At 38.8% G+C, this 217,161-nt stretch overlaps 9 protein-coding genes across 16 annotated transcripts; 6 read left to right on the forward strand and 3 right to left on the reverse strand.

The window, feature by feature from the left end:
* Positions 1–3,443: 3,443 nt before the first annotated feature.
* On the forward strand, positions 3,444–9,343 carry LOC108674248 (cytochrome b-c1 complex subunit 8). Of its 2 annotated transcripts, XM_018162184.2 has the most exons (4): positions 3,444–3,549; positions 4,315–4,340; positions 8,456–8,610; positions 9,142–9,343. In XM_018162184.2, the coding sequence occupies exons 2-4, from the start codon at positions 4,321–4,323 to the stop codon at positions 9,234–9,236; spliced, it is 270 nt and encodes an 89-aa protein (XP_018017673.1). In that variant the 5' UTR covers positions 3,444–3,549; positions 4,315–4,320; the 3' UTR covers positions 9,237–9,343. The 2 variants fall into 2 exon arrangements, with proteins under 2 accessions (XP_018017673.1, XP_018017674.1); XM_018162185.2 differs by lacking the exon at positions 4,315–4,340.
* A 41,035-nt stretch (positions 9,344–50,378) lies between these two features.
* Positions 50,379–60,352, forward strand: LOC108674250. Its single transcript, XM_018162186.2, has 12 exons — positions 50,379–50,417; positions 51,747–52,025; positions 52,255–53,252; positions 53,431–53,940; positions 54,574–54,744; positions 55,266–55,369; positions 55,653–55,811; positions 56,445–56,555; positions 56,943–57,093; positions 57,787–57,951; positions 58,476–58,664; positions 58,831–60,352. The coding sequence occupies exons 2-12, from the start codon at positions 51,877–51,879 to the stop codon at positions 58,986–58,988; spliced, it is 2,865 nt and encodes a 954-aa protein (XP_018017675.1). The 5' UTR covers positions 50,379–50,417; positions 51,747–51,876; the 3' UTR covers positions 58,989–60,352.
* A 26,078-nt stretch (positions 60,353–86,430) lies between these two features.
* Positions 86,431–97,405, forward strand: LOC108674266 (F-box/WD repeat-containing protein 5). Its single transcript, XM_018162206.2, has 14 exons — positions 86,431–86,875; positions 87,274–87,365; positions 87,710–87,870; positions 88,217–88,400; positions 88,925–89,034; positions 89,330–89,491; positions 90,226–90,318; positions 90,700–90,835; positions 91,208–91,328; positions 91,903–92,001; positions 92,491–92,620; positions 93,310–93,401; positions 94,362–94,509; positions 95,053–97,405. The coding sequence occupies exons 1-14, from the start codon at positions 86,517–86,519 to the stop codon at positions 95,134–95,136; spliced, it is 1,971 nt and encodes a 656-aa protein (XP_018017695.1). The 5' UTR covers positions 86,431–86,516; the 3' UTR covers positions 95,137–97,405.
* Positions 97,406–105,579: 8,174 nt separating this feature from the next.
* LOC108674255 (GPN-loop GTPase 3) lies at positions 105,580–110,212 on the forward strand. Its single transcript, XM_018162192.2, has 7 exons — positions 105,580–105,875; positions 106,483–106,660; positions 107,555–107,643; positions 108,375–108,507; positions 108,631–108,764; positions 109,115–109,226; positions 110,091–110,212. Exons 1-7 carry the CDS (start codon positions 105,775–105,777, stop codon positions 110,187–110,189), a joined length of 846 nt encoding a protein of 281 aa, XP_018017681.1. The 5' UTR covers positions 105,580–105,774; the 3' UTR covers positions 110,190–110,212.
* A 2,208-nt stretch (positions 110,213–112,420) lies between these two features.
* Positions 112,421–130,037, reverse strand: LOC108674260 (tyrosine aminotransferase). The gene is made up of 10 exons (XM_018162196.2): positions 129,585–130,037; positions 125,157–125,261; positions 124,749–124,816; positions 124,124–124,282; positions 123,658–123,849; positions 122,502–122,651; positions 122,027–122,155; positions 115,417–115,500; positions 115,017–115,115; positions 112,421–113,692 (listed from the first exon to the last, which is right to left on the reverse strand). The coding sequence occupies exons 1-10, from the start codon at positions 129,715–129,717 to the stop codon at positions 113,303–113,305; spliced, it is 1,509 nt and encodes a 502-aa protein (XP_018017685.1). The 5' UTR covers positions 129,718–130,037; the 3' UTR covers positions 112,421–113,302.
* A 4,204-nt stretch (positions 130,038–134,241) lies between these two features.
* Positions 134,242–136,834, forward strand: LOC108674261. Its single transcript, XM_018162197.2, has 3 exons — positions 134,242–135,137; positions 135,448–135,595; positions 136,109–136,834. Exons 1-3 carry the CDS (start codon positions 134,561–134,563, stop codon positions 136,218–136,220), a joined length of 837 nt encoding a protein of 278 aa, XP_018017686.1. The 5' UTR covers positions 134,242–134,560; the 3' UTR covers positions 136,221–136,834.
* Positions 136,835–139,802: 2,968 nt separating this feature from the next.
* Positions 139,803–185,299, reverse strand: LOC108674263 (leucine-rich repeat flightless-interacting protein 2). Of its 6 annotated transcripts, XM_018162203.2 has the most exons (13): positions 184,935–185,299; positions 183,495–183,548; positions 181,047–181,137; positions 149,912–150,035; positions 147,023–147,213; positions 146,582–146,716; positions 146,297–146,413; positions 145,335–145,527; positions 144,361–144,489; positions 143,715–143,794; positions 143,129–143,233; positions 141,761–141,861; positions 140,341–140,402 (listed from the first exon to the last, which is right to left on the reverse strand). In XM_018162203.2, exons 2-13 carry the CDS (start codon positions 183,515–183,517, stop codon positions 140,399–140,401), a joined length of 1,293 nt encoding a protein of 430 aa, XP_018017692.1. In that variant the 5' UTR covers positions 183,518–183,548; positions 184,935–185,299; the 3' UTR covers positions 140,341–140,398. The 6 variants fall into 6 exon arrangements, with proteins under 6 accessions (XP_018017691.1, XP_047736321.1, XP_047736320.1 ...); XM_018162202.2 differs by lacking the exon at positions 141,761–141,861 and having other exon boundaries at positions 139,803–140,402; XM_047880365.1 differs by lacking the exons at positions 141,761–141,861; positions 183,495–183,548 and having other exon boundaries at positions 139,803–140,402.
* A 4,331-nt stretch (positions 185,300–189,630) lies between these two features.
* Positions 189,631–201,389, forward strand: LOC108674267 (F-box/LRR-repeat protein 3). Of its 2 annotated transcripts, XM_047880367.1 has the most exons (16): positions 189,631–189,999; positions 190,630–190,827; positions 191,148–191,328; positions 191,595–191,787; positions 191,955–192,172; positions 192,703–192,848; positions 193,834–193,934; positions 194,294–194,438; positions 195,444–195,577; positions 195,992–196,119; positions 196,804–196,965; positions 197,270–197,379; positions 197,546–197,644; positions 197,765–197,809; positions 199,360–199,442; positions 199,864–201,389. In XM_047880367.1, the coding sequence occupies exons 1-16, from the start codon at positions 189,955–189,957 to the stop codon at positions 200,099–200,101; spliced, it is 2,226 nt and encodes a 741-aa protein (XP_047736323.1). In that variant the 5' UTR covers positions 189,631–189,954; the 3' UTR covers positions 200,102–201,389. The 2 variants fall into 2 exon arrangements, with proteins under 2 accessions (XP_047736323.1, XP_018017696.1); XM_018162207.1 differs by lacking the exon at positions 197,765–197,809 and having other exon boundaries at positions 197,546–197,689.
* Positions 200,745–204,994, reverse strand: LOC108674251 (glutamate receptor ionotropic, delta-1). The gene is made up of 6 exons (XM_047880366.1): positions 204,991–204,994; positions 204,336–204,559; positions 203,871–204,032; positions 203,074–203,171; positions 202,332–202,514; positions 200,745–200,748 (listed from the first exon to the last, which is right to left on the reverse strand). The coding sequence occupies exons 1-6, from the start codon at positions 204,992–204,994 to the stop codon at positions 200,745–200,747; spliced, it is 675 nt and encodes a 224-aa protein (XP_047736322.1).
* Between the last annotated feature and the right edge of the window lie 12,167 nt (positions 204,995–217,161).

Genomic DNA, 217,161 nt, shown 5'->3' on the forward strand with positions numbered 1-217,161 from the left:
TTTGAGTCCTATAAGTAGAGCAGCAAAGTATCATGGATACCATAAAATGGGGTTACTTTGACCGGCGGGGTAACTTTGACCACTTTTTGTTTTTTTAACAAAAACCCCCAAAACTCAAAAACGATTTGACATAGAAAAATTTTGTTGATGGCCATCAAAGGCCTAATACTGAGGCTACATAACACAATAGAAAGATTTATAAAGTTTGCATATCTAATAGGTTAAAAAATTAATAATGTGACCCACGAAAAAGAGCTATTATTTAAAGCCTGTCGGAGTACCCCTCCAATTTTTTTATTTTTTGGTAAAATAACTCCAGGTTTTGATGCATTTTAGTAGAACTCTTCTAGTTACATATGCAAAAGACAAATTTTAGGAAAGTGTCATAGTTTGCAAATGGGGGGTGCTGCCCCCCAATGGGGGAACTTTGACCACCTAATGGCAGCCATGACGGGGTAACATTGACCGGCTTGGAAATTAAGTTAAAATTACCATAGGTACCGGTACCTATATAACATATTTTATGTTTGATACACCTATTAATGTTTTTTTCTTTATGTTTCAGACTCTACAGAGTCCTATATATGGTAATTTCAACTTAATTTCCAAACCGGTCAATGTTACCCTGTCACGGCTGCCATTAGGTGGTCACATTTTGCCCATTGGGGGGCGGCGTCCCCCATTTGCAAACTATGACACTTTCCTAAAATTTGTCTTTTGCATAAGTAACTAGAAGAGTTCTACTACAATGCACCAAAACCTGGAGCTAATTGGAGTTATTTTACCAAAAAATAAAATTAATTTTGCCACCCGGTCAAAGAAACCCCAAGAGCTGGGGTAACAAAGACCATCACTTTTTTTAAAATTACATCAAAACTATGAGAGGCAGGAGCCAGCAATTTATGGTGAGTAAAGCTAAAGTACAGACCTGTATTTTGCATGTTTCAATTTAAGTTTACCTTATCTAGTAAAAAAATGGCATCATTTTGAAGAAAAAAAGTGGTCAAAGTTACCCCATTTTACAGTACCAGCATTATCATACATGTGATACTAATTTAACCCTTTACGGCCAAATTGGACTTTCAAGACGCCTTTAAAATACCACCAGTTTTCTAATAATTTCCTATTTTCTTTCATTTTTTTGAAAAATTCACAAAAAATTCAAAGTTATCTGTCTGTAAATAACTGAAATAAAATTTCCAATTTCCAATTTCTAGTGGAAATTTTATTTCAATTATTTACAGACAGATCACTTTGAAACTTGGTACACATATGTAAAAGATAAATCTAAGACTTTTTTGTTTGTGTGAATTTTTCAAAAAAATGAAAGAAAACATGAAATTCTCAGAAAACTGCCTAAAAGGGGGTATTGTAGAAATCTATCTCCTCCTAGGATTTTCAAGCTACAACATCGAGATGCATATCATTTGATGTGTAAGGTAAGGACCATATCCATCAATTGGTCCTTGCTGTTTTTCAAAATTCTAATTTTTGTGGGTGGGGTGGGCATTTTTCGAAAATAATTTTGATTTCTAAAGATCAGCGTCTTCAGGTCTAAAGATCAGCGTCTTCAGGTCTAAAGATCAGCGTCTTCTGGTTGTCCATTTATGTGCCAGGCCGGTAATTTTTGCCTATCTTATAAGTGAAAGAACTCCCCCAGTCCCCCACCCCTAACCCTTTTGCAAACTGTCGTCAAGGCATAAATGATAAATCAACGTACAGAGATGATTTTGGCACCGTTGGATAGGTCAGAATGTCAGCGTTAAGGTGAGACTAAGAACCAGAGAAGTGAAATTTTTGATTTTTGTCCCAAAAATTTTGGCAGTAAAGGGTTAAATCTTGTGCAAATGGGGAAATTAAAATGAACTGATTCTAAAAAAATCTCTGGTTTGTCACTATGCCCACACTGCTACACAGCTAGGCTATGCCGATACTAACTAAGACTACAGCAATGAAAAAATACACACTTCCAGAAGCTGTACCTTAAAACTAAGAGTTATAGGGGATGCACACACATATTTTATATACAATCACAAATTTCATTTACCGTACTACAGCTTTTGGAAAATATTGGCTCCACTGGTGACTGGAGTCTGGACAGTCTCTGGACTGAGTGTTGAGAGTTGAGACAGAGATTTATCCTTTATGCTGGTACAAGTGGCAATAATAATTGGCATCTATGGTACTTACTCGTTATTGGCCTACTTCTATGACTCAAAATGAACTTGAGGAAAGGCAACACAAAATTAACTTGTGGAAGGGCAAAAAACACAATTCTCTCCTCTGAGTCTGACCTGTCCTATGCCACTTGGCAAGTTGGCACTATGCAGGCTCAAGGTAGCCTACTCATAGTGGCAAACCAGAGCTTTTTTAGAATCAGTTCATTTTTAATTTCCTCATTTACTCAAGATTTAAACCAATTTCTTATGTATGATAATGCTGGTATCCAGGATACTTAATTGGTCTACTTATAGGACTCAAAAATGAACTTGAGGGAGAGTCTAAAAAACTCTCTGCTTTGCCACTATGCTTTACTTGTCTACTTATAGGACTCAAAAATGAACTTGAGGGAGAGTCTAAAAAACTCTCTGCTTTGCCACTATGAGCCTACTTAAAAATACTAATGATATCATGAAAAATATAGCTAGGTACATTTACACTCCTGGCCTTCCTAAAGCCACATATATACCTGTCAAATGGTAATTTCAGTGAATTTGTCAATCTCCCCATGCCATTACCTAGGTAGGTAGGCGTAGGCCTAATGCCTACCAGTACCAGGCACCAGCCTACCTGACCATCAATAATTCAAGGTTCTTTTTTTTAGTTATTCTTATAGGAGCACTGGAGACTAGTCCATATAGCCCCTTGCCTAAACTGGGATAATTCAAGGTTCAACGTTCAAGTACCGTAGGTAGGTACGTCGGTACATCGACACAATTTGTGTACAATCAAAACACAGGCACAGGTTTCACTTGACTTTACTAAAACAATATCATACACCCTTAGACTTCATTTGTAGGAAGAATTGGATAATTATGAGCCGCCAAGTAAAATTTGAAATTGCAGCATCTTTTTTGGGCTGTTCGGCAGTCGGCACCGATCTAGCAATTTCTTGCATTCGCATTTCGCAGTTCAATTTGCAGCTTCAAATCTCCGTTCGTCATATATAGTAGTTATTGAAAGTTTTGACAATGATTGTGATAAAAAAAAACAATAAATATGCACATCCAATAATATCTGAGCTAATCAATATCGCGTACTATTGAGTGGTTGTTATTTCTAATGTGTCTAATCATTCGCTAATTATTATCGCATGCAGACGTGAGCTTCATTTATTAAATTTTTATTCTCATTGTTTAATATCTAAACTGGATGTATGATCCGGTTAACTTTAGTTTTTGAAAACTAAGTAGAATTTGAGTTTTTTTTAGCGAAAATTACATAACATTCTAGGGGACCGAACCTCCTCGTACGTGAAACCGAACATCCGACGGTGAAATTCATCGCAACTGTCAGGACTCCTGCAGGTCGACAACATCGTTTTATCAGGTGCTGTTTAATCTGTGAAAATAAAATATGTATAGGAAGTTAGGAACTGCTGGTATTAGTATAGGTTTTATCGAATATTTTACTTAATTGAAGGTCACTTTGATTGGCGATAGCTACGTTGTATGTTTGTAACTTGTAAGAGTAGATTGTATCATTGTAATGTTGACTTATCAGTGGAAAGTCACTGGAAACCACCCTTTGTTCTCGTTGATAAGATAATATATTATATATAGTAACTTATTTAGTAAGGGAAACGACATTTTTTTCTACAATAAGAATCAAGCCAGAAATTTAAAAGGTCTAAAAAGATACCTAACTTGAAGTGGATGTGGACTAGTATTAAAAAATATATGAGTTAAGGTTTCGGATAGTGGATAGTTTGGGTTGCGGATAGTCAAATACTGAAATAGCTAGCCATAGCCTAGTCAATTTTTTTAATCATTGCCATAACCACTGTATTTATGATACGAACTCAAATTTGGATTGAATATTAATTTAATACATTCAAATGATTCAATCCTAATATGGCAGGATTATACTTTTTTCTTCACTTTTCTAAATCAACAAGCAGCACGTAAATTATAATTATATACCTAGCTAGCCTATATGCTGTAAATGTCAATTGGCAACTTATTTGTCATACCTACCTACTGTCATTGAAGGTTTGATGGTTTCAAATTTAAACCAGTACCAAATTGCTAAGAAGAATAGGTACAAAACATTTTTTTATGTTGATAAGTTGATAACTGTGTTGAATTTTTTCAGGTGAAGATGAAGCCTACACAGCCAGCGTGAGTATTTGCATTAGTAATTCAATTCAGTAATTGTGAATAAACTGATTTAGTTTTATTTTTGTCATTTTTGAAGGCCAGAATGACATTATCTTGCCCTAAAGCAAATTTTTTATTCACTTGGAATTTGGGTGCATCTAGTCTGGAAAAGTCCTATTTTTGTCTGAAATATCGCGGCTCTAATATCATATAATTTCAGTAGGTATGAAATCTCGCGGCTTGAATGTCATAAATTTTTGTTTGATTAAAAAATCACGGTTTGCACTTCGCAAACATGTCATTTCATAAAATTTTCAACTTCCGCAATCCGCATTGCTTTACCGTTTCCGCCAAAAATATCTTGCAGAAAAAACATAAACATCGTAATGTAACCAAATAAACAAAACGTTTGTTGAAGATCGCGCATAGTTGCGGTCATGTCAAAGCGGTCAGACTGTATATTAACACGTGCTGAACTTACAGTAGAGACAAATTTTATTGTTGCCGTTTGACTGTTTAGGGGGAAAATTAGAGATTTGGGCCTTTTGGGGTAACACGTGCATAAACTTTGTAAATAAATTTGCATTCGCACCTCGTAAATGGCTTTTCATGGCCGAGATATGGAATTCACGGCTCGGTGAAATAGAATCACGGCTGGCAAATCCATAAAACCACGGCTCGAAAAATTCAGTCACGGCTCGCCAAGTAGATATATTCCATACTAGGGGTGCATGCCTGCATGGTGACCTCTGCGGCTCTGCCCTCCGGTCATAACCTTTAAATTGGTCATACATGCTGCATATAATTGCTTTTACTAGCATCAAAAAATTAAAAGTTCACAATCATATGTTAACAAAAAGTTCAGTTAAAACATATTCACAGCAATCCTAAGGAAAAAAAGCTTAACAATTTCAATGTGCAACATCCTAAAAAAACAATGTACTAAAACAATTTGGCATGTTCACATTTGTCTTCCCATTTTCCCCTCTCTCAACCCTCCATTCCTCACAACCCCACTCTTATCATCCTCCTCCTCTCCCTAATCCTCCACACGTTTTCCAAATATCTCTTCACTCTCTCAAACATAGCCGCTGTTGCTCCCTCAGACAGACCCGTAATTATTGCCATCCTCTTTTTGCTTGTTCTCTCATACCCCACTTTGTTAATCTCACCTCTCATTCAGAATTACCTTCATCATAGACTGGCGCTCTCTCTCATGCACACCACATTCCATCAACAAGTGCACCACAGTTTCCTTCTCATCCCCATCACACATAAAACATTTATCATCCCTCCTCTCATTCCACCTGTATGTACTCATTCCACCTTACTCACTCCTCTCATTCCACCTTACTTAAATTTGTGGCCTTTGTTCTCTGACTTCCTTCATGATCCACACACATCCCTAAGTACTTATACTCATTTGTCCTAACAATCTCATTCCATCCCAACATCCACACTCTGCTGACTGCTCATATCCTCAATCGATCCATTCACATCAAGTACTTGGCCCTTCCCCACACTGAATTGCTAATTGAAGTCACTCCCATACTCAGTCACACAGTCTCACATACTTTGTAGTTCTTTGCTATTTTCACTAATAATCACAGCATCATCAGCAAATAGAAGCATTTTTGACCTTTCGCCGCCTTCACGCACACCAACATCCATTCTCTACAGTAGGAAAATATACCTTAATTCCTAATTAAATATTACTCTTTAGTCTTTATTGCAAATACCATTCTATCATGTGCACAAACAGTATAGTACAGAAAGATGTCAGGTGCATGCAAGATTAGAATTTTCTTACTTATGAATGAAATCTTGTGGCTTTAAAGTGACTAATTTTCTTTGCATTGGGAATCTTGCTGCCCAATTGAGCACTTTTATTAACAATTAGATAGGAGGTAGTTAAAGCTCTAGTCAGGGCTCCAAAGTCCAAATAGTCAGAGCCTCTGGTCCAAAATGGACAATTTTGGCTTTTCCGGTATTTAGTCTCATCTTGAAGCTGACATTCTGACTTATCCAACAGTACCAAAACCATCTCTGTACATTGATTTATGTGTTCACGACAGATCGCGAAAGGGCAAGGGTTGGTGGAGTTCTTTAACATTTAACATAGGGAGTAAATACCTCAGTGCACCTTAAATAGCTAGTCTTGACACTCTCTGCTCCAGTAACCCTTCAGCAGTCATGAGGGACGGTACTTGTTCTGTTGTTCCCACCATCCTTGACCACCATTTAGCTTCTTCCCACCATTTACCTCCAGTTTCATCTGGTATTGCATCCTTGCAACCTTGAATGCCAATTTCGAGGCGCCCAGGACTTTGTCAGGCTCTCCTGAACAATCACACTTATCGTCACTGGAAAACCTCCTACAGTTTTTTCTCCTCCCACAGTTTTGAAGCTACAGCAATGAGAGATATACCATTCGATTCACAAATACAAGATCTAGAGATCGGTTGTAGCTTTTTTTTTTAATTTCGTTATAGTTTTGAAAGTATTACCAAAAAGGGGGAATCAAAAATTGTTCTTAAATTTACAAAAAATGCCCCCACACCCGCAAAAATTTGAATTTCAAAAAAGCTATAACAAATCGATAGATATGGTTCTTACACATTGAATGATATGCGTCTCAATGTTGTAGCTTGAAAATCCTAGGAGATAGTTTTCTACAGTACCCCTTTTTTGGCCATTTTCTAAGAATTTCACGTTTTCTCAAATTTTTTCAACAAATTTATACTAACAAGAAAGTCTTAGATTTAGGTTTTACATATGTTTACCAAGTTTCAAAGGGATCCGTTGGTAAATAAAAATGTTTTTTCTTGGACCCAGACACTCCCCTTAACATATTCCAAGCCAGGGTGCAAGGGTCAAGGAAATGAATTTAATCAATAAACGTTAAATTTAAATAAAATGAATGAATTAATTTAATAAATGTTACATTAAAATAAAATGAATTGAAAGAGAATGAATCATTTTACCTGTCTGTATGGTGTGCCTAAACATGTTGATGAAAAGATGTGCTGCATGGCAAAATCATTATCATAACCAATAATGTAAAATGTAAGAACATTATATTGAATATCATAACTGCTGTTTTATGATTTTCATGCAATATTGTCTGTTAGGTATAATGGATACTTGTTTATTTATCATGATGACTTGCATACAAGTTTGTTTGCATGTGATAGTGATAGTAATGAATTCATCTTTCTTACAAGCTTAGAAAAATGTGTCTAGTAGTGTCAAATTTAAATTTGATATTGTAATTGGGAGTGGTTTAAATTTTATTGATTCTATTTGTAGTGTTTTATGTGTTTTCAAATTTTTATTTGCAAGTAGCAAGTGAACACAAGATGCTTTTTACTGCTGATTGCAGAGATGCTCTATGTTGTTAATATTGTCCGCATTCCAATAAGTGACTTAACAAGTTTGAATTTGATTGTCAACTTTTAAGTGTCATCTCACATCCTAATATCCAATCTTTCTATTAAAATTCCTAGTATGAAGTAAAGCTAAATTCTTGATTAGCTTGATCATGCTGTATTATGATAGGTACTGTAGATAACACTAATAATACCAGATGTAATGTTTCATGCATTAATTGAGGTCTGATATTGTGGTAACCTTGAATGTCTTTGCAAAGTTTTGGGTTTTGATTACTGTTCAATTAATCTACATTTATTAACCAATACCTGACTTTGAGTCGTAAATATGGGAAGTTCATTGTGAAAGAGTTTTAATGCTTCAACTTCAGTTCAAAAAAGATTGGTCAAAGTGCTATGAAAATTACAAACATAAAAGCTAATGAAAAAGCAATTTTATTATACTAACCATAGACTGCTATTTCAACCCTCATGCTTGAATATGTGGCCTGAATTCATTTAATTCATGTACCATACCAACCCCTTATGATGTAATATTTGCTACTTTTTTTATCCAGTTAAAGAACTCAGCATTTAGTTTTGCTTTTGATAGAAAAGTTTATAGCACTGTGTTCATGCTGTTTAACTAAAATTTTTTTTATAAACGAATGGTCGATCTGATACCTATATTTTAAAAATGCTACGCAGTTGTGTTCCAACATATGCTTTGATAAGTGTAATCAATAGATTAATCCCACATTTTTTCAGAATGGGACAGCACTGGGGTGAGCTGGCCCATGTACGTGGGATTGTCAAGTACTCTCTCTCGCCGTTTGAGCAGCGCCCTTATGCCAACTTCTTCTCCAAACTTTTGCCCAATACCATCAGACGCATCCGTGCACAGTTCTTCTATGTTTTTCCTCGTCAGTATTAGTTTGCCTTACCGTGAAACTATGTGTGTCTGAATGGGGATAGTATGTGATGCACAAGTCAAAACATTAACTTGAAAAGATGACATAGGAGACTCGCAACAGACACTGATTTTTCAGTATAGAAAATACTTGCTTTACTTACTTTATTATCTAAATGCTATATGCCCATGTTTTATCTATCCTCTTATTTCTTTCTCGCAACCATTGGCATTTCAAATAAATACTTGAGAACCTTCTTCATCAGTGCATTAGTAACATTAGTTACCATCTGATTTATGAAAACCAAGTAACAAAAAGGATTGTATTGCCATTAGCAAATGAATTGAAAAGTGTGATGCATTATTTTTTTTTACTACCAGCTCCTGCCTTGCCCATTCAATTTTTGCTCCATATTTCTAAAAAAAATTTCTTCATGGGCTAAAAGTTTTTGTCTCCTTTTGCAATGAATAATGTTCCTCAAATGCTTTGAAACGAATTTGATATATTATTGTGGCATGTACTAAAACAATCGTTTTTTTGCAGCATTTGCTTTGGGATACTACGTCTACTACACCGTGGAGCGCGAACATGACAGGCTCCTGCGTAAGAACCCTGCTGACTATGCTGATGAGGTCTGAGGAACTCGACTGCTCTCGACGTCCAATAGACGTCATTGTTTGCAATGTGAATAGCAGATAATTTTAATAAATGTGAATAAAAAAGCACTATCAATTACCCCGTTTTTCTCATTTTATCGTTTGGGGTAATGCAAAAATTTAAATGTGAAGTTTGATCTTTTTAAATTGTCCACTGTTGAGCAATAAATTGATTTATTGATATATTTGTGTCCGTGATGCAGAGGCCGTCTATTCATTGAATTTCGAGGATTTTATGGATGTTTGAAGATGTCGATGAATATTTTGTTTCAAGTATGATTGAAGAAATTGGTTTTATATTTCTGACTTTTTAAATCAAACGCGATCTGTTTTTGTTGTGAAATATGGTCAGCGCGTGGTGCCAACTTGATTTTTTAATCAAGAAGCCCCTAAGCGGATTCTCTTGCAGAAGCACCCGCCCACCTAGCAGTTTCCTTTTTGACCAATTATATTTTATGACTGTTTGCCCAAAAATGAGGCCTGTCAGATATATTTAGGGTGCCTCAAAAGCACCAAAGTTTTAGTGTTAGCTTGATGAAACTCGTCAAACTGAATAAATAGCCAACTTTGAGAACCGATGAGACAATCATAACCTGTCCATAGAAGCTCTTGTTATTTATTCTTGCTGCACTAACTACCTGTATAGAACATTAATGCTTGCCAAACTTTTATATCGGTAGATACGCTGGTCCTATTTAGCGTGACAGCAGTTGTAGAGTAGGTTGCACTTAATTTTAACTTTTAACATATGATATTCTCAACCTCAGTTTTGTTGCTATCCATGAAAAAAAATTCTGACGACATACGATCACAATTGAACAATATTTAGATTGTTCAATTGTGCTCAATGTTGGTGAAGTTTCCAATATTTTGGCCATTGAAGGCTATTATTGAATTATTTTAGTATTGAATTCGGTCGACATTCCTAGCTAGTACTTAGTGGTTTATGGTTAGAGGGGATTAATATTTAATTAAGTTTATTGATCATTATTACGCAAAATTGCAATTAGTGATCATTAAAAGAAAAATAGACAAACGTTTAATGTTTCATAATTTTTCACTAATATCGCTCTATTCATCCTGTGTCTATAGTGAAGTTTAAGATATGAATAGTGGATGAAATAAGTGTTTTGCAGAACCAACGCGATTGATCACTTCAAGTTTAATGGTTGATTTTGGAGTAAAATTGCCCATGTTTTCAGTTTTTTCCGATTGTTTTGTTTCATGTTAATGTTACTCGATGTTTGCATCCAAAAGATTGATTTGAGTTAGAAGGAACGGAAGGCTTGGCAATCTTTACAACTGCTGTCTTGCTAAGTTTGGACCACCGTATCTACTGATATATAAATTTTGCGAGTATTCAATTACTAGAATTTGAAACAAGAACCCACCCAAGGGGCCTGGGCTATAAACTAAAAAGACTGCGTTGTAACACATCCATGCGACAAAATTTCTTCGCGCTTCGAGTCACCGACATGTGGAACAGCCACCTTGATAGCATCGTTTACGGTTCGAGTATGAACGCCTACAAGAACAGAATAGACGAAACTATGCAGGAGCCTATGTTCAGTCTTGAAATGCCTAGACACCTTGCGGACCAGGCAATAAGACCAGCAGCTAACTCGAATCAATCGTCAGTTATGGAAATATCGGGTTTCAAAGGCCGGAACCTTTGTGGAATCAAGCCACGAAAAGTACAATAATCGGCAACAGGCCATGGGCCTATTTCTTCAGTGCCGATACTTCTATTCTATTAATCTTCTATACATGTAGCTAGACGTGAGTGCTCCATAAATAAGCAAGAATGAATAATAACAGCTTCTCTGGACTGGAAATGATTGACTTATCAGGTCTCAAAGTTAGCTATTTATCCATCTTGACGCGTTTCATCAAGGAAACACTAAAACTTTGGTGCTTTTGAGGCACTCCTAACTATCAACTGATAGGCCGCATTTTTGGCAAACACCCTAGCCTTGATAGAAAGCTTTTCACCATTTGCATGGCACGCGTTGTTACCGGTCTCTCCTTGCGTCGTCTCGACTGCTGATCTGAATTTGGATTTAACTTGGTCTAGGCGAAGTTAAATGGTCTTGGATGAATTTAATCTATGCCTGATGCCAGAAGACAATTGCATAATGATTCAAGTCTCTCTCTCCTAAAAACCAACGATAATCCCATTCATGTAGGTATTATATTACATATAGAGGCCGAACATATCGACCATTATAGGTTTATTTGGATGGCTGAACGTTATTCATCGGCCACAAATAGCAAAAGTTCTCGTTAGTCCAGTTTAGTGAGCTGGCAAATAAAAGCTTCGTTAGAATTTCAAAACAAATAATTCCGGTAATGATGGAAGAGGGAATATTATAGGGGGCGCAGGAAAGTGACAACGGAAATGCTAAGGGTCGTATCTATCTCCGCCCTCGCTAACATTCCCCCGACGGTTGCGGTGGGTCGCTTACGAACAGTAAACTGCGTGGGAATTTGGACGGCAAATTCGCGTTAAAAAATCCTCTCCCTTTAAAAGACACAAAAAGTGTCCTTAAAGTTACCATATATCAAGAATTTGGCTCGAGTTGGAACTTCGACGGCCTTCACGAATTGCATCATTCTGAGTACAGACAGCTTGCAGTGATAAACAATTTCAACACCCAGAAAATTCGACAGCTTTAGGATTTGGTCTAGATAGGAAAGTCAATTACGATCGCACTTTTAGGTGATTTGCTCGCGATGGCAAATTGTTTGGTCTATTTTATCTCCACTCTATTCGAAGTGAAGAAAAGCACTTATTTTCGATCTAAATTTTTGCACCTTGCTTAATTTTAGACTCTGATTATGTCGATTTATTTGCAAACTAAGAGCCTGCGATATCATTCCTCATCCTCATAAGCAAGCTAGGTACAAAATTTCCCTTTCTAATTATCGCTCGATGCGTGCAATGTTGATTTTCAGCCATGACGCTATGCTGAGTCAGCGCGATCTTGCCGAGAACAACGCCAAATAAAGCTGTTTAGATTATGGGTCCTGAGCGGACATCCTTACGTATTTCTTATAATGAAACTCATTCTCATTTCTATTTCTTATACTGAAACTCATTCTCCACAGCAAAAACATTGATATTAGATCCGAAAAAGTCCGTAGACCCTGCAAATAAATATGCAAAGCGCATATAATTCCCATGTCCAGGTGTGACGACTGATCTGAGTGAGGTCATCTGCAGCACCTTCAAGAAGAAATCAATCAACCAACGTGCCAATGTTTGTCGATGTTAGGCTAGGCATTCTCCCTAGATTGTCATCGCAACTGATTTTTTACAGCATAGCAGAACAGTGGCGACACGCTGACCTAAGACCTGTGACTTGACAGCGTAATTGTAGCAAGCGATGACGATGTCCGATGCAAACCTCGGTAACGAGCCCCTCGACCCACGTGACTCCGGAGCGTGAGGGAAGGCGTGGAAAACCGCATGGGCGTTGGTGGGAACCTTGGGGCGATTTTTTCCAAATGGAAAGTTCTAATTCTATAGTTCAAGTCCCCAATCTTTCTTTTGTTAATGAAATCAGACATTTAGTGTTAAAATTCATAATAATTTGCAAATAAATGTATCTATTTATGTCATGAGCATAATTTTTTATCAATGAATTCACATAACTTTTGAGAAATAAAGATCAAGAATCTTTTCAAGGCCCTAAGTTCATTTATTTTCATGTAGTACCAAGGCAAATTATCAATGCAAATATAAATTGGAAGAAGCATGCGAGGTAAGAAATTATCCACCAGTTAATTTAAAAATGTAAACGATGTCCATTTTGGCCGGTTGCTTTGGAACCGACCACGGACGTCCCGGTAAGCGGACGAGTATTTGAGGTCATGGAGCTGATATGTGGGCATCATCATCTAGGCCAGATTGCTGTCCCTTCCTGTTTGGGTGGGTGAGGCAGGAGCACAGTTACATGGTTCCTGTTGTAAGCGGGTCAGCCATGACTGAATCTCCTTGTTGCGTTAGAGGTAAGTTGAGCGCTGCCAACCCTTCAGAATAACAACTGTGACTGTGGGAATAAAACTGCTAGCATTAGAGTTGGTGCAGAGCTGCTACACTCTTGTGAATACAGAGCTGTGAACGTCTACTCCGAATACGATGGCAGAGCTGAGAATGTTCGAGTAACAGAACTGTCGTTAGTAAAGAGACATTGGAGAAGCAGGTGACTTAACCTATTATAATGATGTCGTCATATAGATATAATTTTTTTAATATCTCGTACAATTGTATCGATAAATTCAAACCAAGGACATTCTTCTAATTGCTCGGACTTATAACGGTCGATGAACGATCCCCATATTTATATGCAGGCAAAGATAAGAATTATATTTGAAAATATTTGCTTGAAAACTATTAACCATAGAACACTTTATATAAAAAATTCCGCGTAAACTGAACGTGAACCATGATATCATCTACTGTTAAGGAAATATATCAAATGCGGAAACCTTAAAAGCCCTTCGTGCGAACATCATCATTAAGCTAAATTATTGTCGTCTGTCGTAATTAATCAAATTGGATTAATTTCATCATATCAGTTGGAGAATTGTCAACGATAACAAAGCTTTGCCATTTCTCGGCCCGATGCGGCTAAAATACTTCCCGAATTTTTAAGAAATTTCACTGAAACTTTACACATGTATTCATAACGTCGTCTTAGTGCGGTTCGGTCGCTGAAAATTTGTTGCTATCAACTTCTTTCGTTTATATGATTATACGGCCTGGAATTGCTATGCATAAAAACTAAATATTTTATTATGTAGCGTTCAAGCTAAAAAAAATAAATGACTGAAACTCTACGAGATAGAAGATTATTGTTGTCTTTTACAGAGAAACGATGCGCTATAAAATTAAGAGTTATTTAGCTCTTTGAAGTACTAGTGTCTTGTTCATAAGCTCATCATGTCACATCGACGAATAAAAATAAAAACATCTTGAATCGAGAAAACGGATGCAAGATCTTCACGTTGGTATATAATACATAAGATCAGAGGTGGGCAGTAGCGCGCTACACGTAGCGGGCGCTACTAGCGGCCGCTACATTTTCAGTAGCGGTAGCGGCGCTACATTTATGGCGCCCGCTACATATTTATGTAGCGATACGAGGTTTTGCCGCTATAGCGCTACCGCTACATTTATAGATAAAGCCTTTAGATTTTACTTAATAGTATTAAATATTATTTAAAAACCAGTATGATACATACATAATATAAATTACAGAATAAAACTGTACGAAAGATTTCGGTGTAATATTGTCAACCTCAGCCTGTTACTAGTGTCAACATGTTAGTTGTTACTTATTAAGTTGTTACCAGTTACCACTTACAGGTGTTTTTTCATCTTTCAGTTTTTTTACAGTTATTTTTACACAGTTATTTTTACACAGTTTTTTTTATGTTTCACTTTCCCTACATGGATGTCTACTTTAATCTACCAATCTCAAAAATTATAACTCAGTACCCACTGCAGTGAGTGACAGAGAGCGCATTTTCTCGTCGACGAAAACTTGAGGACACGGACGGACAGACAGACAGACGGACATGGCGAGCACAATAGTGCATTTTTCCATAAATGAGAAAATGCGCTTATAATCCACATATATACAAATAAAAGTCTGATTTTTATATGTATATGTGGATAATTTTTGAGATTGGTAGATTAAAGTAGACATCCATGTAGGGAAGGTAAAACATAAAAAAACTGTAACTTTTATTTACTGTATCTAACCCGTACTAGTTCGGTTAGGTTAATTGCAATAAAGTTGCATTGATATCTTTTGAAAATGTTTTATTATCATTAAATGTTTATGAGTAAACCCCAATAGTAGAACAATAAATATTTAAAGATTTCCAATAATTTTGGCCATTGTAGCGGCTAATGTAGCGGCGCTACATTTTACTGTAGCGGTAGCGGTAGCGCCGCTACATTTCAAAGTAGCGCTGCCCAGCTCTGCATAAGATTACTTGGAAATTATTAACTTATAATTGACTCTACTATAAGATATCTTCACCATAACTTTTTCTTAATTGGGAACGTGTCGACCGCGGTCAGACCTTTATACCATTCACCCATAAAGTACACCTTGAATTATTAAAGAATCAGAACCAAATGAGGAAATTAGCATGGGTCTCGACACAACACAAATTAAAGTCTGGCCCTTATTTCGGCCAGCAAGTTAGAGCAGGTGGCTGAGGCAGGTGGCAGCAGTAACGGTTCCAAGCATACGAGAGACAATGCGGGTTGCCAGACACAGCGTCTATATGCTTCCTACTGAACCTTCATTCCATAAAAAGAAACGGTAGAGGAAAATTTTCCAAGAATTTTATTCAAAAAAATTATCGTTTATTAAATTAAGATGCTCTGATTGCATGAAAATTGTATTATTTTTTGACAGGGCCCACTCGAAAATATTACAAAATTGATAAATCCTAGTTTTGGTTTCGAACTGAACCAATCGATCGCAGTCGTAAAGCCTGTCGAATATCATCCATATCGCAATCCTAGAGGTATTTATAAGTTAAGGCCTCTATATCATATTTTCGACGTTAGTAACAGTCCTGATTCTCGATGAATTCGAGTTTATGTTTGTATTAATAAGAATTCCGCCATAATATTGTCAACGTAGATCTAGGACTGATATTGTTACGTTCGCTTGTCGTATAACTTCAGAGTCCAAGCTAAGGAGGAAGATGGGCAGAGACGAGGCTATATTAGAGATTTGGGGAACTGTATTCGGTGGAATAAGGTATACAACTGAAGGACAAAGGCTTGCTGGCCTTACATTGACATACCATTGACAATATAGTAGTTCTATTTGAATTTGACCATAATACGTAAACACGCAACAGATATTGCTGTATTTTGCCAGCAGGTTCTATGGAGGAAGCCGCAGCTAGAGAGGAAGAAGACTTAACGGTGCAGCACGCGCTGCTGACGGAGAGATAGGGGCGACGCGCTCCACATCTTACAGGAATAAACATAATAATTAGGCTTACTCGTAACGCTTTTATTTAAGCCCTGGTTGCAAGTTACTTATTGGCACTATCGAATGTGGTTGTGGATTATTGATGTAGAATGGAGGATCACATGCACAAAAATTGTGCTTGATTGCAGGTTGAATATTTCTAATAATATATTATAATATAATATAATATAATATAATATAATATAATATAATATTATATACCATTATATATTGTATAATTATATATAATATTATATTATATATCATATATATTATAAATTTATTATAATATTAAGTTGTCAAATAGTGAGAAAAAAAGTTGGCAATTGAGACTATAGCAGACCACTGGGAACAGTACGTACAACATGCAATTTTTCGTCTCGATGTGCTTTTCTTCACGAAAATATATTTCTATAACTAATCGTTCGATAACATTCATAGTAAATTAAATATGAATAGCACAAATATACGTTCAATTTAATTTCCATTCAGTCTTCTCTACGGTCTTGATTGATCTACTTTTAATTGTGGGTTCCGGTTTCCTGTACTCCGTTATCAGTAGAAATTGCCTCTATTATATCGCTTAAATGGTGACACAAATGTCGATCTGATATGTTGACACAGATCCACGGCACATGGTTATTAAATAGTGTCATAATTGTAGTGCAGATTTCTCTTCTTGAACTGCCGGGGATTGAGTGCAATAGCTTCGACGTTCACCTACATTGATTGACAGCATGCGACAGTTGTCGACATGTTGAGGTCGTGGAAATGTCGGGATATGTCACCGTGTTGCCGGCTGGGATCTATCACCATGTTGTCGGAGACAATATATGTCACCATGTTGTCGGAGACAACATATGTCACCATGTAGATACGTCGCCGCAAAACAAAGCATAGCAGAAACCAGCTTCGTGCTATCGCTGATGTTTCTCATGCGAATCGAAGACGTTCATCGCACAGAGAAGCTCAACGGTGGAACTCAAGCGCAAAGACTGAAGAAAGAATCAGTTCCGAATTTTATTCGGCTGTGAGTTCCTAGGTAATGGCGGCGGATACATTTCTTCGTTTTTTTATTCTATCGGAGAAACAGAACGCGACGGTCGTGATGCTGGCGACGCTTTTCCCGACCCCAAAACTGGGCCAAGAAATGTAATGCTGTTGTCTGCCTCTATTCTGAGCAGCACCACAGCTTCCGAGTTGTTCTGAGCAGCACCACAGCTTCCGAGTTGTTCTGAGCAGCACCACACCTTCCGAGTTGTACTGAGCAGCACTTCAGCTTCCGAGTTCTTCGGAGCAGCACCACAGCTTCCGAGTTCCGAGTTGTTCGGAGCAGCACCATAGCTTCCGAGTTCCGAGTTGTTCTGAGCAGCACTTCAGCTTCCGAGTTGTTCTGAGCAGCACCACGGCTTCCGAGTTGTTCGGAGCAGCACCACAGCTTCCGAGTTGTTTGGAGCATGCAGCACCACAGCTTCCTAGTTGTTCGAAGCAGCACCACAGCTTCCGAGTTGTTCGGAGCAGCACCACAGCTTCCGAGTTGTTCGGAGCAGCACCACAGCTTCCGAGTTGTTCGAAGCAGCACCACAGCTTCCGAGTGTTTCGGAGCAGCACCACAGCTTCCGAGATTGTCGGAGTAGCCTTACAGCTTCTAAGTTGGTCAGAGAAGCATCACAACTTCGAAGTTCTCATCATAACATTGAACGAACTGGATTGGCCGTATTGTATCGCTAAACGACATATAACGGAAAATTTTATTCCGTTCACAGGCTTCACAGGGTTGATAATTTCTGCATTTACTGTTACCATTATACATCTGCACCCTTTATGATATACTCTAGATTTGAATAAATAATATTTTACATCAGAATTGAACTTCGGATATTTAAAAAAAAATACGGAACTATCCAACACTTTCTTGCAACCAACTCCAACTCGCATTTGGTGGTGGAATGATCGGTCAACAGATCGACAAAACCTGCACGCTTTTTATTACAATTTCGCCACACTGAAATCTTCCGGGATATTTTTATTTAATGGTTATTTTGTTAAGTTGAAATTAATAGTAATTTTTCACATAGAAGCCGATACCATAAAGTCTTTCACAAGAGTTATCATGAACATCCCTCACAAGAGTTATCATGAACATCCCTCACAAGAGTTATCATGAACATCCCTCTCAAGAGTTATCATGAACATCCCTCAAATGAGATCGCAATAAAATAAAACAACCCTCTCATATAGATCCTATAAAACATAAAACATCTCTCACATGAGATCCTAAAAATAAAACATCCCTCACATGAAATCGCTTGAAAAATAAAGCAAATCATCACATTAGGTCCCATAAAGAAATATAACATCCCTCACATGCGATCACACATAAAAGCCAATTGATCGCTTTAAGAAAATTTGCAACTTATTCTGGGACTGGCAACTTCTTTGCGGATTTCAATTTACGGATAAACAAACGAAGACTTGAGATGCAGGCTGGGTATGCGGATAATCCGGCTCATGATCATAATCAGTATCACATGCATGACTTTATAAGAGCAAAATTGTTAAAATTTAAATATTGAGTTCTGATTTTCTCCATCTCTAACATAATAAATCTATCCAATATCCAACATAGGTCAGCCGAAATCTGAATTTTGCTATTTTTTATATTTAGATACGATAAATATTGCTGGCGACCGCATGGAAAGGGTGGCAGTTTAGGACTAAATTGTTACCCGTTACAGTATATTGTGAGTCATGTAGGCTTGAACACGTTGCGATTCTATGCAGAATTTCATTTCCATTACTATTCCTTTCAAGTCCTCAAATGGATATTCAGTTCAAGATAATGATCCGAATTTTGTGCAGTTACACGTTTCTCTTTATTCATATGTATATCGTTTTGTCGGTTTGTATATAGTATGAGTTATTAATTAAAATGACAGCTGAAATAAAATCATTTTTGAATAATTCTGAATTTTTCCATTTGTTTAACCAAATAATCAACTGGATCAGTACGGATTTTAATTAATAGGAGGAATATAAAATTTAAAATACAATGTTATTGTTATTGAATATCTATCATTTTCCTTCATTGCAAATCCTAATTGAAATATACAGAGTACGTAAATGTCAACTTTTTGTTTCGACCCACTGACAACAATCTATCAAGTTTCCGAAATGGCCCCTTGAAGACAATAAAGTTTCAAATATGTGTCTTCGTAGAAAATGTTAGCCCACCCTGTCAGAGCTCATTCGTATAGCACACTTCAATCATCATGAGAGATGAAAACACGCTAGCTGAAAATTAAGCTATTACTGAATTCAAGCTATGATTTTATTATATAACATTGATCCGTAAAGGTCTACGATCCAGAATGAAATAATAAAAACTAAACTTTCCTCGAGCCGAATATCTGACTTTCCATAACAGCCCCAAGAAAAATCGTGCAAGGCATCAGCTCAGACTAGTGCTGCGCTTTCTCCACGTCGGCTGTAGTCCATGCTTGAAATCTCAGGCACAGAGCACCTCAATTTAGCAGGATCCTCTCCCATATGGCAACATCGGATAGCGTTTTCACTTCTATCCTTTAAAGTCATCGTCTTGAAAAGGTAAGCGGATGTTGCCGACATATATGCGAGAAGCAAACTAATATTTCGGTAAGGAAGATGAAATAGATAACTTTGCGCATGATTTTGCTTTCTAATTGTATTACACAATTTTGCATGAATTTGAGGCATCTGGAGAAAGTGGCAGCGATAGGCTAGAATTATAATACATTTTATGTAATTACATCATGATTTATATTGAGATATTTGGAATAAAGGATCAAAATTATTGTAGTACACCTACTTTTTTATAAATCCAGCTGGCACTGGCTAAGATATGTTGATTAGACAATTGTATTATTTAAAAATCGAAATGCTACAATCCGTGAATTGGATGTGATGGCTTTTGAAGGATCTAAACAACTCTTTTAAAGCGCGCGAGTCAACTTTTTTAATTTTGTCATACGAGTACAGTTAGGATGACGTATAATTATCGAAAGCATGAGGTCATTGGACTCGCAAGAGAAAGTTTTTCTAGGCCGGAATTACAGTTGCCAGTGAATACGTATAATTTACACAACCGTAGTGATTACTTACTTCACAACTGATCTTACGATATGTTTAGAAATTACGACAACTGTATATAACAAAGGCCGATTTGGTTACGACAACTGGCTAAGGAGATATATCCTATCTGACTCCACACCTGATCTTACGATATATTTAGAAATTACGACAACTGTATTGTAGTAATTTCTCTGCATCGCAGAGTGCCTCCTAACACGTCATGATCAACATCGTGACATCGTCACCGTTAAGACGTGACATGTACGGGCTCGTATGACTAAGTGGCGTTGGTAAAATAATTTAAATTGACAAGTAGGTTTCAGCATCGTCGTTATCATAATAAGTATAACATACATAGTTATTGCTAAACATGTCTCAGGCGCAAGAGCGAGGTACATACGTTAAGCAATAGTTTGAGGCATAAAATGAAAGACGCTTGTGAGGTGCACGTTTGAATCTAAAACTTGAGACACACATTTAGACTACACACATGCAACGCATTTGTGAGGCACTCAGGTGAGGCCAACACCTGAGGTGCACATTCAAGGCATCCACACATAGCAAAGTTGAAAGGTATCGTTGAGGCCAAGACATTAAGGCTAATACAATATAGGCACATTTGTGAAGCCTACACAGTAGACATTTGTGTGAGGCACATTTGTGAGGCACATATTCAATTACTACACATGATGCACATATTTGAGCCATATACACAGAAGGCACTGTGATTGTACCAGTGGTGACGCAAACGCTGCACTTACTCGTTCATAACTGCAGCTTCGCAGTTGTGATCCCTCGCAACCCTTCCTCTGTACGTCGATGTCCGAATAGAAGTTTTTTGGCTGTTTATTTGCACTAAGTTCATTTATAATATTGAAGAAAGTGCATTACGTTACGTTTACATCAAGCGAGGGAATGTTCCAGCTTTAAAGCTCAGGTGACCAGAAAAATAATAGAATTCAATACGGTCGGAACAAAATATTTTTATATAATTTATAAATAAATAATTTTCTGCAGTAAGATATGCCTAAAATGAGTCAGCTTAGATATGGTAAACTATAATGGAGTACTTATATAATGCATCGTACCGTAATCGCTTTACACTCGCTAAAAATAGAATTATTACTGATAATATTGTCGCCAATATAATCACCAATGATCACCATCATTATTAGCAAGGAAACTCAGTTACCGTTCATGTGAAGTTCACCATAGTAATGCGATATATGTTTAAATTGTTATTCACGGTAAATAAAAATAAATTGGTAGCTACTCAAATTATATTTCTCTAACAAATTTAATGCTTGATTATCTAATCTTGAACTGAATAATTGTTGCTGCCGACACCTCGATAATTATATAGGGAATATTCGATGACGAGAGAGAATGTTCTCTGCACGTTGATTTTTAAGTCGGATTTTCATCCGGATAATCACGATTGCTCCTTCCGATGATAACGATATTGCCCCGGACGTCCTGGAACATTTCACCATCAGGATGGTGAACAATTCATGCGTGTAGGTAAGAAAGTGGTATGCCGGTGGGTTTTGGTACAGGAGATGATGGTGACAGCGCCGGGCGAGAGCTGCAGGAGAAAGTCTGTGGAGAAAGCTAGAGCGCCATCGCTGGACGGCGCGGCGAGAGGCGCTACATGCTTCGCGATCGAGCGGCTTCCTCGCTTAGCATGTTGGCCGCGGCATACAGGCTCGGGCTTTCTCCTGCACCACATCATTCAGCGCATCACATTCGTGGAAAACGTATGGAACATTCTTAACATCACATTGCACAATTAACAACATGCCTGAAGATTTTTGAGGACGACGAGTCCAACGACGTATGGAATAAATGACATTTAATCGGATTTACTTAATGTCCCAGAAGATCGCGAGCTCCAGCTATCGTGAGACAATTTGAATCAAACCTAAATGAATTCTGATTTATTTAGGCATAATATACATTTCTGATCATTTATATTCTCTGAAACATGAACTAAGATTACGATGAAGAGATGCCAAAAGAGACATTACAGGTGCCTGAGACGCAGGCATCTAACGCGAGAAAATCCGCCTCCAACAGCAGCGGGCGCGTGTAACAACTGTAGCCGTATAAAACCAAATCGGCCGAGTATAGCAGCTGTAGAGGAGTACACCTCAGCGACGGTAAATAACAGTACCCGCATGCAGTAAAGGAGGTAGAGTCCTGTACCTAAATAACGTGCAGAATTCTTTTATTACAGCAGCAGGAGGATAGGGTCCTGTTCTTGCAGCAACGGTAGATTAAGAATCCAGACGCTACAGGAGTAGCAGAATTTAGCACCTGCAGCTGCAACGGCAGGATCCTACACCTGCAGCAGGAATGGCAGGATCCTGCACCTGCAGCAGCAACGGCAGGATCCTGCACCTGCAGCAGGAATGGCAGGATCCTTCGCCTGCAGCAGCAGCAGCTGCGTCGCCGCTTTCACTGGGTGGTTGACACGGAGAGAAACTCGCGCTCGGCCGACGAACGCGCGCTGCGAAACCAGCACTTGGAACGCAGCTGGTCGCACTTTGCCGATAAACTGCATGTCAAGTCAATTCTGAAGCCTCATACACGAACATTTCCTGACAATGACGCCTTCCGGTGCGAAGAAATGCCTTCTTCATCGAACGATTCCCGCAAGTTTCCAGCGGAATTACACAGGCTCGATTCATTGCCTCTTTGTTTCCCCCCGGAGCCGGTGAGAACCTCCGGTGCTTTCTTTTTCAGTGCCGACGAGTGCGGTAACAATGAACGCTCATAGATTCCTTGCACCGATGCTTCCATCACTTCATGGGCTAGCTATAGCTCGTGCATTTCTTTTTACTTGAAGCGGCAGCGGGGGAAAGTTGAGAAATTGGCCATTATTTTCGAGGTGGTTTAACTAGGAGTCGATTTGCGAAAATAGTATAATACCCGGTTTCTTTGATTTAGAATGTAGTTTCAAATACGAATATCGGAAAAAACTTGCAGCAGAAATCGATAAACAGATACATGCTTACTTAAAGACGATGCGAATAAATAAATGTTAAAAAATAGACAGTTAAGAACAAATTAATGGTCGGTCCAACTGATACGGGTATCAAGGCTAAATCGGACATTTATGTGTGTTATTTGTGTATGTCCTAACGAGCAAAGGATTGAGGAAAAGTTGCCGGTAAGCAGTGATTCATTCGATTCAGTACAATAATTGAGGTACAGTCGCAAAAGTTTCACGGTAATTTAAGTAAATTAGGATTCTGCGGTGTTAAACACAAAGTATATCGTGAGCTGCACGCGACAGAGAAGAAAAAGATTGTGATGACTTAATTTGAGAAATCATGGCTGTGAGGGATCATTTAATCGACGCAGACAACACCATGGATTTGCACGCTGGATGTTGGCATCTGCGCGATGTAGCAGGAAAAAGTCAACTTTCTCGTATCTTCTAGAAAGTCATTATCAAACAACGGGTTTTTGTTGATTTTGAATGTTAACTGATTTCTAAAATGAGTAATTCAATTATTATGTGCATAAAATTGCAAAAAACGTAATCAATCTTTATAAAAAAATTATGATTGATTATCATATTGAAATCTTTACATGAAACCTTTACGATTATTTTTAATTGTGAGAAAGCGAGTCTAATTAATTTTTCTACATGTGAAATATTATTTTTGTCTGTAGAGAAGAATAAACGTATTCAAGTCTTTTTATAACAAGGACTCGTTTTTTGAACATGAACGTACTGTTCGAAGAACATCTTTCACGTTAAATGAAAAAGATTTTTTCTCTGAAGCACGCCATTAAAATATTAATAGCGAGTTATTTTATAATGTACCTAATCAATTAGTTAGTGTTATCATCAATGACGACTGGCGACCGCTGAACTCCCTCCTCGAAAGAATATTTGGCCCGCGGTCACTTGCGGTTGCGTTCCATTTGCCCCAACTTGGGTGATGAACTCTTGCTCACAAGATTGCGTTTTCGCTGGACGCTATATTGGAGGCTATGTGGTAGGTAATGCATACATTGCTGTGCGGGACATTTAGGACGACATTGCTTACATTATTGTTAGTGATAAAACAAGGATGGTACTGGATGACGCTACACCATGGACTGTAATTTAAAATGGATGATACAACGTATACTTCACAAGATGGAAGTTTTTAAATTGACGCTACTACATGACGAACAAGAACGCAACCCAACATGAACGCCATACAACAGGGTACGTAAAACGGATTCAGGGAACGCTACAATACGAATGCAAATACATGATCACGCTACAACAATGATTCTACAGAATGGACGCTACAAAGTTTTCCAATGTATGTCTAAACTATGTAAGGCTTGAAGTTTGCACGGCAAATCTGCGCTCGTAAACGGTCATGGAATCGCTTCTGACGAGGAATGCATTCGATGCAAGCTTCTTTATGAAGCTTTTCCATGACAATGCATTTTATTATCCGAATTCCAATTCTTTATCAATTATTACATCCGTGTAAACATGAAAAGCGATATTCTTGGATTTGATGGTGAAGCAATTAAATTTCTATTGCAAGTTATATAATTTATTATGCATCCACAATATTATTGGGAGCCATGCAAAATCGAATATTGAGAGCATAATCTGCTAATGGCAACAAAAAATAAATGTGCATTGTGCTTTACCGAAGTTTGTGATATGGATATTAAATATTAAGTGCCAACAATAAAAAATCTCTCATTAAAAAAAATTCTGTTACCAACATCAGGGGCCAGCAATGCGACATATGTTACATGGTTTTAAATAGAGCCGTTTTATGTAAGTTTTACGTAAGTTGTTTACCATACCGCGATAACTCCGTCATTTAAAACAGATCCATTCGTAAATAGTTTTACAGTAAAAAGCGTAGCTCGAGACAATGCTCTCCAGACGTGTATGCACACAACGCTCTAGAAAACAAGCAAGTGTAACAGAGATCGAGCAGCGCAAAACATCGATGCGCTAACCGGCTTCTAGAGATCGAAAAATCTTCCTAAAAACCAGCGAAAGTTGAAGAGAGACTCCGTCTAGAAAAACTGATTCATGGTGCGGGGTGATCGAACCCTGCTAGAGACGTGGACTCAGCCACCGCCTTCAAAGCCACTAAAATGGAGCAGCAATGCGAAGAAATTAACCAGTGCTTGACGAGGGATAACTATATTAATTCAGTCTATTATGATCATCTAAGAGTATTCTTCATAACTGATGTGCTGGAATGGTGAGGAATAATTCATGTTATACTGACTAAGAAAATTTTGCGTGTGTGTGAATCAATGACACCGTACAGGTCTGCTGGCTGACGTCGCGTGATGGATGATGTCTAGGCCTGCTGGCTGACGTCCAAGGATGCTGGATGACGTCTAGGCAATTTGGCCGTCGTATGGGCCTGCTGGCTGACATCCAAGGATGCTTGACGACGTGTAAGCTTACTGGCTGCCGTAAACTTGTTGGCTGACTTCTAGGACTGCTTTATGTCGTCCTGGCTTGTTGGATGGTGTGACTGACCTACAGGGTGCAGTAGAAGTCACCACGATCACTCACAGGCGAGTGGACACAATACCGATCAGATGGCTGAGTCCCAAGTCAGCTAAAGAAAGTCTTGGGTATTGGTCTAAAGATTGCTTTCGTTTTTGAAAAACTTCAAACAAGGAAAGAGTTGGCAAATATATTCTGATACCTGATTCTCAATCTGAGTTCAGAGATACTTTCATGAACGCTTCCAAGCTGAAATATTTCCGATACGTCAAATGATAGATTCGTGTAGCGTCGTAATTACACTTATTATCAACTTCTACTGTCAGACGAAGAGTATTGAACATTACCCAATTTAAAGTGACTAAATTGCAACTGTTATGAACAACCTAAAATAAGTTTTCTTTTTGTTCAAACCCAACGAAAGACACTAACTTCTTCGGCTGCCACTACGAGCAAGTTATTGAATTAGTTATAGTTACGATCTTTGAATAATTCCAAGCTGGTTGCTCAAGGTGCGTGCATGTCATCAGTGGGTGCAGTGAGAATGACGGATGATGTTCTATAACTAGAATAAAAATCAGACAAGAGTGGGAAAGAGCTCTGAATGTACTCTTCAATCATCTCTCCACTGAAATCATATTATTTTGTTAGAACAAATACCCAAAAATAACGGAAAAAGTCCTGTAGATTTCTGTAGTCACTGTAGATTCTTTTAAGCTCGATTGTGTTTGGTATTAAAATGGGCCACGTGAAAATCCAATAGAGGATGATAATTGTGACCTCAAAGAAACGATGAAAATCTAGTTACTAAAATTGGTAAATGTTTTCACAAAAATTCTCGCTCATTTGAAGTTATGAATAAGTTTTACCGAAACATTTCATATTATTGGTGAAAATACCACTCTAAGCAACACAAAACTCTGATTCGTCTGTCATTATTTAAGAAAATCAATATAAGCATGGAATTGCATATTGCCTAATTACAAATGAATTTTCCCAAGATAAAGAATTGGGGCGACAAGTCATCCTGAGCCACGAGTGAGGAGCGGCTTTTGTTGGAACAGATCTGAGATTTTCTTCAGAAGTTCCGTCACCACGCCTACTGATCTCTCCTGCCTGCGGGAACTAGACGTGTCAGTGGAACGGAAATCACGTAATGTTGACGAATAAATAATCTACGACGACCTACTCTTTTCACGATATAATTGACAATTGCCTATGCCGAGTAATTTGAAGGATTCGGCATCCTGTTGCTGCCACATCACCTCTGAAATGAATTTAAAATTGATTCGTAATAAGTTAAATCCACGAATGGAAGTGAATTCGAATGAAAATAATATAACATACTTTGATCATTTTTTCCATGAACCATTGTGATGATGTATAAATCCAATACAATCTCTTCGCCCAAGCCCGAACTATGTTACCTATATGAATGTGACCATAGAAGACCCTGTATAATTAATCATTTTGATGGGGCGTTGAGCAGATCGTAGATGAGCATCATGTTCTCCTGGACTTGCCAGTTGCACGTGTTCCAGTTGCCTTTTAATGATACATCCATTGTGAATGATAAGCACCTGTCTCATAATCGGAGTTCGCCGGCGAAAGCTGACAATCGTCGTACTTCGCGTCAGTCACCAGCTTAAGCTGCAAGAGTTTTTATCAGTTAGTGGATGTCTCAGCGGTATTGAGGTGACCGTAAGCTGCAAGCTGCTTTATTTTGTTCCAGCATGAGGATGTCTTAGCAATAAAGTTCTGTGACTTATCAGCACCGAAACTAAATTGTACGATCGTTCTCATTGGATGACCATAGTAACGCAGACGTACGCGGCGGCAGGGAGAGGAGAGGGAAGCTGGACCCAAGAGAAAGCGCCCAAGATGCCCGAGCTCGAAATTTCTGGGGTGCAGTCTTTTGTGTGAACTTTCTCTGCCGAGAACTTGTGGGCGAAAGGTAGGGACCGCTGGGAATTTCAATGCTGCATTGATTGTTCCATTCCTGTTGACGAATCTTGAGAAATACACCGGCGGCCTCTTCAACAGCTTGGAGCAACGTAACTGCAATTGTCACTTGGTGAGTTATGAGTATCTTAGGAAATCAACGAGAAGTTAAGACGAGATGACCAGGAGCCTTCAAAAAGTTTACATCTGATGAATATGCTAATATGCCGTAAAAGTATTCAAATAATAATGTGAGAACCCTATTAATTATTCCCGTCACTTTGAATTTTTACCTCACTTTGAATTAACTGTTAAAAATTTCTTTCAGTGGCGTCATTATTTATAGAGGGTCTTCAGCCTAAAAAAATATTATTTGGGGCGCCCAAAATATTTTTATTTTCATTTATTAATATTATTATTATTCTCTTAAAATATTTATATACCCTAAAACCTGGACTAAATACAAGTTCAAATAAGTGATAATACAAGCAGTCGTTATTAACTTAAAAATAATCATAAATCTTAAGGGGCTTAGCTACCCTGTCCTTAAAATCAGGGGGCTTAGCCCCTCCTGCCCTTAAATCCTATAGTGACGCTCCATTTCTGTTCTAAACTACGAGCTAACCTTAACTGCCTACTTTAAAGTCCCACTTGAAAAAAATTATTTTCTTTCCATTTAATTTGAAATACACTTATATTTGTACCTTTGGAAACAAATCCTAAATGAATCAAAGTTTTATAGTTTTAATGGTTTATACATGCCCAATCATGGCAGTAGGTTTTTTTATTGTGCAGCACTATATACGCTTATTCGCACGGTCTCAAATTTTGTCGTTGCGGCAATGGTAGTGGCCGCCGTCCAGCAATCCCCAAAAACGAAAAGATAATCAAAATAGAAGATGAAAAATTTACCAATTTTTTTACTTAATGCACGGCAATTTTCGTTATATCGAAGGAAAATAAAATCTCGAGGCAAGAATTTTCTTATTTCAAATTCAAATATAAAAATTATCGACAGATGGTAAAAGATTGCCTGTGTTGTCGACGGAAGCGAGTTAGACAAAAGGGTTTCAATGGAATTAACATTCATACCGTCCGCGTTTCAGTTTCTGTGTATGTCTGCAATGGACCGGTTGGTGTCCAACCGCAGTGGTGTATAGTTGACCACCGTCGCTACACTGCATTCAGCTCAGTTGTGCAGACCCATATAAAACTTTATAACACAGTCCGCTCTAAGTACTTAGAATTGATATCCAGCTTTATCAATTAATATGTTATGTTTATTTCCTTATCACATATGAAAATTTTTTAAATCGAATCAAGAATTCTACAATCGCGTATTGTGCAAAAACGTTACCTGCATCGGCGGCATGCCGTTGCCTTAGACTAAATTGTCTTTAATAAGGATTCCCCACAATAAATATAAAAATCAAGTTTCTCTATTAAACAGTAGTCATAATTTTTCACCCTAGATAAAAATATTACTTAAAATACAAAACTTATCAGGAATAGAAAATCTAAACTGAGCCATTGGCCTGGAAGCAGCAGAGAAACGGTCTCTGAGTGACCGACCTGGCGCAAGAGGGTTGCCGCCAGATGACATATGGCGGAGGTCAGAGTACACAACCAAGGACCGTTACTGCCGTGCAAACAACGTCGCACTTCCTCTGTTGCTTAGCAACAACAGCTTACCTTAAACATTGAATATATCGAGATTAATGGCTACTATACATTTATCTGTTGCCTGGCAACAACAGCTTACTTTAAACATTGAATGTATCGAGATTAATAGCTACTATGCTTTTATCTGTTGCCTAGCAACAACAGCCCACCATAATCATTGAATGTATCTAGATTAATGACTACTATACTATCTGTTGCCTAGCAACAACAGCTTACTTTAAACATTGAATGTATCGAGATTAATAGCTACTATGCTTTTATCTGTTGCCTAGCAACAACAGCCCACCATAAACATTGAATGTATCTAGATTAATGGCTACTATACTATCTGTTGCCTAGCAACAAGAGCTTACCTTAAACATTGAATGTATCGAGATTAATACCTACTATACATTCATCTGTTGCCTGGCAACAACAGCTAGGCGTAGAAATAAGCCTTATTGAGATTGCAAGCCATTAAACAGGCCTTTGAGGTCTGTAAACAATAGCTATAGGCGTGAAACCTAGTCTTATGAAGATTATAAACTACTAAACAGTCCTTTGATGTCTGTAAACAACAGCTAGGCGTTGAAACTAACCTTCACGAGATTACTGCTTACTAAACTACAATAAATAGCTAGGCATGGCTATTAACGGAATTCATTGCGAAAACAAGCTATCATTTTAAGTCCTCTGCTGCAAAATCTCTGATGATAACAGTTAAGCGCTGACACCATGACCATGCGTGCGATAACCCGTGACTACATCATTATTTTATATCTGTTGTGGTGCCATGAAACGAATAAGACAATAAATTTTGAGGCGACTTTACGTCTGTAGTGCATCACTGATTGTCATGGAGATGCACGCAACATGCATCACTTTGTTGTTATGGTGACGCGTATCATTGGCATCACAGTGTTGCTATGGTGATTTGCTCCACACGCATCACTTTATTGTTATGGTGAGGCCTACCACAAGCATTCATATATTGTTATTATGATGCACATCACAAGCATTACTATATTGTTGCGGTGATGCACACCACAAGCATTACTGTATTGATGTGATGATGCACACCATAAGCATCACAATATTGTTATGGTGATGCACATTACAAGCATTACTATATTGTTGTGATGTTCACCACAAGCATTACTATATTGTTGTGATGATGCACACCATAAGCATCACTATATTGTTATGGTGATGCACATTACAAGCATTACTATATTGTTGTGGTGATGTTCACCACAAGCATTACTGTATTGTTGTGATGATGCACACCATAAGCATCACTATATTGTTATGGTGATGCACATTACAAGCATTACTATATTGTTGTGATGATGTTCACCACAAGCATAACTATATTGATGTGGTGATGCACACTATAATCATCATTATGTTGTTAAGGTGATGAGCTGCACATGGAATGATGTCGGCTGTCCGGCACAACATGGCGGTAACTCTCGCCACCACCGCCGTGATGTAGGTCACCGCCACCTCCGGGAGAGAGTGCCTGCCTCCTGACGGTGCGGTCCGCTGGACACCAACGCCACCTCCGCAGCCTCTACCTTCATCACCTCCATTACTTCACCTTCATCGCCGCCATTACTCCATCTTCGTCGCCGCCATTACTCCACCTTCATCACCGCCATTACTCCACCTTCGTCGCCGCCATTACTCCACCTTCGTCACCGCCATCACTCCACCTTCGTCGCCGCCATTACTCCACCTTCGTCGCCGCCATTACTCCACCTTCGTCGCCGTCATTACTCCATCTTCGTCGCCGCCATCACTCCACCTTCGTTGCCGCCATTACTCCACCTATATCACCACCGATGCCTTCGCCATAACTACACCTTCGTCACCGCCAACGTCACTGCCATTATTCACCACAGCTGCCGTTGCTATGGTCTGGATTTCAAGTCTCCACAGAAGTTAGGAACTGGAATCTGTTTGCATGCGTTCCGGTCGTCCATGCTGTCGTCGCGGTGTTGGTTAGCTGAACATCCTTCATGCACAAACAATTTTAATGCTGCATGGATTCAATTACCAGTGTAATTTAAGAGCCCAAGAGAGTTGAAAATTGTAAAAATTGAGATAAAGTTACGGTTACCTGCAATCTTTAACAACTTCGATCTTGCGGATAATGATAAAGTTTCATAATAATACCTAATTTTGTTGCTGATATTACTCTATAGCGTTTATGCTCTAAGTCTAAGCAGAAAACGTGTACATTGACCTTCATGCAGAGCGTCCAATATATGTTTCTCGTTTACGTTACGTTAAGCAACGGTGCACGTTGAATTAATTGTGGACCGATTATAAATTTATACGATGTAGATATTTTAGACCGTTATCAACGTTTTTACTATGAAAACATTTATGAACGTTTTCACACGTTCACAACGATATAGATTTTTCTCGTTGTCAACGATTTGTAATGCTACTAGTATACAACGTTGCACCATGAGTTTAACGTTGACCAGTGATAGCACTTGACGACGATGTTAATTCTGACCGATATCGGTGGTTTAAAACTATACCAATACTTCATAAATAATGAATAGTGAGAGAACTTACTGGAAACTGAGTCCCAAAAACCCACCAGAAAATTCTTGGCTTTGTCTGTTTCGTTGGACAATAAATGCGGACTACCCAGATCAAAAAACTACACGACTAAAATTAGCATACGAATTATTCCTGCAGGGTCTGAAACGAAATTCTTCGGGTTTCAATTAACTCACGATTTTTCCGGTTCTTCTAGAGCGGGATCCCGAGGCAGGTAATATTCTGGTGCAGCCGGTTGCCTGATTTACTAGCTTTACCTACCAAGTTAGACCCCCGAAGAATGGAGACAGAGCGGATGGAGGGGGAAAGAGGGGAGAGGGAGAAGAGAGACTGCTACAAGTATGAACGTATACCTGCGAGTCGCAGCGGGGCAGCTATATAGAGGTGGCCACTTTTCCCTAGCCTTTGTATAAGGCGACTACTTGCACTCGGTGCCGACACTGCTCTGCCTAACGCCGTCTCGAGCACACACACTTCCCACCACTCCTCCTACTCCATCATGCTTCTTCTACACTCGCTATCCGACATAGCGTGTCAACTAATTTCCAAGACCAGTGAATCAAATTAAGGAAATATTTCCCTGTACTCTCAACAATTCTTTGCCATGGAGGTGTCAGAAAGTACAGCTTCGTTTAATGAATCGAATAGAAAACAGCTCATCCTTATAACAAAGAGCCTGTTTAACACTATTGTCAAACTTTTGATCAACCAATCGTATACATGACCACAAAACACTATAAGTGAAATTATTCCTTTGATTGCATATTTTCAATAATGTATTTCTGAACCTACTATACGTACATATATACCTAGCTTGTCCAACTTCCACACTCACTCTTGATAATCTATCGTGAATCGATCTGCAGGTACAAGAGATTCTGTGTCGATGATGGATTGCAATATTAATATAAATCTATGGGCCTAGACATATTATGGCCTAGAAGCGATCTCGATGACTCGTGTTTTGAAATCAGTGCTAACAACTTTTCTTCGAGCCACGCTCCTGTTATAATGAGGTGAGCGTTCCATAATTGTTTATTAATGTTTACTACCTTTAATTAAGCCGTTGCTAATTTTGTGCCCCGTGTTATTTCTTGATGCCGTATATGAATCCATTGTAAGTACAATCCGATATGAATTTTATTGATTCTGTCGTTATTATTCTAAAGTCAGAATTCGTTATTTCGAGTAGAGAAGGCAGCTTCTTCAGTTATTTCATGAAACCACAACGCGATCGATTAAAATAATTATCGAAGAAACGTCGGGAAAATAGAACTACCTATATATTATATGTGTTATAACGATAACTCAATTCCCTGAAAATAAATAAAACTAATCTTATGGTAAGCTCAACATCATGCGACTGTTTCAAAGCAGCGTCAGGCACAGACCGGCCGTTATAGGTAGCGGTAGCACTCGACGATTGGTAGAAGCGAGGCAGACGCCTAACTAATCAAGAGAAACTGGCGGGAGAAATGAGATCATGCGATGTAAAATGCCTAATCAAGATTCTTTTCACGGCTGGCGTTGACGGGCCAGTAAGTCAACGAATAAATAGTTGATTATGGAATAAAGTTGAATAATGCGCTCAGTATCATGGTCTTGTCGCAATATGCCTGATTTTTCGAGTAAATTCATTTTTCGATTCTCAGCTACAAACATAAAACATATATACGAATAAACCGTAAATTTTTCAGATACTCGCGATTCCGTTATTTTCTGTTTAATGTGATGCCTAGCTATGCATGATAAGGTCATAAACTTTTTATTTTTTTTTCTCAATCGTGTAGAGTTCCAAGTAGCATTTGGAATCGAGATCTGTTGCTATGGCAGGTTAGGTGAACTGAGCAAGAAGTGGTTCGCTGCTGTAAGAATTTTGGTCTAATGGCGACTAAAAACAAGCGTCGGCAGCAGAAGCTGCGGGTGTAGCCTGTTTGCCAGCTCGCCATGCGCCTGTTGCTGGTCACTCGTTGCTCTCAATTCTGTGTTCAATTTGATTTTAAACTAAATTTGAGTCCCCTTTTACCAAGAACTTATCATAACAAATTACAATTTATTTGGTAGACCACAGTATTTTCTCGCGAATAAGAAAAGAAGACCTCTCATTAAGCTGAGTATTTATTATGTTTATTAAATTTTCCAGTTCGCATTTCCAAGTCGAATCCAATCCGTTTTCGAAAGAAAAGTGCAATCTTAATTAATATAGGATGGAGATAGGAAGCTATTCGCTTAATGTAGGTAGGAATGAGTATATGAAATAGTTAAGAAGCACTCTTAGCCCTTTCATTGTCTCGTTAATACATTTAAAAATGACCAGACTGACAATATTAAAAAATTTGAATGCACTGCAATCAGAGAACCAAGGATTTAGCTACTCTGTTCAAACGTACAGAATGAATTTAATTTTGTTCGTTGATGCGTTGGCGCACAGAGCCACCAAAACGCCGGGACGGCTGGGTTATCAGCCTCTGGAAGCCGTACCAGCCCAGCCGCTTTTTGCTGCTTCTACACGGTCAAGTGAACACTTGGGCAAGACGAACGCTCCTTGCTCCTGTTGTGCTAGCCGTGCAGCTACCGCGGTCTTGATGCTCATCTGCGCTTGACTGTCATGGTCAGCATTCACCATATCTAGTGCCTTAATTCTCTATACAAGTCAGCTGTTGGCTTATATCAAGACGCTTATCACGATTCTCATCCCCGAATCTTATTAATAAATCTCGATTTAGTACAAATGATCAATAGGATCTGCAAACCATATAAATACATGGCTACCATGATCTTCATGTTATCGAACTGTTGACTGGAAAGTAGCTACGTGTAACGATCACGGCATCATTTCTTTCTGTGATGGATAACTTAAGTCTATTCCTGTGATTCAATCGCAGCAGTAACTGAACAATGAGCGCTTTGGTCTATTGAGTTACAGCATTAATATCGATCATAGTCAAGAGTATAGTTATCTTGATGCCGCGGTCGTCACAGCCTAGTTGATGAGAAAAGTTCATCCGAGTATAGTTGATCTTGGTGGTCGGTGGGAAGGCTCGACTTCCAACGCATCTCGTTGGTAGAGGAAATTCACACAGGAGTTGTTACGACCCTACGCTTTCCTAATCTCCCAGTGTATGAGAATGGCTTGATTTCCAGCTCAGATGTAGTATCAACCAACACTTTCGTAGTGTCTCGGTGGGAAGGCTGAGAAGCTGCACCTCGTGCATCGTATGCTTCCTTCGTCACGCGAGATCGTAGGGTGGGGCGTTGCATGATAGCGGTGTAAATTCTGCGTCATCCAGGCTCTAACTGTAACGCTAAATTAAATTGCACTGGTGTGACTTCCACGACTGTATTGATCTGGGTTATAAATTCTATTGTTATCATGAATGGTGATCCTCATTCTATGAAGTTATTCATTCTAATTTGAAACTTGTAAATGCAGTGACGAATGAATGTCGATAATCTTTCCAAAGTTACAATAATCACGATTTTACAGATGTTTAAAAAAACGGTATATAACATTTTAAGATTTAAATTTCTGCATTTTAAGTCTTGCTGCGGATTACGAAATTATTTAAATGAGGATATTCTCAAAGTTCAGATAAAATTTTGTATCGAACATATCATTGTCATTGATATGTTAGCAAAATTTGCATTATTTTCCAAAATAATGCTTCAACTCTAGACAAGCATAAAGCGTTAAAAGTTCTTGACAGGTTGATGTTGATTTTGCTATATCTGAATTCGTTGCGATAGTCTATTTCCCGATTCTTTCATCATTGCATTTAGTAAAGAAGATTAAAATGAATTTGAAATCTTTTTAAACGCATCAAAATTTCTTCCCAGGACCATATTTTTCCGTTAGAAACTTGATTTCAGATCATTCGGTTTTTGCTTATCATTGTGCGTTAATTTCACCAATGATTTATTTTCACTATGAATCATTTTACGAATTGCCAAAAATACAAATGTAGAAACTCGATTTTCTTTCCACGACGCGCCGGAGGTTTCGTCGCCGAAGAGAAAGCGCGTCTTGCAATGTAGGTTAGGCGGTCACTTCAGTTTACCGCGATCTCATCCTTGCATTGAGCAGATCTGTTATGACCAATTCCGATTCCTAAACCAAGCAAAGTCTCGCATCAAATTGAGTAGTTGTAGTTGAATTTGTATATTTTGAGACTAACGGTCGAAGTTTAAATTACAAATTGGTTTCAAAAAATGGGGTTTTCAACGTTTATTATGCTGTAAGGGATATTTTAACTGTCTGAGCGTTATCCTAAATAGCTCGTTTATCAGAGTATCGCGTGTTCAGTGATTTATCTAGTGTCACTTACGCCCCGTTTCGTTACTCGGTTCAACCCGGCCATGTTCACATTGCAAATCCTGTTTTTACTAATGGCTTCGCTGAGTCGTCAAAATTAAGTGAAAATAACAATTATATCAAGAATAATTTGTTTCGATATTTAAAAATATCCATGTTTTCATGTAAGGAAGAAAATGCCAATGCCTTGTCTCAGTATCCTATAAGATCGTACGCGCGGAGGTCTTGCTAACTTGGACAATTTGGTTCGGTTGTAGTTTTTGTGACTGCAGCCGTTTTAGGTTTCAGGGGCTTGTGAGGAAGGTATTTATTCGGATAGGAAAGGCAGGTAGAAATTTTAAGGTAAGAGGCGGAGAGCTGGCGATGAGGAGATCCGTTCTAGCTTTCTAACGTCTCCAGAGAGATCATTCCTAAGTGGGTTCTGGCTTTCTCCACTTTTGTTCCAATCTTGGCTGTCGAGGAAAATTTGCACTCTGGAGAGAAAATGACGATTTTAGAGGTTTGTAATATGCAATACAATAATCATTATTCTGAAAATTTTGCTAATCATTTAAGCAAGTATTAAATACTAACTGCAAAAACTAATATTTCATCGAAATGTTCGCAGATATCAAGAGGAACTTTCGATCTATCATGAGAGAAAGCTGCAGCACCAGACTAGACGTCAGTCAGGTCATTGAACTTCGCTTAAGAAAAAGATCTTTGCTAATTCATCATCTGCTCCAAAGGGATGAATTAAAAATAAAGATTCAATAAATACAGAAATGCTAATCATTCTAGACATGTTGTTTTGCAGTTCTAAAGTCGTAAGTCGTGGTCTATAATCTTGAGGAATATCAGTTTCTTGTTGTTATTCCAGAGAAATCGGGCCGAAGAGAAACTTGCGAAGAGAAAGATATGCGGGAGGTGTAGGGGATGGTGCCTATTGGCTCCAGGGAGAGAGATCGGCTGTAGTGTGTGGGATGGGGGCGGGGGTGTCAGGTATGGTGATGGGGGATCAGGTGTGGAGGTGGGGGTCTCAGGTACGGATGTGATGCTCAGGAGCATTGAGCAACGCCGGCAGTCGTTCTCCAGCTTTGGTATTGTGTGGTCGTGCTAGTCTCTGAAGCTCTTACTGGTAATGGAGTTTTCTAATATTCAGATGGATCTTCTATGTCGAGTTTACGTTCCTACGTTCTTTATAGTCGACTTCGCGGAAATAGTTGCTTCAGTTGATGTAAGTTATGTTTCAACTTGAACACTTGTACAATGTGGGCCAGCCTTGTAATGGCGGGAAAACGAAACTGCTGTGAAACCAGCTTTTTACAATACCTAATTGCAATAATGCCTAATACTAATAGCTTCCATAATCATTTTAACCGATTCGTATTAAATATATAACCGGGTTCTCACAACTTAGTTTCATAATGATGCTAAACATGAGCGTTTATGCACTTACTGCACAAATACGGGGACCTCAACGCCCACTAGCGAGTGATCCTGAAGCTCCACGTGTTTCGAGTTTACCTTGGTATACGAAGCTACTTCATTTCCAAACTATTACTTTAGGATGGAGATCTTGTTGTTTAAATGACTATTATGTGTCTATTTACCTGTAATACTGGTGTATTGTGACCGAAATTGGATATAATTTAATATTTTTTATTTTTTCTTCCAAAGGTGAAGTCTCCGGCTCCGCCTGGATTAACCTTGGCTACAATGACATCATGGATTCCACTCGTATTTCGAAACCACTTGTGAAAAACTTGCACTCGATTATAGAGGAAGTAACAAAGAAATGAAAATTTACATTTATTTGGTTCATTTATTTTGAGCCGCTTTTAGCTCATCGTGTGCACCCAACATGTCAAGTTCGCACCTTCTATGGACATCGATCCAGTTTCCTGGCGGCAATGAAAGTAAAAAACAAAATATATTAATTTACGTACCAGCGATGGCGTCATCCACAGCTCAGCACGCAGCCCCTTTGGAAGAAGACGCGATGTTTGGCGAGAGCTTTGGCCTGTTCTACAATAGAATTAAATATGATATCGTTGCGGTAGAAACATGATCTCACAGCTGTGTCTAATGGCTGCATTTTCACTAGCTAGACTGGGCTGAAAATTCGCATTCAGAGGCAACAACGCCTAAAATATGCCTAAGGATTATGTACTAGCAATTTCAGATTAGGATAAAAAACATTGTTATTATAAAAAGATGGTTCTTTGTAAATTAATTTCATCTTCACTAATATAGTGAACTGAGTTTACCAATTCTTTAAGTAGGTTGTCGCCAGCGATAATATTGAATTGGCTGATTCGTATTAAAAATCTGAGATAGCAAGCTACTGAAGAGATTCAAATGTTTCCTTCTCAAGATGGTTCATGAAGGTATCCTGGTGCTGTTTGAGGCGTCGTAGTAGCAGTGAAGGAATAAAGGCAACCAATGTTCGGGAGTTAGCAGCGCCTGTGGGTTGTTCCTATCCCTACTGGCCTGCTAAGTCCCAAGCTTTGCAAAGCCCACTCCACACTCCTACTTCTCCTCCCTCTTGTTCCTCCAATGCACCCTTGTCATCTTCCTACGTGCCGAGTGTCATCATCATCACCACACTTCCCACCCTCATCCCTGACTCCCCTTCCTGTTCCTCCTTCATTCCAAACTATCAACTCGACTTTACCGACTTGATTTCTCGTCACTATCTAATGCACCTCGCCTGTCTTTGCACCTGCATGCTTTTGTTCAAAGACGTATGCCAGATTTTTTCGCCTTTCATGCTAGGTTGTTGTAGGTTAATATTGGAACTTAGGCATCTTACTTGCAAGTTACACATCGGGCATTCTAATATCAGTAGAAGATTTATCCATGTGAATACTTAGGGTTCAGCAGTAATCCATCTATAAATTGGGAGCCGATTCATTTTATGGTTATATAGACTTCAGAATAAATTATTGCTTTCAATGTTTGGCGTAGTATAAAACATCTTTGATAGCATCTTTCTTGTCACTTTAAAGTGACCCAACTACTTTGGTTGACAAGAGGACCCGACTGACCGTCTTACTGACCACCCAAATTTACGAAATTTCTACGACACGACACGTGACTCGACGACTGACTTCTTGGATGACGCGACTACAGACAAACAGATCATGAGTGAACAATTCTGACTATCGACGACCCGACGATTGACACTGTGTAAACTTGGGATTTTTAAGAGGCATCCCGCATGTTTTATAAATGCAATGCCCTTGGAAATCCCGAATGTGCACAGTTTATCGACTTGCCTTCTTTCATCTGTCTGCTGAATTTACACCGACTGATGCACTGAACATGGACTATAAAGTGGGTACAGCCGATTCATTTCTGCGATCACAGTTCCTGCCTTCGTGGTTTGGTGAGTTTGAAATGGTTTCTTCAGCCTTGGATACAAAAGTAAAACTGTTTTACAAGCATCACATACTAATCCTTAACTAAACTAAATGAACGAATAACCCGGAATCACTGATTCGTTGTTTCGTTTGATGGATACATTTTGTGTAAATAATAAAGTGTAATTATCTTATGGTGGGCGTTTACTCTACAACTAACAATAATTGTCTTGAAAGATTCCTGGCATGATTGAACTACTGGGTCGCTATGTACTAGATAATGGGTTTTCATTTAGTTTGCCTACTGATTGCTGCAATGTTTCATACTAGCAACTAACAAGTTAGCGCTAACATTTCTGGTTTTACCACGACTAAATTTGACTGGACGAAAGATTACGACCAAAACTTGGCTATTTATTCTATCTTCGACGATCGGTCAAGGGAGAGTCAGGGTGGAGAGGTGCGTGAAGTAACTCGAGGTGAGACTAAATTTTACGGCATTAATTCTGTACATAAACTACCTACTTTTAAGTTTTCATAATCGAATCCTTCAATGTGACTTTTCCAGGTCTATATTATTCAACCGTTTCTGAACCATTGCAGCTTCAGAAGTGCTCGCGGGAATGGCTCGCGGAAAGTCCTCCGAATTTTCCTGATTTCCTGCATTTTCTCCTTATATTCTAATTTCTGTCAAGAAGACTGGGATGCGGCTAATTCCATAGACCCGTGCAACCTTACGTGAGTATCGTGCCCGAAATTCTGAACAGGAAATTAAATACCGTCACATGGTTTGTTGAATTTATCCTAATTATTAACGTCTTTCAAAATGCGCGAAAAGAACAGTATAACTAACTTGAGCTGGAACTTAGTGATCTCAATTCGCTGATTCATACGCAACGATAACTTGGCAAAAATTGATTTGCCACACAAAACCAAGTTCACTATCGACCGTACAATTTTCAATAGTTGGAAATGACAATTTTGTTACACAATACCTCTACTGCACTTCAGTTGAGAACGGTCCTGATGTCGAGAGCCAAAATTTCTATTGACATGTATAACGTGGAAGTATTGACATGTATGACGCCGGCTTGATCAAGTGACTAATACTGATGACTGTACATCGACTGCCACTGATGGCCGTACAATCAGACATTGCGCCTGACGACGCTGACTCTGTGACTGATTGATACCCTAACTTTATTGACGCCGCCGACTCTGTGGCTGACGACGCCGACTCGGAGACTGATAGTCGACGCTGACTCGGTGACTGATTGTCGACGCTGACTCGGTGACTGATTGTCGACGCTGACGCTGTGACTGATTGACGACGCTGACGCTGTGACTGATTGACGACGCTGACGCTGTGACTGATTGACGACGCTGACGCTGTGACTGATTGACGACGCTGACGCTGTGAGTGATTGACGACGCTGACGCTGTGAGTGATTGACGACGCTGACGCTGTGAGTGATTGACGACGCTGACGCTGTGAGTGATTGACGACGCTGACTCTGTGACTGACTGACTGACAACGCTGACTCTGTGACTGACTGACTGACAACGCTGACTCTGTGACTGACTGACTGACTGACGACGCTGACTCTGTGACCTGTCTCTTATACACATCTAGATGTGTATAAGAGACAGTATATAGACTGTGACAAACCCTGACTTTAGTGTCGACTGCTACTGACGGATTCAATTTATAGACTGTGACATACGCTGAACGTAGTGTCGACTGCTACTGACGGATTCAATTTATTGACTGACATACCCTGACTTTAGTCTACTGCTACTGACGGATTGAATTTATAGACTGTGACATACGCTGACTTTTGTATAAGCTGTTTCAGACGGACTCGGAAATGATAAACGGTTGATGATTTTATAACGAATAAAACATTAGGGCGATATTTGATGACCATGAAAATTCCGGAGACATTTGATGACTATAAAAATGACGGAGACATTTGATGACTATAAAAATGACGGAGACATTTGATGACTATAAAAATGACGGAGACATTTGATGACGATAAAAATGACGGAGACATTTGATGACGATAAAAATGACGGAGACATTTGATGACGATAAAAATGACGGAGACATTTGATGACGATGAAAATGACACTGTGACTGACTGATAAAGCTGACCCTGTGACTGACTGATAAAGCTGACTCTGTGACTGACTGACTGACTGACGGTCAGACACAGTCGGACTGTCTAATTTGAAAAATGTATTGACTGTGTATAATTCTTTTCAATAACTGATCGACAATGATCGGTTGGATGACGAATTTTTCAATTATGAGATATTTATAAACGATTATCAAGACGCCTAGGTCTATTTAGATCAATTTTTGACTGACTCGATTTATAGAATGACATACCCTAACTTTGTGTCGACTGCTACCGACGGATTGAATTTATAGAGTATATATAGACTGTGACATACGCTGACTTAAGTGTCGACTGCTACTGACGGATTCAATTTATAGACTGTGACATACGCTGACTTTAGTGTCTACCGCTACTGACTGATTCAATTTATTGACTGTGACATACGCTGACTTTAGTGTCGACTGCTACTGACGGATTCAATTTATAGACTGTGACGTACGCTGACTTTAGTGTCGACTGCTACTGACGGATTCAATTTATTGACTGACATACCCTGACTTTAGTGTCTACTGCTACTGACGGATTGAATTTATAGACTGTGACATACGCTGACTTTAGTGTCTACCGCTACTGACTGATTCAATTTATAGACTGTGACATACGCCGACTTTAGTGTCGACTGCTACTGACGGATTCAATTTATAGACTGTGACAATCCCCGACTTTAGTGTCGACTGCTACTGACGGATTCAATTTATAGACGATGAAAATGACTGAGACATTTGATGACGATGAAAATGACGGAGACATTTGATGGCGATGAAAATGACAGAGACATTTGATGACAAAGAAAATGACTGAAACGTTTGAAGAAACATTTGTAATGTTTGAATGTAATGATCACTTTAAATGTTTTTTAACTATCAGTTTTTTAAATCGTTAAACATTCCATGACTTTACAATGACCGAAACTTTCGATGAATTTTAAATTGACTGAAACTTTAGATAGCTTCCTGCCAATCGACTGAATACAATTTTATGACGCACTTTGAGGTTAGTAAATAGCTGGACGAACTGCGACCAAATCAGGTCAACATATAGTCTGTGACCAATTTTTTGATTGCCGTATTGAAGTTGACCAATTTATGACTAACTTACCGACTATGACCAATTTAGCTGACGAACTTGCCAACGTGACCAATTTTATTGACGAAATCGCATACCGTCACAATTTCATTGACGTTCTTGTGGACTGTGACCAATTTTTTGACGAACTTTTTAAACTTTAACCAATTTCATTGAAAAACTTGTCGAACCTGACAAATTTAATTTAAAAGCTTGTCGAGCATGACAAATTTAATTTAAAAGCTTGTCGACTGTGACCAATTTAATTTGAATGTTTGCCGACTGTGACCAATTTACTGACGGACTTGTCGATTGTGACCAATTTATCGACGACTTGACGACTGACAAATTTATTGACGATATTATAAACAAGATCAATTTTATTTATGAACTTCTCAACTGGGAACATTTTCACGACTGCGGAGGCCACCAGGCGTTGCTCCTCGCTGAAGAAAGTTCCAACGAGAAAAAGTTCCACCCGTCATCAGTCGGCCTAGTCCTCCCGGCGTTAGGAAATGACAACAATGAACTTGGTTTTGTCGTTAAAAGTTCACAGGCTCGCTATGAGGCTGGTGCGATATGCTCGTGAACTTTAGCTTCTGACGGATTCAATTTACACATAAGTTGAAGCTGTGAACTCAGCGTGGAAGATATCATGTAACGTTAATTGGAGATAAATATAGGACCAGAAATTACCAAAATATGATTTGAACATGCACGTTTCTTGGCTTTTCCACTTCTACTGAGATGCTTCACTGCTGCTAAGGATAGCCTCGCAAATCCTGTTACTCGCAGTTTCAAGCTCTAGGGAATTTTCCCTATCAATAGCGCCACACCCTGTGGTTGGCCTAAGGTCAAAAGCCTTCTGTTTCCCCATTTTTCACGTTGTCTTTAGTCAAGAAATATTTAGGGTAACTTGATTAAACCCTGATCTTGTATCCGGGTTTCTTGTCTTCGATATACAAGCTACTGCCCTTAATGACGTTAGGTTTCTTCACTTATGGAACAAGCTTTCGATGTTATACATCCCATCTACCTATGAAGTTACCATATTTTATTCTGCCCGAGTCGGTAAAACCTGGATTGTTTACTCAAGATTAAACGGAAAGATCAACGATATTTTTTCGGATAAGCTTGAACGGCGAACGTTCCTGCAGAAAATTTTGTTGGAAGACATTCGTGTGCGTTGACGAGGTAAGCAAGTCCAGTGAAAATATTCATACCGGAGCCTGACTAAGGAATGCTAACTGTTTAAAAATTTAGTGACTAATCTAACGTCTAGTTTAATTCCAAACAGGAGACACGGAGAAAGCTGCGCCTGTTGTACAGTGTACAGTTGATTCAGCTCGTCGAATATATTTAAATCTTAAGCCCATATTTATTAAAATTTTGTCCTGTATATAGGTCGCTGTGACGCTTTAATGAGAAAAGGTGAGATGACCATAGCGGCATCAGGGTGACGTCAGTGAGCTCCTCACTTGACTGACCTGCTAGGCAGGTGCCTCAACTGACTGGCTTGACTACTGAATTCCTGATGTGACTTTACTCACTTAATTGTATTCACGATTAGACTTGACTGAATCCAAGGACTGATTTGACTGAATCTACTTACTAGGTCTGACTTCTCGGAATCCAAGGTCTGACTTCACTGAATCCACGGTCCATTTTTTTTAATTCATTATCTGACTTGTCTGACTAACCGACTTCTCTGTCTGACTGACAGACTTCTCTGTCTGACTAACCGACTTCTCTGTCTGACTGACCGACTTCTCTGTCTGACTGACCGACTTCTCTGTCTGACTGACCGACTTCTCTGTCTGACTGACCGACTTCTCTGTCTGACTGACCGACTTCTCTGTCTGACCTGTCTCTTATACACATCTAGATGTGNAAGCGTCCGTAACTCATCGCTTCCATTGACTTAAAATGACTCGGTCTCAGTTCTGTCTCTTATACACATCTAGATGTGTATAAGAGACAGCCGACTCGACGTGCGACCGACCGACTCGACGTGCGACTGACAGACTCGACGTGCGACTGACAGACTCGACGTGCGACTGACAGACTCGACGTGCGACTGACAGACTCGACGTGCGACTGACAGACTTCACGAGTCTGTCAGTCACATTATATATGCACATTATGTCCAAAAACATGTGCATGGAACAACCTTACCTAGAGTGTAAGTATTAAGAAAACATAAAAATGTAGTGGTTTACTGGATATAGAAATACACTGCCCGATGACGGCTTGTCAAGAACCGAAAACTTTCTTTATAAGAAAATTTGTTTCGCCTTTTGAATTATCGTTTTTTTTTCACGTATCATCCTGTGCACTTGTCCCTCGTTTACCTGCAGAATCTCACACACTACCTGGGGTTCCTATATGTGCTTATTTTAAAGTGTCCTATGGATAAGCAGCGTAATTAAGGTAGAGCACTCAAATGTTGGTATGGGGAAAATACTCTGTGCGCTGCATCGCAGGAATTGCATACGTTGGGCATGTTATTAGAATGTGAAAAATTAATCACTTTTCTAGGTGAAGATGTAGTGAAGATGTACGACATGAATCATTTTAAACGTGTCTTGTCGTACGAGTTTCCCGGACGGAATTTTTTCCGTCGATAAACCTAGTCTGTGCTTGCTAGATCTTTTTGCGCTTATTGCCAACGACACGAGTTTAGGTCATGATGCTCTCAGAGAGAATATCTTGCACCATCTTAACCATACATTCGATGTTGAATCCGTTTCTAATTTTATCATTATTAATATTAATTTTTGTTGAAAATTTTTATCGTAGTCGTTGTTATTGTTGGCTTAATGTACCTATGTGTATGTATCAATGCGGACTTGGCAACAACAAGCCCTTGCTAATCATCAGTTGTCAATGTCTGCCTTCTCCTGATATTGACCATCGGGTAATCCTAAATGTCAGCTTACTTCATTGTGATGGGAGGCAGGTTAGTGTCAACGATTGTAAACTGACGAGGCAATTTGCTAAGCAATTTTGGGACTTATTCTTGATTCCGAAGTTCTTGTTTGATATTTTATTGTTGCAGCTCAACTTTTGATGCATAAATTGAAGTTTTTAGACATTGAAGATGAGCAGGTAAATTTAAACGTTATGCATGTTGAGGAAACTTTTTATGTCTGTAATCTATAAATATTTTATGAAACTATTGTTTCGCAACGAAAATCAAATGGTCGTTGTGGGTTCACCACGACATTCAGAGGCAAATTTTCCATTATACATTCATTCATGAACGATACACAATTTTTTTTTTGTTGAAACAACAGACGAGAATGTTGAATGCCAGCAGCAAATGTGATGTCCTGTTGAGGATGAACAAAGAATGTCAACCCCGGCCGCGGAGCTAACGCCTTAGCCCGCATCATCGCGTGACCTGCTAAGACCGTACACGCACATACCAGGCGTTAAGCTTCCTTGGGAGTCGAAGAACCTATTTCATCCTAGCGTGGTGTTATTTTTGCAGGATTAATGAAAGATATTCGTGCCTTCTAATATCTGCATGCCTTTTATGAAGATTTCTAAAATATCATAGATTCTACCAGAGTTTTACGAAAACTGTCACTGAATTGGCATTTCTCCAGACGCTTTTTCAACATTGAAGACTAGGCTCAGTTAATTTCTTTAATTCATTGATTTTCTGAATAGTTAATATTGGTAATATTAATATTCCATAGTTAAATCGGTGAAATATATTTGTGTGTATGAAATAGATTTGTGTGTAGTGTTTATTGTTTTGTGGCTTTTTCTTCTGTAGATTATTTATTATGTGAAATTGATACAATTAGTGTATAATTCTATTTATTGTCAATTGTTAGCAAAGTTACTTGGCTGTTAATTAATTTCGTGATGTGTGCCCACCGATGCATGATACTTGGTCAGCCTTGAGCCTGATCCATGTTATGCAGTATTTATTTATTTATTATACGCTCATCTTGAACACGTATCTTTATTTACCGAGTATGTGCGTGAGTAGGCTCGTGATCCTGACAATAATTTCAGTTCATTTGTTTATGATTACTTTGCGTAGCGCGTCAAACTCCAATGTAACTACGTACATAGATGAAGCCATGAGCGCATCTTCCCGTTATCTGAAATTTGCTGATTTCAATTTCACAAAATTACTGCACAGGATTATCGATAGGCTGTACCTAGCTTTTTTACAAAACAAATGCTAATAATGCAAGATGCGTTATTTGGCCAAAATATTCGAACAAATCATTGATGTTGCTTACTTGGCACGACATGAACCGAAACTAAATTGATTTGGCAAATATGACGGATCGGATGCACTTCATTCTCCCCACTCTGTTTGAGTTCTCTAAATTTGTCAACATAAAAATTAATTTGACTGCATATAACTTAGCCTCCAGGGTGATGAGAACAAACTAATCTCGTTCCAATTACTCTGAAGCTTTGGGAACGGGTGTTTGGGTGAAAAATTGAAAGAGCAAAGGTGCGGCTTGCATCCCAGGCTCGGATCTCCAAGCTGGTCTCCATAAAAACGGGTCCCAGAAATTCGGGTAAAAACGCGAATGGCCGCCTGACGGGGACAATAATCTTGCTCTTATCTCCACCTTTAGGGGGAACAAAAGTTCTGTCTAGGGGTAAGTAATATAGAAAAGGGTCCAAGAATGGGCGAGCCGACACACTGTGGTGTTCATCACCGAAGCGTCCGTAACTCATCGCTTCCATTGACTTAAAATGACTCGGTCTCAGTTGCGTGTTATACCCTGAAGCTGGATTTTGATTGGAGCAACCAATTTTGAATAAAAATGTGATTTAGAAAGCTTGAAGTCCACAAATGACGTAAGCTGGCAGTAGATGCGGCAACTTCCTAAGTCATCTTACTATGGTAGTATAGGTTAACTGTCTTGGTAAACCTATACTGCAATTTCTCCCAAGTTGCTTCGAGCCCCAAGTGAGGAAGTTCAACTTTTCAACTTCTTTTGAGAAGTTCTTACGAGGATTATATTGAATCGTGGCTTAGCTGATCCAACCCGTAAGTCAATAATGATCCAAGTTATTGAGAAATTGTTTATCATGACTTTATTCTAAACTTAATGAGAGAACTTGTTAATTAAATATTCGGGACCTTGTGGCTCGATTGCATCAGTAAAGCTGGTAGACGAAACGTGTGTGGAACAATCATAGCTTGTGTTGAGACCCACGCCAGCATGAAACGAATACCTAACAAAGTCATTCTTTAAGTTATTAAACTACTTGCTACTGAGTCTCGTAATGTTCAGAATCCCTTTGTCAAAGTTGTACGGGAACGCACTTCTGTTGAATTTTCTTTATCAATGTTCGTGATGAACCATGTGTTTCTCGTCCTTGATAATCAATGAATTGTGAAAATCCCTCTGTCTTATAGTCTTTCCATATAGAACGAATAAATATGTTCAAAGGCTTCATCGACAAAGAATCCCTGCTTAGAAAGATAGACAGTTTTCAAATTAGACGTCGTGCATTTGCTCGTGAAATTTTTAATAGTAAAAAATGAAATGTCATACTAGTATAAAATGTCAATCTCTCGTTGTTTTGTAATGAACATTGGTTCCCCACCCATCCACAATACCTACTTGTCAGGATACTACACGGAACTTAAATTATTTCCTAATAATTTCAGTTCCAAGTAGTATCGTGAATTCGGGACAAGTTGGTATTGTGGATGGGCGCTTGAAAAGCCTCACACGAACTTGGTGCGTTAGGGAAAGTTACTTTTTATAAAAATTCGTTTGACGACAAGAGGTGAATGTACTAAGTGGATATGTTCGAATGAATAGATTTTAATTTTTTTCATGAACCTACAGGGTATTTTCAGAACCTGGAAACACTATTCAATTTCGTTATGTTTCCGAAACATATTTTGTGATGGCCAGAAATGAATGACAATAGGGGGCAAAATCCAGGGACTCGCGCGCTCTCGAGATTTTACATTAGGAGACTTCTTTCGAAAGAACTTTAAAAAATGCTTCAGCAAAATAGATTAGGTGATCCGTAGAGGGAAAAAATGGAATTATACCGATATCTGTACGAGTGTCGTTTTTATTAACCCCTTAGAGAAGGAAGTTTCACTGCGATACCCTGTTTTTACAGCATCAAGTTTAAGTTTTAAACACATGCAAACAATTCTTAATTATATTCATTCGTGCAATTCATGATCATACAGATTTAGAGGCAAAATTCTTGCCATTTCGTAAGCAAATTAGAGCATGAACGTCAGGTTACCTGCAACTTCTCAAAGCAACAATAGTCGCAACCGGAGCCTGGGTCCGTGATTTAGCCGGACGCGTTATCAAATTTTTAGCTGGAGGCCACGTCACTTCGCTCGTCGTCCTCCCAGATACTTGGGATCAGTTTTTGTTCGCGCCAACCGTCCGCTAGACCAACCACCGAGGGGCCTGCCGTAGCAATGATAGCCGGAGTAACTATTTTACTGGAGCACCTGACTGATTTACTACGTACAATATCTTCTATTGAGGAAACTTAAGCTAACAACAAAGATCACTCGGTATTCAACTTAAAAAAAAATCGTGTGCGCCCTTTGCTTGTTTGTTTTCTACATTTGATCTCGCTTCGACAAAAACTTGATCTTGTCGACGCTGGGACTTGTTTTCATGGCTGAAGAAGCTTGTTTGAATTTGAATGTATTTCCTGAATTGTGCATATGGATAGTCATATGCGTCCATTCAACAAGTAGCTCATTAATTTGATGTGTGTTATTTTAAATCCACCATTGGTTGTCAGGCAGCTAAGGAAAAATTTCAAGTTGATGCCTAATCAGTAAAGCTCACTCACAGAATATATTTCAGTGCCACCTAAGCATTAAAATGTAAATCGCACACTTCTCATCTACTTTCATAAACCACATTGCATAGAAAAGAAAATAAAAAAAAATTCAGGATCTAACGTCAACCGAAGCCTCACTAATTCACGATGTAAGTTTCATCAGAATCATTTTAGTAATATGTAGGTGAAATCTTAGGTTCATTGAAATTTATGATTATCTCATAACATAAACATGAACAGAAATTTTCTTTAGATTTCAGCGAAGTAGCATTGAAATCTGCTAAGTGGTTCGAAGATATTAATAGGCCGTGAGAACGCGGGATAAATATTGGTCATAATTTGCATAGCAGTCCGTAGCTGAGTCATGAGAAATGTCAATTAGACATGCTCGAAGGGCCTCACATTTATGGAAAGGACCAAGCTTCCAGCGAATAAGCCAATTCTGGAAATATTTTATAGAAATAAAATGTTTGAAATTCGTACATTCGTTAAATGTTCGTAATCTGTTATGATAGCTGTGATCGCACCAAATCAGTTACCATAACAACCAGAGTTGTTTACCAACAAATCGATGGACTGAGCAGCGTTACCCCAACTTGGCTCGCAGAGAGAGAAAATATTGCATGTATAAGATTAAAGCCAGGTTAACGATTTATGTGTTTTTTCATTGGTTTAGTTGCACTGCGAAAATTAAAATTTTTTATTCATGATGTAACTACATAGTGAGCTCATAAATTTTTACAGAATGTCAGCAGTTTCTCTCAAACGTCAGTGCTCAGTGTCAGTAGTAAATACTAAATTTTATGTCAAATTGGATATGAATCATGTTTTCATTTATGAACTCCTATAAGCAATACTAGTCATCACAGTTTTCAAATGGTAGAAAGAATAACAAAAGTCACTAACTGAATGGAATGACTTTCTACTATAACAGTGTTTGAGCTTCATTATTTCTTTATAACAAAATAGCATATAATGATAAGATACCTACATTAAAGACTTACTGTATCTGAAAAGTTGTAAAGAAAATTGACATAGTTATTTTTTTGCACTTGATAGATTACCATTTTAAAATTTATTTATCTCTAAGTTAAATAATAGAATTTAATGGCAGGGAATTAGCTAAATTTTATATAGCAATTTCATCTATCTTTTTGTCCACTAGCCATGTAGTCTTTACTCAAGCACTATGAATTGAGAATGATGCTAGTGGCAATCCATTATTCATTCACTATGATTGCTTCTCAAATTGTTTTCTGTTAGAATGACATTTATCTCAAGTCAAATCTCTGTTATTTGAAATGGTAATTTACTTGTGTACCTACCTGCATTTTTAGAACAACCTCTGGGATATTCAATGCAAGTCATGAAACTTGTTATTCAATTATGGTTTGATTTCTTAACCATCACAATTTAGCAAATTGGCAATTAGATAGCTTTAAAAAATTTTACAAGATGTTAAAAAAATTAGAATATCAGAAAATTAATTATTCTTTAAAATCTTTCTTTGATTAAAAAAATATGTAGTCTAAAATCAAATTATGAGTTATGAATTTGAAGCCACAGATACTTCAAATTGCTTGGTGCTTGCTACAGGTACTTTAAATTGCTTAACCTGGTGCTTTTGACATGCTAAATTAATCAAGAAACTATATTCATACTTTGCTGTTCCTTTTGATCAATTATCAGGATCAATTTTATGACATGAATAGAGATTGAATTGTTATCTTACCCATTGATAAGACATGCTTTTGACAGTTTTTGCTCAATTCTGACTGGTTGCCAGTTTCTTTATTAAAACTGTCTCTAAACTGTAGTTGTTACTGTGAAATTTTTAAATGTCCTGTTTGTTGAAAAATGAAAAGAAGAATTACTAAAATGCTACTAAGATATTCTGTAGAAGATTATTATTATCAATATTATTTACTTTGTTGTGAGCATCTCTACTAACTTTCTCCCTCAACTCTTTCAGGCTGTCGTTTCAAATGTTTTCATCATAATTTCAATGATTTGTTATCCTGATACAACAGACCTGTTATGAACAAAGACAATTTTTAAATGAAATTTTGTTAGTCATGTCAACTATTTACACACATTGAATTATGGCCACTGAGTCTTGCTCTGAGAGCAGCAACAATAATCAAATTTTCCTGGACTACAGTGCCAAAAGTTCTAACTTCCTTTCTGGTTCCTACACTTTGCTACTGGCTCTACAACATATTCACAGAGGACTGAAAGAAGAGAATCACAGGTATTTTAAAGTTGTAATATTTTCATATAATCAATATTTTCTGCAATTTTACTTCTAAGATGTCACAGATTTTTGTCAAAATCAACCATGCAGTGTTCAGGTGAAATGATTAAATCTGTATCCTGGAAATGTCTGAAAATGTTTTAGTCATTTATGTAAAAATGTACTAAAATTGATCAATTTTTTTCACTTCATGTATAATAAGTAGGTACCTATATCTTCTCCACAGATTACCAAAGAGCTCCCTCAAAACGCACAGTATTGTCATTGGACGGCATGAAGAAGTATTGCTCAAAGTCATTCAACTGCTCAAGTCATATGCTATGAATTTTATAGATTTTCATGTTGAGTACTTGGAGCTCCACAAATGCAAAGATCAATGCAATGGTCCTGCTAGAGCAAGAGCCCGCAGCAGTAGAAAATCTCTTATCTTGCAGCGTGATGCCATTCTCCATTGTGTGGATAAAATTGTTTTATGTCAGCTGCGTTTTATGTCACAGCATTTTAGTGAATCTTCTGACTCATTTAAAGGGGAAAATGTTTTTAAAGTTATTAGGTGCTATAATGCAATTCTTGAAAAACTTAAATTGTGCTCTGAAGCCGATTTTGAACTTGAAGAAGAAAAACCCCGTGTACAAGAAGAAAATGTTGATTTAAATGCTCCATCAACTAGTTCTCTTTCTGTACCATCCACCAAAAAGAGACAGTCTGAGCCACCACCTGCTCCACCACCTATTGAGAAAATAAAAATTCGCCTCACACCTGAGCCAATGGTTGCTCCATCTTCTCAGCTTAAAAAGTTCACTGCGTCACGTATTCTGCAAAGTGTAGGCTCAGTACGATGTGGTTATGTTACAGAATACATTGCTGAAGCCTTGTTATCTCGCATCGATGTCCCTGTACAAAATGGACATAGCCCGAAGATGAATTTGCCTTGGAAGCCTGTGTCTTTTGGTAGTGGCATATCTGGTAAATCACACTTCGATATTTTTGAAGAAGCGCTCGCTAAAGAAGAAGACGAGAACAGACTGAATCAGAAGAAATTAGATATGGCTTTGAGACAAGAGTTTGGCGAGGACTTCCCTGGAACAGACTATCTTCCAGACAGTGAGTGTGGAGATGCTTTAAAACCTCTCAGCAGCTCCAACATGGCTAGACTCATAAAAACGAATACCGCGCTCCTGCAGCTTCTTTTCAAAAAGTTCATCAACACTCCTGGTGTCCTAGGTTGGTAATTCCAAAATATGCAACTTAGGATTGATCCCTAGTTAGAATCTAATTTGAATCATAGCTCAATGCTGAATTTCTACATCACAAGAATTAAAGTTTGAATTTGATTTTGTTTTGCAGTTGTTTTGTATCATATTGTTTTGCAGTTTAAAATATTTCATGTTTGATTTTCCAGTGCCTTCTCTCGTTAAATTCGGTCGTTACGGAGAACATCGTCTTAGTAAAGCGGGCAGGACTCGTTTAGAAGGCTACTACGTCGACCAAATCTGGGGCGTGGGCAGCAACTTGGTGGACGAGCTGTTACTGTGGAGTCCTCTGATGGTGACGCAAGAGCACGGGACCGGGGCACGAGGCGCCGCAATACCAGGCGTGCGGGGTACTGACAGACCAACTGTAATGGTCGCATCTACTAACGATGAAACTGGTGAAGGCATCCTCACGCCGGCGTCTCAGAGCTCTACTGGTAGCTCCGCTTCCACTAATACTGTCATATCAAGCTCTCGTAACGCGAGGGAGTCCCTTTGCCTGAGACCTTCCACACAAGCTGGACGTGTGACTCGTTTCCGCACGCTTAGTTTCATGACAGAAGGGCGGTGCGACACATCCACCTTCTTTGCACCTCCTGCCCTCAACAACAACTATCTTCTCTACCTGCAGGATGCTTTGCAGAAATACTCTAGAAGAGGTCAAAATATTTTTTCGAGCTTTTGTGAATATTTCAGCAGGAAAATGATCATATCATCGCATTTAGTTATGGCATGGATTCATGACTACAAACAAAAGCGGGAAAATCATCTCATTAGAATATGAAACACTGCTTTGATAAACAGTAAATATGTCAACCATATTTTCTTTATCCTAAAATCGTTTATATTTATTTTGGGTATTCAGGTCGTTTTTAGCCGAGTGCATAATTTTTGTTCCTGCACTTTTAATTAACGGGCAAAGGTTTTAAATTTTGTTGAAATTAATCGCATGTCAGAAAAAAATTAATGTACGAAAATTTCATGGCGTCGCAAACGTGAGACTTACATTGAAAATTTTTGTCAATATTATTCCTAAACGATGATTATTCAGAGAGGACTCGTAGGCTCCATCAATAACTTGCCGTCATGCATCAAAACCTATTTCCTTAAGGCTGACACTTTACCACTATCTAGTCTTACGGTTTGTCTAATTAAACTTTTGAATCGATGCCATTAATGTCAACAAAGAAATTACGGCTTAGTTCTCAGATAAGAGAGATCTTAACTATTATTATTCACCTATTACATTTATTGACTTCTCTAACTACAATAATTTTGTCTTTGTGCCACAGGGGTGTTGCCGGGTTGGTGTGTGGAGGCCAGCGAGTGCCTAATAACAGAGTGCGGACACCTCGTGTCGCAGAGCTGCCTTGACAGGAGCCTCACGGTCGCGCTCGGTGCCTACGCCAGACGCCAGCCTCCGCCCGTGCACCTCAGCGACGGCAACTTCAGCACCGGCGGTGGTCCGTCTCAATGTTTTTATCTGTGCAGTCATGGACAGATAATGAATACATCGATGTCTTGATGTATTCAATTGAGTAATTATTTGCGTGATTTATTTATTAAATTTATTAGCTGCGATTTAACTGCTAGCTTCCCAAGAGACAGTAGTAAGACTCGTCATTTAAATTATCAATGTAAACATTTTTATGATTTGCATGCGTTGGAGGCATTAGTTTCCTGATAATGAGAAGCAAATCTTTGTTCAAATCCAGACAACAGGCACACGAAAAATACGAATAATCGATGAGGATGAGAGCGTGTAATTTTGATTACGTGTTGAAAAGTAATGTAATTTTATAAAACAGGTAATGAAGGAGATTCTTGAATAATTATTGTAAAGAAAATTGTCAGGATGACATCCATTTCATTTGTCGATAAAATAATTCTCTACGGTCCGTGATCGAAGTACAATTCTGTAAAAAGTTGCATATTATAAGCTGACTATAATAATGTTGTATTAAATGTTTAATACTGACTTCAGGAGTGGGTTTTTCGAGCGCCTTGGAACAGCTTGTCTGGCAAGTCAACCAAGTGGAGAAAACTGAGCCGGAAACCGAAGAAAAAGATTGGCCCATCGCAGAGCTCGTGAGAAGCCACTTACTTTGTAGCTTAGGGCTGATTTACTGGAAAGACTGATTTACTTAATAGCAGAGTAGAGCTTTTGTGGAGAACTAGGTTTAATTAATTAGAGCCCAAAGCTTGTGAGACAACTTTGGTTTAAGAAGAACAATTTCATATCAACTGAACTGCAGACCAAGAAAGATCAATTTTTCATTACTTAATCCTCATCGTTCATGTTTAATTGTTTTTATTCGTTTTAATCTCGTTGTTATTCATTGAGATTGAACTCATCTCTTGTGCTGCACAGATCGAGTCTCTGAGCGTGCTGTGCAGCGTATGCAGCAGTGGCCTGTGCTTGCTGCAGCTGCGGTCGCAGAGTTTGCTGCACACGTGGACCACGGCTCCTTACTACCTCCTCACCCAAGCTGACCTCCCGCATATCATCGCTCAGTTCAATAAAATCATCGTGAGATGATTCTGCTTTCTTTATTTGATTTGAAAAAGATAAAGATGCGTTCATTGGTGATTCTTGTCGATTGACTGGATGTTATCAATGTAAATTTTCATAAGGCTTGATTCAATTCAGCTTGGTTTTGATTTTATAAATGATGAAAATTAATCTTCTTTGCAATAAAAATTCATCTGCTCAGGGCTACAGTTCTTTCTTACACTTACGATTAAATTATTTAGCGTGGCACGTTACGTTTTGTAAGTGTGGCACTGAAACGAACGTAAATATTTCTCCGTGAATCAGAGAACTTTCACTGAAACAAAAATTAAAATTCCTGCGCATATGAAAAACATTAACTTGTAATAAGACGCTCAAGAGTGGCCCAGTAGTTAAAGTTCAGAGTATCAAGATTGGCGCAGAGAGGTGCGGGTTCGGTCGCCAGTTTCTGGTCAGAATCGGCAAGGAGGCCGGGCGGTTAAGCACAGCAGCATTGGAGCAGTGAGTTGCGTGTTCGAGACTACATCAAGCTGTGAAGGTTCTTCCATGTTAAGAATGGGCGACGGGCCTACGGCCTAATAAACGCTGAAACCGCTATTATTATTATTATTATTATAAGGGAACGCGACTGATCTGCCTTTGCTTCTGCAGATGGAGGAGCGCGAGTACCTGGTGAAGACGGACGTGCTGCAGCGGGCGCTGCTGGTCCCCTACCGAGAAAAACTCGTCGCCAGGACGCAAGCCCTTCTTGCTTATGCCAAGGTGAGATCGTTCAGCTCATCTCAGGGTCTCTTGGTAACCGAAGTAAATATATATTCGAAAAATGTATGTCCATGTAAGAGATGCCATAATTATTTTGTGTTGATGCTATTGTTGAAAATATAGTTAAGTTAGCAAATAACGCAATTTTAACGGGAATTTTCTATATTTTAGGGAGAATGCAATCGGAGGGAATGATGTTTTTGAGATCAGGTGTTACTGCAGAAAGTAAAAAATCTGTTCTTTTGGAAGTTCCGATTCCATGTCATGTAGCTTAGAGCCTGCGTGGAAAATGGATGTCCTTAACAATAGCTTCATTATCATTTTAATTATCATGATACATGACATTAACTCTTAATGATCATTATGACACATTTTATGCGGAGCCAGCGTCAGGAGTGTGGCGCCGTGGAGGCGGTGTCTGAGGTGTGCCGTACTGTGGCGTTGGCGCACCTGCAGAACGCCATGCCGAAGCCACCTGTGTGGCGAGGTGTGGGCAGATTGCCCCATGAGCCTCATCCTTATGTCGCGGAGTACATCGGTAAGATCACGTGCACTTAGCTTGTCTTGGAGCTGGCGTCGTCATTATTGTGTTCCTTCTGACAGTGAGATTCGTTAATGTTTTTTTTATTCATTTTGTCTTCATTATTTTTCAAATTATTATTCCAGGTTACTTCATGGAGGTAACCTTTTATTCAAGGGTGATTTAAAATTACTTCTCCGTCAATGAGCATTTTATTACCTATTATCAAAATTATTTTATTATTTAATCAGTGAGGCAGAATAATGCCATGAAACTAAGCTCCATAAAAGTGGCTTTAGCATTCATAAAATTTTATTGTTGTTGGATATGTTGTTCGTAACATGAAACCATCTCTATCATCATCGCATCTATTTCTGTCATTGAATAACCTCGCTTCAATGAATCGTAATGTCCTTGTAACGCAACAATGGTCATTGCTGTCCTCAGTATTTCTAAGTTCAACTCAAATTTCATTTATCATGAATTTATAAGCAAATCAGACGCACAGTATCAACATGTATTCGCCAATTTTTTTAACTAATGATGGAGCTGGTTTCTAGTATTTTTTCCCCCAAAAATGTATGTTAACTTGCAGTTTAAGCAATATTGAACAATATCAATAATATCAATATTATTCAATATAATATCAACATGTTATTCAATATTATATCGCTATTTACCATGTATTCATTGCTTCATAATGCATGGCAGGCAGCGTATTACAGCCCGTGCTGGACGCGGTCAGTCAGCTGGGGGAGCAGCTGCAGAGACGCGCTGGATCAGCTGTGCTTAAAGTCGTCTGCTACGCCTGGCTCGAGCACATCAGGGTCCAGAAAATAAAGTTCTCCCTTTGGGGGGCCCAGCAGCTGCTTAAAGGTCCTAGGCTGTGAAATTGCATTGATGTAGTAATAAAAAAAAAAGCCACAAGGAAAGGTGCCAGCATCGCATAGTTATTGTGATGAGTGACGAAAGAAATATTCGACTCCAAGTAGGCTGTTATGCCGGGTATTTACGAGTACTGTCCCATAGAGGGTGAAATAAATGCACAGAATCAACGTGTTTGTTTTAGGTGTCTATTCTCTTCCCGCAAGAACTAAATGACCGAAAAATTTACAATTTTTTCATGATGTAATGAAAAGGACAGCAATTACAGAGAATATTTGACATTTTGCACTGAGCTGAATGTAACTGAGCTGTAGATAGTAGTTTCAATACCTCTATGTCCATTGTTATCCCGTTCATTCCATTATTTCTTCGACGTTCAATATTTTTGCATGAACCATCACCTTTCATTAAAACGCAGTGATTCTTATCAAACAAGACATGTCGTGTGATTATAATATGCCCATGCCCGTTGCTGTCAGTGACTGAGCTATAATTCGCATCTGAAACTCGTGCAGACTTTGCAGCGTTGTCTGAGTGGGTGCAGTCGTACCCCGGGCTGTGCGCTGGTGCCAGGGAGCAGGTGCTAGCCGTGGATGTGCTGAGGGAGTGCGAGGGCGTAGCACGGCTACTAATGAGGCAGCCGCCCCTCGTTGTTGGCTACTCGTCCCTCAATCAAGTTGCTCCTCTCACAACCATCAAAGCTGGTGAGTGTGGCACGCGTAGTCTCTCGGTCAACGTAAGACGACGCTTCACTTGAATTTTGGACCGTTTTAGGTATGCGGGTGGTAGATAAATACTGGCATCATGATCAGTAAATCGCTTAGTTTTTTCCTTTCCAACATTCGCATTATTTTCTCGTGTTTTGGACAGGTCGTGAGCACGACAAGGCGGTGCGTTTGGGTGGGGAGCGAGAAGATATTCCTGCCGAGATGTACGTGCCTAACCAGACCGTGTGGCTCGGCAGACGCACCCGACCTTCGTCATCTGTGTGCGTTCGTTCTGCAGCCTGCTGCTCCTGGCCTTACTGAGCTTCCCACTTGGCAGATCTACCTTATTTTTCCCGCTGATTGAAGTATAAACTAACTTACAAAGTAACTAGTTACCCATGATAGTACTCAGACAGTCTTCTACTTCGACAGCCGTTCCATGTACTTTTACACTTTCTAAGGCAGTATTTATCTGTGTAATTGAACACACTACATTTTAAAATGGTTGGAATTTGTCAATTATTCATCTTAAATTTCCAAAAAATTTTCAGAAATTTGTCCACGTGTTGAGGATCTCCCGCGCAAAATAAGAGTTTATAAAATTTCACGCAAGACTTACTATACCAATTCCATTATAAATTTACTCATACCAGACCTATTCGAGTGCTAGTCTATGCTTCCTACTGTTATTATCTAGTGTTCTTCTTGTAGGTCTGTAGGTATGCCACTGAAGTTCAGTGATGATTTAGTACTCAAGACGAGGCTCTCATAAACTTACGTCTGAAATATTGAAGCGAATGAATCACAAAGTTGATGAAAATTCGTGTTAAATTGCACTTCAGCATAAAAGAAAGTTTACCATTCGCTTTCAAGTTAGAGAAACGACATTCGATTTACTATTAGGAGTTATATGTTAACTAAGAGTAGGTGTAATATGTTAACTGAAGTACCGGTATATCCTGGCCACGTAATAATTTCCTCGTGTCGCCAGCAAACAGCCGGGCTGGGTCCCGGACAAACCTTCCATCACTTCATGAGGTTTTAGGCTGCGTTTATAAGCTATGTTTTAAACACTTGTTTGGTAACAGGACTTTGCAGCGTAGTCATAGATGTAGAGATAATTGTCACTTACAGTTGCTGTTGGATAATATAATTTAAGTTAAGTGATAGCTTAGTCCTTAAAGCTTCCAGCGCATAAGCCTCGTGATTCCACAAGTACTACGGTATAATTATTATATTTTAATTGCTGGTAACAGCGCTTAGTCGTGAAGTCCTACTGCATACATTTTTCGATCACTTTGAACATTCTGCATTTATTAACAAATATTTTGTTGACCGTAACAGTTGAATTCGTGGCAATTTTCATTTTTGCGCGTGCAATTGGAGCCGCCCAATATTATGGCACTCTTATAGTTGTTAAGTTACACTGTAGTGAGCAAATTTCTAGTCAAGCTTCCATATTTGGCAGTTAATTTAACTGACCTCTACACGTGAAAGCGTCGCTTTGAGTAAGCAACTGCGCTAGTCGTATTTGCAATGATTATTTGTCGTACTTTAAGAAGCTATACTTTCTTCCTCAGTGCAGTCATCTCTGTCTCTCATCTTCAGGAGTGATAGTTAAACTTTTTCATTGATTTGTATCATGTTTTCCGTGACATCTGTGAATTAACTCCTTCGTCACTGTCTTTTATTGCGTTACTTTTGCCAAAGAAACATTACGTCACAGAGGTCGTGGAAGAGAATTGTTTGCAGACATAACGTGACTAAAAAGCCTAAATAAAAAGCGACTGAGAACAATCAGAAACAGAGTTGCTGCCCATTAGTATAGAAATCTTCCATCTTAGGTAAAGTGTTTGAGCGGTTCTCCGTACTATACAGTGTGTCAATACGAAGGCAGATAATTTAAAGCAGAGATAGGTTGACAGCATAAACTTTGCCTTCATGACCTGATGCGCAAAAAAACCTCTAATTCTGCATGAAAACGAAATTTCGCACGTTATTGTACCCATCACGATCGTTGGATCAAGTCGTTCAGCGAAACAAGTAGCCGAGCTCACTGACCCTGCAGCTAGTCCCCTGGAAGATGCGCGATATCCATTTATTACTTTGAAAATCAGAATCATATGCAATAACCAAGCGGAAACCATCAAACATCCAGTGATTATCGAACAGCCTAATTATAAAATATACACGTCTCGGCATCAGCCCATTTAAAAAAGAGGTAAATGAATTGATTTTTGCTAAAAGAATAACCCTCGTTTCTGAGTAATGCCTCATAATTGCTTGCAGTAGCCAAATCTTGTGAGAAATGGTGATAAAAAGTCTGAAGAGTTTTGATCGGGACAAAATCTTCATGAGGTCGTTCGTGATGTTCAGTAAAATGAACAACATGCCGACGTTTTACAACGCCTCGAGGAAAGGTCGTGCGCTGTAACAGCGGGATTAATAAATTTAACCGCTTTCAAGGAAAAATTGAGCTGTCACCAAAGCATAGCATTGAGCTGTCACCAAACATGTCACACTTGTGGCGAATTTTTGATGCATTTTTCAATTTACAGTTATATTTGTGGTCCAAGCATGCAATAGATAAATATTCTTCTACAGATCTTAGGGCAGGACGACTTACGTACAAAAGCTCTTTCCATGTGGAACGAATTCGGCCACCTTCCATGGCGTGTTTGGAATGTCGCCGGTGCTGAACAGAGCCCAGATTTGGGATTTGAATTGAAGAAGAAATTGGGATTTGAGGTCGGTCTTGAGCTATTATTGAGCACAAGGAATTGAATCGAAAGAACCTCTGCTTCTCCAGACCTACATTCAAAGCTACACTGACTTCGGACTGCTAATATGCTCATCAGCATCGCCAACATTTCTGTCAAAGCTTGATGTAGTTCACCCTCACTGCAGTACGTCTGATCGTTGGATCATATAGATCTACCACTCTGCCTTCGCTTTACTGCGAAGCTGGATTTATTCCATCAGAAATTCACCGAACCCCGGCATAGCCCTGTTTTATCTGCAGCTGCAGAATCGTCACCCAGTCTACCCAGTGCACACCCTCTACCGCCGTGACCGGCACCCGACCTTACAAAATTCGAATTCCATTACACTGACGAGTCCCGGACGTCTTCTCTAGATACCAGTTTGCCCTCCCGGCACTCCTGCATCACCCCTCACCTTCTTCCATGGATTGCCTTACCCCGGTGATACACCTCGACTTCTTCAATCGCCTCTCTCGAGAGGCGGATGGAGCAGTAACAGAGATCTTCGACCACATATGTGCCACTCGATTCCCGAGATTTGCCTTATCTCTACTGATGGCTCCTTATCAGCTGGGCACCACAATCTGTAGGCACGGGAATGGCAATTCCGTCCTTATCCCGCCTGGATCCTGGCCACACAATCGTTGCTGTTGAACTTTTTGGCATCATCTAAGCTATGAAATACCTATCGGTCAATCGCACACTTCCAGCCGTTATTTGCAGGGGCAGCTGATCATCTCTCCAACTCCTTCTGAAACTATTACTACCAGCTATATACACCTCTTCAAATACCAATTGGAGCGAAACATTTTCAGTGAATCCCAAGTTACTCATGCCTTCAGTGAAATGAGGCGGCAGACAGAGTAGCTAAAAAGGCAGCCACATCTGCGGACCAGTCAGAAATTTACCTTTTGATTTCTCCAAAATGAAGTCTATTGTACATCGTAGCGTTTGAAACTTCTGGCAGGCAAAGTGGACGTTAGTGCGCGGTCAGTTTGCCCTGGCAATGATAAAGCCATCAGTTCAGTCATGGGCTCTTTGCACGCTGCAGTCTTGCAGATTTGAGACCCTCTTCGCTGGTCTTTGGCTCGCGACACTGCTCCACCAATCATCATCAAGCTTCCAGATTCATCAAGCCTCTTCACCTCTCTGCTCTTCGTGCTGGTCTCTGAACCATCACATCATTACCACATCTCCTGCACAGAGTATGAAGATGCCGGCTCTCAACTGCGCCATCATACATGTTCCCAGGAAATACTGGTACTCAGTCTGCATGGCATCACTACTGACAGGAGATATATTCAGCTGCTCTATATGGATTCAGACCTAAGAGTTGTGGGAAACTGCATCAATACAAACCGCCGCTTTGATCATTAGGTTCGAACAAATAGCAGATTCTGGGGTAACATCGCCACTTCAGCGTCGCTGACAACGCTGAAGTGGCGAACGAATTGTCCATGGGTTGGTGTGGTGGGATGAATTCTGCGAATTTAGCGAGCAGTCACGTAATGTCTCTGGTTCTTTTGTAAACTTGTAAAAATACGTACATGATCTTTGCCAAAAATAGGGAATAAGTATAGTAAGCATAACTGCGCATTCAATAGCAATTCTTGACCACGAATGGGGACGAATTCAATGAGTAGCCACGTAACGTTTCTGATCATTACATTTTTTTGTAAACTTGTAGAAATGCGTACCGATCTTTGCCCAAAATAGAAGATAAGCACATTAAACTAGGTCAATCATGGCTTATGTATATTAGTATATATATAGGGGGCGCAGCCGTGGACCAAAAATTTAACTCATAAACAAGCACTAGCGCCAACGCCTACTCCCAAAATGCAATAACTATACACTGCCTCACACCCAAGAAGCTGTAGGTAACCCAAAAGGCAATAAATATACACTGTCTCACACCCAAGAAGCTATAGGTAACTGAGTCATCTCACCACACAAACTTTAAGTCACAGCTGCCTCACTCCACAACATGCTGCATCAAATAGTTATTGTCAACAAGTCCTACTCCGCAAAATGAGACTCCATACTTTAGGGAGCGCAGCCGTGGATAACAAAATTGACTCGAAAAACGGAGAGAGTCAGCTGCGTTCATCGAGTAAACATCTCTAGTGTCTATCGCCCTTGATTCCGTTAAGTTAACCGGTAAATAATCGCCTATAAATCACATATTACTTGATCTTGGACTACTATATATACCACGAGTATATTTAGTGAAGGGTCCTTCTAGCGTCAAGAACCCGGCTGGCTTTCTCTCCCCTCCTCCTCCTCTTCTCTTCATGAGAAGAGGCAGTAGGTTTGTGAGCCAGCCAAGGTTAGGTAGTTAAAATTCTTGCATTGTATTTAAACATTTTTATCATTTTCTGATTATTGCTGAATTATTCTATTGAAACCTTGGCTACATCATTGTGTAACTTGTCATCTGTACTTATTATTATTTTTTGTTATTATTAATATTTTGTCATCTTTTAGAATCAATCATATACTGAAAATGTCATGTGTTAAGTTTATGTTACATGTCCCAAACCAATTAGGTAGAACTCCTGTATAGTTTTGTATTTGAATATAACCATTGCTTCTGTTTTCAATATCAAATCTTGTTTGGCTCTGTTATGCATTGACAAATTGCTATGTAAAATTGTTACATCAATACCAGCCTATACTCCATATTTATATTACTGTTGGGGAAAATTGTATTCTGTTTTGTTTTGTTTAATTATTTGCTGTAAAACTTGTCATATTTATACCGGCATATAATTTATTTTCTGCACTACTATTGCAAGCTGTAGCTTGAGATTGGAAAAAAAAAATAAGGGGTCATAAATACGCATAACTAGAAACTAAACCTGCTGCCTTGAGGCGGCAAATCAAAAAATCATGCAATATGAAGTGTAATTTGTAATTCAAAAAGCTAGTCATAGTTTAAAAAGGTCATTGAGACAAATCTAATGATGTATAACACAAGACTTCACCAGGACCAGGAAATTACGGATCAGGCAATAAGTCCAGCAGCTATCTCAATCAATCGTCAGCTATGGAAAGATCGGGTTCCAAAGGCCGGATCCCTTGTGAATCAAGTAACGATCAATCGTCAGCTATGAAAAGATCGGGTTCCAAAGGCCGGATCCCTTGTGAATTAAGTCACGAAAAGTTCATGAATCGGCAACAGACCATGGGCCTATTTCTTCAACGCCGACACTTCTATTCTATTCTATAAGCGCTTTGCCCCGTGGCACGCGTGGGCCCATTGCCCCACTAGGTATTATTTCAATTTATTTCGTGTCAACATTTTATTTTAAAAGCTAATAGTCTAAACTTGATCTCAAAATTATCCCTATAAATATTGCTTTGAAAATATAATTCACAGTAATTTCAAAAGCTTCATCTACAGTAATCGAAAACAGTTTTATTTAGCAGCAAAAAATTTTTATCTGGGCTAAAACAGTTATTCACAATTAACTTAATAACGCAAACATTTAGCAAAACGTAAATCCGTGCACTTCATCCCAGTGAAACTGTCGACCGGCGGTAGAGAACACGGACCAATATCTGCCATACTTAGCGAGAAACCCGCTATGGGCCCATGACCCGTAATGGGCTCGCTGCCCCATGTTACCCTACTTGTAATTTAACGCCGGCTATGTTTCTTGCAGCGAGACACGCTGATACTAATGCGTTTTTATTCGACTGGCTCAGCGTCGGAACCCAATACTTAGATAAACCGCCCCAAAAAGAGTTTCTAAATAGTTAATAAAAAAAATTTATAATAACCTTATAAGCCTGTGTGAATGTTTGATACCTATAAATATAAGAAAAAATATTAAAACTGGTGCTTGGAGAGCGTCAATATATATGCAAATATTTTGCGAAGATATCAACGAGTAAAATAGTTTACTGACTAATCACTTGGGTAATACAACAAAAAATAACTAAAGTTTGAACATATGCGTAAGTAGAGCCAATAAACGACTTGGACTGATCAGACGCTCCTACGAGTACCTAGATGCAGAAGCGATGAAGCTGTTGTTTTACTTGTTTATCGCTGTCGTGCGTCCGAACCTAGAGTTTGGAAATGCAGTGCGCCGAAGAAAAAGACAAAAATTTAATCGAGAGTGTTCAAAGACGTGCAACAAGGATTATTCTAGGATTAAAAGGCAAGCTTTATGAAGAAAGATTATTAAGCCTCCAAGCCTCTGTTATCGACGTCTGCGTGGTGACCTCGTTGAAGAATACGAGTATACTGTATACCCAATGTTTATACAAGGTCCCAGAATTTGAAACAAGAACTAACGCTAAGGGCCACCGCTATAAACTTTTAAGCTCCATGCGACAACACTTCTTTTCGCTTCGAGTCACCGACATGTGGAAAAGCCTCACTGAGAGCACCGTTGACGCTCCGAGTATGAACAATTTGAACGGCTCCATGAACCGACTAGAAGAAGCTATGCAGGAGCATATGTTCAGTCTTGAAATGCCTAGCAGCTTACGGATCAGGCAAGAAGTCCCGCAGCTATCTAAAACAATCGTCATTTATGGAAAGATCGGGTTCAGAAGGCTGAATCCTTTGTGGAATATTTTAATGAAGCCACGAAAAGTACAAGAATCGGTAACAGCCCATGGGCCTATTTCTTCAGCGGCGACAATTATATTCTTTTTCTATGTGTTTGCGATGACGGAAAAAGCAAATCGGCTAATCTTGAGGTCCACGCCAAAACTGGGCTCTCAAGCGTGCCAACTGGACCAAGTGGACCTCTTTGTTTCTCCAAAGCACTAAACCTTTAAGTGAAATACCTGCTCCTCTTGACGTTGAAACCCTCAACCAGTGTATTACCCAAAAAATCGTTAGCATTGCCAATAACTGCATCCCTAAGACATCCAATAACAGACAATGCCATCGCATCACTCCATGGTGGGACGAAGAGTGCAGAGCTGCTGTTGATGAGAGGAAAAGAGCAAAGAACCTTCTCTGGAACCATCCAACTCCCTCAAACTTGATAAAGACCATCACTTTTTTTGAAATTACATAAAGACTATGAGAGGCAGGAGCCAGCAATTTATGGTGAGTGAAGCTAGAGTATAGACCTGTATTTTGCATGTTTCAATTCAAGTTTAATTTAGCTAGTAAAAAAATGGCATCATTTATAAAAAAAAAGTGGTCTAAGTTACCCCATTTTACGGTACAAAAGATAATTCAAGGCACCTCAATCCATGATGTACGCATTAATAAATGGCGCAACATTATTGCTGTAGAATTTAAACCTTCTGAAAAACAGGAACAGGAAAAACTACTTTCAACAACCAAGCTTGGAAACTGGATAATCAAATGTTACAAACCAACATTGGATCTGGGCAATTCCTGCTCAGGTGTCATTGGACCAGTAGGCCTGGATGTCAACATAGAAGAGCTTCTAGACCTGCAGAAACAACCCTGCAAAATAGTCAGGATCACCTGACTGCCAAAATTTTCTGGATCAAAAAAAGAAGAGTCCCTGGTCCTTTAAGTGGATTTTGAAGGAAGCCAACTCCCAGAAAAAGTCCTCTTTGGTTTTATCGCATATCAAGTAAGAACCTACAACCCACCTGCACTCAGATGCTATAGATGTCAAAGACCTAGGCACCTTGCCAGTGGATGCACAGCGCCTGTGCGCTGTCTACTCTGCGCATGAAATTGCTCAAAGGAAGTGTGCAGATCGACCACTTATAAGTGTGCAAATTGTGGAGGACCTCATATTGCCAGTCACAGAGAATGTCGATACAACCTACAAGCTAAGGCAATAGACAAGCTGACAAGAGAGGGCATGACTTATGATTCTGCCAAGAGGCAAACTGACTTGATGTTCAAAAATCCTCTTCCAAATAATAACACCAATGTGAACCAAATCAGCCAGGCAGTAAAAAATTTGCCGCAACTACAAAGTGCACCAAAAGAATCTTCCTTCCAGGTAACTACAACTCAAGCAGATGTGCATAGTTCCCCAGGCACCAACCACAGCAGCGTGCCTACCCTAGAAGCAACATCAACAGAAGAGAACACCTACAGCCGAGCGGCTCAGCCTTCAAGGAGACACAACCTGACTCATTGTCCCACCTACCTGACCCCTGAACAACCATCATTGGGAGATGCCATGGAGACTCTAACCAACCTTATGGAAATTGAGATCCAGAAACTCAGCATATCCATTTGTAAGTTCTTGAAAGAAATCATTCTCACAGACCTCTCAAAACAAAACAAGAAAGAAAAGAAACTACTGACCATCAGTGCCACAAGGAAGCACTTTGGTAGCAGTGTTGCTGAAGCCTTACTGGAAGAGCTTCACTCCAAGAACACCAGTGCTACAGTACCAGTTACAACTAATGAAGAATCTTTGATAGAATCTTGCACCCCCACCCAGCCCAGCTCTTCAGACTTACCCATAGACAATTGCAACAAAAAGATGTTAACCACAAATTGAAGTCTTACAAGACTGCATCTGTCCCTGAAAAAGAAGAATCACAATCTACTCACAAGAGACAGAATAAGTCAACCAGAAGCTCAAAGAAAAAGAAAATTTAAATAGCTGCTGTAAATATTAATTCCATACAACAAGCAACTGAACTAGAGTCCCAGCTTGAAATCTACCAACTAAACTGCAATGGTCTCAAGGGTAAAGTTTCAGAACTTGAGATCTATATGTACACAAGAAAGCCAGACCTGGTTTGTTTAACCAAAATTTCTTGGATATCAGTCACAGTGGCTACATAGAATTAGAGAAAGGGTAGGTTTGGGGATTTTAATAAGGAGGATGTTAAATTTAAGTCCAAGCAAATAATTCCTTTCCCAGCTGGCCATCTGGAGTGCCAAGCCATAGAAATATTCACCAAGTCCAGTAGCATCAGCATTCTGAATGCCTACAACCCCTGCAAAAATATATCAGTTCAAGAATTGCAACACTACACCAATCAGCTTGGAAATAGTTTCATTCTAATTGGGGACTTCAATGGGCATTCACCTTTATGGGACTCTCACAACAGGTCTAACTTTTCAGGCAGAAGTATTGAAAGATTGCTAGACATCCATAATCTTATACTGCTCAATGATCCAGACACTCCAACATACATTGATAACCGCACTGGCTCAACATCCACTCTTGACCTCTGCATGGCAACTCACAATTTGGGTATCCTTGGTGAGCAGCATTGGAGTGATGACATAGGTAGCGACCGCTTCCCTTTAGGAATTACCTTTGGCTTTGGGTGTGCCAAGCGCAGCATAGCTCCACGCCAAAACTGGGCTCTCAAGCGTGCCAACTGGACTAAGTGGACCTCTTTGTTTCTCCAAAGCACTAAACCTTTAAGTGAAATACCTGCTCCTCTTGACGTGGAAACCCTCAACCAGTGTATTACCCAAAAAATCATCAGCATTGCCAATAACTGCATCCCTAAGACATCCAATAACAGACAACCTTCTCTGGAACCATCCAACTCCCTCAAACTTGATATGCTACAAATGTTGTGTTGCACTGGCAAAACATATTGCTCTGAAAAAGAAAAAAAGAGAGCTGGCATAAGTTCACGGAGTCCCTGGGGAGCACTACGCCCTCATCCAGAGTGTGGCGTGCAATTAAAAGCATTAGTGGGAAACAGGGCCCTAGAAACTTTCCAATTGGCAACCATACCACCACAAATTGTGAAATAGCAACTCTTTTTCTTGAGCATTTCACACTTGACTCAGCCTATGCTCAAAAACGCATATTGGATGAGGAGGTGATTAGAGAGGTGGAAAGTGTAGTGAGTGGTACTAGTGAGCCAATGTGTCCAGAAATTAATCTTCAAGAACTTCAGATGTCTATTCAGTGTATAAAGAATACCTCTCCAGGGAATGACCTCATCACCAATGCCTTCCTAAGAAGGAGCCCGGATTGCATCAAAATTGAGCTCCTCAACCTTTTCAACACCAGCTTTGTCAGTGGAGTGGTGCCATCTTCGTGGAAACAAGGAGTCATCTGCTCCATACTCAAGCCTGGAATGGACCCAACCCAAGTCAGCTCCTACAGACCCATCACTCTGCTGTCATGCATAGGTAAGCTTATAGAGAGAATTATTCAAAGGAGAATTGAACACTACATTAAAACTAAGCACATACTGTCACCTACCCAAACGGGATACAGACGTGGCAGGAGTGCCATGGATGTTTTGGCAGTGCTAACACACACCATTAGACAGGCAACTATGGAGAGAAAGCATAGCCTGGTAGTCTATCTTGACATCCAGGGTGCTTTTGACAGTGTATGGCACCAAGGCCTCATCTACTCAGGGTACATCAGATGGTCAAATTGAAGTTTGACCTCCAACTAAACTGATAGATGTATCATTACCTCAAGGACAGGACCACCTCTGTGCAGGTTGGCAAATACCTTTCTGAGATGAAACCGCTTGATAGGGGGGTACCCCAGGGTGCAGTTCTCTCTTCAACATGATGCTGAGTGACCTCCCAAAATCCCCTCAAGTGAAAATCCTCTCCTATGCTGATGACATCACATTGGTTGCTGTCTCCAACATGATGCAAGTTGCCCAGCAGAAGATGCAAAGTTATTTAGATTCACTGGGTTGTTGGCTTGAAAAATGGCAGTTCACGGTAAACCCATTAAAGTGTTCTCTAAAACTCTTCACAAAAAAAACATAATGTCCCTCCATTAAATGTTATCATTGCAAACCAAGCCATTAAGAACGTCCCTGTGCAGAGGGTATTGGGCATTCTATTTGATGCTCCAACGCTGACATTTCAGGCACACATTTCTTACCTGAAGAATGAGGGCCTCTGCGAGCGCTCTCGGGCAGCAGTTGAGGTGCCTCAAGACGCCTACTACGGCAGGTACATATCAGTTTTATCCGTAGCAAACTTGAGTATGGCAGTATTTTATTCAAACTTCGTGATATCCCTGCAAAACACACAAAAACAAAGTTATACAGTCCAGCGCATTGAGAATTGTTCTTGGTGCCTGAAACACATCTCCTATTACTTCCCTGGAGATTGAAGCCTATATACCCCCACTAGAGATCAGGTTTGACTACCTGTTTTTTAAAATGGTTCCAAAAAATCTTGCGCTGTCCTCAGGGTACATCAGAAAATGAGATTTGCCATGAAGTTGGAGTTTCCGAGCATAATTTTGCCAACTGCTACTTTGCGACAAGAGCCAGGGGCCTCCTAACTAGCTTGGCCATACCCAATTTCAAGACAATTCCAATGCCTAACATCTCGCCTATTCCTCCGCCCCTCAGTTTGGAACCTGACATTCAGCTCTCCACTCAAAGTACCTGCAGCCGTGATGCTCCCGTTGCCATTAACAGGGGTACATTCAATGAATATTGCCTTAAAAATTTTCCATCCTATGTGCACATATACACCGATGGATCAAAGCACAGCAATGGTTCTACAGCTGCAGCCATGTATATACCAAGTCTTCAGAGTGCCACTACATGGAATCTGAATCCTTCCCATACAGTCATCGGTTCAGAGCTCTTTGCAATACTCAAGGCCTTGCAGTTCTGCTGCTTGGACCCAAGACTCAGCTCGGAGAATATTCTGCTGTTATCAGATTCCCGGTCTGCCTTGCAAGCCATCCACAACATCAGCAGCCCCTCATACAGGGAGTATGTTTTCAAAATTCAAGAGTTAATTCACCAGAGACAAGCCCACAGTACTACAATGGGTGCGAGGGCACTGTGGTGTAAAGGGTAATGAAGTGGTAGACAGGGCAGCCAACATGGTGTTGCAGGGGGTGCTATATTGCTTTTTAGCCCAACCCTTTGGCTATCATCCTCGTTTATTTGATGTCTGTGCTGTGTTTTCTCATTATGTAACTTATTATGTACTTCTCCTTTTTTTCTCTTTTTCTAGTCCAGACAAGGAGGTAAAATCATTAACGTAAAGTAAATTCCAAAGCCAAGCATAATTCTAATATAAAATTCCAATGAATAACTAATAACTGCACCAGTATGGGAACCTAAGCTAACTCGCCACTTGAGAGGAAGTGAGTGATTATTTATTGCATATATTCATTTTATTGGTCAATTGATGTTATATTAAAAATGGTTTATATTTTTGTGATTTCACTTTGTTTTCTGATTTCTATTAATTGTGTTCAGTGTGTTTTAATTCTGCAAGCTATATATCTTGATGTTCAATAATTCTTCATTAAGCCGTTTGCTGCAATATAAGTTTGCTTGATTACTTTTCTGCATCCATAAGCAACACAGTTGCTCTAAGAAGTTATTATTAAGGTTCTTGATTATTACTGTTTTTCTGCTTGTTAATTAATGCTTGTTCATATTTAATCTAATTCTTTATCTTATAGTCCTAGGGCTGTGATGCATAAAATTAATACGTTTTACTTTCTTTTATGTCAGATCACATATGCATCTTGTCCATGCTCCTACACTCCTCGTTTCCATGCTCCTATTCTAGTTAGTTCCTGAACTTCCATGCCCCTACTCTCCTTAGTTCCATGCTCCTGTTCTAGTTAGTTACATGCTCCTATGCTCCTTGCTCCTATTCTTGTTAACTCCTATGCTCCTTAGTTCCTTATGCTCCTGTGCTAGGCCATTCTTCACTCAGTTATGCACCACACGTGTTCATTTCATAACCAAGAGCCATTTAATTCAACTGTCATTTAAATTCTGTTCTATTTGTCCATAATAAAAGATCAAGTTTAGTCTCATCATTATCCACTCCCCAAGTAGGTTGTTGCCAACCTATCAAGTAGCAGTAGGCGACGTGTTTGCCTCACCCGCGGGAGACACGCGGCAACAATGGGCCATCTCAATGCCCAATCAGTCTTGAGTACATTAAGCTTAGAAGAGTCCCTCACTGTCCTAAAAGGCAAACTACAAGAGCTCTGGACAAGAACATGGAAGGCTTCTGTTGCTCACTCCCAGAAGGGAACTTTTTTGAGCAACATCATGAACGAACCCAGACTGCAACCCTGGCTCAGCCTGAAGCCTTGCAGACTTGAGTGTGCTGCTGCTCAACTCAAGATTGGACATGCCGGTGTCAGAAGTCACTTGCACAGATTTAACATGAGCGACTCTGATCAGTGTGCTACGTGCAACACTGAATACTATTGAGCACTACCTGCTGCATTGCCAGCAACATGCGCAGCCCAGACGAGAGCTGAAAACTAATTTAAGATGTTTGAATGTACAATTTTCTTTGTGTGAACTTTTGGGGGGAGGTAATAATGATGATGATGTGCAAAGAAAAATCTTTCAACTTTTGACTGTATACATTTTGAAGTCAGGTAGGCTAAATGAACTTTAGATAGGCATGCTAAATAAGAAATGCAGCTTAGGTATATGTATGTCTGTGTATGCAGGTTTTTTTTACATGTGTATAACCTAAGTTATATTTTTACTAGTCCACCCAATTATGTGGTCAAAAGCAGTGCTGATTTCTGATGAGTAATGACCCATGTTTTCTGATATTTTCTTATGTCATGTGTACTTTTTCAATTCGTGACTATACATTTTTTTTCTTTTTCAATGTCAGGTAGGCTAAATGAACTGTAGGTGTATGACCTAAAAACTTGAGAAGTATGAGGGATGTATGATCTAAGTTACCGTACCTATATTAGTCCACCTAATTTTGCGGCCAAATGCTGTGCTGAATTCTGATGAGGAAGGGCCTTTGCTTTTTGATATTTTTAATGCCCTGTGTTGCTTTTCTTTTGCTTGCTGTCACACTAAGCCATTGCATTCACTGACTTTTCATAAGCAAAAAATAAGTGGTCTGACCTCCATGCCAAGAAGTCCAAAGCTACATAAGCTCTCAGGCCCAACGGACCTCCTTGCCGTTCCTGTGGCTTTAAGTCTACCCTGCGTGGACATCCCAAAAAGAAGAAGCCACTTCAGCGACTTCAGCGTCTTGGGCGTCTTCAGCTTTTAAGTGTTACCCGTGAAATTTTTCTGGTTGAAGCTACGGACGTATGTAAGTTGAGAACGGACGTATGTAAGTTTTTCTGCCCATTTATCGACATGTGACAACAAATATTTAATTGAGATTATTGCATTGATAGTTGAATTTTGCATTGCTATAATAGTTGAATCCGTCAAACAACGCAAGAAACAGATAAAATGCCCAAATGCTGGAAAGAGGAACAAGGGGATGCTGCTTCAGTATCATCTGACTGCTCCGAGACTAACCCTCACCCTCACTCTGCATCACTCTCTAAGCCTGATCTCTCTGCAAGTGCAATGCCAACCTGGTCTCAAATGCCGCCTCTCAGCCTCAATGAAACTGTCCTACCTAGTACAGAGGTTGAGGTACATGACATGGACGACTTACATGTTAATGACACAGATACATTTGAAGGCTTCCTGCCTACGCTGGAAAGCTATAATAACAACCATCTGAATGCCAATGATCAATTTGAATCTAAGCAACACGCATCCATGCCAATCCCTAATCATCCTGACTCCAACAATAAAGTAATTATCATAAAACCTGTTACAGATCCTGATGGCCCTGGTTCTCGCCCATTGAGTAAGTTCTTCTCTAATGATATTGCTATTAGCACAGCTCTGGCTAAATCACCATTTGGTCAAGTGGGTATTAGCCACTTCTCTAAGAACTCCAGACGCCAGCTCCTTGTGGTGACAGTGAAAGAGGATGCCCCTAATGATCTGACTCAACTTCTACGTGTAACTAAACTTGGCTCATGGAGTGTGAAGTGTCGTCTTCCTTTGAACCAGACAATGTGTTCTGGAGTCATTGGGCCATTTGGAGAGGACATATCTGATGAGGAACTAACAGCTGCTCTCAAGGAATTGGAGCACAAGGATGTGAGTGCAGAGCGAATACTGAAATGAAAACAACAAATTCAGACTTCCATGTTCAAGATCAATTTCCCCTCTAGCACTTTACACCTGCATACCTCTATGTTGGATATCAGTGGTTCAAAGTTAATCCTTTTGTGGCTGACCCATGGCAGTGCTACAAGTGTCAAAACTTTGGGCACAATGCCTCTAACTGCAATGGCCCTCCACGATGTCTAGCTTGTAGTGGCGCCCATAGCGTAAAGGATTGCCACCACAACGGGAGCCCACGCTGCTGTAACTGTGGTGATCCACACACAGCCAACTATGATGGCTGCTGCCTTCGGATGAAACAGGCAAAGCAGGTGGAAAAAACTCGCTCATGCTCTGAAATGTCTTACAGAGACGCTGTTGCCGGGAGGCTTTTGTGGCTTGTGTAGCACAGCCTATCTGTGCTTATGTATCCTTGTTATTTGCCTCCGGCCTTGCTTTTACCTCACCTCAATGTCTTTGTCCTCTTCTGTTTCAGTCTCTGTTACAGATATTCATTAACTATAAGCTGAGCCCAATGAATGATACTCAGCTGTGTAACAGAGCGGTCTGACAGTCCTGATCACTCGTGCTTTGCCATGCTGGTTAGTGAATGTTCACCCTTGTATATATATATGTTTTGTCTGCATTTTAATTAACTTGTGTTTCTGTAAATAAGGCATTGGTTCTTGATTTATTATGATTCTTTGATTTATTATATTCAATACTGCATTTCCTCATGATTCCTATTTTAAACAAATAGTCAACTATACTTAATAGTCTGTCATTGCATTCTCAACCGTGTTCACCTTGCAAACCCTTTTGGTTCTTTGGTTTTACTTAACTTGTTTTGATCGCATTTAATTATGACTATATCCCTTGCTTGCTTTGTTGACGTTAACTGATAAGTCCCTTGCCTTCACTTTACCCTGCAGTGCTTGATTACTAATTAATCATTTCAATCACAGCTTCTTAAATTATGCATCCTTTGCTCTTTTATTAATTTCATTTATTTTTTACAGCTGGCATGGTAATGTCAAGTCCACATTAACCCGGCCTGTGCTCTTTCCCTTATTAGTGATTTTTGGATTTTATTTTTGCCTACCTCAAATCTTAATTTGTTCATTTGATATTGTTCCTAATAAAATGTAAAACCTTAAAGCTTTCAAACCTTAAATTTAGACAAGAATTAGCGCTTCCACAAATATTTATTCATTCTCGTTGTCGTGGCCCTTAATGTTATAAGAGGGGATAAATTGCAACTCGCGGTGCGCTGAGACTCACACGATAACAACGCCTTAAAACTAGTCAATGCTTCTGGTCCACAAAACTCAATTCAGCAGCTAGGTTTGTCAGCCTCAAGGACACTCAACACGTCCTCCACCCTTGCAAATCAAAATGTAAAACTCACGAGCAAAGTCACTGGTCCTGCCACCTGTTCTGTGGGTACACAGTCGTCATATGTGCAGATAGGGCCAACCCTACAGAATGTCCCAGTGAACTACTTTATTGAACTACTCTCCAAGTTGCTGTCCTTATGTAAACCAAATGACAATACTGACTTTCTTTCTGTAGCAACCAAACTCACCAGAGATACCCTCCACCTTGAACAACCCTCTGGCATCCAGACAGAGCTGGATTCTACTCAGAAATCTAGTCAAGGACCCTACCATAGCTTGGATGAGGTACCACTATTGGATCTCCCCCTCAGCTCAGCAGATGAGGCAGTGACTGAAGCCCTATTTCAGCCATTGCCTGTGCTAGGAGCCCGTCCATGTTGTAGGACTGTAGCAACGAATGGGAAAAACCCAGGAATGGAGGCAGCACCAATGGATGAGATTCCCCTTTTGAAACGTCCCCTTATCATAGCAGAAGAAGAAATGTCCGAAGCCATGATTCAGCCATCACCTGTGTTAGGAGCTCCTCTACATCGTGTGACTGCAGCTGTATATGGTAAAAGCCCAGGAACAGACCCACGGGCCTTGAGGGAAAGTAGCAATCACCACCCTGTGGAAGGTAAGATTAAGTCAACCCCAACAACTAAAAATGCACGTATTGCACAATTTCAAAATGTCTATCCAAAACGAAATAAAAGTACTTCAGTAGAACTGTCACAGCCTCCAAAACAAGCTGAGCAATTTCAAACTACACCTTTGCACCACTAAGCTACACATTGTTTGCCTGACAGAGACTTGGCTTGCCTCATCATATGAACCCTGCTTTATAAACTATACAGCCATTTACAAGCATAGAAATGCCAACCATGCAGGTGGTGGCCTTGCTATCCTTGTCCGCAGTGATGTTCCTTTTACTGACCTTGCAATAAATCCCTTTAACCAAGGTAAACTAGAATTTTTAGGGCTAACTGTTTTTCTGCAAGGAAATAAACCCATGTCAGCAGGATGGAATTTTAATTTCAGAGGTTCATATATTATTTCGATCCACCAAGACCACTTCTTCTATCCAACATTGTTATTTGAGGCAAAAAATGAACTTCTTAAAGGCTTAAAACACGCATGCTAACTTGCTCAGTTTCTATAAAGTACCAAATCACTTGGAAGTTGTAAACCTGCACCTATCACTCAACAATTAAAATTAGACTTATAAAAAAGTATTAGTTAGTTGAAAATTTGTCTCTTAAGTTGACCGCAATGAACTAAACTTCATTAAGTAATCATTAGGCAGAGTTTTTCATCATGCACACTAAACACGCAATTCAGAATTCAGACGAGACGAACTTCATAACACGTGAGCTAACATGCTACTGAATTGAATTGCTTCTTTCCCGCTAACGGTGATCTAGCAGGATGATCAATCGTTACTTAATTTGTATACGGTTGTATACGAATTACGAATTAACTAATCGTTTGTATACTTAATGCAAGAGAATGAATAATTATGTTGTTTCTGATCAAACAAACAAAAACTTTTTCTGTTTCTGATCAAACGAATGAAAACTTCTGATCAAACGACTGAAAACTTCTGATCAAACGACTGAAAACTTCTGATCAAACGAACGAAAACTTCTGATCAAACGAATGAAAACGACTTTGAATTCTAATACGGATCGTTAATTTTAACATCGTATTTCCTCTTTTAATTGAAAAACATCCTTTTACATAAAAAACAACGAATTTTTTCTTACAGCTCCTCAGGAATGACGAATGAATGCTCCTCATATTGACAAATGACGATCTTACTCTTATAGCTAAAAATTTTAAATTGAATGATTATGTCATTTCAGAGACTCCATTGAATACAGAACTTTAGTTTTTGGAAGTGTATTCAAGAAAAGTTTCTGAAATAGTAGAAAGATTTCCATTATCATTCTGAAATAGAAGCGTCATTTCCGTTCTTATATATAAACAGGATTAATAAAATACCTATCAAATCCATCCAATGTCATTCAATTTGTGATGTATGAACGACCATTTTACTTTGATTCCTATGATGCTCATTTTTACCGGTTGAAGCTGTAGAATTAAATTAAAATAAAAAATTAAATAAAATTAAATTTTACTAAATCAAAATTTATTATTTAATACACTAGATGGTACATGCTGTAGAATTAAATTCTATTAGAAAAATGTTATATTGAAATCTGATATGAAAAATCTGATTATATTTTTTTAAATTAAAAATTAATTTTTATTGAATTAAATTGTATTATTAATGCACTATACCGTACGTGCTCTATGTTTTCTGTAATGAAATAGTTTCCCTTCTTAAACAACGAAAATTTTCTGAAAGACACAAAACCTTAGTATCCTTAGTATTTGTTTGTGACATAGCAGTCCCAGGCCACGATGGATCGCCGCCTCTGATTATCGTTCATCCGCCCTCATTTGGGCCACCTGATGCACGATGCTGTTGCTTGCTTCTCGCCAAATGACGATGCAGTGGCGTGGTTCACTGCCACATCTATGTCGGCGATGTGGATGAGGAAAAGGATTGGGCCGAGTACTGTTCCCTGTGGTACTCCACTCTTCACCTTAGCCACGCTCGATCTCGAGCCTCCAACAACTACAGCTTGTAGTCTTTCTGTTAGGAAGCTGTGGATCCATGCCAGCAATTCACCTCCGACTCTCAGCAGTCTTAATTTTCTGAAGAGCACTCCATGGTCGACTTTGTCAAACGCTTTCGCGAAGTCCAAAACGTTCGAAAACGCGGGATGGCAGACAAAATCATTCAGAATTTGAAGTCAATTTATCAAGATAAATTCAACATAATAGGGCAAAAAATTCAAATCTGGAACGTATAAATAGGTTTTTATAATTTAAAAAAAACTTTCAATCATTTAAATCTCAGAATGGAATGTGATTCAAGTCTATTTATTGTGAAATCAAACTAGACACAACCAAAACATAAGTGTGTGACACTGTCTTGTGAGAAGTAAACAGAAAACTCCATGTGAATGTATGCAGTGAAAGAGTTGAAGTTTATCTCATAATTTTGTGTGAAATCGAAAACTTTGTGGGTGATGTCCAATCGTGAGAATTTTTTATGAAGCTGGATGTGTTTATTTTTATTTTAGAACGTATTCATTGCAAAAATGTGTCTGATAGCCTACAGATAAACAACTAGTTAACTTGATTAGTGGTTGGCAACACGGGATTGGATTTCAAACCACGCGCGATTTTCAAATGAGCTCAGTTCGTCAATTTTCATTGCAGTGGAAGGTGGTGTAACGCGGTGGTAGGGTTGGTATTTCGATACGTTTTCTTATATTGACATGAGAATATATTACCTATACAGAATTCCACACTGCATGTCAGTTCTCAACATCTACAACTCAAATGAAACTGTGACCCACCAAGAATTCACACACTACTTTGATCAACTGGCACCCTCTTGTGTCATTGTTGGTGACTTCAATGCTCATAACCCCCTATGGGAGCCTGGCAAGGTAGCTAATGCAACAGGTCGAAATTTATTTGAGTCGGTTCTTGCAGAACCATCCATAGCTCTACTAACCCCACCATCTCTGCCTACCTACTTCAGCATTTATCACAACTCCTTCTCAACACTGGATCTAACCTTCATAGCAGCTGACCTTGTCCCTTTATCAACAATTTACACTGTGGACGACATGGGTAGTGACCACTATCCAGTGGTCACCTGCATTGGAATTGAAGCCTCCACATCAATACTGGACTCATCCCTCCTGGATGTTTGGTGATGGGTCTTGGGCTGCCTGGTCTGCTGCTTTCACTCAGCAAGACATACATCCAGACAGCAACATAGAGGCAAGCAATCACAACATTACTCCTGCAATAATTTCAGCAAGCTTGCAGTCTTTTCCTAAGACAAAAGAGATCATCACTCCACGCTTTAACAAACCCTGGTGGAATCAAGCATGTGCTGATGCAGTGGAGGCCAAATGAGCTGCTAAGCGTGCCCTGATTGCAATCCCATCTCAAGCAAACTTAATTAATTTCAAGCGCTGCGAGGCAGTGGTCAAGAGGGAGGTCAAGCTTGCTAAAAATGCTTCCTGGGCTAAGTACTGCAGCTCCATAACCTCAGATACGCCTATTTCAAAAATATGGCGTAAAATAAAGCGACTGCAAACACCTTTCCAAAGAAAAACTCAGCCCTTCATTTTGTCAGACTCAATAATTTCTGATTCCCCATCCAAAGCTAATGCACTAGCCTCCCATTATGAAAAAGAGCTATCATTGCCTGTGCCAGTTCCTTATCCAAGATTTGTAACCCTTCCACTAGCAATAGCCCTGAACGAGGAAGTTAATTCCCCCCTAAATGCTCCATTTCAGCTGCACGAAATGGATTCTTGCATACATTCGCTGAGGAGCACATCCCCTGGCTCTGATCAGGTGCACAACCAACACCTTGTTCATCTCCCTCTAGATTTCCGCATCTGGCTGATAGGGATATTCAATCAAAGTTTGGAAACTGGCACTATTCCACAAATTTGGAAGGAAGCAGTGGTCATCCCCATACCTAAACCTGGCAAACCACTCGAATGCACTTTCTCCTACAGACCTATTTCCCTTCTATTGTGCATTGGAAAGCTAATGGAGTCAATGATAAACAAACGTCTCACTTACTTCCTTGAGCAGAAGCAGGCCCTGTGCCCTTCCCAAGGGGGATTTCGTTGCAGTATGTTGGCAATTGATCAGGTAGCCAGACTGGAAGCTGCTATTAATTGTGCTCTCCACACAAGGTCTGCATTGCCGGTCTGTTTTGTAGATCTTAGCAGTGCTTTTGATAGGGTGTGGCATACAGGCCTCCTTTATAAACTCAGTTGCTGTGGAGTGCAAGGCTCACTTTTGAGATGGTTTCATGCCTATATGAGTGAAAGGACCTTTAAAGTCTTCTTTGAAGGAGAATACTCCTCCTCTAGACCTATCAAATCCGGGGTACCTCAAGGTGCAATACTTTCCCCAACTTTGTTCAATGTGATGATGAATGACATGCCCTCCACTCATGGAGTCTCAGTTGCTGAGTATGCTGATGACATCACATTTTTTTGTTAGTCACCCAAACATCCAAGTAGCCACTAATTTACTTCAAGCACAAATTGATTCATTTGTAGACTGGACACTCAGATGGGGCTTAAAATTAAATCAGGAAAAAACCAAAATTATGTGCTTCACCACCAAAAAAAGTTTGCACTCTTCTCATCCAAGCCAATGGACACAATCTAGAATTTGTTCAGCAACACAGGTACCTTGGTGTTGTGCTGGATGCGCCTTGCCTCAGATGGAGGCCTCACATAGAAATGCTGAAAACATCATGCTTGCCAATACTCAATCTTCTGAAATCCATATCCCACAGGCATTGGGGTGCTGATCGTCAGACACTTATAAAGCTCTACAAGGTCTTACTCTGTAGCAAGCTTGATTATGCCTCTCCATTCTATGCATCAGCAGCGCAATCGCACCTATCCAAACTGAACGTGATCCAAAACAGTAACCTCAGAATTGCTACAGGCTGTAGAAAAACTACTCCAATCACTACCTTAGAAATTGAAACAAATATTCCTCCCCTTAAAATCCATAGAGATCAATTAATGTGCAGATATTATTCCAGGCTACGGCAGCTCCCTAAGTGTCCAGCCACCAACGAGCTCATCCTTGCCAGGCACTACTGTCCATAAAATGCGCCCTGCTCCTTTGTTCCCCATACCAGGGCAATTTTCAGCAGCATTGGCCTCCCTTGTCCAGGCTTCATTGCATCCCCTTTTATTTCACCTCTGCCTCCATGGTTCAGTGTTGACAATAATATTTTTACCAATTTTAACAGCATCCCAAAGTCATCCCTCTCACCTGCTGCCATCACACAAATGTTTCATGATCTTTCCCAAAATAAGTATGCAAACTGTGTGGCTGCCTACACAGATGGGTCACGAGTAGAAAAACCCACATGCTCCACATCTGCTGCTGTGGTAGTCCCATCCAGGGGAGTTTCTCTCAACTGGAAGCTCCGCCCAGGAGTACAAGTATTGGAATCAGAACTATTTGCTATACAGGAGGCTCTCACTTGGGCCCAAAATAACCTTTTGGATGAAAAATTTTATTTTTACTGATTCACAAAGCTCATTGTTTCTGATTAAAGATAGGAAACCTGAACACTACTTGCCACTGGTTTTTAAAATTCAAGCCAAACTGTTGTCGCTGAATTCTATCCATGCAACGATGCTCCAGTTTATTCCCAGCCACTGTGGAATATTTGGAAACGAAGCAGCAGATCTTGCTGCCCAAGAAACACACACCCTCCCATATTGTACATTGACCACCCCGAGCAAGGAGGAGTTGGTGAGATTGATAGATGATGCGATCTCTGTTAGTTGGTGCACATCATGGCATCAGGAAATGAGATCTGGAAGGGGGCTCTTCATTGCTCAGGTTAAGGACAATCTAGGCACGTGGCCGTAGGCCTCACACCCAAATCGGGCAATTGAGACAGCTGTAGCTTGCCTACGTACGGGTCATGCTGGTGTCCGATCACACCTGGCTCGTTTTGGCTTGGCTCCTAATCCACTCTGCCCCTGTGGCTCTGTTGAAACCATTTACCACCTTATTTTTGAATGCACAAATCATTCTGTGGCCCGCACTCAAATGTTACATAAGCTGGCAGTACTTAATGTCACTCCCAACTTGAAAAATCTCTTGGGAGGAGGCCCCTTCCCGCTGATAACCCAATCAGCAATTGTTGAAGCTCTAGCCTCATTCCTCTGCTCCTCGTATGTAATAAACTCAATCTGATAACCATTCATCTGTTAACATTATGGTAAATGTTGCTACTACTGTAGACAAATTAACACTAACATATGTCAGAACTAGCCTAGATCAATTCATATTTCCCTTTCAGACTGCCATTTTTGCAGTCCCTGGCAACCAGCAGCATTCTCAGCAGCTTTCCTAGGTATTTTTGTTCTGTCTGTCTGCCTCATGTAAGGAATGCTGCTGATTCCAACCTTTCATATCACGACCCCCTGATTCCTTCAAAACCCTGCCCACAGGAGTTCCTTGTTTGACACTTATTGATTAATAAAGTAATTCCTATTTTGTTGCTGCTTTGGCAGTAAGAAAGCTCCAGGCTGTTCCGCCCAGGCTGGACCTTTGCATACCTAGTATCAGGATACTCATGTGAGGCACAGTGTAGGGCATGACCTAGTTACTAACCTTGGGTAGTTGAAATGCATTAGAAACCTGACTTTACTGATGGTTATTATGTGGATTAACTGAATAAGGACAATAGATTATTTTATGTAGACTTTGTTAGATTAATTGGAGAGCAGTTTTATGTGTCGCCTTCCTGCGGCCGCCCGTGTGTCCATCCTCCTGCATGTGGGAGGGGGGAAACATGTGCCGTGCCTGCGATATACTCTACTGTTATCCCTTCCTCTATTATTTTATCTCTATATTCTTTCGACCCTCAATCTCTGATTATTCCTGACATGTACTATGCCGTATGATGCTTTTATGTCCATTGTTCTGCCTTCCCTATTTCTCTTTCTTTTCCCCTTTTCTTTCTCATTTCCCATTCTCTTTCTTTTTTCTCCTCTTTTTTTGTATTTTTATTGACTTATCTTTGATTTTATTGTTGTTTTATTTGTATTTTAATTTATTTTTCTATTTTATTTATTTTTTTTATTTTTTTAATTATTTATTATTATTTTTTTTCTTGTGTGTGTATGTTTTTTTCTTGCAGATTCTTTCAGATTATTAGATAGGTACTTAGATTGTTACTATATGATAGTTAGGCCTAAACCAAAAACTGTTTAGGCAAGGGGCTAAATGGACCAGTTTCCAGTGCTCCTATAAGAAGTAATGAGAAGAAGAAGAAATTTTTCTAAGTAAATTTCCAAAAATTGATACAACAGTTTTATGTTTTCTGGACGTTTCAGAACATTCTCTATTGATTAATTCGATCGAAAAATGAACTTTTCTGTGACCCTCATATGTTGGCGCAACAAAATTTTTCTATGTAAATATAAAAATTTTATATGTAAAATTAAAAGTTTTCTTGCTGTTTCAGATGATTTGCAGCCTTTTATTTTTTCGAACCTGGTCCGCCGGACCGGTCCGGGTCCGGGTTTTAGTCACTCGGTCCGGGTCCGGCAGACCAGTCCGGGTCCAGGTTTTAGTCAGTACCTATCTGCAGTAATACTTCTAACAGTTTGTTGTACATTGTTTGGGCATTTAGTTCCAGGAACTCAGAACTCAGATCTCTAGTCAATTCCAAGGAGTTCATTCTCAATGGCCTCCCAGTCTGTTCTTTGATGATTAAACTAATCCATTACTAACAGTATACTCTGAAGTCCTCTTCTTCCTTTGTAGATGATGTAGATCAGATGTACAATAAATGACATTTTCTGTGATTTTTACTTGTTTTTTTTTATTGATGATAATACCATTTTTGCGGGTTTGTCTTATCCATATATTAGGTACGTACCATAATATATGTGATCACAATTTGTGATATTACGGTATTACCATATCCATGGACATGCCTTTGAGCTGTTTATAATGAGCATTGACAACAACCTTGTCTACTTTCTACTGCAAGATTCATATCAGCAGGACAGCAGCCATTTAGCATTTCTTCTGTATCTGTATGCTTACGCTACGGCTACAGGATGGCTTGTAATTTCGCACCGTTTTAATTGGGTCAAGCGAATTCATTATAACAAAAAAAATCATAAAAAACATGCCTGAAACTTGAAAGAGAAAGAAATATTTTAATGACAACCATCATATTTTTTGGAGAAATAAATCATAGTTTAGGCTAATTACTTCTCATTCTATGCTGCCTGGTGCTGCAGTGGTGCACAATTCTATCGATGACATTCTATGTGTACAATTTTGTGACAACCAATGATGTGGTGATTTTTGGTTAGGCCTAAATGAAATTTTTTTGCTGAACAAGGTCATGTAATAAAAACTTCGGCAATACTTTAGATTAAGTGCATCCAAAAATAAGGGTGTTTTTTTTTTAATTATATGTTTTTTGGGGTGTAGATAAAGAATCTGAAATCCGTTTTTGGCGGTCGGCATCCAAAAACCGATTTTTTCCCCCGAGGCTCTAATTCGTCAAAAAAAATCATGCAAAAATTGGCAAAATTGGCGGGAAAAACTAACCTAACCTAACCGTGGTTGCAATGTGGTGGTTGCCAGCAATGTTGTGGTTGCAAGAGTAGGTATATGGGTCATCGAGGCTAAGTTAAAAACGCTATAAATCCACGGATATTGGGGCCAAGATTTAACTTGCATTTTATCATACAAAATATATATAGAGTTTCAACAATTTTTCAAGTTTTCTAAAAACTTCCTTTTCAATTACACTTAGGCGTCGAATAATGATTCTGGATAAAAAAGACACGATCGCAGTTCTGAAATAAAAATCCATATATTCTAACGTTTCGGCCATCTACACTTTAGCCATCACAAGCACTTTGTTGAAGACCATAACAGCCCTGTTCCCAACAACATATCCGACTGTTTCTCTGTAATTCATTCTTTTTCTGAAGTATTAGACCTTAGAATAGCGGAGGCAATAGCTATTAGACAAAATAATCCGTTCATCAATGTAAAATACCAAGAGATGTTAAATTTCCTCAACTTGTACAGATAAAATCTGATCTGATATTTACTGTATTCTTATCTGAATTTCTATTCTTTCCAGATTATCATCTTATTTACTCTGATGATGGCTAAAGTGTAGATGGCCGAAACGTTAGAATATATGGATTTTTATTTCAGAACTGCGATCGTGTCTTTTTTATCCAGAATCATTATTCGACCCATAAGTGTAATTGAAAAGGAAGTTTTTAGAAAACTTGAAAAATTGTTGAAACTCTATATAAAAATAAAGTCCGATTTATTATTTCTGCATACAAAATATATAAAAATCGGCATATATAAAAATCGGTTTTCCGATGCCGACCATCAAAAACGGATTTCAGATTCTTTATCTACACCCCAAAAAACATACCGTAATTAAACAAAAAAAACGCCCTATTTTTTTATGCACTTAATCTAAAGTAATACCAAAAATTTTTGTTGTCAATTGATTTTTTTGTTAACTGAAGGCTGGAACCTTTGCTAACTGAGGTTCTACTGTGAATGCATTTTAGGGGTGTTCCTTATTACCCTGGGACCGGGAGTATGTCACTTACTGCCCTGTTGCGCAGAAATGGCTGCAATTTTTTTAAATGAGCTACGCAAATTCCGTCAATCACGTTTTTAAGTCACCATCTGTGTGCAACTTTTATGTAAGTAAAATGTTTTCATACGGCAAATATTTTGTTTGCTACTGACCTTAACAGAGGTACTTTTCCAAAATCACACTTTCACCCATTTTTTCAGAGATTTTGCTTTACCGGTATGCTACATGGATAGGAAAAATGTTGAACTTTATGCCGCTATTTTTAGTTTTCCAATATTCCAATTAGATTATCTTCTACAACATTTCTACAAAATGTCAGAGGACTGTCCCAATTAACCCTGCCCGTCCCTTATTACCCTGTTTGACAGTATTTGCCTATAATTGCTATATGAATATATTGCATTGTAATACAGGTGTTTGCTCTACTCAGTCTACTGCAGTGGCACTTTGTTTATGTGTTCCTTATCAGATGTTCAAAATGGTGTTTTAAAATTTTTATTCAGGGGAGAAAATATTAACTATCAGTCAAAAATATCTGAATTAGTAGGGGTTTTAATTGATTTGTTTCTTTTGTGTAATTTTTACTGTCATTCCCCCTTTAGTTACCCCATAATACCTCTTGATGTCATCAAAGGATGGCTTTAAATCTAGTCCAGGAAAATTAAGCTCTAGTTCATCCAATACTTATGACCATGGAGTCCAACATAACTTGAGTGCAAGGACACATGCCTCATCCAGTGATTGGAGGGCCAATCGTGTCAGGCTAGGTGTGCCGAGTGCCCAGTCATCAGAATATGCACTTCCAGGATTAAGCACAAATTACTCTTCCCGGCTCATCAGGAGTGGAGGGATTTTTGTGACTAGCAGATCACGCTTCAAAGTTGATATGGGCCCTTGGCATGAGCTGCCTGAGGATATTCTCTTGAAAATTTTTGGAGATCTTGCAGTCTATGACCTTGGTTCAGCAGCAAGAGTTTGCAAGTATGTACCAGTATATGCATATATTTCAATTACATCAACCTGGGCCCCAGGCTAGGAATTCAAATCATGAGTTGATTGATAAATTTTGTAATGTATTAAGAAATACTTCAAGCCTGATATTTATTTTTATTACTTTATATATATATATATTTTTTTTTTTTTGCTGTCAGGACCACAATTGAACTTTAGTATAATTATTATGGAAGAAACAAATAATAAAATAGAAAAATTTTTGTAGTATCTACTGTGTTGGATAAGAAAAATACTGAAAAATTATCAGAGAGAACCTGAATTTTTAGAGTTCTTATTATTCATATTCCTTCAAAACATCCAATGAAACAATATGATTTCTTCCTTTTGATCTATTAGTACAATTCTATTCTGCTTTCATTTTTCAGGCACTGGAACAATGTAGCTTCAAGTGATTACCTCTGGAAGAAATTATTTCAAACAAAATTCAAGCTAGATCCATCAATACCCATGTATACCAGTAAGTGTCAATATAGAACAATGTATCTGGTACAAATATGTACATACATATTTTGGAGGTTCAGAATAGTCAGTTGAAGTAGTATGTGTACATGGTTCCTTTTAGTAGTACCAGAGACTATATGTACTTATTATGTACGGTAGGTATATGAAAATACTTCCTAAAAAGCTTTTTAACTATGCCTCTTAACATTATTTAATTGAAATCCTTCTTTATTCTTAATGAGAATATTGTTAGGAAGCAAGCCTTGTTATCTGAAAATGTTTCCACCCTACTCACCCTACTCACCCTAGCTCAAGCATTGATTAATTGCAATTGTCTTAAAAATGCTTGCAACTGCGCAGGGGCAGAGAAGGGCTGGCGTGGGGAGTATGTGAGATTGGTTGACGAGGCCCCTGTAATGCGCTGTGAGGTGCTCAAGGATCATCGCAGCTATGTCTTGCATGCTGCATTCTCTAACTCTGGACTCTTCTTTGCCACTTGCTCATTTGATGCTCAAGTTATTGTAAGTCACCAGAAACTTAACAATGTTTTCCAATAATGTAGCATATTTAAGAGTTGTAAGATTGAAGTAAAATTAATTCAATATAAGAATGAAAGTAATTAGTTGCTCATTGGAAATGTAAAAATTATTTCTACTTATAACAGTGTGGTGGATAGACACTCTTTTGACATTAAACACTGGTTCTCAGTATCACAGTAGGTACTTCTAAACTTGTATACATTTCTGTAACAAGTGACAAAGTCTGAGACTTCTGTGAAGTCTGAGCATTTTTTAAAAATGTTTTAAAATATATTTTTTTGTGATACATCTATATTTTTATTAGAGAGATGACGCTCTGAGTGGGCAGGTATGGACTTCAGACTACCCATGCAGGATGGTGTATCAGGCGGACCTGCAGCGCAAGTACAACTGGAAGTTTGCCTGCTACTCTCAGTTCAACAGTTCAGACACATTACTCATGGTGTCTGGGGCTTACTTTGGCACTGGACCGTTTCTTACATCGGGAGAGGTTGTTATTTTTGACCTGGAAGGTGAGATCTGTTGCTTAAACTTATTTGAAACCTATATTATGAATATTTTTCTTAGATTACTTATAGTTTGCCTCCTGCCTCTTGTTTAGCCTAGTATTTGTTCATTTACAAATGTTACTCATCTCAATTGATTAAGACTTGAAATAGCCTCCATGCAATGTGGAGCAATGCATATATAAGTGATAAGATTTCCAAAGTAATCAGTCATAATTTTATTGAAAAGTTAGCCTTGTTTGTCAATTTCAATTTAATTATTTCACATTTTTTAATATATGTAAAAGAACAATGCCTTCCATGTCACTGGCTTTATAGCTTACCGCTACTTGCAATCTTGTAAAGTTACCATTCCATGAAATTAGTTTGTTAAAAATAAATTGATTCAATACGTACCTATATTGATTTTACATTGACCTTTGAAGCTATGCTACTTGCAAATTCTCCATATAAGGTTCATAATGGATTGCATGCAAGATGATATTTTTTCTCAGCAATTGAATTAGAGTCATAAAAAGTTATGCCCCCAGACGACTTCCGCCTCTTATCCCGCACCAAAAACCGCCCCTATGACCTCTACGGTGCTTGGATAACTGATGAATATCTTGTCACGGGCGAGTTAAAGTGGCTGCAGAACATGGTGGGCTTGCTCATCTTCAATTACCACATATTCATTTCATAGGGAAAATAAAATGATTATTCATATGTAGCAATAAAATTGTTAATTCAAACAAAAAAAATTAAATTAATTCAAACAAAAAAATTGTATGCTTGAAGGAAAATTTTTCAGGATTTTTTTTATAACTTTGATGCAATTTTAAACAAAGATAATTCTATTTTTACATATATTGCTAGAAGAAACACCATTTTATGATTATTAGCTGGTAAAATTCTATGCCAAATGAAGCTTAGGAGAGTTTTTTGGTGGTGGGCAGCATAGCACAAGTACGTTGCTGCTCATCAGATCCACGCAGGAGGTGGGCAGCGAGCACGTGCCCATCTTGAGCACGCTGCTCAAGCTCTTCAACAAGAACTCAGCGTGTGCACGATCCCTGCAAGTTGCTTATGCCCCGGAGTCTGGCCCCCCTGCTGAGAAGGTTCGTGTATTCAAATAAATTTCTTTGTCCTTCCTTTTTAATTACTCAACTTTTCCGCTTTTGCTGTCATTCCTGGTCTTTTGCAGTACTTAATATCTAACCCCCACTGCGGGTTCTTCAAATGTAAATACAGATTTTGTTCCCATCAATGTGTGCAATTCTCAGAACAATAAATTTCATGAACTTTGAATTTGGTATCTGACGATCTTAACTTATAAAATGATTAGATTGTCAGTTCTCTGGTCTTCACGTGAAGATATATTCTTTCATTATAGTCTTCCAAATGTGTTTCAATTCTTCAACTAATATTCATAATGGTGAGGCAAACAAATTAAATAAATACCTTATTTGATGTGAGTGATCTTGTGCTGCTTGAGGCATATTTGTGCTGTCGAACCTTCAGTCAGGACCATGTACTGAGAACGGCAACTGTGGGCTTATCAATCAATCATGTCTTAGGACAGTGATAATCTTAGGTCAGATTCCCTAACTTTTAATTTAACTCTATTGGTGTTTAATTTATTCTGTATACCCACTGTTCAATTTAGTATAGTGGAATTAATTTCATGTAGCTGGTTCGATTTTTGCTGTTAATTTCGCACAATATTTTAGAATGTTGCTGTTATTTTGCCTTGCCATGTGCGTTTCAACTCTATGGGAATTTCATTTGTCTGTAGAAACATAATGTAGTAAAACCAGAAATTTGATTGCATAATCAAGTAATCTCTTTTTAGAAAAAAATCACGGCGAGCAAGGAGCCGACGGGTTCAGGCAATATTGTGTACCGCCCTGAATACTTCACAGCTGAGCAGCAGCAATGGCAGACGGTAGGGATGCCCGTGAAGATTTCCTTGACCTGCTTTATTTAGCTACAGAGTAGGCTTTTTATCTTAACCATATGACAGGTTGTAATTTAGTCAAGTTCATTCCTGTGTTACTCAAGAATTGATCATCATAATTGAGGTGAACAATTTTCACATGTACCATGAACGTTATTTTGAATCATTTTCAAGTCTTTAATAGGCTAACCAGAATGTGGTTGTGTACTTTCAAATTTGTAACCCTGGCTAATAAAGTTTCTGAGAACATAATATATTGAGCTTTATTTTATTACAAATTAATACAGTGAGTAAGATTCACTTCATGTTTTAAATCTTTAAATTGAATGTATGTGTTGATACTCTGTTGAACAAAATAGTCTGCTGCAGGAGTGTGAGGCAGAGGCTGCAGGAGACGAGGCTGGCTTGGAGAAGCCCCTGCCGCTGCCTCAGTCCCTGGACAACTGCCAGGAGCGTCTCCTCATATTCACCACCGGCGACAAAACCTTCACGCCTCACCAGATTGGTAATGCCTGCTGATGACATTATTCCTTGGTGATTATTAATTTATGATTATTAGCTGTTAAAATTCTATGCCAAATGAAGCTAACTAACGACCTGACCAGATTGGTAATGCCTGCTGTTGGACATTATTCCTTGGTATATACTTGACCAGATTGGTAATGCCGACTGGCCGACTGTTGACATTATTCTTCAGTATATATCTCGCCAGACTGGTAATGCCTGCTGCCGACATTATTCTTGGAATTCACGTTACCACATCCAGTTAGTAGCACCTTTCAAAATTCGGCACAGTTCTTGAAGATTGTATTTTTTAGAGGAACCTCTTTTTTTTAACTTGCTGTGCATTATTTTTTCTATATTTTCGAGGACCCAGGCGTGATAAAGGTGCGACCAGAGATGCCTGAGCGAGTGGAGGTGCAGCACGACATCCAAGAGCTGCTCAGACGACAGAAGAACATCAGACGACTCGTCCAGGAGCAGCCAGACGTCGACATGTGAGCTCACTAATGTTATGGACTTCATCTCTAGAATATGCCAACTCTTTGATGTTAATATGATTCAAATTTTGAACAAAACGAGGACAATTTTTCATTTTCGTCAACTTTGAGTATTTGACAACGTTTTGCTTAGTTGTTAGCGTAGTTATTACTTGCGGACTGTGTATATATTTTGATCAAGTTCAGGTAAAGACTAGGTATATATGTAACAACACCAGGTGCTTTCTTAATGATCTTTGGAAATGCAAACATCTTTATTAAATGAAACTCTTCTATCCTTCTTCCTCAGAATACCTTTGTTGATAAATTTCCTATGCTCATGTCGTACTTCTTTGGGTCATGATTTCATTAACTTTTTACGGATTTACATAATTATTATTAATGTTTCTTTTATAGTGTGCAACAGCGTTATACCTCCACAACTGCTAGCGATTGCGTGATCTAATGCATATTCTACCTAAGCTCTGTATTATATGCATAACTACTCGTGAATCAAATTATGTTGAGTAACAATTCAATAATCAGTGTACGAGGCAAAGAAAGCAATAACAAGAAATGCCACGGTTTACAGAGCTCAGTATGAGAGCGTGCAGCAGCTGTGTCATCCTATTGACCACACCATCGAGCTGGACGGCAACGCTGTTGGCATGGCTCTCTCACCAGATCACAGGTAATGAGTTAACTAATTCGTCTATTTACGTATTTAAAGGGACGAGTACTCTCACCAGATCACAGGTAATGAGTTAACTAATTCGTCTATTTACGTATTTAAAGGGACGAGTACTCTCACCAGATCACAGGTCATGAGTTAACTAATTCATCTATTTACGTATTTAAAAGGACGAGTACTCTCACCAGATCACAGGTAATGACTTAACTAATTCATCTATTTACGTATTTAAAGGGACGAGTAGTCAATGATGTATCTGATTCCATTTGTAAAGCTTTCCTACTGACACTAGAGCAGCGCTGCGTTTTCGTTTTTTATTTATTCCAATGTGTTGAGATCAAAACAAATCTAACCTGAAATGAGGAATAGGCCTTCTAATCCAATTCATCTTGCTACATTCGTTTAATTTATGCCAACGATACCTGAAAATAAGCTGTTGTATTTTATTTGTCTTGTTAATACAATGCATGAGCTATTTTATTCTTACAGGTTCCTGTACGTCAACAGTCACCCATGGCCCAACGGCCTGCCGCACTACCGCCCCGTCACGCCCGTGAGCGCTCCTTCCATCGCACAACACGTCAACACGCACGTCTTCGATCTCGCTACCTTCACTGAGGTTCAACATCAGCCTATGTTTAACAGGGCAGGGTGGCCCAGTGGTTACAGTTCAGAGTACTGAGTATTGGTGCAGAGAGGCGCGGGTTCGATCCCAGCTCTGTGCGCCAGTTTCTGGTCAGAATCGGCAAGGAGGCCGGGCGGTTAAGCACCGCAGAATTGAAGCAGTGAGTTGCGAGCTCGAGACCGCAAAATGCTGTGAATGTTCTGCGATGTTAAGAACCGGCGACAGGCCCACGGCCTAATAAACGCTGAAACCGCTATTATCATTATTATTATTATTGTTATTCTGTTGATGAATCCTTGATGAGAATTTACACATTTTAACAAGAGTGTACACTTATTTGTCCTGGAAGTTAGGTTTTAGAAGAAAGTATTAGTATATGATTTAATCTTGCTTCTCTCGAATGTTAAAGTTAGAAAAACTCCAAGTGGCTTCGCGCGTACTAAATTAACACGACATATTTTATGGGATTAGAAGTTGAAGCTACAAAATAGCCTTTTTTACGAAACATTAGGTTATCTGTCGCAATAGATTTTATTAATAGTGCTTTGATTTAAAACATTTCTGGTGTCCTAAAGCTTTCATGCATCGGTGGTTTTTTTATATTTCGATGGCATTCATCTAGTACTACCTCTAGTTTAATTTTTCACGACATTTTCATATATCATACATGGTGCCTCATACAGGTTGGGTCTCTAGTTCAACTTGATGCTGATTACATATCAAGTGATGAGTCATACTACATCTTCCCTTCGGTATCTCACCACTACTTTGCGAGGTAAGCTTCACCTGTTACTGTATTGTATTCAGAAGCTGTGTACCATCAACTTACTTGGTATCCATTGCATTGAAGCCAAAATGTGACACGAGTTATTAACAGGTGGCTATAGTTTACGATTTAAAAATGTAACATGAGTAATTGACAAATTAACAGGTGCTATAGTGAAGTGATCGGGAAACATGGTTTGACTGTCAGTATCTGGACTGCTAATAGAGCTATTAGGGTTACGAATTGAAAATGTGTAACCTGTTACTATTCTACCATGAGATAACGTCTGGAAGTACTTATTGGGGCATTTGTCCTATCTGGAAAATACGAATTATAAAAGTGAAGAAACAGAGCTCATTCCTTAATTTTTGGTGTCTTTGTTCTAGTTAATAATTCAATAAATTTCAAATGAATGCCAATGGGCGATTTTGAGGATCAATGATGAAAAATTATCAGTACTCACTGCAGTGAGTGACAGAGCGCGCCTTTTCTCACGTCCATCCGTCCGTGACGGACGGACATGACGAGTTCAATAGCGCCTTTTTACCATAAATGAAAAAAAAATGCGCTGAAAATGTATCAATTTAAGTCGAAAACATTACAAGAACCTTGTCCTAACGGCACAGATATGCTATCGGAATTTTGTTCCATTTATCTCTAAATAGCCAGCTTATTAGTTATCTAAGGACCAGTTTTCTTTCCAAATCATTATACATTAATTTATAGAATTGATATAATGAATAATCAAAAATAGTTACGCCTAAAACGGAATTGCATCCTATTCGTTCTTCGTATTTTGGTTATTTGGTAGCAGTGTGTAATGAATATAACATCTCTGCTGCAGTCCAAGCAGCAGTGATAGTGGAGCCAGCTTCGTACCATTTGTCTCTGCAGAGACTAACGAGATTCCGGTAAATTAGAATTAGAAAACAATGGCATTCAGAAAACAACTATATTTATATTACTCAGTGGCGGCAGCAAGTTTGGCCAGCTTTGGGACCGCCATTATGGCTTCTGCTTGGCTCGTCTCACCCACGACGACGCCGTGAGCTGTGCGGTGTTGTCTGCCGTGCGTCCTGACATTTGCATCACCGTCAGCGACGACAAGACTGTCAAGGTTTATATTTCTTTTGTTTAGCTATATTTAGCTATAAATTTAGCTATAGTAGTTAATCCTGATGAGGAATTTCAGCTCATAATGTTTGGATTCTCGATGCTGAATAGCCAGCACTCAGGAGGAATCTAATCGTTCTTCATTACCTCCTTTCTGATTCGTTTGATGCAAACAAAAGTGAACTGATAGTCTTTTGCATCATCAAAAGTATCTAATGTAACGGCATTTAAGTTGTAAATTCGCAGCTGTAGGTAGCAAGGCCTTTCTACTGTAAGGAGTCTTATAGCTATTAGGTAGAAGCGTAGAACTTGCGTTGAGATAATATAATATGTGCCTTTTTTATATAAATAATTTGCAGTTTATATGTGAAGTCAAGGCTTTCAAAAATGTGTGAATTTTGGAACTTCATGACTGTATCATTTAACTTAATGATTAAGATGAAGTGAATTTATGATTGTACGATGTAACTTAAGATATAGTAAATTTATGATTGTATGATGTAACTTTAAGGCTTGTAGGATTCAAGTAATGTTTGCTGCTGTGCAGATTTGGCGTTCACGACGCGCTGTCCGCAAGCATCGCATCGCTCGTGCCAAGCCTGCCGAGATATTGCTTCCCTCGGCCCACTGATGTTGAAATCTTTGGGTCTTTTATATTACTTCATTGGCTCTTTGATATCGCTATATCCTTCTGGCAAATATAAGTCGTTAATGGGTCTCGAGACATGCTTAATGGGAAATTCTATTGCATATCATCTACTGGTGAATTTACAACTATTATTTGAGAACAATTTGCCACACTGAAAAAATATCCAATGATCAAATTTCGAGGGACTTTTCTTAATTAATGCACTACCAACTAAGTATTAATTACTTCATAATTTAACCAGAATACACTTTTTAACAGAATTTCATGAGGAACTTGCTTAAGAAGCAACATCTCATATTTATGAATGAATCTCTTATTTTCGACATTTTGTGCTTGAATAGTTCAAGCTCTTCAATTCTACTCTGGTTTTCATGCCTCGTGCAACCTGGGCTGGTCAGGATGAAGCCCTTTAACTGATATCCGTTGATATTTAATATCCATAGCTAAGACGATGCGTGAACGGGTGCGGGTATTGCCAAAAGTCAAAATCAAATCAACATTCACCAATTTTATTTCTATTATAGCTTATCTTGCTACAATTTTAACTAAGTACTTATGTTATCTTGCAAGCCAACGAAGGATGGAGACCCTCTTTATCTCTTAACGTAATTTAAGCCTGAAAATTCGGAACTAATTTTCGTAAGTAATTAGCCATTGATTTGATATAAACAGCCATTTTCAAGTATGGAAATTCTACATAATTTCTGTAACAATTGTAAGAATTGGGCAGCCCGCTTTTAGGGCTGTGATATAAATTGGTTACTTTCATGATAATCGATAATTCGTTTCTCATGCCTTAATATTAGCTTAGTTGTTTCGCATTACTTGATGCTTGCTTTGTCTTACCCTCGACGGCATGGGTTCCCAAACTTCCATAATTGACCATCACCTTGTACAGTCGAGGCATTAGATACTCGACGCGGACCAGCATTTATACGCAATGTCAGATCATAGTATTTAATACAAATACGCAATCCCAGTTCAACCAGGATGCCAGATTGTCTTGTTTTAGGCAGTAAACATTACTTCAGAGGGAAAAATAACCAAAAATCGTTCAAACTCCCGAAATGTTCGCTGACCTCGTGAAATATTCTCAACTAATAGTAGAGGTTTTCGTACCGAAGTTTGGGAACCACTGCCACTATATGCTTGTTAAAACTAAGCGCAGGCTTCGGTTTGTTGTTGTTTTTAAAGCTAATCAAATTAACTAAAGGGACATGTTCTGGATGAATTTTGCCTCAAAAGTGTTTAATTTTGTCTTTTTTATAGGGAAAAAATTAATGCGTCAAATTTTGCACATCAAATTTGCCTTCAAAGAATCGTAAATGTTTTCAGGATCCAGCCGGATTACTTTTACTTTACTTTACCTACACGAGTCTGAAATCTGATGCATTGGCTTACAGCTTAATTAGGTGATTTATACATGATTTTAAAGCCTCGAAAGAGTGACTAATTCAGGCTGGCACTGTCCGTGTGTCCGTCGTAGCCCGTAAAACCCAATTAATGAGTTGACAATTCACGGTCGTTGAGCGTCTGCCATGACATGTTTCTTGTATATTTTTATTACGTGTCTAATGTGCAACGGAGCTTTAGGCACCGCGTGCAGTTCTCTCGCAGGCCAGAAATAGAATATGAATGTTGGGTTCTGTCTCCCGTGTACCGTCAGTTTGGTTTTTATTGCATGTATAGGTACAAATTAATGGCCAAATGCATCTTGCTGCCAGACTTACGAGAAACTCCTTCATATGGAACGAAGAACTTTTTTTCTCAAATTAAAGTAAGCTGCATGTTAGTTGGCTAGGGTCTGAATGTCTTCCTGTGACTGTGATAATTTAGTGTTATGGCAGAATACATATTCTACTGCTTACAAAAAATTAGTTCGAATTCTTGTCAATGGGTCGCTCTGGGTGGAATTAGTATTCATTTGCCCTTTGTTTTCTCCTCTAAAAACATGATAAGATATTTTATTAGTTAGAATACATAATGGCATGCTATAATAATTATAACATCATAATATATGGAAAACATACTAATAGCACTCTTAACTCATGGTTTGTAGTAAATTATTATGTTTTGTTACTTGGCATCTATAAATATAATGAAACGAAAAATGCACATGAAAAGAACAAATAATTCATGGCATTGAATAACTGAGGATGAGCAAGGATTGATATCGTTGACAGCTTGCCTAACAGATGTCGTTTGGAATGATGTTTGAAAGGCTGCTTGAATAAAATTATCAGCACTTCTATATCATTGTTTCTGTTATTAAAATTAGATAACCTCTTTACTATTGACAGGTCTTCAAAATGTACCCTTTCTTCACTTTTTTTATTTATAATAATAATAGCGGTTTCAGCGTTTTGTAGGCCGTAGGTCTGTCGCCGATTCTTAACATCGCAGAACATTCACAGCATTTTGCGGTCTCGAACTCGCAAATCACTGCTACAATTCTGGCTACACTGCAATGCAGTGTAGCCTGTACTCTGGCTACACTGCATTGATTTTATCTTCATTTTTCAAGAAAAAATATGATAGTAATAATTTATAAAAATGAGTATCAAATTGTTTTTGGAGGCTTAAAAATATTTAGTGGGCTGAAGACCCTGACTAGATGATTAATACTTGATGAATGAAGTCACTGGTCAATTTGAGGAGATAAAAAATGTTATAGATACCCTCAAAGATGGCACTTAAACCATCGTTGAACTAGTATGAGGTTGACCCATAAGAAGCTCATTTTCGCGGATGGAGTTCGTTGTTCTCGGGTGACCTCACTGATCTCAGTGACGTCACGGGCATTAACCAATCACCGAAATGCGATCAAATCAGTCAACCAATCCGTCGTGAGAATGACGGGATTATTTACGTTTCTTGATCTCAGTGACGTAACAAGAAAGCTGGAATGAAAGACGGATGTCCTCGTGAGTCATCCTTATATAGTTCAACCATGAGTCAACCAATCCGTCATGGGATTGACGGGTTTGTTTACGTTTTTCGATCTCACTAACGTAATAAAATAGCTGAAATGAAAGGCGGAACTTCTCGTGGGTCAACCTTATATAGTTCCATGGTTGAACTAGCATAAGTTAGACCTATCAGAAGCTCATTTTTGCGGATGTAGTTCGTTGTTCGCCTGTGACGTCACTGATCTCAGTGATGTCACGGGCATTAACCAATCACCTAAATGCTATCAAACCAGTCGACCAATCCGTCATGGGAATGACGGGTTTGTTTACGTCTCTCGATCTACGTGACGTAAGAAGTAAGCTGAACTGAAAGACGGAACTTCTCGTGGGTCAACCTTATTATTATGTCCTTATATAGTTCAACCATGACCTTAACAACGTGACACACGTGATTTTCACGTTTTTCGATCTCAGTGACGTTCTAGGCGGAACAACTAACACCATCCGCAAAGCTGAGCGTCTCGTGCGTCAACCTTCTAGTTCTACTAGTTCAACAGGGTCGCCTGCACTCTGCAGAAGACCACCACACAGTTGGGCAGACTCAACTTGGGCTAGGTAGTGCTCTGATTGAAAATAACTGTGAAGCGCCACTTGAAAGATCACTTAGGCAAATACAACTCAAAACCCTGTCATGGGGCCACATTGGACTGGTCTTCAGAGGCTCCCGCAAATCCGAAACGAACGACCACCACAGGCAGTGGGCACCACTGACTGTCCACTGCCCTGGATGTAATGGACCATCATGATTCCTGCCTACCGGAACGTAGCCTTCAACACTTCAAGCAGTCCGTATCTATTCTAGGCCGTGGGTCGTGCACGGCTGCGCTCCCGTAGTCCCGTACAACCATGGCGGTTAAGTGGTCAACGGGACGCCGGGGACGGGAGAACGTCAGTTGCGTTCACGGCGAAAGCACGTGTCATTTCACTCATTTGAGCTCTCTAAATACCGGTGAATTTATTTTCGAAGGATTAGAATTTGAAATGCTTAAAATAATTATTTTTTCACGTTTGATTCCCTATAAACACGACTGGCTTTCTCCCTTCTGGCTCCTGTCCTGTCTCGGCCCTCCGCCCTCGGGTCTCCTTGTCTGAGTCGTCTCCAGACTCAGACTGTCTCCTGAGGCTCAATGTTAATTTAGTCTGCCTGAGGGCCTTGGAGTCAGAGGTTTGCCTGTATGCTTTGCTGAAGTTTTTTTCTCATTTTTCATTATTATAGTTAGGTATTATTATCTATTTCTGTACTTTTTGTTTATCTGTATTGAAATCTTCACTTAGGCCTATTTTCATTTGATTGCTTCTATTTAACTAGACTATTTTATTTTCCTTTTGTACGTTTCTGTTTTGTGCCTTTGGTCTTCTTCCATAACCATAAAGATTAAGGAGTTGAGCAGGATGGAATTCTAATTTTGAAGGTTCATATATTATTTCGATCCACCAAGACCACTTTTTCTATCCAACATTGTTATTTGAGGCAAAAAATGAACTTCTTAAATACTAAATAATAAAGTAGGTAGTTCATTTGCCTGCCGCTGCTAGCGCTGGCATCAGTAAGTGAACCTTCTATGAATAATTTTAATTCAACATGGAATTATGGAGATGCAACTTCTAATCTTCTATGATTAATTTGAATCATAAACATTTACGTAATAACCGTACAAGAAATTAGCAATCAATAATTCAAGGTTATTTTGTAAGTTTTGTACCAACGGAAGACTATGTCTACAATAAATACGTATTGGCAACTTAAGCTAAAAAAATGCACTGTAACTGCAATCAGCTGCGAGAGAAGATGCCAGAAAATGCGATGGATTCAATTTAGTCGAATTTGATTTGAAATTGGTCTCAGTTCTTTGGAATAGGAGCATAAATTTCAGTGTAAAACCTATTAAAATTTTACGTTTCTGTGTGGATTTTGATGCTGTTAGCATTGAAATACTTGACAGTACCGTATCTCTGATGCAAGAAATACTGGCTAAATACATTTTAATTTAGAAATTAACGTCAATCGAAAATTCGAAATTACTGCTGTCAGGGCTATGTTGGTTCTTGCAAACCGATTGTTGCATCCAGTCGCTTATATTGAAAATAAAATGATTTAAGCAAGTATTTCTTGCATCAGAGATAATTCAAAGTTTGCTAATGTGAACAGCATTATAATACATGCAGAAACGTACATTTTTTTATAGATATTAAAAATTTAGGCTCTATGACTTGTGTACTATGTCTATTATAGTTGATAGGATTTCAAATCGATGCATGCATTCAAATTCAAATTAGGTCCACCCACGCCCCACGGCCAGTGTAGCTGTCAGCTCACCTTTCTTCAGAAGTGTGAAAGCTTTTGCCGGTGAAGGTGTGTTTTACGATCGGTCCGTAAAGAAGCATTGATCAGTTCAAAATTACATAAGAACAGGTTCTTTTGAATAACCTATGGATTGGCACCATGTATGATAGTGATACTTCAATGTTTTACTAATACTAATAGGACTCAACATTGAACTAGAGGAAGAGTCTAAAAATATTCTCTACTTTGCAACAATGTCAGTTGACTCACTTGACTGTCAACTCAGGTAAGTCAGTTGATTGAATTGAAGTTGATTCATGGTTGACTTGGTTCAGCATGGGAGTTCATTCCACTTCCAGCTCCCTTCAGTCCCTTGCTGGGTCAGGGCCTCAGCCATCAGGCCGATCAGGGGTAATTCCTGAAAGCTGAAGATGCTGAAGCCTGAAGTTGCTGAAGTGGTAAACGATTGTTCAATGGAATGCTGTGGCTGAACAAATTCCATAAATTTTTCAATATGTAGACTAGTAGAGTAACGGTATTGATTATCCTATGTTGAAAAATTGAGCATTGAAACTATGCATATCTCTTTCCTGTGTTCTACAATTAAAAAAATTTTAAAATCTTATAACTAACAAATGCTAAAAACAATACTATACTAATGTTTTGATGTTCAAATGATTCAACTTGTAGCCTTGCCCTTATCTTGGACCTTGGTTTGTACTGTTGAATCTTGTGAGTTATAAGTTATGACTAGGTATAAAGATAGTAGTACAGAAATCAATCAATCATATTTTAATGTAAACCACTTTAACCACTACACAGCACTTGTCAATAAAACATAGCACTTGCTAACAGATTACTTGAAGTAGTAATGAATATGTATGGCCTAACAGGTTCAACACTTGTATCTCAGATTCAGAACACATTAAACCCAGAGAGTAAGGTCAGTCAGTCACTACGGTGTGATGAAATAAGGTGAATCAATAATTTATCTTATGAATATCACCACTCTGTGCTTGACAATAACATTTTGAACCTGCCAATAGTGATACAAACAACAATGACTCATGACTGCATACGATTTAACTAGTTCAATGCTTATATTGTGGAAAATAATAAACCCAGAGAGTGCGGTTCTGTGCGGAGTGGTGAAATAAAGTGAATCAATCACTTATTTAATATAAATCAGCACTCTGCACTTGACCATAATATTTAGCACTTGCCAATAGTGCTTAAAGCAAAATGATCTCATACACTTTAACTAGGTCAATGCTTATATCTTGGAAAATATTAAACCCAGAGACCTGACTTTAAATGGATTTGTATGTCTGTTGATAAACTCTGCAGATGGCTTAGGCTGCAAAAAATTACCACCAATTCTGCAGGATACACGAATAAAATATTTTAAATCTAATTCTGCAATCTGTAGCACCATTGAATAAGTGAAATCTGTGCAAAGTTCAAAGCATGAAATAAGGAAAATTAGTCAGATGAATGCCAGATCTGCGAAAGAATACTGGAACAGTACCGTCAACCGGGGCAACTTGGGACTGGCGGGGCAACTTGGGACGCACCTCTGACACGTCGTAAAACAGTCATAGTAGCGAAACTAATTGGAATATTGCTAAACTAAATATAGTGGCCTAAACAACAACATTTTTCCTATCTATGTAGTATAAAGGAAGTTGAAAAATACGACATATACTAGCTTTGAAAAATTCCTGAAAAAAATGGTGAAAAACGCTATTTTGAAAAGTTACTTCTGCTAAGGTCTGTAGCAAAAAAAATATTTGCCGTATTAAAAAATTTTACTTACATAAAAGTTGCACCCAGGTGTCGGCTTGAAAACATAATTGACAGATTTTGCCTATCTCATTACAAAAAAAATGGTGGCCATTTCTGCACGGCGGGGCTACTCGGGCCACCCCCCCGGGGCTAGTCGGGACACCTCCAAAAACGCATTTACGGTAGAACCTCAGTTAGCAAAAGCTCCAATTACGAAAAAAATTGATTAAAAACAAAGAATATTGATCACATTTTCCTTGCTCAGCGAAAAAAAAATTTCACTTATCATCTCACAAATTACAAGCCGTCCTGTAAGCTTACAGATACAGAAAAAAATGCTATGATGCTGCTGATATGAAGCTTGCAGTGGACAAGGTTGTTGTAAATGCTCAATGGCATGTTCATGGATACCCTAATATCCCATCAATAATACAGTAATATCCCATCAATAATACAGTACCGTCAACTGGGTGATTCTGCCAGGTGATTCTGCCATGTTAATAATGATGGCCAAAGTGGGGTAATAAACGGTCATAAACAGTGGCCAAAGTCACTTAGGCGTTTATGACCTGGTTTACAACCCTGGCGTTTATGACCCCGACGTTTACGACCCCGCGTTTATGACCCCAGCATGAATCAAAAACACAGCCCAAGTCACCCCAGTTGACGGTAATTAATGTTTATGGTAATATCATATCAATGAAGGAAAAACTAGTAAAAGTCACAGAAAATGTCATTTATTCTACCTCTACATTGTCTACAATGAAAGAGGAGGACTTCAGAGTACTGTTAGTAATGGATGAGTATGCTCTGCATGCTTCAAATATTTTAAAATAAAGTTTTATTCCCATTGTCCCGAGTAGCCCCGTTCGACGGGGCTACTCGGGACACTCTTTTTTTGCTTCTGGCACCTTACGAATAGCATATGGAATTTTTTTTAAGATGCCATTCGATAGCCCTCGCAAAGAGCCATAAAATGAGCCTAAACTTGTTTATGAAATGTTTCATCCTAAGAAGTTATTAACAAAAAACGCTCAAAACCGTCCCGAGTAGCCCCGGTTGACGGTAGCTATTGTACCAAGCGCAACGTTCATCATCGGTTCATGCTCGTTGACCGTCCTATTGCTCGAGAAACAAATAGTATGACATGAATGCAAAACCGACATGATGTAATACTGACCACAGAGCAGGCTTACGAATATGATAGACTGTCTGGCCCACCCAAAAGGGTGCGTAATTAACAAAAAGACATTCCTTTACAACTCAGTAAATTGTTTGCTGAGATGTGCTTTTTCTGTATTATATAGGAACATGTTGGGAACTTTGGTTTGGCTCTCAAGAGTCAAGACTCAAGACTGTCATGGAATATTGCTGCACTGTTGAGTTCATTTAAATTTTCAAATGTTTCTGCATCAAAACCAAGGATTAATTCATCAAGTTGATTATGGTTTCTCAGTATTTCCAGCAGTTTAATACTATAGGTCACATTTTTCCTGCTCTACAAAATGTGGGAAGACTGCCCCTATGTACCCCGCCCATCCCTTCTTACCTACTCTAATTGATGGTACCGTCAACCGGGGCTACTCGGGACAATTTCGAACATTTTTCATTCATAACTTCTTACCATGAAACATTTCATAAACAAGTTTAGGCTCATTTTAAAGCTCTTTGCAAGGGCTATCACATGGCTTCTCCACAAAAATTCCATATGCTATTTGTAAGGTGCCAGAAGCAAAAAAAGAGTGTCCCGAGTAGCCCCGTCGAACAGGGCTACTCGGGACACTTGGAATAAAACTTCATTTTAAAACATTTGAAGCATGCAGAGCATACTCATCCATTACTGACAGTACTCTGAAGTCCTCTTTCACTGTAGATGATGTAGTGGTAGAATAAATGACATTTTCTGTGATTTTTACTTGTTTTTCCTTTATTGATATGATATTACCATATACTAAATTAATTACCATATTGTTGATGTGATATTACTTTATTATTGATGCAATATTACCATATCCATGAACATGCCATTGAGCATTTACAACAACCTTGTCCAACACAAGCTTCATATCAGCAGCCTTATAGCATTTTTTCTGTATCTGTTAGCTTACAGGATGGCTTGTAATTTCACACCATTTTAATTGGGTTAAGTGAATTTACTATAAAAAAAAATTTGTGAAAAACATACCTGAAACAGAAAGGAATATTTCAGTGACAACCAGCATATGTTTTGGAGAAATAAATCATAGTTTAGGTCAATTACTTTTCATTCTATGATGCCTGGTGCACAATTCTATATATGACATTCTATGCACAATTTTGTGATGACCGATGATGCACTATTTTTTTGATGAGTGAAATTTTTTTGCCAAGTGAGGTAAACGTAATCAATATTATTTGTTTTTAATAAATTTTTTCTTAACTGGAGCCTTTGCTAACTGAGGTTCTACTGTAAATGCTTTTTGGGGGTGTCCCGAGTAGCCCCGGTGGGGGGGGTGTCCCGAGTAACCCTGCCATGCAGAAATGGCAGGGCTATGCAAGGTATGCAAATTCCACAAATAAAGTTTTCATGCTGACACTTGTCTGCCACTTTTTTCTAAGCAAAATTTTTTAATATGGCAAATATTTTTTCACTACAGACCTTAACAGAAGTAATTTTTCAAAATATAGTTTTTCACCATTTTTTTCAGGAATTTTTCAAAGCTAGTAAATGTAGTAATTTTTAACTTCCTTTATACTACATAGATAGGAAAAATGTTGACGTTTATGCCACTATATTTAGTTTTGCAATATTCCAATTAGTTTTGCTACTAAAACGGTTTTACGCCGTGTCGAAGGACTGTCCCGAGTTACCGTAAAATGGGGTAACTTAGACCACTTTTTTTTGGTGCATTGTAGTAGAACTCTTCTAGTTACATATGCAAATGACAAACTTGAGGAAAGTGTCATAGTTTGCAAATGGGGGGCACCGCCCCATAATGAGGGAAATGTGACTACCTAATGGCAGCCCTGATGGGGTAAAATTGACTGGCTTGGAAATTAAGTCAAAATTACCATATATAAGACTCTGTAGAGTCTGAAACATAAAATGGGTCACATTTTTAATTTTTTAACCTATTAGATATGCAAACTTTTCAAATCTTCCTATTGTGTTATGTAGCCTCAGTATTAGGCCTTTAATGCCCATTGAAAAAAATTTTCTATGTCAAATAGTTTTTGAGTTGTGGGGGTTTTTGTTAAAAAAACGAAAAGTGGTCTAAGTTACCCTGCCGGTCTAAGTTACCCCATTTTACGGTACCCCGCCCGTCCCGAGTAGCCCCCATTGATGGTATATATTTTTTGTTGTAGATTTTGCCACTGTTGTATTTTATTTGGCTATTATCATGAAAGTGATTAATTTGTGGAATTATTTTATTTCTTCAGGCTTCACCCTGTAAACTTTACTGCACTTTTGTGGACTAGCAGCTATGCACACCTGAAAATAGAGGAGTGAAAATTACATGAGCATTTTTTCCATTTGGTATTCCTATTAGCTTAAACATTTAGTTACCAGGAATAATAGTTAGTCAGTAGTCTTGCTGTGCAATGCGTTATGCCCAGATTGTGCTTGGCCCAGCAGGGGCTGGCAAATCTACATACTGTGCTGCACTGCAGCAGTTTGGTTTGGACACCCAGAGAGTAATAAAGTAAGTTTTTCTATAAATAAGTTTCCCAAAACATGCTACCTTCATCCATTTATCTAATTTTTTCTTGAAATTTTGTTTTGTATAGTGTGCATTTTACTTGCATTGTGTTGAAGCCATTAAAATAAATTCAGTTATTTACTATCAATGCAGGTTTTGTTGAAGATCAGAGCGTATTTGTATTCACAATGGGCTTATTGTTCCACTCAATTGGGCAAATTTGACATGCAAGACTTTTAAGTTTAAATATAAGGTTTCCAAGATACTTTTTTTCAAATCCTGGGATTTCAAGTGCATATTATTCATTGTTTACTAAGATTCAATTAAGTTAAGGTTTTTCCTTGCTCAATCAAGTGTAGGTAGTAATTTTGCAATGACCTAAGTACATACTTTAGGTGTTATGGATAAGATTTACATGATTACCTTCAACAGCACCTGCACTAAAGAACTAATTCTGACAATCCACATCAGTATTCCCTACTGCATACCATTTAAATAGATTCCTTGCCCTGGAAAATAAATTGGATTTGATCTGAACTCATAGTTTTAAAAATTGCTCTGTTCCTTATCTTGTCAGAAGCTAAATTTAAATATCTGTTTGTCTTTTCAGTGTGGTGAATCTGGACCCAGCGGCAGAGAAGTTTGCATATGATGCCTGTGCAGACATCCGTGAGCTTGTTGAAGTGGATGATGTTATGGAAGTTGAGGATGTCACCTATGGACCAAATGGAGGTCTTATATTTTGTATGGAATATTTAATGCAACCTGATGGCTTGGAATGGTTAAGGGTGAGATTCAATAAGCTGTTTACTGACTTACTGAATAATTTGTGCTTGTTATTTAAACATAATCCAAATTAAACATAATCAAATTAAATAGAGAATCCTGCTGGCTTTTTTGCCAAGAGCTATATATACCTCTACAAAGATCAATTGCTGGTCTAGTACATTAAACCACAATCCATCAAATCTAACTTAAAATTTAGCTATAGTAATTACTCCTGATTAGGAATTTCAGCTCATAAGGTGGCATTAACTCTTTGTTTGGCTTCTGCTGTGGCTGCCATCACCACCCACCTACTCCTTGCTGTAGACCCCCACCAATGAATATTGCAATGCTAGATTGAAAAGATGCTAAAATGTATACCTGTGTAAACAATGAATTAATCAAACTGCTGTGCAAGTGTGCTAGTTATGAGATTTTATTTTAGAAACGAGCTATTGTAAGAGGACGAAATTCGTAGTAGATGGCAAAATTTGCTTATTTTTAGAATTTTGATTGATGACCAGTGCAAACATTTGATTAAAATTCAAACAGTTCTTGTGATGAGGTTGGTAGGAGGCAGGTTAGATAGTAATTTGGATATATAAAACAATGTTTTGAATGCAACAACATTCATTTTCAATTATAAGAAGCAATACAAAATGAAATTTGACCAGACATAAGTGAATAATTCTAGTAAGTAGGTTGCAACTCAAAAGAAACACCATTCACACACACACACTTGTGCCTATTACATGCTGATAACCCTGAAACCCATCAGAATTGAACATTTTCATGTGAACTACTATATATTGTGCATGCTACTAGCAAAGTCACATTGCAGCGCTGTGTTGGATGATGTGCACAAAAGATTTGCAATTAATGACATTCATTGTGTATGTACATTTATTTTGAAACAGGATGCCCTTGGTGAAACTGAAGACGACTACACATTATTTGACTGCCCTGGACAAATAGAACTTTATACTCACATGGATGTTATGAGAAAGTAAGTTCAATGTGCAGATTATGTGAGTCAATAAAGGCTTTCAGACAATTCACCACTTTATTGGTATCATTTTATCAACATGGGATGCACACGCCTATGCATGTTTCACACAATCAGAAACCAATCTAATTGCATAAGTTTAATCATGAAAGATGTAATTTTAGTACAATACTTTTAACCAGTGCAACTTTGAGCAAATTCACGTGAAACGAGACAACAAATTTTATGAAAATGTGATCAATAGTTATTGTCTCAATGACTTGCATCTTCCTGCCATGTAAGAAAATTGAACATGTATAATGAGCTTGAATCAGCTATGGAAGAAACCAGTAATGAAAAGAGACGGTAAACACTGGCAAAAGGCCCCGTCATGCTTGCCTGCAGTCAAGTGACTTCTTCATCTTGTTGGATCTTTGATATTTTTTGAAAGAATAAAGTAAACATAAATGATTGGTGTTTCATTTACAGGAAGTTCTTATTGTCATCAGTAATTGAATTGCCAGGTTCGTTGGTGTTTGTGGTATCTTAATGCTTTTAATCTCGTTACGTCATCAAGAAGCTCCTTCAAGAGTTTCAACATTCCTTGGTTCATAAATAAGTAATGGTGTATGCAAATCATATGAATATATAAAATATAAAAAGAGAAAAAAATATATATAGATATAAAAAAATTTTCCAGTTGTAATTAATTACTTGAATAATTTTGTGATGTTTATACATTTATCTTCCAGTTTGTTGGATGTACTTCAGTCTTGGAACTTCCGCATTTGTGCTGTGTTCGTCCTGGACTCCCACTACATGGTGGACGCCAGTAAATTCCTATCTGGTTCTCTCACCGCACTCTCGGCCATGATGAAGCTCGAGGTGCATTATTCATCTTTCCATCATGACAAATTAAATAAAAATTCAATTAGGAAATTACAAGCCCTTGAATAGTGCAACATTGCAAGTATTAGGTTTTTTTAATCAGAATATTTTGGTTTGTAGGTACCCCACGTTAATTTACTGAGCAAGATGGACTTGCTGGACAAGAAGTCGCGCTCACAGCTAAGCATGTTCCTGGACCCTGACGTTCACGAGTTGCTGTCCTCAGACCACATGGGGTCGCGCTTTAATAAGAAGTGAGTCAAAGCTGTAATTAAGATGTGTCTTCTCTAAAGTCTTGCTGCCAACACTGGCTCTTTCATTCAGCCAATCTAACTTTGAAATCGTGTAATACCTAGTAGCTAATGAAATACTAAGGTAACTGAACAAAATCTTGCAAATAACGAGGTACGAAAAAAAAATTGTGGCAGTAGAAGCTTTTGCTTGTTAAGTATGAATTTGCCAAATTTGACTACTACAAATCTTTATACTGATCTCCTACTGTCCATCCGCAAATGATAGCCCATCCATTCACATTCATAGGTGAAAAGTGAAGCATTTCACTGTTTTCATACATTATAGCTCATTTCGAGATTCTGGGTGACAGGTACCAGAAGCTGACTGCGGCGCTAGCGAGGACGCTGGACGACCACTCCCTGGTCCGCTACGTGCCCATCAACATCAGGAAGCAGGACTCCATACAGAACGCCCTTATAATGGTCAGTACTCCGTGTCCATACAGAACGCCCTTATAATGGTCAGTGCTCCGTGTCCATACAGAATGCCCTTATAATGGTCAGTACTCCGTGTCCATACAGAACGCCCTTATAATGGTCAGTACTCGGTGTCCATACGGAACGCCCTTATAATGGTCAGTACTCGGTGTCCATACAGAACGTCCTTATAATGGTCAGTACTCCGTGTCCATACAGAACGCCCTTATAATGGCCAGTACTCGGTGTCCATACAGAACGCCCTTATAATGGTCTGTGTTAACACATTATAGCATATTGCTATTGCTTGTTTGTTTCAACCTTGTAATCAAATTATGAACAATTGGGCTGTAAATCAACAAATTCGTTGAGTATGTTTAAGATCATCGCCATCGGTATGCTTAATCGGTCCATGAAACTATAAACAAACTGTGAAAATTTTTGGAACATGACCTCGTATCCCCACTGTAAATACGGGTATCTCTTTTGTATGGCCACTGCCTCAGATAATTTAAAAAACTACTCACACTTTTCAAAAAACTACTCGCACTATTTTTTTATCATTCAATTATTTTTTGCGGGCTTTCTGTTTCTCTATTAGTTGGTGGTTCCGGTGCACTAGGTAGTTGAAATCACAACTGTTATAAATATTTGTGTAATTTTATACTTCTTCAAATTGGTACTCTGTTCTAATCTGCCTTTTTTTGAATAAGCAGTTTTGTTGTAAAGAATAAGCAAGTACCAATTCTCAACTCGCGTTTCAAGTTTGGGGAGATTTTTCATGTATTCTATATCTCTCATACCTTGTAACTGTTTTACCCGCTCGTCCTCTAACCAAGCTATCTTGAATTTTCCCTCTTCACGTTTCAGATAGATTCACGCATTCAATACGGCGAGGATCTCGATGTCAAAACCAAGGACTTTGATTACGCAGACCCGGAAGACCAAGAGCCTCCTGGAGATGATTGAACTCGAATATATTAGTGTCCGTGGTGATGCTTTCTTTATCCTTTGGTGATGCAGTTGTGGCGTTTTACTGTGTTAATCATACGAGTCGAGCAACGTTTTAATTCATGTTTAGGCCACTAATGCATCAATTCAATGGGAGCGTTTCGTTACATTTTCCGTGTTAATTTTTTCAATTCATGCATTGGTGACCTGAAATGTTTTGGGAGTAGCAGATAATATATGGAGTGTTTTACGGTTCGAATGTCGTGTAGCTTCATTTCATTGCTTCTATATGATCAAGCCAAGGTATTTTGCCTACAGCAAATGCCGATAACGCCATCACTAAAGTCGCCGGCCTTCAATAGAAACCATCTATATACATAAACAAAACTGAAGCACATTTCTAGCTCGTCCGAAACAGTTTTTTTCATCAGTTATTATGTGGCGATTGAACTTACAAATCGTAGTACTGTCAAGTATTAGACGTTTTACAGTAGCGAGGGTCGCATTGAATGCAGTTTCTTCTGACTGTTAATTTGTGTGGCATTAACCTTAGCTTAGCTGCTGTTCAAAATTTGTTCTACTCTTCTTTAGGAACTAATTCAAGCATAGCTTTTCAATTTTTTTGTCAAATTAATTGTGAAGTGGCCGTCTCAGCAGTATATTCTTTCTTAACGGCGTTTTATCAAATATTTGACGTCATTATGTTTGAAGTCACTTTTGAGAAGCCTTCCACAGCACACAGCGCTAGATATAAAATATATAGTTTGTCATACATGTTCCGTTTGTTAGTCGTAGAGATTCCTCTTGGCGTGCACAGTTCAAATTTATGTCCGAATTTTAGTTTCAGTTTAAAAGTTCATGAACTGAATCGGGTTCGCCAAGCTTCCGCATTTCCATCTAATCATCGTAACGCCATGTTTGTTCACGGTTGAATTAATTCAACCATGTGTTTTTTGCACACCCGCGTCATACTTTACTCCTTTGTTCCTACACGTTTGTTTGTTTTGGTAGCAATGGAGAAAGAAAAAGCAGTAGCGATTACGCTATTGTCAAAAACTCCATCCTTTAGCGAGAGACCGGTATTTAAGGAAATTGTTCGACATCAACGATCATGATCCCTACGAAGTGCCGGCACAGCAGTGGTGTGCAGATTTTGTAAGCCTGCCTCCCGTTTCACAGTCATTTTCTGAACTTTTTGGTGTCAGCCAATACACCTTGCAAGAATTAAAGGAATAAAAGACGCTCGAAGCTTTCGAGCAATTTGTGGATGGATGGGAGCAAGAGATATAGCCTACACCCTTAAACCAGCCAACTGTAACAACGCAGTTATAGCTGCCAAGGTGAGGATAATGGATCATGACAATGTAATCTGACATGTATATCTTATTACTTTTTATTCTTACTTATGTAGCTTTTCTAGTGGCAAGTAACAGATTTTGGCTCAAAAATATGTATAATATAAATTAGGTATATAAGGTAGTATCGTATATCATGAATTATATTCACGGCTGGTAAACTGAAATACGATACGTATATCAGAACGATATGTAAACTGATACGATCGATATACTGTCATATACACGGCATTCACGGCTGGTAAACTGGAGAAACGCATTCCATTGTCCAGTTTTCTGCTTATATAGTCGTGAAAAATATTAGTGCCTCCAACAACGGCGCAGTAGCGAGTAGCGTCCCATCTTCAAGCAAAAACTCCAAAAAGAGACAAGCGCAGTAGATAGAAAACGTAGGCGAAAGCTGGACCATGCAACAAATGTGGCGGCCGATCCCACTATTCATCTCGCGATTCGGTGCCGTGACGTCATCCTTTCGAAGCCGATTTTGAATTATAAGTGAGAGTAATTAGTAAACCCGTTTTTTTCTGTTTTATCAGCAAATCTCTCTTAAGTTTAATAACCTTAAGATTATAAGGATAAAATGTTCTTATCAAGGAAAACTGTTCTGCTAATACATCAGTCCCATGGTTGAACTATATAAAGTTGACCCGCGAGGACATCCGTCTTTCAGTTCAGCTTTCTTGTTACGTCACTGAGATCGAGAAACGTAAACAAACCCATCATTCCCATGGCGGATTGGTCTACTGGTTTGATCGCATTTCGGTGACTGGTTAATTCCCGTGCCGTCACTGAGATCAGTGACAACACAGGCGAACAACAAGCTACATCCGCAAAAATGAGCATCTCATGGCTCAACCTTATACTAGTTCAACCATGGGTTGACCAGTTCGAGCGCATTTCGGTGATTGGTTAATGCCCGTGACGTCACTGAGATCAGTGACGTCACCCGCAAAACAACAAACTCCATCCGCGAGAATGAGCTTCTTATGGGTCAACCTTATACTAGTTAAACCATGCATCAGTCCTAACTCCTACGTCACTACGAATCAGTCGTCCAACTTATAGACGCCGAAAATTATTCTGTTCATATGTTCTTCATAGGGTAATTTGTATGCCGAACTTGACTCTGTTCAAATAACTATTCCGAACTTCACTCGGTTATACTTAGAATAGAGTAAGTTTGTAGCAATATAGCAGTACAATTTCTTTAATTTGCTCCACATACGGCATCAAATAGAATCTTAGACTCAACCTCTCTTATCGTGTCCTCGTACAATCTATAAGATTGAGCAAAAAAATTGTTTTCGCTTATTCGTGAACCGAATTGACATTTTATTTCTAACATATCTCTTACATTATGCTAATTAGTTCACTTAATCTCGTCATTCTTTTTCTTTAATATCTATAAGCTTTATTATTTTTTATCTCGAGACGTGTGTTACATTGAACAGCTTAGCTTGTTTCCTAGTATGCTCACCTCCTGCAAGAAACTCTTCTCTAAAGTAAAATAGTTTATCTAATGATTGACCTGCTATTATAGTGATAATATATGCCCCTCTAAGTCTAATCATCGTAACTTATGACCGGAAATTTATCACATATTGCGTTTTGATCTTCGGCTGAAGCAAATTAGTTCCTATTCGCCATATTGGATTTCATCACTTCAATCCTCTCCCTCTTAAGCAATTAACGATTCAAGCACTAAATTCACCAATGAAAATGGCTAATGGAGTATTCAGGGGTCGATAGCAGAAATCCTGTTCATGTTTTTACCCACTAATCGCACTCCATGTCGTCAACTAAGTCGTCCACGTTAGCGTCTTCGCATGAACGAAGTTTTTCGTTCATGCCAGTCGGGTTCTTTACGCTCGGTTCCACGTCAAGTTCATTTATTCGTCGATGAGTCGGTTCATGCATCCCGTTGGTTTTCCCGTTAATGTGGTAGCCGTTTGCGCTATTCCCGTTGGTTTTCGGCGATTCGTCAATCTCGTTGATTGTGGGTTCCTCAGTTTGTATGCTATTTGAGATTGAATCTTCGTGAATTTTAGTTTGTTTTTGTCCTGTGTGATGGGCAATGCAGAAAGATGTCATCCTCTGGCAAGCCACTTTCATGGTCTCCTCAGGCACGGTCAGCACGATGCGGAAGAAGTTCTTGATATTGAAGCACTGAAAAACCAAAATTAGTATTCAATTGCCGTACTTAAGAGAAAGAAATTTCAAAATATTCCCGACAAGTTCGCATTTTTTCGCAGTGTTATGTACGACTTGCACAACTAGGAGGTAACTTTTGAACGGTCTTAAGACTTTCAATAAATGCGTACGCAATGTTCACACTCATTTGTGTAGCATTATGCATTGTTAAAAAACTGTTGCGTAGACCAACTCGTATAAAAGCCATGGATATCCTCGAAAACTAGTGTCTCAATTAGAAGCTGTCTAATTGTGATACCACATTTTAAGAAAAAGTTGCGAGTTATCGGCAGAGGCGCCCAAACCAGTAACTAGATAACGACTGTATACCTCAAAAAATTGCAAGATAGGGACAGCAGACATAAAAAAAGCGCCGGACGTCAAGAACTTTACAAGGTCTTCAGCCGTTATCTAGTTACTTTTTTGATCTTCCGCGATTTGACGATAACTTGCAACTTTTTCTCATCGTGCGACAACATAACTTGACCACTTTTTATCGAGACGCAAGTTTTCAAGGACATCAGTTGCCTTCATAAACGTATGTTTTTATTTATGCAACTTTGTCTCAGCAATTAACCACATACAAATTCACAAAAATATTAAATGAAATTTTAATTAGCATGAAATTCACTGGAGGGCTGAAAATTTGATATGTAGGAAATCAATTCAGCTGACGATTTGTGGTTCTATCCAACATTCAGAGTCAGTGATGTCGAATCATTAACTGAATCTTATATCACCGAATAGTGCACCATAGCATCCCTAACAAAATTTAGAGTCGCCCCAGCTTCTGGTAATCCAAATCAGAAGCTGACGCGTCTGTAAATATTCACTGGGTAACAAAATTCAGAGTCGCCCCAGCTTCTGGTAATCCAAATCAGAAGCTGACACGTCTGTAAATTTTCACTGGGATAAGAAAGTAATACGGCATTGATATGATGAGATGTAAGCATCGAATTGAGATGAATTTCGGGATGCTGGCTGTTGATCTTTGAATAAGTAGCCATATATCGGCAATTGATCTCAAGTAAAGTAGCGATGTATCGCTGTTGATCTCGAGTAAAGTAGCGATGAACCGGCTGATGATCGAAAGATTATAAAATGAGATTATATCGAGTGGGAATTTTAAGAGTTCGGGAAACTGGCTACGGATCTCTTTAAAAGATTGCTAGACTTGTTCGAAATACTCATCAAAAATAAAAAGCATGATGAAATGAAGTGATCGGTATCGTAAAATGTGCAAGTTCGTAAAAATGTGCAAGAAATCATCACGAGGTAGGTTTTACTTGATAATATTTACCTTCCCCGGTAGGCAGAAGACAGATTCCTCGGCAACCATCGCCTCCACAAACTCGAGGTCAGTCGCGAATTCTGGGAACTCGTCCATGTTGATCCTGACCTGGAAAAATATATTATTTCATTAACATAAATTTAAATTCAAAATGTATGCAACGAGACATAGAAAAATATTTTTTCTTTTTTTGTCCAAACTATAAGACAATATCATAAGTTTCAAACTATCGCATGAAACTTACGATAATGTTATCTTATATTAATAATGTAATGAAATTATCTATTCTTTCGTCTCACTTTCTTTTTAGTGCTTCAACGGTAAAACAATGAGAACTTTATGTACCTTATTGATAATCATTAGGTGAATTTAATATTTCTTTTGATTTTGCCTCGCTATTTTCACTCACCATCATGTACATGGCGCCTTGTGGGAGAATAGGCGTTAATCCTGGCATTTTCTGCACCGACTCGTAGCAATACCTTGCGTTCACCTGTTTAAAAATTTAAAAAGATCAAGTTTTAGCTGAGGAGATGAATTTTTCACAACAAGCCGTTGAATGGCAGCACCGTTAAAGACCATGAAATCAGTTTGTGGAGTATTCACCCTTCCGCTCATTTCTCACTGTTAACAAATGGACTTGTTTCATGTCAATCTAGTTTATTCCTAAGATTCACCAGAATATATATAACTGTATTTTTGTGAGGGTCAATTCTTGGGGTATTTTTAAATTACATATATGCATTTTGTGAGGGTATCTGTAAATTTCTATAACTGCATTTATTGGGGGTAAGTGCTTAGAGTATCTGAAAATTAAAATATAAATTCCTGATACCTGAATTTTCTTCTTTTCTTCTGACAATATTTTAACACGTTTTTCTTAGCTTAGCTTCGCGTTTGTTTGTTTGTTTGTTTGTTTGTTTGTTTGTTTGTTTGTTTGTTTGTTTGTTTGTTTGTTTGTTGTTAACATTGACAACGAAAATTAGCCCACTTCTGATTGCTCTAGAGATCTGAAATTCGGCATGCAGGCTATTTTCGCCTAACAATTTCAGATACAATCATAAAAACTAGCAATTAGAGACCTAAATTAGCTTAATTGAGTAAAGTATATATAAATAGTATATATGTATATAGTATGACGTGCGGGCGCTGACGTTATAGACCAGCAGGCGCTTATACGCTGCGTATCATCGATACGTACGTCAAGGCAAGTAAATTGGCTCGCAACAACGTTTTTCATGTGTAGCAACGGACTAAAAAGGAGAAAATAAAATACTTAAAAAAAAACTTTCAAAAAAACACGTTTTTCTTGTGGACTAAAAAGTCGAAAATAAATTATGGCTCACCCCAAAAAACGTGGGTCGGGCTCTACGTTCACCATCAAATTTCCAAAATTCGTGTGTTGTGTGCTTTTCGCTTTAATCATAAATCTGCCCGACACACGTTTTTTGGGGCGAGCCATAATTTATTTTCGACTTTTTAGTCCACAAGAAAAACGTGGTTTTTTTGAAAGTTTTTTTTTAAGTATTTTATTAAACACTTTGAACAGCTCTGCATATTTTTATTCGTCCCATTCGTTTGAGAATTACCGAATATTGATCTCCTTCTGCAGTGGTAAATTATTTACAGGAAATATTTTATTTACGAACTCGCAGCGATTCTGATTATGACCTGTATGCAAGAGCTCGAAATCAAGCTAAAAAAGTTTGTCGCACTGCAGTGAAAAACTTCGAAAAAAATATTGCTAAAAATGCAAAAAAGAATCCGAAAGCCTTCTATTTGTACGCTAGTTGGAAGTGCAAGTAAAAGGACGGTATATCTAATTTGAAAGTAGACCAACGAAAGATTTCCTCTGATGAGGGCATGGCTAACGTTCTTAATCAGTTCTTCAGCATTGTATTCACAGATGAGGACTTGAACAGTATTCCAGATATTGAGGAGCGCCCAGTCGGCTCGAAGTTAACAGGTTTTGAAATGCACGAAGAAGAGGCTCTCAAGCGCCTGGTAGCTCAAAATCCCAACAAGTCATGTGGACCAGACGGCTTCCATCCCAGATTGCTCAAAGAATTAGCAACCGTTCTGGCCGGCCCACTGACAGTATTCTTTCAAAAAAACCTTGAACGAGGGAACTTTGCCGTCCGACTGGAAAGAAGCTCAAGTAACACCATTGTTAAAAAAAAAGATGACAAAAGCAGCCCCGGCAACTATCGCCCTGTCAGTCTGACAAGTGTTGTTTGTAAGCTAATGGAATCTGTTGTGAGGGATAGGATTATCGATCACTTGACTGCTCACCATCTCATATCAGATTGTCAACATGGTTTTATTGCTGGTAGATCCTGCACCACTAACTTATTATCTACGTTGAACGATTGGAATCGCCTGCTGGACGAAAGGGAGCCAGTGGATGCATTGTACCTCGATTTTGCCAAAGCATTTGGCAGTGTTCCGCATGAGCAGCTGTTGCGTAAAGGGAAGTCTTTGGGAATTGAGGGAAACGTACTCCAATGGATCAGAGATTTTCTAGTAGGGAGACGACAACGTGTCAGTATTAACTGAACCGTGTCAGACTGGGCAACAGTGCGCAGTGGCGTGCCACAAGGAAGCGTTCTTGGGCCTATTTTGTTCGTTGCTTTTATAAACGATCTGCCAGAAGCAGTGTCCAGCGTGTGCTCCATATATGCCGACGACACAAAAGTTTATAATTCAGTGAAGGATGCGTCAAACAAAGCGCAATTGAAAGATGATCTTCACAGTTTAGTTAACTGGGCTGATACGTGGCAGCTGCGGTTTAATGCTGACAAGTGTAAAGTACTTCACCTCGGGAAGAACAATGAACAGCAAGATTACAGTATGAGAATACATGGTTGCAACGAGAGAGTAATTATTGAAAAGTCTAGTGTGGAAAAAGATCTCGGAGTTTATGTCGACAAGGAGCTGAAATTTTCTAAGCATGTTGAAACGCAAGCTAACACATCCAACAAACTTCTTGGACTAATCAGGCGCTCATACGAGTTCCTAGATGCAGTAGCGACGAAGCAGCTGTTTGTTGCTGTCGTGCGCCCGAATCTAGAGTTTGGAAACGTTGTGTGGTCACCGAGATTTGAAAAGTACAAAAATTTAATAGAGAATGTTCAAAGACGTGAAACAAAGATAATTCCAGCCTTGAAGGGCAAGACCTATGAAGAAATATTATGAAGCTTCCAAGCCTCAGTTATCGACGTCTGCATGGGGACCTCGTTGAAGTATACAAGTATACTCATGGTTTATACAAGGTCCCCGAAGGATTACTAAAATTTGAAACAAGAACCAACACCAGGGGCCACAGCTATAAACTAAAAAAACTGCGCTGCAACTTCTCCACGCGACAAAATTTCTTCTCGCTTCGAATCACCGACATGTGGAACAGCCTCCCCGATGACATCGTTGGCGCTCCAAGTATGAACGCGTTCAAGAACAGACTAGATAAAGCTATGGAAAAATATATGTTCAGATTTGAAATGCCTATAGCACCATATCGAACCCGGTGGAAGTCGAGTAGCTATTCCAAACTATCGCCAGTCATGAAAAGATCCGGTCAAATGACACGAGTTTAGATCTTCTGTGAACAAGGCACGAAAAGGAAAAGAATCGGCGACAGGCCACATCAGGCCTACACTTCAGCGCCGAGATCAATATGTTATGTCATGTTATAATCATAATATTATTTTAATTGATTATCGTAATATTATGTTAATCGTAATATGGAGCTAATTGAGCCCCATAAGCCTCTGCAAAAAAATGAGTGGATAATGTTATCAAAACAGTGAAACGCTTTCCGCATATAGCACTGATGCGCCCTTCTACCAAGAGCAAAATGGATCAGAGTTACTCACTCAGCGCAGAAGTGCAGCGCAATTTGCTCCAAATCACGCTCATTTTTCTCAGTCTGGTGAGACCTAATTTTTTTTGCCGTTTTGAAATAGTCTGAGCCAACGGAACGTATGATCTCCTGCCCTAAATTAAATAACGGAGTCAACTTTAGTTGACGAAAGAACCAAGTGCATACGTGAGTGAATATGAGGATGACGGTTGCAGAGTCGAGCGGCTTTTGTATTCATTGCATGATTATTTTTATCCAAGTGTTAGAAATGTATAAAATAAAACCGAAATTTCATTATCATTGCGAACGAAATTTTTCTTTAAAAATTGCATATTGAGACAATTTTTCAAGAAAATTATTTTCTAGAATTCGTTCTTAACATTAACTTCGATAAAATCATAAAAAGCAAAGAATGAATAGCGACATGCATTAGCGTTCTACGTGATAAGTTTAGAAGGGAACTTCAGTTGCCATCTTTCTAAGCCTAATATTAAGCCCCAATGGATTGCTGCGTAGGTTTAACCAGGAGCTGTTTTGCTGCTTGCGCAGATATAACGGAAATAATTAAGTGAAAGAAAAAAATTTTTTACTTGGCGCATTCCATGAAATCTGGTGCGCATTATGACGCCATAGCGTGGTCTCAGGAGGCAGAAAATATAAGGAACTGAAGGAATAATAACATCGGAAGATTAATATAATTTCTGACGCTCATTGCTAAATGATGTTGATGCCATTCTCATTCACCTTGCGTGTCATCGATCACAAGGTGATCGACCGATCAAGGTATAATTCATTACGTATTTGATCAATCGTCAAGTATTTAGTGAATAATATTAAATGCAAGAATTTGTTAACTATTACTCGCAGTAGCTCGAAGAAGTCGTTGGAGTGTGGAAGTACTTAGATTTATCAGTCTTTAGATATCACTGTCTTACTTAGGCCACCCGATTCACTTAACTAATTACAGCTCATCAGTCTCGTCTAAAAAAACTTACTTTCGACTTATTTGGCAAATGCTCCAACTTTATGTATATTTAAACAGTTTATTTAGGAATTTATAAACTTACCGTGTAGCACACAGTAAAACGTTGGATTTACATGCATTTAATTTAATGCAAGAAAAAGTGGACCTGTAGTATTTTGTTGAACCGGATGAGAGGCTACTTTTTCTAATCACTATCTCTACTGAACAGGTTAGATATCGCAATCAAGGTCTTTCTTCTATCGATTGTTAAAGAACATAAAATTATTAAGTATAATGAAGGAAATTAAGAACAAAATTTCAAAGTAAGAGATAAATTTTAACCCTCTGCGTTAGGCGCTTGTTCAAGGAACATTTAATGCTAGCTTTTTTGTTTCCTTAGTTGCATAATCCTGCAGTAACGCGCCGTGCAAGCGCGCAACGCTGCGTTAAAGAATGTATGTATGTTAGTTTTCGCTATTAATCGCCTTTGAAAACATTGTCCGTTGTAAAAATGTATCATCTATAGTAGGCGGCAGCCTGCATGCAAGTGTTCAGTAGATGCTTGCTTTTTAACGCATTAGAAGGAGCAAAAGCTAATTAAAACCCCTACAGCTGAGAAAAATAGACCGATATAAGAAGTGCGTTCTGCAGTTGGCAACTCGTATTATGAATTTCTAAGGACGCTTGTTCTGAGTCTCCGTGAGAGCTCAGAGTGAGGCTGGAGCCAGCAGGCTGGTTTTTGGTGCCCAAGGGCTTATGTGATTATATGCACCCATGCCGTTCTTGTGCCTGTTGCTGCTGCTGAATATGACTGCGTGCCTCTGCTGCTAACAACTTATATTTGCTTAAGTTTCGCCCAAGTTAGAATACGCTGAATTCAATGTTGGTATTCATTGTTCATATCCGTCTTTGATTGCTTTGGCCTGAAAAAGTATTATGTTTACGTTTGGCTTGTGGTTTGAAAATCCTCTATTAATGCTACAAATTATTGACGCACGATACAGATGTTTGTGGTCCAAAACTTTCATGCGACCTTCTGATCAATCCTTGCAATTTTAAGTATGTTTCTAATGTTGAATATACACTTTCTTCTGGGCTGATTTATATCTACCGAAATGATCGTCTCGTTTACGAAATTATCGATTAAAGTCGAAATTTCAATGATAGGCTGTAAAAATTTTGTTGTAGACAGACAGCTCTGGAGTTGGGCTATCTCTTTTGAAGTTAGTAATATGTTTGTTGCTTGATCGAATTTATTTTCGAAATGTTGTCAACTTATTGGCAGATCTTCGACTCGTTGCGTGCTTAGAGCTTAGGCATGGTGCCTATGTGACGTGCGCGATGCAAAAATGTTCTTCAATATGGCCGCTTACCTTGATCTGAACAGCCTATCGTTGGTACTATGGAGTATTTGCTCTCAACTACAGGCTTGACTCATTACTCATAGTCCGACTCAGGTGGTAAACCTTTACATGTCCTTGCTTACCGATTTGCATTTGCATTCAGCATTCTTAGCCCACCAGAACTACACAGTCTACAGTGCAGCATGGCATGGTTTAGAAAATGTTAGTGAACTTAATGGTGACGAATAGCGGCTCAAATTTCCGCTTTTTCCCATTTATATTCTCCAAATTGAATGAGTAAATAACCTCGTTGAAGATAAAGCTGCGTTGTTTGAAGTCTCAACAGCCAAGGCATCAGCCACTGTTTTTTTACGGTTATCCAATAAAATATAATTAATTTTGGGAATTTTCACAGATGCTTTAGTTTAGTAGGAATTTCGACGGCAAAGTTTTTTAAAATTAATGGACGTCTTCATTTGATAACTTATTGACAGATAAATTTGTACTCATATGAATGTAAACCAAATGAACTTAAGTAATAACATTCATAGTCTTGGAGAGCAAATAACTATATTGAATGAATTTGCATTTTGCACTGAATGACCGAGTAATAATCAGTTTTATTTCTTTGCATGATATGAATGCATTTTCAAATCAAAACGTTTGCATCTGCCATGGCTTCTTAATAAACAGTCAATATCTCACCTGTATTGGAAATTTAGAAGCGAAGAAAACCCCACAAAAAATTCAGCATATCTGGTTGTGATGTTTTCTTTTGCTGAATTTGTGGTGTTTTCTTCGCTTTTAAATTTTTAGTGAATCTGCAATTAAAGCACTCTAGTGACATTCTCACCTGTATTTGTTTGAGCGTGTCGTCGAAGAAAGACTGTGGTGTTTTGCTGAGGATGTCTGGTAGAGCGCCTTGCACAATTGTATTGCTTCCGATGATTCGCTGGCTCAGTGTCCGCAAGCATCCCAAAACCTGAGCGAGATTCATCAGACCAAATGACATCAATTTTAATGCTCATTCAAAACATTGAAATTTGGTCATTGTTCTTTCCATTCATCTATTGGTACCACTAAGTATCAAAAGAGGTCCTACTATTGTTTAATTTTTTTCATTTATGATTGTGATGGATCAAAATTTCACATCTCAATTCCTACAGATATATACTATACGAAAATTAGGCTTTCAATTATTTAAATGATATTATTACTATAATTATCTTATGATATCAAATTTATATTGCGTATAGATCTTGGATAGTGATTAATATGATAAGATTAAGTTGCGTATCTTGAATAGTTATAAAAGCATAAGAACAGACCTCTTGCATGGCTCCGTTCCTATCGTGCACCGCAATCCACCCCATACGCCAGCCCGGCACTAGGAACCTTTTGGTCAGACCTCCACACGCCAGCACCGGCAGCTCGGGGTGCACCGAGGCTATTGGGTGATATTCTTCTCCCTCGAATACCTGCAGTGCAAAAAAACGACATATTTTGAGCCTAAACATCATTGAAACAGTGGTTTTTGATTCGACTGTTTTGGTTGATACGATTACCCGAAAAACAGAACCTGAATAATTCCAATTAGTTTTAGCGTTACGCGGACTGAGAGGCTATTGCAATATGTGACTAATTTGTTGTAATATTTTTTTTATTGAAATATTTAAAATTTGTAGCTTGCTTGCAAGATAATCGGAGAATTGATATAATTTTCTACTTTTGCTAGCGAATTTTCGCCAGTTTGTGTCTCTGAGTTTTATTGCAATACCACGGCTTCGTTAACACTGGCGTCTGCTGCAAAAATTTGCACGTGGTTTATATGTGCGCATATAGTCGTCCTGCCCCAGGCACTGAAGGCACCACTCGGCCGAGGCCTGATTGGATGTTGCTGAAGGTGGGGTGATGGAATCTGGCTTGTGGTTGGTCTGTGGCTACGATAATCATCTTGTGCAGCTCTGGCTTTTATTTTTTTATAGTGGAGGTTATTATGGCTCCTACATTGCTGCAATGGCTTTGTGAAAAAATCGTGTTAATATTTTACTGTAATACTGCGTGCAGTTGCAACCAAATTCACTTATGCAAACGTACATAGTTAACATCAATAATCCAAAAATGAAGTCTGTACAATTCTGCGTAAAATATTTTTGCTTCATAGAGCATTATTTAACATTAACGCTTCCTCACGCCATGATTATTGGATTGATCTTGCAAATTGCATATGATTTTTTTGCTCCCGAGTCCCATCATGGACACTCGGGTAACTTTTACTCATACAACAATGAACTGAACTGGGTCAGACATTCCGGGGTGCGCACAAACTGCAGCTGGAATTTGCTTGCCAAGATATTAGTGAGAAGTAATAATAAATATAAATAAAATGCTTGCAAGAACGCTTTAAAACTTTCCATATGAGTGACGCATGAAACAGCAAAGTTGACTTCATGCGATAGTTTATCTCGATATTCGTTTACTCACAAAATTGTCGTATATTTCGTCTGCGATGATCGGGATCTTGTACTTGACTGCGATATCAGCGATCGCCCTCAAGTGAGACTTAGGGAAGACAGAGCCGCAAGGGTTGCTGGGGTTGTTGATGACGATGGCGACCGTGGTGTCGTCCACGAGGCTTTCCAAGTGAACTAAGTCAACTTGCCAGTTTTTCTCGGGCTTGTAAATGCAGGAGGAATTGTGATAAACGAGGATGACGCATGTTGAGAATAATCGAATGTTGAAAATACATTTAAACAAGGATTTATTATTAATATATCAAGGCTTAGGTTAATATTTAGATGTTTTAAGGACCATGTTCTGCGAACGTGTGATGCAATGACTCTCAATATCATTCAAGTATGCCTTGTGACATCGGAATGATCTGATTACAGAGTATAAGAGCGGTAAACTTCCCCAATCAATTTCATGGAAAAAGTGTCTGCATGCTCACCAGCAAATTATAATATTTGGAAGTGCAGCCGAATCCTTCGGCTAATGTTGTGTAGAGTGGAAATCCAGGCCTGGGGACTAAGATCGAGCTCCCTGGGGAACATAAAACGCTGACGCAAAGGTCCAGAGAGCAACTGCAACCGGAGCATATAATCACATCCTAGTGAACAGACAGTGAATGTGATTCGAATGTGCATCGTTAGGTAAAGGCATAAATTCAGTTTATTAGTGGTAATGTGATAAAGGATGATCATTGTTAGTGTACTGGGTTCAAAATTACTACACACTGCTACACTAGTGTGAATGTCTCTGCAAAAATGTCAGCGTAAAAATTGTACTTCCAGTGAGACAAAAATGTTAGCAAGGCAAAACCTTGTATGATATTCGTATATACGACAGAATTTTAATTTAGCCGAAAGATACTTAATCATACTTTGCAATATCAGGACAAAACTTTTCGAAAGCTATATTCCTTAATTCACGTAAAAAAAACTTCCCATTTCACAACTTAATTTGGGTATATGATTTGTTCTTTATTGAAAACAATCTTCCATCAAGTGGTATCAAATCATCAATCTCTCATCAAGTAGAAACATCTGCGTCAGAGTCCTTCAGTCCGATCTTACTTTGGCCTCGACAGGAGCGCCTGGGCAGGTCATGTATTCCGCTATTGCCTGGCGCGCTTGCAGTGTGCCTGTGTAAAAAATAAACGATCGGCTAGTCTTCAACAGCAGTTTAATTGAAAGATTGATTTTTGTGAATCTTTTCCTTAGAAGATGATTTCCATTCCAATTATTAGACCTACAGAGACCTACATGCAATTGTAACTATGAGTTACATATAACACCGTTAGTATTTCCAAAGTTTTTAATCCCGAAAAAGCTATATCATTGAATTTTTGGAAGCGTACAGAATTATTCTAATTATTTGTATGATAGGCGCATTTTTGTTCCAACCGTTGCTTCGAATGCATTTATTATGTACTAAATACATTTATGTATTTGCATGCTAATAAAATTGCTTCGATCGCTCACCAGTAGCAGGAACATATCCATTGTTCTTGCCACTCCTGACGCTGTCCACGACGGCGTCCACCACAGATTCTGCAGGCCGCAAGTTGCCGAATACTGTTGGGTCGCCTGTTTATGAAGAATATTTCTGCGATTAAACGTTTGCTTTATAAAACTATAGATAGGAAAATGGTGATGCAACTGAAACCATTATTCAGAATGGATTCAATTCAAGTCTACTCACCAGCATTGTCATAATGTGGTCGCAAGAGGCTATTGTGACTGAGTGGGTTTGTGGTGTACGATAGTTTGGTTTTTTACTGCTAGACTTTGCTGTTATGTTTGACGGGGTTTGTCACGTCAAGATTCTTGCGTTGCCTCCTCTATAGTCTATCAACCCTGTCGCACGTCACATCCCCAGTGACAAATTATGTGTATTGGCATAACGCTGTCAATGGTATAACGATCTCATCTCATCTCTAATAACTACAACCATGTGACGAAGATCAGACGACGCGCTCTAGATTCGAATATCGAAGACGATTCCAAGTCTCGAAATTTTCACCAGTGCTTGTTTACAGAATAAAAGAGTCCTTAGCCTTGGTTTGGGAGTGCGAAGCGACATAAAAAAATTATCCAGCAATTTTCGTTCCGCTAAAGAATCGTAATTTATGTTTGGTTTTCATGACACTCCATATTATTAGTAATGGAAATTCTGTCTCAACGCTTTGTCAAGTTCAAAAAATTTAATTTAATAATTTAAAGTTCTAAACTATGAAGAGACGTCGATTTTTAGCTGGACCAAAGTATTTGACATTGACATCTTTCCTCATTGTCGGCCTAGCGATGCTCCGGAGTGACCTTGCATCGTCATGTGCAGCTAATCAGGGCCGAAATATTATAACGTAGAACTGAATGCGGGTGTCTGCTTCAAATTTAATAGAAGTGAAGTTTCAGGGCTCAAAGATGCACGTTTAAATATAGGCTCTTGTGTTTGCAAGCGGAAGGATTAGGTGACATTTTTATGATGTCTTGGCGAAGAAACTATCCATGATCGCATGTTTATTCTGGCGATATGAATTCATTAATGTTGAAACGTGATCGACAGTAGAACCATCAATTCATGCTATTGACCGAACGTATTTGGTCTGTGATAATTCTGAAGGGTTAATCTTAATGCAGTGCAGTCGACACATGCAAATTCTTCTCACCTGTGGCTTCCAAATGCAATGTAGTCGACACTTGGGCAAACATTTCTTACCGGGGGCTTACTGCAAGCCCGGCTCATGCCGGGCTTAAAAAAGGATATATTTTTTAACTTTTCGTATTTCGGATTTCTTATGGATCGGATTTTCTTATCGTAGAACTTCAAACATGGACTCATGAAGAACGCGTGGAGCTTAGGTGCATGGGTGCCTATCTGGTATGATAGTTGGAAGTAGATTTCTCCTTTCATTGCTTTTTCAGAACAAACAAAGTAAGTGATCAGAATAAACAATGAAGAACTGTTGTTTTACTGGATAATTTATTTTTCAGCCGCCGAGAAAAATTGGGAAAATTTTTAAATATTAAGTATTTACAGTGGGTGCGAAAAGTATCTGACACAAAGGAAAAACTTTATTTAATTAAAGCTTATCCAACAAAATAACATTAACAAACACTATTGTTTGTATGAAAAAACAACAATATCATTAAAAATTTACTTGAATTTTGTAAAATTTAAGGTTCTAAATGTATCTAAAACATAGTAAACAAATTAACTCAATACTTCGTCATGTGACCTTTAGCGGCCAAACCTGCTTCTTGCCGATTGGATACTTGTTCACAAGATTAACACATATGCTAATAGTAATTTTAGCCCACTCTTCCTTGCATATTTCTTCCTTGGATCTCCCTCCTGTACCCTCAATTTCAATTCCCGCCACAGATTTTCAATCGGATTGAGGTCAGGTGATTGGCTTGGCTATCCTTATAACTCAATGTCCCTCTCCTGAAACCATGCAAGAGTTGCCCTAGCCGGGTGCTTTATAGGTTCATTGTCTTGTTGGAATATCCAACCTCGAGGCAAGTTCAATTTTTCGGCTGACTTCACGAGACATCTCTCAAGAATGCCCCGATACATTTCGGAGTTCATCCTTCCTTATAAAGACGTGCAACAAGGATAATTCCGGGCTTGAAAGGCTAGTCCTATGAGGAAAGGTTAAAGATTATGAAGCTTCCAAGCCTCAGTTATCCACGTCTGCGTGGGGACCTCATTGAAGTATACAAGTATACTCATGACTTATACAAGGTCCCAGAAGGATTACTAGAATTTGAAACAAGAACCAACACCAGGGGCCACGGCTATAAACAAAAAAACTGCGTTGTAACACATCATGCGACAACATTTCTTCTCGCTTCGAGTCACCGACATGTGGAACAGCCTCCCAGATAGCATCGTTGACGCTCCGAGTATGAACGCCTTCAAAAACAGACTAGACGAAGCTATGCAGGAGCATATTGTTCAGTCTTAAAATGCCTAGCAAATTACGGACCAGGCAATAAGTCCAGACGAAGCTATGCTGGAGCATATGTTCAGTCTTAAAATGCCTAGCAAATTACGGACCAGGCAATAAGTCCAGCAGCTATCTCAATCAATCGTCAGTTATGGAAAGACCGGGTTCCAAAGGCCGGATCCCTTATGAATCAAGTCACGAAAAATTCAAGATTCGGCAACAGGCCATGGGCCTATTTCTTCAATGCCAACACTTCTATTCTACTCTAACTATCAAGCAATAAGTAAAATAGAATAAAATATTTTAGTTAATTATCAAATTTTTTTGCTGTAAATTTGTTCGTGAATCGAATATGAATAAAAGGAGACCGGTTCATCGTATAAGCTCGCTTAATGTGTCATTAAAAGTGGGAGTTTCTTCATTTTTTCGTCTTGGACACGCTCGGTGTAGGAATATCTTCGCCCGCGTACTCACTGACACTGTGAATGGTTTCTTCGCATAGTTTTTCATTTGTGCAAGAACGAGACATGCGAGTTAGGAAAGTGTTTGCAATGGTAGGAACAAAGTATTAAGCAATGGAAGCCTCTTGGCTGTCATGACTCGGCAAAGCTGTCATGACGACCTTGTAATTGTTGGCACGAGGTGCTGAGTTCGCTCGCATTTCTATTTGATGCGGACGCGCATGCACGTGCTAACAGATAAGGTAATTATCGGCTTGTCTCGTGCACAATTTCAATTTTTACATTCGCACATTTGCTTCGCAAAATCAGCATGCATCATTAATTCTGATAATAATATTCATTGTTTACGTTCATCCACTTTCGAATGAATTTGATGCTGCAGCGATGCGGTATTATAGGAGTTAGAACTTTTGTACGAGATACTTTTTGTTCGCATATATAAAAAGTGAGCGGAAATGATGGCGCTCGATGCAATAAATTTGAGGCAGCGAACTGTGACCATTTCCTGGTTTTTCATTCTGTTCTGAATGACCCCTTATAATAATTAAGTAAATTTCGTTATTTAATGTCAACTTACCAAGACTTATTAGTAATATTAGTAGGGAGAAAATATTTTGCTAGCCTTTAAAACTATAATTTTTATTCATTTACTAAGCCTGCTTCACTTTAACGTCAATCTAATATAAAATACTGAGAGATTGGTAGTCTATATACGCACAATGTGAATGGTCTTGCATTAGTTCTCAGGTATTGTCAGTGAATCTCGGAGTGGCTGAAAGAATGAAAGTTGATATTCGTAAAGATCTCATTTTTAGTGAAACTCTAACGGAGTGAACGTTTTATTTGAACTCAGGGTTACTAGATGACAAGCGTATTCAGAGTTTTCGAGAATTTCGAAATTTTGTTGTATCATGTTTTGATTAAAGTGCAATCTGCTGTTGTGAATTGAATGATTTGAATACTGAATCGTGTACAGGCAATTTTGATTCAAATTGAAATTTACGGTAGTGTACTGTAATTTTTCTCTAGTCATAGCAAATAATACAAAATTTATTCGCCCAATCACAGCATTAAAGTGAGAAACTTTTCCAGAAATACGAGTACTATTCCCAATCTAATGAAAGATCTTGCGTTGACAGAATTTATCTTAGTATTGTACATTTCTATACGAGGGTTAATCGTTTAGGAGATGGTGAACATGTAAATAGACGACTCAGAAATAAATGTGCTTAGGAACAAATTTTGGCCTAATGTACACGTTACAATAACATTTGGTCAATTAAGTATATTTCATTACACTGCTCTTACAATTCATGCATTCCGATTCAATAATTTTACCATTTCATCACGGAAGCTATTTTATATGTGAGAAGCCATTATCCTCTTTTCGAAAACCTATTATAAGTGGCGTCTTCCAATGACAGTGTACAGAAGGCAGGCAGGATTAGGCTTCCTTGCCGATATAAAAAGTATTAGACGAAACAAACTATACTCACCAATAGATAGCGCTATCATGGGCTTATCGGGATGCGGAGTGATGTTCATGTTTTCTACGATGTCCCTGATAGGGTTGAAAGTCTTCTTCGCGAAGTTGGTCGCGCGAACATCCCACGTGGCTCGACCCTTCATTTCGTCGGTGGTGATTGGGAAAGTTTTCAAAATTTCGTATGTGTTTCAAAGCTAATTTTACAGTAATAATGCAATGAAATACTGTTTGATTCAGGAGAAGAACTAACTAAGGGTTTAAAAATATGTCTCTGGAAAACACTTCAGGGAGTGGGCTTACAATGATCACTTTTGAATACAAGAGAAGTGAACGAGCTCACTTGCAAATATTCCTTCGATAAGTCGATCCAATACAATTCAACCTGTCACACACTTTAATTTGAAGCAAACTTTCTCCTCAACTGGAAGTATCAGATAAACATCTCACCTGAAATTTCGGACGTGAGTATGTAATTAAATGTTATTTGCAATTTCACTTCAAATTTAAACAATGATGTTTCTCTTGTGCATGTCACTATAATTTAATTTTTAAATTAAAAATGCCTAATTCTCAATTGAATCAATTGCTCGATATTTTATAAAGCCGGGAATTAAATACTTATGAAAATCATTATTTTTCAGAAATTTCGACTCGCTACTAGACAATTGTTTCTATTTTAGATAGTAACCGAGAAAAGTTAAGAGAAAACGACTGCTGTCCATGTTAACATGGAGGATTCTCTGAACTTTTTAAACCTACTAAAAACCATTCACAAAGTTAATTGGTTGGTGGAGTGTTTGAATGACGTTTGTTTCTCATCAAAACGTCATCCTATCGTGCTCAAATAAATAAAATATTTATTTGACGAAAATGCGCGCAATATTGAGCGTATGTAGCCCAATCTAAATAAATAAATTGAATGTAATACCTTTTTCTAGCAACGATTATCACGGAATTTTGCCACATTTTAACTTCTCGCGCAAGTTTCTTTGATTACCAATCGCCTTCGTCATGTCCGCACCTTAACCAGGAAAGGGTTCATTGTGGAACACGATCATTTTGGATGTTTTCTTACGTATTTATTTTAGTTTGCAAAACTATACAAGTAATATCACGGAATTATTTTTCGTAGCTTGCGGTACTTATTGTCGTTCGAATTTGATTGGCGCAGTTAAAAGTGTCAATTATCACACTATTATATGATCGTGATAAATTGTTTTTAACTCTGTATAGCATTTAAGATGATAATTTTTGTTCTTTATCACATCCAATGTCAAAATTTGGTTTGACATTTATACTTTTTTAAAAAATTTCACTCTCTGACTAGTTTACGAAATTTTAACATTTGTAAATGTGCTAAGTAAAAAAATATAATCACATAAATCGTAATACTTCTAAGTGTAACTCAAACAGCAATTAACGACGTTCCGCTAAGGGACGGTATCAAACTTGAAAAAGTGCATTTCTATCAAAGAAGTGCATTTCTATCAGTGCCACAAAACTGCCACTTGTAGCAGTTTCACTGCCACAAGCAATGCACGCGTTAAATATAAAAATATGCAATTGACACTCGATGTCAGATTCTACACCAACGTGCATCCTTGAGCGATTACGTCTAATTATTGTTCTTCGAATCGCAACCTTGTGGGGATAATATATGAATTTTCCGAACACAGTTTAGAATGACACGCATTTGCGAGTACTTTTTCACTCTTAAGTATTTCAGTTTTGGAATTGGATGCTGCTCGCCACTAGAAGGGCCAGCGAAGGACTGCTGGAATAGAGCTGGGCTACCCGCGAAGGTGAAGAGGTGGCGCTTAGTGGTGCCTCGCTTGTGCGCGGCTGGAGCGCCTGCGCACTCCAAACCTGTCTAGACGGCATCTGCCTTACCACGTAGGCCCTTTGTCGCTCAAGGGAACAAGTGGGACAATTTCGATATTAAAGTTGGTTGGTAAATCGTAAATTAGACGGGCCGTAGAGGGTTTAGTTAGTACCAGTCCCACGACGGATCAACTGAAGAATCTCATAGGTGCAATGCATGCCTTTGTATGCATGCGTTTGTAAAACGACGATTTATTTTTGGCCTACGCGATGTTCAAAGAGATTTTTAGATTTTATATTCAATTTGTTTTTAAATTGAATTATTTTTTCATTATAAAATACTGGCAGGTTAGCCCATCGCTGCCAAGGCTTGATCATTCCTGCATTTGTGATTGTGTTATTCCAAATCCCGTCATTCCCATAATCCCTAATTATAATTCCATAATCCCTAATTATTCCCATATTTCTATAAAAACCAAACTTATGAAACCTAATTTAAAAAGAGCCTCGTATACCAACCACTTGCATATAAGTTAGGGCTCTCATTTTACTCTAGTTTCCATCTATGTGATAGAAAACAATGTAACGCCTTTTAATTAAATATATATTTCCGTGTATCGTGTAATATGCCTTGTAATTTTCGTGTGTAATATGCCAAACAGCCTTTGTATTCTTGTGCATCCAGGCTTCTAGCACACAGACCCACACACTCACAAGCACTCACACAAACTCTAGCCTGCGTGATAATAAGTTCAAAGTAACAAAGCTTGTGAGTTTGCAGTCTGGCACCACAAATATATTATAGCTGAAGGGCGCATAATTTCATGTTCTTCATACGTCCCGACTTATGGTGACGGGATAAATCAGCTGAACCTGATACTTAATTCTTAGTGGGCGAATACGTGAATAATAGGAAATTATTGGAGGAAAGAGAGGGAAGAATTGTATCGAAAATTGAAATTTTTCATTCAGTAAATATAATTCAGTTTAAAATACGCATAATTTTTTTACATATTTTAAAACTGAAGTAAAATGGGATTCGTATAGATATAATTATATAAATAAGTTTTTCATTTTTAACGGGATTATTGGATTACGGGGATGACATGATTTGGAATAACAGGTTTCCAAATTACAGTAACTAATAAGCCCGGGCAACCCCTGGCTATCCTGCTATTATTTTGGAAGAAGTAAAGTTGAAAATATATTTAGATACTCAAAAATAATTTGACGTTAAAATCGTCACATTTTTCATTAATAATCGCTAGAAGATCGATTTTATTTTAATTTTCTTGTTCTTCAATTCAATTACACATTATTTAGAAAGTTGACGGCTTTATAAACCTCTAAAGAATCTATTTATAAAGACAAATGGTAATAGAGGGTATTACATCAACATCGTTGAAATGAATTTTAAAACAATTTTTCAACGTGTGCTTTCACGTATTTGCATTTATCTTGTTTGAAATTGTAAAATAAACTTTGTCACTAGTGGGCTTTAAACTTTAACTCTGAAGGGTTTCAAACTTTGAGTCACTCAAAAGCTGCTTCCATCTTAACCGCAGTAATAAGTGCCGTCAGAGTCATGTCTTCAAGAAGAATAAGAATGCCTTTAACATCAACGTTTTTTTTGTCATCGGACGTTTTCTCCGTAATGTAACTTCAGTTACCTATCCTTGTTAGTTCTGAATGCTACAAATATTCCTGGAAATAACACCAGAGAAAGTTTGACCTTCGTCAATGAGAAATAAGGAAGCGTGCTTCAACGGCTTTTGATGATTGGTCGGAATTCAAAGATATTTTCCCCACATAAATGTTTTTTATGTATTGGCGCCAGCTGCATTTATCCGTCTCGGCATCTTCTATGTCAAACAGATTCCAAAATTCTTACGTTTTTCTTGTGCTAGAAGTTCTGGAACTACTTCGCAATTTTGCTATTATCTTAATTCGTTATCTCTGCTTAATAAAAAAGTGAGTTGAAAGCAATATCAGACATTTCACTTATAAATTAATTGGATGGGATATCGATAGCGCCAGTCTTTTTGTTGGATACATGCTGAAAAATTCCAGGCATCTGCCTGATGACGACGTGCTTCCAGCTAACTTTTTGCTCCATAACCTTGTACAGGTGAAGCTGACCAATTTCTATTCTACGCATCCTGGAAATTGTTATGTTTTCTTTGAAAAAAAATCATACTGCACCATCTACACGTTCATCTTAACATGGTCAATAACGAAGAATTATTTAATTAGTTGTAATTTTATTCTTAGTGATACATATAATAAACTCACTGTTTGAACTTAGAATTTAAAATATTCTATTCGAAGTCTTTATTTCATGCGCGAAACTATGTTTCAAAATAACGAGATTCTTAAATCTACTTATGCACGAGCGAATTTTCTTTCAAAACAAAAACATTTAAGTTCAAGTGGCACAAATATATAGCAATACTCGTCATTGAAGATCAACTAATTTTTATTATTATAAGCTCATTCGCAATGAGAAGTCAGATTATAATAAAATTATAAATAAACTTGTGGACTCTGTTGTATTATTATTGTATAATAAACTTGCGTATTTCTGCTACCTGAATGTTCAGTTCATCGATCTTCCGTTGCGTCGCCAGGTGCTTCGCTTGAGATGCGGGCCTCTTTGCAACTTGCTCATGCACGTTTTACTTCATTTCTGGCGTTGTTTTGGTGGTGACGTTCGAATTTCTTTTTCCAACTAAAATGTAAAAATCTCTACCAAGATTTTCATATGAAACGAAATATATCATGGGCAGTGTTTACCTGCAGTCTTCACGGAATATTATTTGAACAGAACACTTTTACGCCTCAAAAGGGTTCCATGAGAGCGCGTGATGTGGTAGTGTTTCGTGCGGGTTATCGCCCTTGAGATCTTCCGTGGCAGCATGGAGCTTCTGGAGACCCGGAGTGAGGGAAGCTGAGCCAGCCGTAAGTTTCGCGACAAGTGCTCGAGGTGACGGTTCATGTGTGTTGTTCTCAGTTCGTTCTTGTAAACCTTTAAAAATATTTGATATTTTTGAGAAATTTGGATGAAATCAGCTGAATAATGGTATTTTAACTGCTGTCGACTTAGAGCGATAAATATCTTTGAATATACCTGTTTTTAGTTACATACTTTCCTTATATCTTTGCGATATGTGTGATGAAGTAAGTTCATCATCATGCAGCCTCATGGCACCCGACCAAAACTTCACATCCGGCCCAAAAGTCACGTTGGTAGATCGGTTCGATCCCATTTGTTGTTTCGCTGATAATGTTTTGAATGAAAACATTATCGTGCAAAGCCAAGTACCACTGTCCGCGGAAAATTCAATTTGTACGCCGTCGTTGAATGTTTCTGTTGACTGCACCCACCCACTGATCAGTGACGATAATAATACGACTGCCCTCATTTCAACTACGAGCTTCTTAACTTCGGAGTCGTTGACTCCAACTGACTTTGCGACTGTTCATTTTTGCTCTGAAGATTTGTCAGATGCTGACGTTGATCCGTTCTCAGCCACTGTAGTTTACTCCGGTCTCACCGCTATTGGTGATCTCAGAAACGTCGACACCATTAACAGCGAGGTGACCATCTTGGGGGACGGTCTTGAGACAAGCATTCAAATTCATTTAACCGAATATGAGCCTTGCACGTCTACTGTCGACGAACTTTCGCTCAAGCAAACCGAAGCATCGTTCAACAACGAGAAAAAAACTGCAAACAAGAAAAGTGCGTGTTTATTTTGCTAGGCTTCTTGTTTGTAAAATTAGGTCGCGTGATAAATTTGCATATCGTAGATTAACAACTTATACGCTTATTATCTAACAGTTATTAATTTTCTGTATGTGCTAGCAAATTCAAAGGGTTTCTTTTCAATCGCGATATTCAAAATCAAGTTACCTACGATAAGTAATGTTTTTGTGCGGAAATATGGGCGGTTGGACTATTGTAAGTATCTATTATTACTCCAGTATATTGCGAGTGTTAGCGTAATACTCTTGAACATATTAATTGTTAGCGTAATGGTCTCTATGACCAGGTCGGCCTATCTACAAGCACGTGCCTCACCACGAGAAGCCCGTGCAGCTGGTGGAGCGGCGCAACGCTCGCGAGCGGCGAAGGGTCCAGTCCGTCAACTCCGCCTTCGTGAGGTTGAGGCGAGCGCTGCCCAGTTACGCCCTTACGAGGTGACCAACATGTTCCTTACTTCGCTTCCCTCAGAGTTAGTCATCCGTATTGTTTAATATCCACTCTGAAAACATTTTTCATACAATTAAAATTACATTTTGTCGGTACCGTATATATTTCATTATTTAATGTTTTCCCTTACACTTGCGTGAGCGGAGCAGCATAAGTTCCAACTATCTTACTCCGGTTCACTTGTGGCATCACGTTGAAGAAACCTTTGCTATAACCTTAGCCGACTTTCTCATCAGATATCTAAAGCACCGTATAAGTGATCTCATTTTTCAATCCTCAAATCCTTTTCTTCAACATTAACACACTTTGTCGATAGTTTCCTTTTGCCGTCCGTTTTAGACAATTGCTATTAAAATTAATAATAACAATTGACATCTTCCATCTTGTCAGTGATGAATAATTTGAAACTTTTTCGTGCCAAATATTCGTCCTACAACGCCAGTAAATCCTGAATTACAATACTGATATTTGATGAATTTATGTGCACGCGATCATTTCAGCCGAGGCAAAAGAATGAGCAAAGTGAAGACGTTGAAGGCAGCCATGAATTACATATGGACGATGCAGCAACTTCTGCTTCTAGAGCCGGTCACGTCAGCGGCGACGAATTGAGAACTTTACCTTGAAGCGAATTAAGGTAAAAATTTCGTCTTGCATGTAAGGCAGGAAAAAAAAGACATCTTTGACTCTCTGTTGTGGAGTTGCTGAAGCGAACACCAAATGACTAAAATTCTCTAGTCAGTATGTGATTTTGTTTATAATATTAGCGACGCTATTGGGCCGTTGCAGTTTGATCATTGCTACGATATGTGAATGTGTGTTATCCCATAAATTGTTGTCGACGAGCATCGTACTTAATTAACGTTTGGTACTACAGCCGCCATTTTTTTGTAATTGTTTGCATTGTAAACACTTACACAGTTGGGTGTACGTTTTAAGTACTTAGGAGGAGGATTTTGAATCAATGGAGCAGAAATCAAACGCCTGGTAGATTTCATTTTATATTATGGACAAGTCATTATAAATCGTATTTACAGGATTTCAGTACATTCACAGTGGAAGGCTGTACATAAAAAGATAACACCAACAAATCACAGGGACGAATTAACAACAATGATTAAGCCACCAATATGACACGAACAAAAAACTGTAAAATGCTCATTTATTCTACACGGGCATTACGCGACGGTAAGGCCATGTCAATATGAATAACGAACGAAAACCATGCTTTTGTTTTGATTGTCCTATAGCATTTTACGGATCAGGAGTCCTAGGTCTGCTGTCACTCGTTCCTCTTGGTAGAAGAACGCGGTCTTGAAGTTACGAGACACAAAGAATTGATTAGTTACAAACGCTTAACGAAGAAAAAAAAAACATTGAAGAGGTGCACTCAAAATTGAGAAATTTCGAAGTGGTCCAGCGTGGTAATACACTGAACCATGTAATAGAAAATGTTCAAATTTCAACTGTCGGTTTACTAATCGTTACAAATAACATTTCAGGGTGGGTATCGAAAGATTCTTGAAAGGAATAATCTTTACAATCTCGTTATCCTGAAAACATAGTATAACCATTGACCTGACATAAGGCTGAATATCTTCAAGGCGATAAAAAGATGACACAGCTTAGGATTTTCAACATTTAAATTAGGCATGGAAACTAACTGGTCTGAAATAACGCAGTCGAGTAACACCGTTACCGGTACTTTTGATAACTAGTCTAAAATAAGTAATTTAATATTTACGATGATCGTGTGATCTCCGACAAATTCCTTTTGGTTTAGCTACGAATGACTTTGCGATGAAAGTGAAGGAATATTTGGCACACTTCTAAGATGCAAGACTCCCTAGTTAACTAACCTGAGCCGAAAAAGTACGAAATATAAAGGTTATTTCATAACAAGTTCTAGGATATTCGACATTGAAGGGAACTTGACGTAGCGACGCTAGCTTAAAATGTGAGCTAATACGTTATCACAACCTTCGACTTCTGCTGTATTGCATCAGCAAGGTCATCTATTCCACTATCTCATCTAATCTAGAATTACGTTGTGCAATTAAAAGGGATTATGTGTCGATAAATTGAAGCTCTCTGTATACTATATAGTTAATTATCACTAGTAATAACAGCCCTGAGAGCTGAAATTGTTTATTAGAGCCATAATAATGAAAAGAAATTTACTAGCACTTCTCGTCCTCGTCGTGTAGAGCTTTAGGAAGCTGAAGACATAGGAATCTCGTAGAATCCTCACCAAAAAATGGTTTTACGCTATGAAAATGAAGCGTGGAGCACCATTATCTTACGGTACCTCGAACTTGTGCTTTATTGCACTAATTTTAACAAGAGTAAACCTTTGTTCAATTGTTAAGAGGAAATTAAATGCGACATCATTACCTTATTCTTTGTGCAAATACGTCTTGCTCAACTGAACTCGAACAAATTCCACTATTTTTTGGGCCTGGAAATAAATCATAACTCCATTAATAGTTACAGTGATAATTGCCGTTCACGTGATTCAGAAGTTACAAGTATCGACTTGCAAAAAAAGCGAAATAACAACATCAATTAAAATGATCGCATAAAAAAATTTTTTTTTGTAAGAAGATTGACTACTCAAAACCCCAACGTGAATATTTTAGGTACTATCCCGTTAATGGAGAAATAAAGTTGGCAAAAATAGCTCTCGAACTAAACATTAAAAGATCGCATAAAAAAACAATTTTTGTATGAAGATTGACTACTCAAAACCCCAACGTGAATATTTTAGGTACTATCCCGTCAATAGAGAAATAAAGTCGGCAAAAATAGCTCTCGAACTAAACATTATGATAATAACAAGAACGGTCATTCAGAAATTTGGATCATAGCAACATGAGTGACTAGCGAAGTGTTATTAATTCAGCGATGTATATTGAACACTTTTGGTCATAACAAAAATTCAAAGAATAAATGACGCCCAATAAGCCAGAAACGGCATAAAAGGTATTTATATACACGAACAATTCGTCAGAAGCATACAATTACCAGCTATCTCATACCAAGTAAGACAATTTTGATAAATAATTTCTTGATCGAGACGGATTTGCATCAGCTAAAATAAGACAATTGCAATAATATAGCTATTGGAATTTACATATGGACTAATAAATTTGCGAATATCAAATTTTTAAGCGCTAATTTCGGAACATACATTCAGTGGGATGAATTCACTACAACATATGTTCCATGCCCTAAAAAATTAAATTACTCTACTATGGACGCAAAATTTTACGAGAGAAGCGAAACACTATCATTTATAATAGAAACCAAAAATTCGCTGCTCTCAATTCGATGAGTTAAGTTAGTTAGTTTAGTGGCCAAATGTTTACTAGCGCTTCAGCTATTTAGCTATCTCGCACCGAAAGTCAAGATGAACATCACCATAGAGGTGGAAGGTCTCAATTATTCATCACCCACAAGGGGCGGAAGGTCTCAGATGTCCAGCCCGCTACAGTCAGACACCGCGAGCTCAGCGGTGGGGCGCTCAGGAACAATGTCCCTAGGAACGCGAAATCCCATAGGACTTCTGACGAGCACAGACACACACGTCAGAAGTCCCCCCTGAGGGGTCACTTCGATGAAAAATCTTCGCAACAGAAGAAATAAATACTTGAAATTCACCAGCATCTTTAGACGTAGGAGCAACTTGAAGATCTCTCTGCCGGTTACCAAGGAAATTACATGTGCCGTTTCGAGGCTAATGCTTAAAGGCTGTACAGCGGACGCAGCAAGCGAGTCGTTCAAACAAAGCAGCAGAGGAGCAAGAATCTCTCGTATCAAAGATACGAGATCACGCGACTCGTATCAACTATACAAGTCCGCACGAGGTACATAAATCTGGCGGCGAGCAAACAACGCAGACTCGCAATCGGGTTACATATAAATACGAACCAGGATCAAGGTAACGAGGGAGCAACGTTAAGAACCAATGTGGACAATTTTTTGGGTAAAAACAAGAAAAATCGTTGAAATTCGATAACATCTTAGGTAAGTAACTGTGGGTTAGGGTTAGCGTTGCTGGTGACTGATGAAAGCAAGAGCAAGGAATTCGAAAAGTTATCTTTGTAATACGCTACTTAGCGAGAACTCGTCAGGGAAAGTTCATCTAAAAGAAAGGTCTAACAAAAAAATTTACACAAAAAGCAGTCATAAAACTCTGACAAAAAAAAACTAAAAACGTCGTTTATTGTTCAATTTCCACTAAAACAAGCAATATTACTCAGTAGCTACTACTGAACATACTTATTTCTCGTGAAACATATTTAGATATCTTCAGTCTCAAGAGGACAAAACTCACCTCCAAAATAAACTTCTCCGATTCAAACGGAAATACTAGTCGTAACAAAACTTGACCTTACAATGAACGTCAGAATTCATCGCCGTTCTTATTCACAAGTGAAATAAACAAGAATGCACGCAACCTGTCAGGCGAAACTACCAACACGTTCTCTTGGTCGACTCATTTAATTTAAACTCACACGAACAGGACGTCAAACTCATTCACTTCCACTGACCTAAAGAACGGATTACTGTGTATTTAAGGTTGCACACAAATTGTCTATAATATTAAGAATAGGTTCGTTACTATGGATAAGCGAAAATATGTAAGTCATAAGCCGATATATTTTCTCATACGGGGTCTTGGGAAAGGTCTTTGAGCAGATTGGAGCGAGCGTTTTTTAGCTTTTCGAAGCGTCGTAGGAGATGAGAGTTGGTTGTCTCGAGCTCTTCTAGCCTCCCTTGTGCCTCTCTCAACTGTAGAAGGGAAAATGAATATAGTACAACTCATCTATTCTAAGTCACTAATAATTTGGAGCTTACGCTAGAAATTATGTTAAAGTAAAGTAAAAAACACAATGAAATTATTGCTTATTCAAACGAAAATAACATGAAGGGAACAGTTTTGAGAGACAGGCTCATAAGGAATTAAAAGTAAATATTTCAAGTGAAGCAAATTTGAAATAAATCAAGATGCAATTATATACATTTTCGGTGGCAAAAATGTTACATTAAATTGCGGAAAAATCTGCGTCTGCAGACCTAATGAAGAGCAAAATAGATCGCGGAGGTACAGCGTTATTAAAAAAGCCATCTGAAGCCAAAGATAAATTCAATTAGTGCATGCGAGTGAGTCCCAGGCAAGAACTGAGTGATTAAATAAAACTACAGATCCCTGGTTTGAAAAGAGTATGGTTTCAATTTCAAGAATTTTCATCGATTATTTCAAGTCCACTGATTAATTATTTTTAGCTTACTGATGCGTCTGATTATGCTAAGATCTGATCTTATGCGTCTGAGTAAACTATGATGTTTAGGTCAATCAACTACCATTTTTATACACGCTGAGCATGTATTCTCTACTAATGATACACCAGTAGCGACAGTACAATTATAAATGAGATCTCGTGCACGAACATCGAGGCAAACATGACTGACATAGGGAACAAAATAAATAGGAATAAAGATTATTGGACACGGGAAAGAAGAATACATAAAACAAAAAGCTAAACTGAAGAAGTGAAAACAGCATGTTGAAGAAGCGCAAGCGCCCAAGACAAAATAAGGCAAAAGACAGTAACGCGAAGCAGCTAATTGTGAATCACAGCAATGATATGTCCCGAAATCAAACTAAACTATCAAGCCCTTCACATAGAGAATTATTTCCAATAGATTTACTAAAATTCTGATCAAATCAAGTGCCCAAGATTATTATTATATAACGAATGAACGATAACTGATACAATTGCATAGCTCAGATCGCAGTATTCTTATCACTGATCAGGAGGATTTAGCGATCAGTTCAACGAAAGCCGAAAATAGCTAAATATATCCCAAGATAATTCAATAAGTTATTTGAAAAATTCACCGAGAACGCATTATAATTATACACGAATGAGGTTAAGTGATATAATGCAGGATTCCGAGATACTTCTTATTATAAAGAGGAGGGGAAGGATACATATGATGGATATATATCCTTACATATGATGGATATGTAGATTTTAAATGATGGATCAAAATCAGGCGATATATCGGAGTTAATACTGCTCGGGATGAGGAAATAAAAAGCAGTTAATGAGGTAAGCTGAGCGCCCCAGACACACGAGACCTACTGTCGCGCGCCCTGACGATCATGCAGGAGCTTCTCATACTGGCGCTTGATGTAGTTCTTGGAGGACTCGAGCTCGTCGCTCTTTTCCTGCAACTCGCGACGCTGGGCAGTGCCAGGGATAAAGCAAACATTCAAACTGATGTGGACTCATGCCACTCATGCGTACTGATAGCCACTAAAAACATTAACATTTACGGCAGACAGCGGCATGTTTTGATGGCTACACGTTAGGAACAGTTTAGATTAATATGAATGGTTGATGGAAGTATCAAGGACGACTAAATTAGCGTGCAGAATAACTTGAACGGAAATGCGAAAATATACAGAACGTTTTAAAAAAAAGTTGAACTGAGGTTGATCTTCTGAAAAATATATTCGGCTAAAAATTAGTTGATGAAAACAAACTATACGTTTCGAGAAATTGCTGTAGAAATGAGTAGGAATACAGGCAAGTGAAAAATAAATTACTACATTGTACATAAGAGGAGTCGGAAAATAGACAAACTCCGAGTGAAAATAAATAATGTTTTAGATAAGATCCATGGTTGAAACCCTGTTTTTTGAATAATTAATCGTGTACTTTAGCTTAAAAAGGTTTCTGCTTAAACTTTAAACCAAGATTCCATTGCCTTGAAATGTTTCTTTATAGCCGTGACAACTCACTGGAAATTGTGGACGATATAGACTGATTTTAAGTAGCCGAGTAAGAAAGAGTTGTGAGATGTTCTAGTGGAATAATTTTAAATTTTAACACCAGTCTTTTAACGTAAAGAAAGAACTGGATTAGATCCATGTTTGAACAGGAAGACTGAAAAATAATGTAAGTCAACATAATATGGTGAATCACCGATGGTAGAAGAGATATCGAAGAACTATATACTTCAGTTTACTAAATGTAATACTAACGAATATTGGTAACCATGCACGAACTAAAATCAGAACATCAAAAGATTTCCAATGAAGAGTTGAAACGAAAATTTTCGATGAAATAACATCTTATAAGGAACATTTGAGGTTCATATGTTCTACCGACAACAACTAAGTATAACAGCAGCAAAGGCTTACGCATTCCATATGTATATACATACATACATACATTGAAAAGATTCTATTTTCTACAGCATTATTACGTACGTGACGAGGCATTCGTACAAAAATGACATGAAAGAGCAAATACTCACAATTAAAAGCCAATGAAATACTGTCAAATCTAATTAAATACAATGACTTCGCCAGCCTCCACCCCTCAAAAATAAATATGAAAAAACAGTCACGTTCATATTGCTGTATTCTTCAACAGAGGCGTAGCAGTTGAGATTGCATGACAATACCTAAATAAGCACATCAGCCAAAAGCACTCGGTTCTTACCTCGCGTTGCAGTTTACGTTTTTCCACTTTAAGTTCTTCTTCACTCTTCTCGAGCTCCTCGACCTGCGTCTTATACCGCGTTACTAGCACCTCCAGACGATTTACCTGCACAGCATTACACCAGCCGTGTACTTGGCACAAATAATAGGGAAAATACTCTAGCGCTCATCGGAAAGTCCGAAATACACATTTTAAAATATTACAGATTTAATAGAACTAGGTGCTTATCGTGACACCTAATCTGATCAAGGTACCACATAATGTCGAAGGGAATGAGAGTATTTCACAATAATATTTAGGAATTAAACACGTGACATAAATCACCTGAACTAGATGAATATAATCAATTATTTATTTAGCTTATGTACAAGCCAGGCACGACAAATTTATAGGATTATTTGGGCGAATGTATAATATTCTCAATACCTAGGAGGTTAATACATTTTAAACAAATTTTTTTAAGTTGGAAAAATTCTGTCGTTTTCCTCAGCGTTCAATGTACTCGAAGAATTTCAAATTGCATTGAAGTATAGAATAAATTATTTGCGGAACGAGATATTTATTGAAAAATTCAATCTGCACTCACATTAGCTTGTAGTGACGACACCTCGGCCTCAGCCCTTTGTACTCTGAATTTATATTCATTAACTGTTTTGTTAGCTTCTTCTGTGGGAAAAATAAAACCCAAACAAGATTAGGAAAACAGTTGATGACCATAGCTAATATGTCAAACACAGATGGAGAGCGTTTTAGCCCAGAATTGCGATACCAGAAACATGAGAGCAACAGGACTTAGTCGGGGCTTGTGCTGTGACAAGACATAATCTCACGGGAATAGCCGTGATAAAGCTGCACCCTCAAGTAGTGATTATCTCCAAAATTGAGGTTCAAATTGAATAGTGCAAATCGGAACGAGGATATTGAGAACTCTTTTCTGGTTGTTATTATAGTACTTCCTGAATGAGTAGATTTGGTTGGAAGTTCGTAAGGCTTTCTTCTGCTGTTTCACTCGGAAGCTTGGCCGAATTTTTTTCTGCTTTACTTTAGGTTAAAGCTTCAGTATTATATGGTGAGGTATTCTAATCTCAATTTAGTCCGTCTTCAGTTTCAATTTCTGCTGATACAGAAAAAGACACTTCATTCCTGTTAAACTTCTCATAAATTTTAACTCCCAAACCAACATCTTCCTGTATAGAATAATTACTCAAAGCTATAGAGAACATGAAACTCACTCTGAATATTAGAATCGAGGCAGTTATTTAGTCGCTGGTTGTTGACCTGCTCCTCTAACTCTAAGTTGACTCGACGAAGCTCGTCCTCCAACTCCCGCTTGTGCTCCACGACTCGTCGCAAGCGCCATTCTGCAATCACACAATCAAGTAAGTTGTTGGATTTATACAGTTATACAGACTTATATTTTAAGCAGGTCTCATTGAAGACCAGAGAATTTGTTTTATTCGCAATTTTCTTATTAGTTTTCTTTTTCAATATATCGAACAATATTTTTCGTTTGAACTGGTAAATCGAAAATCGGGGTACCGATTGACATTTTTATTTTATATAAGAAAATTACGAATAAAACAAATTCTCTGGTCTTCAATGAAACCTGCATAAAAGAACAAATTCTGCCAATTACAGACTTATATGTAGACAAATTCTGAGCATTGACTTTCAAAAGTTAGTTAGTTAGTTTAGTGGCCACATGTTTACTAGCGCTTCAGCTATTTAGCATTGAGCTTGACTTTCAAAACGTAAGAAATACATTGCAAGCACAAAAATGAATGCTAACAAAGTAAGACAAAGCGATATATTCCATGATTCCGACGCACAAAAAATTTCCATAAAGCCAGCGAGGATTAATTATACGTAGAATGAGGAGACCGTGCACGAATGTTATGTGATTTGGCGCGCTTTGATGCATTATTTGCGCCACATGAAAATAGTTGCAAAAAATTCAAAGTAAATCAATTAAACATGGGAAAATTTTAAAATTAATTTAAGCCTTTGCCTAATAGGAACGTAAGTAATTTGATAAGAGGTGTTGATATGATTATGAAAAATGCATGTCAGTTCGGATGCTTCTGACATCCAATAGAGAGCTTATAAGTTCAACAGCAAATTATTGCAACTCGTAACGCGAACAAAAAAAAGTCTAGTTAATAATTTGTGGGAATTATTGATAAGTTAGTGATCAGTGATATATTACCTAGAGAGCCTTTAGCTGCGCCTTTCTCGAGGATCTCAGCAGCCTCCTGAGACAGCAGGACGCGCTTCATGGGAACAGGGCGCGGCAGGACGAGCCCGTCCTCCGTCTCCTCCCGCGCCACCAGATCTTCGTCAGCCTCGTCGTCCTCCTCGTCCTCCTCTGCTACGCCCCCAACAACAACCAGCCCGTATTCCTGTACAGGATAATAATACCTGCATTATTGATCATTTTAATTAATATTATCTTATAGAAATTATATTCTTGACAAGTGAGAAGATATTCCTCAAACAACCAGGCCATGTTCGTGAACAGGACAATAGTACCTGCATTATTGATCATTTTAATTGGTACCATGTTTTTTTTAAATTAAATTCAGCGGCACCTATGGAACTCTATTCTTGATAAGTGAGAAGATATTCCTCCAACAACAACCAGCCCGTATTCCTGAACAGGACAATATTAACTCGATTCTTGAGAACTGAAGCAATATTAATTAATACAATCTAATATGAACAATAGGTATTCTTTATAACTGTAGTCATATTAATTTTTACGATCTAACAAGAATTCAATTCTTGATAACTGAGAACATTTTGATATTCTGAAGTAATATTACGGAGTTTTCACTGATTACACATTATCTTTTCTATAGAAATGAAAAAAATGGATGATTCAAAATTGTTTGAGTGATTATCAGCAGACAATAGATTAAATGATCTATTAAACTAAGAAAGTGTAGACCACTTGAAATCGTAGCTTAATTATTTATCCATTTCATCCATTTGCCAATTTTTCATTATCGATTAAGCGTACTCGTAATTTGAAAGTGTTAACTAAATTTTGGAAACTTTTCTAACGCGGTGACAAAAAAAAAAAGATTATCGTCCATAAACTCATTACAAACAAGTACCTGAAAGATAAGTGGTGGCAAAATGTACTTCAAAAACTGATCAAGTATATACCTGAATGAGCTCATCACGCTGCTCGAGAACACGCCGAAGCTTCCTGCTCTCCTCCTGCAGCTTAGCGTAGACTTTGCGCAGCTGCTCGTGCTCACTGCACTTCTTCTTGTGCTCCTTCTGCTCGCACCGGAAAACGAATTAGACTAATCCAGCAATCCAATTGGACTAATTGGATTGGACACACGAATTGGACTAAACCAGCTATCCAGCACCGCATCCAATTGAAAAAATTACTTGATGGCAATGGAATATAGAGTGTCGTTATGGTTGCAGCTGAAATCTGACCTTGAGCTGAGTCAACTGCTCGGTTATGTCGGCTCTGACATCCTTCAGCAATTCCACCTGATACGTCAGTTGAGTCTTCTCGTTGTCGAGCTGAGCGTTGCTGATCATAGCGCCACGGAATTTCTCCTCCAGCTCCTGAAACATAAATACTTCGTTATTTAACCGCATGTTAATGACACATTTCATATCGACGAGCTAAACAAAGCGCGCCACTAAAACAGTCACCGTGGTACGTAGGTATGTTACACCATTGCCATGGTACTGTAAAGTAGCCTCAATCAGTGAATGTAGTTCAATACATACAGCAGTAGCACCACTGTATTATAGGGTATCGGCGACCGATAAATCGTAACGAACGTTAAATTAGAGTTAAAATAGACGGAAGATACTATCAGCATGATATTAGAGCAGAATGAACAGAGCGTCGATGCCACGACTCACTCTAAGGTCTTTAGAAGAGGCAGGGTCGTCGGGGTTGGATTCTTCAGAGGAGTGTCTAGTGTACTGAGGCAGAGGCGGGGGAGGAGGCACAGTGCCGGGTGTGTGGTGGTGCCCTGCCACGCTGTTAGTGCACGCCGTCGCCGCCGCGGACGTCGCGCGAGTGCTGCTAGACCGGCCACCGCTGCCGCCGTCTGCAAATATTTAATATGCAATTGTTAATAGGGAATATAATTCTAATATTATTTTTAATAAGTAAATATAGGTATATTTTTCTGGAACAATTGGCAATAGATTACATTCTAGTTGAGGGTGTCACATCATTGCTTACTTTTATTTCTATTTTTAAAATATAAATGTAATATGTTTTTGGAACAATTGGTAATAGATTACATTCTAGGTAATGGTGCCCATCATTGCTTACAAACACATGACACTCGAAATTATGGTCTTTTGTAACGAATATAATTAAGATAAACGGTCAAAACAAAATGTGATGAGCGAAGAGAGCAAAATTAGAAGTAGAAGTGAAATTCTCAGCTTTCAAGAAAATAAAAAAGAAGCTTCAAGAGTCCGACGCAAATTCAAATTAAACCTTCTTGTTCGTAAAAATCAGCAGTACTAATGTTCCTTAGTGATGAGTGATGACGACACGACAATAATCATAACAAATAGAGTATGTATGTATTCAAAATAAGTTGTTAATGAGTGGTTGGTGAGGAGGCAATACCAGCCATAAATCACACCTAGAGAAGCATGACCGTATGTTAGCCCAATGCTATGGTGCACTAGTTCCAATCTGATAGTGCAGACAAAATCCAAGGTGATTTAAATTCTGAACTAATCGCTAAATACAAACAGACCTAAACAAATGAACAAGGTTGCATCAATTTACTCCCACAACACAGCCAGGCATTTCGTTAAATAGTAATTAAAGTACATATAATGTTGTGACATAATAAACCAAACCGATGAAGGCGCAGTAAAACTTTCACATCAGCACACTGAAATTAGTGTGCTGATTATTTTACGCCCGCTATAAAAAGAAGCGGGCGTAAAAATAAAAAAAATTAATGTGATATAACATCCTACGACGAACTCTCAACAGCAGCACCTACCACCGGTAGTACCTACTTAATGATATATACAATTGTATGGACTGTTCCTCCCAATAATACCACGCCAATTACCACTCAGCTGCACACCACTACACAATACATGTACAACCGAAACTAAATTCCCTATCCAGTCTCCGCTTATCTGTAAAGGTAGAGTTGATCGAAGCTCGACTTAGGTGCGTACTCGAGTTTCGGGTAAAGAACCCGAGCCTAATCTTCTACTTATGCCCGATTTAAAATCTTCCAAGCCATGGATCGGTTCTAGAAGCCACCAGTTCCTAAGAGGCCTGGCTCTCGGAGATATTTTCGAAGCAGACTTGCTGGCACCAAGCGATAAAGATGCTAATTTTTAGGGCTCCAAGTGGCGCTGCGTACGAGGGAGCTTGACGCGGAAAAGGATACAGCGCGGCTGGTATCGCGGGACGAAGAACAGCCGAGTATTTCAGCAAAATTTCAGTGCACAGTTCACTACCCCGACGACGTGTAATTTAATAATTTATACGTTGAAATAGCTTTGAAACTTGAAATTGACTCAGTTCAAATCCAGATGCGCTATCCATATTATGACAATTAATATTGAAAAATTCTTCAACGTTTGGGCGATGTTAGGAATCGCGAGGTAAGCAGAACACATCATATCGTTGTAATGCAGAATTTTGATTGCTATTTCATCATTGATGCAATGAGTACCGTTACATTCCGACGCAATTTGCAAGTGTACTACCAGTAGATTCGTGGTGATCGTAGAACCATTTCTTGGACGAGGCGACGAGCTCCTTGCTTACTTGCTTAGCTCCTTGCTTAGCCGCTTATGGAACATCACACGCTTCATCAGCGCTTATTGCAACATCACAGAGGCTTTCAGTAGATTGAGGCGGCAGGGCAATGCATTATCAATATAGTCACTAGTTAAATCTGAGAGTTCGGATTGATTTATCTCCAGGATGAAATATACTTGAATCAATCGACAATGATAAGAGAGCAGGGAGAAAATAAAATTAAATATATCTAGCGATGAACAATGGTTCTGTCTTTTTTTCGATCGAGATCAGCTCCCAATATATAGAAAAGTTTTTGTTGGCTACCGTAGGGTTAAATTAAATAGGTATTAATTCATATTCTGCTGCAATAATAATAAATGAAACTGCTTAAAAAATCTTTACCAAGTGAATATTTTTTTATCACATGCAGTGAGATGTGCCAGCTCAATTTAAAAAATATATAACTCAGTATACTCACTGCAGTGAGTGACAGAGAGCGCATTTTCTCGTCGACGAAAACTTGAGGTCACGGACGGACGGACGGACAGACAGACGGACATGGCGAGCACAATAGTGCATTTTTTTCCATAAATGAGAAAATGCGCGAAAAATGGTAACGAACCACAACTCAGACGTCAGCGAAGGTTCACGCAAATAACAACTTCAACAACAAACACGACTTGCATGGTCAGCAGGGCACGCGTAGTTAGATGCGGTGAGAGAGAAATGTAGCATCACTCAGAAAAATGTATGGGTAATCTTGTCCAAATAGACATTTCCTGGGCGTAGAACTGATACGCACTTTTGCAGGGCTTAAATTTATCAAAATGACCCACACAGGGTAAGATGTGCACCGCTATTTGGACAGCAAAATCTTGCAAATTTCTCTGAATGCAGGATAAATTACCGGGCTAAAATAGATCAAGATGACTCACATAGCGGAAGATTAGCATCAAAATTCGGCTAACAGAGACTCACTTATTTCTCTGCATGCAGGAGACGCTAGCACTCACCAGACACGTCGCTGGCATCATCGTTGTTCTCAGGGTTCTGCTGTTGCTGTTTCTCCAGCTCCCGGAGTCGCAGCTCGCGCGCCTCCGCTCGAGCGGCGCGACGCTGGGCCAGACGCGCCTCCGCCTGAAACCAACAACCTCGATGTACGGCAATGAATTTTGCGTTAAAATTAATTCTAATTACTTTATAAAATCTACTAGGAAAATAACCGGACCATTTCGTCTGAAACAAACAACTTCAATGCAAAGCCAATCAATATCGCAATACAATTGACTAAAATTATCGTCAAATTAGCGTTGAAAAAGAATGGACAATACTAGTTCTATTTTGAGACATTGAGAAGGAATCTCATTGAGAAATGTGCCAAATGATGTGGCGGTGATGAAGCTGCCATTACAGCTGTAATTAACATAACTAAGCGCTAATTAATAATTAAAATAAAATAAATTGTGAGCGGAGGTATTCATTTACTATTAGTGGTAACGATTAAAATTAAGAAAAAGCGAGTATGCGAACGGATATCCATAAATGAAACATTTTATCGTTAAAAATAAGTGTGGATTGCTTGTAATCGAGAAATAGAGAAACATAATCGCATGAGAAATTTATTCTTATGAAACTTAGATGTGATGCTCAAGCATGAAGCGCATGAAAAGGGTTATGTGAAATAAGACTTTATATGCAAGTTGAAATGAAGGCAAAACGTTAGCGGTACCTAACACTGACATAATTTTTTCCCTTCAAAGACAAGGAGCGTTGATTAATAAGAATATCCTCACTCGAGCTAATTTATAACTGAGTAAAGGAAGCCATGACGGTTCGTCTCATTTAGTAATAATTAGCTCAAACTAGTTATCAATCGCAAAATTGTTGCTAGTTTGATACAATTGATACGTAGAAAAATTATTTTCGAAAATTTTATAAAAATTACCCTAGACACCTTCAAAATTAGCCGAGTTTCTGAAAAATTTATAACGCGTAACGTAACGCTGTAACCACCAATAGAGGCGGCACCCACCTCTTCTTTGATCATCTTGTCATCGTATTTACTAAGTTCATCCTCTAGCGACATTTGTTGCTTAAAAGAAGAACGAGAGCTCCTCTGACTTGAGTCTTCAGAGGCGCAGGTCGAGCTTCTTTTACGATCATTTGGCTGCGGTTCTGTGGGCGCATCTCCAGCATCAGCACTCACGTCGCACGAAAAACTGATCAGACTTCCATTTAAAATAGGAGTCGAAATTGCACGAGATTCCGCTCTATGATCTGCCACTCCACTGATGTCTGATTCCGCAACTACGCTGAGGTCGACAGTCGCATTAGGAGCCGCCTCAACTGCGACATGAACGTTTTTCTCAATTGAATCATCTCTACAAAATAAATTATCATCGGTTGTTCCGTTACTTGAAGCGGTTTCTGGTTTACTACTATCAACGGTATGGGCTTCGTCAGCATTTATCTGACCAATTGCAGCCTCCGGTCCTTGGAGAGAAATTGTTTCTATTGTATCTTTAGCTTCGCACAAAACTTCAACGAAGTCGGCTTCTTTACTATCACAAACAAGGTTTACACCACAACATACATCATTTACATCAGTGGTAGTTGGACTAGATGGGTCACTATCAAGCCTAGCATTATCAACAGATTCTACAGGTGTAGGACGGTCAGAAAAATCCTTAGGATCACACTGAAAGGACGGAACATCACAAATTACAACACATTTCTTCGACTCTGGGGTTTCATCTTCGGGGGTTTCACAGTCGGACATCGTAGGAGAGAACACTGAATCACTTTCAGGAATGACACAATCATCGTTGCTGGAAAATTTCTCGGTTGGTGGAAACTCATGATTCGTCGACACCGGACAGTTTGAAGAGCCGTCATTGATACCATCATCCGGTAACATGGAAGCATTAATATTGTTCGGTTGAGCAGACTCGGAAGAAATTACTGTAGGAATATCGACTTCAATTTGATTGCGCGCTTCAATAATCTCACCTGCAAGGAAGCTTGTCCGCCCTTTGGAAGGTACTTCAAAACAGAATTCGAGATCTTTAGGGGTATAATTGGTTCTCAAGTCCAAACTTACATCTTCACTATTATGTATGTCACCAACATCATCTGCATATTCAACCGATGGCTCAGCAAGAATATCGGAGGACAATTGAATGGTATCACTGGGAAAACCAGAACTATTTAATACATCCGGCGCATCGTGAAATTCGTCAGACGCAGAATCAAACACATCGCTTCCAGGTTCACAGCTCGAGTAATGCGTCACGGCGGTGTCAGTAGATAATGGACGCAACACAACAGATGGAATATCATCAACATCCACTTTCATGGGTTCATTGGGTGAATCAGAATATTTTTCAGCAGGCGAGCTGCTTGCTAACACTTTTGATTGCTCGTTTTCATCCCCGTTGCATTCGGATGTTGACAAAACAGAAGTTTCTTCCTTAATCTCAACTTCAACTTCTAGATCATCAAAAGCCTCATCCATGAAATCATCCACGAGTGAGTCATCATTCGTCCCGGAAAAAGAAACTTTAGTAACGGCGGACTCGTGGATGTTACCATGACCATTGACGGTGACATCTATATTAATCCTACAACCATCTTCAATGATTATGCCATCCTGGTTTTCATTTTCTACGACCGATTCATCTTCCTGTGGCGCTGAAGATGAAATGTTAGTACGATTTACCTTACCATTGGCGATTTCTTCCTCTGATATAGAATCTACATCGCCTAAGGAATCGCACTCCCCCTCAGCCGTGATTTTGAGCACCATTTCCCCGGCATTGGAGTTAGAGGTGCTCTTTATTTTCCCAGTCATGGAGTTGCCATTGGCGTCGGTACTGATGAGTTCCACAGGCTCGGTCTCTAGGGAACTGCCGTCCTCTGATGGAGCAGAAGGCCCAGCTGGCCGCTTGTGTCGCTCTCGTTTATTGCTGCGTTTCTTGACTTGTTTCACAGACTTGCCCTCGCCCTCTGATTTGCTCTTAGCGAGAGGGGAAGGAGGAGGACTTGCAGGAAACTCCCCTCCATCTTTGTCCCCTTTCTTCTTGATGAAGGAAAAGAAGCGACTCATGGTTGGCTACAGCTAGTCACAGTAATTCTAACTTGTAGGTAGCACTTGCTGTCACAGCCACACGTTATGTCATTATAAAACCTTCGTACAAGACCGTTAGAGTTTTTGAAAAAACTTTACACTTTATGTTCAGCAATTTTTCAACTATAGATCTACAAAATCTTAAACCTAGTGACAAAAAAGAATCTAGGAGTATCTGAAAACCAAAGTTGCAACGTAATAATTGTATGTTTACCTGTATGGGATAAACAACGCTACTATTTAAACGAAAATCATTTTACTCTACAAATAGGTACATAACTTGATGTTGAAGGTACACAGATGACATACTGGTACCAGGTATAGGAGTTAACATTGAAAAGTATCAAAAGGAGAAATTCTGTACAGAAAAAATTATTGTTCGTTTCAACTATCTGCGAACAAACGATACATTTTTAAAATTAAATTAACCAAGAAACTAAAGGCCACGATATGAGGGGCCAAAATGGTTTTGACACAGTAAATGCACGACGGCCACTGCCCTACTGACTGACGAGTGATGAATAATTCTTGCATGAAGATAAGGAGATAAGGCGTCCGTTATCGCACCAGAAAATAAGGACAGTTTGTACCAATATGAGAAAAAAAATAGTAATAAAAATAATAAATTAAAGACTAAGCACAAAGGGCACGAAGATTTGTATACAGGTGCAAAAAAAAGAATGAATAAATCAAGAGAGAGTTAAAACCGCAGACAATATTGGTACATATACGATTTAGATACCACCACACAAATATAGTCAAATGGGGTAAGACAGGATCGCAGCCTTCATGGGGTAAGAAAGGACCAGCTCATATCATGCATTCTAATTGCACTGAATTTAATTTGATAGAAGAATATGTTAGAGCAATCATTGCATGTCATTTCAGTGCTTGTTTCAACCCTCTATGTATGCAGAAAGTCTGAGTTGTAGCTTAGAAGCCCATTGCATAACTACACCTTGTGATAGGTTTAGGGTTTTTTATTTATTCATGGTATAGATGCTACATGCTTGTTAAAGATTTCGGTCCTGTCTTACCCCATCTGACTATACAAGGTTCATCGATATACAAATACAACAATATTCACCTAAACAACAACACGATAATCGTATGGAAATCAAGTAGCCGTAATGACAATCCTGCATTATTGGAACAGGCAGTGAATCAAATGTGGGACAGTTTAATAATTTCAACACTATAAAGAAAATGTCATACATGGTCATCGCCCGGTCATTATACGCAGAGCGATCGCAAGAAACAGCAATTAGCAAACGAGCAGAGGTCGATAAAAACATATAGGATCCGGCAGCACCGCTGCGCTCGCAAGCATGAGGCAATGCAACACGCAACAGTGGGCGTAGCTAAAAACAATTCTTTCTTAGCATGCTAATCCAGCTCCGTTATAGCTAGAGAAAAATTAGAAAGAATAATTGAGATTATTCATGAGAAGAGGGCAAGAAATGGCGTAGTTCCAACAGCAGTTTGACGATTGGTCCAACATGGATGGTCCAATAAGGGCATAATCAAGGCGATGAGTTCATCGAGTTATACGTGGAAAGATAGAGGTCCCATATTTGCTGGAGTTAATTAAACTAAGGTCAAAATATCTAGAGTAAAGGAACACGAAATTATGAGGTCTCAATATAGGTCATGCAAAAGGCAATAAAGAACATTTTTCATAATTTTTAAACCGAAGAATTTAGCAAAGATCGAGCATTAATTGAAGAAGTAGTAGCCACTCCACGTACAGCATTATTTTCTCCAGCAAGGTTGTCGGCAGTAAGCAAATGACACAAGCGACTCCTGGATAACCACACACACACGACCAAGGTTGACCAGTTCAGGCGCGCACTGGGGGCCGTTCTAAAGATCGACATGTTTTGACCGCTATTTGGCGCATGATAATGAATAATACTTTAATTACAATTCTAAGGAGATCCATTAGCGAAAAAAAGTTATAGGTTCGATTGGTGAAACAAACTCCTTACGATACATTCACTAATTTCAATTCAAGGCATGCATGAATTTCAAGTCCCACATTTTTTTGAAGATACGTCTAGGACTGCCTTGTACTTGAGGTTTAATGGCGACATGCGGCAATGATGTGTACTAAAACAACAACTTTCACGGCTCGGCCCAACAGAAACTACTTCATTAGAACCGCAGCTTATACAGGTATATTAGTGATCTCTCGAGTGCACAGTCATAAATACCCCGGCATTAAGCAATATCTGACTCCATCAACAAGTCCAAGAGTTCGATCAGGCTCGAAGCACAAAAAGCCTATAGGTGAGCATAAGGCGCAAAAAGCTGTAAGAAACAACGGTACTAAAACTTACACACATTCAGCTTGCGGTATATGCAAATAAAAAGTAAACTTTTAATATAGAGCAGGATGAAATAAGTTGTTATCAGTAAAAAAATAAGATGTCAAACCTCAGAGCATGTGACCCGGACCGGACACGACTTGTGTATCTCAATATATAGGTAAAAATTAAAATAATTGACATAATCAACGTCGTTCTAACGGATGGCACAAAAAGGGTACTGACCAACCTTTTTTCATGCATCACGCGTAATACGTAATATCAGAGCGACATTAACTGACTGGAACGATTGATTCAAATAGATTGTTTCTGTAGAAAATGAACAAGTGGAATGGAATTGAGGTCGATGTGAATTGGTTAAAAATTCGCGATGATGCAGCAAAAATTATAGAAACATTGAAGCAGCAGAGTGCAGCTTGAAAACGTAACCTCCTAAAGGTGAGGCGTGACTGTATAGCGGCGTTCAAGCTCAGCGGCCCGGGCTTACTTGCATCGTTTCCAGATTAGCAAGACACGAAGTGAACGATAGATTGACTAGCTAAAGCTATTACACCAAACGTACTCTCTGCACAAGGGTATCTATTCGTAGGCTATTGGCGTTTCATCTTGAACAATAAAATTAAATTGAAAAAATGGTAGAAGTTGAGAAACGATTGAAGTATAAGCCACAACACATGATTATCGAACACAAGATTTAACCGTCGTTTGCAGGTTAGTGAAGCAGGTGAAACTCGTCTTAATAACGATGGAAATTGCGATGCAAAAGTATTGACAAAGAGTACTTTTACCGAAAAAGTCGAGAATTTTATGATTAATTAAAACGCCAGAAAGAATCCACGAGAAACCCTTGAGAAATCTCAGAAGAGGTGTACTCTAGAAGGCAGGAGAAACTCCTGCTGCTCTTTTACTGCATTTGAGGGCACGGACTGCAGGCATCACCTCTGACCTCGAACCAAATACAGTCCAAACCATATACAGTCTAAATAAATCTTTGCTCATTGTTCGGTCATCACAAACTCGACTATGATATATATCACTACCAAGCGATCAAATTGACTTTCCACAGCCGGCCGTCCTAGATTTTGTGTAATGAAAAATTATTAACATGATAGCTGCATTCGTAGAACAAAATAATTTCGGTTCAATAATGTCGTATTTCTTCATGCAATTTGCTTGAAGGCCAAAACAAAGCCAATAAACATGCTGACTGAAACATTTACATATATAAGATAAAATGCGGATACAGTTGAACCGAGAGGAAAATTAAATACGGGTCACAGGAAGAAATACTGTAATGGAAATGTACGGGCCACTAAATAAAGTGATTCTAATAAACTAATGATATACGCTGAAATAATTTTTAGAGGGCAGATTTTGCAGGACAAGAAATTATCACTAAAAGATAGCAGAGCATGAGCATGAAAGAGGATTTATGGATGGTTATGTTCAAACACACAAACGTCGCAGAGCAATTTTCCATAACAATCGTAATGCTCAAGCAGTCACAGAATGTGGGGATTAGAGTCGACCTAGTGAGGGCAGAGTATGAAGCGCCGGATGTCGTGCCACATCCCGTCAAGATGTGTGACTGAATACAAGCTCACGCTCCTTTACGTAGAGAACTACAACACGTGTCGGGCCTATGCTTTCGATATAAATCACCTGTATACACTGAGAGAAAAATAAGCATTACCAAGCATATACAAGAAAACAAGGTAATGAATTAATTTACTCGATGGCACTCGTATGTCCAGGAAGTTACATGGCCAGATTACGCCCCAAGAACGATTCGTTACAGCACGACCAGCAAGAATATCGATACCGACTTCTCACACATTGTTCATCGAGAGTTCTTCCAGCATGCAACTCAAGGTTACCTAAGGCAAAGAAAAAACAAAGCGTACATGAGCAAGCATTCAAGTAAGTCCAACAGCAGCGCAAGCTTGAACATTCGTGCTCTGCAACACAACCACCAAGCAAACAACAGTAAATTGCCACAGAGAAAATTGCTTAAGGACGATAGAAAGCAAACACAGTGTATTAATAAATAGTCCAAAAGTTGCCCCAATTTAATTCAAGCACATTTTAGTTAGGCAAGTAAAGAAGACTATGACGTAATACATAGAACCTCGTGCAAGTGCGACATTGCCAGGAGTTACAGCTACCGAATTTTATAAGCAAGACCAATAAGCCGTTGCGCACATAACATAGCAGCGCGGCTCGATCGGCTTCCAAGTCACGTTCGTTCCTACAGTTATAAACAACATTATACAGCGTTCGTAAACACGGCGCAATTCTCTGTAATTTCTCATGGGACAACGCTTGGTACACTTTTTTTGCTTAAAAGGGTGAAATACTAATACTGACTTATAAATTTATTTAATGATAATTGAACGATGTTTCGAGATAAAACCCTTTTTAAAATCACAATAATGATACTTCGTTCAGTATAATCCAGAGAGACTCAAAAATTTCACCGGCAAAATCATAAACCTTTATTGCTAAAATATATTCACAAATGTTTAAAAACTCAAAATTAACTTCAATATTTATCTATCTCTAACCCAAAATCGCTACCAACGACTCCTGATAGCGCAACAGCGACAAAAATCAATACAGTGATATCGAGAACAAGGCCGAAAACAATAGAATTTGAGGATGGCGCATTGGCCTTCATAAACAGACTTGAATCGATGAATACTACACGCATGGAAAGGGGTTAATTACGGGGAAATTCGACTGTCACTTCTGAATAGCAATCATAATGAAGAATCTAATACACGGCCGTCTTACTCAATTAGGTACGCAGTTTTTTATTGAAAGCCTTCATCCTGTCGGATTTTAGAATCAATAAAATGTGCAGCACAAAAAACTGTTTTAACACATGGATTTCAATTGTAGTGATGCAAACTGATCGGTCTAACACGAGTAAAGCACCTGGCAAGTTTTACAGCTTGAACAAAAACATTATTCGACAAAATATATCAAAATTAAAATATAATTGCTTTTTAAGAACGAAATATTGAGTTTCCAAGATCTAAAATCATCGTAAAATATGAACTATATGTACACGGTGCTGCGACTTGGCATGACTCAACGCGTCAGTCGCGTCATGGAGAGCTGCAGGAATCAACTAGAAATGCAGCAGGTGAGTCTTGGTTGCACCTGCACCCCGCACGCAGCTGTGGCAGTATTCACCCAAAAACTGGGTCTGAATATGCAGGTGTTCACTATATGAGTCACGCAGCGAGCTCCGCAGAGAACGAATTAAATAATTTTCAGAATTCAGAAATATTTCTCAAGCTATATAATCGAGAATGTTATTTTCCTAATTATTTCCTTTTTTTCACACAATTAAGTAACTCGGATACTTTTTCTTAATAATAAATGATAATTGAAATAACACACAGAAGAGCAAATTTGTAATTTTATCGAGCGACTGGAACTTTGTTCTCAAATCAACAATGTACATCATTTCTGCAACAAGTCCAAGATTTGGCAATGCCGAATGCAACTATGGCCAACGAAACAGATTCGAAGTAGGCGGTATAGAGCAAGCCAACGTGTCGCCGCATGCATGAGAACACCATTGTCAGCTGCACACAATAGATCCAGTACAGCACCGACACAAGCAGCTAATGATGACTGCATCACTGTAATTGTGACCTTACATGTCCATGTTACAACGAACTTCGACATGAGCTAGACAGTGAATCCAATTGACACGTGACGAAGAAAGTTCAGCACGTAATCAAGCAAGTCATAATACGAGGGCACATACCAATCAAGAAGCTATAACAGCCTTGGAACATTGCCAAGGGCACTGGAAGCTATACTTTGGCACCTCACACCTCTACTCCGAGCTCGCCTGGCACAACTCTTGCTTCAAAGCATTGCTTTATACCAACTATGCTTCCATAATAAATATGCAGGTGAGTAAAACTACAGTCTACTCATGATTATCGATGGCACTCCATCAAGGCAAATAAAAAACAACATTTTACAATCGGAGTAGAAGGCTAGCACGGATCTTCTACTAGATACAAGAGAGTGAACGGAGAAGCACCATGCATGAGGTGACCTCTAATTGCCATGGACTCTTATCCTCAACCGCATAACAGGCAAGTGATTAGAAGGGTAACTAGAAAAGATTTCATCTACGTTGAAAGATACCGTCTCCAAAAGCGACAAAACGTGATATGTATCTATATCACAATTACATCTGCCAGCACACACCAAATTCAGCCAAATTTCTCCTGTAAGGCAGAAGTATTGCTCTATTTAATTCCTTAATTTGATTATTGACGAGTAGTCTTTGGTCAAAATTTGCCTGACCTCTGGTAAGTCATTGAATGATGAATTAATGCAGCCAAGTGAATGCATTCCTTCTCTGGGAGTGTAGTTGACAACCATGCTATGTTGCTTCGTTTTGGCCACGTGTAAGCCCGCATTTTCTGTTGATTGCGTAAACTTAACAGCACAAGTATTGAATAATGCTTGGTAGATAGCAAGTTTAGGCTTGCCTTCCCAAGAGATTGTATGACCTGCGTTGTAAGACCATGCAATAATGCTTTAGGCCAGCAATTTGGAGCTGATCAGACCATTAGAGCAGGGTATTCCTGGTCGCCCCGGCACCTCGCCTCAGGCCCCAAGAGCGCCGCGGCCACTCATGCGAGCAACTCACCTCTCGCAGCTCTCGTCTTCACCGCTCGTATCATCAGGTAAAGTAAAGCCAGTAACTAGCGAAAAATGCTATTAACACAACGAATTCCTGTACGATATTTCAAAACAACTCGAGGGAACAATTTTTCGAGGCGATTCTGCTATCAAAGTAAAAGAGTACCCAAGAATGAACACTAACCGCACACAAAGAGGAGAACGATGATCGAAGGAATGCCGCAATATGAGCATGATTCATCCAGCGTACAGTGGTAGTTTAATACAAACCGAGAAGAATCATTCCCAAAATGCAACAATACCTGTACGCAACGAGTGCCTACCACTTCATTTACTCAATCTAGGTAGGTACAGCAAGTAAGCACATTCAAAGAATCGATGCTTTCGACAACAGTGAAAGAATGTCACATTCAATTTGGATTACTTTGCAGTGAAAGAAATGAAACGTTGAAAGTACTCCGTGTGGTTTTACCCGTGTAAATAAATATACTAGATGTTAACTCCTCGAGTAGTTTGAACTGAAATATAAAAAATAAATTGTAAGAACTAACAGGAACTCGAATGCATTCATGCCATCATATATGAAGAAATTTAAAACAGTGGCACTTTCTGGAAAGATGTTAAAACTATTTCTGAAGACCAGACAAAATCAGACACTTTAAAAAAGCAACTGTAATATTACCCTGCATCAGGTAAGCCATTCCAGGAACAAATGACCAAGCCAGGGCCGGGACACGGCGCTACGTCGAATTAACGTACTCAGGCGCTCGCGACCTTCTATCCTAGCCAAACGGCAATGTCGGGTAGACACAAAATTGCAGATATCATGAATAATACAAGGTCGTTTCCACCAAAAATGGTAGAATAAATTATAAGAAGAATTTATGGTACTGAACGAACACTATGAATGCCAAAAGGTACCCATTTACATAAATACTTATCACATTTGCTCAAAGAATACAAGCAATTTTTGAGTCGTCTTTTGTATCTCATGAGAATACATTATTCGAAGTCGCGAACAATGTATACACAGCATAGGAAAAAACGCCCAGATCCCTAAACAAACCGTCACAGCCAAGTAAAGCAGCAGCGCGCCTAAGACCAAACGTCGCATGGTGTCGATATTGACAAAATTTGATTTGTTGGATAACATGAAATCTGACGAGTCGCATGCCCCAGATGGTTGCAATTATAACTTTAAAAATAGCAAACTGGCTTATAAAAAGTTAAGATAGCGCCAACGGTTTTTAAGTACTTGTAATGCATTTAAACTTGCCAGATATATAATTAAATACGTGTGTGACAAATTAATAAAAAAACGGTGTTTATCGCACGTATATTTTACTATCGCGTGGGCCTTAGAACGTAAATGCTCGCGATAAATTGAACTCATTATTAAATAAAATGGGAATCTTCAGATCGTACGAGGTTCAAATAGAAAGCGGTGAAGATAATTTATTTAAGTTCGGATAAACGCCAAATCACGAAATCGACCTTCATAACGTAATAAAAAAGGTTTTAGAAGACATTGAAACTATGATTCGTTTCCATATCACTTACTTTAGTTATAAGTCTCGACATTACTCAACTTTCGATTGCATTGATTCCATTGAGCAATACAGCAGCAACAACAGCCTCTAATAACGAATACTAAAAACTATATAATTAAGGAATGATACACAACTCACTTAAATTTTGAGTTCGACCTCAAAAAAAGCGAGTCATGCACGAGTGCGATTACCAAAATTACCCAGGCGGCGTTCGTGCGAACGCCACGAAGCGGGACTCAATAACTGCGTCGAGAGTGAAGAAACGTGACCCAGACCGAAACAGGAGTAGAGCAACTTGACAGGAAATGAAGGGCGTAGCTCGACAAGGGACATCGGGAGACAACAGTGCAAGGCTGTCCAAGAAATTCAGCAATGCAGCACGCGTTGTCAATCAACGAAGACAGGATGTCCACATATAGAATGTAGAAAAGAGAGTTGGGAAAGGATGACGCATAACTTTACAACTTCATATCTAACGATGGCCATTAACATCTAAAGGAATAAGTCATGCTTGGTGACTTACTGACGACGAAACATGTAAAATTGGTCAATTATCAGATACAAACCTTCACAATGGTGTATTTTTCAATAAGGTTGAAGGAAAAACAATGTTGCTTACTTAAAATATCAAGTGATGCAAAACACATTATAAATTGTATAGTAAGAAAAGAGCATAAAGAATCAGAAATGGAGCCCCGGCACTGCGCGTGGTTTATCGGTCACTAACAATATCGCGGTGCACATTTCGAGGCCTGGAAACACACGGTTGGTGAAAAAGTGCGGCTGAAGTAGCGGGTTTCTCAGCAACTCATTCGTTACAACAAAGAAAATAAAAACACGTGTGCTGCGGAGCGCACATTGAGTCATCACCGCTCGCACATCGCGGTTGGCAAAGCGGCAAAAAAAGACGCGTTTTGCCGGTTTTATACACACATTACACAAAGTTCTACAGGGTTCGTTCCCCGGATTCGATAATGTTGACTCTCTTGAAACATATTCTTTGAAATTTCATATCAATAAAGGGATGCATTAGCACCTAGGAGCATCAACAAAGATACAAATAAGAAAACAAAGATTACATGAGCCAGAATGAACGTGTCTAGACAGAACATGGGAAAATAACGACCATGACACATGGCACCTAGTGAGGTAAGCGAGAATGTACGAAAACGAGAACGTTTCGCCCGTCAATGCCAGAAGAGAAGGAATGTTACCTGGAGGGACAATAGCGTGCCGGGAGCGCTTCTCACCACGCCCATCACCGTAGAGAGAACCACAAGGCACGCACATACCTTAGACCTAAGCGCCGCATTTAATAGTACAATCAATATCAATAATAATGATGGCATCGCAAAAATTTCTACGCACAACTACCAAACTCAAAAAAAAAATAGTTAATAAATTTCAATCCATAACAAACAAAATATGAATGCAAGAAATTTGTTGTACATAAAACTGGATAGCTATCTTGCTGTTTTTATCAAACTAAATTTTGTTGAAAATTTATTATATTTACTGTCTTTTTTATCATACTAAAATTTTGTTGGAAATTCATTTTATTTACTGACTCTAACTCATGAATTTAAAATGTTTTAAAAATAAGGTGTCAATCAGTTTTAACATAAACACATCACTGATGAACCCTGAACAGGTGAGACGCTATGGCGCAATTCAATTCACATGAGGATGCCCGCGTGGCAGCGGCACAAGAAGCAGCTCTGGCATGACCCAGTTCAGGACTCGAAGCAACGGCGTGGTAGGCCTCTGGCTCTCTGCGAGCCGTGGCAGTCCATCACACGGTTAACATACGTACGCTGCATTACGTCGACGTGCATCAAACCAGCATACTCGACACCTGCATTATGACAGTGGCCATAAGCATCGAGATGAAGCGAAATAATGCAGAAACATCGGTCCGATTGATGAAGCATCGTTTTGACGCTGACCAAATACATATCATATATAATTACATGGCAATTAGGCAATTATCCTTTACCACGAATAGAACGCATTCCCATTTCAAATTAAAAGCGTCAAGCTTAGTCAACAAAAGTTCTCAATTCCGAGAGATAATCATCTCAAGATTATGTGCATTATTGGTAATTGAATTTCGTAAACAGATTATAACAAGTAGCAAAAAAATCTCAGGCATTTACAGCAAGATTTTTAATTTAACGCACTTTCATTATTTCTAGACTTTAGAAAGAAAATGTCCAATCTTCACAGACCGAAAATAGTAAGAGTAGATATTCACATAAAAAATTACATAAATATGACAGAATTGTCTACAACTACCACAGAAAGCTTTCAATTAAAAGCATCACAAGTTCAGCACGGGGTACATTCTTTAACTAATGATGCATCAACAAAATTTCTAATCAATTTATTAACTGGAGATTGATTTGATCCTTCACAAGTATCACCATGATCAATGAAGTCGTCTGGGTGTCGCAAGGTCAGCTTTGAGCAGCATATTGAATCGGGTGCATCGCGCCGAACTAAGATGAGATATGAACCTAATTTCGTTATTAAAACATTTTTGACGAATATTGAGTTTAACAAAAGAATCGAACACAACATTCACAGTAATTTTGCTGGAATAAAGTTCCACCTGATGAACCAACGGCGTCAACCCTCGCTCGATAAATAATAGGGTCGAGAGTGGAATATATATAGTACCATTTGAAGCAGCTTCCCTACAGTCTGGAGTTGCCATTGGTGCATTCCATCTGCTCAATCTTGCACACACCAGACATAAAACATGCGCAGAATTTGCCTGTATATTCTGAAGCGCATTTCTTCGCAGCAACAAATTCACAATACGAGCGAATTCCCATCGCTGCATTATTCCCGTAATCATTCCAGAATGAACAGAAAAAATTTGAGGGTAACAATATTACACACCAAATTTCTGAAGCTACTTGAATTTGAAGATACCTGTAAATATCGGAAAAATGATTGAAAAACGACAACACAAGATTTCAGTTGACAATTCGGCCAGCCACTTTCATTGAAATTACACTTCTCTAAATTAGGGTGCTCGGTGCTGCAACTCCAACTGGAATGGAAATCAACCAAGTGTGTTCTACGGCACGTTTGTGGCTTGGCAAGAGGCCACTGGATATAGAAAAATATTTATGAGAAGAATCAAGAGAAAACATAGGACCTAATGGCAGAAAATAAGTAGGTATACAGCAGTGTTGATCTCCAACAAATAGTATAGCAGTGCTGTTTATTTATAGAATTACAAGTTTAACACAATTGGATGTTACAATTCAGGAAAAAATGGTTCGAATAATAACCTTGACCACGTTTGAAAGGTTGATTTAGTACCTATATAATATATATCCCATATCAAAAATGAAAGAAAAAACTAAAAAAAAATCAGAAACGCCTCAAGGAGAATTCAACAGCAGATATTTGAATACGATTTTAAAACAATTCATGAATGCTATGACTTTCATAGTTTAGTCACATAAAACGTCAAATAGTAAAAGATTGCGTGTTCGAAAGCAGCCTGAGGCACAGGGGGTGTCGGGTGTGAGTCACGAATGCTTGAGGTTGGAGGGTCCGGTGCCTCAGAGGCAAAGCGCAGGACAACTTTAACGGTCGAGCTTTCCATTTCAGTTTTCCCGCCAGCTGAACCCAAACTCCCGTCACAACAAACACTTATGAACTCTCACGACGGTAACCGATGTATAACTACACAAAACAGCGCTAGTAGTATGTGCAGGGAACTTCTACTACTGTCTTCCAGCAGCAGCAGTGACCCGAATAAAACAGGCAGTAGCTGCCTGCGCATACCGTTAAACGGCCACATCCTTCCTCCACAACGTCAGCGGTTCAACTAACCGAACAGCGACAGCGGACAGACTCGATGTCGAAGAGACTCCACCACTCCTTGCTGCGGCTACCACCCAGGACGCGGGGTCTATTGGAAACCGTTTTGTCTAATCCTGGATTATTGCCGGCATGACTAAACACTTCCCCCCATCTCATGCTAGGCGAATCGCCATACTATACAGCACAGTTTTTACATAAAAAATGCAACAATTAGCAACAATAGAGTCCATTTACATCGCACCAATTCCTTATTCACATATTAATGCAGACGTAGCATGCAAATTTGCATATCATGTCTACTAAACCGTAACAAAAAATTCAAATTAAAATATATTTCTCACATGAATAAAAATGATACTATATCCAGCGAGAATAAACAGTCTAAATCTCAATGATGCGTTAAAATAATGATTAGCAGATTATCTCATAATTATTTGCATTATCATTCGTCAATGAATGAAGCGTTTTTGATGAGATAGTTAACAATCTTTAGCAATGAATGAACCAGTCCAGAGAACCGTTAAATAACAGAAGGTTGTTTTTGACTTGCTCGAAAAATAGCTTTTACCATAACACAGAGTAACATAATAGCGTGGTTATAACATAAGTAAAGTAGTCAACGAAATCAACCAATAAACCCAGAAGTCGATTGGTTACATTTTAGAAGCTGAACATGATAATCTTATGTTAGTTATCTTTGACTGCAATTTTTAATTTGAAATATGAAACTGCAATAACATAGCGAGAGAACGAAGTTAAATGCGCGTACTCGATCATGGCACAGCCATAAGCAATATTGATTGACACGTCTCATCTTGCGTCAACCTTCACGTTAATGCGCACTCACGTGATCTTCCTGTACCTATACTTGGATTCATCAACCCGGAACACACAAACATTAATTGGGAACACATCGAATGACACACGCACCGTAAAAGTTATTCTAAATACATGCATAACAAAAATGAACATTTTCAGCATAGAACTTGGCGCTCTGACATGACAATAATCTTAGTGTTGGGATAATTATTGCAAATAAGGCTCTTGCTATTGAGAGCATCAACTATTTAACAGCGTCCATTTTGTATCTGACTATTTAATTTTTTGTCTCGAAAAGCTCTTGTGTTACGATCTTCTGATTCAGGCATCGAAAAGTAATACAGGGTCCGCCATATTTATGGCAACCCATGTTTTTTGTTATTTCTCAATGAAACAAACAGGTGCATTGTTAATTTTTCGGATGAGCTAGTAACCAAGAATTACCTAAACAATTCTCAGACATATTCATTCAATATGACCACCCTAATTTTTAATGACGGCCTCCAATCTACGCGGGTAAGCTTCACAGGAGACTCGCAGCATTTCTTGAGGGATCAAGTCCCATTCTCGTGTCAATTTAGACTTCAAACTATCCAAAGAATCATGAGGTGTTCTGCAGACCCTACTCTCTAAAATAGCCCACACAGAAAAGTCGAGAGGATTCAAATCAGGGCTTCTTGAGGGCCATTCAGTTTTGCTAATGAACGCTGGGATGTGACCCTGAATCCAGTTTTGGGTCATGTTTGAGCCATGTGATGGGCAGAGTCTTGTTGAAAACTCTATGGTGAGCCGTTGAAGTGTTTACGGGCTCCAAAGTAACGACACAGCTTCCAAAATGTCCGAAATGTATCGCCGACTGTTCAATTTCACTCATGAGGGGACAAAAACAAGTGGGATCTCCCAGTGGCGGTTACCGCGGCCCAAACCATCACGGACATGGGATTTTGACGTCGTGTTGCTGTTCTGGTTGCCACAGATCCATCCCGACTCCAAACTCTGTCATTTTGACAGTTAACGCTTTGTTCAATGTCAAATTTTTTTCTCGTCACTGAACACCAAGTTGGGCAGCGTGCCATCCTCAATGAGATCCAGAATGTGCCGGCATCTTTCGAGGCTCATTCGTTCATGACGGTCTGTTAGTTCATGCCTTGTTTGCATCTTGTAAGGGGAGCCAATTTCTTGTGCAGCCAAATTTGCAGCTGAGCGACGAGGGTTTCTCCTCAACTTCTCCCTGTGTTTTTGACCAATTGTTTTGTTCGGACACTTCGTTTCCTTCATTGATCAGGTCGATGGCATGTTTCACCAGTTTCCTTGAAATTATTTGTCACCTTCCACACAGTTTCACGACGAATTTGGAACATTTTTGCAATGACTGAATTACTCTCGCTCTTTTCATGAAGGGTTACAATTGCATTTCTGTCTACTGCCATATGTAATAGTAAATTTAGACACCTTAGACTTAGACTTCTGCAATATAAAATAGATGAATTAATAGATTATAATAAGCTTCATTATAAAAGAAAAGTCTCTTAGAAACCAATTTAGTTTTATAATAGCAAACATCCGTTGCCATAAATATGGCGGACCCTGTATTTAATGATTCATACTACAATTTAACTCCATAGAGAAGACCCTCTACGAACTACTGAGTCTCGATGCTAGTATACAAGTATACCTGCGCATACGACCCTTGTAGATCGTTCCAATCTCAATGCCTCATGACTCAATATCTCCGGAGAATTTTTAGATATTGAGTCCATAGTCAAATATCGTTCAACATAATGAAAGGAACGTTACCCCTGCCGTATGTTTCAGATCTGCAAATAGTTAGCACGAAATTTAAGAGTTCGTGCAGCTAGCTGGCTGTGAATCAATTTAGACAATTTTCAGGGGTAAATTCCGGTATTACTTGAACATCGAATAATCCAACTATACAAAAAAAAACAGAAATATATTAAAAATGAAAGTCGATTCTCAAAGCAAAAGGTTAAGGCCAAGCACGAGAGCCGAGAATCAAGAACTCTTGTAGGCACAAATCGACACAAAATTTCGTGTCGTGGCGTGCTAACGGTGCATAAATTTCTCGTCAGTGCGCGCTGCAAAGACTTCGCGTGAGCTGCCACTTGCAAGGGTGATTTGCAACGTCATGGAAGACTGACACGAAACGTGCGGCGTCTCCTCTAAATTGTTTAAAGAACAGTAAACATTGGACTAAAAAGAGGGTAAATATCTTATCTTGTTTAAAACCAGTGACAATATAAAAAAGAAAATTGCCTCAAAGTTAGTGGTAAAAGCTAGCTCTTTAGTTCTCGACCCGCGGGCATGTAGTCTCTGGGATACATAAAAAAATGATAAATACTGAGTTTAAAGGAAGTCTTTACGGTAATTTCGAAGCTCCTTTCCTATCCCATAAGAATCCTTCACCAACAGTAACGAATAAATTGTGAGCACTCAGAGTGCAAACATTCTGACAAAAGTGCAGAGAAATGCTTGAGGAACACAGAGGACACGAGGTGGACGGTGCTGGTGAGTCAGCGCGCGTGTACACTGCACATACCGACGGGGAACGATCACTGCCAGATTCCGATACCGAAGCATGGATGCAAACACCAAGGCAAGGGTGGCATTAAAGGTAAAAGTTTTGTAACATCTACATTACCTTTAATGTTTTTAAAAGTTCTGCAACATCACACGCCGACGGTTATGGAAAACAAAAGATAAGCAAGAATACTGAAGGCAATATTAGTGGGAAGATTATTTAGTATACATGTAATGAAATTTTCCGGGGTAATTTGAGAACCGAGATTTTCAACTGGCCTTCGGTACGTATACAGAATCGAGAGCCCACTTACTAGGTCATCCATGCAATTCTATCGCCCCTAGGGTCATGCTCAAAACTCTAGCAAATCCTTAAGAGATGATGTGATATGGCTTCAAATAAGAAAAATATAGCAATGAGTGATCTAAATAAAAACTAAGAGGTAACGAGGGAGGCCAGCAATAGGCAGCACTTCGATTAGCAAGTAATGAGAAAAATATAAATGTAACTCCGTTTAGAGTGATTAATGGCAATTAAGGCTAAAATGACTGAAACTAAACGAAGACGATCGGAAAGTTAGCGTAGAGAATGCAAATAATATAAGTGTTGAAAATAAGAGGAATATTCTACGACCGATGTTAGGCAAAAGGGAATAAAGTACAATGATAATAAAAAATTTCGCAAGGAATGCAAAACAGCGTCTAGATCAGAGGCGAGCAACCAGTCGTCGATAGGCCACATTTACTCATGCAGCCACGAAAAAAAGGTTTAATGCAAAATTGTTAATCTCTTAGATTTAACAATATTCGGCCAACCATTCTCTTAATTTGAAAATAATAAACTTATACTCATATAGCCTCTAAGCTAGTGCAGTTAATTCATTGGTGTGTGGCTTGCACTGCATTATCTTTGTTGATCTGGTGAACTGCAACTACCCTGACAAAATTTAGAGTCGCGTCAGCTTCTGGTAGTCCAAATCAGAAGCTGGCGCGCCTGTAAATTTTCACTTGGTAGCACTGCAGGCATGGACGGCCGGGCAGCACAAGACGCCCACAGTAACACGATGCGGGCGAGGGCTCAGCAGATGCCGCGCCTGCTCTGACGACATCACTCCTGACGTCATCTACGATACCGGCGTGCTGCATCCTGCCTCAATACCGCCTCACGCCTCACCCGCGAGACTGGTGAGGCGCATGCTGCCTCAATACCGCCTCACGCCTCACCCGCGAGACTGGTGAGGCGCATGCTGCCTCAATACCGCCTCACGCCTCACCCACGAGACTGGTGAGGCGCATACTTCATCCTGCCTCAATCCCGCCATCAATTTCCTGTTCATTTTGCAAAACCAAATCTAAAACTTGCTGTAAAAACCCCATATTCGATTTAATGGGACAAGCCTTAAGAATACTGATGATTCTTGGCATAGCCACCGCTATAACAATAAGAAATACCGTTATAGAAGATAACATTTATGAAGCACAAATGCTAAGAGCTAAAGAAATACTTACGCCTGCACTGTCTAGTGATGCGATGGGAGTCTGCCACTCACCTGGAAGGAAGAGTTACTCGTTAAGCAAAACTACACATAATTGAATAAAATTTCAACATTAATAAATTACTAAATGAAAATATAATGTCCAAAATAACTCATCATGATACTTGAGGAGTAATCATTCATTATCTTAACGCATTAATTACGGATAAGAGTAATTAATTAAAACAGACGATGGCATTGTAGGAATTAATAACATCGACATGGATATAGTATAATAGAAAATACCTTTAAGAAAAGGGAAGTTTAACAAAATATAATTATATTGAAAATTTATGAAGAGAAAATACACTACAAGCTTGAAACTAAGCCCTTCGACTGCTTCGAAAACTCCATTAGTATGCACACTACAACTAAACAAATTTATTCATTACGACCGAGCAATACAAATTGCGATTTAGAAAAAAAGAGGGAACTACAGCTTTTGCAAAATAATAGCTGTATAGGTAGCTGAAACATCAGCAACTGACAGGGCAGACATATAAATTGAAGAGCAGCTGCAGCAGCACATTGAAGAGCAGGGCAGAGAGCGTGTAGCTGTAGCACATGCAGCACCAGCAACAGAAGTAAATGCAGCAGCAGCAAGAGATAAGGCAGCGACAGAAGCAGCTACGGCACGTCAGCCGAGTGCACATGACAGATAAGGTGTGTGGCGTCCGGGAGTATCCTAGACTTGGGATAGAAATTGACTTTAAATTATAGCAAGCAGGGAGCGCAGTCATATCAAGCAGGGAGCGCAGTCATATCAAGCAGGGAGCGCAGTCATATCAAGCAGGGAGCGCAGTCATATCAAGCAGGGAGCGCAGTCATATCAAGCAGGGAGCGCAGTCATATCAAGCAGGGAGCGCAGTCATATCAAGCAGGGAGCGCAGTCATATCAAGCAGGGAGCGCAGTCATATCAAGCAGGGAGCGCAGTCATATCAAGCAGGGAGCGCAGTCATATCAAGCAGGGAGCGATTAGAGGAACGCATTCTTAAATATGTGCAATTAATTTGAAATAACGAAATAAGTAGTGAATAATGTTCTTAAAGAACAGTATCTCAAAAATTCATAAGGCAACCCTGATAGACAAATAGGAAATTATCGCAACACCGACTGGCACTGTCTGCACAGTAACGCGTCAAGATCCACCTATAATCGAGCGACAAGCCTTACATACACAACGAATAAAGCGCCAATAACTGAAAGCACGACAAGCAGCGCAAGCAACGTGTCGGTGCTGGCCTATGTATATATAGTGCGTGGCAGTGACGCTCAACGGTCGGGCACCAACCCGGCTACCGAAATACTTCTACAGCCGCCAGCGCCCCCAGCCCGAGTACATACTTACAACACACTTACGACGTCGTGCACTCACACTTACGACGTCGTACACTCACGCTTACGACGTCGTACACTCACACTTACGACGTCATACACTCACACTACGAAGTCGTACACTCACAGTCTTTCACTCACACTTACGACGTCGTACACTCACACTTACGACGTCGTACACTCACACTTACGACGTCGTGCACTCACACTTACGACATCGTACACTCACACTTACGACGTCGTACATTCGCACTAACGTCGTATACTCACACTTACGACGTCGTACATTCTTCTCTAAAAATCCACTTAGACTTCAACGTGAATTATCAACTGTAAACAAGGAATATTCAGAACGTGAAGCAACATCATCAAGTATACATGTTTACTGAAAGTCTTGTGTGACATTGTGTGACGGGCACATGGGAGCTTAACTGCACGGGATATCTTGGTATTGTTTATACGAGAAGAGAAAAAGCAAACGAAGAAACGCGTCGGGGGCACAAGGTCCAGACGTCGCCAGTACATCTCTGTTTCTTGTTTAAAATTCCCTATAACTTAAACGCAAGCCACAGCATATATTTAGGAGAAAGTTTGTGCTTGTGGCTTGAGCCAGAAAGAAAATATAATCATCGCGCTCAAATCGTCAAGCTTATAAATAATGTTTCGGATTCAAGTCCTTTCAAAACAGATTTAAAAAATCATAAAATAGTTAAACCTGAAAATTTTATTCTAAATAATAACGAGGAAAATGCACATTAGAAATAGAGAAAGCCGAACAAAATAGAGGAATCAAAATTTTCCAACTAGTGAATTAAAAAAAAAGATGGAATTCTACTGTTCGTAGAATTTCTGTTGAGTGATAGAATGTTTTAGAGAACTTGAGTATTCACAGAACAGCTCGCACCCTACATGCGAGAGAAAGCTGCAGAGGCCAAGCGGCTGCTATAGTCTCGGAGGGTAGCCAGCTGTGAAGCGAGCACAGACCAGCTGTTTCATCATCACCTTATCAGCCCAAACATTGGCCCAGACATCATATCAATAAAGAATATTCAAACAGCGCCGAACTATTTTCTATATTCAATTTTAATTCCTTTAATATATGTACTAGTTATAGAAGGTAAAAGGAATTTCAAATTATTTTTGCATCAGAAAGAAACCTAAAAAAAGCATGTTTTTTCGTCAGAAAAATTGACGATTTGACAGGATTTCAGTTACTAAAACATAATAGCAAATAATGAAGGCAATTTGGCTCATGATAAGGAAGGGACGCGCCAATAAAAAGAGGAAATACACCTAGCGGAGAAACAAGAGTTCCCAACAACCAAGTTGACAATACAGACATGGGCTTGTTGAATGAAATTTCAGAGTTGCTGTCTACCGTCAATGCCATCAACGTCGCTACAGCATATATGTCACCGGCCTTCAATGGGAACGATCTATTTCGTTAACAAAACTTTACCACAACTTTTTAGAGCTAACGAAAAGGCTTTATAGTTAATATGTGGTAATCGAAAACTACAAATCGTAATTCTGACTAGTATATTATCCTGTTTTTATGACGAGCGGCAAATTCAGTGCAGTAGCTGCTGATCGGCAACCTATGTGTCATTGAAGGATAGGTGGGAGCTGAGAACAACGCTCGTCGCTAGCAGGGCAACGCAGAAAACCTGCAGGGATCAGATAACGTTGGCGCCCGCGGCAAGGCCTCACAGATTCTCGAGATTCCATGCAACGCAAAACAAAACGGAGGATACCAACAAGAGGTCATACGAGGCCAGAGCGATCCCGTATAACGATCCTGCAGCGATAAAAAATTCATGCTACAGGGGACGTTGTTTCAATAAATTAAGCCAGAATCTCACACTCCTTGGAAAGCAACACAAAACCAAATAAAAGTTACAATAAATTCACAGCAAATGAAAAAATATTGTAACTCTAATCTCTCCTTTCAATTGCAATTTAGGTTACCACCGTATGAATTCAAAGTGAGGCAAATGCTGGTTTTTAAATATATTAATGATCTCAATTCATTGGCAAAGCTCCGTAGTTTGCCACAATTTGGATGATAAATGACGAACATGACGAACATTTCGTGTTGAATGAACCAAAAAAGTCTTAGTACAAAATTTGGTTATGAAAGCTTCAACAGGGAACAGAATGCACGTTGTTGTGATCGCCACAGTAGATGAATGCAGTAGATGATTCCCAAGTGTTCGGTTACGGACAAGGATTAGCTAGCAAATGTGAGCTTGACAGTAACACGCATCGCTCTAATGCATTGCATGCGAAACAAGGCACCCATTATACCACACAAGATGGATGCCTCTGGACATCCAAGTTCCGAGTTTAAAGAAGCCTAAATAATAGCAACTAATACATCAGGTTTACTGCAGCACTCACAAATATATGGGTTATACTGTCCAAATAGTGATATTTTCTGAGTCAGAGAGTCATTGAGTCATTTTCTGCCATGCAGAGTCAGGATGGCACCATGACGAAAAGCGCATTGCTATTCGGACAGTCAAACTCTTTTTCTGAGTGATAATATAATGCTTAGAACACGAGTAGATACCATGGAACAGCTAAGCGAAAAATTTAACAGAAGATAGATTATTGTACAGTGCATTTTGGTCATCTAAGTGGAAAGAAGTCTCAACTGAATTAGTGCCTAATTTTCCAGCACAGCCAAAGGGCGGAAACGACGTCTAAACTAATTTCGAAGAGAGATTGGTAAGTATCAGTAGAGTTTGTATCAAGTAAACTACAAAGATTCAATTCTCAGGTGTCAGTGAAAAGTGTGAGTGACCATCACCTGGAGACTGATAAATACTCGCAATTGGAGATGAAAGAAAGTATCATGAAAATTTTTTAGTATAAATTGTCGAGTAATATCTCGCTTTCTCAGAATCGGTATTTGTTAGTGAAAATTGAGAAGAGCCATCGATTAGAGAAGGTATATACAGTTGGTACTTTCTTGCGAATGATGGCGAGCCTCGTGGAACGTGATCAGACATTCCAAATGCGATTCGGTGACACAACAAGCGCGAAAAAATGAAGACCGTCATCAAGATGTCGGACTCGTCGGTCGCTTTCACTAGCTACTACGTTTCGTAATGTTTAACCACATGGAAAGTGTTATTAATGACCTCGGTCAATTTACTGTGTTGTAAAGTTGCATCTTCCTATCACAAAACTGGTCTAAGATGGAATGTGCTGTTTGTTAAAAAATTCTATATCGGTTTAAGGTGTATTCGTTCTTTTTAAAGACTTTCTATCGATTGCTTCATTTTTACATTTATTTACATATTAAACATAATACAAAACCATCACTAAAAACATAGAATGTACAGGAAAAACAAGTAAAATAAATCCACATGAAATTCGGAAAATCTAACGGAAAGTATTAATAGAAAAATATACCCCCAAGAAAGTACCTATACGAAAATGTCACAAATTACAGGAATCCGAAAATGAAAATAATCCAAAATAAATTAATTAATAGTCATGAGTGTCATGAAAGGGTGAGGAGAGGCGATGGTTGCTACAAGCGACACGCTGGCCATCATGTTAGTGGCACACAGAGCTGTGCCATCGCATCATCCATCGGCGAGAGGGCCCCCGCCATTCGTATTTTGAAAATGAACGTAGTCTCATGGCGGATATAACGTATTTATATTATAACTAAATATCAGAGGATAATAGGTTACTTATTTGATTAGGTTTACATATATAGGTACGGTATGTATTATATTAACACAAACTTTCCTTAATACAGTGGCTTTCTCATCTTATGATGTTAATACTAGTGGGAAAACTGCGAAAACGAACCCTGAAAACATAGCGGCTTTAAATCACGAATAAATAATAGAATGAAAAACTCGCCACTCACCGCGTGAATAGATTGTGATTGAGCCAAGCTTGCAGATCGTTCATCGAGATCATTTGTGAAAGCATGGGTCGCGATCCGGCCACGACGCCATGGTCTTCTTCCAGAAATACTTCCTTCGGACTTTTTAAAAGTGAGTAAACTGGCAGTGACGATGTCGTCAACTTTGTCTGGACCGTACGAAGACCGGTGCGGTAAGGGGTTCCTTGAAAGTGAATACCTCCTTGTGTCATCGCGGGGCCCTGAATACGTGGACGATCTATCTAATTCAATCAATCCAGACTTGGGGCGATTGAGTGTTTTATTGGTGGTAGGCACCTCTTCAGAAGCCCCGCTGAAAGAGTAAATACTTGGCCGATTGCCGACAGAACTCTTGCTTTCCTCCCACTGGTGCCGATTTAGAGCTTCAGTTACACGGGCCAAGCCTTCTTGAATCTTCAACAAACCGCTTGGGTCTTCTTCATCGTCACGCCTCTTGGTGGCCTTCACAACCACGTCGCTAGAGTCAAAAGTTCCCAGCGATGACAGAGCACGAGACGAAGATGCTTGCTTCAATTCTTCTCTAGCGGAAATTCTGACACATTCGAGCTCCGGTGACATGCGTCCTAATGATCCGGATCGAGACTTGGATAGACGTTGTGATAATCCTGCTTCACAGAACGGAGATTCAGTTCGATCCACAGAAGATTGACGGCGAGAATAAATAGGCACATCAGCGTTGGAGCGCTCGACGCTAGTGGCGCGCGTCGATGCCAAGAGCTCGCGGCGCTTGCGGCTCGCGCGCTTGTCCAATACGGAACTGGCCATGAAATTGGAAGATCCACAAGAAAGAGATGTCAATGAGGACATCAAAGAGAGCGATAGATTTGACATGCTTCCAGCTCGGTTTGGTTTACTATTAGTATCTCTGACATAACCACCAGGCAAGTATCTGCTCATGACACTGCTTATGTCCTCTTTTTGTACAGAACAAACGACCGACGGGGTCTCAGAGGAAGCTCTCGTTTGACTTTTGGGCGTAGACGATGATGACCAATATCCACTGTCAGACGGCAAGTTCTCATTGCGTTTGCCCAGGGGAAAAAATGATAAAGAGGAATAGGTAGCGAGACCATTTCCGTTTTTTGAAGATGAATAGGATCTAAATAAATTTGCCGACAAAGCAGGAGACGAATATTTCCGGACCGAATGAGCAATGCTTGATGAAGAATACTCGAGGCTTGAAGTCATTGACCTAGTATAGGCGCGTGAGGAGCGACTACTTGATCTTGCATCCATCTCCAAAAAAGTACGAATTCAAACTTGCGTATTATATGTTGATACTTTTTTGTGAACCAATCAAAACCACGTGCCGACCAGCCGTTCCGAGTCATATATGAGCCCACAAACAAGAGAAGATCGAGCGATTGAAAAACCTTGATAACTTCTTTTCTCTACAGCCTAGAGCACTCGAGGTACGCACCGACGTGCCACTCTAAAGCGACTGACGCCGGAATTTCTCGCAGCTTCCTGTGCGAGGGCAGGTAAGCTTTTCTGTGCAACGCAGCCAACCGCAGCGGGCGCTTCCCTCGCGCGCCACGCGACTACAGCCCAATCTCCTCATGCGCACACCAATAACTTGCGAAGACATATGCAACGTCGGGAAACTTAAACAAAGTAGAATAAGAGCGTTTTACAAGAATTACAAGATCAGATCAGGTTTTCCAGCAACATAGGTTTTTCAACAGGAAGAATTAGGAAATAGTGGCAAAAAGGTCAAGTTTAAGTAGGAATTAGAGACGTGATCTGGCACGAGCACCAGAAAGGCCGCTCAACTCGTCGTTTACCAAACTGATGAGCGAACACATCTCGAGGCATCATCAAGAAGCACCGGAGTAAAAAATTTGACAAATTGTCAGAAGCTCAATATTCAGTGCACTATAACTTGAGGCTAACTCAATTCAAGCCTTCAAAATGAGTTAATCATCGAAAATTTGTTGCACTTTTTATGCAATACTTGACCATGTGTTACACACGGTTTTGTTGCACTACAACACAAATAGACATTTAATAAAAAATTAATAACATGAAGTAAGATAGACAAGAAGAGTGTCGAGCAAAATTATTATTAGATTACAAAATACTAAACGTGCTTAGACCATACATTTATGGGTTTTAATTAAAATGTATGAGTATAAAAGAAGATGTTCGTTGCGCATTGATCATATGATGCGATGCAAACTTACAAGAGATGAGTTCAAGCAAATCCAAGCCTAGCTATCCCAGGAGAAGAATGTGAATGAAACACGAGTAGTTAAAAGAGCAAAGAATTTACGTTAGCGACCACTTCCTTGAAGATTGGAACAATTGTGTATCTAAAAGTCGTAATAATCATTGATGATCATTAAGCTCTGAAGTTTGCAAGTATGAATTCATCCTGTCGAGTATAGAGGTGATGTTGGAGAGCGACTCCCATATTTCATCTGCCTCCGCGAGTTGCCTGATGTCCGAGTCTGCAAAACCATCTACGGAATTCGCCAATAATTTGTCGTCAATCAGTTGCATTTCAGCGGCGCTGACGTATTTCTGCTCACTCGTAACTGCGCAGCCACTTCCATTTGATTGGCTTAGAGGCACTGACGAATGCTCGTGGGAGTCACTGCTGTGCCGCCGTTGCACATTGCGGCTGGCGCAGTTTTCGCTTGAAATATCGTTGGCGGTACTAACGCAATCAGGAGCAAATTTGACACATTTACGTGACTTGTCTATTTTATCGTTCATGACACTTCCTGTAGGATCGGAACTCGTTTTCAGACATGATCTCCCAGCCAACACAGGTTCTATCGAGGGATTGTGGCGCAGAATTACTTCTCCGTTGCCAGCATCAACTTGCACAGGAAAACGAAAGGGTAGTGCGTGTGCATAAGGTTCTGGATCTGCTTCATCAACCGTAGGGCCTTTGATGTACGTAGGAGACTCCACTATGCAGTCCGGACTAAAATCATCCACTAGCACACCTTGTGAGTATGTGTTCATATCGAGTTTCAGACTGGTATTACTGTACAGCACATCATCATCATCTTGACTACCATCGTCGTCGTCAGAAACATCCTCAGAATTACAGTAAATTGTTTGGTATTTTTCGTTATCAGATCCGTGAGATATTCTGTTACCTTTTAAATCAGACCGAATATGTCCGGAATCATCCCTATCGCTATTACAGAAATCATAAGTGCACGTATGGTGATCAGGAATTGCAACTCGATGGAAAAAATTCCCATAATCATCGGTGCGGAAAGATCCATTACTTGAATTCGCATCGATGTCGTCGTAGTCTTGGAAGCTCGAGTCCTCTTCACTAGCGTTACAGTCATCGTTTTCAGCACTAGGACTGTTGACTGCCAGTCCTTGGATGAGGTAGAGCGGTACAGGAAAGTTGAAACTAGTCTCTGTGTCAGATTCGTCCGAATGATGTTCAATCGTCGCATCTGTTTCACAAATTTGTTTTTCATTGCGGCAAGAGACAGAATTTTGTTCCAGATTTGGTGACCTAACAATTGATAAATTGTTTATTTCACATCTAGACATTTTTTCCAACAAATCATCGTAATTTACTTTTTGTGTTGAGAAAATGTCCCTAGCAAAGCCGTCTGCAATACTTAAAGCATCGAGAGATACAGATTCGTGTTTAAATTCCTCGACTTTCATTTTAGAACTCTTGTTCAAATTTTCACAGGCGGCGATTGAATGCGATGAAGTAGCCAACCGCATAGCTGCTCCCGCAGTCACCAATTCACTGGTCAATCTTCTCTCGCGGAAAATGTCAGAGATTTTCCCTCTCCATAATATTCTTCTGGAGCGTGGGTAGCTCCGGAACGGCCGGCAGTTGAAAGACGGCGGTAATTCCGGAGGCGGTTTTATTTCTTCCAAGACAGCCGCTTTACAATGAAGCCCTCCGTTAATGGGCGTTAGAGTGCCTATGGTATTGCTACAGGCATTCTGATGAAGCAAGGCTCGGTTATCGACTTGCTGCAGAGATGTCACAGTTCCCGACATGTAATTACGCACTTCTCGCACTGACCTTTCTGTACCTAGAACGTGGTCGCCCATTTGACCTAAGGAACAGACAGATTCGCCGTGGTCATCAGCTATTTTCCGTGATGAATTAACTGATTTCCTGGCATCGTTGCCTTCTTGTCGCCGTGAAGTCTCAGGCTCGCAGGTACTCGTTGATCGAGAAAGTCTGGTGGACGTTCGGTAGTATCGCATGAATTTCGGAGCGTCGTCATCCTTCACGACTCTGATGCCATTCTCTGTTAATATTTTGTGGCAGTTGCCGTTAAATTCGTACTCTCTGCCACGTCTCGTATAGCCACTAGTGAAAATGCGCTTGACGTTATCATAAACATTTCTGCGGCTAGATTCTTTTCGAAAAATTCCCATGATGAAGACATAAATCCGTACACAAGTGAAAAAAATAGAGATCCTAGCTCCAAACGAGTTTCAGCAGTAGCTATTGTAGGAAATAATGCTAAAACTAAATTCAGCTGCGATGGAGTGGTCGTAATATTTCTTATTTTCCACGAAAACACTTGGTCACTGAAGGTAATTTGAAACACCAACTCGGCGAAATAATCATTTATAGAATTTTGAATTACCCGCAAAATTCATCAATCGTGTCAATTGCGAGCGCATGTTGCAATAATATGGTTTTTGACTGCCATACAAGAACGTTAAGGACCACGAAGCGAGTTCGAGGGTATCTTCATTCGGCAGCCACACTTACGAAAAATTCGGGTGACTCGCTGCGCTAAAAATGCCATAAGAATATCTTGCACCGGGCTGCTCCAATGCTGCTAGGAAATAGACTGGAGGGAGTGACTAACAGCAGGTGTATATGAAGAGAGCTGTAGTTGCACAGCTGGAACAACACCTGCATAGCCGTGACTCCATTTCTCGGCTATGTTCTTTATACTTCACTTGTTCTGGGAGTAAACTGGTCACTAGACAAATTCAGAGGCTTAGTTCTACTTATGCTTGACATTTGATGATTTTGGTATCATGCATGCTTTTTCTGTGAATAATTTTTCGATTGTTTGGCCACACAAGAATAAAGCGACACAGATTAATCGAAAAACTCCAGCAGGAAAGCGAATGAATTAAGTGAAAGCAATAATCGAAGCAATAACTGACTTATGAATTACGTACAAGGACAATCCTATACGGGCAATCTGAGGCTGCAGGAAATCAGTTAAATTCAGTTTCTTTCACCTCAAAAGACTGAACTGAAGGAATATCACGCCACTGACCTCGTGACAGCTTTCCGCTTCAAAGTATGAACTGAAGAAGATAATTTTGCCTAGCTTACTTTGCTACTTTTCTTGTACCTTAGCTTTACTAAGGATACAAGAAAATGAAGATCACATTACTGTCAGGCATCCTGCATCAAATCAACAGGAACCTAAGGATACAGGATACCGGTACTAAGGATACAGGATACTAAGGATACAGGCTAATGATCACATTACTCACCTCTTTGGCAATTTTGTCGAGAGCCTCGTCCTCGACAGCGTACTTCTTGCCCTCTCGCCGGCGCGACCCCACCACGCCTCCGCTCTCCATCCTGCGCTCAAGCGAACATCGCCATGTTAGCGCATATGTATAAATTTCAGGCACTGTATGAAAACAGGCACTGGATGAATCTAGAGGTTATTAAATTGCATTGTTAGATGCAGCCAAATGATATTAGAATGAGAATTAGATTATCCATGGTTAGGTTACTTGTTAGGTGCCTCCCCTATGTATAACAAATAAATACTTACTTATTATATACTATTATCATATATTGCTTACACTACAGCAACTTAATTCATGACAACTGTTTGGTACAGTTTGAACTTGCAATGATAACTATGCCTATTATTGATTTGAAGGATCATACGATTTTCTCAGATAATGGATGCACATAATAAAAGTCAGAAAGACACATAGTTTACTAGATACCTATACCTACCTCATTTTGAAGAGGAAAGATGTCATTTTTATCAACTATCCAAATGAATACAAATACAACTCGAATGGAATTAAAAAATTATACTATATTTTCATCTACTTCAAACTCTACTGAAAATCCATAGCATGTTTCCTTCTTATTGCAAGATTTCAGAGTGAATTACCAAGTTCAAAATCATATAAAGTAGGTACATAAAAGAAGCCTAATTAAAGATATAATTTAGGAAAAGTGGAATGCATGAAATTAAAGAGCTTTTCAGAACAGAAATTGAAAGCTTTTTCAAACAGAACTTAACTTTCTTTAAAATTAACATCCAAGATTTTTTACATGTTTAATATTATAACCACAGATCCAGATTTTCAACCTGGCTGAATTCAAACATAACACAAAACTACAGAGCAAGTTACAAACAATTGAAGCAAGCTCATTGCACCACCTCAATGTGTTAGATTAATGATATAAAATCTCATAATTTCCAGAAAATTAATAACAGAAATATTATAAAAAACATAAAAACCAGATTTCAATAATTTCATTCAGTAAACATGAAAGCCAATTTTGAAAAGGGTTGAGTTCACATACATTCATAGGAGCAGCATCGCCGGAACAATACCACGTCATTGAGATCAAATTATGACCACATGAGTTATGGTTCAAGAGGAACAAAACAAGCAGAAATGGATGTACCGGGTAGTGGGTACTTCAGGAATGGTAATATGAAACCTGTATCAACAGATATTCCATGCAATACTTCATGAAAACAAATCACACAGAATAGGATAAGCAATGAATGGTGATATGAAGTTATGGTCAGAAGAATGTAAGGATAATGACATTTTTATAAGATGAACCATTTAAAATAAAATTTTAATACAAATGATTTACATACTTTTAAAACCATTATGGAAAGAAATAAACCCACATCTTGATGAACTAAATTACGCTGGATAAAAAAGTTGGTTTCAGTTAATCCTCTGATCAAGCATTCATTAATTTATATTATTTGGCTGGAGGCTGGAATTCTAGGATAGTGCATAAAGCTTGTCATTTTTGGGCACATGCATGTCCATCTCCAGACTGTGATTAGTTGTGTCCAATATGCTGCGTTCTCATAATTTAATGCACCTCTATAATTCCAGCCTGTCTAAGCCAAATTGTCTACAATATCCAGACATCTCAGATTCATTATGCATTTAATATGTATGAAGACAGGCATTGGATGAATCTAGGTTATTAAATTGCATTGTTAGGTGCAGCCAAATGACATTAAGATGAGTACCTATACCTACATTTAACTGTCCATGGTTATGTTACTTGTTAGGAGCCTCCCCTATTATTGCAATGTATTTAGTTAAACAATTTTTTGTTTTTGTTATATCGTTCATTATAATTATATATGTAAACAAGATAATTTTCAGTGCCTGTAAAGTTTGCTGGCTGTCATTTATTTTTTATAAGAATTCTGTTGGATTTACAATTGGAAGAAAGAAAGAGACTAACAGAATAAAGAAAAAATTATTCCGCAAAGGGATTTCCCATGGGAAGATCATAGTCCAATAGAAAAAATTATCAGTTTCCAAAAAAAATGTGGACTACTGATACTGGAATTGTGGAAATTTCCCTACCATGATATTTGCCATTTAGGTTAGCAGTAACATAAGACTGAGTACAAAATCTCATTTGAAACTAATCTGAGCCTAGTGAAATAAGTCTCCATTTTAGGTTCTATTTGACAAGTTATCCACATTGGAGATTAGAAAAACAACTTTTTGGTTGATGGCAGTACTGACTGACAACTGTTTTCATACGGTAGGTAGCCTAGTAAACATAGCATAGAATTCATTCATTGATTTTTGCTGCATTTCATCATGTATATATAAATTAATAGGAAAATTCACTTATCCTCTTTGCATGCTAGGAAAAAAAGATATTAGTAAAAGCAAGACAGAGTAAGGGCCACACCTCACCAGTCTGGTCTACTCCGTGGCATGGCCTCTCTAGATTGCTAGCAACAATTGGCACTGACATAAGAAAGAACACAGACACCATTAAACAAGCATTTGTAATCTAGAGATGCTAAGAAAGTAATGCAAATAATATAAGTATATAAAGTTATATAAATGGTGATGATAAATAGTAAAAAATAACTTAACATGAGCAAATAAAATAAATTATCTTTGGAAAAGCTTAGAGTGCAGGTAATGAAGTATATACATACTTTGCAGCCTTGAATTAGTCTTATCTTGTGTGGACCCACTTTGTGCATAAAAAGTGTATATTTATAAATAGGTAAGTTAAGCAATGCACAAGTAGCACTATGGACAATGTGTCAGCCATAGTGGCAAAGCAGAGAGCTTTTTAGACTCTCGTTCAAGTTCATTTTTGAGTCCTATATGTAGACCAGTAAAGTATCCTGAATACCTGCAAATTGCAATGCCCTATCATACATAAGAAATTGGTTTAAATTGTGAGTAAATGAGGAAATTAAAAATGAACTGATTCTAAAAAATCTGTGGTTTGTCAGTTGTCACTATGGTGTCAGTTGCATCACCTGGTCATCACAATTGCTAATTTAGAGGTAAATTTTTAGCATTATTACTGGAAATTTGTTGCCTAAACAGGCTAAACTATCTTAGCCCTAGATTGTAATTTTCCTACTTATGAATGAAATTTTGTAGCTTCAAAGTGACCAATTTTTTATGCATTTCATATAAATAGCAGGAATCTGGAGAATCTGACGGCTCCAAAAATGGCAGGAAAACCTCTAGTCACAGCTCAAAATGGTACCTAGATATGTTCTACAAAATCAGTGACCATGCCAGCCTACCAGGCCCAGACATAGCCTTGAAATGCTCCAATAGCCTAGGCAGTAGTAGGTATGGACTAATGGCCATTAACAATTGCAAAAAATGTACCTGAAACTGAAAGGCTGAAGCACAAGCATCAAGAATCAAGATTTTGTAAAAGCTTTAAATAATGAAAATTATAGTGTCAATGGTGTATCCTGCTTGGACTTTTGCTCAAGATTTAAATCAATATCTTATGTATGTTGTAATGTATGATAATGCTAGTCACTAGACAACAGCATCCATTACTTTGCCAGTGCAGCCAATCTAGCTACGTACTCTACTTATATAAGTTATAGGACTTAAAATTGAACTTGAAGATGAGTCTAAAAAAGTTTCAGCTTTGCCATTATGAATTATAAACTGCCATTCCTGGAGTTTTCACATGAGGGCTAAAACCATTGATGGTGGCACCGCTTAAAAGTATCTGCAAGACTGCAAAATGCTAATTCAGACCCCATTCCCATTTAAAAGTATGTAGGCTAACTTGGTAAATAAAAGTCTAAAACTATTACTCTATTAGTCCACAACAAATTGAGGTTATACTTGTACTGACAGTACCTTGAGCTTGAAAGGATGCAGGGTTCATATGCTGGACAAGAAGCAATGACAAACTTTATTCTAGAATCTGTATAAAGTTAATCGCGAGTCCCCAAGTTCGATCGAGCAAAATTCACTTCTCAGCCGTCATGTAAACAGCACAAATGATTACCACGGCGCATACGTCTAGCTCCAACTGTTCACAAAATGACCTATTTACAGTTGACTGCTCTCAAAAAGTGTTCAAAGGGTATTAAAATAGAGCCGGCTATTTGAAAACTACACGATTTTCTAAAGAGATAGTTTTCAGAAGATGGGTTCAATTCTTGCACTAAACACTTCAAAATTTCAGGGCATTCTTACGAACCACCCGGATGTTGGATCTCTTCATAACACACCGTAGGAATAGAAAACTTGTCTCCACTCTCCACTGGTCTCACAGGGAAAACCCATCTATTTCATCAGCTGATCTAAAGATGATCACCTAAATATTTTACTAATAAGAAAAATGTATACTAGACGTGACATATTTTTGCAACGCAACTGGTGAGAAATTCGGTGACATTAAATCAGATAGTTGCATGATAAGAAAGTTTAATGCGACGTTGGCTGAATCGAAAAAAACATACACCAGCTAAACAACACCGTAATGAATAAAGCCCTAATGAATATGTGGAATGCGTAAGGTCCTAATGAAAACGCAGAGCTGGGCAGCGCTACTTTGAATGAAGCGGCCGCTACCTCTACCGCTACTAAAAATTTAGCGGCCGCTACATGTAGCGCGCTACTGCCCAGTGCCCACCTCTGGTAACAACTAACATGTTGACACTAGTATTAGTAACAGGCTGAGGTTGACAACATTACACCGAAATCTTTCGTACAGTTTTATACTGTAATTTATATTATGTATGTATCATGCTGGTTTTTAAATAATATTTAATACTATTAAGTAAAATCTAAAGGCTTTATCTATAAATGTAGCGGTAGCGCTGTAGCGGCAAAACCACGTATCGCTACTTAAAAATGTAGCGGGCGCTACCGCTACAATTGCTTAAAAGTTGCGCCGCTACCGCTACATGTAGCGCGTTACTGCCCACCTGAGCCACCTCTGTGAATACGTGGTGGGGGTGGTGGTGGTGGTGGCGATGACTGGTTATAGGTTAGGTGCAAAGATGACCTCACTTCAGGCAACTGTCGCACCTGTTCATGGCAAAGGTTGATGAAGTTTCTGGATTATTTTTCTTCACTTTTACTTCCTACAGTTCTTGTACAACATCACTAACGAATACGTGTACAAAGTTTCATGGAGCTGCGTTCATTAGGTTGGGAGATATTTCTTGATCATTGACTTTGAAAATTGGCCGTGAGTCCGGCCGTATATCTGTCCGAGACGCGTTAGGGTTAAGGAAGAAATAGTAGCCTAAGCCAAACTGAGTATTAAAGTTTCAGTCATGTTATTATTAGGTAAAATTTGTTGTATAAATGTTCTGCTGGTTTGAATTGCATCGTTGTTGTAGCAACATTTTTTACCTAGGCGAACTTCAGTCATTTGAGTATATATCTTCTAAAACTATATATTTTTGTTGTGCGAGTAATTTTCATTTTTTTACCGTTTTTCTACAAACGAATTATTTTAAGATGACATACACCTACATGATAGAGCATTTAATACCTTAATATCATTGACAAATAATTTACCCGGTTTATTCAAGGTCCCAGAAGGATTACTAGAATTTGAAACAGGAACCAACACCGCGGCCCGCGGGCCACGGCTATAAACTAAAAAAAACTGTGTTGTGAAACATCCATGCGACAACATTTCTTCTCGCTTCGAGTCACCGACATGTGGAAAGGTCTCGGACAAATTTACGGTCGGACCGGCGGCCGGTCTTGCGGCTGAAAGGTTTTCTTAGTGTTTTTTATGAGTTTTTCTAGTTTTTTTGTGTTTTTTAATGGAACCTGTTCCTAACTGGACCTAACCTGCAAGGTTTTTGTTGATTGGCTAGGTTTTTTCTATGTTTTTAGTCCGGCGGCCGCGAGACTGGCTGCGGGTCCGGCCGTAAATTTGTCCGAGACGTCATGTGGAACAGCCTCCCTTATAGCGTCGTTGACGCTCCGAGTATGAACGCCTTCAAGAGGAAACTAGACAAAGCTATGCAGGACCATATGTTCAGTCATGAAATGCCTAGCACCTTACTGACCAGACAATAAGTCCGGCAGCTTTCTCCAACAATCGTCAGCTATGGAAAGATCGGGTTCAGAAGGCCCTAACCCTTGTGGAATCGAGGTAAGAAAAGTACAAGAATGAGCGACAGGCCATGGGCCTATTTCTTCAGTGCCGACAATTCTATTTTAACTAAATCAAATCTACAAGGGCCCTAGCATATTGCATTTAAAATATTAAAGAAGAAATGCAAATGTTATTTCAGTTGTATTGTCGAAGATTACGTCATGGTTGGCCAGTTGCTAGTTTTAAAGATCACAGATATTTAGCTTAAAATTTTCTGTTTTTGACCCTTCAGGCAGCTCAACGATCTCGGTACCTCGACAATCTCGGCATCTCGACGATTTCGAATTTCCACAGCTCGCTGCAGGTTTCAAACCCGAAACTGGCCGCTCTAATCTTGGTCATCATAACCCTCGTCCACACCGAGCTAAAATGAGTGCATTTTACGCTGTACGCGATTTCTTTGTTAATTGATATTCATCCCAAACCTACCAATGTCCAATTATGTTGGATAGTTTGGCTGTTTGGGATAGTATTATGTTGGATTAGTTTGGCTGAAGTTTTTCGTGCCTTCAAGTTCGATTGAAGTCCTTGTATGCATCGCGATAGATAGTTGAATCACATGAAGAATTAAGACAGTATCTCAGAAATTAATTTAAACTCACAATACAGATGCAAAAAATAGTTTTCATCAACTGTATCCGCTCGCACGGGCAGTGCTGCCAATTAATAAACTTGAGTTATTGTAACAACGCCATGTTACATTAAGTCCGTTACTTGGCGAGCAAAATTTGAAAAGCGTTGCGACTTAGTTGTACGCATTGTAATTTTTAATCAAAGTAGCGTTGCAGTGTAATTCATAACATGTTGTATCATTTTCTGTTTCCATCAGACCAGTGGTCGGCAAAGTGGTCGTCGATACCATGGTTTAATTAATATAGTATTAATTCAACCATGGTCGATACTGTCTCCATGACTGTCTCGACCATCGAGTGTTGCGAGTAGGCTTTAGTCGTGGACGGAAGTCTCATAATTAATAAAAATTTAATGTGGTCATTAAGATGTTTCAAAAGCTCCGATATAAGCAAAAAATTTCCGTCATTCACGCTATTCCCAATTTCTTTAATTATAATAACAATGTAACTTATGTGTACTAATAAAAAAATATAACTCAGTACTCACTGCAGTGAGTGACAGAGAGCGCATTTTCTCGTCAACGAAAACTTGAGGTCACGGACAGATGGACGGACAGACAGACAGACAGACAGACAGACAGACGGACACGGACATGGCGAGCACAATAGTGCATTTTTCCATAAATGAGAAAATGCGCTAAAAAGCCCATCCGAACCAACATTTTCCATGAACATCGAACTCCTATTTGTCTCTCGTTTAATGGATAATACTTTCTCGTACCCTAAAATTAAATTTATAATTATAAATAGAAAAACAAGTGGCAATTTTTGGCCCAATCTTTTCCTCTCCCAATGGCGGTTCCTTACTATTCTCTTATTAAGAACTAATTTTCAGGTCTAGAGGTAATATACCGACACGATAACTATTGTGGACATGCTCTGCAATAGCCTCATTAAAAATAAGGCACCAGGCTTCAAGCAGAAACATAATCACAAACAAACGTGATAATTTTTCATGTATTAGTTAATCTTTTCCTTATCGTTTGTTTGTGGGCATGAAGGTGGTCGATTTAAGTACCAATATCCTATGATAAGGTCGAAGGATAAACAAGGTTGCCGACCCCGACATTATCCGAAAAAAGCTCGTTTAGCCATTTGCTATGGGTGGTTACAGTTCAGAAAGTAGATTTTTTCTAAACTGTCAGCACATCGTCCGTCCCTTGAGAAATCGTTGAACATGCATTTTAGTTATGTTTGCTCCGTCCGGCCGATCAGCTGACCATTAATCAGCTGATTTGTACTGTGACTTGTATCATTCTGTCATTAGTTGCACTCCAAAGTCCAATCTATTGAATTTACAATATAGCAAAGTGTGCATAGTGGCTTGATTGCACTTAGTTAGTTATACTGAGAATATATATCTTTTAATTTAAACACCTTATGTGAGCTGCTATGCATGGTTGATATCTTAGTCTTTCTAAGCCTTGGGGATTGTTAAACTCTGACTTCTAGTTCTAGGTCAGAGTTTGTCAGGTCAGAGAAGCACTTTAAAAGTTTAATACCTATAGGTTTTATTTTGTAGTTTTCTTGTTTTATAAAATTTTGTGTAGAAAATCACTATTAGTTAAGATTATGAGATAATCTATTTGTTAAAATAATGAATTTCATAGAGTGATAGAGATAAGTGATTAAGTGTTAATTGTGAATTTTGAATACAATGATTATGATGAAAGTTGAATGTCAAACATGAATATGATGAATTTGATTGAATTTAAACCTTATTTAATTTTGCTATTTTAATGATTTTTCTAAATCAATTAACTCAAGAAAATTCACCTATTCCATGGCAGAAGAAAAAATATGCTAAATATATACTCAGTAGTATACAGTTTACTGATTGGTCTGAAAAATTAAATTAAGATTATTATGTAAATGTAAAGAGCATACCACTTCTGCATAGTGCTATATTAGTATATATACCGCCTACCGGTACATGACTACATGTCTGTTTGTAATGGAAAATCCATGCATTGGTCACTTTAATTTATGTTTTATGAAATGAACCAAGCTTGAAGATCAGAATGCTTGAGTCCTGTAGTCAGTGTAGTGATTTGCAAAACCAAATTGTCTCAAGAAGATTTCTTTATAATCTTTTAGCTTTGAAGGAAATGCAGCTAAAATGCCTCCTGATGAACAGTTGCACATTTCATGTCTACCTACAGAGGTGAGTTCCTGTTCAAAGCCATTCAAATCCTCTGGAATTGAATTCATTATGCTTGAAAATTTACGGATGAATAATAATTAATATCAACCCAATTTTCTCCTTAACTTAGTCTATTGTTGTACAATAATTTTCCTCCATATTCAATAATAGTTAAAAAATGCATGGTATGATGAAGTTTATGGTAATACAGTTGAAAGAGCTGAAAATTACCTATGGCTATTGAAACATGGTACAATAGCTGCTATGCTGGCTTTTTTGGTTACCCTCTGAGAGACATTTTGCTTTATTGATGGTAAATTATACTGAGACCTGGCCATTAAATTGCCAGCATAGTCTAATCATGTGACTGTGTACCATAATGCATTCTTTCATAGTTTATGTAATGATGATTGCCAAACTTGTATTTAGTACATTATTATTTATTTGAAATAGTCCGTTTCTTGTTTAGCATAAATCATTTTGTTGGAATTAATTTTTGAAATTATTAACACAATTTTTTTATGTCACTTTTGATGATAAATTAATATTTCTTAAATCCAATTATTTTTCATTAATTCAGAAAATTGTCCTTTGAACCTACTCCTGATGTTTTAATGCCTTATACATACTGACTGCCAGTATTATTTCCAGGTGTTGGAACAAATCTTTGAATGTTTGCTGGACAACTTGGATGATCTCTTAGCTGTCTCAACTGTATGTTCTTCTTGGTACTTGACTGCATCACGTTTCATTGGGTCTAGATCTCTCCTCTGCCTCCAGCATGACCTCATCCACAGGACCAAAACCCTCAACAAGTCTCATAGAGAACACAAACATTGGGCCATCCAGGTATATAATTTCTTAGGATTGTCTTTATGTTTTTTATTGGTACATTGTTTATTCTGCCATATATTGTATTGTTTATTCGAAGTGTACTAATCTGGAGACATTTAGATAATTCTTACAATAATTCTGTTTTAAGTAAAATGTGTAAAATTATTATAGTGAAATGCCATTCCGATATCATGTCTCTACCTAAGTGGTTAAGTTAATATTCAACCATTTCACAATCACCAGAGACAGACAGACTACTATCTATTTCATCAGTATGAGTAAACTTGATTTTTATTTGTTTGACATTTGAGTTGATTTAATGATTGGGGTTGCAGGACAGTGATATTCATGTGGATGGCAACTTCGGGGAGTTTTGGCAGTCAGTCTGTGAAGAAGTGGAGTCTCTTACCATAAATAACTGTTATCTCAGGGAGCCAGATTTTGTCTCTTTGTTGTCCAGCTGTAAAAACATCAAGGCTCTTAAACTTCAGCAACTTGAACATACTTTCATGACTGGTGAGAAATTTATATTTATTTGTACTGTCTAAATTTAATTTGATTTAATTTCGAATAGCTCCATATAGTGAGATTAAAATTACAAGGTTTTGTTGCATACAGTTATTCTCATGTTGTTTGCTCAAAATATCCAAAACTAATGTTTGGATTTACTCGAATTTTGGCAGACATGCAAACTCTTTTATTGTCCGCTGTACTATTCTGTATCCATTGATGCTTATATAATTGATAACTATGAGCGTAACTTATTTATTTTACTTGTGCAGTGAACCTCCTCCAGTCAGAGCTTGACCGCAAGAGAGTGAGGGAGGGACTGCAGGCTCTGGAGAGCTTGGAGGTGCGGTGTGAGCGCTACATTAGTGATAATTTACTACACCATCTCATGGCCGTGACGCCGCCTCTTACTTCTCTGTCACTAGCCACCTGCAATATATCCTACCAGGATGCAATTCGCAACAGGTGTGCTGTACCTCTGCTTACAATTGACGTTAAATTGTGTGTCTGACTGTTGGTGCTGTTTAACTTGACATTCACATGAAGATCTTGTGTAAATTTTATGGCTTTTTTTAAGTATTATTTTTAGTATTGATACTGCATTCCAATTTTCTATTTGCGCTGTCTTACAGATTTTATCCAGTCGGGGTCTCATCACCATCAGAGTTCGTATCAACCTTCGCTAAAGTCCTGGAATGGATTCAAGGAATGACGGCCACACTGAGAAAGCTCGACCTGTCAGGCACCCGCATAGACTCAGGCGCCATGGAACGCCTGATGCTCGTGCCACAGCTGCAGCTGCATACGCTTTCTCTTGCGAATTGTGATCAAGTCACTAACACTGCCGTGGGTGAGAGCATCTGCTTGTGCGCTGTCCATTGATGTGTGATCAAGTCACTAACACTGCCGTGGGTGAGAGCATCTGCTTGTGCGCTGTCCATTGATGTGTGATCAAGTCACTAACACTGCCGTGGGTGAGAGAATCTGCTTGTGCGCTGTCCATTGATGTGTGATCAAGTCACTAACACTGCCGTGGGTGAGAGCATCTGCTTGTGCACTGTCCATTGATATGTGATCAAGTCACTAACACTGCCGTGGGTGAGAGCATCTGCTAAGCACTATTCCATTTATTTGTGATGAAGACACTTACATTGCCGTGGGTGAGAGCATCTGCTTGTACACTATTCCATTGATTTATAGGCTTTTCACTTCACAGTTCTAATAGTGAGAATCTAATTAATGTCAAGAGAAGGAAAATATAATTATTGAACAATATTAATGGGCTTAGGTTAATGATTAGTCATCCATCAATGACTAATAGGCACCTTGAAATAATGTAAATAGTTCTAACTTATAAGAATGTTGAAACTGACTGCACAGAGCGGCTGTGCAGCGGCCAGCCGTGGCTGCGTCGTCTGGACCTGACGGGCTGCTACCGCGTCTCGGGCGTCGCTGTCGTCGCTCTGGCCGACAGCCTCCCCTGCCTGCAGTGGCTCAGCCTGCACGGCTGTGGCGCTGTTACTGCGGTCAGGCTCAGCAGTTTTAATTTTAAGTTTCAACTTTATTCATTGTATTATAACTTTTTAATAATTTAAATCCAGCTTGAATACTGCCTTGGCTTAGCCTGCTGGGTTGTGGCGCTGGCACTGCCGTCAGCCTCAGCCGCTTTAAAACTATTGTAACTATCTATATTCATTGTATTGTTATTTTTAGCGCATTTTCTCAATAATGGAAAAAATGCACTATTGTGCTCGCCATGTCCGTCTGTCCGTCCGTGACCACGTTTTCGTCGACGAGAAAATGCGCTCTCTGTCACTCACTGCAGTGAGTACTGAGTTATATTTTTTTTAATAATTCTAAATCCAGCCGCCTAAATCCAGCCGCAATAAATTTGGGGTGGGCTGACAATTCAATTTCAAATGCTTTCTCTTGATGAAAATATCTTCCCGTTTTACTATCTTTATTGATGGGAAAATTGTCCATCCATAATTTATCCTTGAAAGTGTGTAGCTTTTTATATTGTAAAAGTAGTTTGTGGCCTCATTTTATTTTTTCCCAATATTTTGACTGTGTGATCTACTTTCCAATGTAGTTAATCAGAATTTATTAGTCAGCCTGGAGTATTTTCATCTTGCTGTTTTTATATCCTCGAAATGAAATAATAATCCTTAGATAAAAGTAAAATTTTTGCTCCCAGTACGATATCAATGGCTTTCATTTTATTCTTCTCAATGCGACGCCACGAATCGAAACACAAATATTTTGAATAGTATATCATTGCCACTCCGCCTAGAAATAAGGCCTAACGAGTGTGCTCTCTCCAGGAACAAAGCGATTTTTAGAAGATGATACCATTACTTTAGATAAGGAATGAGCTACAATAAACGCTGAACACTGATGTCTGTAACATATAAGTTAAATACAACATCTATAACACATATGTTAAATACAACATCTATAACACATATGTTACACATATCATATGTGTGTCATGGGTTATATGTGTCACAGGAGAGTGTGTCACGCTTGGTACAGTCACATGAGCTGCATCACCTGGACGTGGGCGCCACTGACAGCAGCAGCTCGTGTGCCGTGCAGCACAAAATGCACAGGTGATCACTTCTTCTCTTCGCGATCTGAAATAAATTAGAACATCTGAACAACTTCCTCAGCCCAGTTTAGGCCAATATTCGGGGAGGAATGCTATTTTGACTTATACATTGTCAAGCTTAGGTTACTCGCAAAGACTTATGCAACTTTTTGTCGAATTAATGCATTCCTCAGTGAAAGCATTTATGGGGCTTATTGCATCTTTTTTTCATGAGGGATTATTTCTGTATCATCACAGCCTGCTGGTTTAATAACTTTTATTCATCTATTTTCCTAAGTTGTTGAGTAATTGAAGTGGACATGTAACAATTTATTGTATTTCTCTACGTAACGCGTGGTTCATGTCCGCTAATGTCTGCAGATTCCAGCCCAAGCTGCGCTACCTGAGCCTCGCTGGCGTGAGTCTGGACGCGCCTCAGGTGGTCTTGGTGGCGGCAGGGGCGCCTAACCTCACCCACCTCGACCTCAGCATGTCTGCACACTCCTTGAAGAACGTCACGCTGCAGGTAACGTCTGAGTCACAACACTCCTTGAAGAACGTCACGCTGCAGGTAACGTCTGAGTCACACACTCCTTGAAGAACGTCACGCTGCAGGTAACGTGGCGTTCTGCTAACGTCATACCGACATTTTGTTCACTTCGAAGGTTTTTTTCTTCTTTTCAACTGAAATAACTTAGTTTCATGTGGGAAGGAAGCCTTGGGATCATCAGGCAGCAAAGAAAACCAGCCTTGTAGTCTACCATCTAACTGGTAGTCTAATTAAACTTGACCACTTTTCCAGCCTTTGTCAACTTCAAAACCGTATTTAGATGTAAAGATAAATAACCTGCAATTGATATTCTGTTAAAAACATGGTATATTTTGAACTTTGATGTTCAGCATACAGAATGACAAGCAATGTCCAGCCCAGTTTTTGAAAAATTAAATATAAATGTAATCTAAGTACAATTGTTCAGTTTTTCCTCGAATTGTGATGCATAAATATTTGTCTGCAGTGTCTAGTGATTATCAAGTACGGTTCTTTTGACATTCATTCTATAATTTCAGAAAATTGAGGTTCTCTTAAGTACAAAAGTTAAATATTTCACACGCACAATTTTCATAGTAAAAATAACTTCACATTAGTTTATGATTTGAACCAAATATTTAAAAATGCTGTGAGTGAAACGTTGTTTTTCCTATTGTTTTGAGCCTTCTCCAATCTGAAGGCGTTGCTTGAAAGCGTGTGTACAGATGTTGAGTGGGCTGGTGCTGCAGCTGCGTGTGACTATGAAGCGTGTGTACAGATGTTGAGTGGGCTGGTGCTGCAGCTGCGTGTGACTATGAAGCGTGTGTACAGATGTTGAGTGGGCTGGTGCTGCAGCTGAAGCGTGTGTACAGATGTTGAGTGGGCTGGTGCTGCAGCTGCGTGTTACTGTGAAGCGTGTGTACAGATGCTGAGTGGGCTGGTGCTGCAGCTGCGTGCGACTATGAAGCGTGTGTACAGATGCTGAGTGGGCTGGTGCTGCAGCTGCGTGTACTGCTGCTGTCCACGTGCTGTCTGCTGACGGACGCAGGGTTCATGGGTGAATGTTACCGCGACGCGTCGCTCTCGCACCACCCCGCAGCCTGCGACGACTGCAAGGCTTCCGTCGCGCCTAAAAAGTGAGGCCAAATACTGGGGGTTATTCTCGCGATAAGTCAATCATTGACATGGATCATTATAATTATGATGATTATCGTTACTGTGATAACCAATAGAATTAATAATGCAAACTTTCATGATCCCAAACAATTGTAAATGAAATTTATCGTGTAATGCCTAGTTTTATAGCCTATGGTTTTTATTTTGTTGCTCTGAAAGCAGCTTGGGGCTTTTGGTGTTGTAGTTTATAGAGAAACAGTTTAAATAAAGAAAGCTCCTTCATCTAAATTGAACGATCGCTCAACCAAAACTAGATATTAGGATTTGCGTGTTTTTGAACACGATACAAAGTGTGGACTTCATGTGAAAAATTTTATTACACATTCCCGGATCAACAAAAGCTTATGTTGAGGTAATGAACTGATCCACGTCAGGACCTTGTCTGGGGTGAACCTGACGACGTCGCCTCGTCGCGTGCAGCTCTACAGCCGCCGCGTGACGTGCAGCGGCCACCGCGCCTGCCGCTGCTTCTACGACTACGACTCCTGGACGAGTCTTGTTGGTGAGCACGTCGCTCTTATCTTCGTCGCTCTTATCTTCGTCGCTCTTATCTTCGTCGCTCTTATCTTCGTCGCTCTTATCTCCGTCGCTCTTATCTTCGTCGTGTTGAAGCACGTTGTGTTGTCGTAATTGCCCATCCTGGTAGTGGCGACTAAGGAGGGGAGTGATAAGTCAGTTTTTCCGGGCACTCGGTGCCACAGGTAATTCCACGACCATCACTGGCTCGCTGACCCGCCATAACCATTTTGATTGCATTACACAACACCCTGGACAAGCCAGGTACTCATTTATCAACCAGAGTTGGATGAATGGCTGAGTTGACCATGAGCTGAGCTTCCCGGAAGAATTTGTAATCAATGGGACTCGAACCCGGGCGCTGGGTGCGAGAGACAGAGAACCCGGGAGCTGGGTGCGAGAGAAGCCTTTGAAACACGTCGCACCACCACAGCCTTTGAAGCACGTCGCTCTTACATCTTCCGTTCAGTTAGCCCGCCACTGCTGTAAGATCGACAGTTTGGTCACGCAGTTTGGTCACGCTGTTTGGTCACGCTGTTTGGTCACGCTGTTTGGTCACGCTGTTTGGTCACGCAGGGCCAGCAAGTTTTATTGTGGGGGCGGGAGGGCCAGCAAGTTTTATTGTGAGTGCGGGAGGGCCAGCAAGTTTTATTGTGGCAGTTGTTTACAGACAGCCTGTCTCGTGTGGACGCGGAGGTCTCTGAAGAACTCCAAGAGGCCAACGAAGCGGGAGAGTCTCAGCAAGTCAACGGTGTTGAGCAGCAGGAATCTTTAGTTGACTACAAAGCTCCTTTGTCTCTTCGACGTCCCGCCAGCATTGCTAACCTACGAGGTATTCCTTCCTTGAAATACTGTCATGTTAGACACAAATTGAAATTCATTCTCAAACCTATTCATTTTTTATTAGTTTGTTCGTTTTTTACGAGATGATTGATTAAAAATTTGGTTATTCAAATCCGATAAGTATAAAAATGAAAAATTTCCATTGTAGAGCTTTTATAGTCACATATTTTTTTATTTCTCATGTATGTTGTTCTATTTTCCTGGCTGTTGTGTTATTTTAGTCCGCAGTCAAACTCCAGCCTTCATGCATTATTGAGAGGTTTATAGTACGTATGTTTTGCCTGCATCTACAGGCCTACGTAGACTGAGTCTGTGCGGAGTGTTCAAGCTCACCGACCACTGCCTCGTGACGGCCTTCCACTTCCCCGAGCTACAGCACCTCAACCTCGCCCAGTGCGGCCAGGTGCGAGAAATCCTCCATTCATGGCAATACAAATTTTATTTAAAGTAGGGAAATTTTCTCATGACCTTGAATAAATTTTGAACAGCAAACAACTGATTCATTGAAAACTTCTCTTAAGAATGGAATAATTTTTCATATTTCTTAAGCATAGTTTTTGTTGTGTCAGATATCGAGCGTCGGTCTCGGTGCCATGGCCAGCCGCTGCCGCGCCCTGAAGGAGCTGCTGCTCTCTCGGTGTGACTCTGTCGATGACATCGCCGTGCAGGCCGTCGTGCACCATCTGCACCGCCTGCAGCGCCTGCACCTGCAGGTAGGTGCCATGCAGGCCATCGTGCAACATCTGCACCACCTGCAGCGCCTGCACCTGCAGGTAGGTGCCGTGCAGGCCGTCGTGCACCATCTGCACCGCCTGCAGCGCCTGCACCTGCAGGTAGGTGCCGTGCAGGCCGTCGTGCACCATCTGCCCCGCCTGCAGGTTTTCGCCAGAGTCCCGTTGAGGCGTTAAGAGCGCATCCGCCCTCAGTTGGACAAGCTGATGCAAGCTGCCGTCGCTTGGTTTTTGCTGACTGTAGAAGGCAGTGATTGACGATCAGCAATTTGGCTCAGAAATGCCTCGTTTATAGAGTTCGTATCATCCCGATAATTATTTTTACGTACAAAGGAAGATGAAGGTAGATGACGTGCTCCCTTCTCTGTGATAAGGAATGTTTCAGGTGTCTCAGCCTTCGCCTATAGTTCAGCTCCTGCAGACTGCTTTTCTTTTACGTTTTGCTGGACTTACTCCAATCGTCGTCAAGCACTTTCAGTTATTGAGCCCACAGATGGCAGCAGTACTCCAGGAAGAGTCAACAAGAACCTTATATAGAATTCGAAGGTAACTTTCAAATTTTTGTAAACGCTAGATCCGCCATATGTTCCGCCTGCCTCTTGCAGTTACTGCTGTTATGTGATCGCTAAACGAGGCCACGATAATCATCATGATTATTCGATGGCACGCTCGAGTGGCACTCAATCTTACTTCACTTTCGCGGCAAGAATTTCATCTCATAGCCTGTAATAGATATCGCCATGTCTTCTTGGAACTCGGCCTTCTCCTAGATACTTTGTAGGGATCATTCATTAGGACGTCCCAGAGTAGTTTACTTTGGTAATAATTAAACTGTGATAGTCCATCTCGTGGTTTGGACTCAGACTGGCCTCCCATCCAACAGCCCACTCAATCTATCGTGGGTCTGATAGCCTGGTTACTTCAGTCCGAAATTCATCACCTAGCTCCTCATTTGCTAGTGAAACAAGATACTATATGTAATGTTCCCATGTGTACATCCGCATTTCTAGACTAAACAAATGAGGCGATAAAGTGAACTGCTTTATTGAAGTTCATAAGCTTTCAGGATCCGAGCAAAAAACGAAAGGACGTATTTACAAGAATATCTTCAATAATTATCGAACAATCTTACTTCTAAGATTGAAAATATTTTCAAATATTCTATAGTATTTGTAGGTATTGAGCAATTTAAGTGAAGTAACAATGAATAAATCTGATTGTAAAATGAAACGAAGAGAATCCAGAGTACGGTATACGTGAATTTCGCCAAACCGTCAAAGAATCTAGACTGTGTCAAATGTGAAAAATCTTGAAATTTTTAGTAGTATTAGCGGAAGCCACTCTGGTTAAATCCTAATTTCTGATTTTATGTCAAGACGGAATTAGTTGTCAGAGATAAGTTTCAACACTTTTTGAGATTCTGAACCTGCAAGGTTAGTACCATGCACTAGTTGCTCTGCCATGTTTTTGTTGCCCTTCAGGTTAGTCAACTATTCTTAGATTTTGTATAAATGCATATTCTACTTTTCAAGTTATTTTCCCGAAATTCACTGTGAAACAAACGTTATTTTTTAGCTTTGTTTTCACTTTTAAAAACAAATATGAAGATAGTATGAGTTGTTGGGTTTCACAAGTTGTTGGATGTGTTGCAGCACTGCACGCTACTCACGTCAGACTCGCTAGACTCGCTGCACTGGCGAGCGTCGCTGCGCTACCTCGACATCTCGCAGTGCACGTGAGCCTTATTAACTCTACATTTCATATACGTAATGGAGGAGTATTTAAATTAGAACTTTGTTGTGATATATGCGAGAGTAATTAAATTAGAGTTTTATTGTAAAATTATCATGGCGTGAATATTGTTCGCTTCGTTTGGAGTACAAAGCGTTAAAATTTAATCCAATTCTATAAAGAAAATTGGATCCAATCATTATATAGTAAATTATAACTATGTTGTACGATGGGCTATATGTCGGAATAAACTCGGATGACAATGTCGTAGATATTTAATAAAGATTTCACATCTGAGAGTTACTTAGTCTAATGGGCATTATGACTCTTTAATTTACTTAACTCATTACATAATTACCATACTTTTTATCAACGTTACTTTATCATCATTAACACAGACTCACATTATTTACCTTGTCTTGCAGTGGCATGACCCAGTCTTCCGTGGACGAGTTTTCTCTGCAGTGTCCTAACGTGAAGGTTATTACACTCAACACAAAATACATGCAGTCCATCGCTCATCCACTAATTCCAGCCCGCACTGCTTCCCCCATCTCGGAACAGTTCTCAACCCCGCAAGTGTCTCCACCCCCGCCCCAACCTCCTCCTCTTCCTCTTATGGCTAAAGTAAAGAATGTTATATTCAGACCTTGGATGCGATAACCTTTTAGTCTTTAGTCTAAATTAATTCAAGTGCCAGTTTATTATTAACTTACGATAACCAATAAACGAATATTTAAAATATTGTTACGATAACCCTAGGATATGATGTTTGTCATTGAACCTGTTCGACCGGTTTTTCATACCGCGCTTTTTCTTTTAAAAACCTTCTTGTTCTATTTCCTTTGTGTCTATGAATATTTATTTCTTTCTCTTGCAAGATGATGTGTTCATTGATTATGCCTTGAAATTTTCCAGCAACTAATTGTTGCTTTTGTGGTCAATAATGAGAAGTCATCGTAATGCACTAGCTATATTCGCAATTATCCTGTCCCTCTTAGGGACTTGAATGTGGGTACTAAATGTATAACCTATTTAACGAAGGATAATGTGCCTAGGTAATGTGAAATATTCAACCATCTCGTGAGACTGTTGAAAATGGTGATAAATTTTATTATTTTAAAAATAATTTATTTATGTGTGAAGGTGTCAGTAATTGTTGCTAGATAATTTGAAAAGGCGAACGTGTCACAATATATTGTGCTGTGTTGATATAGTTAACACAATATTAACACAGCCTCCTTTCTTTTCGTGTCCTCATTGCAAATTAATGCCATGGATCTGTTTACAGAAGTTCAGTTCTGTATCACCTGCAACGTGGATAGTTTAAATTACTTCGTAATATGTGATTAATTCTAGTCGTCTGGGGTGCAAGCAGCACGCTACAACCTCGTGTGTAGTAATGATAACAGGCCATCATTCATGGACGGATTTTTTAAATCTCTGCTATCTTGCGTGTGCCACGATGCCATAACCAAGCATTAAAATGGATTATTTTACAGTTAAATCTGTCTCCAATTATGCAATCAGTGATTTAAAAACGCTTTCAAACAATAGAACATTGAAAGTGTTGTGCCAATTCACTCGTTTATCAACCAAGGCCAATTAGAGCGCTACAACACCATTGGCAGCAGCTTGGTCGGCAGCAGCTCGACCAGCCGAATTATTAAAAAAGTTTTTATTAAATGAAGAATTTGGTTGAAATGAATTGAAATGAAAAAACTATAACATTTATTTGTGGCAAAGATTATACCATCTGTTGAGAAGAATCTCGATTTAAACCTTATAAAGTTTGTCGTTAACTTTCGATTTATTTATTTTTTAAAAGTAAGGGCTGTTTTGACACACATCTGAATCAATTATAGTTCATTCTGCAAGCCTTAGTTCTTGTTTTATTATATGTTGGAACTTGGATTTACCTGTGCTTTAAATAATAACGTAGAGCAAATAATGCATCAAACTTCTTTTCCTTTCCAAATGTATTCCTAGAAAATCATCTTCGACATTTTCTAAGTTCGTTGACTTTATTGCGTTTTTAGGATAAAGCAAACAATTAATGGACTCTGCACATTTTAATCGAAAAGACGGCCAACTAGTAATAGTGGTGTCAGCGTTAACAAGGCCAAATCTTTTAGCAAGCTGGGGTTTCGAACCCGCATGGCACTGATCTAATCTTGCTACTCAGAAATGTTACGCCTTTCCTGACGGTAAAAATCTTACGTGCGGAGTAAACAGAGGATTAGGTTAGGTAATGCTTGTCAAGTCATGAACGTGTGAGCGGGAGGAAGATGCAAGATCGTTATCTGATATAATCAGTAGAGATTTGGATCATACTTTCCCTAAAAAGATCGATTTAATCGTTATGAATGGTCACATTACTTTATATTGGCCTAAGAAATGGAATTATTGTTGTACATTCTGAAGTGGATCAACATGATTGTTCACAGTAGACTAATAACAAACGTCAGAAGTTTATTAATGACTTACTACTAGATAACTAGAATTATAGATAGAATTACAGGAAAAATATCTAAAAGAATAGGAATGAAATTAACAACGACAATAAACTTGCATTTATCGGAAAAGATTCAATTTCATTATTACTATAGTAAAATTAACTTAATAGTATACATACTAGCTCTTTAGTCGAGACGAATCTTAAAGTCGAGAATAGCTCGTTGTATTATTAATAAGTCTGTGCTGTATCTACAAGCGTGTTAACACGGATGTTTTATAAATGCAGAAATAACCCTTGTGCACACTCACCGCAGCCATGAGATTTTAACTAAATTTGAAACCTTTTGACTCTGCGTCATAGATTTAAAATTGATAGTGCTTCAAAAATAATCATTTAAATAATTTTAAGCTCAATCTCCTCAATTTGGTGCGGTACGTGAAGTTCTCGACAGCGAGCAAGACGCTAGCAATGGTGACGCCGACCGCGAGCAGCACAAAAGCGGTGTAGGTCTCGGCGAGTCCCAGCGCGTGTAGCAGCTCGGACTCGCAGGCTCGGCCACCGCCGTGCCAGCGCGCCAGCAGCTTCTGCAGCACTCCGCTCTCCGACATCTTCAGTAACCTGGACAATACTGGTAAATTATGGCTTGAATTTGACGCTTATATCATAATCTATGAAAAATATTCATTGATGTAGACAAAAATATCATTTAGTAGTTCCTACCATGAATTTTACTTATGAAACGTAAATGTTCAAACAAATGCTGCAGGGTTCACAAAATTCAAAGCAAAAATTGTACTGATATATAATTTTATTATGTTTTCTTGAATTATCAGTATTAAAACGACCAAGAATGCACTATACATAATTAGTTTGCACAGTCTGTCGAGATAGGCTTCATTTAATATATACTAATTTTCTTATTATTTTGATCCGCATATATGATGATACAATATATGATTTCATAGGTAGGTTGAATAGTTAAATATTAAAAAGAGATTAAAAAGTAAAAGATAGATTAAAACATAAAATTATTAAAGACATTTTTGTGTAATCGTAATACATAGAAAATTGCTCAAAAAAGACCAGTTTGAGAAAAAAATTAAATTGTCTCTGGCTATTATAGGGGTTATTCCGTAAAATAAATAATAACGATAGTGTTTTTAGATATTGATCTCACTCGAAGTTGATGATGGGGTTGGCGGGATGATTTCGACGCATAGGAAACGAAATTGAAGCCGTGATCACTTTCTCAGGAAGGACGGTCAGTCGGCAGTCCTGTTGAGATCACTCATTGAGACAGCCAGCGCTGAATGCAAACATTTCATAACAAAATTTTCTGAAGGGATTTATTTTAAATTTAACAGAAAATATACTCTATATTTTATACTCTATATACTTTATCTACACTCTATCTAAATATACTCTATCTACAGAAAATATACCCTCAGGGAACAAAATATGGACGATTTTTTAGGAATGCTTTTGACTTTCAATACAAAGAAACAATGATAATGACAAATACATTTAAGTGACTGTAAGACCTTAAAATAGTCCTGAGGAACCGATTCTATAATGAAATAAAACTTTAAATATTTCGATCCAATGAAGCTGGTCATCCTAACTCAGACAAATTTAGTCCGTTAAATATGGCTTATGAACAGTAAACTGTGATTATTCCTCAATCAAATTTTTACCCACTCGTAAAAATCTTCTGGCAATAAATACCGGCTTTGAATTTAGTTTATTACTCATTACAATTATCTTACTATATACGAACTGCCGATTATCGTGAAAATGTAGTCATTATACTTAATTCAAGTACTAATGGAATTTTTGCCTAGCAATTGCATGGTTTCGGATTCCCGTAGCAATTGTCATGTCGAAGAAATGCAGCAAAATTGTACTTTTATATGAAGCAGCGCCACAAAGAAACTTTTGACCATTCTAACCTGATTTATTTATTGATGCACTTACTGCAAAATTGTCAATGTAATAATGATAGTCCATGATTGCAAGATGTTTACTGTCCTCAAGACATCGTTCGACGTTGGCCTTCTCGCTAGCGATGTTCCGAGGATCTTTCGAGATCACTTCCCTCCACAGATCTCGTAAGAGAACGTCGTTATCCCCAGCGAACTGTTCCAGAATTTAAATTAAATCATTAAATTAATCAATTAAATATCATTGGTTTTCATTAAACTATGCCCATACATTAAGCACCTGATCATAAACGACGAACACATAGCCAAACAATTGTGATTCGGGGATGAAGTAAAAGCTTTCGCGTGTTGACAGACCATTAAAATGCAGTTCGTGTCAAGTATATTCAACACATAATATTTACTATCGTTACACGAATAGTAAACGAGTCTCTCCATTAAGGACTTTGAAACAAAACGGAAATAGCTAAATTTTTAAACAAGAGATAACGAACACTACCTTGAAGAGATCCACTGCAAAAGTGTCTCCGACGAGTCCCAGCGAGTATTCGCTTCTTCTGTCATAAATATCTTGTAAAGTTTTAATGGGAAGTTCGTTTGTCTCCGATAAAAGTATGGCAGTGAGGTTAGAAGAGTAGGCCACGTTCAGAAGCAAACAAGCGAGGAGTGCAGTCAGCAGCCATATCCTGTGTGATATGCGCTCAGACTTGTTGCCATCATAACCTGTTATGTGATATTTAAGCTTGAGTTTGAATCTAATTCCATATTTTATAAATGGAGCCTGCAATTGTTATCCGTTTTTTTAGTTTAGTTTTAGCAGGAAAATGTATTGCATTATAGGCATTTTTTCTGATTATCGGTACCTTTTTTTGAGCATCGCATTAATTATCAGCACAACGAAAATTATCAGAAACAATCAAGTTCTTTTAGCTATTATATAGCATAGATGTCTAACGCCACGCATCAATAATTTCTAAGCATCAATAATAACTTCGTTAGAAATTTTGGTCATGAAAAAATTGACTAGTCGACTTCAAAGTCATTTTGCTAAGTCAATGATCTCTTGCATCTAGGAATAAATCTCGTGGTCAACACCGATTTCGTGTCATATGTGTTCTTTTATTAATTTTTTATAAAATACTCCATACGCTTACCCATGACACAAAACATTTGGATGTTATCGATAAAGCAATCGCTCCAAGCACGGTAAGAGTGCATGCATTTGCTAAATATCTTCATGGTTAGCATCAATGTAACGAGAAGCCCGAGAACGGCCAGCCAGCTCGCTGGGGTGAACTCTCGCGTGAAGTTGGAGCTCGAGGAGAATGACGCTGGCTTCTGGACGATCACCGACTCCCTGCGAAGAGTTATGAATGTAGTATTTATTATAATTTCACTATTAGAAAATAATATGTAGTTCTGTAGGCGGCAGTAGTATAATTAAATTTGTACACTATAAATTCTATATCAATTATATAAAGAAACAAATGTTACCCCTTGTCTTGCAGAAGATGATCTTTGATTTCGAATTCAGCAATCGAAGAAGCATATGATGAATTTCAGAACAATTACCTTATAAAATTGCTGTAATTGTTCCATAGAAAACGAAGCAAATGTTCATCAACTATAATGGTTTAAACCCGAAGGAATACAACAGGGACAGCGATCATAACGATCACGTACCAGCTGGAGTAAAGAGCGACCGAAAACTCGAAGTAGCGCCCGCGTATCTCGTTGACGAGGTACGGGGCGACAGCGATGTCGCTGTCGCCGCGCTGGATCTGACCGAGAATGCCATCCCAGCGGTCGGTGCTTGCGTCCAAGCTGCCCCAGAGGCGGTCGTCTGGATTACGACATTCTGATCTGGAAATTTCATGTAATTTCTTCATGTAATGGTTGTTTGCAGCAAAAATATTGACAGAAGTACATAATTGAACCTTCAACGTTAAGCCACATCGGCAGGAATCTAATCAACTTAAGTAATTCTGCTCCAAAATAGTTAACTCGATCGCTGCTATAGTAACTTCTGGCTCCTGCTAGCTGTTATAGTAACTCGCAGGGTCCCGCTCACATTTATTGTAACTTGCTAGGTTTCGCTCACTTTTATAGTAACTCGCTGGGTCCTGCTCGCTGTTATTGTAACTTGCTAGGTCCCGCTTACTGTTATAGTAACTCGCTGGGTCCCGCTCGTTGTCATTGTAACTTGCTAGGTTCCGCTCACTGTTATAGTAACTCGCTGGGTCCCGCTCACATTTATTGTAACTTGATAGGTTTCGCTCACTTTTATAGTAACTCGCTGGGTCCTGCTCGCTGTTATTGTAACTTGCTAGGTCCCGCTCACTGTTATAGTAACTCGCTGGGTCCCGCTCGCTGTTATGTAATAACTACGAAAGTCCTCATTGAGTCCATGGATTGTTAACAGAGTGAACGAGAGCATTAGAGCTCTAATATTCTATGCAATTGTACTATCAAAATTGAAACTAATATGCAAAAGCTGAAAATGAAGCTAAAACTATTACAGTTCTTGCTGAATAGTATTTAGTAATTTAGTACGCCATCTTGAAGAAATTACGACTTAAATATTATAACTCCTGCAATAATACATATATGGCCCTATTTACAGCACTGTACTTGAAGGAAAGTTGTTGTTCGAGGCTGCTCCACACGTCTCCAGCAAAACCCGACACTGTCACTGTTCCGTCTGGCAACGGTGACGTCATGGAGAACGGAGGATACTGAAACAGGAGAACGGAGGATACTGAAACAGGAGAACGGAGGATACTGAAACAGGAGAACGAAGGATACTGAAACAGGAGAAGGGAGGATACTGAAACAGGAGAACGGAGGAGACTGAAACAGGAGAACGAATGATACTGAAACTGCATGCTCAATGCAGTGTTTAAAAAGCTTTTCGTGATCGAGGATTCTCTGTATATTGTAGACAGAGAATCCACGTAGACGTACGTGTGTCATTCGTAGACAAGGCAGACTCACCATGCATACGCAATTGACACAATATTACAAATGTGACGCTTAAATGTAGCATTTGATAAGTCATATTCACTTTCATACTCGAGAGTATAGAAATGAAAACAGAACGAAGAACTGAACTGACGTCTTCAGACAAGCATCGCATGACGAGTCCCGTGAGGTTGGTACGCCTGTACCAAGGCTCCCTGCGTAACACGCTGAGCTGCTGCTGTAGAGGCGGTACAGATACGGCACTCAGGCGCTGGTACACTGCAGGTACCGCAGCACTCGCTCGGTACGCCTCCCAGGCTGACAACCCTACCTCTTCTGGTACAAGAATCAGTGCCTGCCAATAAAACAATTTAAGATTAATTTTAATTGGGTTAAAATTATTGTGTTGAAGAAACCCTCACGGTGAAAGATTATGTAAGTGTAAGCGATCGAATAAATAGTTTGGACCACGAAATGTTACAAAACAAGCTTTATAAAAACTTTATACATTCTAAGTATATTCAATTCAATTCTAATACATACTATTCTAATACATTCTAAATACATTCTAGATATCATTGGTACTACCTCGCTGCCTGACTAACTCGTATCTAACCGGATAAAAGTGCGTCGTCTCTTTTCTTAAATAGTAGCATAAGCTAAATTATTGGCACATCAGATTACAGACTTGAATTATAGACAGAATTAATGCTGTTTTGGTGAGTAAATAGGTAGCACGAGCTCATAATTTCCCCTCAGAGGACATTCCCCCGAGCAGGCGAGGGGAGCTGACTCTGTTATTGAGAGGCCAGGGGAGAGAGGAAACGGCGCTCAGGAGGTCGTCGCTGCACACCACCAGACGCAGGGCGGTCCAGTCCCGCTCAGTCTGACAAACAACAAACTTTGTTATTGATTTCCCTTGATGAATGCTACAAGTCAACCAGTGAATATCAAAGATATCAGCATTAATATCATGAGATATTGAACTAGCAGGGCAGTCCAGTCCCGCTCAGCCTGACAAACAACAAACTTTTTTTTGCTAATCCTTGTTGAATGTCGACCAGTAAATATCAAAGCAATCGGCATTAACATGTATGAGATATTGAACTTAGTCCCGCTGAGCTGAGCCCGTACAATGGCAAACAAGAGTCTTGTTATTGGCCTTCCCTGCTGAGTCCTACCAGTAGATAAGTAAATATCTTGGATAAAAGTATTGACGTACTTAAGATATTGAACACAATCCTGAAGTAAGTATGGATGAAGTTGTTACTAACGAATCTCTTGTTTGCCACTCAGCCCTTAGGAGCGCACGACAGCACAATTAATTCACTGCTTCACGGACACGGGATCAATGTAATTTTAATATATATATATTATATAGTGTGTACAGAAAGTATGAAAACTGCCATTGGTCATCAGCAAACAAAGTGAATTGATTAGAACGCGTTCTTTTTACGTAAGTCTGATCAGTTGTTTTTCGGAGCCAGTATCACGTAATATATACAAAATAAATCACAAAATTTCTTCCTATATCATTATCTAATGCTGTTTGCTGCACGAATGAACAGAATTGAATTAATATTAACGTCCGTAAAAGACTTTCAAGGTTATAATGTTTCATTTAATTAATGAATATGAATAATTGTTCTTCACTGTGCCCCAGACATCAGACCTAAGAACGCACGACCTACTAATTCAGGTATTGAAGGACAAAATTAATTAAATTAACTAACTTCCGACAATAAAAATAAAAAAGATTAAACGTCAAATGCAAAATATAAACGCTATGTTCTCTCAGCCTCAGTCACATATCCATACTTCGTACTAGAATAGAATGAAAATTATACAAGTGGTACACACTCTGAGGCACGGAAAATTTTTTCATTCCAAAAGTTATTAACTTGATTTGATTACTCACGTCTTTGTAAGCTTGTAATTCGTTCTTCGATGAGATAACTGAGATGAATAGCTTCCGTGGATAGCTCTTGGCACTAAGTAGGAGCGGAGAGAACATTAGCATTAATATATTGTAGTAACTCATGCACTCTGAAGGATTGACAGTACTCTGATAATTTTAAAATGGCTAAAACAACGTTATTAAAATTTGGCACAACTTTTTATTGCTGGTACTGCTTTAAACACAAAATCCAATCCTTTTGTTAAATCACATCAATGATCTTCATTTTATTCAGCTGATTTTAAAGCTATGTTTTAGAAGACGCAAAAACAATGCTGGTAGCATAAGTAATGTAGGAGGGCCCAATCCCCGATTTAAGAAAAACATTTATTAATCGTAAGAAAACATTTGGATGTTTATCTGAGTTAGAGCGTTAGCTAATTGATTCATTATGCTAAAACAATTTCCTTCCTGTAGAAGCAGCAATTTATTATGCCTGCAGTAACGACGAATCATCATTAAGTGACAATTCTATCAGTAGAGAAAAAAAACTTTATGAGGGTTGCATATCTAATTATTATGCTTGCAGCGAATTCGCTTAGTTCGAAAAAGATTATTTAAATGCAAGATATTCTTAGTGGTGTAAATAATTTCATTGGATTTGGTTGAGTTGCAGGAGATAATTTTGCCAAATTCATAAATTTATGAACCAAATTTCATTATTCCTTGCACATGGGTTTTAAATCAATGTTTCGTATATATTCTTGATATTTACAATATTATGTACATTTTCCTAAGTTTTATATCTACTGTACTTGTTACATAGTAGTATGCCTTATATGTACTGAATGAATGCAAGGTTTACTCACTTGTGCGAGTGCTCTTTCTTACGTTCGAGGCTGAGCACTCCTTGTTTAGCTATTAGGAGCTGCAGTTTGCGGGATAGATCGGCCAGCTCAAGGTTCCCGCGCCCTGGATGACGGAAACATTTCTTGTTGGTGAGATTGAACTCAACGGAATTCGTTGAAAGTGCATTTATGATTATTTAGTTTGAGTTTCACCAGATTATTTAAACAGGAATTGGAAATATGGGCTTGAGTGAAGTCAGATCTACATACATCACTGCTTTTGCACTAGGCGCCTTGACAATTAACTTAAATATTGGGAGTAGTTTCCGTGGACTAGAATTTGTGAATTTATGCAGCTGGCCTCCCTACGTTCCAAGAAGTTAAATGAAAGCTTCGTGCTTCAGTCATGTTAAAGCTATAATTAATATCAAAACATATATCTCTTCTAAATTTGGCATATATTTTTTCAGATGTCCACATACCTGACGTATTTGTCACGGAATCAAATTCTAATATATGAATTCCAGAAAATGAAGCAAACGAAATGATCACTTTAAGTAGATCATGCACATTCATTTTATAAATTAGAGTTGAATTTTATAGCAAATTAACTCTTCGCTGCATGAGATTCGTGTTTATGAATGCCTCACGAGGGGACCATATAATATATGTTGGATACTTTCATAAATTCTTGCTGCTGTAAGATCGATGACAAATTTCATTTCGGAAAAACTCTTGATTCTGGAACGATATGTGGGGGATACACATCTGTTTTACGAAATTGGAATTCAAGCTTAGTTTTTGAGAACAAAATAAACAAAATAGCTTCTGAGCGAGATAACAGTACGAAGATTATTTATTTCCACGCCCGGTGAGTGTTTAACAGCGACACTCAACGTCCGACGAAACTAGACCTTGGGCTGCGGGAGGCACTTTTTCTCACGAATAATGACGTAAGAAACAGAATGAAGATGAGTCGAAAGAAGAAAAATCAGTTTTCAATGTCTCCGATAAATCTTGTATTAGTTTCAGCACAATGTGTTGTTCAATTTAGCTCAGAAATTTTGGACGATGAAGAATTAGCAGCAAAAAGTATTTCGTCGTTAATGAAAATATCAATTCGATTAATATGAAACTGTAATTTGAAACTTTACCGTCACCCTTCAGCTTATATTCCTCATTAAGTTGTACAGCATAAATAGTAAAAAGTGATTGAGATAAAGTACAATGCTTATTTAACATTTAATCATGTAACATTTAAACACGTTCGGGACACTACAGAGCTTGAAGTCATTGATAGAGATCATCTGCTGCTAAAGTATGGACAGAAAAACAGCTGATATTGATGAATCATTTCTTGCGTTCTAATCTTCGCACGAACAGAATATACAATATTTGCGACTTAAGTCTTGCGATAGAAATTAAACCCGTATCTAGAAGCAGATTAGCAACAATAATGTTATAAAGTACAAATTTGCACTACAGTTTATTGTTGTTGACGGTTCTCTGCAAAAGAATCTCCTTTACAGTGCCAAGAAATCGCAAAAATCTGTAATAATTTTACAGTAAATCACGAGATTCTGTTGATACCGATGAACATACACTGAGAAAAATATGTGAGACTTTTATCCCAATTGGGATGCTTTTTCTGCAGTCGTGTGTGTCATAATGAACCAGTTTGGTTAGGAGGAATGGCGGATCATTGCTATGAGCCGAAAGCGTGTCACTCTTTGGTCAGCCTGACTCACTAATTCTTATTTTTTTCCAGTGTAGTTTTCTTCGTTATTTGGGTAGGCGGCATCAAATGATAAAAATAATGGTCGTGTAAGCATTGGACAGACCAAATCTGGTCTGTTACCTATTCTAAGAAGCACAGAGTTCTTACAGCTCATTGTGGGTTCAAACAGGCAAGTCACTAATAAAAACTCGGTACTCTGAACTGTAACCACAGTCTCATGACCCAACACCTCAGGTTGGGTCATGAGACCTAAGGTCTCAACTACACGTGCTATGACCGTGGCTAGACTCGTACGTCATCCCACCTCGAGAAAGACACAAGGCACAATGAAACGTTCAGCAAGATTGGCATTGCGCATTCAGGGGCCACTACGGCAATTATTTCTTACACAATTAGATTGGCTGAAGCGTCTTCGAGGAATAAATATGCGAGTATCAAACAGTGCTGCGTGACTATTGGAATAAATAAAAAATAGCCTCTTCGCTCGATGAGAGGGCAGTCACCATGCGACTTCCATGAAGTTAACAAACAGACATATTCGTGGGCGTTTTAGGCGGAACACGTTGCATATCTTTTATAATTAACTAAAAAAGTGTTTTAAGAAGCAGCTGAACTTGATCATTTGTTGATATCCGCAAGTAATAATGTTCTAGAAGTTTCCCCAGCATACATAGTGCAACGTTTATTGATTATTAATGTTCCAAGTTCCGTTGTATAAAAACTAAGCTTTATTATTTCATATTGCAAATGTTCTTTGTTTGAAGGGAAGCCTTTCGTCTTGGATCGTTAAGCGGATTATTATTATGTGTCTAAGTAAACTTGCCCTAAATCTTAGATTATGCTTTGAACCTTGCCTTTAATTGAACTTTCAAAATTTCCTTTTAATCCATAAAATACCTCATATATCGTTCTTCAGGGAGATGCACATTACTTCCCAGCGTTTTTGTGTTGGGCTTCTCTGATTCTCTGGGCCGGCAGGAAGGCGTCAATAAAATATGTGGCCATCTATCGCCTTGCGTGTTTGTTTAACACTCTGCAGCCTGACATGAGTAACCGGAGCAATATTGTCACAAGCTTACTTGAGTGAGTGAGCTACTTCCCAAAAAGGATACGTTCTAGTGAGTGCAAATGACTTGCACTGATGGTTGCCGCCACGTACAACTTTAAAATGTTCTCTGTTGCGTACAAACGTCCTCAGGTTGCTACACTCAATAGTTTACGTATAATTTAATTTGACAGTTATGTTCCCGGAGAGTGACATAAGGCGGTAGAGGGATAAGAATATCTCACAGAAAAAGAGAGAATTATATGAAATTCTGAATAGAGAAGAAATTTTTTGTTTCAAAATACTCGTACTCGTCGTCCACAATTTGCAGTTAAAAATGCACTTAACGGCCGAATTTGGTTACAGATTACGAAAAAATTTCACTTCACATTCGTTACTCTGTGTAGATTTATCGTTTGCGTGATAAAATACTATTATCATATCAGACGCGTGGCACATAACTATAAAAGTCGCTATTAATGGTTTAGTACGGCCTAAACTATTCGTAGTAACTGGATATTTTCTGGATTATGCTCTTTTGAAGCTCTTACTTGACTTCTAAGCGGTCTTGAGTAAAAGGTCTTCATGCAAGTAAGTGATCAGTTTAAAGTCTCAAGAAGCGTTAACTTTTCAAGGCTTTTGTATAGTTAATGCCGCTAAAAAATACAAAAAGTTCTGCATAATCCTTGCAATGAGGCTTATAGATCTTCCTAGCTTATCGTTGAGTCTTTGGCTTAAAATATAGTAACGAAATGACACTCATTTATTTAGTAAAACAAATGTAGATCAAATTTTATTATGCGTTATTTAACGAAGTAATGTTGCAAACATATTCTGTAGGGATTTATGTCGTTCATCCTTCATTTCTTGACGGCATGGGTGTATGCACAAGTACTTTTACCTTGATCAAAATCTTAAGAAGTAAATATTTGCGCTTCGTATTAACTGAGTTAGCAGTTCAGTTTACAATTAAGGCAGCCCTGGTCGCCAGAAACCAAGATAAGGTAACGGCAACTGACCGGTCGGTCGACGTCAGGGTACGCAGCGAGTTGCTCACTCCAGGGCCTATACTTTCAAAAAAAGTTAAGAGATCGTAAGTTCATCAGCCAATCATTGGCGGCCTTTCAAGCAAAATCCACCAATCAAAGATAAGAAAATAGAGCGAAAGTACTTACGTTCACGGGCTTTTACAGATTCAACTCGCGGTGCATGTTTTCCTGTCCAGACAATCCTGTGAGCACCGTCGAGAAGTTCTTGCAGGTTAAATGCCGCTGTTTGCCTAGATCATTAGCGGGATCAAATATTAAGTCTTCTGGCGAAAATGTGGACAATAAATATATCGTAGCATACTGAGTTGAGAATGTTGTTTTTACCATCATATTGCCGGTAGTTTCTCCGACAAGGCATGAACATTTTTATTTTATATAGGCAATATAGCTCATAAACAAACATGTTCAAAACGTGTTCTTACCAAACAAAGTTTGTAGATTTTATTTTCTTGTGACTCGGATACGTCGTTACATACCTTTCTTCTATGATTATGAAGAATAGTTTAAAGCTGTTCGTTTCAAACGGCAAACAAACGAGCGATTAAGTTTGTAGACAAAATGTTTAATTAGCTTTAGTCTTGTAAATATGGTCCCTAGCAGGCTAGCACGATAAAGATTGAGTACATTATCACATAATGTCATAACTACACGTCACACTTGAATGAATGAATAAAAGATCTTTACGTGTGAATATATGATCTTCACGTGTGAATAAAAGATATTCACGTGTCTAAGATTGACACAAGCTTCCCTAAACAGTCAGCCTAAATAAAGAAAGAATAACCTGGCCCACAAAGAAATAGAGGTCAGTACACATTAATATTTAAATGTAATATCATTTGATAAAATATCATGCGTGTGCCAATTTTCTAGCTAGAACGTGAATAAGATTGCCATGGATTAATTTGAAGACGTTGGCTATAGCGCTGCGTATTCAAATAATTTGTTATTTTCTCATCGCCTCATTTCACATAGAACACATTTAGCCTTATACTATACAATACCATACTATATGTATTACTTTTCATGTTGTCTGGACGTTTAAGACCCTTCTCTACCGTTTAGTTTGATAAAAAAAAATTATGAGATTTTATGGTTCTGATCAAGTCTCGGACAAATTTACGGCCGGACCCGCGGCCGGTCTCGCGGCCGCCGGACTAAAAACATAGAAAAAACCTAGCCAATCAACGAAAACCTCGCAGGTTAGGTCCAGTTAGGAACAGGTTGCATTAAAAACACAAAAAACCTAGAAAAACTCAATAAACACTAAGAAAACCTTCTGGCCGCGAGACCGGCCGCAGGTCCGGCCGTAAATTTGTCCGAGACCTTTCTGATCGGAGATAATTTAACAAGTAAATTTTGCCAAGCAAAACATAAAGTATTATTACTGTTTCAGATGATTTGTAACCTGTTATTTTTCCGTGATCCTAGTTTGGCTAACAGGTCCGTTTCCGCGTATTAGTCATTTGACTTCAGTCCGGAATTTGGTAGGTACCCTGGTCCAGGTCACGACTTTATACACAATGCCATGCTGAAACACCTTCCTCCACAATATATGCAGTGGCTCCTCAGAATATTTAACTACAGTTTCCAGAACTGCTGTATCCCAAGTATATGGAAGGAAGCAATAGTACTTCCCATTCTGAAGCCTGGTAAGTCTGCCCTTGATCCTAAAGCATATCGGCCTATCTCATTGCTTCCATGTATCCCAAAATTAATGGAACGTTTGGTGTGCAATCGACTGAATTTCCAGTTGGAAACAACTGGGGCTCTTAGTGCCACGCAATGTGGTTTCAGAAGGCGTCTTTGCACACTTGACCAGGTGGCTAGACTTGAGAAATGTGTGAGGGAGTCATTTGTCAACCGCCAGGTGTGCATAGCAGTGTTTTTCGATTTAAGTTGTGCATATGACAGTGTATGGCATCTGGGCCTCCTGTATAAGTTACAGCAAAAAGGAATCAGAGGGAAGATGTTGGCCTGGATCAGAGAGTATCTAAAAAACCGTTCCTTTAAAGTGCTTTTTGAGGGAGCCATTTCTCCTGTGCACATCATCAGGAGTGGGGTCCCGCAAGGAGCCATTTTATCACCCACATTATTTAATGTCANTGCATACATGCATCGCTTCTCCATGTCAGACTCCCCCTTGTGCACCACCTGCAACCAGGATGAAACAATCGAGCATCTTTTACTCGAGTGCAGTCGATACAGTGCAGCGCGACGGAGACTGAAGCACGCCCTCTCTGGCTTGGAAATCCAGACTCTGACCACACGAATATTACTGGGAGGAGGAGACTATCAAAAACAAACACAGCACCTCATAATTAAAGCAGTTGCAGAATTTCTCACAAGCACTGGTCGTTTGGAAACGCTGTGAAAAGACCATTTGTTGGGGGCAACCTTGAAAGCAGGGAAACAGCGAGCATCATCCAGGCCATTTGGAAGTAGTTGCTGTTCCACCTGCAAGCCAATGAAACTTGTCTGCTGCTGAGGAAGAGACCCAAGAAAGCCATCAACACTGCCATGTCCAGATGTGACAGTTGGCCCGCAGGAGGTCATCTACACATCTCAAACAAAGCTAACAACAACAACAACAGACGTACAGTACAGACCGTGCAGGTGCAGTGACAGCGCGGTTATATTCGCTGGTCGCCAGACGCCAGTACTTTCATCTTAAACCTTACAATTTACACGAACCATCTCCAAAGTCTAAATTTTGAATCCTATACCTGGCTCCTCTTTCCCCCTCTCCTTATGTCAAAAATTTATTTTATAATGATTGCGTGACGCGTGGCAGGCTTGCAGCTACTGCTAGCCGATATGGATTCATTGAAAGGCCTCACCGCCTCAGGTCAGGAGGTCAGGCCTGACCGCCATGACCTCTGAAGATCTTTTTCTTTGTCAGTGTGTCACCACACTCCAAATCCAATGCACCAACATTTTAATCAGAGGCCTAGTTTTAATGCTGCTTTACCTGAAATTTAAAGTTTAAACTAGGTAGCCTACTTAAAATTGTGATTTGTGAACAGTCAGAAGTTAGAACAGATTGATTTTGCTTTGTTTTCTAAATTCTAATTAAGGTTTTAACATATGTTCTATAATATTGACTACTTTGAGGTTGAGCAACAACTCTTTGTATTATTTGTATGTATCAACTATCAACAATAGTGGCAAAGCAGAGAGTTTTTTAGACTCTTCCTCAAGTTCATTTTTGAGTCCTTTAAATAGACCAGTAAAGTATCTTGGATACCAGAATTATCATACATAAGAAATCTGTTAAAATCTTGGGTAAATGAGAATATTAAAAATGAACTGATTCTAAAAAACTGGTGGTTTGCCACCAGTGTGGAATTCTGTATAGGTAATATATTCTCATGTCAATATAAGAAAACGTATCGAAATACCAACCCTACCACCAGGGTGGAATTCTAGAAATGGAGGTTCACTTATAAAAAAGCTTTCCACCCAAGGTGGAATGCTTTCCTTAGATACAGTGCTCTGCCAGGTGACTTACTATAAATGAAATGGAGGATCAAAAACGTGAACAAACTGTTTCAATTGTATAGTACCTCAGATTTGTTATAAAATTGTTTGAATGTCTCTTGTTTGATAGATATTCTCTATTTTTCTTTTATTTAATGGATTTTTTGAAATTTTTCCAGGCTTTTTGTTTGTAATGATCAAGTTTAAGTTAAGTATTTAGTTAACCAGTACTGTAGTACATATACCATATTTGGGGGCGGGGCTTATGGGCACAACCAATCACAGCTGGAAAGCATCCCCATCAACC

The sequence above is a fragment of the Hyalella azteca genome, unplaced genomic scaffold, assembly GCF_000764305.2.
Source record: "Hyalella azteca isolate HAZT.00-mixed unplaced genomic scaffold, Hazt_2.0.2 contig5320, whole genome shotgun sequence".
Classification (NCBI taxonomy): domain Eukaryota; kingdom Metazoa; phylum Arthropoda; class Malacostraca; order Amphipoda; family Hyalellidae; genus Hyalella; species Hyalella azteca.

Excerpts from the sequence above, each read along its gene's own strand:
- LOC108674248 (XM_018162184.2), top strand. The coding sequence starts at position 4,321 with ATGAAGCCTACACAGCCAGC. Across the intron at positions 4,341-8,455 it reads ATGAAGCCTACACAGCCAGC|AATGGGACAGCACTGGGGTG; the intron begins GTGAGTATTTGC and ends ACATTTTTTCAG. Across the intron at positions 8,611-9,141 it reads GTTCTTCTATGTTTTTCCTC|CATTTGCTTTGGGATACTAC; the intron begins GTCAGTATTAGT and ends GTTTTTTTGCAG.
- LOC108674250 (XM_018162186.2), top strand. The coding sequence starts at position 51,877 with ATGGCCACTGAGTCTTGCTCTGAGAGCAGCAACAATAATCAAATTTTC. Across the intron at positions 54,745-55,265 it reads CAACTTCAGCACCGGCGGTG|GAGTGGGTTTTTCGAGCGCC; the intron begins GTCCGTCTCAAT and ends TACTGACTTCAG. Across the intron at positions 57,952-58,475 it reads GGCCCAGCAGCTGCTTAAAG|ACTTTGCAGCGTTGTCTGAG; the intron begins GTCCTAGGCTGT and ends AAACTCGTGCAG.
- LOC108674255 (XM_018162192.2), top strand. The coding sequence starts at position 105,775 with ATGCGTTATGCCCAGATTGTGCTTGGCCCAGCAGGGGCTGGCAAATCT. Across the intron at positions 105,876-106,482 it reads GACACCCAGAGAGTAATAAA|TGTGGTGAATCTGGACCCAG; the intron begins GTAAGTTTTTCT and ends TTGTCTTTTCAG. Across the intron at positions 108,765-109,114 it reads GGGTCGCGCTTTAATAAGAA|GTACCAGAAGCTGACTGCGG; the intron begins GTGAGTCAAAGC and ends TCTGGGTGACAG.
- LOC108674261 (XM_018162197.2), top strand. The coding sequence starts at position 134,561 with ATGTGTGATGAAGTAAGTTCATCATCATGCAGCCTCATGGCACCCGAC. Across the intron at positions 135,138-135,447 it reads AAAAACTGCAAACAAGAAAA|GTCGGCCTATCTACAAGCAC; the intron begins GTGCGTGTTTAT and ends CTCTATGACCAG. Across the intron at positions 135,596-136,108 it reads CCCAGTTACGCCCTTACGAG|CCGAGGCAAAAGAATGAGCA; the intron begins GTGACCAACATG and ends CGATCATTTCAG.
- LOC108674267 (XM_018162207.1), top strand. The coding sequence starts at position 189,955 with ATGCCTCCTGATGAACAGTTGCACATTTCATGTCTACCTACAGAG. Across the intron at positions 194,439-195,443 it reads TGAAGAACGTCACGCTGCAG|CTGCGTGTACTGCTGCTGTC; the intron begins GTAACGTCTGAG and ends CTGGTGCTGCAG. Across the intron at positions 197,690-199,359 it reads TGCAGCGCCTGCACCTGCAG|CACTGCACGCTACTCACGTC; the intron begins GTAGGTGCCATG and ends GATGTGTTGCAG.
- LOC108674266 (XM_018162206.2), top strand. The coding sequence starts at position 86,517 with ATGTCATCAAAGGATGGCTTTAAATCTAGTCCAGGAAAATTAAGCTCT. Across the intron at positions 88,401-88,924 it reads TGTTATTTTTGACCTGGAAG|ACGACTTCCGCCTCTTATCC; the intron begins GTGAGATCTGTT and ends TTATGCCCCCAG. Across the intron at positions 92,002-92,490 it reads GCTCTCTCACCAGATCACAG|GTTCCTGTACGTCAACAGTC; the intron begins GTAATGAGTTAA and ends TTATTCTTACAG.
- LOC108674263 (XM_018162200.2), bottom strand. The coding sequence starts at position 153,003 with ATGAGTCGCTTCTTTTCCTTCATCAAGAAGAAAGGGGACAAAGATGGA. Across the intron at positions 145,528-146,296 it reads AGCGTGATGAGCTCATTCAG|GAATACGGGCTGGTTGTTGT; the intron begins GTATATACTTGA and ends TATCCTGTACAG. Across the intron at positions 140,403-143,128 it reads AACGTAAACTGCAACGCGAG|TTGAGAGAGGCACAAGGGAG; the intron begins GTAAGAACCGAG and ends TCCCTTCTACAG.
- LOC108674251 (XM_047880366.1), bottom strand. Across the intron at positions 204,033-204,335 it reads TTGCAGTGGATCTCTTCAAG|TTCGCTGGGGATAACGACGT; the intron begins GTAGTGTTCGTT and ends ATTCTGGAACAG. Across the intron at positions 203,172-203,870 it reads ATTACATTGACAATTTTGCA|GACTGCCGACTGACCGTCCT; the intron begins GTAAGTGCATCA and ends TGATCTCAACAG.
- LOC108674260 (XM_018162196.2), bottom strand. The coding sequence starts at position 129,717 with ATGAAGGGTCGAGCCACGTGGGATGTTCGCGCGACCAACTTCGCGAAG. Across the intron at positions 125,262-129,584 it reads CATGATAGCGCTATCTATTG|GCGACCCAACAGTATTCGGC; the intron begins GTGAGTATAGTT and ends CTTCATAAACAG. Across the intron at positions 115,116-115,416 it reads AAGGCGCCATGTACATGATG|GTCAGGATCAACATGGACGA; the intron begins GTGAGTGAAAAT and ends ATATTTTTCCAG.